The sequence below is a fragment of the Manis javanica genome, chromosome 3 (genome assembly GCF_040802235.1).
Source record: "Manis javanica isolate MJ-LG chromosome 3, MJ_LKY, whole genome shotgun sequence".
Classification (NCBI taxonomy): Eukaryota; Metazoa; Chordata; class Mammalia; order Pholidota; family Manidae; genus Manis; species Manis javanica.
The window spans coordinates 117,415,019-117,666,891 of record NC_133158.1 but is presented as its reverse complement, the minus strand read 5'-3'; the positions used below and the strand labels follow the sequence as shown (position 1 = coordinate 117,666,891).

The 251,873-nt window shown below is 38.3% G+C and overlaps 1 protein-coding gene across 4 annotated transcripts; it reads right to left on the bottom strand.

Annotated features, from left to right (window-relative positions):
• Nucleotides 1–32,995: 32,995 nt before the first annotated feature.
• On the bottom strand, nucleotides 32,996–201,552 carry P3H2 (prolyl 3-hydroxylase 2). Of its 4 annotated transcripts, none has more exons than XR_005062885.2 (15): nucleotides 197,410–198,020; nucleotides 62,156–62,308; nucleotides 61,049–61,238; nucleotides 56,341–56,472; nucleotides 54,755–54,897; nucleotides 54,360–54,449; nucleotides 52,814–52,854; nucleotides 51,491–51,585; nucleotides 45,690–45,817; nucleotides 45,041–45,136; nucleotides 44,334–44,484; nucleotides 43,409–43,526; nucleotides 42,384–42,463; nucleotides 38,562–38,702; nucleotides 32,996–34,427 (listed from the first exon to the last, which is right to left on the bottom strand). XR_005062885.2 is itself a non-coding variant. In XM_073231917.1 (15 exons), the coding sequence occupies exons 2-15, from the start codon at nucleotides 62,261–62,263 to the stop codon at nucleotides 34,335–34,337; spliced, it is 1,602 nt and encodes a 533-aa protein (XP_073088018.1). In that variant the 5' UTR covers nucleotides 62,264–62,308; nucleotides 201,534–201,552; the 3' UTR covers nucleotides 32,996–34,334. The 4 variants fall into 4 exon arrangements, 3 of the variants coding, with proteins under 3 accessions (XP_073088018.1, XP_036880054.1, XP_073088017.1); XM_073231917.1 differs by lacking the exon at nucleotides 197,410–198,020 and adding an exon at nucleotides 201,534–201,552 and having other exon boundaries at nucleotides 42,388–42,463; XM_037024159.2 differs by having other exon boundaries at nucleotides 42,388–42,463.
• Nucleotides 201,553–251,873: the final 50,321 nt, after the last annotated feature.

Below are 251,873 nucleotides of genomic sequence, written 5' to 3'. Positions count from 1 at the left end.
TTTTCTTATGTATGGAATTATTTGTTCAGATGTATGATTATTCAACAACTAGCTAGTGATCCTTACCAGACTCACCTCCAACAGATCCGTAATTATGCTGTATTTTTCTCATCACTCTCTCTGGAGGCCCGCAGGGAAGCTGGCATATAGTAGATGCTCTATAAATGCTTGCTGATGGAATGTTGGCTGAAATATTTAGACACAATAGAAGGGATGCTTGGGAAAGTACTTGGTTTTTCTTGTTTTTCAAGATGGTAAGCAAAATATTGTATCTGTGATATAATTACTATATAATCAATTGTTTTTTGTACTTTATATCCAAATTTGCTCTCCAATACTGCATGTGAACCCTAACTATACACGATAAGTTCCAGATGTGAGATTCACTTGGAGTGGAAACAAATTTGACCAAGATGTTTTATTCTCTGCACTTTAAGTTTGTTAAATAATAAAAACTGCTTAGCCTGGTTTTAATTACTAGTATTGTCCTTTCCTTCCTCCTTCCTTCCTTCCTTTCTTCCTTTCTTCCTTTCCTTCTTTCTTTCCTTCCTTCCTTCCTTTCTTCCTTTCTTCCTTTCTTTCTTTCCTTCTTTCTTCCTTTCTTTCTTTCCTTCTTTCTTTCTTTCTTCCTTCCTTTCTTTCTTTCTTTCTTTTTCTCTCTTTTTTCTTTTTCTTTCTCTTTTTTCTTTCTTTCTTCCTTCCTTCCTTCCTTCCTTCCTTCCTTCCTTCCTTCCTTCCTTCCTTCCTTCCTTCCTTCCTTCCTTCCTTCTTTCTTTTTCTTCTTTCTTTCTTCCTTTCTTCTTTAATTTTCTCCCTTAGCTAAAGAGGACTTTTTAACCTAAGACAAACAATTTTTCAATAATGACTTTAAATTTGATGAGTTTCCATTAAGAAACTCTATGCATGTCCTACATCTAACAGGCATACATGAAAAGAGACAGTCAAAGCAGTTCATTAAAGGCAGAAAGATGAAGGAAGCAGATTACACAACAAAACCACCCACATTCAGTTCTGCAAATTTAACAGTCATCCTGAATCATCACCCTCGAGCAGCCTGCATTCTGTTCCAACTCATGCTTCAGCTTTCCATTCAGGACCCAAGAAAGTAAAATATTAGTATTGGTGACCAAAAAGGCAGGTGTGTTTCTCTTTCCTTGGTTACTCTTAGCCCTGGAGGCAGGAATTGTTTCTTATTTTTTACTTAGTAAACACAGATAATTAAAGAACAAGCATAAATCTTAAAATCACCAGAGAATAACATTTGGTCCTATTTCTAGCAACAGAATCACTGGTTAAAGAATCTCAGAAATGAGTTTTTAATCAATCTCACCCATTGCCGGCTCATTCCCATAACAATATACCTCACTTTTATTCATCCCATCTTTCACCAGACTCTTCTCTTAAATATCTTATTTTTCTCTTATACTTTTTTTCAGGTTAGAAACTTAGCCTGAAGTGATGGCCCTCTCGTGGTAATCCTACTCATTCTTCAAGTGTCCACTCAAACCCTCCTCATTCTAGGTAAGCCATATTATTCCTTTGCATTCCCATAGCACATGGTTTATGCCCTGTTACATAGTCTTCCCACACTCTCCATTCCAGCCATCTGTTTTTTTCCTATTATTAGGTCACAAGCCCTTTTATGCCAGGAGATGTGGAACTCATCCCTGTAGTCCTACTTAGAGCCCATCCCCAACTTGTGCCCTAAACAGCTGATAATAAATGAGTGAATTAATTCTTAAGAGTATTTGAAAACCTTTACAATAATAGACACTGGTAAATAAGATAATTAAATTACAAAAAAAAAGAAATATTTGTTATAGGAATAAGAAATAAAAATACAAAGCAAGGTGAATATAATTATTGTACTTGAACATTAAAATTAACATTATCTTTCTGGCAACAAATAAAAAAAGAGAACTAACGGATAACATTACTCAAGTGACTTGGTTAGCAGTACGGGGAAACGAGATAGACCAATCCTTACGAAAATTGAAAATGAGCTTCGAATTACCAGAATTGAGATGATCTATATGATGTATAGAGGATATCTAGATGATCTCTGATATATCTATAGGCCAAAATAAAATAACCTTCAGAAGAAAAAAGAAATACACAGAGATGCAGTAATTTTTATACATAATGTTAAGCATTCAATCCAAAATTATTAGTTAAGCCAGGAATAAGATAAAATAATGAAGAGGGAAAAAAAAACCATTACAAATAACCCAACAGATGAAACATATACAGAAAAAAAAAAGTCCTTCTCAAAACTGACAAAATAAATTAATCTACAGATTCAAAAAGCTCTATATACTTCAGTCAGGATAAGTACAAACAAGACCATGCTTAGACAAATCAGGGCAAAACTACTAAAAAAAAAGCTGAATTTTAAAGTATCCAGAAAACAGATATGTTTCTTTCAAAGAAATAAAATATTGGTAAGATACCTCTTCAATGGAAATGACAGAAGACAAGAAAATGATATTGTAAAAGTACTGAAAAGTAAAACTCAAAATCTAAAATTATATACAAGTGAAATATCTTTCAAAAATAAACATGAAATTTTCAAATAGAGATAAAATTCATTGCATTCAAGATATACTAAAGGGTATCCTTTGGGCAGAAGGAAGCTGATCCTAACAGGAATGCAAGAAGGGAATTATCTTAGATAGAAACTTAAATATAGGGGGAAAAAAGAAGATCACTGGAAAAGGTAACTATGTAGGTAAATAGAAATGAATCCTGATTTATAAAACAATACTGGTAATGTAATGTACTGTGGGGTTTAAAATATGTATGTAATTAAAATAGTTGGCAATAATACCAATAAGGCTGAAGAAGGGAAAAAAGAATTTGAGTGTCTTCATTACTCACATTTCTGAGAAACAGCCTACTAACTTAGGCACCAATAAGTCAAGGATTCATGTGGTAAGCACCAAAAGAAGAGAAAAAATTATAACTAATAAGCTAATAAATGGGAAAATGGAATGAAAATTTTTTAAATGATTAATCAAAAAGAAGACAATGAAAGAGACTGAAAAGGAACAGATGGGGAAAACAAAAAACAAATAACAAGATGGTAGATGTAAACTTAAAAATATCAATGATAAATTATCTGTAAACAGACTGCATATTTTAGATCTGATAAAAATAAAAATGCACATTCAATTTATGAGTCACACCTTAAACACAAATATGTAAAGAGGTTAAAAATAAAAAGACTGGAAAGAGATACCATGCCAATATCAACTAAAATGTATTTAGTGTTACTCTATTAATACCAGGTAAAGTAGATTTTAAAGCAAAAGCATTATTAGAAATAACAAGAAATAAAAAAATGTAGCAATTATAACTGTATCTAATAACAGTCTCAGTATATAGAGTAAAATATGACACAAGTAGAGTTAAAAGATTTAAAACTTTCTCTTAATAACTGATGAATAAGCAGACAAAAGTCAGTATGAATGGAGAAGGTTTGAACCATACATATTATTAACAAACTTGATCTTAATGTTTCAAAGTATTAAAATAGTATAGAGTATGTTCAGTAGAAAAATATACTATAGAGCATATTTATAAAAATAATGTAAATGTGTCAAATGTTTGCATTTTAACCAATAACTTCTAAAATAACTCATGGGTTAATAAATAAATCACAATATAAATCACGATATTTTGATTGTAGTATACAGGTGAAACATAAAAGAAAAACATTTGGCTTTACAGGCATGTATTAGAAAAGAGGAAAGGCTGTATATCATGACTTAAGTTTTCATTTTAGGACATTAGGAAAATACAATTAAAGTAAGAACAAAGAAAACTGAAGGAAGACAGTAAGTTAGTACAAATTAATGAATAAAAGCCAAAAGAACAATAGAGACTATTATAAGGACAAGAGTTGGTTCCTGAAAAAAATTACTGAAATAAACCTTTTAACAAATTGATCAATAAAATAAAAATATACAAATTGCCAATATTAGGAAGAAAAAAAGGGAATGTTGTTATTGATATAGATATTAGAAAGTCAATAAGAGAATTTTAAGAATCATTTTTGACCAGTAAGTTTGAAAATGAAATGAAATGAACAAACTCTTGAGCTCATGATTTACCAAAAACACACACAAGAGGAAAGAAAAATATAACTAGTACAACATTTTGATTTTTAAAAATGAGTTTGAAATTGAAGACATCTCACAAACATTCAGGAACAGATGGCTTCAAAAATAAATTTTCCCAAACATTTGTAAAAGGAACAAATTGAAGGTAAATAAAATATTTTCTTTATCTCTTTCTTAGTTGATCTAAAAGATAACTGTTTAACATATAATAATAACAACGTATTGTGTAATTATAGCACCTGGGTAGTGAAATGGATAACAACGTCACAAGAAAGAGGAGGGAGGCGTTGGGATTCCTGTATTACACACCACCTGTATTACATGTGAGATGGTAGAGTGCTATTTAGAAGGTAGACTCTTGATTAACTTGAAATGAATAGTACAAACACTAGGGTAACCATTAAATAATTTTAGATTTGCTAAAAGAAGAAATAAATACAATCATATAAAATAATTAACCAAAAAAGGCAGGAAAGGAACATGTGTATCAAATAGGAAACAGTTAGAAATACGGTATATTTCAACCCAATTATATCAGTAATCACCAATGTGAATGGTCTCAATACACTAAAGAAGATAGAATGTCAGAATGAATAAAAACAAAGATGGCACAACTACACATTACCTGCAAGAAATCCATTTTAAATATAAAGAGGTTTAAAGTAAAAATATACTATGCTAACTCTAATCTTGCTAACTCTACTTGTGTCTAATCTAACTCTAAAAATTCTATGTTACTTTCAGACAAAGCCAACTTCAGAATAAGGAAGAAGAACAGAGCTGGAGGGCTAAGATCAGTGGAACAAAATAGGCCAGAAATAGATCAAATATAGTTAACTGACATAGGTACAAGCCAATTAAGTAGTGAAAGGATAGCTTTTTGACAAATGGTACTGGAGGTCCATGCCAAAAAGGAAAGAAACATTAACCTAGATAGATCTTACACTTTTCACAAAGATTAATCCAAAATGGGTCATAAACCAAAATGTAAAAGGCAAAACTGAAAAAAATTCAGAAAAAAACCCAGAAAATCATGTGATGAATTTTTACATACAGCACCAAATGGACAACCCAGTTGGGGAAAAAAATCAATTGGTTTTCATTAAAATTAAAAATTTCTCTGTTGAAGATGATTTTAAAGAATGAAAATACAAGCCACAGACTTGGATAAAATATTGGCAAAAAACTGATAAAGGGCTTGTATCCCAAAATTACAGAGATCTCTTAAAATAAATCAACAATAGGAAAAGAAACAAGCCAATAAAAATGGACAAAGGATCTGAACAGACACCTCCTCAAGAAGATATATAGATGGCAAATGATCATAAGAAAAGATGATCAACATCATTTGCTATTAGAGAATTTCAAATTAAAACAATGAAATGCTACTCTACATCTATGAGAATGGCTAAAATTTTAAAAATAAAACCAAACTCTAACAATACCAATGCTGGTAAAGATGCAGAGAAATAAGAACTTCTGTTTAATGGTAGAAATCCAAAATTGTTCATCCGCTTTGGAAGACAGTTTGTCAGATTCTTACAAAACTAAACCTAGTCTTACAATATGACCTAACAATTACACTCCTACATTTAATTGATTTGAAGAGTTAACAACTTAACCAAAATCTGCACAGAATGTTTTTAGCAGCTACATTCATATTCACCAATCCTGGAAGCAACCAAATATTCCTCAATAGGTAAAGGTATGAACAAATTGTTAAAATCCATGCAATTGAAGACTATTCAATAATAAATGTAAGTAACCTATCAAGTCTTAAAAAGACAGAACCTTAAATGTTCATTGCTGTGTGAAAGAAGCCAGTCTGAAAAGGCTACATACTGTATGATTCCAGTTATTTGACCTTCTGGAAAAAGTGAAACTATAGAGAGAATAAAAATATCGGTAGCTGCCAAGGGCTCAAGAAGAAAGGGAAATGACTGAATAAGTGATGTTCAGGTAATGTTTAAGTTGGTGAAACTGTCCTGTATGATACTGCGTAGATACATGACATTATGCACTTATCAAAATCCATACAACTTTAAAGCACATAACATGACCCTTATGTACGCTAATTAAACAACATTTAGGAAGCCATTTGGTCCCCAGGAAGGAGTGCAGATTTTGACAGGGCAACTTAACTGTATTACAAATATGTGAAACAACCTCACTGAAGGGTTTAGAATAAGAGATACTAATTGAATGAACTTTAGAAATTAGTTGAGAGTGTAAAACTAAAAGCAAAAGGAACAAGTAAATATGCATTGTATTCTTGCTAATAAAGTCATTTCCAGTGTAGTAAGTTATCAATTCTTATTCTGCTATACATGTATACTAGAAATGAATGATTAAGTAAATGGATGGCAGATGGTGGGAGCCAGGTTTCTCACTGTTGGCATGAGAATTTACAGATAAGCAGGGAGAGGATATTAGAGTTATCAATGTGGTAATGGATTATATTTGGAAACATTCATCTGAACTCAGGTTAAGCATAATTTATAGATATAGATGGTTTACATAGAAATACTTATAAATAGTATATATATGTTTATTCAAGGCATTCAAACACTCTGTTATCTGCCAATAAACTGACAGAGAAAGGAGATCCCTATGGGTGGCAAGACTGGTCTAAGGAGGCTCACAGTTCATAGACAGATGAACAGGGAAAAAAAAGAAGCTGTTTTCCTCAACGGGTTTCAAGGACAATCTTCTGTGAAATTTCCCCATCTTGGAGTAGCTTGATCAACACTTAAGCCATTCAATCGGTAAGACACTGATATAATGACTGCTAACCAGAAGCTAAGCTCTAGATTTCACTAGTTGGACTTTCTCTGTTAAGATTAGGGTTTTGTTCTCTCTGTGAATTCTTGGGATCATTCAGCCCTTCTTATTTATTATATTCTAGGCATTATCTCAACATAATAGCTTATTTTTTTTTGAGAGGGCATCTCTCATATTTATTGATCAAATGGTTGTTAACAACAATAAAATTCAGTAGGGGGGGTCAATGCTCAATGTACAATCATTAATCCATCTCAAGCCTAATTCTCGTCAGTCTCCAATCTTCTGAAGCATAACGAACAAGTTCTTACATGGTGAACGAATTCTTACATAGTGAATAAATTCTTACATGGTGAACAGTACAAGGGCATTCATCACAGAAACTTTCGGTTTTGATCACGCATTATGAACTATAAACAATCAGGTCAAATATGAATATTCGTTTGATTTTTATACTTGATTTATATGTTGATCCCACATTTCTCCCTTTATTATTATTATTATTATTATTTTTATTTTTAATAAAATGCTGAAGTGGTAGGTAGATGCAAGATAAAGGTAGAAAACATAGTTCAGTGCTGTAAGAGGGCAAATGTAGATGATCAGGTGTGTGCCTATGGACTAAGTATTAATCCAAGCTTGACAAGGGCAGCAAAACATCCACGGATGCAGAAGATTTCTCTCAAAGCAGGGGGGATGAGGTTCTGAGCCTCACCTCTGTTGATCCCCAATTTCTCACCTGATGGCCCCCCTGTGACTGTACCTGTCTTAGGCTGTTCCTCCCTTGAGAAATCTTACCCATCTCTGGCTAACCAGTCATCTTCTGGGGCCATACAGGGAAATATAAAGTTGGTAATTAGCTTATATTTTTAATTAATGTTTTTCTTTCCATCATCTTAGGTTGTTTACACAGATATATAATCTATTAACTGAAAATAACTTTATAATTTTGTAATACCAAGTAATATGTCATACACACACACATGTCTATATCTATCCCTACATATATTTCACACATACACATACAAATTTTATGGTATTGTTCATTGCTTAGTGTGAGTTATAAGCTCAAAGGACCCAGTAAAGATTTTCTGAAGAGTAACGATTTTTCCTGGGATCTCACCTTATAATGACACTAACCACAAATACTGGCAATCAAAATAGCCATTAAAGGGGTGTTGGTCAAATTGGGGTATGACTATATAATGAAATACTTTTCATCTAACAAACATGTTTATGAGCAAATACTATGAGAAAATGTCATCATAATGTATAATAGGTGCTCAAAAATATTTGTTGAATTGATTTGCATTTCATATATAGTATTGGCATAATACTATATATATATATATACAGCTTATATGCTGCTTTTTTCCCATTTGTCATCACGAACACATGTATAAACATTCTTTGAAAACATGACTTTTAATTGATTGCATAGTATTTCATTATATGCTAGTAAACAAATTAGGACTAACTATAATAAAATACATTGTATTGATCCTAGGAAAAAATATACATATTTCCCCAGATTTCTTTCATTATACCAAACCATATTGATAAATATTATGAAAGGAATTTTCTCTCAAGATTTATACATCTGTGTCTATCAAAAAAAAAAAAAACAAGAAAGAAAGACTACTGGGAACTAAGTCTAATTCTCCAAGGCCACCAGAGAAGACTCTACTGGTCTAGTATGAAATGATTATATTAATTATTGTACAATGCCCTTTTATAATGAGTACAGCATTTGAAACTTACAATAACCTTGTTATGTTGGTATGGCAGGCATTAAGCCCATTTTAGAAATGAAAATACTGAGATCAGAGAGGTATTTACTCAAAGTCACGTGGCTAATTAATGTTGGAAGCAAGCTCAATTCCTCTGACAGTAAATTCAGTCAATCCTCTTTCCAGTACATCTTGTTCTGCAATAAAGAACACCAATAATGGTTTTACAAAGGAAACATAGGGTATTTCTTAACCAAATATGACCAGTACCTGTATGTTAATTCTAAGAACTATTTTGGTTTTGCTACAGTTGTGGTTTTATGCTAGGTTTTTCTGTGTGACCCTCAGACATACTGAAATTCCAGGAGAAATATTTCTAATGCCTTAACTACCAGATTTTGAGAAGTGCTCTAGCTTCTTGCTTTGCAACAGAATTGGTAGAAAGGCTTAACAGATTGCTCAATCCTATTCTAAATCCCAGTGCAAGCTATCACTGAATTGACAGTGGGACAAAGGGAAGTGCTATTTGAAAACTACACTGTGCCATGGTTATGCAGCTTCAGTGGACTTGAGAATCACCTTAGAAAGTTTTCAAATGTAGATTCCTATGTACTATCTCTGACTGATCATATCATATTCTCCTGGGTTTAGGTTTTAAATCTGGTTTTGAATATAATCTCCAGGTGAATTTAATGCAGATACTCAGAAAAAATAATCTACACACCTGTAGATTTTTTAAATGGGATTTTTGGCAAAAAAGTGAAAAATCTTTAGAGTCTAAGTTCCTTCACAAAAATTAACTTTCATATAATCATATCCTTTTAAGCATGAACACCTCCATCTAATTTTTGTCAATCATTCACCCCAAGGACATTAGCTATTAAACAGAAGAACTTAGAAACAGGACATTAGCTGCAGACTAGCTGTTTCACTTTGATACCTTCAAAAAAACAGAGAATAATCCCCTTGGACCAGAGCACACACAGTTTACAGCAGTGAAATTGGATAGTAGAAGTGAAAAAGCTTTGAAGACCAATTCCTGAAATAAAAGATTATTTATTAGATGAGTTCTGAAACTGCTTCATATCAGAACCTGGGGAATCTTGTGAAATTTCTGATGCTCAGTTACCTGTAATTTCTTAAAATTCCTTAGGTTATGTTGAAGTGCAGCCAAGTTCAAGAATAGTGGATTAGACCTATCCTTGCATTTTTATAGTCTTGAATGGTTCAGTCTCATTAGAAATGGCAAAGCATTGAAAACCACTGCAATAAAATAAATTCACTGGACTCTCTGGGACCAAGTCCATTCTCATCAAAAAGCATCAGTGTTTTATGATGGTCATAAGCACAGCTGCCAAACAGTCCATTTTTTAAATTGTCCTTAAACATAGGTTTAGGTACTGACGGGTCTTGCCTTGAAGAAATTGGCACCCAAGTCAGGGGAATCTCAGGAAAGCAGCTGCCATACTGAACATTGCCACAGGGGAAAAGATCAGCCCTCCATTTCTGGGAATGCTTAGTCACAAACTGCATGTCATCAACCTCCCCAACCGAAAAACAACGTTTTTCCCTTCAGGTGAAACTGAGTCACTTTTCTAGAATGATGACAGCAGTAGAAGATGGTGGAAGGAAGTGCCAGGTTATGAAGGGATAAGGATAGCTTATCTCAATTTATTCAACCTACATGCCTCTGGATACAATTAGTTCAGAGAACCATTAAATTATGCAGACACCAATCTAGATAAAGTTATTTACTTCATAAAAGATTCACTTAGGTTTAAAGGAGGCACTGGTTTGTGTCTGATAGAGATCAACACATAATACCCAACCCTGACTTGAAATCAAGAGGCGTCATGTGACTAAGGGAGCATGCTGAACCAAACCACTCTCAGTCCTTTGAAGTTTCAAAGACATTTGGACCTTCCACATTGCTCAAAGTCTGCCTTATTTACCTGCACTAGAGCATCAATCTTACAATTCACTCCCCTGTCTGTTCTGGCAGCTTGGAATCATCTCCAACAGCATTTTGTCACTACTACCACCATTAATTCTCACTTCATTATCACAAAATGGCAGCTTTCTTTTCCATGCTCTCTTCCTATTTAACTTTATACCAGGAGTCTAAAGAGCTGTATTTGAGCATAGCCTTAATCCAGCTGTATAACTCTTACATGTTGTTTACATACTGTTTCTGAGTCTTATTTTCCTCATCTGCAAAATGGAGCTAGTAAATTCTGATCCATTAAAGTGTTGGGAGTTTTCAATGTCATGATAAAGTAAAGAAACTTTCTAAACTATAAAATTGTTACCAATGAGATTATTATTATCACTGTCCAGAAACCCGGGATACCCAAAGAATTTCTCTCTTCTTTTAGAATATCATCTTTACATCCAGTCTCCTACAGAGATCTCAGTGTGTCAGGATCTGAAACAGAATACCTCCTTGTGTTTGGAGCTCTGTGCCCTCTTGTGTGTAAGTCAAGTTAGTGTAACATAGTACAATAGCAATGGATTCAGTCAGAAGACCTGAGGGTTAGTCTTGTCCTTGCTGTAAGTAATGTAGGTTCCCTGAGAAAATTCCTCTTTTCTCATCTGTGAAGATGGGTATCAAAAGATCTATCCGAAAGGCTTCTTTTTAGAGTTTACATGGGAAAATGTATGTACAATTGCACATAAATAATATTTTTAAACTATGCAAACATCAGATTACGATGCAGAGTAATGGCTCTTAAACATTGTGATGCTTGTTAAAGATTCTCAGACAAATCTCTGGGATAATCATGTCAACTATTTGGAAATGGTGATTACAATATTGAAGTTTTAGGATTCAGATATGGGGTGACACAGAGTCAGAGTTAATGGCCTTTGAATCATTCCAAGACCATTTTCATGCAGGTAAACACACGTGCCTTTTACTGCACCACAGGTCTGGGCTCCTACTTTCTCCCTTGCTTTCAAGGCACTTCATTCTCTAGCCTTCCTGTTAATTTCTTCCCTATCACCGTTTTAATTTTGTTCCCTAAAAGTAATCACTAACATCATATTTTATCTTTTAACCCCTTTTTCTTTCTTCTCCTTCCACATGTTTTTGTTGGGGAAGCTTATCCAGCTGTATAGTTTTGATAAACATGCATTTATTAGAAATACAATATCAGCCAGCCCTTGTGCTTTACACAGATAACTTCTAAATCTGTATCTTTAATACTTGAATTTCTCTTCATTTCAACTCCCACAATTTCAAATTCTTGGTAGACATCTCCTAGAATTCCCAATGGTGCTAAAATAATAATAATAAAAATATAACACAACCTCATCTAAACCCCAAGCTTCTTCTCCTATCTGAACTTTGTCATCTTCTGTCCTTCTGTTACTGCTCCTACGATTTTCCAGGCTGTCAATGCATCTTTAAGTAGTTGCCACATTTTGACAATGTGGCCTCCATGATATTTCTCAGACACATTTTCTCCTCTGCATTTCTCCCTGGGGAAAAAAATAACTTAATTCATATCTTCACTATCTTTTCCCCAGATTACTGCATAAGCACGCTGTCAGATCACCTGGTTCCACAATCTTTTGATCCTATTCATCCTACTCAGATGCTTGTCAGAGCACTGTTTTTAAAGTTCATTTCTGATAAATGCTTCCTCCATTTCATATTACATTCTCATCTTGCCCATCTCCAAGGTCCTATTCACTATCTTCTCCTCGCCTTGAATTCTTCACCCTACTCTCTCCCTATAAGACTTACAACTAAATCTTGTCCTTTTGTTTTGAATAAAACTCAGCTTAAGTGTTGCCTTCTCCAGGATGCCTTCCATATTCCTCTTACCTGAAACTCACCCTACTCTCTCTAAGCTCCGAAGATTAACCCATTTTAGATTTTTGTGACTACATTTAGGGCTCTCCTGAAGTAGTATCATGCCTGATGCATCTCTGACTCCCTTGTATATTTTAATTGACCACAAAATGTTAACTGAATGACTTTTAATTCAATGGAAACAGCAGTGCTGTATCATCTCATCTGTAGAATGAACACCATCTCTCTCTGAGTGACGTTTCATGTAACAAGATTCCCAGCACATGAAGACACTTTCAATATATTTGTTTTCTCCCTATTGCTCTTTATCTACTTCTACTGTCTACCCAGAAGCCACATCCCAAGAACCACTCTTGTGTCATGGACTCTATAATACAAAATGATGATATTTATCATCGAGTCTACTATCTGCATAACACAGTCATTCAAGTCAGAAAAATGTAACCCCTTACTCAACAAAAATAACATAGATAATATTTTTTGGTGGTTAGGGGTGATTTTTATTTTATTCATAAAGGTTTTCAAGAAAGACTTTTTAATTTATGACATGTTTTCATTTTTCTTTTACACTTCTTATTGCATTCATTGTAGTAAAATTATTTCCTCCCTTTGTTAGTTCCTTTTAAAACATTATTCAACCATTTTTGGAACAGCTTTAGGTTTACAGAAAAACTAAGTGGAAAATATAGAAAGTCCTCATGTACCCCATTCAGTCCCCATCCCTGGATTTCCGCTGTTCTGAACATCTTGCCTTAGTGTGGTTTATTTGTTACAACAAATGAGTCAGTGCTACATTATTAACTGAATAGTTACATTAGAGTTTACATTAGAGTTTACTCTCTGTGTTGTACATTCCATAGGATTTTATAGTGGAAAGTGACTTGTTATCTCCCTGTGAATGACTCAGGAGAAATGTCATATGCATTTTTTTATTATCCCAGACTGTAGCAACTATACAGCATCTAGTAATACATTAATAAATGCCCATTTATTCAGTTGATCAACTGAATGGTTAATCACACTATAATAAATTAAGTATGTTTAGACCTCACTCTGTGCCTAGAACTGGGTTAATTAATGAGGGGAAAGGGGGAATAAATCTGGACTCCCTCCTTATGGATGTCACTAGACAGTATGAGTCATAATGACTTAGAATTGTTACATAATAACTCCTCTAAATTCAGAGCACTAGTGTGAAAATTGACCACACAGCAGAATCCTGTGTTTGAAAGTTAATTCTCTATAGTGAAAAATAGGTTTCCCAGTACATATTCAAGGTATTCAAATAGTGCAAATTCTAAGTGAAATATTTATCTACTATGCAAGTAAAAATAATTAGAAAGCATAGTTTGTGGGAGCAGTGGATATGGAATTTTCCTTTTCCCTTTACTCATGTAATCACACAATTTAATTCTTTCCTCCCCAATCACTCCCTTTCACCACTAACACTTACCTGAATTCCATGGTGAGCAATGAAATGGATACTTAGAATATGAGTTACTGGTAAAAAGTGTTTGTAGGAACAAAGTCAGGACAAATGTCTGTTACTGGGATTTCTGTTCAGGGGCAACTAGTACCTTGTCACAGGCATCTGAAGAAGAGAGGCAGAAAGAAAGTAGTTATTTAAGAATTAAAAGGATATTGGGTGGGGTTCATTGTTTATAAAGATACTCCTTCTTTTATGATGTAGTTTACTGGGAAAAATGTTTACCAGGTTCTTCATATGTGCTGGGCCCTATACTAACTATATCAATATAGGAAGGTAATAAGATGACTCGACCCCTCTGTTCACATATGCCTCCAGGAAAAGGGAGAAAATAGATGAATATAGATGAATAAAGCATGGTCTCCATGCCTTTAAGGAACACACAGTCAATAGAGAAAGACAAGGTAGGAACTACAGCATAGTGTCTAGAATAATGTAGGTGTTCTTTCAATAATTGTTCATTAGGTACCTATCACTTGCCAGATACTCTTTTAAGTGCTAGGGAGAGAACACTGAACCAAACAGGAAGAAGTCCCTGCCTCTAAGTTCCTTCTGTTCTAATATGTTATTTCACTTTCCTTCTCAGCCTACAGCTACTCCTGACTTTGTCATTCTGTGTCTTTTGTATATATTTTCATTTCTGGAAATGAGAAGGCACTTAATATTTTATGGTCTAATAGGGGAATACTTTACTGGTACAGAGAGTGAGAAGCTAAGCACCTAATGAGAAATGTAGATATAATGTTCCTCAGGTCCTGTGGAATTAGAGAGAGTGTTTATATCTGTTTGGGGAAAGTCAAGGAAGGTGAGCCATAAATTATAGTCCCATTTCGTTTTCTTTCTTTTTTTTGGACATTCAAAAGAAATGCAATGCAAGCAGAAAAGAACAGGTGAGTCACAGTCTCCAGTGAGATGTATGTGTACTGGGTCGTCAAGCACTTTTATTGTGGCTGAATGGGATGGACATGTGGCTGGGAATACTATGAAATAAGGTTGGAGGGTCAGATGAGAGTCTAGGGACTCTAAGATCATGGCTATATAGCTTGGATTTTGTCTTAAATGTAGAAGGAAGCTAATGAAGATTTTAAAACAGAGGATGATGTTATCTGAGTGGCATTTTCAGGAAGATGAATGTGGTAATATCACTGAGGACTAGAGAAAGAAATTGGGGACACAGACATCTTAACGTTAATTTAAAACAGTGAATAAATGTTCATGTGAACCTGTTCTACTCTAAGAACAGAAGCTAAAGTTTGTCTCCATGGACTATGCACTAAAGATTGTGATCTTGGAGATGGGCACCAAGATGCTAAAGAAGAATACTCAGGAAAGGTATGGCTGGTCTCTCAATGTCTACCTTGAGATTTATAAAGCTCCGGAGAAGATCCTACTTTCTCTAGGAAATAGACTAATGGAGTCATTTAGGAATATGACTTAAATGTCCCACCATCTGATGAGTCATGGTGTCAGCGGGTCCATGCTCAGAGCAGCGTGTTAATAAGATGACTCGACCCCTCTGTTTACACATGCCTCCAGGAAAAGGCAGAAAATTCTGGTTTCCCAAGTACCCAACTCCTTTTCAACTCAGCAATTCTCCCTGTACCTTGTTTCATACCACTCTGAGCTGAAAAACATAAGAGGAAAGCAGGAGGAATGAGCAGAAGTTACCACAGCTTTGCTCATGATGGTTATTCTCACTGAAATGGAGGCAATACAGACAATGTAGCAACAGGCACATAACTGTCTTCTGAAGAAACCGAACAGGAACGTGTACATACCCAAGACTGGGATACGTTGGGAAATAAGAAAAATAAAAACAAAAGGTAAAACATGAAGAATCACATTAAAAAATATGTATCTATAAATACACACAACGGCTGTTGGGTGGTTCCCATCCATCCACGTGTGAAACCATACGAAACCATCAAGCTGGCAGGCAGAGCGAAGAACCACTCGGAAGCAGCACCTGTGACGGTCTCTAAGGTAGCGCATCCCGGAGCTCGCGCGGAAGGACACGAGCTGTACTTTTGCCCATGTCTTAAACTGCTTCACTCCTACTTCCCTTTCTCTCCCTCTTGATCACTGGACTGCTTTGGGATACCAATCCCCCTGTGGGTCTTACATAAGTGAAACTTCCATGACAATTTTAGACAATGACATAACATAATGACCTATGGAAAGCTCTGAAATATTTAGGAAATGAAATTAACTTTCAACAGCTGCGTCATACGCTCTGCCTCAGATGCCCCTATTGACTTACTGATGCACATGTGTCCCTCTCGCTGGCACATGTTTTCACTCTGTGGCAGACTCCTAGTCATTCTTTAAGACACAACTCAGATTTAACTCCTATGTGAACCTTTCACTTTCCTTCTCAGCCTAAAGCTACTCCTGACTTAGTCATTCTGTGTCTTTTGTATATATTTTCATTAATGGAAATGATAAGGCACTTAATATTTTATCTAATTAATATCTTTCCTTCTAACTAGACCTGAGTGTCAGGACTATCTGATTCATCTTTGTTTTCCCAATAGCAAACAACACAGTCCACGATACATTAGAGGCAGACAATACACACCGGTAAAATAAACAAATGAGTAAATGAATTGGTTGACCTTTTTCCTTCCCTTCCTGACATTCTAGGTTTAACTAGTACTTTCTCAAGCACTTTGAGGATCTGCCACTCCCACCCACTGTCCCCACAGCTGGCCCTGTGGAAGTTTGCCTGGCCTTTGCCTTGGAGGTCATCCCTTTCTTTGGCTGGGGAGGGATCAGGCTTGGGTGTTGGAAATGAGTTCCATCATTGAGTCACAGTGCCTCTGGGCACTGCGGTTCCATTCCGTGTGAAAGGTCTCTCTGCAGCATTCTTGCAAGGTGAGTTTTCTAATTAGCTTTCCCTTATAAGGTGCCAGGGGAGATGATTGGTCAACACTGGGGCCCACAGAGAGGGAAACAGTGGCCAAGAAACTTCGCCTAAGGTTATTGGGTGGGCTGAAGCCTTGGAGTCAACATCTGGTGAGGATGTAATGATTCAGTGCTCTGTTCCCCACCCCAGTTTCCTCACCCAGCAGCTCTGTTCATTCTGCCTGGACTTCAAGAACATGCAATAGATGTGACTCTATGACCCAGCTACTGGTTACATTCTGCATGCTTGCAAGAATGAACAGGTGTAAGTGGCTTTGTCTTTAAATGACTAGAAGAGGACAGGGTGCTTCACTGAGTACCCTTGGAATCTAGGATATTTGTTTGAGACTGCTCTCCAGGAAGAAAGATGCTACAAGGCCTCAGAATTTACAGAACAATCAAGAGACTGAATAATAACTGAATAGCAATAGCACTCACATGTGTTGTGCCTTTTTACTATTTAAAAGACTTGTATATCTGCATACAGTCTTATGAAATGTGCAATTAAAATACATCTCTTTAGGATAAAATTAACAAATTGTTCTGTGTTAAAAATTGGGAAATGCAGTAAGAAAAACAAAAATTAATTTTACTTATAATCCCACCATTTGGAAATAACTACTGTTGATTTTAGGTATTTCTACTTTTTATATTTTTAACATAGTTATTATAACATGAGAGAGAGAATTATGATCTTAATTTTATGGGTAAGAAATGAAGACTGTAAGATGCCTGGAAGGGTAGTTTAGAAAATAAAAAAACTCAGTAGTCTGATCATATATTGTGTGATGCTGGCTACATCTTAAAATTTCTCCTGATCCATAATTTTCTCCCCAAAGATGATAAGAGATTTTAGAGCCAATGTCAACACTAGTTCAGAGTCCTGAGATGAAAAGTGATCCTTAAATTCCAACCATTGGTGTGATGAAAAGTCCATGTACATCTAATGGGGAAAGACACCTGCTAAATTAACTTATACCTTCAGACACGCTGCCAGAGTTACTATGAATTAATTATTTACCTGTTCCATATCCTTTTTCACTCAGCCCCAGATTTCAAGGAAAGGGAATGCAGTAGCTACCATTTTGACCCAGATAGTGAGTGGACAAGGGCATCGGCCAGCTGTGCTCCAGTAGTTAGGTATAGTGTAAAAGGTAGTTTCCTGCATTCAAATGATTTCACATCTTCTGGTTTGAACCTAGGTATTCTGTGGGTGCCACTCCCTCTCCTCTGATGCCCACACGTCATGACAAGGGAATGCCACCTGCAATAGGCAAAGATTGAAGGAGGTGGGGAAATGCACACTCTTGGGCAGAAGGATGCACAGGCTGCAGTGCATACAGCTCCCTATGGGAAAGCTGCTGAGGCAGGAAAAGGAAAGGATTCTGGTTTCTCTATTGCATTGCCGATTTTTTTTTCTACCATGTCTTTATTTTGGCTAGAAATTGCCTTCTCTTTAGGAGACAACTTTGATTCTGAGAGGCCAGAGGGACCGGTGTAGAATGTAAAAGAAACAGACTAGAGCTGTCGGCCTTGGCTCAGTCTGGCCTCTGGGCTCTGGGTTCAGGGCTAGAGAGGGCCCTTCTATCTACTAATCAGTGTGTAGCCACATTCACAGTGAAAAACAAGAGGCTCTCAGGGGAGAAATTCCATTCAGAAACAAAGACTAGGCATTATTAGTTGGAACATTCCTCCTATTGTATCATACCAAGGCTTGTCAGCAAAGGGCAGAGAACATCTCAGGTGTATAATTTACTAAAATTCCCAAATGTTGTTATTTACTAAACTCTGTTGAGTAACAGTGATGACGATGGTGGGCGTGATCATAATTACTGCTATTGAGTGTGTTCTGTACACCACTTGAAATGCATTTTTCTCTCTACAACCCTGTATAACAGGTATTCTTTTATGCCATTGCACAGATGAAGAAGATAATCTTCATAGAGAAGGTAAACAAAACAACTCTTCCACGATCACCCAGCTAGTTGGTAACTGGGTCAGAAAATAGAGTTTTCACAGCCTGTGACGTTCTTTCACTACTGGCTATCCCAGTGTCATGTGAGGGCCTTGGGTTTAGTCCATTATCACTGAAGAGGATGCAGGATGTGAAGGCTGGGTGGTCTGGGGGCTCCTGCACCTGTAGCACCAGGGCTCTTGATGTAAAAGGCGCTCAGGAGTAGATCCAACTGCACTGGGGTGGCAGAGCCTGAAGGCCTGGTGCAGCAAAGGCTGAAGCCTGAAGGGAAGGATCAGCCCTCACCAACTGCAAATTATTTCCTAGGTATCCTCTGAGGAAAGAAAGACGGGGGTGGGTGGGAGGCGGGGGTGGAGTCTTGCAATTATCTGCGGAAGGGCCTCAGTGGGGCCTGGATTAGACGCAGGAGGCCTATAGCTATTTCCTTTAGCAGTCAGGGCAGATCCCAGCTCACTTAGCTGCCTTCAGCTCCAGAGAAGTACTTTGTTTCATTTAGAAAGAGATTACCTTTAGACAAAAGTAGCACCAATATCCTGCCACCCTGATTTAAAGCAGGATGAAGATAAAATGATTCTCTGTCCCTCATGGCCTGTGCAGCCAGTGCCTTCCAGGGAAATGGCCCTCTCACAGGAGCAGCCCGGCTCTAGGCTTCTGAAGTGGCCTCTAAACCTCCGTGTTTTCAGAGCTCCAGTAAGAACTGTGCTCCCAGCCACAGGCTGGCCTAGTGAGGCCGCTAGCGCTGAGAGGGTGGCTGGTTTCCCAGGTGAACCACAGTGACAGTTAATTACATCAGCCCAATTAGCAGCAGCACCCGCCTTGTGCAAGCCAGGCTCACCCTTCGCAGTCTTACCGGATCTGGAAAAGGGCCCCTGGGGCCATGGTGGGGAAGTTAGTGAGCCGAGAGGCTGAATGGTTAGCAGTGACCTCTTCTCAGAGCCCTCTTGTCTTGGAGATAAGTGGGGGAACTGGAAAAAGACCAATCTCTTACCCCATAGTTGGCTAAGCAGCCTGCCCATCATAATAGTTTTCAGGTTATCCCATTGGGTAGGAACAGTCTTCCCTCAGCACCTAGTGGATGATCAGAGGTGGAGCTTTATCAGAGTTTGCCTTCGCTAATGAGGCTGTGTTTGCCCTGCCTCTCCCAGAACGCTGACTCAGGGCCCTCTTTGTGGAAGGTGGGAGGCAGGCCAGGCGATGGCACTGCTGTTTTCCCTGGCTGCACACTCCTGCTTTCCATCTTTACAGTTAATCAGAACTCTGGTTTCAAATCCAAAATCCAATCAAGTCGCTTACCTGGAGCAAGTCTCTTAAACTTTCTGAGCTTTCTTTTTCTTATTTGTTAAAAATGTGATTATACAAACTACAGGGATGGAGAACAAGCCAGGGGTTGGCAGGGAGCTGGGGTGAGGAGGGCATGACTACAAGGGCAGCAGGAGGTTGAGGGGCATTAGGTGTCTTGATTGCGGTGGGGGCCACTTGGCTTTATGCATTTATCACAGCTCATAGAACTGTATACTAAAAGGTTATGCACATTTAATAAATAAATACATTTTGAAAATGTAGTGAAAGTAACTTTTGAAAAGTCAGTTACAAGGATGAAGATGATAAAAAGTTGGAAGGTATCTAGCACAATGTCCTATCCTATATATGTCCTAAACATATATCAGGATTTTCCCCTCTTTCTTTCTGACCCTGTTTTCCCCATACACAAAGTAAGAGTTAAAATATTACTTCTTATAAGCATAACAAATCTTACATCGTTTATAGTCCTGACACAGTGATAATACGAGATTCTGAATGTAAAGACTTTGCCAGCAGTCAAGATAGAGCGATCCATTGATTCACTCATTCAGTCATTCACATTTCCCTGCTGTTAGGTCCTGCAGCATAGACGTAACAGAGCCTGTCCCTCTACTAATGTAGCTCATAGTCCCGGAGGAAGACAGAGATGGAAACATCAGTGGAGTGAAAGCTACAGGTGTGAATTCCAGTGGCTGTAGAGGACATCTAAGACAGCTCCTTTTCTAAATCTTCTGAAGTGAGACTTGGAAAACAAATGGGAGATGGGCTCAAATCAGCAGGGAAAGAGGAAGGGAAGTTCAGGCTGTGGAAACGATATGTGGAAAGATCTGGAAGTGAGGGAGACAAAAGCTTACTCAGGAACTGAGCATCTTTTAGTCTGGTTGGTGTCAGGGATAGTTCATTTTGAAGATTCAAGCTTGACAGTTTGAGCAACTGACTGTTAGGGAGCCTTCTAATCTCATGAGTATAAAATCCATGATTGCCTCTTTGCACCCACTTCTAGGCAACTGGGTCTTGCTCCTTTTCTTCATCTATGGTATATGGATCAGAACCTAGCAGGAAGTCTCTTTTTTCTTGAGAACTGTTACGTTTTAGTTTCCAGGCATTTGCTTTTGCATAATCCCCCAGCTTCCCACCTGAGGTTTCACCACTAGATAGGAGGTGGCAGGAGCTGAGGAAGGGATTCAACTCTTTCAAGGCTGTGAGATGATGTCAACCCAATTACCAGCAACAGCACTCTTGGCCCGGCGATGCCCCTCTGGTATCTGCACCTGTGTGGACCTGGGTGGAATGCTTTGATGTGACACTTGGCTGGCAGAACATCTGCCCCTCCCTGCCTCTTTCTTCCCACCCTGAAAAGGAAGCAACTGCAGCAGTGGGACAAAGTCCCAGTTACAGAAGAGATTTGCAGCAATCACAAGGAAACTGTAACTTTGGGTGTTCTGCTGAGTGAATACTGAAAGGCTAGGACTGATATTCCATTATTATGTGCCAGGATGGCTATGCCAATCATTAAATAATTCCAGATTACTTATAAATAGCCACTCCCCCCAGTCCAGCCCCTGGACCACACAACCCCTGCTGCCCTAGCCACGTCAATCCTTCTAGAACCCCTGGGACATCCTCAAAATCTGGCAACTGATGGGCTGAAGCCTGCCCTGAAGGGCCTGCCCTGGATCCTGCCCCAGTGCTTTACTTGTTTCCATTGGTTAGAATATACTGGTTGTTAGAAATACCACCCCTCTGGGAGAAAGAGGAAACTGACCAACTGACTTCCCAGAGTAAATCATTTTTTTTCTTTCTGAACTTCTGTTAGGCAATGAAAATTAAAATTATGATTTTTTTAGGTATGTGGAGTTTTGGACTCAGTGATTTCTCAGGTCTCTTCTACCTTTAACATTCTAGGGTTCTCTAAACTGGGGAGAAACGCAGATTTCTGAGGTCTGGCTAGTTGTAGTACTTGTCCAGAGAAAGGAGTTGATAGTCTGTATCTGATACGAGTAGGACTTTCTCAGAATCATAGATCCATAATCCATTTAGAGTTGGGAGCAGCATAGCTTTCCACACAGCTCGAGGGAGACACAGAGGCGGGGGAGGAGGGCCAAGTGAACTGGGCTCTGAGGTCCTGACTCCTGCTTCAACCCAAGCAGCCCTGATTTTCCTGTTTATACAGTGGTATTCTTCCTAAAATTTTGTTTAAGAAATATTTCTTTGTCTGGGGAACAAATCTTTAAAATCCTTAAATTCTCCCTTGGCAACTTGCTCTCATCAGGGCAATATTTATTAGTTGGCTCTAAATCCAATCCATGGTTGCTTTCTTGAGGTGGACTTCAAGTTCCTAGAGCCACTTTGAAGAGCCCCAGGAGGATGGTAAATACACACACACACACACACACACACATTTCAACAACAACAATTACACCTGCAATGCTGGCTACTGCTGTTTTACCAAACAAAAGAGGGTCACCTGGAAATCAGTGCAGCACCAGGGACCTGGCTACTGCAGAGCAACTCACTTTCCTTCCTGGTTTGTGTCTACCCAGCAGCCACACAGGAAGAGTTCCGTAACCCATCTGTTCCCTCTCACTTAGGGTGTGGCTGCTGTAGCGCCTGACCTGTCTCCTTTAAACTGACTAATCCAGCCCCTTCCAGCGCCTCCCCAAGTAGACCCTCTAAAATGGTGGCTGATTTGTGTTTCCCACTCCAGCATGTCATGAGGCAGAATGCTGTGTTCATCTTGAACTACTTGACTTTTTTGAAAGGATAATACTTTTCCAAATGGAACAGCCTAGAACAGCCTAGAATCTTTCTTCTGTTAAAATCTCTGTTCCCATGTGATGAATTTGGGAATACTCCTTCTCCGGGGGCCATTAGGAGAGTGTAGGAAAGACTTCCAAGCAGTGTTTTAATCACAAATTGTCTGTCAAGGCTTTGTAATTATGTGGGCTTTGGCCCACCCTTGTGCCATTTTCCAAGGAGCTAGGGCATCTTACCCCAAGGCTGAGGTTCAGTCCAGCCCTATAATGAATTGTCTGTGTCAGCTTGGCTCAGTCATCTGCCTTTGCATTTCCTCATATATGGAATTCTCATGTCTTTTGTACAGTTTTTTTTCTCCTTTGGGGCCTACACAGTACGGCTCTTTCCCCTTAATGTTTTCTTGATTCTGAGCCCTGTTTGATAACAGATCTGGAGTCTGCTTCTTACCTGTCATTGACTGACAGATTTTGGCAATACCACTGCTTATAGCATTCTTAAAGAGCACTGAATCCAGTGCCGTTATTTTACAGCTGTAGAAAATAAAAGCTAGAGGAAGAAAGGAATTTTCTCAAAGCCACTCAAATCTTTGACTGAACTAAATCTTTGACTCTCAGTCATTTGCTCTTTCCATCTTGTTTGCTGACTCCTTCATTGAATCAGGCATTTATGCACACAATGAACATTTGTGAATTTCTACTCTGTGCCATATACTATGTTAAACTCTGAAAATATAGTAATGAATAAAATTCCTGCCCTAGCATCTATATTCTGAATGGAGGTGGTATAAATGAAGTGAAATGTAAACAGGTGGTAGATGCAAAGAAAAAGAAAAAATACAGAGAGGGAAAGTGGGAATGTCAGCTGCAGAAGTTCAAGCATAAAAAGAAATCTTGCAAGATCTCCCTAGGAACATGAGCTTTGATCTTGACCTGCTGGAAGCAAAAGATGAGCAGCATGGATACCTGAAGGAAGAATGGTTCAGGCATAAGTAACCATGTGTGCAAGGGCCCTGAGGCAGGAACATGCTAAGTGTGTTCTAGGAAGGCCAGTGCCAGTGGAACTAAGTAAATGGGGAATATATAGGAGGTAAGAGCAAAAAGGTAACTGGCTCGTATCTTCTGAGCTATTGCAATGACTGAATCAGTGAGATGGAAAACCAGTGAAAAATTTTGAGCAAAGGAATGACAATATCTGACTTGTTTTGAAAGGACTCTAGCTTTTGTGTTGAGAACACTGAAAACAGACAAGGGTGAAAGTAAGGAGAGAAGTTAGGAGGCTGCTGCATTGATTCAGCAGAGAGATGATGGTTGCATGGACCAGAAGGGGAGGAGTGGGGCTGGCAGAAAGACAGCTGCTCAGGAGAGCAGGGAAGAAGGCTATGAGCTCAGTAATAAGGAGAATGAGAAGGCTCAGGGAAGTGAATGAAGACTGGAGCCAGACTGTTGAGCAGGGAGATGGAACTCAGTCTAGGGCTGTAGGGTCAGAGAATATTTCCAAGACTAGTACTGACAGGAGACATGGTGACCAACTGTCAGGTTGCCTGAGACTACTCTGGTTTTAGCACTGCTCAGTCCCAGGGAAACCAGTTCAGGTGACCAACCCACTGTAAGAGTCCTGGTGAAAATGGAGAGGTGATGGGAGGTTGTGTGTTCCAGGGAACAGAATGAAACACCTGAGAGGGAGGAGGGCAGAGCACTGGGCAGGGAGCAAAGGGGAGGAGAGAGCAATGAGCAGGGGAGGGAGTGGGCTCCCTGTGCACGGTTCTGGAAGCCCTGAGAATACAAGTCATGGGATTTGTTTTGATGTCAGGTTAAAAGAGTTTTAGACAAGGAATGGTAACATTAATAACTTTGCAGTTTTATCTCTAGCCTCAGTTTCCTTACCTGTAAAAGAGCTGGAACTAAAACCCATAATTTGCAAGTTTCAGTTGAAAAGTGAAAAGCAAGAAATCAGTAAACAGTAGAAAGTTTGAATCAAAATATTCCAGCTGAGTTGCTACGAGGAAGTCCTCATGTCTTAATGAAACCAGTTGTTTTTCCTCATTTCTCTTTTTGCATCAATGACATCATAATTTCTCTAGGCTCAGAATCTCAAACTCATGATTTTTATCTTGTCCTTGTTGATTCTGTCAGTCACCAAGTCCTTATTCCTTTTTTTCTTCAAAATGGCTTCCCTAGGCTTTTACTCTTATGTCCCACGGCGGCCAGCCCGAGGAGGCTGTCCTCACATTGCACCTCCACAGTAATGGACTGAGGGGTATGTGCCTGTGGTTGGCGGGGAGGGGCGGTGGTGGTGGTGGGATTAGACCTCCCTGGGTGCAGTCAGTAAGGGGCTGCTTGTCTGGAGGCAATTTAAAACCAGTCAATTTGAAGTCAGCTTGCTTTGTATTATTTCTATGTGCCAGCAATTAACCACCATGAAACATCTGCTCCCACGGGAGCAGACCACTCCCACTTACTCCCCTCTCCCAGCCCCCATCGCTGTAACATTTCCTTCATTGTCTCTCTGCTCCCTGTCTTTCGCCCTCCAATCCCTCGCCTGCCAGCTTTGTTAAACAACTGCCCTGGGTAACCACCCACCTGTGGCTTTCCTCAGAATCCTTGCTGAGGTTTATAGGATCAAGCCCCAGTACCACAGGCTAGTCTGGCTCTTGGTCAAGCCCTCAGCAACCTGAAGCCAGCCTGACAGCTGAAACTTATCCTATTACCCCGCATCCCATACCCCGTTTGCTGTGAGAGCCTGGGTTACAAGAGCCATGATTTCCTGCCACATTATCTGGGAGGAAAACTAGTTTTGGATCCTAGCGCTACCAGAGACTCCTGGGGTGACCTTAAGCAAGTCGTCTTCCCTCCAAGGGCTTCAATTTTCTTGTTAGTCAAATTAAGATAATAATTCCTGTAGAGCTGAAGTCACAGGACTGAGGTGAGGGCCAAATGAGATCATGGTTGTGAAAGCGTCCACCCACCCACGTGAGCCATGGTAATTGGCAGAAGTGGTAGGAGAACCCTTGTTGGAGTGGTGGCTGCGAAGGTACAGAGTAGATGTGCAGGCAGTGCATGACTCTATTTTTGATGTCTGTTTTACCTTTTGCCCCTTTCATCTTTGCCATTCTATATCCTACTTATCATTAAAGGAGCAACTGCAGGTCAATTTTGTCAAAAATTCTTCCTTTGCTATTTAAGCTTGCCCTGAACTTTGCTGTCCTCAAAAACCTCTAGAAGGTACATCCTTTTTGTTTGCATAGGGATCATGCATACGGTCATATATCCTGTAGTCTTCCCATGGGGACTACAAGTGCCACCTCTTATGTTTGCTGTGCATCCCTCTCAATATTGAACACACAATAGATGTTAAATTGAGTCTTGTCAAAATGCAGGAATGAATTAATTTATGCATAAAGGCATCTTCTTTTTTTTACCCCTTAAAGCATTATGCTGATAGTGCCCTCTGCTGCTAAGCTTTGATTCTGTTTTCTACACAGCATAGAAGAGAGGGAGAGGATGTTTAGTAAAAGGAGTAAGTAAAAATTGTCATGCCTTTCAAAGTTCTGGGACAGAGAAGACTAGGAAAATCCACCTAAAAGTTCCAGTGCAGGAAAAGCCAGAAAGTCAGAAGGGCCAGATGAGGTAGCTGCAGGAAAGCTGGGCCTCTCCTTCTAGGTGGGTGGCTGGTAATCTGTTTGAAAAGTAAAATACAATCTCTATTTCGTATAACAAGTTTATCCTCTCCTGTGCCCCTGTTTAAACAATGTGTGTTATTTATGGCCAGAGATTGTTTTTAAATCTAATTGTATGAAAATTAACTTTGACAATTCTAAGATGCTTCATAAGAGAATGTATTTTTTTTTAAATGTCATGAGAGCTGGAAAAGGTTTGCTAGAGAAATCATAGTCCTATTCATTTTCCTGCTTTTTAGGTGTTCTTATAAATAAAAATACTAACTGCCTCTTAATGATCGCCTTCTGTCTGTTGAGCATTTTCCTTCTATTATCTCAGTTAAATCTCGTGATGACCCTTTCACAGATGGAGACATTGAATGTGAGAGGATAGGAAGTATGTCCATAATCAGAGAGGTAGTAAAAGGTGGCAGGGCAAATAGAATACACAGCCTGGGTGCCCCAAAGCCTGTACTGTTCTCGGCTGTTCTACTCTGACTCTCTGATGGGGCTCTGGACGTGGAGTCAGGCCACCTGGGTTTAAGTCCAGATTCTCTCAGTAACTTTTATAGTAAAGTTGGGAAATGAATTCCTTCTCTGGGCTTTAGTCTTCCTGACTCTAAAGTAAGGCATGTAGGACCCACTGCACTCCAAGGCCCCTTCCACCTGGGAGTCTGTTATTTGCAGTGTCCTTCATTTTGCTGAACTATAAATACAAAGCCTTGTTGTCACCATGATCTCCCTTGAGGTTCCACCACAGGCTTGATCTTGCCAGTCAATGAGCTTCGGACAGTTCAACGTTGACTTCAGATAAACAATGACCAAAAATGCTCTACGTTGAGCTTTGAAGGACATTATCTTTCTATTTAAATTGCAAATAGTTCTGTATGTAAATGATGCGGGTTTTTTTTCCCACAGAGTTGAAAGCATTATATTCTATGCTGATTCTGAAGGCAGGGTAGTTAAGTTTTCAGACTGTCAATGTGTTACATTGACATATGTGACAACTGGTCTTTAGCTGCGAGTGCCTCAGTGGGCAGTGTATCCCCGGCTGATGGGCACATGGTGAAAGAACAGTGTCCCCAGGAACAGCATCTCCACATGGTGCTGAGCCTTTCAAGTGGCTCACTGGGGCTTCACAGCCAAGTTCACGGTACAGAGAGCAACATTACAGACAAAATCATTACTCAGAAGCCAAATGTCTGGAAGAAAAATCTGCCTGGTGCTCAGCCCCATGGCCTGGAATGCTGAGGAAGCTCACAGTTCTCCACACGAGGAAACCAGAGCCCAGAGCCCGGGGACCTGAGCTACAGTCACACCTGTGCCCCAGCTATGGCAGCCACCATGCTGCTGGACACAGTAGCCGCCTTCTGGATTCCACTTGGGTGCAAAGGAGGGTGAGACCTGGGGTCAGACAAGTTCGTCATAATTCCTCCTGCCTACTAGCTATTCATACTACTGGTCAGACTGTAGAATGTCCTTAGAGAGTATGACCACTTATTCTTACTGAGAAAACTGACATCTCCAGTGACTTTGACTCATCAAAGTATTCCTGTTCTCCAGGTTTCTTTATCCCTCTGTGTGAACAATGACCCAGCCCACTGGGATGTTGTGAAATGCTTAGTGACTCCAATGCTAAACAATGAAGGAAAGCAGGGTTGTTTCCCAGGAATCTTGACTCTGTCTAGTCAGCGGAGTTCCAACGATGCCTTCCTGCCTGTTCTTCACTTGGTGCTAAGTGGGTAACGGTAGAATGAATTAGATAATAGAATGAAAGGTAGAATAAATTAAGACTACTCAAAACCCAACTATGCTAAATAAAAAAATGTTGTTACTACTTTATCTTGACTACTGAGGGGGAAAAAAACCTGAATAGTTTGTATTTCATTACCAATATTAACTTCAAAGAAGTATAATTCTAATTCATATTATCTTGTGAAAAAAAGTATGTCCTTAAACTCTGGACTTCAAATACAATAAAAATGCTGGTGTCTGTTCAGTAAATGTTGCTAAACTCTGGAATATCATGAGAGACCAGAATATTCCTCTGGTGACCAAAAGCCTTGAAGTTGGCTTCTAAGCCTCAGGGACTCTATAATTTATTCTGAATCTAAACATTATAATCGTCTAAGACCTTCAGGGGCATTTGCAAAGTTTAACAAACCACAGACAGGTACAGAGAACAAGCACAGTAGGTGTGGTTGGACACACTGCATGATTTCCTGTGGAGCCCTGTGGTTTAAAACAAGGCAAGTGGGGCCCATTAACTCCTACTGGAGATGGTTTGCTTCCAGGGATTCCCAAAGCACCGAAACCCCTGCCCCCTATTAGATATTGGAAGAGGTGTCGTTACTAAACCTTACGTAGGTTTCTGGTTTTACTGAGAGCTTTACTGATTTTACTTAATGTCTTATGCTTTTCAGACAACACCCCTGAATGTCCTCAGGTGCACTAGCATCCCCTCATTATACCCTTTCTGAGATGGCAGTATAAGGAGTTGAGTGGGTGGACTGACCCCCAGGACATGGGGGATAAAAGGTTTTGTGGATCCCAGGCAAAGGGAAGTGCCCCTGGGAGAGCTCGCTGACTTCAGTATGAATGAGGGGCTCACTCCAGCCTCCTCTGACACCTGCTTGTTCTTCAGGGAGAAGCGTGGAGCAGCGTGGTCCTTGACAGCTTACCCCACCCACTTAAACATACCTCTGCACCAGGGAATAAATAAAACTTCCTTTTAAGCTGGCATTTATTTGGATTTTCACAGGGTTCATTAAAATGCTTTCCCAGGGCAATCCTTAGTAAGGATCCCCTTCTACCCCTTCCAAAACACCAACTTTATTACAAACTCTCCCAACATATCGGAAAGCCTAACAGTTTAGAACTGAAGAAACTGTTCAATTCTAATTCAACACTTTTCCTGTTGAGGACCCTGGTGAAATGCGAGGTCACATGGCTCCTTTCTGCCTATTGGTGGCAGAACAGGCACTCAGAACACAGCTCCACCAGCCCTTCTATGTCAAGCCTTCCCTGCCCCCAAGCACTCCCTTCCCTGAACTCATGTGGCTTTTTGTGTACCTGCTTCTACCATAACCCTTCCACCCCAGCACCTGCTTCATTTTATATTTTTCATTTGTTTATATCTATTTTTCTCAATTTACTTTCATCCTTAAGGAAAAGATGAAATATCTCTCTAAATCCACTACCAGCAGCTCCTTAAAAACTGAGGAATGACTTCATGAATGACCAGAGCTTTATTATACCACCTTCCCTGTGACTGTTCATTGTTTCTATTTACAAAATGAAGACTGCACTGAGGTGTCTCTCCAGATAATTGTGTAGTTACTTATGACTACCAAGTGCTTCAAGACCATAAAAAGTCTTTATAAATGCCAACATGATTATAACCCTTTGAAACAATGGGATCTATGATTTACAAGTGGAAAAAGATGAGACAGAGCAGGTAATACAGTTTACCTGGTTCCCATTTCTATCCCCACCCACCGTCAGATAACAATTCAGAGGTAAAACCCGGAACAAGGGAGAGGCTTTCACGAGGGTCGAGATAGGATTTCCAAGGCCTGTGCCACCACACCGCCAACAAGAGAGGTGGACCTGAGTCTGACAAGTGGGACCAAGGGCAAAGGCATCAGGTAGTTGGACGGCACCCAATCACTGCTGAAGTGGAAGCTCAGATGAAGAGGGTGGGTGGCCAGCCCTTCCAGTGCGACAGACTTAGGAGAGGGATTGTTAGGGCAGGAAGGCTGTCAAACTACTCCATCCCCCACTTCCTGTGACTGGCCTGCCAAGGGCGAGGTTTGTCTTGTCACCTTTTGTCCCCCCTCCCCCCAAGCGCATCATATGAAGTGGCCAGAAAAGGTGAGATGTATATCAACAAAACCGAGCATTCAGATTTCCCTCCCTAGCACAGTGTGTCAGGGAAAGAGTGGGAAGGGATGTCTCCTGTGGTCATGTTTCCTGGGGGACCTTACCAAGACTTAAGAAGGCAGGGTTGACTCCCTACGCCACCTGCCCATATGGCTGATACCACCCATTGTACAGCAAGCCAGGATCAGTGATCAGATTGTTCAAGACATGACATCGTCTGATCTCAGGGGTCAGTAGCAGGCACAGAGAACAGCCTGATTTACTAGGGGAAGGCGGAGGCTCTCACACCCTAAGTCCACAGCTCCAGCCTGGCAGTGAGCTCAGAGTGGTTCACGTTACTTGTCTCAATGTGTCTGAAGACATTAGTCAAGTCCAAAACAAAACAGGCCCTTACGTCTTATGTTGGAAACACTGAATTACCTGAGAGTACAGGATTTGAGGGTGGGCTGTGGGACTAGGTGGGGACGTCGCTTCACATCACCAGCTCCTTGGCAGGAGGTGGAGAAGGATCCTAACCCTGGACCCAATCTTATTTGTGGTTTGGAGTTTTTGCCAAATGGCTCCTGTTTCCCTGAAGAGTTTAGATGCGGGAAAGCTCAAGTTTTTCCCACTTCTCAGCCACCCCACTGTCAGTCACCCCAGAATGCTTCACTTTCAGCACAGGGATCTGGTGGGGCGGCCCCCCTATTACCACCTGCTTTAACGCCAGTGAGGGAGTTGTTCCCTGTGGCTGTCTTCTGTGAAATAACTCAGCATTTGTACTTCAATTAAAATTCATAGGTACATATTATTAAATGGTGCTGACTCATTCCATGGCTTTTCCTCAGCTGAACAAGAGCCAGAAAGTGCTATGTACACAGTAATGATGAACACTGCATTCAAACTGGTATTTTCTTGTTAAACAATTTACCTCACACATCCCAGAAAGCACCTCACACATCCCAGAAAACTGCCCTGTTCTCAAGAAGAGGACTTGTTTCTTCTGATGCTCAAGATGAAGTTTAAGATAGTTTCTGCCTTATAACTGACTAGAGCTTTCTTGCCTTTGGTGAGCTGTGTGAAAGCAGAGCCATCAGAAATGGGGCTCATCTAACTGAAGGCGACCCATATTCCATCTCTTTCAGAGAGAAGAGAAATATGCCTTCATGCATCACTCAGCAGGGAAAAAGGAGAAAAAATTTAGATTTTATAAACTCAAACATTTTTCCTTCACATTAATGAATTATTTTTATATTTAATATGCCTGGAAGCATGTGTGAGGGAGAAAACAAACCTGCTGTTTTTCTCTCCTCTTGTTCAAGAGACTGCTTCTACCTTGGGCATGGACACATTTGGAGTGGGGGCGGCCGCAGGCTCTCACTTCCCTTCACTTCTCTCCATTTCTACATCTGCAGAAGGGGCACCGTACACCATGCTGGGCTTCCCAATGCGTGAGCAAGCTCCGTGTTAAAAGCATTCAATACTATCATATAGGCAAATACAAAAGCTTTACGAAACTGCAGGCTTTTTACACAAGGGAGTTATAATCACCAGAATGAGTGGTACACTCCCTAAGTGACACAGATGAAGAGTCCTAGACTGGGAGTCAAAAAATTGGGCTTTTCAGCCTGGGCTGCCTCAGACACATATAGCGTCTTGAGTGAATTAGAAAAAGGCACCCCTTCTGGACAGACACAGCCTTGCTGTCCATGGAGTGATGAGCAATCTCCATTTGGGGCCAAATAGAAAAAGGCACCCTTTCCTCTAGTGGGTGCTGCCCTGTGCCACGATTCCAGCACCCACACAACCCCGGCCAGGCTTCCCTCAGAACTCCGTTCAGCAGTGCTGGCTCTGCCTGCTTGAATTCTGTAACCATGGAATCGTCTTTCCCACCTCTGAGGCTCGGTTTCCTCCCAGAGAGAAAAATGGAATTGGTCTGTGATTTCTGTGGCCTTCTTCAGCTCTAAAAGCTGCACAAATTCGAATGGGTTTTTCCAGCCTTCCACATAAGGGACTATACAGCACACAGACTGCAATTTCTGAGCTCAATTTTTAAAAAGTCACCGGATGACACTCCCTAACTATTTTAATGAAATTATGTATGGTTTGATGTTGAGCAGATTAAAAAATGAATGCTTCAGTGGATACATGATGTCCCAGGCGTAAAACAACATGGGTAACCTGTAAAACAGGAATAACTAGCCTGGGCTGTCAGCAAACGGCCCCAGATGTGGCTCTGCCACACGGCACCCCCTTTCCGAGGGGCTGACACCGGAGTTGGCGCCTGCGTCCCTGCCTCTCCAGGAGCCCCCAGCACCCTGAAGCAGGAGCTGTAAGGAGCCAAACACTCTTTTCTTTGTTGACACCTTGTTGCCAGAAAACAGAAATTAGATCCTTGCCCAGATTCTCCTATCAGCAAATCTGAGTGCCAGCAAACGCTTCCCAGTGAGACAGCAAACGAAAAGCAACCTACTTTTCAAAGCTCAGGATGTTTTCACCCAAAACTTGGGTTTAAAGCTTTAAAATCAAATATACTCCTGAACCCAAGCACAATTCTCAAAATGTCAGTAGAAGTAAATATGTTCTAATTGTGCACATTGGTAAAATCAGTTTTGTTTTTGTTTTATTTGCTTTGTTTTGTTTATGGAGCAAGAGGCAGGAGGGCTTTTGGAAACAATTACAACCCATTATGTCATTTTCAGAAGAGGAAACCGACGCCCAGAAAGGGAAAGAGAGTAGCTCCAGTCACACAGCAGGGCACATCTGATCAGGCCGGGATCATAACCCGAGTGCTCTTTCCATTCTCCCATGATGAAAAGGCAACCAAAGGTCGGGTGGAAACAGGTGGCACATAAATCTCTATGAATCAGTTTCTCAGTGTCAAAGACTGAATGTTCTTACCGCTAAACATGATCATAAATGGCAGAAAGGAAATGTGATTTTTCAGAAATGTTTTGATTTGCTGGTTCTCTTAAGGGCCTCTACCTCTACTACTGCCCATCGCAGAGGCAGGTGATCCCCCCTCGTTGGTGGTGCAGGCTCCCCTAGGCTAGAACCACCCCAGTCATACCCCAAACAATGTCTGTGCCGTGTCTTCCTTAGAACTGCAGCAAGGACCAGAGGCTCTCTGGATTTAACCCCTCTGTTTGCTAACCATCTGTTCCTTCGAAAGCAGTTCTCCCGCCTTCCTGCAGCCCTGGAGCAACTGCCAGCAAAACTCACCATAGGCCAGTGTTGTCTCTGGGCTGTCCCCAAAGCACCTGTGGGACCAAAAAGCCATTTCCCAAGATAAACCAAAAGTTTGGGAGAAGGAAGATAAATGCCGGATAGTAAAATAAGCCTCCCTGTATTAAACAAATACGACACAAGCATGAATCCATGTGCTGGACAGGAGCAAGAGGAGGGGTCGGCAAAACACAGGCAGATGAAGACTGGAGCCCATCAGAAGTCCATTTTTCTTACAAAATGATCCTTCTCTCCAGTGAACCCCACTCTCACACAGTGTGATGATGGAGTCCTGATTCAGGTGGGATTACAGATTTTCTTCCAAAGTCACTGTGGTAAAGAATCATTCTTCAACCCCCGTTTAAAGAGAAAAGTCATAGGGCAGCCCTTCCTGGAGCACAGAGCCAGAAGGCCCTGACTCCAAATCCCACACTAGGAGCAAATGAAGTACACGTGTGCGTGTGTGTGTGTGTGTGTGTGTGTGTGTGTGTGTGTGTGTGTGTGTGTGTGTTTTTGCAGGGTGGAGTGGGTGACCAGGCTTTGAGAGATGAATTGAAATACCAGGACAGAGTGAGGCAAAGCAAGCATCCTTAGGGACAGAAGGACAGAAGGGTGACTCAGGTTAACCTGTTAATTTATACCATGGCTCTGTACAAAAATAAAAAGGTTCTCATAAGATTAACAATTTAAATAAATATCTGATAATAGAACACTCTCATTTTACAGCTCATCTTTGGGGTTGATATTCAGTTGGTGCTTCCCTTGCTGTTCTTGATCTAAGATTGTGATCACTTCATCGGCCTGTATTCGCTCCTGTAAAAAAGACAATTTACACATTTCTGTTACAAGCATAGCTATCAGCCCCAGCGGCAGATGCTTCCCAAACACTCCCAGGCATCCATCTGTACATGGACTGGTGCTAAATCCAGTTAAGAATTGAAACTCATCCTCATTCCTGCACTGATGCCTTTTCCTGACTTCCTGATGTCCTAAGCAATTATTTTCCAAGATTTTGCTCTTGCCAAGAGGTTGTGTATATTCACCTGATTACTACCCTTTCTACTTTGTGGTCCCAGAGAGACATCTCCAACCCAGTTCTCTGATTCAGTGCTTGAGTGGAATTCACAATTTTGTCTCCCAAACACCTACTCTGTTTCTCTTCACACACTCCCTCTCTCAGTGAAGACCACCACTGCTCATCCACTTGCCCTATAAGCCAGACCACTGTTTCTTGGACCTGATAACTCCCCTAATCCTCTTTGTTCTGCCTCCTGTTTCTGCCCCTTTCTTTTAAGTGCACATTACTGTTACCTTGGTTTAGGCCAGGGCTTCTCAACCTCAGCACTACAGACATTTTGGACCAGATCATTCTTTATTGTCCTATGCTTTGTAAGATGGTTAGCGGCATCCCTAACAGGTAGCCAGCTGCACTCCTCCCCAAGTTGTGACAACCAAAAAGGTCTCCAGATGTTGCCACATGTGCCTGAAGAGGTAAAATCAGTCTCGCTTGAGAACCATGAGTTTAGGATCTTGTCAGATTTTAACTCAATTGCTGCAGAGCAGCTCCCAAATTAACCTCTCTGTTTCATACCCCTATCCCACATGCTGCTATTGGGGCCATTGCACTTACCTCATGCCCACATTGCTGCCCTGCTCCCTGCCCATAGCCTTTGCACAGGTTCCTACAGCTTGAGTTCCAGGTCCAGTCTTCTTGGTGTGCTCATAAGGAGTTGCCTGACTTAGACCTTCCTCCGTCAGCTTAGCGTGTCTTCTCCTCTCACCTCACCTTAGGCTCCAACTGCCTAATGACCTCTGGGACCCTGGATTCAGCACTCGCAGAAGAATTCCCCAGTCCTTTTCTAGGCAAACACCCTTCTGGATGTTTCTGTCATACCCCATCATGCTTACCCCACACCCCATCTATCAAGGCCCAGGTGCTCTACCTCCAAATGGCATCTCAAACTCAAGACCTTTATCCCAGTTGGCTTCTTCCTGTCACCCAGGTGGTAATCCACAAGTTACCTGTCTGAAGAGCTCTCACAATTTGCCACCCGCTTCCCTGTGCTCTTGAATCTGTTACCTTGTTCCCTGTCCCACACATCATTTGTCACTCTCTGAACATCTCTCAATTGCTTATTCTCTTACTTATTTCTTGTTTTTCTTTTTCCACAAGAAGGTACGCTCCATGAAAATAGGGAATGGTGTCTTTTTTGGTCACTACTGTAACTTCTACTGCCCAGAAACACTACTGACATTTATCAAGGGCTCCCTCATATTTGTTGAATAAATACATAGTGGACAAAGGGCTCTCTCTGTCTAAAATGTGCCTCCCTAAAGAAATCATGCTCATCCTTCAAGGTTTCTGTCAAATGCCATCTCCTTCATGCAGCTTTTCTGGTTTCTTGTTTATAACCTCTAAACACCAAGCATTTGCCTATAATAATTCCTATTGAACATCGCCTTATGTTTCAATGACTGAGGCCTCTGGCTTATCTCTTCATTTTGACTTCAAGTTCCTTGAAAATAGGGGTTCTGTCTTACCTAGTTTGTGTCACCTGTAGATAGTCCCTAGCTCAATGCCCAGCGGAGTAAGTTATAAATATAACTATTTTATGAGTTGAAAACAAAGTCCCTTGTAACTCAAGAGCTTGTAATTGAAAATGATGTTAACACAAAGGCAAGAAGGCCCCAACATACTCAATAACAGAAAACTGAATTGCTGTTATGATTACTAAGTAAAACGCCTGCTACTTTATGAATATGGGGTAACAACTTGCTGCTAAACAAATTGACTTACATACAGACCTGTCAGAGCTGACTGCCCCGGGACACCACTGCAATCACATCTGTCCCGAAAGCGAGGCAGTTCAAAAGTTACAACTCTATGTACCAGGAGCTGCAGCTTCTGATATTGTCTAGTGCTAAGGGTTTATGATGCTAAGTACTCCTTGAGAACTGAATGCTTTTAAAATATAATAATCATGGAAATCTGCCAGTTCTGATGACTTTTTCATGGGAAGGCTTTTTGTGCTCAGGGATTTAATCTGAGAAGAGATGCTGAGTTTACATTAGAGCCACTTGGGCAGCCTTAAAGCTCCTGATACCTAGATCACACCCCATATCAACCAAACCAGCATTTCTGAGGGTGGGAGCTGAGAAATGCAGTTTTTAAAGATCCCCAGGTGATTCCAACATGGAACAGTCTGGGAATCAAGTCCTAGGATCAATTTTCTAGTAGTTGCTGAAGAAGGTTTGGTCACTTTCTTCTGTGACCGCTAGATGCCGCTACTGCCTGGAGACTGGAGACCTTTCCTAGCACTTTTCTAGGTTAGGAAGGAACAGGAAATTCCCTTTGGCAAGGTTAGCTTATTTTGAAAGAAAATACCTTGGAAGAGAGGGCTGGGATATTGATTAGTGAAACAGATTAAATGTCTTTTATATTCTTTACACTCTGAATTGAACACCAAAGAGAGAAAATAGTGAGGTTTTCAACAATTTATTCTTATAGCTCATGAACCTAGGTGCCTTAGTGCAGAAGGAGTGTGGGTGAGTGCTGGAGTTTGGGAGGTGAAGAAGCACAAGGCAAGAAAGGGATGCCAGGTGAAGGAGGCTGCTCAGTGCTTCTTGAAGTCTCAGAACTCCGTGTGCTCTGTTCCCCGTAGGAAACATTCTTTTCACTTTCTATGCCTGACTATCACCTCCTTTTTTAGGACCAAGTTTATGTAAAGCTTCCTTGATCCCTGCTACAAAATGCATACTCTGTCTCATTGTCTATTTCCTTGGGGACCTCTCCAAGTCCTCGTGGTCAGGGACTATGTTTTGTTCACCCTTGGAACCCCAAACCCTGTCTAGCAGAATTTTCCAGGCACATAGTAGATCTTCTGTAAGCATTTGTTAAAAATATGAAAGAATGCTTAGGGAAGGTGTCCTAAAGAATGTGTGAGATTTGTTGGCAAAAGGTATTTAAGAAAGATAAATTAATTTAAAATAGTTTCTGATGAAATCTTACTCAATTTAGGGACATAAAGAGAAAAATTGGGTAGGAAGTCATTATAAAGATTATAATTTCATAGTTTCATCAGTACTTGGAACTGGAGGAGACTTTGAAGGCATCCAGTTTAAATCTTGCTGTGAAGTTCCAGTTCCGTGCCAGGAAGTTGCTGAGGCTCTGATTAGAGCCATCCAGTGACAGCGACCTTATTACTTCCCAAACAGACAATCTCGCCAAACAGTAGTGATAATGTGAGTTATTCCTTATTGGGGAACCCACATTTTCCTCCCAGGGGCTTCTATCCCTTGGTCTTAATTCCTTCCACTGCAGTTCACAGGCAGAGACTATGCTATCCCCAAGGGCATTCAGAAGGGTGAGAACACTGTCTCTTATCCGGCTAAGTGACTTCCCCTACTTCTGATATAATAATAACACTATTCTAGTATTTAATCTTTAATTCAATAATTGTAAATAATAATGAACTTTTAGGTTCCTCACCCTGTTCTACATATATTTCATAAATTATTCAGTGCTCCCATTAATGATTTGACAAGAAAACAAATTAGTCTCCTTGGTGACCAGGAGAAAGTGGATCCTTTCTTCTAATACTTCAGTTTGTTAGTAAGCACAGGACTAATCAGAGACTGCCGCCAAATATCACTGAAATGTCTGTTTCCACATTCCCTTAGAACACATCTGATTAAGAACTGCCTTCACAGCCCTTCTTCTTTCCCTTGAACTCACAAATATTAGTTGTGTAATTGTTAGGTAACAGATCTGATCAGGAAAATGTGTTCTTGTTTAGAAAACAGAAACCACAGAGAATGGATTCTATAGACGTTTTTCCTCATGCTCTCTAAGGTCCCTGGATTATAGATTAGCTTAAATAACTTTTCAGACAGATCATTTCACAAAGCAGGGTTATGGAACCCAGTATGGGTGGGTCAGAAACTCACCAGTTCTCTATAAAGTGGGTCCAAGGTAAACCACAGCGCCACAGCACACCTCTGGCCCTTGGTGACAGCCTTTACCCCATGTGGGTTCTCTCCTCCAGATGAGAAACTAATCATACGCCCACACTTTGGTTTTATAGAGGCCTGAGAAAGAAAGTGAAAATTAAGAGTCTCAATTCCTATATCATAAACATTGCTAAAACCTCCATGCCCTATCCTTCCATGGGATTGCTTATGTCATGTTTTGCATCAAAGAATGGAGTCCAAGGGCTGAAAAAGACTAGATGGCTTCAATTAGCTCATCTGTAAAACAAAGATAAGGTCAAAATAATATCTAGCTTAGAATTAAATATTCAGATAAAATGGTTGGCATAGTCCACTGTGCACAATAATTGCTCCACATGCTATGTTGATGGCCAGCAGACTCCAGGAAGGGAACAGCTCGGTGTGTTAACTCATTTCTCTAGCTTTAGCATTAGCACACTGTCTGTGCATTTTAATATTTGTGGAATTCTAAAGCCAATTGAGGGGACATCTACAGTGCCAACAAATGTTTATTATTGGTCCAGGCAGTGGTTCCATGAGTGTACATACCCTTTCTAATTCCTCAATTATGCATTTATGGTTTGTGACCTTTCCATAACACAAAGATGTAAAAAAGTCAAGTCTAATCTCATATGATACTCTTAAATTTATATTTACTTTAATTTGATGGTTTCATTTATAGTCCCTACTGTTACCATCGCCCTTTCCAGTGGTTCCCAGCCAATGCAATACCTCCAGTGCTGAGAACTGCCCCTTGGGGTGACCAGGCTTCCATGGCTTCTAGGGCTCCGAAATACTGACACAGCCTTCCAAGCTTATGCATTGCTCAGGTGGAACTGTCCACTAATGTTTGGGTAGAAGAGGCCAGAAGGGAAAAGAGGCATTCCTGGGGGCTCCAAGCCAGGGTATTAGATCAAAGGAGTGGGCAGTCCAAACTGAGTGAGCTTAGGCAACACAGTTTCAGGGGCCTCGCGTCTGTTTAAAGAAGGGTCTGATGTAAGAAGCATTCATTTTTCTTTCTTGAAAAACACAGAAACTTTACTCATTCTACAGTAAGGCTTAGAAAAATAAAGTAAAAACAAGAGTGGTACCAACCATGCTATTATGATGGGCCTATTGAATAAATAAATTCAATTTATAACATTGCTTCTACAGGAAAATATATTCTGAAGTGTAGATAAAAGATTATAAATATACTTTTGGAACACAGCTCCATATTTAATTTTTCATGAAGCAAATGGAACTCATTAAATTTCATTTTTTCAAACTTGCACAGAAGAAACAAAATCCCTAAATATGCATGTTTCACAAATACACTGCTGTTGAAAATAATCCATATATCTTCCAAGTATGATAAAAGGAAATTCCTTTTACTTTTCATCTAACTGATAATTAAAAGTCAGAGAAGTCTTTGTGCTCTGCTTGTCTTAAGTGCAAATCTTCAGCCACTATTCACTTAATTATACAATATCCAGACTTTTCCAAAGCAAAGACTTTTCCTTGTGTCACACCAAGTTGGAACATTTCTCTGCCTCATTTATCCCTCCAGAGTCAAAGATGGAAAAGCTATAAAGGAAAACTATCCATTTTTCTTTATTGGGACTGGTTACCTAGGAATTTCAATTATCCATAAAATGCCCCCCAAACTCTACCACCACATATACTAATATGAAGGAGGACTAATTAGAGAAAAAAAAAAATCTTTGAACCTTCATATTTCGAATGAAAAAATCTGACAATGAGAAAATGAAAAGTTCCTAGGGCCAGGATTCTCACATGACCCTGGTCGGCTTGCTCACTGCACACGTGTGAGCAATAGGTTGTACTCACTCTATATAAAGAACTCCGCCCAATGCTCTGGGCTGCATGGCTGCAAGAGAGCAGAGGCTGAAGTGGTGCCAGCACCGGAAACAGAGAGTGAAACGACTGCGGGGTAGAGAAGCCCAGGGGCAGAGACAGGCTTGTTGCATGAAGACTTGCTCTGAGTGGATGGGATTTTAGTGATTGACCAGCCACAGTGAAAATAAAGTTGGGTATAAACCCTTTCACCCCAAGAACGTTCCACCGTCATTTTTTCGGTCTTACTGAATCCATAATGAACTTGGCTGGGCCGGAAACCCATCGGCAAGACAAAATAGTTCACACCTGTTTTTCTTTTACTCTTTTGGGGAGTTTTGGTGATAGATTCAGTACTTTTTAAATAAGTTACACTTTCCTCTTAGATGTATAAATCTCTTAGAGGGGAGTATTATCTGCTTCCACATCTTTGCAAAAACATAATTCTGTTATTTACATTCAATAGTTAATGAATTACTGATTCACAGGTAGTATTCCAGGTATACCATACTTTCAAACAGTAAGCATTTCCAAATATGGCCACTAGGTGGAGTAGAAGCAAATAAATATTTTCACCCACTATTTCTTTACAACTGTGTGAGATGCAGCTTTGAACTTCATTTTCAGTGTTAGCAGAGCTCATAAATCTTATGTTTTCTGCACATAATGTCTTCAAAAATTGGTAATTTTGTACCAGGATTTTAAACTCCAAACAGGATCATCAATCTTGACTTAATTCCCAGATCATGAAGCATCAAAATATTCCACATTAACATTTAAGCTTCTTACAAAAAAGTGTGGGACATCATGAACTTTTAAATACACATTATTGTAATAGATTGTATAAATTATTTTATCTTAATTATATCAATGTTTCTGGGCAATTTTAATCAGAATCCTCATAAGATTCCCTTTAACTCTAGTAACATATAGTTTTTGATATCTGCTTATACCCCAGTTAATCCCATGAATGATATATGGACATCTCACTATTGAGAGGAGGGTGAAAAATATGAGGGGAAAACATAAAATTCAGAAAAAACTGTGGGAACTGATTATATAATGCAAAATCTTTAAAGTTTATCACATATATGCCTCAACTATTAGATTTTGTATAGAAGAAAGGAATATCTCATGATCTATTTATTATTCAATTATCTCAATTAAAGAACCTGTTTGTTCACCATGAAGTATGCTCTTTGGCTTAAAGACCAAAGGATGCTGGCCATATGATCTGTAAGTGCTTGGTAGGTTGGTTTTATAAGATCATTGGTTTGCTTAGGAAGATGGCAGTTAAATCTAACTTTTTGTTTTTACCTATGAAGATGTGTTTAGAAGCTCATCCAAAGTGTACATACATACACACCATATATGTATATCTGAATGTATATATATTAATCTTCAGGTATAGGTTTACTTACAGTCACAATTATATATATACACATATGATTGTATATATATATATAAAATTACATATATATATATACACACACACATACACATATAGATAAGAACTCTGATAATTAGGGGTCTGGAGGCCAATGCTCCATCTAAGCACACACACATCAGGTTACTTGAAAGTCATTCTGTGGTATCATTTGACTTGTCCAAGCTTGGGTGACATAGGAATCGGTGTTTCTATGTTTCCATCAGATTACTTGACCAAGAGTTAGAAGACCTAGGTTCTGACTCCAGGTCTAACACTAATAAGCTATATGATCATGAGCAAATCCTTGTTATCTATTCTTTAAATTATTCCTCTTTAAAATGGACTTACTTTTTATTGATGGTTCTGTTTTAGCATACCATATATGTTTACTGGGCCTCTCTTCATCTTTTGAATCCTTGAGCTCAGAAATATTTAAAACCTAACAGTCTGAGTCCTTGGAAAATGGCAAGATGGAAATAAAGAAGTGCTAAATAAATTTACAAGAATACGTTTACCTACAGTCACAGTCTTGGCATCCATCTCGGTGAATATGAATTCTCCTCCTTCAAAGTCATCATTCATATATAGGAGAGCGCTGTGAGAGGAAGCGAAAGGCATTTGTGCTATTAACACGTGATAACAAGGCTGTCACAGAATACTGGAGGCTGGTGAACCAACCAGCCTGATGAGTCAGTGTTCTTTGAAATAGACATTGAAATAATTAATCCTCCAAACAAAGGTAAGATTTGATGTAGTTTGGGTCATATTCCTGAAATATTCCACTTACATTAACATTTTAATTACATTCAAATCTCTTCTTACATTTCCTCCAAAGAAAGTCTAACTAGATTTAATCTAGCCTTTGAACCTGCCCTCACTACTTATAATCCTCTTCTTTCCTTTTATACTGGTAACTCTAAAGCATGTATATTTTCACTACTAGGGAAATAGCCTAGCTCCAAAGCTTCAGGGGATATAGCCTAGCCTTGCTGATAGAAGGTGCTCAATAAATGTTTTTGTATAGATCACAGAGTAGTAATAATTAACACACTGTTATATACATGGACACTATAACTCCTGACTCTTTACACACTAAAATATTATTCATAAGAGAAAACACTTTTTTTCTGCTGAGTGTACAGTTTCTTATTTATAAATGCAGACATAGATGAACGATGTGATGAGATCCCCATGTGTGTGGAGACACCACCCTTGTTTTCTCAGCCTAAGATACACAGACCACAAAGGGAGTGTTTCAGTGAAAGTTAAATGATAGAAAAATAAACTTTACTTTTATTGTTAAAACAAAATGGACATTTTATGGAGTTGAATGCAACAATGTGTGCATGGATTTTTAAGATAAAATTATGAGAAGATAAAGCTGCTTCCCAATTGTAGCAGCTGTTTCAGGAGATTATTGGAGAATCTCTGCCTTGTAGACATGAATATGATGACAAGCAAAACAGATCAGCTTTCTAGTTACCATGGGTTTTGATAACCATTGGACAAAAGCTTGATTCTGAAGCAGTGCTGGCTGTACCTATAGTCCCGGAATGTGTAAGCAGGAGGCTCCTTCCAGCATTCGTTTGCCTCTGGATCCAACAGGCAGTTGTCAGCATGGATGGGATGACTGAGGTCATTTCTTCTATCCTGTTGACCTGCCAGAAAAGGGAAAAGCTAGCAATCTGTCTGTCTTCTCCTACTGCTGGTGCCCTTGTAAATTTGAGGAGACAGAAGGCAAAGGAGAATGAAAGAACAGTGGATGAGTAGACAAGAGACTCTGGTCACTTTGATATGAACTTGATGGAAAACCATGGGCAAGTCACACCTGCTTCTGCAGCTCTGAAGGTCATCTGATATAAATGTACTTACGGACATTCCATGCATTTCATGGGGTGTACTTTTATGTGGGGTGGTAAAGAGATGCAGATGAAATGAAAGTGTAAAAAAGAAAGATTTGAATCAGCTGTACCTTCACACATGTAAAAGTCTACTTGTGTGACCTTATCCCTCCCCTCATAGAAGAGCAGATCTAGAGAGAAAACAAGGACGGCAAGGAGGGAGGAGGCCCTGACTTCTTGGGGGACATTTCTCTCAACAACCCCTTCATGTCCATGCTTCCACTCAATGCCTTTGGACATAATATGAGACTGTAATTTCCAGGTTCCTGGTTCCTGAAAATGTAAAACCTAGAGCAGAAAATCATTTTTCTCTGTGACTTAAGCAAGCAGGAGAATGGATGTGAAAGGAAAATAGGCAGAGTCATGGTCTTCTGGAACTTCTGGGGACCAAAAAAGGAGAGAAGGAGGAAGGGGAAAAATGGGAGTTAGTAAGCTCCTTTTGTTCTCAGAATTCAGAACTCTTCTAACCCGTCAGTCTAAATGTCACAGGGCTCTGTTCTGCATTGTTCTCTTTCTTATTTCATTGTGGGCAGAAGGGAACAATTCCAGACTCTGGAATCTCACCAGACAGGGCAGTTCGGCAGACCATGTGTGTATAGGAGAAATACAGGGTTGTGTTCAACATGAAATAGGATTCTACAATCTTTCGAGCCTTCTCGCTGATGTCATAAAACAGACGGGCACTCTTCAGTGGGACTCGGCCTTCATACCCAAACTGGAGAAAAAGAAGAACATCAGGTAACGCTGGGTTGATTGGAGGGCCTGAGAAAGACAGACACTAGGTTTCAGTAAGCCAGCACAGGGTGGTCATCTCTGCATTGCTAGCGGGGATACTACCACCTGCTTGTGGATTTGGGTTTGGAAGATGAGCCACGGAAATGAGCCCTTCGTAATCACAGGGGGTACGTGAAAAGCTAACCACTCTTCTCATCTCTCAGAGCCCTTTCCTTGTCCCTCCAGGACAGCACTTGCTCCAGTACAGAAAGATTCCTTGCTTGGCTATGACTTTACCATTGGACCGTGAGCTCCTTGAAGGAAGGGGGCTTGTATGTTATTTGTGAGATTTAAGTTTACGAAATGTAAAGTTTGATAAATTGATAAACCAACTGGAGGAACGACTGAGAACCATGACACTGACATTTCATACTTGTTCCCTTCCTCCATCCCCATCAGTCCATCGTCTAAACTCTCCTCTGTCCTCTATTTGTCATACACAGAAGGTCCTGGGCTAACCCTTAGGAATCCAACCCAAAAAGAAGTTAAGACTTTACTTTGAGTGCTTTCAGGACAGTGGCACCTTCAAACTTTTCATTGGGTGTGTGGGGTGACGTTTTTCCTCTGTATCCATCTCCTACAAGCATGATTCCCTAGAAGCAAAATACAAGCAGAAGCTTTATTATTGATAACTCTGAATTCATTGGCTCCCCCTCTCCACTTGGGCCACCAGAAAGCCAAGAACTAAAGTCAACACCCAGAACCATCCTGATTCTGTTCCAGGGTCCTGGTACCATTAATTCTTTCAACCAAAAGAAATATCTTTACTTAACTCTGATTCTACATTTTCATTATAAAATACCACCATTTTTTTCAGAAATGAGTAAAATGTAAGTGGAGTACAATGGTTAAGTATGGATTACAGTAAAGGGATTTTTGTCATTGACTTTCTATGGTAGGCAGGGCATGTGCTGAATGGCTGTTTTCTCAGGAATTAAACTACCAACTATTCTAGGCCCACTTGGTACATCCAGGTCTGGGCAAAACTCAAAACATCCCAACACAAATGCTCTCAAAGTGCCTCCACAATCAAAGAAAGTGACACTTCAGGCTTGCTTTCCTGGCTCCAAGTGAGACTGGGACCAAACGTCTCCTGGCTCATGCGAGGTCAGCACAGTCAGGCACCCTCCCGCTCCAGGTCCTCACGCTGGCCACACTGTGGAGCTCCCGGCACTGCTCTTCTGACAGGACATTGTCCAGGAGAACCCGCTGAGTCCCGTTCAGCTGTTGCGAGTCATAGACGAGCGTGATGTTCTCATAGGGCAGAGGACCACCTAAAGGGACAGAGCACATGGTCTTCTCTGTCACCTCTGTCTCCAAGAAGGGAGGTACAGAACCCCCAATAGCTCTTTCAGCTCAGAAGAGTCATTTTCCTAGTGAATATTTAGGAATGCAAAGACAAATTACAAATTTGGAGGCTTGGTAAAGAACATGGATTCAGGAAAAAGGCAGATGTCTGACTACCAAGTTTTTCCATAATGTCACGATAATGTATTATATTTGTATAGTATTTTGGGGTTGATAAACTGTCTTTGCATTTGATTCCAGTGATGATCTTGCAAGCGGACTGGGAATCCCATAAGATTTTCCTCTGAGAAGACTTTTCAGAATTCTCATGGCAATTGGACCCCTCCGGCTCCAAAGCTCTTGGTTCTTTCCTCTGTTACAACATCACATGCAATTACTTGATTACATGTTTGTGCCTTAGACATGACATACACACCTCAGTTTCACTGGTATGTGGAACAATGTCCTCACCTGGAAGCTAAGGTAATAATGCACCATCAGGACAGTCACACCAAAATCACCTGACTCCTTGTCAGTCTTCTTTCCACCACCTACTGGACTCCACATGGTCATGCTTTGGGAATATTTTTCTCTGGTCCCTTGGAAAATCTTTGTGTCATTTTTATTGCATAAGATGGCCTCGTATAGGTACCTGCTCTTCCCTTGGTTAGAGCCCATGACTTTATGAAATCAGCCCCATTTGGCTTTTGTAGAGGGTGATTATTTGAGGCCATGTTTTAGGTGGTGAAATTACAAAATGTAGACCTGACAAGGTCCTTTCTTCACAAGATGGTGGGACTGAAGGACAAAGCCTCTGATGGTGAGGAAAATTCAGATGTAATAGAGTCAATCATCTTGAATCAGAAAACTGGACAAAAAAGAAAAACACTGTTTTCTACTCATTAAGAGACCTAAGGGACCTGATATGTGCCCCTGTCAATGACAGCTCAGCCTGGGGGAGCAGTGGGGAAAGCACAATTCTTCCCTGTCTCCCCCGACTCAAGCAGTGGTCACCAACACAAAGGCCTAAGACCCACCAGTCCAAGGAGGAAGATACAATTGAAACTGATGTGACTCCATCTCCTTAAAATGAGTTACAAACTAGGGAAGAGCACTAAGTGTTTATTAGGCTGGCTAGGATAAAATCATCAATGCAGTCCACAATTAATGCAATGTTAAAATAATGAGACAGTTTCTCAGTCTCAAGTAACATAGCGTTATCTGTTAAAGCAAAAGATTCCTAAGGAGCTGCAGTGCTGGCAAATCATTTTTACCATAATTTTACTTTCATGTTTGCTTTTATAAAACTACATGTTTTAGTTTATAGTTTCATACAACTATAATACCAAAATCCATTTACAAGACTAAACAAAAGCAAGAACATGAAACCAACTAAATTCAAATTAATACTATTAATGAAATGGTTAATGCAATTCTGTAGAAACTAAAAAGCTACATTCCACATGAATATTCTAACTGATTGGCCCAGGTTCTTCAGAGCTAGCATTCCTCATAGCACTTTTGGTATAAAATGACTCATTCTACCCCAACTTTTCCCTATTGAGACTACTACAAAATCTTGGTGCACCATGTTGAATTTTGGCCTGTATCTGATCCCAGCACATTAGTTATAAATTTATCCTATTTCATTTCTTCTTGGTCTTCAACTGTTGAAGTACTATTAACTGGTGCCAATGAGAGAGTAGCTGTACCCATACCTACTGACATAAAATCATACGGCAGTACTGGGCTATAATGTAGTTACTCATATGACCTAGTAGTTCCTCTTAAGTTTGTAATATTGCCATCAAAATTTATAAATACAGAATTTCTTGGTGTCCAGGAATATATCCACAAGCTCCCAGTTTCAGTACCAATCTTTTGGATGAACGAAAAAATAATGTATATTTTTTGTACAATTCAGTGTTTCTCAGATTTTGTTCTGCAGGAAAGTTCGCGATGAAAAAAGAGTTTCTTGATCAAATGTGTTAGGGAAGTACTGGGTCAAAGTTTAAGAGGACTTGTTGGAACTTCTAATATGTGAACAGGCACTGTGAATATCCTAATCATCAACACCTTATGCAAGTTCTCACCCTTAATTGAACACTACAGTCATCCTCCCTCCCTCCTCGTTCCCTTCGTATCGCCCTTCTTTCCCTCCTGTAACAGAACAACTTGAAGATGGTCCCTAATGCTCATCTTCTCCTGGCAATCATAGGCTGGGGGTAATTTTGTTTCCTTCAAGCGTGTGCAGAGCCAAGAACTTGCTTCTAACCAATAGAATATGGCAAAGCTTATGGTATATCACTTTTGTGACTGCCTTATATAAGATTGCAATGTCTATCTTGCTAACAGCTCAGTTTTTTGCCTTCTCAGCTTGCAGTCTGATGAAGTAAGTGGCTTTATTGGTCAGGTTGCTCTAATCCATATGACTGATTAAGATTCACAGCCAAATTGAGGCAGTGGAATATGGAGTTCACTATTTGGGAAAGTGAACTGCATATTCCATTCCCATTTGGAAATATAGAAAGAGATGTTCTTTCAACAAGAAAGACATGATACTTGTAGGTTCATTGAAAGCATTTTCTAAAATAAAACTCAAATAGTAATATTAGGAAGACAGACCAAGGGAACTAGGGAACTAGGTTCGTTTATACTCGGCCATGTTTTTCTTATTTTCCATATTGAGAATGTATTATTTTAAATATAGCTTGTTTTCAAAGTATGACTTTAAAGGTTACTAAAACTAAAACTTAAGAAAAATCCCTATCATTCTTAAGCTCTGAATAAACATTTGCTCTTATGATGATGATGATGATTGACTTAGCAAAATATGCCTGGTATATTGTATTAAATTCTGACTGAGACATTTTAATAAGCGTATGGCATAGTGAAGCATATTTAAAAGAGGGCCACTGAGGATACTGACAGTTTCCCCCAACCATGCCATTAGCAACATAGAATATCAGGTGAAGGAACAGAGAGCAACACGGAGTCCTCAATACCTAAAGCCTAACAAGGTCAGGCAGAGTTTGTACTGGCCATCTGCCTTTCATGTAGCTAACGCAATCACCACTAAGCATAGAGTTTTGTACAGTGGTTTCCCACACATACATTTTAAAAAAACAACCACTACCCACCCACTGACCAAAAGGGAAAACAGGAAATATAAACCCTGTCACTCAGAAATGCAAATCTACCAGCCTACAAATGGCTTAGTAGCACACCAGACAGGGAAAAAGATTAAAATGAAAATAAAAATGTAGTCCAGTAAGTTGTGGTTCCTGGGGCTTGATTTGATGGCTTCAGCCAACTCTTCACCATGGGCCAAGGAAATTTAGTTGAACAACTTAATTTTTCTCATTCACAAAGTTATGCGTCTGGCTCTAACTCTCTGGTTGAAGAGGAATCATCTAGGAAATACTCTTTTGTGCTCACTGCCTGTGGCTCATGGCAGGAAGAATCATTTTACATAAATATTACATTACCTACAGGGGTGTACTGACTAACAAGCCCTTATATGAGCACAGCCCTTTACAGTTTACACACATCTTTTCACAGCCATCCTCTCCAAAAAGTTGCTATCCTTCTTTAACAGGTGAGGGTCATAGGGCCCAGAGAGATGGAGTCTCTGGTTATCCATCCCTGCAGAGAACATCAGAGGAAGACAACCCTGGAAACTGGGCCTTCCCTATTCAGTTACTTTTACTACACCCCCTGGGACTCTGGGATTATCATTGAGCAGGACCTTTGGAAGACTGGTGGCTGAGAGGAAAAAGGATAAATCACAAATTTTTTTAGTAACTTTGCATGTGTGTTCCAGGGACTAGAGTCTCTCTGGGATATAGCCCTGAGTCACTCCAATCTTAGTGTTTAAATACTACTGAATACTGTTAGATAACCAGAGTAGACAACATTCTCTTTATGGATGATGAGAAAAACTGAAATATTCTCTTCTGTACAGCATGCATCTTTTCTTGCCTCTCTGACATCTGTTACCAGCCAGACTAAGGTATGAAAGTGTTTTCTTGCTGGGATCTTTGCCTGTCTACTACTGTTCTTAAGTCAGACCCTATTTAGTTCTATAGTGAAAGTACAGAAGGCTTTCCAGTGGGTCCCCAGAGAACATGCTAAGATCTGTTAGCCCATTCAACTAAACAAATTCTGCAGAAATGGTAGAATTTGGTAACCCAGCCAATCATGATCTTTCTTCATCCTGTGTAATCTTTTTTCTACTCTAGTCATTAGCTTTCCTAGTCAGTTTCTGGACATTAGACTCCCTGGTAACTAGAAAAAATAATTCTTTGAATTTTTGGCAATTTCCCTAGAGTTCTCCAAACCTTTAGAGCAAAGTGCTGGCTTAATGGTATGTACTTCCTGGGTGAATTCTTGGCTTAAAATGCAACATAAACTCTGGCTGACCATGAAGGTCTCCGGCACTTATAAAACAGCTTGAGTTTGTGACTACAAACTGAGGTCCAGGTCAGAGTAGATGAGCATATTATCCTGTTTACTGTCTCAAACTTACTTGGAAGCCAAGGAAGGAAAGGGCTGGGAAATATGAGAACTGTAGAGAGCTGGAAGTTACAAATCAGCTCCAGGAATGTGCTGACATGCTCTCTTGTTGGGGAAAGAAGTGCTGTACTCCTCAATGCAGGTTTTCCAAGCTTCTTATCTGGCAATTATTTAATCAATCAGGGATAAATTTTGGATATCTAGACACTTCTATGTTCCAACATCAAGTGAAGAAAAGAAAAAATGGGATTTGGATTCAAAAGCCTGGGTTCAAATGCCTGAACCTATTAAAAGCTGCGAGACTTTGAACATGTCACTAAATCTCTGTGAACCTGTTTTCTTGCCTGTGAAGTAGAAACACTAATGTCTCACATGAGATACTGCAAGTATTAAAATTAACTGTGCTTAAATATACTTGAAAAAATATAAAACATATAGAAATAATAATAATTGAGGATTGCTACTGTGTTTAGTACTATTGCTAATATTTATTATTATAATGATAATTGGCTCTATTTAGATACTACTTTTGGCAACACTCCACTAATTTTGATTTTGCATAAGTAGGCATATAACATTCTGCTCTTTTCATCTCTGTGCCTTTGTTCCATTTATTTTATCCACTGGAAAGGGGGCTCTGTCCACACCTCTGTCAATTCAACCTAACTTCCACTTATCTCTCAAAGTACTGCTCAGATACACGTACCTCAAACATCTTAGGTTAACTAATCTAATATCCCATGTGACCTGCCTCTTCAGGTTCCTCTGATCAGCGGCCTATTCCACACTCTCCAGCACTCACTATGTGACAGAAGCCAGTCATGTGACCTCTCCATGCCTAAGGTCCTCAACTGAGGGTCACGATGGACATGCAGTTCTGCCCAGTTCACAGGATTCCCATGGGAAACAGATGAGAGGGTGAATTTTGAAGCACCCTTGTTAGAAACCACAGGCAATGATAGGTAAATCAGACATTCTTGTTTTTAAGCCTTGCTTCCAGAATTTAATGAACTTAGTTGCTTAGTCCTATTCTTCCTTTTCCAGAGAAAGTGGGCTCTGCCTTGATCTGGGTTAAGAGCTGCTCAAATCTCAAATCCCATCCTCTCCTTTTCCTCCTTTAAGAGTAAAAGTGCACAGATCCTCACCTTCTCTGAGGTCTCGGTCTATCTTAGGTGATGATTTTTTCCCCATTGACAATCCATGAACTTCTGCACCCTCCACGTTCACTCCTGAAGGGACCCTGCAAAAGCATTTAAGTAGTAATTTCCAACTTAATAAAGATGTTCAATGGCAAAGAATACCTTACACAGGTAGTCTATGATTCAATAGTGTATATTTTTGTGGTACCTAGTTCACCTATCTTTCAAGATCAAATTAACTGTCAATTACTTCCATGTAATTCTTCTCTATTTCTTCAGTGAATGTACTCAATTTCACTTCTAAATCTTCTTAGCTACTATTATTACAGTTCATTGTATCCATAACTCTAACTCCTTTGAGATTAGTTTGGCTCCCAACAGGCAGGAAAAAAATTATCATGTGCCTCTTTGTAATGCTCAGAGTGTTATATTATGTCTTGAACACAGTAAGTCATTGAGCAATGGTTGAACTGAAATAAATTACATCCTAGTGTAGTGGTTCTTAACTATTCTGAGAAAGAAGACACGAGTTTCTGTCAAACTTTGGAAACACATAAATGATACCATGATGTCCTTTCAATATACACAGACCAGATAAGTCCAAATGTGCATCTACATTCTGTGATCTCACACAGTAATTTTAGACCACCCAGGAATTGAGTCCTTGAAGCCTAATGAAAGACTGCAAGATTTTGAATAAGAAAGTCTGGATCTGCCAGTCCTTCATACAGAGACTAAGAGAGTCCTTTGACTTGTTAGGGCTTCAGTTTCCGACTTTGAAAATGGATAGACTAGACCACGTGATCTCATACATGTAACTCCAACATTCTGATTCCTTAAGTTGCTTGTAACACATAAATTGACTTTTGACTTCTATCATTTAAAAAAATTCATTCTCTTCATTTGATTCAGTTAGTGACACCTAATATTTTAACTTGCAGTAAAACTCTGAGCTTCTTGCTTTCAAATAAATGCCATAAGAAAATTCATTATTAATGAGAAAATGTTATAGTTTTATTCTACTAATAAATCAAAAACGGCATTCGGCTTTCTCTGATTTAGAATCACTGAATATTTAGCCTGGACCAACCTCTTAATTCGAGGAAATATCACCTGGACCAACCTCTTAATTTGAGGAAAACATGAGACCCAGAAGATAAATTACTCAAAATCACACAGAAGTGACAGCAAGAGCTGGGACCAGCATGCAGAGCTCCTAATTCCCAATTTGGAACTCTTCTAATTATCCCTATTCCTTATAAAAGGTATGACTCTAAGTATTTCTTCTCATTAAAAATGAACAGGCTGTGTTCTGCATGGAGAACTCACCGATTCTCATCCTGCCGTCCTCCATAACGGATCCAATAATTCTGTTTTAAGTTGAAAAAAATCTCAGTAGTTTTGTTATTAAGCATCACTTACAGAAACAAAAGATACACATAAAATACTCAGAAAACCTAAAATATTATGAAAGTTGCATTTTATATAAAGATACAGCATACTTTTTATTTTTTTAAATGTTAATGAAAAGGAAGCCTAACATTGATGCAGTTTTGGCAAAGACAAAATGATACACAAATGGATTTTGAAAAACAGCAAAGGATTAGTCTGGACATCCTTGTTCAGCCTTGGACATTTTTGTTCATGAAAGTGATTTAGAATTTGGTGGCAGGAAACACTTAAAAGATTATTCAGTCCAACTAACTTATGTTTTATGAACAGAAACAACAAACAAAAAAAGGTCAGCTTGATTAATCATCTGTATAGAATCACAGTAGATATAAAACTTTTTTCTGGGGGTCTCTTGGCATGACATAATCTAAAAAAGAATAGTGAGTAGGACTGGATATAAGCACATTCTGAAACGTTACCTTAAAAAGAGTACATTAAAATTATCCTAATTTTTAAACCGTGTCAATTAAAACATGACATGACTAAGAAATAAAAAAATAGTACAAATAGGATATATTACAAATAGAGCTTTCTATCTATATATATGATATGTATATTATATAAAGAACTTATATAGTAAACAACAGATAATTAACAAAAAGCATGGCCAGATAATTCAAGTGAAGGAAAATTAATTAATAATAATATGATGCAAAGCTTATTTTTGTGGGTTACCAAAGGAATATAATTTGAAATAAATCTGTACATTTTGTACATAATATATAAGATAAAAAAACAACTTTAAATTGTTATTTCTCATTGCTGAGGTGTCTCTGGCAAACTGGTACTTTCTTGTATTGCTAGGAACCATGAAGTCAGAAATTCTCTTACAAAAGCAATTTCAAGAACTTAAAATTTCTCAGATCCTTTGATGAAGAATAATCCCACTCCCAGGAATTTATTCAAAGGGTATATAGTTCAATAGAGAGAAAAATGTTTAAAGCTTTAAATATGATGAAAATAATCAGAAACAAATCAAATGTTGAGCAGCAGAAGTTTATTACCTGTCAACTCTATATGTACCTAAGAATCATTTTAAAAGCTGTAAAAAATCTAGACATTGCTTAAGATATCTTCAGTAAAATCAGAACATAAATCTGTCTATACTATATTACTAGTTCTACAAAAGGTATGTCTCCCTATTAAGAATTGTAAAAAAGCATGGACATGAGAAGAAATGTCAGCATTACATGGGGTACAACCAAGATTAATTTTGTTCGTTTTGAAGTAATATGTGAATCTATTAAAGTCTTTTAAAGTTTATCATATATATTGAGTAAACATCTGGTCCTCCTCCCCTGTTTTTGTTATTGTGTGTAAGGGGATTGGAAACTTCAACAAATGGGGCTTGGGGACTTAAGCCAAAAATTAGTCACTAAATGGTTCTTTCAGAAAACATTTCCTCTTTCTTCTTTGTTCTTACCGGTTCAGTGTACGAAAATCCTAGGCCCTCTGCAGCTGATTTTATTAGCTCTGATTCCAGTTTATGACGTTTCACAAACACTGTCAAATCCTAGAGAAAAGAAAAATGTAAGTTTAAATAACAAGAGATACGATAACTGTTCAAGTGGAAATAGTTTTCATTAAACAGTGACAGATGAGCTAAACTTCAGAGCTACCAAAAATGTCTCCATGTCAGCAGATGTTCACAGCTAGTACATATGAAAAAAATTTGCCTTGGGCATTAATCGTTCAAGCGAACTGAGTACAAGAAACTTTACAAAGTTGTTAGATACCCTGAAAAGCCCTGTGATATTGGTACGACTGCCCAAAGCATCTCGCTGGGTGCAGAGTTGCTTCTGGGGGCACCGGTCTCACCTCTCTGGCCTCAACGGATCCTGGGTCAGTACCATCGTCCAGGAGGCTCTCATAATGATCCACATTGTCCAGGACATCCTCATCGTCCGGATGGAGCAGGAGGTAGGCCTTGGCACACTCCAAAGCTCTCACATACTCGCCAACTGAAAGCCCAAGGAGTTGCAGCATTAGAGCCTCTATCTGTCTAAAAGATTTTTAAGAGATACTTCAACATGCCTGTGAGAAGCCAGCATTAAACATTAATAAGAGGGAAGGTGGGGCTGAGGAGAGTAAGGAGCAATAGCTGCAGATAAAAGGAAGGACACAATTTCGAGTCTTCAAAAGGTTCTACCTTTGGTTTAGTTTGGTACTAGATATTTTTCATAAATCATTACAAATTTCCACCTGACAGTATTTGTTGACAACTTACATTATTTAATACAGATTAAAAGAGCAGCATTTTAGGAGTTAATTCTGATGTTTGTATTGAGTCTGACAACATGATATCTAAGACCAATTTCAGCAATCCTAACTCTATTGACTGCTTTTAAACATAAGATGCTAAATCTCTTTCTCAATAAGAAAAATGGAAATTAAAACCAATTTAGTTAGAATAAAATTAAAACCAATAACCAATATAAGATATCAACTTTCACCTAATGGATTGGGGAATGACTAAATATTTGATGATATATTCTGTTGATAAGCAGTGAAAATGTACTCCATATGGAAGAAAATTTAGTGACATCTATCAAAATTACAAATGAATAAACCATTTGGTGCAGCAATTGCATTTCTAGAAATTCATCCTATAGATATTTATGTGCAGATGTGAAATGACATACATAAAATGTTATTCATTTGACTGCTAATTATAATAGCAAAATATTACAATATACACAATGCCCACCAGTAAGGAGACACATGAAATAAATTACAGTATAATGATATCCAGATATAAAGGAAGATTAATGAGGAAAATCCCCATGTACTGACAGAACTAGGTTGAACCATATAAAATTGCCTAATATGACCATTTTTGACCTAAGCAAATGGTAATTTCATGGGTCTAATCTACTAAAAATAATCTGATATGTATTATTAAGTGAGGAAACAATGTAGAGAACAGTATTAATAGTATGTTATCTTCTGTGTATAAGAGGGAAATAAGTCCGAGTGTGTGTGTGCATGTGTGTGTATGTTGTTTCTACATAAAATTTTAGAAGAGTAAATAAGAAACTGTGGGCTAAAGGACATGAAATTGGGTTGTAGGGAACAAAAGAGAGGGAGGCTTTTATGATATGTGGTCTTTGAACCTGTGAATATATTACCTTTTAAATGAAGTTGAAAAAATTAAATTCAAAAACCATATATAGGGTCAGTTAGCATATCCTTCCAGGCATCATGACAGCATTCAGCACTTGTGGTTTCACCCTCTGTTATTCCATCCTGAGCTGCACTTACATGAGATGAGAGAGGGAATACATAAACCTCCATTGCTTCCACGCTAAACTGAGGAATGCACAGGGCAAAACCACGACAAGGTGGTGTCTGTAACAGTGAGCAACCCCCCACCCAAAGGTCTTCAGGGATGATCCAGGCTTTACCTTGATAGTAGGCAAACTGTAGGTAGTCATAATGCAGGGGAAGAAAGTTCTCAATTGGGGAGAGGCGGCCAGGGCGGGTGGCTAGTTCCCTCACACACTCATGCTGACAGACCAGCACCTGCATGTAGTGATCTGGAAGACAGGAGAGAGAAGTGGGTCCTCAGTCTGCTGAGCAGCCAGGCTTCAAAGTCAGAGCCACAGTTACACAGGGGATCCCTCACCTCACCACCCCGACGGCGATCTCACTTCACTGTCATCCTCACTTCATGCCCAGAAAGCTTTTTCACAAGAAAGTAAGTGACTTACTGAAGCCTCCTCATCAGTCATCACTAGAGTAATCAATAGTAGATTCCCATTCTCTGGCTCCCTGTCTCTTCTCCATATTGTACTTCCCTCCTGTGTACTTAGTGTACCCTCTTTTCCTACACATCCTAAAAGCGACCCAGGCCATCTCACCCTACCCATGACCAGCTGAACAGGCGACGTTCTTATGTAATAGCTTCGGGTCTCTCTTTGGCTACTTTGGATGCCCACATGTCCTGGAGTCAGCATAGGAGGTTCAGATCCTGTTACGGTGCTAAGGACCAGTGGAGAGAAAGAAACCACATATGCCTGTGGGGAGTTGTGCAGAGAAGTAAAGTGGGAATGCTTTACTCCTTGTGAACATTTTCAAGCACCTTTCCCAAATGGGGAGATGAAAACACTATTCCCTCATGACTACTACTTAGGAACCTACTCTACCCAGCTACCAATCAGTCCATCATCTGGACACTGTAAGTCCTAATATTGGAGGGACTACATGAAATAGGAGAGATAGAAGGATGGGAGCTGCAGAATTTGAATAAGCACTTTGCCTCTTTTTCTTTGTTCCCACTCTTCTCACTTGCAAACAGGCAAGGATCCTGAGGTGTGAGGGGTTTGTATGCAGCCTTCAGCTCCGGGCTCCATCTCATCCAAGCGTGAGCTGAGGAAACGCTAATGTCTCAGTGAAGAAAACACTTCTTACACTTTGACCCATCTTCTGCTCTTACAGTGAAGTTGCAGATAGCCTTTTCCGCTAAGAGAATCATTCATTCCTGCTTGTGCAGAGCTTGTTCTCCTGAGAATGGTGGTATAGCCATCTGACTTCCTGACTGCACAGTTTGATTTTACCACACCTGCCTCCTTTCAAAGAGTTCTCTGTTAGGCAGAGTTTGGCTTGTATTTCAGTGACTTTGAAGAGGGACCCCGAAACACAGCAGAAGGGAAATGTATATTTCCTGGTATATAGGAAAATGTGCCAGTTTTCACATAACCTGGCTAATTCAATCCAATGTAGCATGACTAATAGAATCCCTACAGTACACTGGTTCTCAACTCCAGTTGGAGGATGGGAGGAGAAGAATGAGTTCTGTTTATTTGAGTAGCATGTTAGAAATAAATAGCTAGCTGTTTTATTTCCTAAGAAAATAACAACAAACAGCCCTCAACTGTTTCCTCCTATTAACCTGGCCATTTGCCTTCCTCTTTACCTTCTAATACACACTCCTCCTGATTCCAAATGACAAGCAAAAGGAAAAGGAGGAAACACACCCACCAAAAATCCAAAATCTGAATGAAATATTTCAAAGCAAGATATAAATAGCAGCAAAATAAGAGTGATAAAATTGTATCCTTTAAGGCTTCAACAAGCCTAGCCTGGAATAAGTAACTACGTTCAGAAGCTGTTTGTATTTTCCTCCAGTGTTCAATGTTCTAACTCTAAAATAAAATATTCTGGCTTTCTTAATACATCCGTATTTTCTAAGCCAGTTTTACTCCTAATTTAGGGCAGTTTTGGACCAGACAAGAATTAACATAGAGTTATGATGTCACTGTTTATGAATTGTATTCCTTGTCTCCTTTCTGTATCAAATGTTATTGTGCAATGAATATGCTCTAGTGAATTTGAGATTCAAGATGCTTGTGTGGGAATGCTTTTAAAAATTTCCTTCTCATAATAAATTAGATATGGTTCAAACTCCCTAAAAGGCTTAATCATTTTTCTGAGTATGTAATATTTGGTTGAACTTGGGGACTGTGACTAATTTCATCACTTTTCTTTCTTGGAAGTGGGGGTAATAATGATAGCTATGCTCCATATTACAAGTCTGAGTTAGGAGACCTCTATTCTTTTCCAGCAACCAGCATGCTGTGATGACCTCGAGCAAGTCACTGAATGTTAGTCTGTGGGGATTTGTCAGTTGGTTTTCCTAAATCAGGTCTAGGACATTTACCAAAGCTGTTTAGTGACCACTGAGAAATACAGATGTAGAGGCAAAGGTGGGGGCAAAGGCAGGGCACATGTCCTTATAAAACCATGGTATAGTCAACCGTAATAAAGGAAAATCCTGCCCATTCCCAAATAAAAGATTAAATTCAAAGAAATACTCTGGAGTTGAAATGTGAAATATATATAAAACTGACATTCAAGTGAGCAGTGCTTCAGGCAAATGTTTCTCACAGAGGCCCAGCAAAACAAAATCTTTGGGGAAAAACTCCTCAATAATTCAGAATTTTGTTCTGATTTTAGGTAAGTGAATTGCTTTTGGGTAACTGTGTGTGTGACAAGTAGGCCATTTGACAAACTGATTTTCACTCTATTCCTAGTCTTTTGATAGCTATTCCCTAATTGTTCCTCTAAAAGACCTTAACAATTTATGGCCTTCATTTTCACAAACAGGGAGTATTATGAACCCTTTTGATCTCTGTAATGTGCTTGATGATATGTCATCTCCTTCCTTCCTCTCTTCATCCAACTCACTCATTTAACAAATACTTAGTAAGCACCTACTATTGGCCAGTCGCTATTCTTAGGCACTTAGGAGGAAGCACTTTACAAGATAGAGCATAAGACACATGATAGGGGAAAACATCTTCAAAGTATGTGGAAATAAGCTTGGCATATCCAAGGAAGTAGAAGTGCAGTAGGAATGGAGCAAAGAGAAAGAAAAAGAGGGAGCATAAAAACATAACACAAATGCACAACCATAAAAGTCCCTGCCCAAGACTTTGTGTTTTATTCCAAGTGCAGTGGAAGCCACTGAGGGGTTTTCAGCATGTCTGTGAGCAGACTCATTTCTTTAGAAGACTGTTCGGGCTGCTTACCGGTGAAACCTGACCAGAACGTGAGGACCAGTGGGACGTAATCAACAGTGGCTGAGTTAAAATATACTGTTGATTTGAACCAGGGTGTTAGCACAAGGGGTGGAGAGAATCAGGGAATCTTAAATTATTAGCAGTAGTATCTATTAAAATTTGGTAACAAATTAGAAGGGAACAGAAATTGAGGGAAATGTTTATTTGAAAGACAATTTCTTGGGATTTGGTTTGAGCTCCTACTGGTGCTTTTTATGGAGACACAAATTATTGGAAGTTGGGGGGAACAAACTGACTTTACTTTTACTGACTTGCATTTCTGTAAGTATACATGAGGTTGATCATTGTTTTCCATATATATATACATATATATGTACATATATATGTATCTTGGAACAATATGCACTCAACAAATAACTGGTAAACATTATTGAGTAAATTACCCTTTGCCAATTTTTCATTTACATAGATCTTAAAAGTATGGGTTCTTGAGTGAGAAAGGACTAAGTTTGATTCCCAGCTTCATTGATATTATTTAGACTTTCTGAGGTATAAATTCCTCATTTAAAAAAGGGAGAAGAGGATAAATAACAGGAACATCTATTTATGAGGAGTTATTTATGTAAAACATATTGTAGCTACTAAAAAAAGTTACTTATTATTATTATTACTACCAATAAATAAGAAATAAATCATTACTAATAGTAATTTACAGGCTCTTTTTACATATTACAGATATTAACTATTTGCCTCTATTTTCCAACTTTTTCCACTTATCATTTGTATATCAGGTTGATTTATTTCATCTTTTATGTATATAAATCTTATGTAGTCTATATTTTCCCTCATATTTCTTGTCTTCTGTCAAGCTAAGAAAAGTGTTTCCTCTCCTACTCTTGTATAAATATTTTCTTATATTTTCTTCTAGTAGTTTTATTTTTACACTTATTGATAAAAACAGAATTCATTTTTATGCATTTTTTCATACACAGCAAAGAACTCATTTCTCACCATAAATGGTTAGTCAGTCTCCCAATTAATGTATAGTTCATATTACCTGCTATTTTAAGTGCCATTTTATAATATATTAAATCTCCATATACATAATAAAATGTTCTTTTAAGTAAAGTATTCCTACTACATTGTTTATAATGATTAAAAGGTATAACTTAGTTAATAATCATCAAATAATTATGCTTGCCCTCATAACGAAACACTACACATCCATTAAATACAATAAGGTAGATTTATGTATACTTACATGAGATGTCCACAATGTATTGTTAGGCATCAAATACAACAAAAACAAAAAATAAGCTGCAAATCAGTATTTACAGTATTGTCTTATTTTTATGAAAATGAAAAAATATTACAAATAAATACATAAATATTTACATTTCTATGTGAAAAACTTGGGGAGCTTTATCGTCAAAATTTAAGCTAGGTAAATTAATCTATGGGAGATAGAATGGGATTGATGTATCTTCCACTTTTTATAATGTATAATTTTATATTGTTAGAATATTTTTATAGATTACAAGTTAATATTTCTATAATCAGGAAATAAACAAAGGGTAAAAATGAGCTTTACCTGCAATGGCTTCATAGAGACCAGCTTTATATCCTAAGTATTCATACTCTTCAAATCTCTGAGGCCCTTCACACAAGGCTCTGCATTCCATGTCTTCGTTGAAATATTCCCTTAAAGCTTGCTCAAAGTACTTGATAGCTAGCTCAAAGTCATCAGCCTCATAATGTTTCACTCCTGCACCATAGCTCTCCTGCAAAGAAACAGGTTTTTTTCAAAGAGCCCACAAGGGGAACTTGAAAAGCAGGATTCAGGGAGACTCAGGATCACCTGTGTGGGGGTACTGGACTCATGCTATGAAAGGGCAAAGAAAGGTTACCCTGGGAGATAAAGTGTAACTGCCCTGGTTTCAGCTAATTGTAAATGAGAAGGGACTTACTGATCAATCTGACTGCCATGACACCAATTAATTTCACTTCCTTCCTGAGCACACTCAAGACTGTATTTCCTAACCCTTTTGATTATAGGAAGGGACATGCAACAAAGTTCAGGAAGAATGATGTGAGAGGGCATGACGTCCATTTCCAGGCCTGGCCCAGTTTAAGAAAAAAAAAGAAAGAAAGAAAGTCTTCCATCTAAAGTCTTCCTCTTCCTCTCTTACCCTTTACTTCAATCATCTTGGAGGCCACACACTGAGAATGGTGATCTCTCCAATTGAAAAAGAGGCCCTTTCAACATACTGTGATTTCAAATAATATTTCATTTAAGCAAATAACTATGTAACTTTAATATCAGAATTTGAAAAATGGAAAAGCCACTTGATTGGAAGCTGGGAAACCACAATGTGACCTGGGCAATTCACATTGGCTTCAATATGTGTGTGTAAAATTTAAGTGCCAGAGGGGAAGCTGAGGTTCAGAGAGGGTTACAGCTATTTATATCATGTTCTACTTTGCACCAGCTTATATTGACTTTCTAAGTGAATTTTCATTTTCTCTGCATGTTTTCAATTACAATATTTCATCTGAGAACTCCAAAAGTATAAAAATATTACTATATTGGAAATTAAGAATCAATTTGAGATACCCAATTGTTGAAATCTACTGTAAGTCAAATGAAACTTAGAGGTGTTTAGTTTCTATGGTTAGGGCAAGGGTCCCCAGAGCTCACCAGGTGTGGTCTGGCTTCTTGGTCTACCAACTGGAGTTGTTCGGTGCTGGCCATTGTCCTGTAATTCTCGATGTTCTGCTGTATTTCCATGTGCTCAGGGTTGGCCATGAAAAATGTGTGGGCTGCTTGCACTGCCTTTTCCAACTGGTTAAGCTATGAGGAAAAAAATATATATTATATATTTTAAAATATATGTATTTTAAAAGTGGCAGGGCAGGTTCCATTTCACATTGATTATATTCAACCTCCATACCTAAGGATGGGAGGTTAATAAAGAGTACACCAAAAATGATAGGTGGGTATTTTGACTATGGTGAAGATGGATAAATGTGGTTTATTCCTAATTCATTCTCTTCCCCTTGTTTTTTAAGCCATCTCTGTTTTCAAGATATTGAATCCACAGGCTTCTGTTTTATGATTAATCAAAATAAAAAGCTGCCAATTCTGTATCATATCTAATTCACATTTTCAACATTTTTGTCTCTTACTTTTTTTTCTTTCTTTTTGTTCCTTTTGCCTTTAATCCTGACAGTGGGAATGTAAACAAATCTATGACTTTCCAAAGGGATGGGATTGGGAATACCTCCCATGCCATCAATTCATTATCAGTTTTTGGAAAATAAAGAATACAAAGTTAAAAGCAGTAAATTATCCCAATGTGTAAAGATGATACATACAATACATAAAGTGTTCTACCACAGTCTTTCAATTGAGGTATTTGATTCCAGACTTAAACTTTGATTCCCTCGAATGCAAAAGGAAGCATTTTTAATAAACACTACACAGACACTGTAAGTTTACTCATAAACCAGTTAATACACTGGTAGAGCTCTCTGAAGATAGGTACCATATGATTCATTTATCTTCTTGTTTTCCACCTACTTGACATATAGATGATGCGTCTGACATGCCTAAGAAAAGATTTTTAAAAACCCAGCAAGTAAATATTTTACACACAAATCAAAAGGTGGATCACATGTGAGTGTGCTTCATAAACTATAGTGCTCTAGATTAAGTTTAATAGCATCTCTGAAGTCATCATTCACACTGAGAGCTTCCAATACTGATAACCACGAATAAATGTGATTGAGTAGTTCCTGTAAACTGTTGGCTAATGTTAGTAAATTGGTTACTTTTCTGTGACTATGTTGGTTTTCACTTATTTGGTGCTTTCACCATTCATAGCCCAGTATTGCACATAATGCCACCTTCCCCAATATAAATATTAAGAAGATACCATGATTTAAGATCAAACCATGAAACTTACTCATGAACTGTCCATGGCTTTCAAATTATTGTGAGCCAGTTCAGGGAACCAGCCAACATCTACAAAATGTCTTTGTACTCCATTTTAGATATTAGATATATACATCTGAAGTGGTAGAAAATTCCAGGTGAACATGTGTATATGCTCTACACAAAGAATGCCATATTATAGGATAGGGATTATCAGAAGGCCTTGTAAGGACTAGGTTTCAGCTAAGGAAGGACCCACCAACTACTCCATTGAAACAAAAAGCAAACTGCATATAAGGGCTCTAAAGTGGACATCCTTTAAGACCAACATAAAACAAACCACAGAAGAGGGTGACTCTAATATGAAGGTAAACCTATGCATTCAAAAAATGAATTACAAAATGAAGAACAAGTGAGGAAAGGGGAATGTTTTAACAACAAGATGGTATCAAACTTTTAAGGGAGCCTTCTGCCCCATTGAGATAAGAGGAATACTGGTGAGAAATGCCTTCGAGAATCACTTGGGTCATTTCATCTCAGGCTGTGAAGCACTAAGGCAAACATTTCCTCCCGCCAGCTCAGAAGCACACTGTACATAGCAGTCATGCTGCATAGAAAAATAAATAGTACAGATTAAATCAACACCCTGCTGACATTCAAAAGTTACTCTGTCCACTAGTGAGTGAATGAAACTCTTCTGACACACAATGGTTTTCCACAGCTAGTAATAAAAAAGCATTTCAAAAATACACTTTGACTACTTTGAAACCATTAGCACTATCCACTGACCACAAAAAATGTTCTAGAAAGTATGTGCTATGACATTTAAGAACCTACAGCATTTGGCCCCAACCCTACCTTTCTAGCATAACTTCCTATTATCTGCCATTATGCAAACTTTTCCCAGAAAAATTCTCAAAGAACTTCCAGAAGTATTATAATTTATCATCCCACTATTCAATAAAACACACCTAGGCCCAATATTCTAGTCATACTCAAATTCTTCATTTCATTCATTCACTTATTCAGCAAATATTAATTTTGATCTGAATCTTTGCCAGACACTGTAATAGTTGAGGAGAATACCTTCATGGCCAAACAGACAAAGACCTGCTTTCTAAGTGCTTATCATCTTAGCCAAGGGGACAAGTCTCAAGCAAATAAATCATTAATAAATATGGTTTTAAATTGTGTAAGCTGCTATGAAGAAATACATGAACGAATAATACTGTAAGAGCTGGCTGAAGTTGGAGTGGAAGCAGAACCCTTTAGATAAATTTAGTTAAAGAGGATCTCTCTGCAGTGGGATTTTTGAGTGAGACCTATATTGAGGAGCCAGTCATGAGCAGAGCAGAAGGAAGAGCGTTTCAGGAAAAAGGAAGTCACATGAAAGGGATCTGAAGTGGAAAAAGTCTTGACATGTTTTAAAAGCAGAGTAGAAACTAAGGAGAGAGGTTCAAGAAGCTGGAGGACAGATCCCTTGGAGACTATGTTGAACAGTTCAAATGTTAATCTAAGTACAAAAATAAGGAATTACAGATTTTTTTTCTTATATATCTGATAACATGCTTTTAAGTGATAACTCAGATCACTATGTGGAGAATAAATCATTGTAAGCAGGCAGGAGAACATTACTATCATCCAGGTCAGAGATAATGCTGTTACTTTGCAAAATAAAAATAGAACAGCATGGGTCTGTCACCCTCCTCACTTGATTTCCTTTCTCTTCTCCATTTTGCCCATCCTCACTAAGCAATGCTTTTCAATTCAGAAGGCAGACACATAGTACAAAAGGAAAAAATTCTAAAATTTTCAAATGCATTTAATGGAAAATATACAAGTTTCCTCTCTTCGGAATTAAGAGAAATATGAAGCTCAAATATTTTGAATATGAAATTTAGAACAGCTTGTAAGACATGTGCAGAATGGAAAGAGACTAATTCTAAAGTACACTAAAGCATGTAGAACACACTGTGTATTTCTGAAATAGAATATTTAGATTCACCTTCTATCTTCTGAAGCCTATTTATACAACATTAAGCCTGAAATAAGTAACTTCCACTCTGGCTCAAAGATTGTTTTCAATAAAGATGGGAATTTTTTCTCTACTTTCACCACCCAAACATTGGGAATTCATCCAATACAATGCATTACACTGATAAAATGCTATATTTTTCTGCTTTGGCTCTTTACATACATTTTACAATATAGCAACTTTAGAGAATTTTTACCCCCAGATGAGGTTTCTTTACAACTGACACTAAGGACCTCCTGTTTCTAAGCCACAGAAGAATTTCAAGTTCTAGCTAGTGACATAGTTGTAGAGACAGGAAGTTTCCATATTACAGCATGTAAGTCATGATAAATACTAAAAATTTATAGGCTAAAAACTTTAGTCTTCCTTTTATGGAATAGTAAGGCTTCTTTTTTTATTTTGGTATCACTAATCTACAATTATATGAGGAACATTATGTTTACTATACTCCCCCCATCACCAAGTCCCCCTGACAAACCCCTTTACAGTCACTGTCCATCAGCACAGTAAGATGCCGTAGAATCACTACTTGTCTTCACTGTGTTGCACAGCCCTCCACATGACCCCCCCTCACATTATTACATGCTAATCATAATGCCCCCTTTCTCCCCACCCTTATCCCTCCCTTCCCACCCATCCTCCCCAGTCCCTTTCCCTTTGGTAACTGTTAGTCCTTTCTTGGGTTCTGTGATTCTGCTGCTGTTCTGTTTGTTCAGTTTTTCTTTGTTCTTATACTCCTCAGATGAGTGAATTCATTTGGTACTTGTCTTTCTCCACCTGGCTTATTTCACTGAGCATAAGTCTCCATCCATGTTGGCTCTATCCCTCTAGCTCCATTCATGTTGTTGCAAATGGTAGGATTTGTTTTCTTCTTATGGCTGAATAATATTCCATTGTGTATATGTACCACATCTTCTCTATCCATTCATCTACTGATGGACACTGAGGTTGCTTCCATTTCTTGGCTATTGTAAATAGTGCTGCGATAAACATAGGGGCGCATATGTCTTTTTCAAACTGGTCTGCTGCATTCTTAGGGTAAATTCCTTAAAGTGGAATTCCTGGGTCAAATGGTATTTCTATTTTGAGCTTTTTGAGGAACCTCCATACTGCTTTCCACAATGGATGAACTAATTTACATTCCCATCAGCAGTGTAGGAGGGTTCCTGTTTCTCCACAACCTTGCCAACCTTTGTTGTTGTTTGTCTTTTTGATGATGGCGATCCTTACTGGTGTGAGGTGATATCTCATTATGGTTTTAATTTGCATTTCTCTGATGACTAGCAATGTGGAGCATCTTTTCATGTGTCTGCTGGCCATCTTAATTTCTTCTTTGGATAACTGTTCAGCTCCTCTGCCCATTTTTTAATTGGATTATTATCTTTTTGTTTGTTGAGGTGAATGAGCTCTTTATGTATTTTGGATGACAAACCTTTATCAGATCTGTCATTTATGAATATATTTTCCCATTCTGTAGGATGCCTTTTTGTTCTCTTGATGGTGTCCTTTGCTGTACAGAAGCTTTTTAGCTTGATATAGTTTCACTTCTTCATTTTTGCTTTTGTTTCCCTTGCCCAGAGAGATATGTTCATGAAGACGTTGCTCATGTTTATGTCCAAGAGATTTTTGCCTGTTTTATTCTAAGAGTTTTATGGTTTCATGACTTACATTCAGGTCTTTGATCCATTTCAAATTTACTTTTGTGTATGGGGTTAGACAATGATCCAGTTTCATTCTCTTACATGTAGCTGTCAAGTTTTGCCAACACCAGCTATTGAAGAGGTTGTCATTTCCTCATTGTATGTCCATGGCTCCTTTATCATATATTAATTGACCATATATGTTTGGGTTAATGTCTGGAGTCTCTATTCTGTTCCACTGGTCTGTGGCTCTGTTCTTGTGCCAGTACCAAATTGTCGTGATTACTGTGGCTTTGTAGCAGAGCTTGAAGTTGGGGAGTGAGATCCCTCCCATTTTATTCTTCCTTCTCAGGATTGCTTTGGCTAATCGGGGTCTTTTGTGGTTCCATATGAATTTTAGAACTATTTGTTCCAGTTCGTTGAAGAATGCTGTTGGTATTTTGATAGGAATTGCATTGAATCTGTAGATTGCTTTAGGCAGGATGGCCATTTTGAAAATATTAATTCTTCCTAGCCAAGAGCATGGGATGAGTTTCCATTTGTTAGTGTCCTCTTTAATCTCTCTTAAGAGTGTCTTGTAGTTTTCAGGGCATAGGTCTTTCTTGGGCATTTCCTTGGTTAGGTTATTCCTAGGTATTTTATTCTATTTGATGCAATTGTGAATGGAATTATTTTCCTAATTTCTCTTTCTGTTAGTTCATCGTTAGTGTATAGGAAAGCAACAGATTTCTGTGTATTAATTTTGTATCCTGCAACTTTGCTGAATTCAGATATTAGTTCTAATAGTTTTGGAGTGGAGTCTTTAGGGTTTTTTATGTACAATATCATGTCATCTGCAAATAGTGCCAGTTTGACTTCTTCTTTACCAATCTGGATTCCTTGTATTTCTTTGATTTGTCTAATTGCCTTGGCTAGGACCTCCAGTACTATGCTGAATAACAGTGGGGAGAGTGGGCATCCCTGTCTTGTTCTCAATCTTAGAGGAAAAAGTTTCAGCTTCTCACTGTTAAGTATGATGTTGGCTGTGAGTTTGTCATATATGGCCTTTATTATGTTGATGTACTTGCCCTCTATACTTATTTTGTTGAGAGTTTTTATCATGAATGGATGTTGAATTTTGTCAAATGCTTTTTCAGCATCTATGGAGATGATCATGTGGTTTTGTCCCTCTTTTTGCTGATGAGGTGGATGATGTTGATGGATTTTTGAATGCTGCACCATCCTTGCATCCCTGAGATGAATCCCATTTGGTTATGATGGATGATCCTCTTGATGTATTTTTGCATTTGGTTTGTTAACATTTTGTTGAGTATTTTTGCATATATGTTCATCAGGGATATTGGTCTGTAATTTTCTTTTTTGGTGGGGTCTTTGCCTGGTTTTGGTATTCGGGTGATGCTAGCTTCATAGAATGAGTTTGGAAGTATTCCTTCCTCTTCTATTTTTTGGAAAACTTTAAGGGGAATGGGTATTATGTCTTCTCTGTATGTCTGATGAAATTCTGTGGTAAATCCATCTGGCCCGGGGATTTTGCTCTTGGGTAGTTTTTTTATTACTGCTTCAATTTCATTGCTGGTAATTGGTCTGTTTAGATTTTCTGTTTCCTCCTTGGTCAGTCTTGGAAGATTGTATTTTTCTAGGAAGTTGTACATTTCTTTTGGTTTTCCAGCTTGTTAGTGTATTCTCATAGTATTTTCTAAAAATTCTTTGTATTTCTGTGGGGTCCATCATGATTTTTCCTCTCTTGTCTCTGATTCTGTTGATGTGTGTAGATTCTCTTTTTCTTTTAATAAGTCTGGCTAGGGGCTTATCTATTTTGTTTATTCTTTCAAAGAACCAGCGCTTGGTTTCATTGATTTTTTCTAATGTTTTATTCTTCTCAATTTTATTTTTTCTTCTCTGATCTTTATTATATCCCTCCTTCTACTGACTTTGGGCCTCATTTGTTCTTCTTTTTCAACTTCAATAATTGTGACTTTAGACTATTCATTTGGGATTGTTCTTCCTTCTTTAAATAAACCTGAATTGCTATATACTTTCCTTTTAGAACTGCTTTCGCTGCGTCCCATAGAAGTTGAGGCTTTGTGTTGTTGTTGTCATTTGTCTCCATGTATTGTTTGATCTCTATTTTAATTTGGTCGTTGATCCACTGATTATTTAGGAGCATGTTGTTAAGCCTCCATGTGTTTGTGAGCCTTTTTGCTTTCTTTGTACAATTTATTTCTACTTTTAACCTTTTGTGGTCTGAGAAGTAGGTTCGTAGAATTTCAATCTTTTTGAATTTACTGAGGCTCTTTTTGTGGCCTAGTATGTGGTCTATTCTGGAAAATGTTGCATGTGCACTTGAGAAGAATGTGTACCCTGCTGCTTTTGGGTGTAGAGTTCTATAGGTGTCTGTTAGGTCCATCTGTTCTAGTGTGTTGTTCAGTGCCTCTGTGTCCTTACTTATTTTCTGTCTTGTGGATCTGTCCTTTGGAGTGAATGGTGTGTTAAAGTCTCCCAAAATGAATGCACTGCATTCTATTTCCTCCTTTAATTCTGTTAGTATTTGTTTCACATATGCTGGTGCTCCTGTTTTGGGTGCATATATGTTTATAATGGTTATATCCTCTTATTGGACAGAGCCCTTTATCATTATGTAGTGTCCTTCTTTATCTCTTGCTACTTTCTTTGTTTTGAAGTCTATTTTATCTGATACTAGTATTGCAACACCCACTTTTTTCTCCCTATTGTTTGCATGAAATATCTTTTTCCATCTCTTGACTTTAGTCTGTGCATGTCTTTGTGTTTGAGGTGAGTCTCTTGTAAGTAGCATATAGATGGGTCTTGCTTTTTTATCCATTCTATTCCTCTGTGTCTTTTGGTTGGTGCATTCAGTCCACTTACATTTAGGGTGATTAATGAAAGATATGTACTTATTGCCATTGCAGGCTTTAGATTCGTGGTTAACAAAGCTTCATGGTTAGCTTCTTTACTACCTTACTGTCTAACTTAAGTCACTAATTGAGTTATAAACGCAGCCTGATGATTATTTCTCTCCCTTTTTATTTATCCTCCTCCATTCTTCATATGTTGGGTGTTTTGTTCTGTGCTCTTTTGTGTTTCCTTTGACTGCTTTTGTGAGTAGTTCATTTTTTTTTTTTTTGCCTTTAGTTAGTATTTGGTTGGTCTGCTTTCTTTGCTGTGATTTTATTTTTTCTGGTGACATCTATTAGCCTTTGGAGTGCTTCCATCTAGAGCAATCCCTCTAAAATACCCTGTAGAGGTGGTTTGTGGGAGGCAAATTCCCTCAACTTTTGCTTGTCTGGGAATTGTTTAACCCCTCCTTCTTATTTAAATGATAATTGTGCTGGATACAGTATTCTTGGTTCAAGGACCTTCTGTTTCATTGCATTGAATATATCATGCCATTCTCTTCTGGCCTGTAAGGTTCTGTTGAGAAGTCTGATGATAGCCTGATGGGTTTTCCTTTGTAGGTGACCATTTTTTTCTCTCTGGCTGCCTTTAATACTCTGTCTTTATCCTTGATCTTTGCCATTTTAATTATTATGTATCTTGGTGTTGTCCTCCTTGGGTCCCTTGTGTTGTGAGTTCTGTGGGCTTCCATGGTCTGAGAGACTATTTCCTCCTCCGGTTGGGGGAAGTTTTCAGCAATTATTTCTTCAAAGACACTTTCTATCCCTTTTTCTCTCTCTTCTTCTTCTGGTACCCCTATATGCAGATATTTTTCTGTTTGGATTGGTCACACACTTCTCTTAATATTCTTTCATTCCTGGAGATCTTTTATCTCTCTCTGCCTCAGCTTCTCTGTGTTCCTTTTCTCTGATTTCTATTCCATTAACAGCCTCTTGCACCTCATGCAGTCTGCTCTTAGGTCCTTCCAGAGATTGTTTAATGTCTGTATTCTCCCTCCCAACTTTATTCTTTAGCTCTTGCATATTTCTCTGCAGGTCCATCAGCATGGTTATGACCTTTATTTTGAATTCTTTTTCAGGAAGATTGGTTAAATCTATCTCCCCAGGCTCCCTCTCATGTGTTGTCTGGGTTATTCTTGACTGGATCAAATTCTTCTGCCTTTTCATCGCGACAGAAGTAGCTGCTCTCCTCTGGTTACCCACATTCAGGGAGCAGCTTCCAGTTTCATTTCCTGAGCTTCCGTGGGTGGGGCAGCCATTGGGGCAGCCCAGAGCCCTGCGGGGAGTGGCAGGCACACTGGGTGTGCTCTCCTGTGAGAATGGTGATCTTTCACGCCTTGTCCTGGCTACCTCTGTCTGTGCACACTGGTGGAGGCTCTGAGTCTGGCCTGGGCAGCTGTGGAGGAAGCTCTCTGGGCACTTGCTGTGGGCACAGCCACTCCCAGGCCATTCCCCTGCTATGGTGGGTTCGCACTGGAGGGGGAATGGACTGGGAGGCTGTTTGTCACTGTGAGAGGCTTCAGAGCTGCGCTGCTACCCTGGGGGTTAGGGCACCTGGAGTTCCCTGGGATTCCCAGCTCCTGGGCTGAGTGTGCCGGGATGCTTCCATCCAGCTGTGAGGCCCCTGTCCCTTTAATACTTCCAAAAAGTTCTCACTTTTCTTTTGCCCCAGGGGCACTGGTTGCGGGGACCCTCTCGCAGGTCTTACTGTCCTGTTTCCCTAGTATCCAGCACCCCACACACTGTGTGTCTGTGCTCCCAGTGCGGATGGCTGGGGCTGGGTATTTAGCAGTCCTGGCCTCCCTCTCCCTCCCCGCTCCGTCTCCTCTCCTCCCACCCGGAACTGGGGTGAGGGGCCTTGGGTCCCACCAGGCTGGGGCTTGTATTTTACCCCCTTTGCTAGGTGCTGGGTTCTCACAGGCATAGATGTAGCCTGGCTGTTGTACTGTACCTTCTGGTCTCTCTTTTAGGAATAGTTGTATTTGTTGTATTTTCAAAAGTATATATGGTTTTGGGAGGAGATTTCTGCTGCCCTACTCATGCCACCATCTTGGCTCCTCCTCTCACTTCTTGTTTTCATAAGATTTTTAATAATAGTGACTTTTAAGACTTTTGTAAGTATTACAGTACTTGCTAACATCTCCAAGTATGCTTCAAATTTTTGCCAACTCAAAGTAAATTTTCCCTCACAAAACCAAATATGTAAATAAATGATTTAATTAATTAAAAAATTGGACAACATATTAAATGAATACTGTTAAAATAAAGATCCATCAAATTTTGCAAAAAATTTAGAAGCAGTTTGCTCAAACTACTGGATTAAACTAAATCCTATAAATTACAGGGTTTCAAATGTAAAAAACAGGCTGTTTAATGAGAATTCAATCTTATATTAAGAAAATCCTAAACATTTCCCCATAACACAGTCAGATTTTTAGAGAGTCAAAAAAAAAACAAAAAACAGCCATGTGAAAAATAACTTTGCATTCTTATTCTATAATTCTGGGGATATTATCATCATTTATGTTGTTAATGTAAGTTGTAAAAAAAACTTTTGTATTAAATTATTTTCATAATTAAGTTACAGGAAATAATTGTTTCTCTTGACAAATTTACAGAATTAACTTTACCAGACATTGAAGACTATATAGTACACTGTCATTCTTTTGCCTTGAGTATTAGGAAGCTCAGAACTAAATTTTATTCTCATTTATAGTAACTGCATTACATTAGGTCTCTAGTATATCAAACTGAAGCTTACATATTTCTCTTTTTTCTTTCAGTCTCTTTTGTTTGTTTGTTTCCATTTCAAAAATCTAATTATACAAATAATTGCTTTACCAAGATTTCCCAAAGCCTTTTTGGACACAGGAAAGGTGCAATTTATTCAAACCTCTGGATTATGGGACATTTCTACAATTAAATTATTTCCTACATTTCAACGTAGAAAATTTGGAAATCTCTACCTTTAAAGAATATATATTAATTCACAAGTTAGGTATTCATGCTAATATAGAAAGTAAACTTATCTTTGTATTTATGGAATGTTAGTCTAAAATGTAGTCATGGTTATAAGTAAATATTTATAGCTTTAAAAATGCTATTTGGTAAGGATTAGATGGGAAATGACATTTCTAAAGAGTAACATTTTCTCTGTGGAGTAAGTTGGAAAGGAAGAATAGCCTTCTTTAAGCTCTTTATTTTGCCAAATTCCTTATGCTCTTTTCTTCAATTATTTATGGTCCTGAGCCTGATTAATAGACTCCTGGTCTTTCTAAACACTACTGAAGTTTTAATCTGATGTTTACAATTTAATATTAAACACTGATGGTGAATAGCCACTGTCAAATGAGCTCAGTAGAACAACAGATTCTATCAGCTAAGTTAGAATGTTTCTTATTTAAACAAAAAAACATCTTTCAGGCTAAGAAAAACACTAAGGAAAAGAGGCAGGACTTTTAAAAACGCATTTTCAGATTAGAGACTATTTAAAACAAAAAAATCCTTGAAGTTTCTGAAAAAAAAAAAAAGCTCAAAGCGTTCAAAGTGTTAGCCAAAAAATAAGTTCATGCTTAATTGGACAGAATCCCTCAGGCAGTCTGTGTATTGTACTGTCTAGCTTCCTAACAAGAGAACAGCCAAGACTTGGATGCCTGCTGGGTAAGGAGGAGTACTATCTTAGTGATGGAATTTGGGCAAGTCCTATCTGCCACAGACCAAATGAAATTAGTGTGTGTGGTTTATTGGTATGTTATTGTTGTTTTTGGTTCTAAACACCAGGGCAGGGCAAGACTGAATGACTGGGCAGGCATTTTAATCTCTTTGGTGTTGTCCAGAAGTCTCCCCTGAGGTGTCAGAGGGTGACTAATGGTTGCCGAAGAGAAGGTCTGGGCCAAGACCTCTCTGACATATGCTTCCTGCTACTGTTTTTGGAAACACAGCTTTAATTCTCTTCAAAATTTCTTTGGAAGGCAGATGCCACTCACTTCATACTCCAGTTTTGCCAATGCCCTATGACTATCATGGTAGTCATCACTTTAACCTGTAAAGGATCTTATTGCTGTCTGATTTTGAAAAAAAAACAAATAAATACAAATCCAACGTCCCTCTTTATGAGCTTGGTTCTGTACTCCTCCCTTGTGACTCCCACATTGGTGAGCACGATCTTGTTTGTGAGATTGTTATTAATAAGAATTTATCCTTGCATATTGTTGTATAGTTTGTAAGCACTTCATAAGAGTACTAACAAAGAAACAGAAAGAAAAATGGTCATTTATTAATGTTGACTCAGTTCCTATTGTAAAATTCTTCAAAATGCTGGAAGATGCACCCATACCTCACCTCGGCGAGGGAAGAAGCAGCTATCATTAGTTACGAGGGTATGCTGATACAAAAAATGAGCTACAGCCCCACATAGAAGCTCATGCTGAGACAGACCAAGTTGCCCTTACTGAACTTCATGGTATAAAGACAAATTGTGTTGTTCTAACCATTCACTCATGCTTTGCTTCTGCCTGGTCTTCATTATGATAAATGGAGATGAATGTTGTCTTTCCCTAGTGACCTATTATAAAGTTCTCACTGGTCCTCACTTCCCTAGAGACAACAGCCAGCTCCCAAGTGCTCACTACCAGAGTTATGTCTCTGCAGCCATCAGCAGCTAGATCACATATTCCCCCCCTTAACTGTACAAAGTCATAATCATTTGAATTAATTTGTCAAATATAGCAATTGCAAAATGGCAATTGACCATGGATTTGGACTTTCTGCTTCTAAAATATCCTTCAAAAATCAGCAGTGAAATACCTTAATATAGACCTGGCACTGATTTTTCTGGTCTTGAGAATATGAAAAAAATTCAAGATTTTTGTTGTGTCTGCAACATTTTTTTGTGAAATAACAAAGTGACAGACATAAAATGCTTGTCTTAGGAGGAAAGAAGTGGAAGGCCTGAGCAAACTATGAATCAAAATCTGGGCTTATTTCCTTTTTCTTTACTAAGCACCCATGTTTTGTGAGGGGATTTCAGATAGAGGTGAGGTCGGGCAGGGACATGGGGCAAGCATCATGATTAACTTTTCCTGCCTATGATGAAAAACACTGAGATATAAACAGTATAGTAAGAACAGGAGGGACAGCTAAGATTCCATTTTAAAAAGCACAGAGTTGAGAAGTAAGATTCCTAACATATTCTCTGGTAATGAGACAATAGCCCAACAGCCTATCTTACTGCAGGGCAGGCAGTCTTAGCTGATATGTCCCTACTACTTGAGGGTAACCACTATCTTGGAGAAGAACAGGATAAATAAATCCCTTGCATTGTGTTTTTAAGCAGAATTAGCTGGAGGACTGATAACAGAGGAGAGGAGACATGGTGTCTCTCACTAGAAAAGAGCACCTTGAGACCACAAGTCAAGCCTCAATCCCGCCCTTTGCCCCATTCCTGAAAGCCTTAAAAGACAGAATCTACAAACTCTTAATGTGCCTCCTCTCTGAGGATGTTTGCACTTTCCTTTCCTTCAGTGCATACTTGCAAATAAAGCTTTCTCACTGCTCAGATTATGGTGGTTCGTCTCTTTGCTATTTCAGTTTATTTCCAAGTCTTCACTCTGTCTCAGGTTTGCTCCTGATAAGTAGGAAGGGGCTGCTACTAAGAGCTCAGATTTGGGCCTGCTCAGATGTTTGTCGCCTGGGTGACCTGGATGAAACTGCAGCTGTGCCATCTGCTCTTAGTAGCATGCCTGAAAATCTCCTTTCTTTGGGAAGTTTTCAGAACACAATCTCACTCCATCCTGTGCTCTGTGGCTCCCCCAAATGCTGGAGCGGTAGGAATTCATTCCCTGCTGTGCTAATCCAAGTGGACACAGGATGCCAGGTGGCCCTGGTTTCAGGAGTTGGCAAAGGAATCTGCCCTAGGCTGAGAACTTTCCTTCTTTCCCTCTGCATTTATCTGTTCTCTGCTGCCTGCATGCAAGTTGCCAGTCCCTGGTGCTCTTGCTTTAATGAATTTCTTCTTTACCTACACTCATCTGACCTGCTAGATAATTCTTTCTCGTCCAGAGTCAAGAAGCGCCCCCCATCCATTTTGAGGTTTCTCTTCGTGCTTCACCTAATGAGCAGGGAGAGACCTCCCCAGACACAGCTGCCCGGCAACAGAGGCATGAGGGGCAAGGAAAAGAAGCATTCGATTGGGCCTTGCCTTGTTAAAAACTGTAACTGCTAGGCTAACACTGGAGATAGTCTGGCAATAGTCTGGAGATCACACTGGAGAAATTCATGATCTATGGAGGGCTTCAGAGTTTAGTAAGAATATAGAAAAATGCCGTCATTATCGTTTTAACATCACCCTTCCTTTTTGTATTTATAAAACAAGTTTTACATTCTACCCAAACTACTCCACTGTGCAAACTATAAGAAAACCAAACAAGCAAATAAAAAGTTTTCCCACTTGTACCTTTTGGAGATAGATATGCCACTTTCCTCTGTGAAAGACAAACTCTCTTGCTCTTATAAGGGTGGGGAGATTTATTTCTATACATATTTCAAAGCATCCACTTCAGTTCATGTAAAGGAATGCACCATGGCTGTGAGCCAAAGGGAGTTTCACTCCAAAGACCCCTCTAAGAGGGGACTTCAAGAAGAGACTAAGATCCCGCCAGGTAAGTAACCCATCGAGCTGCTTAACGGGTTCTCCTAATCTGCAGGCCATATGGTTTTATCACAGAGGTGGTTTGATATTTGAGTTCTTTCAGTGTTTCATAAGCTTCTCTGGCATCACACCTGCACTTTTTTAAGCATCAACCCCAGAATAACCTTCAGGCTGTATTTTAAATTAAATATCCCTGCCATATACACAGGTTAAATATAAACTCAAACATTTTCCTGAACTTCAGCCAACAGATTATACTGGAAAGAAACTCCAGTCTACCTGAATTTCTAAGGAAACTAAAGCTTGGAGAAAATCTACTTATTGAATGTATTAGGTAGCATCAATTCTTCTGTTCCTTTCGTGGCACCTGCATTGGCCTTATGAACATTAACTTCCATTAACCATAGACAACCAGGGCTTCAGAGGCCCTTTCAAACATATAGCACCATTGCTGCATTTTATAGGTGGAGAAAGGATTTGCACAGAAAATTAGTGACATAACTATGGCTAGAATCTACGTATTTTATTAAAACATTCACAAACACAGATTTGGAATATTAGTTCCTGTTATTTTAAAGTAGAATTGAGTTCATGCATATCTGGCCAACATAACAAGAGTTTGTTGATCACATCTTCCATAGAAAGAACTATGATAGATGTTCTCTTACGATATAAATATTTGCGATATGGTCTTTAACTTTTTATAAAACACAGGCCAGTAGGGCAAGGAGACATCCACAGACTATCAATATCAAGGACTAAGATTATACAGGATTAGAGAGCAGAGTGAGTGGGTAACGGGAAATGCAGTGCTGTAGAAATTGAGAGAAATTTGAAACCTAGCCACCTGGAAGGTTCAGGGAGGGCCACTTGGAGGAAGAGGGCATGAGGTTGGGTCATGAAGAATGAAAACATGTGAATGTCTCAGATGAAGATAGGGTGAGCAGGGAGAAATAGGAATGACTCAGATGTTTTTATACAATAGTATACAATAGTAATTTGGCTGACCTGGCTCCTGTAAAGAGTCTGCATTACAGAGTAATGGGAAACAAGGTTGAACAGGGCTGGATGTGTGGATCTTGGAAAACTGAACTAAGGTTTTTGGTTTTTATTCTTGGATAAAGAAAAGAAGATGTATCTATGTGTGCATGTATTTGAGTATAATCATGAAAATCTCTCCTGTCTCATTTCAAGAAGGATTTGAAAAATTAGAGCTGTAATATTTGAGGTAGGTATGGAAAACTTTTTCTTAAGACATTTTTGAGAAATTTGAGGTTCACAGAAAAACTGAGAAAAGAACAAAGATTTCCAGTATCCCCTCTGTCCCCACTTAGGGAGGGATAGCCTCTCCCATTAGCAACATCAGCAGCCAGAACAGTGCATTTGGTATAACTAAGGAACCTACATGGACACATCATAATTACCCACACAGTCCACAGTCCACTCTCAGTGATGCACATTCTATGGGTTTGGAGAAATGTATAATGACAGGTATATGTCATCATAGTATCATACAGAGCATTTTTATACCCTAAAAGTCATCTGTTCTCTACCTATTCATCCCTCCCTATCCCAACGCCTAGGACCCACTGATGTTTTTACCATCTCCATAGTTATGTCTTTTCCAGATTACCATTTAGTTGAAATCATCCAGTACTGTGCCATTTCAGACAGGCTTCTTTAACTTAATGATATGTATTTAAGGCTCCTTTATGTCTTTTCATAGCTTTATAGCTCATGTCTTTTTAACACTGCAGTATTACATTGCTCAGATGTACCACGGTTTATTTATCCATTCACCTATTAAAAGATACTTTGGTGGCCTCCAAGTTTTGGTAGTTATGAATAAAGGTGCCATAAACATTTGTGTGCAGGTTACTGTGTGACTATAAGTTTTCAACACCTCTGGGTAAATACCATTGTTTGATGACATAGTAAAAATAGTTTTATTTTATAGGAAACTGTCAAACTGCCTTCTGGAGTGGCTGTAGGACTTTGCATTCTCAGTAAATCAGAGTTCTTGTTGCTTCACATCCTCAGTAGCATTTGATATTGTCAGTGCTCTGGATTTGAGCCATTCTGACTGATATATAGTGGTAACTCATTGTTATTTTGATTTGCATTTCCCTGATGACATATGATGTGGAGGATTTTTTCATATGCTTATTTACTATCTATATCTTCTTTGGTGAGGTGTCTATCAACGTCATAGGAGTATAATGGAAACAGCAGTGGAAATCAGTATTTTTTAGGTGGTTCTAAAATTTGGTTGTGGGTTGGAGAAAATAATAATTTCATTTTGAAATGTGGTTGTGTTTAATATAATGGGAAAGGATAAAATGGAATACATATTCTCATCCGTGAAGAATCCTGATTGGAAAGCCCACTAATTGAATGTTGGGCAAGGTTTTCACTCGATGCACAGTTTGGGCTCTATGGCCCAGAGACAGTGAAAAATGACTTTCCAGAATGAGAGCAGGATCAAACATTAAACATGATTCAGAACAACCCAGGACAGGGAAAAATATCCTGAGGCTTGTAGTTAGCCTTTATCTTGCTAAGAAGTGCATTCCCCTGGGAATCTATATTTTAAAAGATTTTTTTATAGTTAAATTAAGTATAAGATAAACTGTATTAAAAGTTAATCATGTTTATTTAGGCTAAGACTTTTACAATCTTTAATATGCTTCTGTGATAGTTAATTTCTATCACTGGGGTATTTCATTCTATATTTTTCAAAATTTTATTGAAAAGAACCACTTGTACCCACTTTCAAGTGGCTCAAAAGCCTAATCAGCTTTCTGAAACTCTACTTTGTTGAAGTATGTGTGTGTATGTGTCTGTGTGTGTCAACCTGGGCTTTTGATAAACTTCATTAACTCTGATGAAAGAATGACTTTAATTTAAAATCATTACATAAGTGGTCACAGAATGCCAAAATACAAAGACTAAAATGGTTCTTAGACATCATTTAGTATAAGATACTATACTTATAAGATAACTAAAACATAGAGTAAGAGGTTATTCTTAGGGCCACATGGATCCTAATAGAAGTGCTGGACCCCACAACCTGGCCTTTTGATTCCAAAGTGAGGCCAGCTTCCGGAAGCTATGGGAGGCACTTAGTTTCATCATTTCTCTGATAAGGCTTTCTCTAGCACTCCTTCGGCAGAACAGCATCTTAAACAAAAGGGGTAGAGAAAGATGGTGGAGTAGGAGGGCAAGACAAACATTCCCACATAGACATGGAGGAAACTACTACAGCAAATGCAACTAACTCTGAAAATTACCTGAAGACTGCAGAACAGACCATCTATACCTGGTGAAGAAGAGACTACCACATAAGAAGAGTAAAGGGTCAGAGCTGTGACAAATCAGGACCCAAGTTCTTCCCCTATACCAGCCTACAAGTGGGAGGGAAAGGAATAAAGTTAGGAGAGGATAAATTCAGCACACCTTGCCCTGGAGATCTGCTCTGGGAATATGAGACCACCCTGCATTGGGCTCTGACAATTAATTGGAAAGAGGCTACACACCAGGGAGCATTGTTGAGGGCTGAGACTCCTGTCACTTGTGGAGAACTGGCACACTCTTGTCAGTCTAGCTGAGACCCAACACTGAGATGGCAGTGTGAAAGATCTGACAGCAGCAAGAAGTGTACCACGGGGGCAGGGGTTGGAAGGTACTCTCTTTGGAGGGGAAAGGACAGGTGGATGACACTTTCCTAGCCATCCCTCTGCCCAACTGGTCAGGCACTTGTGGGATCCACCTCTGAAACTCTCCATCTCCCTTGCTGGAGGCTCAATTCCGTGGCAGTGCTTCCCTGTGTACCCTCTCCACCCAGCCTCCTTGGCCCAGCAGTGGCCAGACTTTGCTGATAGGCAGGTAGAGGGCAGAAGAAACTTCCTGTCACCTACCCAGCCCTACCTCAGCCTAGTGGGTCAGGCACATTTGGGAGCTAGTTCTGAAATTCTCCATCTCCCTCGCTTGTGGCTTGGTACTGTGGTGGCTCTCCTTGCATTCCTGCCCTGCCCAGCATGCTAAGCCCAGTAGAGGCCTGATTTTTCTGACTAGCAGGCAGAGGTTAGCCCCTCCCACAATAAATCTGAATAGAAGCCCCTCAGAACACACAAAGGGAGGCTACCTATGGGGATCAGCCATTGCTGGCAGAGGAGCAGAAAGGTGGGCCCACACACAGCCCACCAACAGCAACTGCAGCTCAGCCACAAAAGGGAGCCAAGCTCTGGTGAACAGAGGGTCTTGAGCTTCTGGGCACCACAGGACATCTATTTCATCAAGCCATTACTTTCAAGACTAGGAGACATTGCTGATCTATCAAATGCAAAGGAAGTCACACAGAAACCCAGAAAAAATGAAGAGGCAGAGGAATATGTTCCAAACAAAAGAATAAGATAAACCACCAGATAAAGGGTTAAAGTAAATGCAGATTAGCAATCTTCCTAATAAAGAATTCAAAGTAACAGACATAAAGATGCTCACTGAAATATAGAAATCGATTCAGGAGCTCCATTGGAATTTCAACAAAGAGATAGAAAATATGAAAAGGAACCATTCAGAGCTGAAGTATACCATAACTGAAATGAAAAATCCAATAGAGGGAATGAATATCAGACTGCTGGAAGGAGAGGAAATAATAAGTCTGATGGAAGATAGAAAACTGCAGAGCAAACAAGATGAGGAACAGAGAGGAAAAAGAATTTCTAAAAAAAGAAGTTGCTATAAGAACTGTGTGACAACTCCAAATGAAACAATATTCACATAATAGGGATCCCAGAAGACAACAAAAGAAAAAAGTGAGGTAGAAAGTTTACTTGAAGAAATAATAGCTGAAAACTTCCCCAACCTGGGGAAGGAAATAGATATACAGGTCCTAGAAGCACAGAGAATCCCTAACAATATGAACCCCAGAAAGGCAACATTGAGACAGATAGTATAAAATGGCAAAGAGTAAAGATAAAGAGAGAATCTTAAAAGCAGCAAGAGAAAGGGCAGACAATTACCCATAAGGAAAACTGTAAGGCGATCACCAGATTTTTCAGGAGAAACTTTGCAGGCCAGAAGGGAGTGGTATGAAATATTCAAAGTATTGAAAGGGAAGAACCTAAAACCAAGAATTCTCTATCCAGCAAGATTATCAATCAGAATTGAAGGAGAGATTAAAAGGTTCCCAGATAAAGGTTAAAAAAATTCCCCACCATTAAACTATCCCTACAGGATATGTTAAAGGGACTTTTTTAGACAAAAAATTCTTAAGTCTAAATATTTTTCATCAGTGAAAATAAACTTACAGTAAAGGTAGTAGACCAATTACTTATAAAGCAAGTATGAAGTCCAAAAAATAAAAGTAGTAAAATCAACTATGCACAAAATTAATCAAGGATTACACAAAGATGTGGATTATGACATCATGTACATAAAGTATGGAGGAGGAAGAAGAAAAAAGTAGTTATTTTAGAATGTGTTCAAAATTGAGTGACCATCAACTTAATATAGACTTTTACATGTTTAGGAAGCTGTTTATGAACCTTATATGGTAACCATCCATAAAACTAAAGCTAATAATAGACATGCACATTTTTTAAAAGGAATCCAAGCATTATGAAAAGATAACCATCAAATCATAAGAGATGAGTATAAGAGGAAGAAAGCAACAGAAAGGAACTACAAAAGCAACCAGAAAACAATTAATGAAATGGCAATAAGTACATACTTATCTATAATTACGTTAAATGTAAATGGAATAAATGCACCAATTAAAAGACAGAGGGTGGTAGAACAGCTAAAGAAGACCCCCTATATGCAGTTTACAAGAGACTCATTTCAGACCTAAAATCATACATAAACTGAAAGTGAAGGGATATAAAAAGATATTTCACTCAAACAACAGGGAGAAAAAGCAGGAATAGCAGGACTTATATCAGACCAAACAGACTTTTTAAATATCAAATAAAGTAACAAGAGACATAAAAGGACATTATATAGTGAAAAAGGGATCAGTCCAAACAGATGATATAATAATTGTAAATATTTATGCACCAAACATAGGAGCATCTAAATAAATAAGGCAAATACAGAACTAAAGGAAGAAATAGAGAGCAACACAGTAATATTTGGAGATTTTAACACCCCACTTACATCAATGAATAGATCATCCAGACAGAAAATAAATAAGGGAAAAGTGGCATTGAACAACGCATTAGACCAAATGGACTTAATAGATATCTACAGAATATTACATCCAAAAGCAACAGGATACACATTTTTCTCAAGTGTACACAGAATTTTCTCCAGTATAGATCACTTATTAGGACAGAAGACAGCCTCAATAAATTAAAAAAGATTGAAACTGTACTAAGTATCTCTTCAGACCACAATGGCAAGAAACTAGAAATTAATTATTGAAGAAAAACAAAAACACATGGAGACTAAACAGCATGCCTCAAAATAATCAACAGAAAAATGAACAAATCAGAGAAAATCAAATAATACATGGGGCAAATGCAAACAGAAACACAAATCAAAATATATGGATGCAGCAAAAGCAGTTCTAAGAGGGAAGTACATAGCAATACAGGCCCACCTCAGGAAACAAGAACAATCCCAAATAAACAATCTAACCTCACAACTAAAGGAACTAGAGAAAGAACAAACAAAGCCCAAAGTTAGTAGAAGGAGGGGCATAATAAAGATCAGAGCAGAAATACAGAAAAAGAAAACTATAGAAAATAATCAATGAAACCAAGAGTTGGCTCTTTGAGAAGATAAACAAAATAGATAAACACTTAGCCAGACTTATCAAGAAAAAGAGATGAAACAAGTAAACAAAATCAGAACCGAAAAAGGAGTAGTGACAACTAACACCACAGAAATCCAAAGAATTAAAAGACGATTCTACAAAAAAATACAAGCCAATAAATTGGAGAACCTAAAAGAAATAGACAAATTCCTAGAAACATACAATCTTCCAAGACTGACCAAGGAAGAAACAGAAAATTTGAACAGATTGAGTACTATTAATGATATTAAATTGGTGATCAAAAACTCCCAACAAACAAACATCCAGGACCATATGGCTTCACAGGTGAATTCTACCAAACACTTAAAGAGCTAATGCCCATTCTTCTTGAAGTATTCCAAAAAATAGAAAAGGAGGGAATACTTTCAAACTCATTCTGTGAGGCCAGCATCACTGTAATACCAAAGCCAAAGACAATACATAAAAAAAATTACAGACCAATATCCCTGATGAACACAGATGCAAAAATCCTCAACAAAATATTAGCAAAACAAATTAAAAAATACATCACAAGGATTATTTATTGCAACCAAGTGAGATTTATTTCAGGGAGACAAGGATGGTACAATATTCATAAACCAATCAATGTGATATACACAATAATATAAAGAAGGATAAAACCACATGATTATCTCAGCAGATGCTAAAAAAGCATTTGACAAAATTCAACATCCTTTCATGATGAAAACTCAACAAAATGGGTGTAGAGGAAACATAACTCAACATAATAAATGCCGTATACAACAAACCCACAACTAACATCACACTGTATGGTAAAAGCTGAAAACTTTCCCTCTAAGATCAGGAACAAGACAAGGATGTGCACTCTTACCATTTTTTATTCAACATAGTATTGGAGGTCCTAGCACAGCAATCAGACAAGAAGAAAGAAATAAAAGACATCTAAATTGGTAATAAAGAAATAAAACTGTCATTATTTGAAGAGGATATGACATCATATATAGAAAAGCCTAAGGACTCCATACACATATACACACGTAAATTAGAACTGATAGATGAATTCAGCAAAGTTACAGATTAAAAAAAATCAATATACAGAAATCTTTTGCATTCCCATATACTAACAATGAACTAGCAGAAAGAGAAATGAAGAAAACAAATCCCTTTATAATTGCATCAGAAATAATAAAATACACATGAATAAACCTAACCAAGGAGGTGAAAGACCTGTATTCTGAAAACTATAATATACTGATGAAAGAAACTGAAGAAGACACAAATAAATGCAAATCTACTTTATGCTCATGAATACGAAGAATAATATTGTCAAAATGACCATCTTGCCCAAAGCAGTTTAGAGATTCAATGAAATTCCTATCAAAATATCAATGGCATTTTTCAATGAACTATAGTAAATAATCCTAAAATTTATATGGAATCACAAAAGACTCCCAATAGCCAAAGCAATTTTGAGAAAGAACAAAATTTGGGCTATCATTCTGCCTGACATCAGCTATATTGCAAAGCTACAGAAATCAAAACAGTATGGCACTGGCACAAGAATAGACCTATAGATCAATGGAACAGAATAGAGAGCCCAGAAAGAAATCCATTCATATATGGTCAATTAATGTATGACAAAGGAGGCAAGATTATGCATACAATGGAGATAAAACAGTCTCTTCAATAAATGATGTTGGGAAAAGCGGGCAGGTACATGCAAGGAAATGAAAGTGAATTACTGTCTAACACCATATACAAAAGTAAACTTGAAATGGATTAAAGACCTAAATATAAGACATGAAACCATAAAACTCTTAGAAGAGAATATAGGCAAAAATCTCCAAAACATGAGTAATTTTTTTTCTGGATACACCTCCCAGGGCAAAGGAGACAAAAGCAAAAATAAACAAATGGGACTTCATCAAATTATAAAGCTGCTGCACAGCAATAGAAGCCATGAATAAAACAAAAAGACAACCTAAGTTATGGGAGAATATATTTGCAAATGACATATCCAATCAGAGGCTAGCATCCAAAATATATAAAAAACTCATATGACTCAACACCAAAATAACCCCAAATAACACAATTAAAAAATGGGCAAAGGACCTGAATAGACATTTTCCAAAGAAGAAATACAAACGGCCAACAGGCACATGAAAAGATTCTCCATATCACTAATCATCAGAGAAATGCAAATCAAAACCACAATAAGATATGATCTCACACCAGTCAGAATGGCCATTATCCAAAGGACAAGAAATAACAAGTGTTGACAAGGATGTGGAGCAAAGGAAACCCTCCTATACTGTTGTAATGGTGGGGGAGGAGAGATAAATTGGTTCAATCACTATGGAAAGCAGTATGGAGATTCCTCAACAAACTAAAAATAGAAATACCATATAACCGAGCAATTCTACTTCTAGGAATTTATCCAAAGAAAACCAAATCTCTGATTTGAAAAGACATATGCACCCCAATGTTTATTGCTGCCTTATTTACAATAGCCAATAAATGGAAGCAACCAAAGTGTCCATCAATAGTTGAATGGATAAAGAAGAAGTGGTTCATACATGCAATGGAATATTATTCAGCCATGAAAAAAAGAAAGAAATCTTGCCATTTGTGACAACATGAATGAACATAGAGGTTATTATGCTAAATGAAATAAGTCATGTAGATAAAAACAAAGACAATATAATTTCACTTACATATGGAATCTAAAAACAAAACAACATGAATAAAACAGCAATAGGCTCACAGACACTGATAAGTGACTGGTGATTACCATGGAGGAGGGGTTGATGTGGGTAGGTGAAATAGGTGAAGGGGATAAAGAGGCAGAAAATCTCAATTATAATGTAAATTAGTCACAGGGATGAAAGAACAGCATAGAGAATGCAGTCAGTAGTTCTGTAACATCTTTCTGTATTGACAGATACTAACTACACTAATTGGGGTGAGTATTTAATAATGTAGATAACTTTAAAAATATATACATAATTCCAAAATTAATGATTTTTCTGGTAAACTAAATTGCATCCTAGATTGTGGCCAAACTTCCTTATTCAGAAAATGAAGAGTGAACTATTTTGGACAAGTGCATATAAAAGTTACACCCAAAATATATGCTTCCAAAAGTCCTAAAGGAATACCTTTCTCCATGCAACCCAGAGCAAGCCCATTAAAGTTACAAAATGGCTGTTAATGAATATAGAAGTGAACTAAAGGATTGTGTTCAAATAAAGAGACTGCTTTGAATTGAACCACAGCCTAGAAAAATCATATCAAATAGACTGTAAAATTATATTTAGTGGTTAAAAAACTCAGGGTTTCTGATTTTGACTTTGCACACTCTGTGAGTTTACACTGGCTTCCTTCCCCTTGAAATGTTATACTGTGGCAGAGTTTAGCAGCTGTATGTTTGGTCTGTACTAAGAAAAGATTGACAAGAAGATCTTCCACAGAGAGTCCAGTGTTCTCAGTTTACCTGCATAGGGTACTCTAAGCTTTGCATTTCTAGGGGCCTTGGCTCAGTTTATTCTACTCTGTCTTTCCATTCAACTTGACTTGAATCTTTTAAAATCTCTTCCAGAAACATCTCCATCACATTGGAGAGGAGTAAGTCTAGGTCACTAGGTTATACTAGTTACATAGGATGGTTGTAATGAGACAGGCAGATTAGGATCTATCCTACTGATTTCAGGTGCCAGTATACCCTATAAGTGCCATTCAGGTCTCCACCTGGACTTGAATCCTGAGAATTATGGGACATACTACATACTCTCACTCTTAAAGTAGGTTAGGCATGCCAATAAAGAACTAAATTACCAAATTTCCCATTTCTGGAGGACCCACTTTCTGTTCATCTAAAGTCTTTTACACTTTGAAGACTATAGCAAGTCTAAGTTTCAACCAGAGAGAAATCCCAGTCAAGTCATTAAAATGAACATAACCTTCTCCTGGGAGATGCCACCTACACTATTTCTACCCAGAAAAACATATGGTCCTGTTACAAAATAACATAAGCAGCATTCATTCCTTTCATTTGAAAACATTCCCAGGAGGTACTAGAGGAATTCTCACCTGCCTCCACTTAGAGACAGTGAGGCAGAGATTCTGTTGTATTTTCACTAATCTTTGCCCCCTGCCCCATGTGAGCAGAAGTCTCTATGAGAAAGGCTATATGAATTGGCATATAGTTATTAACCTTGTACGTTCCTCTTTGGAAACTGAGGATGCTGAAATCTATAGGAATAAAAGAGAAATGAATGGGAGCCTAAATCCTGCTCTTCCTACACCCAGCTTCAATTGAAAAGAAGCGAAAAGCAAATGCCTAGATACATGTGCATATTCTCAAAGGAAAGAAAGTTAAGTATGTGTCACCTAAAACAACAGTCTTCTACAACTTATTTTACAAAGAAATTTAACATAAATTATCTCAAGTCACCATCATATATAGGCTGGACAGATATTAATACCCCCATTAAAAAATATTTTTATCGAAGTATAGTTGATATACAATTTTGGTTTCAAGTATGTAACACAGTGGTTCAGCGGGTACCCACATTATTAAATCCTCACCCCCTCTAGTGCGGTTACTATCTGTCAACATAGGAAGATGTTACAGAATCATTGGCTATATTCTCCATGCTGTACGACCATCCCTGTGACCAACTTTTATTATGACTAAGAAATGTTGTGCCCCTTTGTCCCCCAATCCCTCCCCACCTGCACACCCCGACCCCTCCTCATGATAACCACCATGACACTACTCAGTGTCTACGAGTCTGCTGCTGTTCATGTTATTTTTTCTTTTTACAATGAGAAAAATGAATCTCAGAGAGGTTAAATAATAATAGTTGCTAATATTATTGAGTATATAATATGACAGAGACCTGAAATAAATGTCTTACATATATTATCATGTTAGGGGCTAAATTGCATCTCTTAAAATTCATATGTTGAAGCTCTCACCCCCAGTCCCTCGGGATATGACTGAACTTGGAGATAGGGCCTTTAAAGTGGCAAATAAGTTAAAATTAAGACTTTAAGGTAGGCCCTAACCCAACTTGACTGGTGGTGTCTTTATAGGGGAAAGAGAATAGGACACACCCAGAGACACCAGAGTCACTGCACAGAGAGGAAGAGATCATGTGAGGACACCTCGAAAAGGTGACCCTCTGCAATCCAAGAAGGGAGGCCTCAGAAGAGACCAAACCTGTGGACACGTTGATCTTGAATTTCTTGCCTCCAGAACTGTGAGACTATAAATGTCTCTTGGTTAAGCCACCCAGTCTGTGGTATTTGTTACGGCAGCCTTAGCAAATGAAAGTACCACATTTTAAAGCTGAAAGTAACAGTAAGGGAGGAATCAGTAACTTCATTTACAAATGAGGAAACTAAAAACTGTAAGTAACTGAATCTGACTTTAAACCTCTTGATGACTTGCTTTAGAATTCAAGCCCTTAATTTCTCTGATATATTCGCTCAAGTGATAAACTGATCAAATGACAATGCTAGAAAGTAAATTAGGGCACTCTAACTTTTCATTCAGTGTTCTTTCCACAATAGTACCACGAAATTATCTTGATAAACCCATGTTGACAATAGAAGAAATTACCTTGTTAGACCTATTTTTGACATTAAAACAGGATAGAAAACTAGGTTAAAAAAAAAAAACAGACCTCCAAAAGAAAATTAAAATACCTGATTTCCTCTACAGTCTCGCAAGATAAGACTAAACTCAAGGCAGGTGAATACTGTCATCTAGTCTATAGACTCTGGGATGGCTCATCTGTTTTTATTTATGGTACTTAAACCTCCCGTTTTGTTTTATTCTGAAATGGAGTTTCATTAAGACTCTCTTCCTCTAAGTATCTCCATTCATTTTATTTTAAGTAAAAAGTTTTTCTAATGCAGAAAACTCACAAAAGAAAGATACTTTCCTGATACTACTTTAGTTAGTTGGTAAAGTTCCTGAAAAATGCTAAAAAGCTATAATACCAGTCAGTGAAAGCTGCCTAGGATATGTCATCTTAACTTCGTGAAGCAGAATTTCTAAGACTCCATATAAGCTCTGATCTGATTAAATTAAAATTGAAGTTTCTAACAAGAGTGTACTACATTATAGCACAATCATATGGTAGAATATTATATGCCACTGAGAATAATGACATATGCAAAGATGCTCATGATACACACTTGAAAAAAAAGTAGACTATATAACACTATGTATAGTATGAGTTCTGTATATATTACATTCTGTAATATAAATTCATAAGAAAAAAATTATACACCAAATGTTTAAAGTAGCTGTTTTCAAGTAGAGGCAAGGGACTTAATTTAGGACTTAAGAATTAACCATCATTTTTATCTTGTTTTCTAATTTTAAAAAATAAACAGAATACACTGTACATTATGAAGAACCAGAATGACAAAATAAGCAAAAGTCAAGGTTTATCAAGTTTATCCTGAATAAAGAAATATTTCAGGCTAAGGAAGGGCTTATTCTTGGAAGAAGGTCTGTTACTGCCACCAGTGAATTTGATTTACATAATTTAAATAAACAAGTGAGATCCTGAAAAGCTGCATGTGCTGTGCACATACGTGTGCATGTGAGCATATGTGTGTTCAGGGAGGGCATAACAACCTAACACACAAAGGGAAATACTTTTGGGGAGCCTTCTTGTTAATGCCTGTTCCTCTTAATCTATTTACCACACTGAAGCTGGAATGATCTTTCTAAAATGCAACCCTGATTTAATTCTTCTCTGATTTAACCCTTCAAAGGGTGGTCCCCCCTGGTATGATGACAGAGTTCAAAATCCTTAAGTAACTCACATGCTCCTGCCTGACTGGTCCTGGTTTACCTGCCTTGGCACACTTCTCACTATTCTCATATTTCTAAACATAGTCTTTGTGAGTAAAATTGCAATGTTTCCAGAATCTCTCGCCTGGCCTTAGTGCATCTCCATATCAATAGGTGTTTCCAAGGGGTGGAGAGAAGTAGGACTTCTCCATATCAATAGGTAATTACAAGGGTGAGCGAGGGCATATCTGGACAGAAGTTGGGTGGGGTCTCTTCTGCAGCCAGATAGCAAGAGACGTGGAACAACTGCTTGTAGGCAATAAATAAGTTTCTCCCACTCTGTTTCTCCCTTTGACTGATTTTGATTTCAAATGTACTTTACTCTGGGATTTTCCTCCCGGAGTTACAATCTTGTTGAATTTTGTCTCAGTTCCATTCATTCTCTCCCCTCCAAATTTATAGCGTTCTTTTACTTGGAAAATTCTCCTTCCAAAACTTTGCCTGATTATTTCTTATTCATCTCTAGTGCTTTACTTAGACATCATTTCCTCTGCTGTGTCTGCCATGAACAGCCACATCCCACATGCCTGGATACACCACTTCCCTCATTATGCCTTCCTCACAGTTTTACAATCATTCTTTGACATGCCTTTCTCTATTGCTTCTCTGGGGGCAGAGTTATGAAGATGGTATTTATCAGTATATAGAAAATTAAGAGATTTTGCAAGTTAAAAAAAATGAACTCATTTGTAGACAAACAAAATAGAAATATTGTCTTGATTTGAATCTATACTCAATTCACACAAAGCTATGTCTCTGTGTCTCTGGCCATTGTATTCCTGGTGATTAGCACTCGACACAATTTAGATTCTAAATAAGAATCTGAAGAAAGGCTATTCATGTAGTTGTCCACTCATCAAACACTTATTGAGAGCCTTTGATGTGTCATTGTGGGCTAGTCACCAACTACACAGGATGGGCACATAGGGCATGAGTGTGTCTCTAAATACATTATAGCATCAATATAATAGATAATAACATTGTGAGGGCTACAGCAAATAACTAAACAGCAATAACCCAAGAGTGAGTTAAATTCAAAAGAAAATGATGTGAGAACACACAGAAAGAATGTAACTTAAAATGAGAGGCATTTACTTTATCACCAAGTTTTTTAAATTATGGTACTTGGTTAAAAATCATAGCACTCTCCTGAAAGCTGTTTTTCAAAAGGAGTTCTGTTAAATTAAAACTAGTAAGTCATTCTCAAGCAATTTAAATAACATAAACTAATGATAATGTTGAAGATCTCTTAGCAAACTTTGATTTAATGAAAGGCATTTACTCAAATAGGCATAGACTTGAGTCAGCTGCTAGATGATGGATTCAACAGTGGGAAGACAAGCAGATCTGTCTTTCTGCCACGTGGGATGGGGCAAGAGTGAACATGTAAGAAGAGAAAAATAGACAGACAAAATCCATAAATTCCAAAGAGAAAACAGATTTTCCTTGTAAATATTTTCCCTTAGGATTTCTGACATCCTTTAGGGAAATGATGATTTTAACAACCCTTGGCTTTGCATGCTGCTGGGTTTTCAAATATCTTTTCCAGAGCCAGAGGGTAAATGGAATGGTCCTGGCTGCTAAATGCTGAAGGCTTGAAAATCCTCTATGAGGAAACAAAAAATTAAGAGTCAATTAAATCATCACCTCATCCTTATATGATATATGGCAATGAGACCATGAATTTGGTAAGAGTAGGCTACCAGTAAATCTGATTTGATTCCATTAAAAAACAGTATTATAACTAATTATGCCATTAAGAAACAGTATTCCTTGTGTTTTCCCCCCAATAAAAGTATTCCTCCTGGAATTTACTGTTCAGTGGGGAGAGGGGAGACATTTGGTGGCAAAATACAGGCAAAAAATAGCTGATTCATAAGAAGTATTGATTACTTGGAGTTGAGGAATTAGGCAGAGATGCCTAAGAATATAATACTTGTAATCTTTGAGGGAAAGATGTGATTTGACATGAGGAAAGGGTGCTCAGCAAAGGTTTGTTAAGCTAAAAGAATGAATGAATGAATAAACAAATAATTATTCAGGTCTTTATGAAGTCATAGAATTTTTTGTATTTTATTATCATTGAAATTACTTTGATTTTTATCCAAAAATTTTTATTCTTTCTGAGAGAAAGTAGATGGGAACCAGCAGGTACAGCTATGTGAGCAAGCATATCACTGGGGGATAAGAAGTAAGAATCCACAGAGAAGGAGACACTTGGGATCAAACTTGACAGATGGATATGGTTTGACACCTGAAGCTGGATAAAAGAAGGTAGTCTAGGAGAAGTAACCTTAACTGAAAACAGCATGCTATGCATTGGGAAAGGAGTTCAGTTGGCTGCAGCTAAGGTTAATGTTGGGGAGAGTAGGAAATTGGGCTGGAGATCAGATTTACATTATGAATATGCTCCAATTAACATAGACACCAACCCTGAGCCCACAACATCTTCTGTGGCTTGAATCAAAATGAGGGGCTCACTGTCTTCTCTACCATTCTTGGGGGTCTTACTGCTCCTTTACTGCTTCTCTTAGCATGGGACCCTTCTTTAGCTATATCATTCTTATCTACATTTTTCCTTTCCAGGAGATAGCATCATGCTCTCAAGCTGGTGACTTCAGAGCTGCAGAAAATTCTTTACTAGATTTGTGAGGAAGTGAGATAGAGTAGAGGAATGGGACAAGGATCATGTCATTGTAAAATCTACTTAGCCTGAAAAAAAGGCCCGGTTTATTCTTTAACAGTCTATATGCTGTTCTTCCTCTTCTTCCAGCCTTTTAATGATTAAAGTAAATTTGTAACCAGGAGAGACATACCTCCAAAGTGTAAATGAACCTATGTGGATAAAGAATGCTGAGATTCAGATCAACACAGTCACCTAAATAACCCTATTCTTAAGACAAAACTTGAAAGGAATTATGAATCACCTGTATACATCATGCCTAATGCTACCCTTACCCAAAAGGCCCTATAAAACCCCAAACTCTAAACCCTTAAGTGCATGTCCTCTCTGAGGTTGCCTGCACTCCCACATAAGTGCATACTATCATATCAAATAAACTTTCTTGTTGCATAAGCCAATTGCACTTGTCTCTGAACTCTTTTCCATGATAAAGATAAGAACTCTGCAACCTCCACCTCTGGTGGTAAATGTCTTTGTCACTACTATTTCATTCAGCTTAGTAGTCTTAACACAATCCTTTTCTCTCTCCTTGTTATGTCAGACCAGTAGGGAAGTGGAAGTTTTCCATCCAGTGCTCCATGGCTTCCCCAAATCCTGAGAAGGTAGGGACTTAGTTCCCCTGCTGTGCAGATTCAAGCAGATATTGGACACCAGGTGACCCTGGCTTTAAGAGTCGGCAAGGGATCTGCCCTAAGCTGAGCAGGAGTTCTATGAGCTTCCTTTCCTCCCTCTGCTCTTCCTTGCTCTCTACTGCCTGCATGTCTGCTGACGTCTGCTTCCACTTTTGTTTTAATGAATTCCTTCCTTACCCACACTTGCCTGACCTAGTTGAAAATTCTTTCTTGATCAGAGTCAAGAATCCTCCCCTGTCCACGTTAAGGTTTCATCTAGTGTGCAGAGAAAGACCTCCCTGGATGCAGCTACCTGACAAAAGAAGGAAGCACTTAGGTAAGGAGGAGACATAGATTTTAGTTCTGGCTCTGCTGGTAACTTTCTGAGTAACCTTTAGCAGGCTAATCAGTATCTCTAAATCTGCTACTTCATCTGTGAAATGAAAGGGTTAGGCCAGATGATCTTTAAAATGCCTTCTACCTTGCTACATTTACATATTTGGATTATATAAATTCCAAGGATGAAAGGCATAGATAGTATAATCTACTTAATCCACTTTAAAAACTAAATTATGAAAAATGTTAAAGAGTGCTTCAGTACATAACAAACCTTACCCAGAGAACCTGTGGCTCTTCCTACTTTGCTTCACTCACTGAATAATATTTTATTTTCATCCCAGGATCTTCCTTCCGTGACAGTTACAGACTGTATTCTATAATAGAAATAGCACTGATCTAGAAGTCTGACATGAACTCTCTTTGCCTGTCTTACTCATCCCCTTTTGACCAACCTTGAACTACTCAAGATAAAAATCTACTTAAGAATGGACCCAGCATTTCTGATCTTTCCCAAGCTGGCATCATTCGTCATCTGGTTTAGCTCAGCATCATTGTGCTCACGTAGGCTCATCCTGGGGAGGGAAGATGAGGGCCTCCACTACTTCAGTTTTTTAGGTATTCCTGAAATGAGCTAGGGTACAGCCAGTATCTTTGGAGAAGCGCTTGGACAAGATCATAACTGCTATCAGGTCTGAAACTGCCACAGGATAGGGGTGGAAGTAAATTGTCCACTGGAGGTAAGCAATTAGAGCAATTTGGATGGAAAAGTTTGTATTTGTGGGTGTGGAGGAAGTTGAGGATGGGGGTGTTTGCATTCTACCTCTTAATTAATATTTTGCCTTAGACTTCAGGCATGATGGTAGGTCACTGTTAAATGCCCTTATTCCATAGTTAGCTGTCTGTCTCTCAATCCTTTGCTTCCATCATCAGTCACTACATCTATGGGCTCTTTCATCCTGAGGAGAAAAGAAATCCACAACATAGATCATTGGTAAGATTTCCTATTCTTCTGCTTGTTTTGGTATGTGATAAATCCTAATCTGTCTTAAGTTAATTGCCTTATGGGTATAATGGGAATAATAGTCATGCTTAATTTTTATTTAGTTTATTTTCATTTTTAATCTGGAATGTGATTTGTGGAAAGGACAAGTTTTTAAATTACAAATCTAACACAAATTTGCTATGATCCCACTACTTTTTCCATTGTCACTTGGCTCCTCCTCTATCCTTTCTTCTAGTGCTTAAATGCTCTGCAAAGTTCTGTCAATGGTCATGAGACTTCTTCTCAAATACCTCCAGTAACAGGAATCGCAGAATCTTCCAAAGCAATTCATTCCAGCTTTGGACAGCCTTGACCATTCCAGTGTCCTTTCTTATGCTGACTAAAATTGCTAAGAATTCCCAGCAACTGATTTTCATTTCATCGGCCACAGCTATTCCAAATAGGGCTAAGGTAGCCCCTTCAAATGTGGGTACAATGAATCAGTGAGTCCCTTTGGTAGACAATGTGTTCCTTTAGGAATGCTTTTATCATGAGCTACTAGCATCTCAGATCTGAAGCCAGATAGGTGGCAGCACTCCCGCCACGGGGCCTGTCTACTTTCTCTCTTTCTGTTCCCTTGCCTTTGTTCTTTAGTGCCTTTCCAGCTGTCCTGTCAGTCAGGAGGTCTTCCCATATCCTAAAAGATTTTGTTCAAGGAAATAGTATATCACATGGCAATGTAATTTCTTGTTCCTTCATAAATCAGGCAGCCATGACTGGAGCAGTGAAATTCTACTTAGCAGTATAAATCTAAGCCACCTCAGCTGCTCTTTCAGGAAAGAAAAAAAAAACAACCTATTTTACTGTTGGTTCTCTAGTTACAAAAGTTTAGGAATCATCCCAAAAAAATATTTCAAAAAGAGATATTATTTCCAGAGGCTAAATAACACACGGATGGGATACAGAAGATTTGTTGACTCTATGGAGCCAGCAACAGCATGGTAAATATATCTGACTCCTGACAATAACCAAAACAAGTCCCAAAGACAGCTTGGATAATGAGAAATGGGTTGAAAAAGAATTCTCCTCTGGATTTCTCCTTAGCACATTCACTGCCAGTGGTGCACAGTTATGTGTCTGCTATGGAGCCACACCCCTCAGCCACAAAGCCTTATGCATGTGGTGTGCGATGTCGAGGCCTGCTGATGCTCAGGCTTCTGTTAGCCTTGGAACACGAGGGAAGCTTTGTGAATTCTCAAGCAAACAGATGAACATTATATCTCTCTACAGTCTATTTCCTGAAAGGTTTCTCTCTTTGACTTGAATGATCTGGTCTTTGTGATTAAAGCCTAATTACTCAGGATATTGGAATGGTGAAAATTGGCCCCAAGAGGGCAGAAAAGTGATTTAATGCCAGAGAAAACTTGCTAATGCCTTAGACACACACACACACACACACACACACACACACACACACACCTATACACACACCCACACGCCTATTAACCTAACCCTAAGTCAGTAAAAATGAATGTGCTTCTTATCTTTCCCATGAATTGTTGGGTGAGTGACTGTACAGTTTTTAATTCTACAGTCCTTTATGAATTTATCTTCTTATTATGAAAGCTTTTACATGCAGCTGCTCAAGAATCACATGAAACTTTGTAAGAAACTGTTGTTCTACTCAGCAAGGATAATTTCTAAAAAGAGAACATCTATTTTAAGTTGTTTTCTTAGTCACTGAGGTCTGTCTTGTTGGTTAATCTTACTTGGATACAAATCCACTTACTTGCATACAAATGCACATGTCTGCAAAGTTGTAATGATAATATTAATAGTCACTATGAATGTACCGCTGTACCAAGCAAGTACTTTAAATATATTGTCACATTTAGTCTTTTTAACATCATAATAAGGTGGGTGCTAATAAACTATTTTACAGATGGGAGAACCAAGGCTAAGATAAATATTTCAGGTCTTTCTAACTATCCTACTTCATGCTGCTAGTTTATTTTTCTATAGGCATAGGAGAGAATGAACTATAAGTGGTTGTGGATATACTTCTCCATGTTATCACCTGAGATTGTTACATTCCTCTCTTTAAATTGTTCAATATTTTAGGATGGAGCAAATATTTCTGTCCCTCTAACACAGATGTCTGCACAATTTTTATGTGGTCATGGGCCAGACTGCTATGGAAATAGATGCAGAGGATTTGGTGCCACTCTGACATATGTAGGAAGAAACTTCTACTGATGCTATACTACTCATCCCTCTCCAAAACACACACAGCAGACTTGGAGCACAGTTTGATCAAGGCCTCTCTTGAGAAAGCTGAGAATTCCCGTTCATTTCAATTACTGGGAAGACTCAAAACAGTCGCTTACTTGACCTGGCACTTAAGGAAAGCCTACTTAGGCAAACAGAGGAGGAAAATCCAAGGGGGACTGGCCTTCCCAGTGTCTATGAATACAGACTCTGCTTAGGCCTTAGAGATTAATTATACTGATTTATTTTTTAAACCACATTTTTCCCTGAAATAAATACCTATTTGTATGCCAAAATACAAGGTATGTCTTTCCAAAAGTGAGACATATTCAGAATACCTGAGGAGGTTAAGCTTAATTTATGGAACCAAGAAACTGTCAAAATACTTAGTGGTATTGGTTCAAAGATTTATTGATTTACACAGGAGAATCCTTCTATACCTACATCCATACATGTCAGGAACTTTATGGTCATTTCCAGTACTGTTAGCTTGGCACTTTGTAACAGTAAGGAGACAGATGATCTGGTTTCTATTTAAGGAACCTCAGCCAAGTCACTGCACTGTCCTAGTGTCAAAAACCTCATTATAAAACAGCAAGGATGCTCCCTGCAGGGTCTACCTCAAGGCAGTGGGAGGAGCAAATGAAAAGTCTTTGTGACATTACTTGAACCCACACATACAGAAAATACATACACCCACAAATCCACCATGTATGCTATTGTATTTGCTTCTATTCAAGTGTCTTCTCTCCATTATGATGACAAAAATTTGCCATGTTTCTTGTTATTTTGATTGTGTAGGAAGGGTGGGCACTCAGTGAATGACCACTGGGAGCAGGAGGTGACAGAAGCCTGAGGGCTTTGATCAGAAAGGTTCACAGCTGGTCTACATCTGTAATAAAGCAGGAAACTATCAAATTAGTTCAGTTTCTTCCATCAGCTGGGTGGCTGCCACCCCCAGAAAGGCTAAGGCATTCAACACCAGGTTTCTGGTGAAAACAAAGTAATGATTCAAAAAACTTGCATCAGATACATCAACAGTGCTGGACACAAAATCAGCACACAAATGTGTCATCTTGATAATGTAAAAGTCAAAGAGATTTAGGAAAAAGTAAAATCAATTAAAATATTCCTTTTGGGGGAGACTGGGGGAAGTGTAGCTTGTTTCTTTTTCTTCCATCTGAATCCAACTATTTCTTTTTCCCATTTTTTAATATTAAAGGAGCTTACTGAATCCCCAAATATAGTATCGGTGGCAACTTCAAAGGAGTCATACTGAGCCCTTCAAGAACTTTCCCTCATAAACACCTATTTTTACGTCTAAACAGACCTGAATGCCAGGTCTCATCTTAAAAGCCAGAGCTTTCCACTTTCATGAAAGCCTCCTATGTCTGATCAGTCCCAGATACCAGCAAAGTTAAACAGGGTCACAGTGAAGCATAGGTCTCCAGTGTGAAGCCCATCCAGGGTGGGGCGATTTTTCCTGTGCGTGGTCTGGCTGGGCGGCTGCCACAGACCCATGCTGATTATTTTAAGCCTGCTGAAGAGCCTGAAGCCTAACTGGCCCTTCAGAGAGTCTTCCTAAGGAGTCATTTTCCGAGTAGGAGTGGACTCCGTCAAAAATGTAACAACAAAAGGAAACGATGTCTAGAAAAGCCCGGTTAAACTGCCATAGTGAAAACTGGCTGGTTACAGAGCTGCAAGGAGCTTTTATTTAGGTACATTTTACTCAAATCCCTTGATATTATGAAAGAAGAAACTAAGACCCGGGAAGAGGAAATGATGTTCCTAAAGTCATTTGGGAAACTTCAGTCCCCAAGGCCCTACCTAACCATCTTTACCTTACACCAGGCTAGATAGAGTCTTCTAGATGTTTAATCTAAATAATGCCAAATCACAGACATCGGCAAACCCATGCTAATACAACACCATGTAAGAAATGTTTCCAAATAACCAGAAATCTGGATTGAAAAGTTAATACAACAACAATAAAACATGTTGGGTGGTTTTAGAGATTTCACACAATTTATGTGAACATTTTAATCTGGTGAAAAAATAAACACAATGGAGATTGTACAAAAGTAATTCCCTTTTTTCTGCATGATTGTATCTCATTAAAATAACAATAATTTGCCTCTGGCACTGTTTATTTTTGGCATTTCTTAAGCCTGGAGAAGCAAAATTCAATTGGCCTGTTTCACTTTATTTTGTCTTTCTGATTTGACTTTTTGGTTTTATAACAATTAGATTTCAGCACTGCTGTAATGCATAAATCCAAACAAAACAATTTTCTTTCAAAACTTCCTTTTTTGAAAAATAACTTTCTTCTCTGCATTCCTATATTATATAAACTCTTTTCTATCCTGTTTTTAAAAACAAATTCCATACTTAAAGCTTAAATTGCACAAGTTGGCAATATTCATACCAGCAGATGCTTACCACCTGCCCATCCATCTGCCTGCCATTCATCCAACCAACTGTCCATCCATCCATCCAACTATTCATTGACTTCCCTTCCCTTAGTCTGTTTACTTAAAAATGAGATTCTTGAGAATTCTTAGAATGCTTTCCTCATAGTATTGATGCAGTAATTAAACTGAAATGAAGAGAGCTTTTTAAACTGAATACAGTATATAGATATTAGTTGTTCTCTTTTCTGGGTCTAGTTTTTCAATCAGTGAAATGCATCATCTCTATCAGGAGCTGAATGAATATTTGCAGGGTGTATGAGAAATTTTCCCTATTGGAGAAGAAAATGATGATTTGTCCAGACCAAGCAAGTCTAGGGAAGAGTAGAGTGAGAAAAGCAAGGGAGAAATTTCCAGGAAGCCAAGATGTAAGCCTGCAACCACCACTGACTTACTAAGTTATTTACAGACCATTTTGATTTTCTTTTGACTCTTGCCAACTCCTCAAGTGCTGGCCTGCATTTCTTAAGTAAATATTTGATTATCTCTTAAGAGTGGGAGTGGGGATGGTTAATATTTGCTGAGAGTCTATTGTGAATTTGGCATCTTGCTGGTATCTCACGCTTACTATCAGATTTAATGGGGCTCTCAGTAACGGAATAGAAGCCAGTAATCCCAGCAGCTAAAACCACTGAATCAATTCACCACGAAGTCCTTATATCAGAGGTAGACCTCTTATTTAATCTCTTGCCGGTAATTACAGACAAGAAAGTCTTAAGAGATCAGAGAAATCCAGGGATTTTTAAAAACCACATACTGAACCCATACTTATACCTAAATATCCCCAACTTGACAGTTTATTTGGTGAGAACTGTATATTCACACGTCAAGTTGTGGTCAGTCTTCACAACTGATAATCCTCTGTAATGCCAAAAGAAAAAAGGAAATCAATTGGTGACTTTCCTTTTTCATTAAAATCCCTGATCTGTGCCTTACATTCAACATAACTTCTGACCTGAAATCATACTTAATGATAAAATAATAGAGAAATTCTTAGACACAGTGTTATTTAACTCTGTTTCAGAAAATTGATCAATAAAACAAAATATGACAAAAAAGTTATAAAAAAGGAAGAGACAAAATTTGTCATTATTTTGGAAACCAAGAAAATTTACTGAATTATTTGACTTAAGAGTTTAATTAAGTAGCTGTATAACAGCAGATGATCATATAAACATGTTTAGCTTTCCTATATTATTTAAATAATTATTTAAATACATAATAGGAAAATAAAACATCTACAGATTAATTAAACAAAAGTTTAAAACAATGACCGTTACTAGTTTTGGGTTATGGATACATGAAGAAAACTATAAAATTTCATTAAGAGATGTAAAAAAAATCTAAATAATCAGAAAAAAATGTGATTCTCTTGGAATTTTACCAAATGATTCTGATGCTCTCATGAAAAAATGAAAAGGCATAAGAGATAACATTTTGAAAATTAAAAGTAATGAGGGTGAATTTGCTACAATAAACCACAGTAATTAAAATAATCTATTAGTGAGAGAAAATTGGACAGAAAATCAATTAAACAAACCAGAAAGCCCATAAAAAGATCTTAGAATAGAAAGGAATTTACAGGAAAATGAGGTAACACCAATGAGAATAATACACAAAATAAATAAATAATGTCTGAAAAATTGGTTAGTTTTTTAGAAAACATAGCCTAATATCATACTAAATAGTAAATTACACATGGATTAAACAATTATATGCACTAAAATTTTATTTTCAAACTACATATTTTAAAAAACTAAAGTAAAATATGTGTGAATATCTCTAATACCTATATAAGGATAATTTCTTATGCACAGAGGTGATGGAAGACACCATAAAAGTAAACTGAAAATCAGTTAAAACAATGAATATCCTAAAATATATGTGGATATTTCTGAGTTCTAGATAAGACACAATTTCTTATGTTGAAAATGATGGAATACATCACAAGGAAAAAGTTTATCCATATAAACTCACATAAACCAAAATAGAAATAAACCCTTACATATATCAAATGACATACTCATGAGAGGAAAAATAATTTTAAACAAATGTTATCTATGTTAATAATATATAAGGAGTTCCTGTAACTCTTCTATAAAATCTTTAAAAAAACTGTAAAATCACTAAAACTCAGATAGAGTCAGGTAATTCACAAAGGAACAAATATATTTTAGAAGTTCAACTAGAAACAACTGACCAGTATTCATGAAAAGCACCAAGGTCATGAAAGACAAATGCCAGCTGGGAAACTCTCACATAGTTGAGAAGATGAAGGGGACACAACTAAATGCAATGTGGGATCTAAACTGGATTTTGAAGCAGAAAAATGACAATAGTGGACAAAATGGGGTAAACTGGAATCAATTCTGTGTTTTACTTAATAATACAGCACCCCATGTTCATTTCCTGGTTTTGACCATCACACCATGATTATCTAAGTTGATGACATAAGGGAAACTGGGTAAAGGATGTCCTACGTCTTCAAGATTCTTACTATTATTTCAAAACAAAAACTTAAAAAACAAAATCATCTGTAACTCAAAAGGAAAGAGGAAAACATTTTAAAATTGTTGTATATTATCAAAAAAACTGCAAAGTTATTCTCAGGGGGGAAAAATTCTAGTGCAATTACTAGGAATCAAAGAATTGCAAAGTATACATGAATGCCTCAGAAACAGGAAAGAAAATGAAGCTACCACAGTAATTGCAGATGGGGATTATCTGTTTTCTCACTGTTTTTAAAACAAAGAGCCAATATTATTTCTAAGATAAGGAAAAGAGTGTCAACACATTTTTTAAGAGGAGGAAGAAGTTGCAAAATACTGAGAGAAGTGTTTTATAATTTTTCAAGGTGTAAGAACAAACACTAATTTTTAAACCCCAACATGTAGTAATGCAAATGTACTACTTTTCTAGAACGTAAGAGGCTTCTATCTACAGTGTGCCATCACCATTTTGGGTCCAGAAGAGGACACCATTTATCTGAACAGAGAAAATGAATTTAATTAAGCAGATAAAATATTAAAATAAAATGTCAGTTATAAAAAAACAAAATTTTAACAAAATATAAAAGGCTTATTTTTTAAAGACTCTACATTTTTAATTAAGAAAGCTCAGAAAATGAGTGACTATATATTAAATCTCAGAGAGAGTACAGAGAGGAACTCAAAAAATCTTGTGTTAACAGACTGTTACATATCATTTGCTCTATTTCCTCTTTCCTTTTCTTTGTTCCATGCTTGTGCTTTATCCTTGTTGTCATTTTTAGTTTGTTCAGAATCATTCACTGAGTGCCTATAAATGCCAGACCTACTTCTACATGTGAAGATACAAAAATAGTTAAGACAAGCTCCCTGTGCTTGAGGAAATAACATTATTGAATTGACATTAGCTGATGCCCAAAAAAACTACATCCAAAGTGAAGGAGGATGCATTTCCTTCCCACTTCTAGATTCAAGTAGGTTTTTATAAATTATTTATCTCTTCAGTTCCAGAAGGGTTTATGGTAGAACTCCACACTGTTCTTTCTCAAGAATAAAATAATTCTTTCAAGTCACTATAATCCTGTTGTGTGGTGTCAAAATGATGATTCATCGGCTCAGGATCTGCCTTTAAGACCTGGATTGCCTTAAGATTCTGAAGAGATTCTAAATTCTTTGTCCAAAAGCAACACATGAAGATTTTCAGTTTCATATTTTCTGTGATTTGGCCGCAAGAAATTAAGGACAAAGATTCAATGCTTCAGTCGTGGAAACAATGCAAAAAAAAAAGAAAAACGAAGGAAGAATGGAAGGGTAGAAGGAAGGAAAGCAGGCCGGCTGCAAAACAGATGTAAATGTTGGACACTGCCTCAGAAGCCAAGCGAAGAGAGCAGCAGAACATTAACATTTACATGGTACATTTGGAGCTTTGGATTTGCAAGATCAGAATTTGAGGCTTCCTTACTTCCCCCTAGAAACATTGTCTACAATTAGATTAGTTACCACTAGATTACAGAATGCATCTAATCACCACGACAGAGTATTAACTTTTTTTGTAAGTGTGCTTTAATTGAGCTAGCAATATTGTGATATTTACCTTTCATTAATTAAAGCAACAGTATAAATCTTTACTAAAAATTAATATTAAAAATTGTAAAGGCCTACAGAGGACTCTACTAAAGAAAATAAATATCTAGTCCAACTTAACACTTTTCTCCTACTCCTGGAAAGTGAATCATCTGGTTTTTGTTTTTGTTTTCATTTTTAACTTTTTTGCTAATTATGACTGCAAGGAGAAAACAGATGTTTGCTTCCCCTGGGTGCTGTCATGCTTTTAGCACATGTCTTTTGCTTACCTGCTCTGCATCCACTCTCTTGTTCTGGCAGAAACATGGCAGTTTTCATTTGCAAACCATCCTTTCACAGTGCATGACATTTGGATGTGGCTGATCCAGTAGACTTGGCACTCACACTACAAGTTCCCAGGAAGAAAGACTATGCTTATTGAGGTGCCTGCACCTGGTTTTCCTGCCTTTTAATCCCCACAGTTTCAGCAGTTTACAAAAAACTGCAGAATCCCATCTAGCCTAGATCCCATATATGTTTGTTTTCCAAGAGGAAGGGAGTAAGTCATAGTCTACCACTCACGATGAAGAGATTCTCCCCCTTTTCAACCGTTTTGTTTATTCAACAAACAGAAATTTTCATAAGAGGGGTCCCCTTTTCAACTGGGGAAGCTCATATTTTCTGCTTTTGGGTATATATATATATACATATATAGAGATGTCCCTACAGATTCAAGCTCATGTAACAAAATCCTTTCTAAAGTAATATTCAAACTGAACACAATGTTCTAAAAAGATTTAATGTGGTTCCCTACCAAGGAGCAACACAGCATTCCTTATGAGGAAAAAGCATCTAAAAAAATTTGTGTAGACATCTTTTATAACTAACATTGTGCAGAAGGCTACCTGAAGAGGTAGATGATATACATCATTGCACATAAATAAGTATTCCTCAAAATTTCAATCGAAAGTTGGATTTAGTAATTATGGAGACAAAGTGACAGCCAGACTTCCATTTTCAGGGGTGGTATTCCTTCAGGTGTATTAGGTACCACTGTTAAGTGCTATAATTTGAACAACGATTTGCCTCAGAATTTGGACATCCGGTTTTAGAGTAAACATATTGTGTTTCTATAAGATTGTTTCTGTAAGACTGCACAATTCCAGATATAAATTTAAAAATAGGAAAAAGAAAATCACATATTTTCCATGTGATTCCAATCACTCATATAAAATATTTGAAAAGGGAAGCCACACTCTGAAGGGCTCATGTTTGTTTCCAGCTGTTGCCATTATGGAATCAACAAGATGAGGAGCAAAGGTGAGGTTAGCGGTTGCCAGGGGCTGGGGCGAGGGAGGCGCTCATGGTAAAAGGGCACCAGGAGGACATTTGGGGGTGATGAACTGCTCTCTTTCTTAATTTTGGTGGTGGTGGTTACATGACTCTTTGCATGTGTCAAAACTAACAGAACTGCATACCAAAAGAGTAAATTTTACTGTATGCAAATTAAAAATAAGTAAACAAATACATTTTAAATATTTGAAAATATTGGCTGACTAACATTTTTTCTTTGTCCTCTGTGGATAAAGTGAATGTTTCTATGGCCAGCATTCTCACTAGGCCCCTGCCGGCTAGCTCACTACACAGCTGTGGGCAGTATGTCGTTATTGTCTCTATATAAAGAGCTCCACCCAGTACTCTGGGCCACACCTCAAGGCTGCAAGGCTGCAGGAGAGCAGAGCAGAGGCTGGAGTGGTGGCAGCGCCGAGGACAGAGACTGGGACAGCTGTGCAGGCACAGAGGCCCAGAGGCAGAGACCGGCTTGCTGCATGCAGACTAGCTCTTAGTGAAGGAGATTTTAGTGACTGACCTGCCACCATGGAAATTAATTTGGGTATAACCCTTCAACCCAAGAATGTTCTACTGCCATTTCTTTGGTCACACTGAATCCATAGTGAACTTGTCCAGGGCTGAAACCCATTGGCAAGACATCTTGCTTTTAATTTGCTTCTTTGGCAATTACAAATAGATGGTACAACAAAGGACTTGGCATCTGAAGACCAGCATCTGAGCCTGACTCCTACGTTATTTGTTGCATGACTTCAGACAACATTTTAACTTCTCTGGTTCATTATATATATAAAATGAGTATGAGAAAAACTGACATCCTACCTACCCTGCTATATTTAGGAACTGAGTATGCCAATCTATATGACATTTTATTAAAGTTATCAAAATTCATATGAATATAAAGCTTATTAAAGAGATATAAAAGTTTTAACTCCCTAAGATTACAGTCTTAAATTCTTACGAACTTATTGTTTTGAATGCTTGATTCAGTTTTTTGGGACATCCTCTTCATCACTGTGGATACAATGAGAGTTCCTGTGGCCAGGATTCTCACCTGGTCCTGTTTGACTAGCTCACTGTACACCTGTGGGCAATGCATGGCTGTTGACTCTATATGGGGAGCTCTGCCCTGTGCTCTGGATGTGACATGGTGGCATGGCTGCAAGGCTGTAGGAGAGCAGAGCAGAGGCTGGAGTGGTGGCAGCGCCGAGGACAGAAGCCCAGAGGATGGCTGTGCTGGATGACTGTGCAGAGAGGCCTAGAGGACAGCTGTGTGGGACGACTGTGCAGAGAGGCCCAGAGGACAGCTGTGTGGGACGACTGTGCAGAGAGGCCCAGAGGACGGCCGACAGAGGGGCCTGGAAGCAGAGATGGGCTTGCTGCCTGCAGACTCGCTCTGAGTGAATGGGATTTCAGTGACTAACCTGCCACCTGGAAATAAAGTTGGGTATAACCCTTTCACCCCAAGAACGTTTTGCTGTCAATTTCTTTGGTCACATTGAATTCATAGAGAACTTGCCTGGGGCTGAAACCCATTGGCAAAACAGTCATTCGCTTTTGACCTGCCAGCTATGGATCTATATATTCATTTTCTGTCACCCATCAAGGATCCCATGGGTTCTCTGTTTACTTCTGCTCTTTTACTGATACTATTATCATGCTCATTGTCTTAATTTACACTAAACAATAGCAGGGTGGGAGTATTGTTCTATTGATAACTCAGAGTTATCCCAATTTAAATAAAAGCCAAATAGCCAAGAACCATCTGTTGAGCTTGAGGGGATTTGGGGAATTGAAGCATACCCAGATCTCATGTTGGAATGCCTTATTGTACTTTTCTCTTAACATGTGTTGCTAATTAGCTGTGATTTGCAGTAGGGGCAGAGAACAAGAGATACTAACAGGATATGTACCCACTTGTTAAACAGTTTAAAGTTCTACATAGTGAACTGCAGTGAAGAGTCTCCCTGGAAATTATCTATGAGGTGAGTATTTCCTACTAATTATTTTATTCTGTTGCAATCACTGTGCATCATTTGCTTCCCCTTTTTCCACATTCAGAAAGAAATTTACCTCTGAAAGTACAGGTTGCCACCCCCATCTCCTTCCTAATGTGTTGGTTCTCTAATGTGAAGTGGTGGCTTCTGTCTTTGTTACCATACTTTCCCTTTTCCTTCAAATTCTTCCTCACTTTTATTTTGCTTCTGATATCTCATTTGAGAAGTTTGCTCTTAACTGATTATGCATCCTGCATATCTCATGTGTCTCCCACAAGTAGTAAATAATACAACATATTTTGGACTACATATAAAGTACTATAAATAAATTATTACTGAAATCCCATCAAAACAAACACCAAGGGAGTGATCCAATTATTTGCACTTTGGAATTGTGTTGAAATAATTATTCCTTAATGACCAGTAAAATTTAGAGTAGTATATCACTTTAGAGCTGGCAAGCTGCATCTTACAAATATAATTATCTCATGCTTAATATAATCTTGTGAGGTCATTCCTTTTTATCTCCATTTTAAAACCAGTAATATTGTGTCTCAGAAAGGACATGACTTACTTATGATTGCATAGAGACAAGGCAGGGAATTAAATTCATAATCTAATGTGAAATCATACTAATTTCCTTTTTTTTTTAATTGGCTCTTCTTCAATCTCACTTGCTTAACCTACCTTCAACCTTCATTCAAAGAAGACAAAATTAATTCTCCCAAGTTCCCTTCCCACCCCACTATTTACTTGGTAATGGAATAAATTTTTCAACTACTAAAGAAAAGTATCATGGATTGGCAGTTGCAGAAGCTGAAACAATTTAAGACAAAGTAATAATCCTTATATTTGTGTGTCTTTTTTTGTGTATTCTGGCCAGTCACACAGGCCATCTCATTTGACTCTTTGTATCTGCTGATTTTAGATATAAAGATACTGTAGATGAGCAGTATCTCTGAGGTCACACAGCTAGAAAGAATTAAGGGTTATAGTTTATGCCTTATCATCCCAATTCTAGGATCTTTTCATCAAAACACACCGTCTTACCTACAAGGAGAAGAAAATTGTAAGTCAAAATCTCTAATCATGATCCCATAATCCCCTTCTTCCTCCCTCCCCACCTGCCCTTCCCCACCCCTTCTCTTTGCTAACCATTAGTCCCTTCCTGGAGTCTGTGAGTCTGCTGCTATTTTGTTCCTTCAGTTTTGCTTAGTTGTTATACTCCACAAATGAGGGAAGTCATTTGGTACTTGTCTTTCTCCGCCTGGCTTATTTCACTGAGCATAATACCCTCTAGCTCCACCCATGTTGTTGCAAATGGTAGGATTTGTTTCTTATGGCTGAATAGTATTCCATTGTGTGTGTGGGGTCACGGGGAAGACAGTGTAGCTCAGAGAGGACAAACAGGGACTCTGTTGCATCTTAATACACTGATGGACAGTGACTACAATGGGGTATGGGGGGGTGATAATAAGGGTGAATGTAATAACCACATTGTTTTTCTTGTGAAACCTTCATAAGAGTGTATATCAATGATACCTTAATAAAAAAATAAATAAATAAGTAAAATGTTTAGAAAGAAAGAAACAAAAATCTCTATCAGTGATTCTTAATCATTATTTTTAGAAGCTAGTGTAAGCTTTAGATTCTTCCCTAGAAAGATGTTCATATACTTACACAATCTTGCATACAATTTTATGGTCTTCATAGACCCCTGAACCTCAACTAAAATACAGACTTCAAGGAAGAATCACTGGATAGAGTGCAGAAAATAATAAGATACTGTGATCTCAGAGTTTAGCAAATGGACTTTTTACCCTCTATCAATTCCCTTCCCTCAAACAATAGCTCAGTCTCCCACACCTATGCATCCTAGTCGCAAGATACTGCCTTCCTCAAATTGCTATTATTCAGTAGGCTTTAAAGTCACTTTAAATTATTTATGTATGCTAATAATTTGAAATATGAATGTTGATGAGTCTTTGGTAAGGCATTTGGATAAAATCAAATCCTAAGCAATTGAACTATGGGCACTATGTCTAAACTGTTTTTGCATCTCCTATAGTGCCACATATTTTTTGACACTCAATATTTGTTAGGTGAAATCATCATTTTATAAAAAGTAAAACAATGGATTATTCCCATAGCAGTGTAAGCATCAAAATATGGATTCAAATAATATTACCTATACTTTTTGCCAACATTTAATTCATAACAAAGCCATTTTCCAGGCTGTGCTAAAATTTATATGTCTTCACTGATCTCAAAGACTTTCAAAATCTAAGAACGTGTCTGAGAATAGTTAGCTCACACGGGCAATTAAACTAACCTTTCAGGAAATAAGAAAAATAAAACTGAATTAGAGTTGATACTGAGATATATCTGAATCCTAGAGCAAAACTTTGTTGACCCGCATTTGATATTACGAATTTGAAAACCTCACACGTTTTCCTGCTGCCTCAACATTTCACAGAGAAGCTGTGAGCTCACACCCAGACGGCCAGGGAACCAATGTGATAAGGCTGGCCTTTGATGCAAGTTCCCCTTCTTGACCTCCCCTGACTGTGATCTCGGGACATTCAAATACACCACTGAAATCCTCTCATGCCTTTTGCTATGACCTCCACCCTGAGCCCTGATAAAAGCACTTGCCCATGAGTCTTCACTCCCTCTCTCTGCTCTCCACCTGCTGGTCAAGCTGCCTTCCTGGTACTCTCTCGTGTGGTCCTGTCTTTGCGTGTGGTGACTTTCTTTCTAAGAACTGGGAGTATCATAACCTGTATTATCCTGAACCTCTTGTCTGTCTCCTATATGGCTTCACCTAGCTATCTCATGAAAGAATACAAAGAACACTCAAATGGTTTCACAAGATGCTTATCCCCTACACCTAAGGGCACATCAAGTTAAGACCTGGCACTAACATGGAATCCTGATTGGTCCTGAGGCTTCTGGAGGCTGTGAGTGAGCAACACGGTAAGAAACATAGGAACTGCTGGTACTAGAGCTGCTGAGGTGTCTCCTGGCCTCCTGAGCAGCTACTCCACCTCCGAACCCTAGGCACAGCCCTGCGTTATCTCAGTCACCTTTGCTGTTCTCCTAGGTAAAAACCCAGACATGAACAAGAAGAACTACAGAATGGAAAAAAAAAAGAACAACACAAGCAAAAGTGAAGGGGAAAAAAAGCTTTCTAAAATAAAAGCTGAAGTTTTTCAGTTCACATTCCATCAAAAACTCCAGGGATGATATATAAGTATAGAAACTGGCATTATAGCTTAAAGAACATTTTTCCTCTAGGATGAGTTAATCACTGAAACCAGAAATGGAAATAACTGAATAGGCCACTTATTTTTTCCTCAAGACAATCCAGAAACATACCTTAGAGTTTCCTTCCCAAAGTACATACTTATTTATCATACTTTGGATAGAAACATATGCCACAATAATTCACATTTTATGGGCAAGACAGAGGTTAATAGTTTTGAAGAATAAACTAGATACAGTATGCTTCATTAGAATCTATTTTTTAAATTTATTTTTAACAACTGAGCATAACAAGGTGAGAAAATTTTATGGGACATATGATAGTTGCGTTCTTCACTGACAGTAAGGCCCGTCTGATTCCTTCAAACATCATTGATAGTTGTAGTTAAATAGCAACCCATAGTTAAATGAAAGCATATATTAAATTTTAATAAGAATGATTCTGTACATTGGTATGTGCTTCATAGTTTGTAGAGTTTAATGCATCAAATTCTGGTATCATAAGTTTTTAAGATGTAGCATGTATTACACCCTCACTTACAGATGAGAAAACAGAACACAGACTAGATTATGAGCTATATATCTTATAAATTTTTAGTGGAAAAGCATTGGATTATTCATTCATTACAAAAATGTGTTAAGCTCATCATATGTACCAGGAACTATACTGGGAACATGAGATAAAGATGAGGAAGATACAGTCTTTGCCTTCCAGGAGGTTTAAGTCTACCAAAGAACATAAGAGAAACACACATAAGACTCTAAAGTAAGATAAACTATAGTCAATCCCAAAAAAGGCTTCCAAAATGGTATGGGACTCTCAGGGGGGAGGCATCAATGTAAGATATTGTTTGGGTTGATTTTCTGTCAAAGTTCTACCTTTGAACTTGACAGGGGTAGAAAATGAGACTTACTCTTTCTTACTTCCCAGGAGTTTGGACATTCTGTAGGTGCTTTATTTAGAAATAAATAAAGTAATTGCATTGAGTTGTCTGTTCCCTATATTTCCTTCATACGGTAGAGCTAAAATGATCACCATACACTCTAGGAATAAGGAACCGAATAATAATTCACTGAGCTGTGGAGAAATGAAAACACTGACTATAGCTCCATTAGATAATTATTAAAGTGATACTCAGCCTTTTAATCCTTTTCCATGTAATGTTCCAGCATGCATGTCATAATGTCCATAGTAACCAGCAACACAGAAATTTGTCTTACATTTAATCAAAAGAATGCAGGAGACCACCAGCTAAAGGACAACTGAACATTTGGCAGCATAGATTCCTGAGGAAAATTAAAGATCTGGGATGGGAATGTTTGCAAAGCACTGGCAGAACATTTCAATCATTTTTATTGGATCTATAAATTATTATGTTACTAATTTAGTCCACAAATGTGTGTGCAAAAAGGAGTTACTTCAGGCTTGTGAGAGAATGCCAAATAAGGTTCATTGGTCACTGAGTCTGCCACTTGCAGAATAACTTTAGGAAATCTTTCTGCTCCATCAGAATCAAGCCACAATGTGGACCATTTTTCATAAAATATGGTAACAATTCTGACTTCAGTCCCAGTGTGAGGGGAGGCCAACAACCAATAGCAGTGCTCTTATACCAGCTGGGTTTCCTACCATTCAACTCAATTCTGACACTGTCTACTTGGAAACAACATCAACTCCCACAGGTTATGGGCTCAGTCTCACAAGATTTTCTCCCAACCCCCCATTTCAGATGCCAATCTCAAGTCCAGGTTGTCACCTGCACTTCTGACTAACACACTATAGATCAGAGTTTCAGATGACCCCTCCCCCAGGCTTGATTAATTTGCTAGACTAGCTCATAGAACTCAACAAAACATTTTAGTTCCTGTGTCAATGGTTTATATTAAAAGAAAGTAACTCAGAAATAGCAAGAGGTTAGAGGTACACAGGGCAAAGTATTCGGAAAAGACTGGCAGCCCCTCCAGGTGTACCCTTCAATACAAATCTCTATGTGTTCAACAACCCAGAAGCTCTCTGAACCCCATCCTTTTGGTTTTTATGGAGGCATCATTACATAGGTACTGGCTGATTAAATCATTGGCCACTAATGATTGGTTCAACCTCCAGCCCCCCTCCCATCCCTGGAAATTTGGGGGTGGGACTAAAAGTTCCAACTCTCTAATCAAGGTTGGTTCCCTTGGCAACCAGTCCCTATCTTTAAATGCTTTCCAAAAGTCACCTGACTCACATAAAACCAGTTTTGGTGGAAAGATCTTGTTACGAAAGACACGACACCCATTTCACCTTTATGGCTCTGAAGTGATTTCAGGGACTGAGGACAAGAGATCAAATATTACAACAAAAGATGCTCCCATTGCTCTTTAACACTAAAAAAATTCCAAGGGTTTTGGGAGCTGTGAGCCAGGAAACATGGATGAAGCCCAAATATATGAGAAATATCTTCTGATAATCTGGATGACCAAATACATATTTCGTATAAATCACAGTATCACACAAGGAATCTGAACTGAAATGGTCATCTCAGAACACCCAATGTATGAACTAAAAACCAAAAATTATATCCATCACCAATGAAGGAAATGCTTTAATCTTCATATGAAGGCATGACCATAAATATGAAAAGGAGCATTTTTCCAGGAGTGGTGATGGTTTTGGGTTTTGACTTAAGTCACCCACGTCTTTGAGTCTGTTGGCCCTGACTGAGGACAAACTGAGTTATTATCTGTGGAAAGGCACTGGCCTTGCAGATAGATTAGATATATTTCTATAATACTACGTAAGAAACTGAGCTGACTGACATGCGATCCATTTAACACTATTCATGGAACATCTACGATGAAGGGAGTATGTAAAACTCATCAACTAGGTGCCATGTGGTGGGTTTTGTCTCCTTTAGGAAAGCACTAAAATCTGTGCTCAACACAAGTTCTTCTTTTATTATTTTCATAACCTGTTTCCTTTAAGCTAATTAAATGTACCTTTTCACAAAGAGGGTGGGAATGAAGAGAAGAAAACTTTATGCCTTGTCAGCCCAATGTTTAAAACCCTAGTCCAATAAGGGGTCCTGAGAGGTACACAGCTGGCTTCTACTTAGTGCAGTTACGGAATGAAAATCAGTGCTTTTGTCAGTCTGCTTAAAGGTTTCCATGCCTGACTTGCAAAGCTTAAGGGAGCTTTCTGCAACCTGAAAGGCTCCAAAGACCCAGGTCCATTGCTCAACATCTGGTCTGGTAATTGTTTGCCCTCCATTAACATTTTAAAACTTAAATTAAGATTTCTCCCAATTACATTTATATGGCTTTATATATCCCCAAGGACAGAGAGAAAGACAATCTGTCTTTATTGGCCACAAGGACGATTTTTAATTTTTAAGTGGAAACCTATATTGTAAACTAGACTTAAAAATTCATGAGTATAGAAAGTTCAACACTTTGAAATTTCTCAACATATAAGAAAGCCACTATTTCACTTTTCTTACCTGGTTGTTTACAGTTTAGAATCACAAAATACACAAAATACCCCAAGGGAAACTTACTGATTAAAGTCTATAATTGCATCAAAGTCATGGCAATTGGCTGCTTTAAATTCCCTAAGCTGGCCCCTATTGTCTGAATACAATGGCAGAGGGAAGTGGAGGTGGGGGAGGAAGATAGTTACCCCTTTTGTTGAAGACCTATCTGGAGAAGGAGCCCCTGATGCTTCTCTAATTTACAGACGTGAATAGGAATCTCAGATTCTAAACTGTGTTGTGGCATTCATTTCTTTGATTCTTGTTTGTTTGTTTTTTAACTGAGCCAGTACATAAAGTTTGTTTTAAGTGTCCATGAAACTGCAGTGTAGACAGCAGCAAGAATACAGTATTTGGAATTAAATGATATGATTCCAAACATTTTTACTTGCTTACTCTGTGTGTCCTTGGTCATGACATCCTACAGATTTCATTGCCTTGTGAGAAAAAAAAAACACACACACACACAACTATCCTGGCCATCTATTTCACAGGAGTATTGTGGGGTATATTAAAGTATATCAAAGTAAACTACAAACTGTAAACTATCTAGCAGTGAAACAGATTATTAGATTTGTGAGGAAAGACTGTCAAAATTAATGTAGCATCTTCCTTCAGGGTTAGTATGGACAAAAACACTGTATTTTCTGTTTCATATCATTTCCAGTCCCTACACTAAAAAAATGTCTGGACTGAATTCAAAGGAATGGTTTCTGTTTTACATTGTTGTTGTTGCTGTTTCCTTTTAAGGTGAGTGTGTTTCCAGTAAACTGAATGTCATTGTAACAAGAGGCAGTGAAAATCTGTCCCCAGAGCTCCACATTCTAGAGAAACTAGTGAGCCCTTATGTTTTTCACTCAAATAAAAGAACATGTTGGTAGGAATCCAGAGTGGGAAAGAAGGCAGATCAATTCAGATGTTGAAAATGAAAGCAGATAGTTATTTTCATTTGAAATACAATTATTAGAGATGGTCATTTTAATTTTCTTCCTCAAATAATCTCTGGTAACAGAACACAGCCAGACATACAAGGCCTATTAGTGAAGGGCTGTGAGGGAATAACTATAGGACAGTGCTTGGGAATACATGAAATGAAATTCTAAAAGTCACTTTTATATTATTACTATTATAAAAGAATAAAAATGTGTGTGTTATGTGTTTTAAGATGGAACATTAAATCGATCACACTCCTAAATAAACATAATAAGATCTCATATGAGGCTTAGTGTATGTCTTCATACAAATTCAGGGAGTTTCCATCTTCTAAAAATGAAAGCAATCAATCAGAATCAAGGAACCAGCGTCCATAATATCCAGAAGGCCATGTAGAACCACTGATGACGGGAATGATGAGGCCTCAGCAATGCGTGGGAAAAGCACTGATTTGCTGTGGGTTAATTCACAGCTGTCAGCATCTTTCTTCAAGAACAAGTATTTTATGTCAGTGGAGGGGAGCATGGCAGAAGGCAGGTGGCCTGTGAAAGCTGGGCGCATTTCCTTTTTCAGGAGTTGCCTATTGATCTTTAGTAAGAAAATATTATACTTCTATCATGTTCGTATACTAGTCTTAATATCAACCAAGTGTTTATCATGATTAAGAATCATCCTGAGAATAATGACAGTTAGTCCTGAGCCAGTATGTTGCACAAGTCTTCAGCCGTGTCTAGTGGAGGAGCCTGAAGTGAGAGTGACAGTCTCCGGGCTGAAAGGGAGCACAGAGGCCACTGGCTCGGACCTTCTCACGGAGACGCTGCCCCTCAGGGAGGAGTGGAATGAGGGCGAGTGTTCTAGGTTCTTGAGGGTCAATACCGGAATCAGGGTTAAACTCAGGTTTTCTAACTCTTAGTAAATTCTTTCCTCTATTCTCAGTCTCCCTTTTAGTTCTCCAGCGACTGCAGGAAGGAGAAGCAGATAATGAAATCTAATGTGACAGCTCAGTCAGCAAGTTCATTTTGATGGAAGGGGAAAAAACAAGAACAAAAGCAAATGAAAACAAGCAAAAGACGCTTGAAGCCAACAAAGCGTTGAATCTCAGACCAACTACTGGGCCAAATACTAATCCTCTACCGTCCTTACTTGCTCATCTGGAGTTTAACTAGGATATAACATATGCATATATTCTGCCTCTAGTTTCTTGGAGAATATTTCTCATGTGATAAAAACTCAGTAAATGGCAGTGCCTGAGGGAGGTGGGAAGCCTTAAAACCTATCCATGGCTTTATAAATACTGCAGTCAGCTTCCACACGTAAGCCTGCATGTCCACCACCACTGGGCCGTCTAGGCTCAGCATGAACTTTCTGGGTTAGGAAGCTCATTGGATTAGATCTGACTGCATTGTGCTGTAACCCTGTAAAATCCCCCCAATTTGGCCTGGTTCTGACTTCTCCAGCCATTTCTAAGAAGCCGTCCTCACTTCTACCTGGTCGTCACTCCAGAATTTAAAGACAGCTCTCCCCATTCCTCCAAGTTAAGCCTTCCCACTTCTTAGAGCTGAATGAATTCCCTGTTTCACTGACAAGGATTATGACTTGTGCTTACTGTACACTGTAGGACTAGGACATACAACTGATGACACAAAGCCAAGTTAGGATCCCATTTTAGCGCTGAGTCAAGACACCTGTGGGGTAGTCCTTGGATGACAATTTTTCACCTTGCCCAAAGGTGATCCAAAAATTTTTATAAATAACATTCTGCAATTTGGACCTTCATTTGCAAGATTCCTCTCATTTACTATCTTAGGTTTATAATTACTAAACCAACCAGCTAGAGAAGACATTCTTTTTGTAAGTATAAACATTAACAAGGCTACTGACTAAGGTGCAAGGCCAATCACTTAAATAGTAAGCATACTTAAAGAAAAATGAGTTGCCAGGCTTTACCAATGCCAGTGAAAATTTCCAGAAAGAAACCAAATCCAGTCAACAGAATTATTTCGTAAATCAAGTAATACTTATAATGCAGGTAGTCTTAGTACACTGAGATACAGACAGAAAATTACATTATTACTAGAGAGACTTCATGAAAGCAAATGATATTTGGAGAAAATTCCTCCCTATGAAATGAGAAAATTAACATCTGCAGAAGAGCAATAAAAAATCACAAGTATTATTTTTTGATAATAATGGAAAATATCATTATCTCTTTCAAGTTCCATTATCCTCGGTATCTATTGCCTGTCCTTTTGTTCATCCCTGTATGACTATCACAGAAGGCGTTAGTGAAGTTCTATGCAGCACATTTCCAGTCCCAAAATTCTTAAGAAAGAGCATAATCATTAATCCATTGATCTGTTACAAAAAACTGCCCTAAATATATTCCGATAATCTAGGAGTTCATGTCTCTCCTACTGGAGAACAATATAGGCAGTAGAGAAAATAAGGTGCAACATTTTTCATAAAATATCTGTTAACTATTATATTCAAATTTAGAAATTATAATCTGACCATAAAATGGTGCAATTTTTTAACATGCACATAATGGAGTAAAAACATACCTTAAAAAAAAACTTTTCTAACAAACCTGGCTTAAAACCAGGTCTTTGTTACTAATAGAAGCTTTGGAATATTATTTAGATGAATTCCAGGGATAAATCAAATCAAAACAACAGAAATATGTTTTTTTACTGGACTTAGCAAGTAATAAATACTTTACAAATAAGTATAAAATCAAAAGGAAAGTTGTTTACATGTTATTTTGTTTTTAGTTAGCATAAGTGTACATCTGTAAAAATATACGCTGGGTGAAATAAGCATTCTAAAAATAGAAACAAAACAAAAATACAAACAAGAGAATGAATAGGTACCTAACTCCATTTTCAAGATACTTTGAAAATTATCAGCCTATACTTCCTCAGAACTAGTTAGAAGTTATTTCCAAGATACTGACCACTTTCTCACCATACTTCATAATCCTAACATATGACATGAGTTTTGGCTGAACCAGACACCAAGTGGGAGAATTATTACAGTACATACGAGTCAGCGTGGTGGAATGATACAGAAAATGCAGCCAAGACACATTCTCTCCACTCTCAATTCCCTTACAGCTGCCACACCTCTTCCTAGAATGCATCAGACACAGAATATAGTTCTGACATTTGCCTGCCTTGTGGTCCCAGTAAGAATTCTAAGACTGATGTATTATATTCCACTTGGGACTGGACTGTGAGACACCTCATCAGGGACACTTGATTCATTCTGTAACAGCACACATTTGTCAGCAGAGTATACACAAACAACTTCCAAAAATAATGAAGTACCTTACAATAAAAATGTATTTAACTTGAAAATACATTCTTAGAAGGAAGGACTTAAAAAGAAAAAAGAAAAAAAAACATAGAAGGAGAGTACTTCAATTGTACTTGGAAAACAAATTGGGATTGCATCCATTATTCCACAAGTATAGAGTTCAGCCCTACTAAATGTCAGGTGAACCTCCCATCACTGTGATTTAGTGGAAGACAAAAAGAGAGCCTCTGTTCTCAAAAAGATGCAGATACAGTGAAAATATATAATAACTTAAAAATATACATTAAATCCTAAAATTATTATAGCTATAACTTCTCACTATAAAAATTACAATTGGATAGTGGGATAGAATATTTTGCAGAGGTACTCCTTTGGATAGGTAATATCCAAAGATATTACCTGAAGAGGTAATATTTGAGTGAAACCTCCACAACAAGGCCTGGAGAAAGAAGAGGAAAGAAGGTATCCAAGGCAAAGAGAAAAGTGCAAAAGCTCTTGGGAGAAGCCCTTTGGCATATTTGAGGAAAAAAGAAAAAATTATATACACACACACACACACACACACACACACACACACACACACACACATAGAGGTTTGTATGGAACCTGATAATATTGGTAAGGCTAAATAAACAAGCAAGACCAGATAGTTTAATGCATCATAAGCCAAGGTAAGGGGGTTGGATTTATTTCTAAATGATGAGAAAATTAATTCAATTGGGCTTAACACTTAGATCTGAGCCCCCTGGCAGCTAAGATCTATAAACTTGCTTCTCCTTCAGCAAGAAAAAAAATAAGGTTTTCATTGTAAGAAAAGGCATCTGCAAAAAAAAAAGAAAAAAATAAACTCAAATTTTCTTCTTCCCATTAACTTGCATTCCTGTTAACTGTTTTTTATTCTTCTCCCTCAAACCCAAAATTCCTTCAAGAATCCTAGTTCTAATTATAGCTGAGAGAAAGAGACAGACAGAGAGAAAGAGACAGAAAGATAGAAAGAGGGAATAATAAAGAACTACAGAAGTGTGATGGACAGTTTTATGTGCCAGTTTAGCTCATCTGTGGTCTCCTTCAAACATTAACTTACATGTTGTTATGATGGTATTTTATAGATGTGACTGAAGTCCATAATCAGTTACTTTAAGTATAGGAGATTATCCTAGATAATCTGAGGGTGCCTGATCCAATCAGTTAAAAGATTTAAATACAGAATTTCTTCTTCCATAAGGAATAATATATTCCTTCTGTAATAGCAGCTACAGCTCATGGTGAATAGTTCAAGTTTTCCCTTCCTGATAGCCTGTGGATTTCAGGCCATCAGGACAGCCTCCCAATCATGTAAGACATTTCCTTATAATAAATCTCTTAATATGTATGCATCTGATACTATTTTTTCTAGTTGAACCTGACTGACAGGATATCACACTTCTTTTGAAGTAATGTCTTAAAGTTAATCTGTGCCAAACACCGAAGAGGTAAAGATAAACATAATTCCTTCACTTGTGTGACCACATAACATAGATTTAATAATGTGCAAGATGGGGAAAACAAGAACAGTAGACTGAGGTATAATGTGATCAAATTCCATTGTCCTGGACAAATGAACTCATGGTAGATGATCAGGAAAGACAGGATCACAGCTCCAAGCCTCACCTATTTGGATGTGTGGGCTACTCTGATCCTGGACACTATTGCTGAAATAATTTATCATCATGATCAGTAATAGCAAATAATTAAAATCAAATGTTTAAACACAATAATCTCATAGATTAAAATTTACAGAAGCAATAAGATATGAACATAAAAATTTCTATTAAGGGATTTTTCTCAAAAAAATGTAATTGAAAAGAGGATTAAACTGATTAAAATCCCAGTATTGTAGTGAGTTAAAGAAATTTTTCAACAATTGTATCATGAAACTCTTTTAAGTCATTCCAATTAGTGTTGTAGAAGATTTAAGAGTATTAAAAAATTTAGGATAAATTGGAGGTAGAAAAAATAATTTTTAAACAGTACTAGCAAATGATACCAGTTTTGAAACAAATATTCATAAGTATAGAGAGAAAGAAGAGAAAGAATGGAAAATCACCCCATAGTGTTATCAATGATTATCCTTGGGCACCGAGGTTATCTAATGATTTTCATTTTTTTAAATGATCTTTATTCTCTTTTCTTTTTCATTTGGCAATAAATGCATATTAATTATAGTCCTTGAAGCCATTCAAGTTATTTTAAGAACCAGATGGTCAAAAAAAGTCTCATTTTCAAACAAATATGCATTTTTTGCTTGAAGGTATAAAATTATTGTGTCTAAGACTAAGTATTTCTGTTCCTATCACACCATCCAGCCATGTTCTGACCCACCGGAACCACCAGCTAAGCCTCTGACTACCATACACTTTCTCATACCCACGGTTCTGTGTCTTCCCAACCTGCCACAGCTTCACCAGCTCACTGTGAACTCAGCATACTCACCCCAATCACATCTACTCTTCAGGTTCCCAGACTCCTTCAGCGTGAATACAAACTCTCCTCCTAGCATGTCTAACATGACCACATCCCATCACGTTACTTGCGTATCAGTGTACTGTGATTCCCAAATGCTCACCAACTCAGTATTGGTGCTTCTGCCTGAGACCCTCAAAAAACCCAAACCCAACGACAGTCATTCTTAAGGGTCTTCTCTGCTTCTTCTCTGACAAGGAGTTACAGCAGCCTACTCATCATCACCCTCTCCTCCCTGACATGCTCTGAACTTCTGTCATTAGCTTTCCTCTGTTTCAGACTCCTTTCTATACCCACCCCCTTTGACATAGCACAGTTATCTACTCAGATTCTAAGGGAGAACCCAATTATTGCTTATTCCATATCCCCTGATCCTCCTAAGCACAGTCAGTCCTAATGAACTCTCATAGAATAGTGGTTTGCACTGTACTATGGTACTTGTGATAGCCTGCTTTTTATTCTGGTAGTTGAATCCATCTTCCTCTTTAGAACATTATGCCTCATTCATTTTTTAATCTCCTAAGTATTTTTCTTATAGTAGAGACTCAGTAAGTAATGGAAAGATAGAAATGATCTAGAATGTGAAAAAAAAATCACAAGAATAAAACAATAGACTAGACCTTCCATTTTTGTTCCCTAGTATCAGAATCATGCCAATAACAAATGTGTTGACTGTATTGGACCATAGATCCAGTGAGTGTGAGATTCTCTTTTTGTGGGGAAGAAGAAAAAGTAATCAAGAGCAGTAGTTCCTAAGCCTGGGGACACAAAAGACTTACCTAGGGACATTTTATTATGTAATTAATTTTAATTTTTTGGAATGCAAATGCCACAGCCCAACATAAGACCTACCAATTCAGAGCCTCCAGGGCTGTGTGCCAAAAACTTGTGTTTAAAAACAAACAAACAAAAAAACTCTAGATGATCATGAGGCATAGTGCTGTTGGGAAGTTGGACCTAACAGTATTTTGTTTCATGGGTTTGGGATACAAGGACAATGAGAAAAATAAAACATATGTTAGGCCATATTACTAAAAACCAAGAGGTAATATTTTTGGTTCTTGATGTCGATTTGCCTTATATTTCATCACAAAGAGCTCATTTCATTCTTCCTGATGCAGAAAGGTCTTCTGATCTCCTGTACTCTACAGCACTGGTTGGCACCCCAAGTTCCTGGAGGCACCTCAGAGGTGCCTCAAGGACTGGAGGACACAAAAGAGGTACAGTTCACCAACACCATTCCCTTTATTTCTTGCTAATTTTTTGTTTATATTTTTAAGTCACAATCATTCAAGAGTTTTCATTTGACAATGGCTTCTGCTATTTTTTAAGAAGTGGTTTGGAAGTAATGACACTAGATTTTGCTTCATTTTAAAAGAGATCCTTTTTACTTGGTAGGTTATGGATGGACTCTGACAGTAATGACTAGTACATTAAAGAGAGAGAGGGAAAGATAATATTTAAGCTTGATATCATGTTGGACTGTTCAGAGCTATTAATTTCCATTTCTGGCTAGCTGTGTTGAGGTAGGCAATATTTACATGAGATTCTTACACAAATATTCTCCTGGCACAGCTTCTCAGATTTGAAAACTTTGATTAAACTATAGGAACAACAGCTGGAGATCAGGTGTAATATATTCTGGATGCAATTTTATTTTTCATCAGTACCATATCATTCACAAGTAAAAAACTTTCTGAAAGACATAGAAAAGGGATTCTCCTTGCTATTTCCCATCTACATGTAGATGGGAACTTTTCAGAGGAATAAGAAAAATTGCTTTGCAGGTGCATGCAAATGTGTGTGGAGAGCATTTCAAGAGCTAACAGCTGCCTGTCACAGCTGCACTGGAATTAGCTTTGGCTTCTGGTTTTAAATCATAGAAGACGTGAGTAAGGGCACGTCCATGACTCAATCCACAATGCTTGTCGAGGTAGCACTTTTCTAGAAAGAAAACCACAGGGAAAGGAAAACAAAGTCAGAAAAGAGAAGAGGAAATCAAAGTGCTATGCACATTCATAACTCCTGTTCATAACTAAATCTAGGCAGTATGACAAGGACTGCAGGATTAGTGAAGACAGAAAAATACACAAAAATAAGGCCTATCAAATGCTTCAATAGACACACTGTTATTTTCAGTCACATTAGTTAAGCTCTGCACATTGTGCTTGCACATAAATAAAACCAGATGTTTAAGATGTGGTTCAACTCTGTGTTCTCACATCTACTTCTGCCCTTCCTTGACACTTTCAAGAAATTGATTTTTTGCCTAAACAGCAGGGGAAGGGATGGAGGGGAGAAAAACCATAGTTCTGGGGTTACAGCCTTACTTTTCTGTTTGTGAGCAGTTGATGATGTGTGGTGAATATATTTGGTTCTGCTGACCTCTCTAAGGAGAAATTAAGAATTGTAATTTTCTTGAGGCAGTTGGGATCCTTGAAGGATTACTTATTCATCATGCCATCAATTTATCAACCCTCATGAAAACCGTCTTTCAAAACTGTTAGTTACATGTAAACATGCCTTAAGGCCCACCTTCTGCACATAGATACGCACACACATCAACTAACATGTGAATGTGTTAATAAATGTAGAAAGAATGGTTCCATGGAATCAAAAATCATCAGGTCTACCTCCTTTAGCTGCATTTCTCAGCGCGTGCTCTGAAGCATACTTCAGAACCGTATGTGGAAGATTTTAGGATTCAAATAAATTTGAGAAATGCTGAATTACATAAATTTAAACAGGTTTCTCTATTGTGGGACTTTCAAAATCTCTAATATGCTGATGTACTTTGTGAATATTAAAGTGAGCAAAATACTATATACTATCTCTCGAAGCCAGTTGATTCAGAGTATTGTGGCATATCTTGCAAGGTTAGTGTTCCATAGGACATGCTGTCAGAAAGGCTAATTTAAATTAACCCAAGGAGTTTGTCCAGTCTGGTTGAGTTTTCCCTGTGTGAAGAAAATCACTACTTTCCAAAAGAGTCCATTCTATTCTATAAAAGATCCAAGTCAATGTGTAATTTTTCTAACTTTGAACCACAGTCTAGTTCCCTGTAACTTTGACCACTGCTCCTGATTTTGTATTTCAGAAAGAAAAAAATAAACAAGAGTAACATAATTCCTTTTCCCGTGATAGTTCAGATACTGAAATTAACAATTATATTCCCACATGGTCATCTATTTTGAAGAACACACACAAAAAATCCCTCAGTTTTTAAATGAATGTGTCAAATCCTCTCTATTTGTATATCTTCTTTAAGAAATGGCACCCACAAATGAACACAGAGGTTCAGATATGCATCTATAGATTCAGTGCTAGATCTCATTCATTAGCTTTTGTCTGGCAGACATATTTAACTGTTGATTCCCATTAATTTACCAAAACTTTAGAATCTGTCTCACAAGTTTTATAGCTAAGTGTTGTGTATTTATGAATTTTTGAGAAATAATAGAAGCCAAGGCCACTAGATTCCATTTGTCCCCCGTCACAGAGATTTCTGTACAATAAATCATCTATCCTTTCTCAGTTATTTTACAAAATCATTTAAGAGAATGGGAGGTGGTACCCTGAAGCTCACTTAAGAGTCTTTCTTCCAGTTTAATGCTAATTCATTATTTGACACCAGGTACATCCTTTCAAGTATTTACAAACTGACCTAATACAAATCACAAAACATTTCTCCAGCTGCTCATGAATATTAAAATATAATAAAAGACACTGTTAAATGCCTTCTGATATTAAGATCTTAATCTGTAGCAATTTACTGACCCTCAGACTCAAGTAGGCATCCTCAGAGTTGTAGATAATGCAGTTCTTATTAATATACCATCTAAGGAATCGATAGGAGTATTGCCATGCAGTGTGATTATGCTGTGAATGTGGAGATAGGCGAAGATAATGTTAGTCCCGATTGATGTAGGTGCAGGATTGGAAGCAAACTGTCAACAGCTGAGTGGTCACTTTGAATGAGAGGAGAGTGAGGAGGCAAGTGAGGAAAAACCGTCATAGCCACGATGCCTGGAGACCAGTACACAGCAAGGCTTCTGCTTTTGTTTTTTTCTCTATTACAAAATGGGAATGGGGGAAAAATGACATAGAATTTCATGGCAGTAAAACAATGTCATTTCCATCTTTGCTCAAACAATGTAATTTAATATGAAGAAAAGGTTATGTAATTTGTTTAACCTTCTGTACCATCAGACTCCTCAGTTATAAAAAACAAACAGATACAAATCTGGGGCATTTAGTAGCTGTAATAAGATTTTACTTAAAGAAGAGCTGATTTTGAAAAGTTACGACTTAGTCTCTTTTCTTTAAAAAAATAAAAGATTCAAAGGAAATCTTCCATTTGGCAAAGTCAAGTGTCTTACTGTTGCTAATTTGCAAAATCCCCAACAATTTAATGGGAACACAGAAAATAATATAAATGTGCAATAAATGTTCATTATTTTAAGAACAAATACTACTTTCAAATGACTCCCTCCCAAGACTTAATCAGCCCACAGTGAATTCTTGCAGCTGGGTTAGGATCTCCCAAGAAAGGGTGTTCAAAACAGAAATGCTGAGGGAGGCATTTCAGCCAAGAGAAGCATTTCAGCTGTGGAGGAGGATGGAAAGTTTCTGATCACAAGCTTCCCTTCTCAGGCCTAGGAATGCCATTGTCAAAGACTTCACCCATATATTCTTCTCATGTAACACAAGAGCTAGATCTTACACTCCCCAAACACACACAAAATCTCTATAAAATAGTTCTTGAGGGAACACAATTTTGTGTTTAGACATTCTCAAAAATAAAGGAAAACCAAAGAGGCAAAACAAACAAATCAATAACTTTTAAAACAATTATCACAGGATATAATTTCAGCTAATATTTATTGAGATCTTTGTGCTCAGCACTATTGTTGTCCATGAGGGAAGTAATATATCACTATTGACACAAATATAAACTGAGGGCAGAGAGGTTATTGACTTGACTAAGAACAATAGCTGTATGTGTATATGTGTATGTAAGCCTATGTACATGTTTGTATGCACATGTACGAGTGTATATGTGTGTGTGCATATACATGTGTACATATCTTTACTGGGTATAATTGTTGACTGATAAACTGCACAAAGAATATAATTTGATGAGTTTTGACATGCATATTCACCCATGGACGCACACCACATTCAAGATAATGAATATATCCATCACCTCTAAGTTTCTTGCACCTCTTCATAACCCATTTCTTTACCTTTATTCATTCTGAGGCAACCACTGATCTGCTTTCTATCCTACAGTTTAGTTGGCATTTTTTAAGAATTTTATATAAAAGGAATTATACAGCATATACCTTTTCTTCTGACTTCTTGCACTCAGCAAGAATAGCTTGAGATTCAACTATGCTGTTGAACTTATAGAGAGGATATTCTTTTTATTGCTGAGTAGTATTCCAATGTATGGCAATGCTACAATTTGTTTTGCCATATACTTGCCAATGGATATTTGTTTTCAATTTTTAATAATTACAAATAAAGCTGCTAAAAACATTCAGGTACAAGACTTTAATTTCTCTGATGATATTGACCACCTTTTCATATACTTATTTGCCATTTGTGTATCATCTTTGGTGAAGTGTCTGCCAAATATTTTCCTGCTTTTTAAATTGGGATGTATTATTATTGAGATGTAAAGTTTCTTTATATACTCTAGATATATATACTTTTTCAGATACGTATTTTTCAAATGCCTTCCCCCAGTTCCTGTTGCCTTTTTATTTTTATAACAGTGTCTTTTGAAAAGCAATATTTTAAAATTTTGATGTGGTCCAACTTTGTAATTTTTTTCTTATATAGTTTGTGTATTTCATTCCCTGTTTAAGAGGTAATCTGTTAAAACCAGATCAGTGGTTACCTTGGAATGAACAAAGGGAAAGAAATGGATTACTGAGTTCTTTCTCCTATGTTTTCTTATACAAGTTTTATACTTAAAATTCTTAAACTTTTGTCTATAATCTATTTGAGTTTATTTTTGTATTATGGTGTCAAAGAGGATTAAGATTCACTTTTTTAAACATGGCTTCTGAATATTTCCAACACCACTTGCTGAAAAATTATTCTTTACCCATTGAATTACCATGGTACTTTAGTTGAAAATCACCTGACCACATATGTGACATTCTATAAGTGGACTTTATTCTCTTACGTCCTCAATCATTACACTCGGAGGCCACTAGTAAAAAAATGAGGTCACCAAAATAATGCCTAATCAGAGTCCCTCACCCCATCTATACTTTAGTTTTCAAATGCCTAGTTTATTATCAATCAAGCCATTTACACAATGAAAGAATCTAATCTGTGTAATTATGGTCATCAAAAGAAGATCATAGTCTGAGAAACTGCATTTTAAATAATCTGAAGGGGGACTGGCCTGGTCTGTCTCTGAGGATCTGGTGAAATCATCCCCTGCTACTCAGACTGACCTGAGAGTTATTTTATATCAACAGGGACTCCAGACTTTGTCATATCTTTTCAGGCTGGGATGTTGGGTGGAGAGAGATGACAGAATCTCAGCACTGGGAGAGATACTACTGAGCTTGTAGTTCAGTGGTTTGACACTAAGATCCTCTTTATCATGTATAATATCTTCACTTAGTTATCAAGCTTTGACTGGGCCCCTACAGAGAGGACAACATTACTCCCTCCCCTACATTAGGCAGCCCATTCATCTAAGGACACTCCCATCTACTTTAAAATTCTTTCTCACATTGTGCAATTTCTGTGATCTTGAAACTTTCACCTATTAATGCAAGTTTGTTACCCCAGATGAATTCTGTCTGAGGATCAGACATGTGAAGACACTCTTAGGTACTATCCTAATCTCCCCACCCCACTCAGTAGTAGGAACTAAGGGAACTAACTTTAACATCCCTCACTCTTCATGTTATACAGTCACATTATAGAGTTGTATGCCTCCTCATCATCTCATTCTCCAATTTGAATAGTTCTCTTTCAAAATCTTCCTTAAATGGTTAGCCCAAAACTAACCATGAATGGTCCAAGAATGGTCCCAGAAGGAGTACAGTGGGTAAGTCAAGGGCCATGTTCTTTAAGGCTCCCCAAGCCCTTTGTCTTGCTCAGTAGTCACAGTGGGACACACACCTTCCCTGCTCCCTGAAGAAGGGGCCTCAATCAGTCAGGGGGCTCTCCCAAGTTCCCTAGTGAAACAGGATGTAGAACACGGGCATTAAATGGTAGGGAGAACACCAATCTCTGGGCTCACACACCAGCCTTACTAGTACATTCTGTGTTAGGAATAATGACAAGGAGCACATAATATAGTATCTCAGATCCAGTAGTGTCCTTCTTACTTATCCAAGTTTATTGTGGTTTGAATAAAAGCTAAACCTTCTCCAAGTCTATTTTTCTTCTTCCAAAAATGACACTATATTTAATTTTTTTTTAATTTAGTGAAAAATTGAAATTCACTTTAATGTGTTTTTAATTACACACCTTTTACTCAAATACCTTTAGATGCTAAACAACAGGTAAGCAAAATCCTGGGATAGAAACTCTTGCCAAATACAAAGTGTTGTTTTCCTCTTTCTCTAGTTTCACTATATGCTAAAAGGTCCAGTACTTAGATATATAAGGCATCTACTAACTACATTTCAAGAGTCAGGTAGTGATCACAGTTACATTTCACAAAATGATCATATTCTTATGAAGAAAGTCAAACAAGATTATGTGAAGCAATTCACACTTGAAGCAAGTATGAATAGAATAGACTCTGGTTTTAAAAAAGAGAATATAGAATACAGTATCATTCTCAGTTTCATCCTTCTGGCTTTACTGATCTACCTTTTTGGCGGATAATGGAAGTAATCCTCATAAAATAATTCATCGGAATACAGCTCTAAAAAGAGCCTCTATCTTTTTCTTTCTTGGCATGTACCATAATTTCCAATTAGGTATTGTGTGTTTACTTGTGTTGTGGACTGAATGTATGTGTCCCTGCCAAAATCCATAGTTTGAAGCCCTCACTCCAGTGTAGCTATATTTGGAGATAGGGCCTCTAAGAAAGTAACTAAGGTTAAATGAAGTCATAAAGGTGGGGCCCTGATCCATAGAATTACTGCCTTTATAAGAAGAGACATCAGAAAATATTCTTTCTCTCATCTCCCTCCTTCTCCCCCCCACTCCCTCTCCCTCTTCATCCCTCTCCCTGTCTCTCTCTTTTTCCCTTTCCCTCTCCCTCCCTCTCTCTCTCTTTCTCCCTTTGTCCGTGTATCAGGAAAGGACATGTGAGGACAGTGAGATGACAGCAAACCAGGAAGAGAGTTCTCACCAGAAAGTGAATCAGATGTAACTTGATCATGAACTTCTAGCCCCCATAATTGTGAGAAAACAAATGTCTGCTGTTTAAGCCACCCAGTCTGTGGTATTTTGCTGTGGCAGCACCTCCCATCCACTCTTCCCCAGTAAACCAATTGTGGATAAAATGAGAGTTCCTGTGGCCAGGATTCTCACCAGGCCCTGGTTGACTAGCTTACTGCACACCTGTGGGCAATACATGGCTGTTGACACTATATAAAGAGCTCCACCCAGTGCTCTGGGCATGACATGGTGACAGGGCTGCAAGGCTGCAGGAGAGCAGAGCAGAGAGGCTGGAGTGGTGGCAGCACCAAGGACAGGCCCAGAGGACAGCTGTGCAGGACGACTGTGCAGAGAGGCTCAAAGGATGGCTGTGTGGGACGGCTGTGCAGACAGAAGGGCCCAAAGGATGGCTGTGCAGACAGAGGGGCCCAGAGGCAGAGACCGGCTTGCTGCATGAAGATTCACTCTGAGTGAATGGGATTCTAGTGACTGACCTGCCACCTGGAAATAAAGTTGGGTATAACCCTTCCACCCCAAAGAGCGTTCTGCTGTCAATTTCTTTGGTCACACTGAATCCATAGAGAACTTTCCCAGGGCTGAAACCCATTGGCAAGACACCAGTACAACTTGTTGAGTGGTTGTCTATGCCAGCTAGAAAACAGGCAGTCTCATGGGGCAACCACTACTACCTCCACTGGGTTTACAATTGTACTTTCAAACACTCAGCACAGGTGCTCCATTCAGCAGGAGCTCAATAAATCTCTTTGAAGACATTGTGTAATTTAACCACATTCTCTTCAAAGGAATTTTGGGAGACCTTTAAATATCCTCATTTTATTCAGACTAGTGATATTACAACTCTCTGTAAGATGGTTCTGAGACTAATTCCTGTGTTTGTGCAGAGGTGCTCCCCCATACCAACTTGGTGCGCTGCATTCAACTTGTTCTGACACTATCTATTCAAAGAGCATCAGATTCCATGGGCTAAGCACCCAGTCCAACAAGACTGCCCCCCAAAACTTCAGATGCAGTTGAAAGGCCCAGTGTGTGCTTCTGACTCACTGGCTACAGATTGGAGGTTCCCATGATCCTCTCCATGTTCTTCAGACTCCAGCTGCAAGTCTAGGTGGTTACCTGCCCCTCTGACTGACCAGTCATAAATCAGAGGTTCTCATGAACCCAACCCTGGGTTTGATTAACTTGCTACACCAGCTCACAGAACTCAGCAAACCCATTTACCCACTAGAATACCAATTTATAATAAAAGGATACAACTCAGGAACAGCCAGATGGAAGAGAGGCGTAAGAGCACAGTATTGGAGAAGGCGGGTGAGTTTCCCTGCTGTTGCCGGGTGCACCACTCTCCCAGCTCCTCAAGTGCTCAGCAACCCAGAGGCTTTTGATGAGGAGAAGGAGTTCAGAGTCTCAAGGAGGCCAAACAGAATGAAACTAAAGTCAAGAAAGAAGGCAAGCACTGATGGACAGTGACTGCATTGGGGTATGGGTGGGTACTTGATAATATGGGTAAATGTAGTAACCACTTGTTTTTTCATGTGAAACCTTCATAAGAGTGTATATCAATCATAAGTTAATAAAAAATTTTAAAAAAAATAGAAAGAAGGCAAGCAAGTTTATTATGCTATATATCAGAGTGGGCCCCGCCCTAGTGTCTGACAGGCCCTGCCTGCCTACTGTGAGGCTTTTTTAATGGAATTTCTGGCAGGACAGAGAAGTCCTTGATTAGCCCTTGAGGCCTGATCTGATTGGTGAAATGAGGACAAGGGGTGAGCTTTGCTGTTTCTTATCTGGGGTGTCCTAGACATTCCAAGTCACTGCTGGCCTGTGTGGCTTCACCTGATCAACTCCCTGAGCCATTCTTGGTGGACTCTACTCTCTCTCCACCCTGCTCATGCCCTTCTTTCTGCCAAACAGAACCCCCATCCTTTTGGGTTTTTATGGAGGCTTCATTACCTAGGCAGGATTGATTAAATCATTGGCCATTGGTGATTGAACTCAATCTCTAGACCCTCCCCACTGAGAGTAGGGGGTGGGGAATGAGACTGAAGATGCTAACCTTCTAATCACCAACCTCATACTTGGGTTACCTAAGGGCTTTCCAAAAGTTGCCTCATTAACAAAAAAAAGACACCTTTCTACCTCTTAGGAAATTCTGAGGGTTTTAGGAGCTGTGAGCCAGGAACTGTGGGCAAAGACCAAACACACACAAATGAGGAATACACTTCGATCATCTGAATAACCAAATCTGTATTTCTTATAAATCACAATTTCACACTCAGAAAGACCATTATCTATAAGGAACATAATACCAAGGCGTGAATGATAATCTGGATTAATTCATCCTTCTTTAAGAGTCCTAAACTCTAAGCTTCTAGGTACTAAGAAAAATGACACAGACTCTTCTCTAGCTGCAGGCCACTGGGATGCCTTAAAAGTGCCAGCACAGAGTCTGTTTCCACAAATCCTGGAGGCAGCTGCTCAGGCCTCCCCACTGGCTCTGCCTGGGGAATGTCCTCAAGTCCAGCTCTGCCCAGACTCTGCTCTCCTACACAGGTTACACTTCCCAAGCCTCAACTGCTCAGACATCCTCCCCCTTCACCACAGACAGGAAGCAGGACTTTGGAAAATGTGACCTCATCTTGGGGTAACTTGGGTTCATTTACAGCAGAGAGGACTGATGAGACCGTTGCCAACCTTCAGACAAGGGAGGAGGGGTCAGAGGGGAACTGGAGCAGAAAATGGGAATTCAGCACTACCTATAAATCAATTTGGAAACATTTGCAAGTTTGGACTTCAAATTATCCAGCTCCTCTTACATTGCAATGGGTAGTTTAGAGTCTTACTACTCAGAGTGTGATCCTCAGAAGCAAAGATACCACCTGGGAACTTGTTGGAAATGCTAATCTCAGGCTCCACCTCAGATCTACTGAATTGAAACCACATTTTTACACAACTGCCCAGGTGATTTGTTTGCACATGGAAGTTTGAGCAGCACTGGTTTTCAGGATTAGGAGTAAGAGCTAGGAGGCTAAATCTCTGGGGAAATATCTTATCCTTACTAGCTCTCCTCCTAAACAGGCCCTGCATGAACTCTTTTGAGCTCCTTGCCCCCTTGCCCAATCTCCTGAGGCCTTCTTTCCATCAGGGCTACTAGTCCCTCCTGACTCCGAGACAGAATCCTGCACTGTTCCTCAAGCAGAAGCAAGCACTCAGTCCTTTAGGAGTTTCTTGTAAGTGTCTTTCAAGTTTACTGATGTGGCCATTGAGACGGAAGAAAGTTGCGACCATACCTTACCTCACAGGATCCTCTAGTAGGAGACAAAATTCAGACAACTTGCTGAAGGGTGAGGTAAATAGAGATGGTATGGTGTGAAGTCTTTGCTTTAGGCAGAATTTCAAATTCATGTACCTCTCAGTTTAAAAAACAAACAAACAAACAAAAAATTTCAGCTATTAAATGCAGCTTCCAGAGAGACATGGAAGTGAAAAGAAAGATGAAGGAATAGAAAAAAGTATTTGGTACAACCAACATATTTCCAGAGTGGAAGGAAGATGAGGAGGGCCACCAGAGGGGCTCCTCTCCCCACTCCCCTTCTCTTTCTCAGGCATTCCCAGTACTAAGGTACAGTGACCTTCAACCTGAAATGGTCAGAAAAGAGAAAAGAATTTGGTGTCTGGCTGCAGAAGATGGGAGAAGTAGTGATAGAGAAGCAGCTGTGGCAGATCAACAACAGGGTAAAGGGCTCTCCCCTCAGCCTCCCCAGTAAAAGAAATAGAAAGAGCACAGTGAAGAGCATGGAAACTCCCAAGATCTCCTCAGCAGTTTCTGCAATTCAGAGGAGGGCACATTCTTCTACAGGTGCCCTTAGGGGCCAGCACAATGCTTTATACAAAGAAGACTTTTCCATGTCTGTTATTTGGCTTTTTGAAAACCTAGTTCTTTTCCAGTAAGATGGTGATATGCTGCACTCTCCTGCATACAGATAAGTAGCACTTATCAAATTTCTTATGGGTCAATTTTTTGAGCTCACAGAGAAAATAATGGGAACGGATGACCCCCTGGGAGTTAAATGTGTACCATGAACCGAGGCAAAGACTGCTGGGCTCCACTGAACTGTGAGGTGAACTCCTGGAGCTTCAAACATGGGTCAAAGTTCTGAGATGGAATGGGGAGTGAATGATCCCAAGAATGCTGGCAACAACTTGGTAACTGAGTGGGAGTGCAGGGAGGAAGGGGAATGGCCGGGAAGGGAAAGGGTGACATGTTCAGATCGACTTAAAAGAGTAAAAGAGATTTAATTGACTTGACAGGTTCAACAACATGATGGAAGCTGATAGAAGGGCCCCGCAGCTTTGCTGGTGCAGACAGCAAGTTAAAGGGAGAATATAAAAAGGTCAGCAAAATCCAACCTTCTCTTGAGCTACTGCTGTTATTTTAACTCTGCACAAGGGGTCACTGAGTTCCATCCCTTATAATAGAAGGATGTTGGGAAAAGACCAGAGAAGGCAAACACACACAAAGAGAACTCACCAAACAAAGGCCAGATTTCCTTCAGCGAGAAATAGAATGGTTTTTGCCTGAGACTTTTGTAGTGAAATACTGTGGCTTCCTTCTTCCCTGGCTGTCCTTCTAGGATAATGTATTGAGGAAGGAGGGCATTCTGATGAGCTACCGGCAATGCGTATCTAGTTGTGGAAGTTCTTCTTTGATGATCCTCTTTCTGGTTTGCCTACTGGTACCCAGGACTTCCCTCAGATAAAGGATGGGCTGTAGATGAGGCAGGCTGAGGCAGGAAGCACCCACTCCACAGAAGTTGGCAAGGCTGCAATGGCCACCCACCCTCGTGGGCATACCCCTCTGTCCCCTGGCCTACAGCACAATAGCACAATTATCCATCTCCATGTCTGCACTCCTCACTGATTGTGTGTCCCTTGAGCAGCAGGTCTGTGGTCTCTAACCTTTTTTTTCTTTTTTTGAGAGGGCATCTCTCATATTTATTGATCAAATGGTTGTTAACAACAATAAAATTCAGTATAGGGGGGTCAATGCTCAATGTACAATCATTAATCCATCTCAAGTCTAATTCTCGTCAGTCTCCAATCTTCTGAAGCATAACGAACAAGTTCTTACATGGTGAACGAATTCTTACATAGTGAATAAATTCTTACATGGTGAACAGTACAAGGGCAGTCATCACAGAAACTTTCGGTTTTAATCATGCAATATGACCTACAAACAATCAGGTCAAACATGAATATTCATTTGATTTTTGTACTTGATTTATATGTTGATCCCACATTTCTCCTATTATTATTATTATTTTTATTTTTAATAAAATGCTGAAGTGGTAGGTAGATGCAAGATGAAGGTAGAAAACATAGTTTAGTGCTGTAAGAAGGCAAATGTAGATGATCAGATGATCAGGTGTGTGCCTATGGACTAAGTATTAATCCAGGCTAGACAAGGGCAGCAAGACATCCACAGATGCAGAAGATTTCTCTCAAAGCAGGGGGGGTGAGGTTCTGAGCCTCACCTCTGTTGATCCCCAAATTCTCACCTGATGGCCCCCCTGCGACTGTGCCTGTCTTAGGTTGTTCCTCCCTTGAGGAATCTTACCCGTCTCTGGCTAACCAGTCATCTTCCGGGGCCATACAGGGAAATGTAAAGTTGGTAAGTGAGAGAGAAGCCATATTGTTTGCAAAGGTTAGCTTTTTACTTCTTTGCAGATTTACGCCCTGTGGCTTCTATGCCCAGCACTTGTCTCGAGGTATCTTTACCACCTGGAGGAATTATGATACTCGGTAAATTCGATATGAGGCACGAATTCTATTTAAGGTTTGTAATTAGGAAGGAAGAAGAAAAGCTATAGATGTAGCATATGAAGGAAACTTGGGAGGATTGATTATTTCTTTGACATATCTTCTTGTATAGTACCTTAAGTATGTATAGGTTTTAAACTACTAACTAATTTGCACACACATATTAACATAATAGGAATACGGTGACATAAACAAAGCAAATCTATAATTACCAGCCATCTCCAGTGAAGCCAAGAAAACCATTTAGGCACCCTAGGCATTTGTGAAAATTTATCTATGATATGATGGATATTTTCCAACTGTACTTGAACCATCAGACAAATTAAAGCAGCCCATTTCTGGGATCTGTTCACATCCCATATGTTCTTTTAACCATAGATAGTCTATAGTCATGAGATTTTGGGGTGCTACAACTTGCACCCCTCCCAACTCCTGGTTGAGTTCCAACAGTACAGATCCAGTCAAATTCGTTGTCTCACTGTATGCACATGCCAGCCTAGACATCTCCCTCCTCCTTCTTATGGCAAGTCCAGGAGACAGTGGGCTGGATGCAGCCACAACCGCAGCATCGTGCGGATCCCTGTGGAGGCTTTTTGATGATTATCCCCCGGCACAAGTCCTCCAGAGAGTGCTGATGCCGGAAGCTCCTCCTCATATCGTATCTTAGTTCATTTTCTGGGTATCCAAGCTAGGCCTTGATCTTCTGCGTAGAAACAAACAGACCCTTTGCCCACACTTTGACATGCCCTCTATACCACTGTGCAGAACTCACTGGAGGTCAGCACACAGTAACTGCTTTTTTTGTTTTTCTTTTTTAATTAAGAGAAAGGAATATTATCAGAAAAGAGTACCTCCATAGCTGATCATCTGATACCCTTTAAGTGATCAACATTAAGGATATTTAAAGCATGTGTTGATCTTTGATTTACCAATAGTTTTATCCTGTTAAGGAGTAATCCCCCTTTTCTTTCTTTCTTTCTTTCTTTTTTTTTTTTTTTAATTTTTAATCTACACTTATATGAAGAATACTATGTTTACTATGCTCTCCCCTATATCAGGTCCCCCCTAACAACCACATTACGGTTACTGTCCATCAGCTTAGCAAAATGTTGTAGAGTCACTACCTGTCCTCTCTGTGTTATGCAGCCCACCCTCCCCTTTCTCCCTCCCCCCCATGCATGCTAATCTTAATACCCCCCTTCTTCTTCCCCCCCCTTATCCCTCCCTGCCCACCCATCCTCCCCAGTTCCTTTCACTTTGGTACCTGTTAGTCCATTTTGGGGTTCTGTAATTCTGCTGCTGTTTTGTTCCTTCAGTTTTTCCTTTGTTCCTATACTCCTCAGATGAGTGAAATCATTTGGTATTTCTTTCTCTGCTTGGCTTATTTCACTGAGCATAATACTCTCCAGCTCCATCCATGTTGCTGCAAATGGTTGGATTTTTCCACTTCTTATGGCTGAGTAGTATTCCATTGTGTATATGTACCACATCTTCTTTATCCATTCATCTAACGATGGACATTTAGGTTGCTTCCAATTCTTGGCTATTGTAAATAGTGCTGCGATAAACATAGGAGTGCATCTGTCTTTCTCAAACTTGATTGCTGCGTTCTTAGGGTAAATTCCTAGGAGTGGAATTCCTGGGTCAAATGGTAGGTCTGTTTTGAGCATTTTGACGCACCTCCATACTGCTTTCCACAATGGTTGAACTAATTTACATTCCCACCAGCAGTGTAGGAGGGTTCCCCTTTCTCCACAGCCTCGCCAACATTTGTTCTTGTTTGTCTTTTGGATGGCAGCTATCCTTACTGCTGTGAGGTGATACCTCATTGTAGTTTTAATTTGCATTTCTCTGATAATTAGTGATGTGGAGCATCTTTTCATGTGTCTGTTGGCCATCTGCATTTCTTTTTTAGAGAACTGTCTGCTCAGTTCCTCTGCCCATTTTTTAATTGGGTTATTTGTTTTTTGTTTGTTGAGGCGTGTGAGCTCTTTATATATTCTGGACGTCAAGCCTTTATTGGATCTGTCATTTTCAAATATATTCTCCCATACTGTAGGGTTCCTTTTTGTTCTATTGATGGTGTCTTTCGCTGTACAGAAGCTTTTCAGCTTAATGTAGTCCCACTTGCTCATTTTTGCTGTTGTTTTCCTTGCCCGGGGAGATATGTTCAAGAAGAGATCACTCATGTTTATGTCTAAGAGGTTTTTGCCTATGTTTTTTTCCAAGAGTTTAATGGTTTCATGACTTACATTCAGGTCTTTGATCCATTTTGAGTTTACCTTTGTATATGGGGTTAGACAATGGTCCAGTTTCATTCTCCTACATGTAGCTGTCCAGTTTTGCCAGCACCATCTGTTGAAGAGACTGTCATTTTGCCATTGTATGTCCATGGCTCCTTTATCAAATATTAATTGACCATATATGTTTGGGTTAATTTCTGGGGTCTCTAATCTGTTCCACTGGTCTGTGGCTCTGTTCTGGTGCCAGTACCAAATTGTACTATGATTACTATGTACAATTTACTATGATTACTATGGCTTTGTAGTAGAGCTTGAAGTTGGGGAGTGAGATCCCCCCTACTTTATTCTTCTTTTTCAGGATTGCTTTGGCTATTCAGGGTCTTTGGTGTTTCCATATGAATTTTTGAATTATTTGTTCCAATTCATTGAAGAATGTTGCTGGTAATTTGAGAGGGATTGCATCAAATCTGTATATTGCTTTGGGCAGGATGGCCATTTTGACTATATTAATTCTTCCTAGCCATGAGCATGGGATGAATTTCCATTTATTAGTGTCCCCTTTAATTTCTCTTAAGAGTGACTTGTAGTTTTCAGAGTATAAGTCTTTCACTTCTTTGGTTAGGTTTATTCCTAGGTATTTTATTCTTTTTGATGCAATGGTGAATGGAATTGTTTTCCTGATTTCTCTTTCTATTGATTCATTGTTAGTGTATAGGAAAGCTACAGATTTCTGTGTGTTAATTTTGTATCCTGCAACTTTGCTGTATTCCGATATCAGTTCTAGTAGTTTTGGAGTGGAGTCTTTAGGGTTTTTTATGTACAGTATCATATCATCTGCAAATAGTGACAGTTTAACTTCTTCTTTACCAATCTGGATTCCTTGTATTTCTTTGTTTTGTCTGATTGCCGTGGCTAGGACCTCCAGTACTATGTTAAATAACAGTGGGGAGAGTGGGCATCCCTGTCTGGTTCCCGATCTCAGTGGAAATGCTTTCAGCTTCTCGCTGTTCAGTATAATGCTGGCTGTGGGTTTATCATATATGGCCTTTATTATGTTGAGGTACTTGCCCTCTATTCCCATTTTGCTGAGAGTTTTTATCATGAATGGATGTTGAATTTTGTCAAATGCTTTTTCAGCATCTATGGAGATGATCATGTGGTTTTTGTCTTTCTTTTTGTTGATGTGGTGGATGATGTTGATGGATTTTCGAATGTTGTACCATCCTTGCATCCCTGGGATGAACCCCACTTGGTCATGGTGTATGATCCTTTTGATATACTGTTGAATTCTGTTTGCTAATATTTTATTGAGTATTTTTGCATCTACATTCATCAGGGATATTGGTCTGTAATTTTCTTTTTTGGTGGGCTCTTTGCCTGGTTTTGGTATTAGGGTGATGTTGGCCTCATATAATGAGTTTGGGAGTATTCCCTCTTCTTCTATTTTGTGGAACACTTTAAGGAGAATGGGTATTATGTCTTCTCTGTGTGTCTGATAAAATTCCGAGGTAAATCCGTCCGGCCCCGGGGTTTTGTTCTTGGGTAGTTTTTTGATTACTGTTTCAATTTCTTTGCTTGTAATTGGTTTGTTTAACTTTTGTGTTTCTTCCTTGGTCAGTCTTGGGAGGTTGTATTTTTCTAGGAAGTTGTCCATTTCTTCTAGGTTTTCCAGCTTGTTGGCATATAGGTTTTCATAGTAGTCTTTAATAATTCTTTGTATTTCTGTGGAGTCTGTCATGATTTTTCCATTCTCATTTCTGATTATGTTGATTTGTGTTGACTCTCTTTTTCTCTTAATAAGTTGGGCTAGAGGCTTATCTATTTTGTTTATTTTCTCAAAGAACCAGCTCTTGGTTTCGTTGATTTTTGCTATTGTTTTATTCTTCTCAGTTTTGTTTATTTCTTCTCTGATCTTTATTATGTCCCTCCTTCTGCTGACTTTAGGCCTCATTTGTTCTTCTTTTTCCAGTTTTAATAATTGTGATGTTAGACTATTCATTTGGGATTGTTCTTCCTTCTTCAAGTGTGCCTGGATTGCTATATACTTTCCTCTTAAGACTGCTTTCGCTGCATCCCACAGAAGTTGGGGCTTAGTGTTGTTGTTGTCATTTGTTTCTATATATTCCTTGATCTCTATTTTGATTTGTTCATTGATCCATTGATTATTTAGTAGCATGTTGTTAAGCCTCCATGTGTTTGTGAGCCTTTTTGTTTTCTTTGTAGAATTTATTTCTACTTTCATACCTTTGTGGTCTGAAAAATTGGTTGGTAGAATTTCAATATTTTGGTATTTACCGAGGCTCTTTTTGTGAGCTAGTATGTGGTCTATTCTGGAGAATGTTCCATGTGCACTTGAGAAGAATGTATATCCTGTTGCTTTTGGATGTAGAGTTCTATAGATGTCTATTAGGTCCATCTGTTCTAGTGTGTTGTTCAGTGCCTGTGTGTCTTTACTTATTTTCTGCCCGGTGGATCTATCCTTTGGGGTGAGTGGTGTGTTGAAGTCTCCTACAATGAATGCATTGCAGTCTATTTCCCTCTTTAGTTCTGTTAGTATTTGCTTCACATATGCTGGTGCTCCTGTATTGGGTGCATATATATTTAGAATGGTTATATCCTCTTGTTGGACTGAGCCCTTTATCATTATGTAGTGGCCTTCTTTATCTCTTGTTACTTTCTTTGTTTTGAAGTCTATTTTGTCTGATATTAGTACTGTAACCCCTGCTTTCTTCTCACTGTTGTTTGCCTGAAATATGTTTTTCCATCCCTTGACTTTTAGTCTATGCTTATCTTTGGGTTTAAGGTGAGTTTCTTGTAAGCAGCATATAGATGGGTCTTGCTTTTTTATCCATTCTATTACTCTATGTCTTTTGATTGGTGCATTAAGTCCATTTACATTTAGGGTGACTATTGAGAGATATGTACTTATTGCCATTTCAGGCTTTAGATTCGTGGTTACCAAAGGTTCAAGGTTAGCTTCTTTAGTATCTTACTGCCTAACTTAGCTCGCTTATTGAGCTGTTATATACACTGTCTGGAGATTCTTTTCTTCTCTCCCTTCTTATTCCTCCTCCTCCATTCTTCATATGTTGTGTGTTTTGTTCTGTGCTCTTTTTAGGGGTGCTCCCATCTAGAGCAGTCCCTGTAGGATGCCCTGTAGAGGTGGTTTGTGGGAAGCAAATTCCCTCAGCTTTTGCTTGTCTGGGAATTGTTTGATCCCACCATCATATTTAAATGATAGTCGTGCTGGATACAGTATCCTTGGTTCAAGGCCTTTCTGTTTCATTGCATTAAGTATATCATGCCATTCTCTTCTGGCCTGTAGGGTTTCTGTTGAGAAGTCTGATGTTAGCCTGATTGGTTTTCCTTTATAGGTGACCTTTTTCTCTCTAGCTGCCTTTAAAACTCTTTCCTTGTCCTTGATCCTTGCCATTTTAATTACTATGTGTCTTGGTGTTGTCCTCCTTGGATCCTTTCTGTTGGGGGTTCTGTGTAATTCCATGGTCTGTTCGATTATTTCCTCCCCCAGTTTGGGGAAGTTTTCAGCAATTATTTCTTCAAAGACACTTTCTATCCCTTTTCCTCTTTCTTCCTCTTCTGGTATCCCTATAATACGAATGTTATTCCTTTTGTATTGGTCACATATTTCTCCTAGTGTTGTTTCATTCCTGGAGATCCTTTTATCTCTCTCTATGTCAGCTTCTATACGTTCCTGTTCTCTGGCTTCTATTCCTTCAATAGCCTCTTGCATCTTATCCATTCTGCTTATAAATCCTTCCAGGGATTGTTTCACTTCTGTGATCTCTTTCCTGACATCTGTGATCTCCTTCCGGACTTCATCCCACTGCTCTTGCATTTTTCTCTGCATCTCATCCCACTGCTCTTGCATTTTTCTCTGCATCTCATCCCATTGCTCTTGCATTTTTCTCTGCATCTCTGTCAGCATGTTCATGATTTTTATTTTGAATTCTTTTTCAGGAGGACTAGTTAGGTCTGTCTCCTTCTCAGGTGTTGTCTCTGTGATCTTTGTCTGCCTGTAGTTTTGCCTTTTCATGGTGATAGAGATAGTTTGCAGAGCTGGTACAAGTGACCGCTGGAAGAGCTTCCCTTCTTGTTGGTTTGTAGCCTTTTCCTGGGAGAATAGCGACCTCTAGTTGCTTGTGCTGGGCAGCTGTGCGCAGACAGGGCTTCTGCTATCTGCCCAGTTTCTTTGGGGTTTATCTCCGCTGTTGCTGTGGGCTTGGCCTGGCTGGGGCTGTTCCTCCAAAATGGTGGAGCCCCGTTGGAGGGGGAGTGGCCAGGAGGCTATTTATCTCCGTAAGGGGCCTCTGTGCTCCCTGCTGCCCAGGGGGTTAGAGTGCCCAGAGATCCCCAGATTCCCTGCCTCTGGTCTAAGTGACCTGTCCTGCCCCTTTAAGACTCCCAAAAAGCACTCTCCAAACCAAAACAACAACAGCAACAATGAGAGAGGGAACAGAAAGAAAGCAAAAAAAAAAGAAAAAAGGAAAAAACAAGCAATTTTTTTTTTTTTTTTTTTTTTTGTCCTCAGGTGCCGGTCCCAGGCACCGGCTCACTGGTCCTGCTGCCCTGTCTCCCTAGCACCAGGGTCCCTGTCCTTTCAAGGCTTCCAAAAAGCACCCACCCACCGGTCCCGCAGGGAAGGAACGCTCGATATTCTTTGTCCTCAGGCACTGGTCCCAGGCACCCACTCACCAGTCCCGCCGCCCTGCCTCCCTAGCACTGGGGTCCCTGTCCCTTTAAGGCTTCCAAAAAGCACTCGCCAAAAAGAGAGAAAAAAAAAGGGAAAAACGCGCGATTTCTTCCGTCCTCAGGTGCTGGTCTCAGGCACCCACCCACCGGTCCCACAGGGAAAAACGCAGGATATTCTTTGTCCTCAGGTGCCGGTCCCAGGCACCCGCTCACCAGTCCCGCCGCCCTGCCTCCCTAGCACCGGGGTCCCTGTCCCTTTTAGGCTTCCAAAAAGCACTCGCAGAAAAGAGAAAAAAAAAAGGGGAAAAAACGCACGATTTCCTCTGTCCTCAAGTGCTGGTCTCAGGCACCCGCCCACTGGTCCCGCAGGGAAAAACGTGGGATATTCTTTGTCCTCAGGCGCCGGTCCCAGGCACCCGCTCACCAGTCCCGCCACCCTGCCTCCCTAGCACTGGGGTCCCTGTCCCTTTAAGGCTTCCAAAAAGCGCTCGCCAAAAAGAGAAAAAAAAAAGGGGAAAAATGCGCGATTTCCTCCATCCTCAGACACCGGTCTCAGGCACCCGCCCGCCGGTCCCGCACGGAGAAACGTGGGATATTCTTTGTCCTCAGGCGCCGGTCCCAGGCACCTGCTCACTGGTCTCGCCACCCTGCCTCCCTAGCAACGGGGGCCCGTCCCTTTAAGGCTTCCAAAAAGCACTCGCCAAAAAAAAAAAAACCTCTCCGGTTTCTTTCCACCCACCGGGAGCCGGGGGGAGGGGCGCTCGGGTCCCGCCGGGCCGGGGCTTGTATCTTACCCCCTTCGCAAGGCGCTTGGTTCTTGCAGGTGTGGATGTGGTCTGGATGTTGTCCTGTGTCCTGTGGTCTCTATTTTAGGAAGATTTTTCTTTGTTATATTTTCATAGCTCTATGTGTTTTTGGGAGGAGATTTCCACTGCTCTACTCACGCCGCCATCCTGGCTCCGCCCCCCGGTCTCTATCCTTTTATAACGATGGTGGATAGAGTAGGTGTTTAGGGCATGTTGGACAAATGGAATACAGAAAGTCTCCATGAGTCAGAGACTCCCAGCAAAGCTGAACGAGGTGGCATCAAAGTGCGTAACTGTCATCCAACACTGGAGAATGGAAAATTGGAAAGGTCACTGCTTTCAAGCACGGAAGCCCTTCCCTCCCCTGTATCTCTAGCCATAGTGTCATCTTGCAAGAAGCAAAGTCCAAGATAATGAGAAAGCTATGAACTGCCAGAAGTGGAAAAAGTGACAATTCCCTATTTGTCATAATTTCCTCCTCATCCTTATTTCACTGCTCTACTCCACCCCCAAGACCACTCACCTCCACAGTATCTGCCACCCACGCCTCCCAACAACTCTTACCACCCTCCAGGAAGCTGGCCTCCTGTTCTGGTAGCTCTTTTAGGATGTGAAAGAAAAACTGAATGCCAAATAAGGGACCAAAACAAATATATTCTTCAACTTTCTTTAGTACCCGCAAGAATCCTAACCATGCTATCTTCATAACATACTCTTTATGTTCATAACTGACTTATTTGAAGTGAGGGTTTCTGCTCCCAACCTGAGATTTTGCAAGGGTAGGGAGTACCAACATGATTCTGAGTTACATCAGTCAACAGTAACAGGGATGGTTCCACTTTAAAGACAAAAGACATTTTTCCTATGTATGACAGGTTAATGAAGAAGGAATTCAGAGGGATAACTGGGACTGCTGAGATATTAATCATGGCTTTGGCCAAAATCATCACTTTTATTTTAAAAACTGGCTTTATATTAAGTTGCTTAACTTAAGAACTTAGATCATTTTGATGAGAGCCCTTTGCTTGAATTTAATCCAGTACCAGAGAAATACCTGGGTTTGCAACAAATATCTGTAAATGTCCATAGCAAAGCAGGGAGGCACACATTGATAGAACTTTACTGCTGTAGAATTTCCTAAAATGCCTGCATGTCAAGGGAAAGAAGTAGTCATTAGAAAAATACAGTATCTACCACGAATAAAGTATATGGCTAACCCCTAATTGAGGATTTATGATCTATTTTTAAATTAGGCTTAAGTTTTGTAAGGAAGTTCATATCTAACTTGTAACTCATTCAACAGCCAAAGTTGCCAAGTTTCTGAAAGTTGCAAGTGAACACAAAATCTATTCAAACTCACATATGAATTTTATGGGAATAAGAGGGACCACGGATGCCAAATTAGACTTGGAAAAATTTCCTGGAAATTTTAAACAGTCAATGACTCATGTAAGTGTTTCCCTCTCACTCTAATTCCAACTGGTATTTATTTATTTATTTTTAGTAGTTGTCCCTGCTTTTGGTCAACTCATCATTTCTCCATTTTTAAAGTAAATGAATGATACAGTGTATCTTAGTCATAAGCCTAATTTAGACTATGATCTCTGTTTCCCAAGATGAAGTATATCCCCAAGTGACAAAGAAAAGATTTCACATCAAATTACAATTTGGTGCTATTTTATTCCATTGTCTCATATGTGGGTGAATCGGATTGTAAAAACTTCAGAGAACTAAGAGTAGATTGTAAATCAAAATCCAGCTATTAAAATGCTAGAAATGTAGGGAAGGGGAAAGTAGGAATGACAGGAACAGTTACATGGTTTGCTTTATCTTGATTACCCCACACGGACACAAAGAACCTGCTTCAACCCTGACTGTGAGGCTCTTAGCAAAGCCAATGCCATTATTTCTGACCACGGGGGCATTTAAACCAAGACTGAGCTGGAATCAAAACCAAACCCAAAACATCCTCTTTTCCTGCTCTACTTTCTTCTTATTTTCCCCCAGATTGCCTGAGAATCCTCCAGTTTCCTTTTCCTGGGCCTCAAGACAGCCTTCACATAGCACGCCATGTTTGGGGACTTACTGGTTACTAATCTCAACTGAGGGAGAGCTGATGTCCCATAGGAACACATATTCAGTTGAAAGGTTGATGCCATGAACTTACAGGTTGATTTTATTTAGTGCCATATGATTCTATGTTTTGAATGAAAAACTCTGGTTATAGAGTGGAAATGAGAACTGCACAAGGGTAGGTCAGGAATTACAGAATGGTGGGAATGTGGGCTTAACTACAAAATTCAGAGATGGAAATCACCCAGTTTATGTTTATAAACCCCTTCTACTGTATCTAAATACAAAACTTTGCAGAGTTTAATTCTACAAGGTCCTACAGACTGTATCTTATTCTCCATTCTTCTATTAATGCCCTGCAATAGACCACCAGGACCTCTTAGCCTTGACTCCTAGATTCTACTCATCAGGCAAACTGTTGCTTAGTGAGCAAATGTACTCATGAATTCTTCTATTAAGAACTCTTTCAAGGTTCCTCATTGCCCTCAGAAAAATAAAGTATGACAGAATGAGAAGAACATATGTTAGAACCAGTGCAAGGCTGGATTTCAATCCTAGTCTATTCCCAATTGACCTTGGGCAAGTTCCTTAGTCTGTCTATGCTTCAGTTTTCTTCCTTGGTAAACAACATCTATTCATGGTTGAAAGAATTACATGAGGAAAAAAGAATGTAAAATGTCTGGCATATATTAGGTACTCAAAAATGACAGTTGGATTTTCTTTTTCCCCAAGGTCCTCCAAGATATGTCAACTTACTTTCCAATCTCAGCACACTTTTACTCCTCACTGTGTGAGAGTCAAACAGAATGATACAAATCCTATTACACAATTTTGTTTATGTTCAGTTCTGAGCTGCCATAACCAAGATCTTTACTTGTTTAAACAAGTGGTGTCAAGGTATTCCTTGATTAAGCCAATGCATTGGGACCAAACCAAATTCTCCAATAAATGGGAGATCTATAAAAAACATCTCCTAGGATGTTTTATTTTAAAGTTAGAATTTCTACCTTTACAAATTGCTTCATAACTTAAGAAAAATGTACCATGTGTGAAATGTAGCTACTGGTGAAGGACAGGCTGCTTCTAGTTAGCCCATGATGGATTGTCTGCAGATAGCATGAGCTGTGGATTATCAGAATATAAACAGTATTCTGACATGGAAAGACTCAGTTAATCACTTCCATGCCTTAGTCCAGAATCCTGCTTCCCAGGATGCTGAAGGCAAAAGAGAATGTTCTTGGGACAAAGGCATTTTGCTAAACTTTCGCTCTGGTGAATACATTTGGCTATTAATAATAGGGACAGGTTGCAGTACTAGTGGTTCTCATTCAATAGGACAACTGCACCAGACACTGCTTAGTAAAAAAGTTATTTTTATAAGTCATATCTGCAGTTGCTTCCAGACTTCCATTTTTCATTTTAAGCTTGAAAGGCTGTGTGCATTTTTAATGGTCTATTAAATACCAGGAATGTGCTTTGTTAGAGATTCAAATAATAGTGCTCCAATAAAGTGTCCACCCCTGATGCTCAGTGACATATAAATGTGTTCATGTCTCCTCCCACCCACTGTCATTGTTGATGTTATTATAGTTCATACTATTTATTGCTGAAGTGACCAAAGCTGGTGTGGTGACCATCAGAGATCCTCTGACCAGCCTCTAGAACTCAGTCTATCACACCCAAATCAGCTGGTGAAGTACTGGGGAGACAGAGAAAGAGGCCAAGTTTTTAACTAATTTTTAACTATTTTCTGCAAGAAAGGAACTTTTTAAACTAGTTTTTAACTATGTCCTGCAAGAAAGGAAATTGAGGTGCCTCCATTCCTTTTTTGTGATGAGTTTGAGACTGTTCAAACTATATATCAATTTAATAGCCAACCCTAAATAAAATGCTTTTAGAATAAACATTCTCAATAACAGAATTCTAGAACACAATTAGGTCATATTTTTCTGATCCTTTTTGAGGAGTGAGTTAGGAGACAGAGCAGTGGGCATATGAATCACATCAGGATATGGAGATTGAGAGGGTGTTGTCAACAGGTACAAGCAGGGCACATTCTCTAACAAGATATAAATACAATTATTATCTCAGATACATTTCCAGTCTTTTTCCATTCACATAGGTATTTGTTTATTTAACCTATTTTTTACCAAGACTCACAGTGTATGATGCCTCTGATAGGTACCAGGAATGGGTGCAGAGCAAAAATTGGCACAGCCCCAGACTTCACTGAGCTGACCATCTAAGTGAGTATATTTTTTTAAAAAAAGATGTCCACATTTCTAAAGATAAAATTTGAGTCATTCTGTATAATTTTATAACCTCTTCCTTCTAAATTAATATGGCATCTTGAGTACGTTCCTAGAAGGGGAAATAAAAGGATGACCTATCAAAGGCCATAAGGTGAGCCTTCTTATTTTACACCAGGCAAGAATCAGATACAGAACAAATACTTCAGACACAAAACAAATTTGAAATGTAATGCATGCTCATTAGGCACAAACTTCAGAGGTTGTTCAGCTAATTCAATCTTCAAGGTCAAACCTAGTTTTGCATAGAGTCCAGGCTCTTGATTTCTGGTAGCCTGGCTCACCCAGATTGGAGGACTCCCTGCCTAAAAACCACTTGCCCTAGAATGCAAGCTGCCCATGGTCTCCATGAGAGCACAGTCTCCATTAAGGAACCCAGACCCTCCTGGAGCAAAGAAGGCAAAGTCAGTATTCCAAAGACCATCTAGTTATTCACTAAGCCTGCTTCCCTGTCATCCTGGGCAAAAAGCTAGAGCATATTTTCCAGCCCATTTGCATTTATTGTGACTACAAGACCGAGTACATAATGGAATATGGTTGCAGGTGATAGATGCCACTTCCAGGTCTGACCCATAAAAACCTTCCATGTAATCCTGCGTGTGCTCTCTCTCTCTCTTTTCCCTTGTCTACCAGCTGGTTGACCAATGTTAATACCCAGGATGACCCTGAAAGCCATTTGTTGAAGATGAGAGAGGAGAGGTACTCCCCACAACCACCCCCACCACTTGACTTTATATGAGAAATAAACTTCTATTTTTTAAGCCACTGAGATTTAGGAGTTTTCCTTTTACAACAGCCACACTTGTACAGTTAAATTAATGAAGGCCTTAATCAACATAACATTCAAAAAGAAACACTGGTAGGGTTATTTTGTGATCTCTTAAATTTAATATAAAATGCACAGTAATATTTGCTTGTTCCATCTGCCTTTGTCACCATGACCTGAGAAAGCCTTTCTGGGCCCCTGCAATAGCCTCCTATTTGGTCTTGCATCAGTCTGTCCTGCAATCTATGCCTATATAATTCTATGAAATAAATCTGATACTGAAATTCTTCTGCTTAAAATAACTTAAGACTTACTATCTAAAGTTTACATTTCTTAATCTGCCATTCAAGCTTATGCACAATTTGGCTCCCACCTACATTTCCAGCCTTGTCTGTTCAAGTTTCCCTAAAAAGAAAAAGCCAGAGAACCAGCCACCCATCATCTGTGCTTTCACTCATGTTGTTCCTCCCACCTAGAATTTCTTGAATGTCACCCCTGCTGCCTTTCAAGATTCAGCTCAAATGTCGCTTTCCTGGTAAAGCTTTCCCTGATAGTCACAAGCTGAACAGTAACTCTCTCTACTATATTCATAAGGTAATATCTTCACAAAAAACTATGGTTTGTATATTTTTGTAGCTATCTTGACTACCAGATTCTTAGCTCTTTGTAGACAAGATTCAGTCTCATCCATCTTTTCACTGAGGTACAAGGCCTGTTATATGGCATTCAAGAAATTTTTATTGAATAAAAAATAAATGAAGACAAAGGGAAAGAAGAGGGATATGAAATACTTGAGGTTCTCTTCTACACTTTAGGAAGTTAAGCTCCATGTTTCTTGCATGAAAGTGAAGAGACAAATTCTTGTGTGACTTCCATATCCTTCTTTTCATTATTTCCCTCACATACACAAAACAAAGGAAAAGAAATAATTAGTGGCACAAAAACTCCCATGCCAGATCTTCAGGTGCTCTCTCCACCATTCCATGTCATCTGAATCCTCTAGGCTTTTTGATTCTGTGTTACTCTGGTATTTAATATTAATTTAGATGGGTGCTGACACTTTTACATACCATAGCAAATACTTATGATTCTTCTCACCCATAGATGTCTAATAATAAGTTTTTTAACTTATGAAAGCTAAGATAAATGTTACAAATCACTGATTTCTTTCTCAGAACTTTGAAGACAATACATTGTCAGCAAATATTATTAAAGGAGCTCAAGAAAGAAATTACCATGGTTGAATTTCAACAGACAATTAAAACTAAAAGAAACAGCTAAACAACGAGTTAACCTTGTCCCATCCTCTGAAACATTACAAGACGCCAGATACCTTATCCAATGGAGTCATTCCGTAGGTTCCTGCAATGGTCTGGCCACACAGGGGTAAGTTACCCCCTCTATTATTCTCTCACAAAAGTTGCTCAAAGTGCCAGATTTGTATTGGGCTCACTTTAAACCCTAACTGATGTCAAAACTGAATGGCTTCCTATTTTACAACATTTCTAAGAACACAGCAAAGACACATAAAGTAATACGATGTAGGAGACTAGCTTTTTTGGAGACACTACTGCTTGATCAATTTACCAATGCAATATTTCTGGAGGAAGGTGCAGGCACAGACAAGGCAGTTTAATTAAAGCCAAAGCTGCAAATTTCCTGAGAAGTCATATCACTTAAAAGGGTCACCTATTTTGCTCAGTAGAAAGGCTGACATTTGCTGATCTACATAATAAATATTTCTTTCTTGTAACAATTTCCTAATCTCCTAATATTGATGTTTTCACATCTAAAAAATTGAAATTGAAGTATAATTCTAAGGCTTTCATCCAAAAAGTTGCAAATATTAAAAATATATATATTTGGTCCCCTATTATGACTCTATAAATTCTTACTATATATACACCATCCCATGCCCAGTGGCATCTTGAGAAACCATGGAAAAAAAATACTTCATATTAATGAGGTCACTATTTTCATAGCTGACACTTTAATTAGTTCCAACAAAAATTCTATTCTCTGGTATATTTATCCAAGAGAGCCTCACCCATCAGTGCCTTCCACATTGTAGAAGCTCAATAAATATTTGGGGAATTGAGGAATGAATGTCAGCCACCATGTGGTTTGGCCCCAGGCCCCAGAGTAGTAAGTACTCTTTGGAGAAAGTATACCAAGGAGAACAAGAAAGTCTACAGTGACACACTCTGGGTTTCTCTTTGGGGACATTGCTAAGACTTCAGTTTCCAATAACAAGAAATTGGTACTTTCAATATGGGGCCTAATTATCTACCAAGCCACACTGAGTTAGTGTCCTTTGAATTTTCACAGATTTCAGGGCTTGAAGAAGTTGAGGGTTCACAGTCCCTAGAAATATTTTCCTAGTCTTAAAGTAGGTGTTATATATTTGATGGGACATTTTAAGCTCCTTCCATAAATGAATCTTCACCTACCCCTGACTCCAGCCAAACAGATAAAACAAAACATGTAAAATTGATAACATCATCAGCTTTCCTCCTTCCCCATGTATCCTCAGTGTCTTCACCCCTGTGTGTCAAAATTCTACCTCTCTCTCCAATGACTGAAATGTCCAGGCAATCCAGTATTCAGACATCCAGCAGAAAAGAAGAGCAACAAAGGAGAAGAAAACAGCCAGTTAAACAGAAGGAAATCTAGCAAGTCGGAGGGAAAGGAAACCTAGAGAAGGATGTGTTCCAAGACACCGCCTCAGGAGAGTGACACAGTTCTGCGAGGGCAAGTAGGCTGACAGCTAACTGGCCACTGGCTCCAGCAAGACCACTGGACACATCGATGAGCACCATTTCAGTGCAGAGGTGTAGACAGAGACCTCAATACCATGCAGGGTTGTAGACAGAGACCCCAACACCATGGCATGCAGAGAAAACAGGGGAAGAGACGTAGGGACAGCAAGTCCAGACAAGCTTTAAACATTGTGATAATGGAAGAAAAGTAAGGTCAAAAGTGGTTTTTTCTTTCAAGATAGGTGCATTAAGGTAGGTTTGTGAGCTGATGGCTATCATCCAGTAGCTATAGAGAAACTGATGATACAGGAGAGAAAAAGGGATAATTGCAAACATGAAATCCTTTGGAAGGAGAGACCTAGGGTACTAATAAAAAATGTAGGCCTCATGTTCATTTTGTATAGAGATGTGTTTTATTTTATTTCATGTTATTGTCTTTATCATTATTATTACAGAGATAGAAGGGAAAGCAGCAGTATCTACCTACCAAGAGAAGCTAGAAGGTTGGCAGAAATGAAGGTGAGAAGATGAGGTTGTCCTCACTTGATGACTCTTTGTCATTTTCTTAAAAATCTCAAAAGATGTAGAAGGGGTTCTGGAAAGCATCTGGTTCAATTATTTAGTCTTGCATTTGGGGTAATAGAGATCTGGGAATGTGAAGTGTGTTCCTAAGATTACAAAAATAATTAAATGTGTAGAACCCAGGGACTTACATTAATTGTGCCACCTCCCACTTTCTTCTCCAGCGTAATCAATAGCTGCATGCAGTGAAGAGTACCCCATTCAAGAAGGAGGTGCTCACAGTTACAGCAAGGAGGCAAGGGCTTATGGGACAATAAATCTTGACTATCTGCATAGCCATCTCTCCTTCACATAGTAAACACTCTTATTTCTAACAATCCATACAGCCAGTCTTCTCAAAAAGTTATCTTTAATAAAAACACATTGTCCACCCCAAAACTATTAGAACTGATATCGGAATACAGCAAAGTTGCAGGATACAAAATTAAAACACAGAAATCTGTGGCTTTCCTATACACTAACAATGAACCAACAGAAAGAGAAATCAGGAAAACAACTCCATTCACAATTGCATCAAAAAAAATAAAATACCTAGGAATAAACCTAACCGAAGAAGTGAAAGACTTATACTCTGAAAACTACAAGTTACTCTTAAGAGAAATTAAAGGGGACACTAATAAATGGAAACTCATCCCATGCTCGTGGCTAGGAAGAATTAATATCATCAAAATGGCCATCCTGCCCAAAGCAATATACAGATCTGATGCAATCCCTATGAAACTACCAGCAACATTCTTCAATGAACTGGAACAAATAATTCAAAAATTCATATGGAAACACCAAAGACCCCGAATAGCCAAAGCAATCCTGAGAAAGAAGAATAAAGTAGGGGGGATCTCACTCCCCAACTTCAAGCTCTACTACAAAGCCATAGTAATCAAGACAATTTGGTACTGGCACAAGAACAGAGCCACAGACCAGTGGAACAGACTAGAGAATCCAGACATTAACCCAGACATATATGGTCAATTAATATTTGATAAAGGAGCCATGGACATATAATGGTGAAATGACAGTCTCTTCAACAGATGGTGCTGGCAAAACTGGACAGCTACATGTAGGAGAATGAAACTGGACCATTGTCTAACCCCATATACAAAAGTAAATTCAAAATGGATCAAAGACCTGAATTTAAGTCATGAAACCATTAAACTCTTGGAAAAAAACATAGGCAAAAACCTCTTAGACATAAACATGAGTGACCTCTTCTTGAACATATCTCCCCAGGCAAGGAAAACAACAGCAAAAATGAACAAGTGGGACTACATTAAGCTGAAAAGCTTCTGTACAGCAAAAGACACCATCAATAGAACAAAAAGAACCCTACAGTATGGGAGAATATATTTGAAAATGACAGATCCGATAAAGGCTTGACATCCAGAATATATAAAGAGCTCACATGCCTCAACAAACAAAAAAACAAATAATCCAATTAAAAAATGGGCAGAGGAACTGAACAGACAGTTCTCCAAAAAAGAAATACAGATGGTCAACAGACACATGAAAAGATGCTCCACATCACTAATTATCAGAGAAATGCAAATTAAAACTACAATGAGGTATCACCTCACACCAGTAAGGATGGCTGCCATCCAAAAGACAAACAACAACAAATGTTGGCGAGGCTGTGGAGAAAGGGGAACCCTCCTACACTGCTGGTGGGAATGTAAATTCATTCAACCATTGTGGAAAGCAGTATGGAGGTTCATCAAAATGCTCAAAACAGACTTACCATTTGACCCAGGAATTCCATTCCTAGGAATTTACCCTAAGAACACAGCAATTAAGTTTGAGAAAGACAGATGCACCCCTACATTTATCACAGCACTATTTACAATAGCCAAGAATCGGAAGCAACCTAAATGTCCATCGATAGGTGAATGGATAAAGAAGATGTGGTACATATACACAATGGAATACTACTCAGCTATAAGAAGAGGGCAAATCCTACCATTTGCAGCAACATGGATGGAGCTGGAGGGTATTATGCTCAGTGAAATAAGCCAAGCGGAGAAAGAGAAATACCAAATGATTTCACTCATCTGTGGAGTATAAGAACAAAGGAAAAACTGAAGGAACAAAACAGCAGCAGAATCACAGAACCCAAGAATGGACTAACAGGTACCAAAGGGAAAGGGACTGGGGAGGATGGGTGGGTAGGGAGGGATAAGGGGGGGAGAAGAAGGGGGGTATTAAGATTAGCATGCATGGGGGGGTGGGAGAAAGGGGAGTGCTGTACAACATAGAGAAGACAAGTAGTGATTCTACAACATTTTGCTGTGCCGATGGACAGTGACTGTAAAGAGGTTTATAAGGGGGACCTGGTATAAGGGAGAGCCTAGTAAACATAATATTCATCATGTAAGTGTAGATTAATGATGAAAAAAAAGAAAGAAAGAAAAGGGGGATTACTCCCTGATAGGATAAAACTAACTGTAAACCAACAATTAATGCATGCTTTAAATATCCTTAATTTTGATCACTTAAAGGGTGTCAGAAGATTGGCTATGGAGGTACATTTTTCTGATAATATTCCTTTCTCTTAAAAAAAAAAGCAGTTCCTGTGTGGTGACCTCCAATGAGTTCTACACAATGGTATAAAGGGCATATCAAAGTGTAGGCAAAGGGTCTGTTTGTGTTTATACAGAGGATCAAAGCCTAATTTGGCTACCCAGAAAATGAACTAAGATATGATATGAAGAAGAACTTCCAACATCAGCACTCTCTGGAAGACTTATATCAGAAGATGATCATCAAAAAACCTCAACAAAGATCCAGGCGCTGCTACAGCTGTAGGTGCATTCATCCCACCGGTTCCTGGACTTGCCATGGGAATGAAGAAGGAGGTATCTAAGCTGGCCTGTGCATACAGTAAAACAACAAATTTGACTGGATCTATACTGTTGGAACTCAACCAAGAATTAGGAGAAGTGCAAATTGTAGCGCTCCAAAATCTTACAACTACAGACTATCTACTGTTAAAAGAACATATGGGATGTGAACAGTCCCCAAGAATGGGTTGTTTTAATTTGTCTGATTTCTCTCAGACTGTTCAAGTTCAGTTGGACAATATCCACCATATCATAGATAAGTTTTCACAAATGCCTAAGGTGCCTAACTGGTTTTCTTGGTTTCACTGGAGATGGCTGGTAATTGTAGGTCTGCTTTGGTTATGTAGCTGTACTCCTATTATGTTAATGTGTGTGCACAATTTAATTAGTAGTTTAAAACCTATATATGTTGAAGTTACTATACAAGAAGATATGTCAAATAATTAATCAATCTTCCCATGTTTTCTTCCGTCTGCTACTTCTATAGCTTTTCTTCTTCCTTCCTAATTACAACTCTTAAATAGAGTTCGTGCCTCATATCAAATTTACCAAGTATCATAATTTCTCCAAGTGGTAAAGATACCTCACAACAAATGCTGGGCATAGAAGACACAGGGCATAAATATGCAAAGAAGTAAAAAGCTAACCTTTTCAAACAATAAGGCTTCTCTCTCACTTACCAACTCTACGTCTCCCTGTATGGCCCCGGAAGATGACTGGTTAGCCAGAGATGGGTAAGATTCCTCAAGGGAGGAACAACCTAAGACAGGCACAGTCGCAGGGGGACCATCAGGTGAGAAATTGGGGATCAACAGAGGTGAGGCTTAGAACCTCACACCCCTGTTCTGAGAGAAATCTTCAGCATCCGTGAAGGTTTTATTGCCCCTGTCTAGCTTGGATTAACACATAGTCTACAGGCACACACCTGATCATCTACATTTGCTCTCTTACAACACTAAACTGTTTTCTACCTTTATCTTGCATCCATCTACCACTTCAGCATTTTATTAAAAATAATAATAATAAAGAGAGAAATGTGGTATCCACATATAAATCAAGTATAAAAATCAATCGAATATTCATATTTGAACTGATTGTTTATAGTTCATAATGCATGATCAAAACCAAAAGTTTCTGTGATGACTGCCCTTGTACTGTTCACTATGTAACTTATTCACTATGTAAGAATTTGTTCTCCATGTAAGAACTTGTTCGTTATGCTTCAGAAGACTGGCAAAAATTAGGCTTGGGGTGGATTAATGATTGTGCATTGAGCATTGACTCCCCTTTACAGAATTTTATTGTTGTTAACAATAAATATGAGAGATGCCCTCTCAAAAAAAAAAAAAAGTACAGACTTCCAATTGTAAAATATATAAGCAACCGGGATGTAATGTATAGCATAAGGAATATAGTCAAAATATTATAACAACTTTGTATGGTGATAGCTGGTAGCTAGAATTATCATGTATATAAATGTTGAATCACTGTGTTGTACACCTGAAACTAATGTAATGCTGTGTGTCAACTACCCTTCAATAAAAAATAATTATCTACAATTCTAGGAACGTGCAAACCCGGTCTACTTCTAGTAATTCTTAATTAAGCCTGCAGCACATTAATCACTGAATAAACATGTGTTGATAGCCACTATGAATTTTTATTAGAAAAGTTTAAAGTTGGATAATTTCACTTATTCCAAATTATGCCAATGAGAATTTTTTAAGCACTACTGGGCTATTTCACTACTTTCCATTCCAGGAAAAATAATAGTCACTATCTTCTTGTCTATTCATAAGTCTTCCTAGGCATACACATGTTGAAATAAAAGAGAAAAAGTCGCAAATATAAAAGAGTCATCTAAAAGTGATTATAAAAAGATTACATACTTTTCTAGCATTTAGCATTCTGAATGTATTTCAATTAGTTCTGGGTAAATCTGATCTCCGCTCTGAGTTTGGGTGATAAATAATTCAAAGAAAAATGATGAACTAGGAAAAATATGTGCAGGATTAATATCCTAAGCCATAAAATAAATCTATGCAGCAATAAGAAAAATAATAAATACCTCACAATAAAATGGATAAAAGACAGAAACAATGGTCAAACATTTGTAAAATATTTTTCATATTGATAATGAAAAATGCATATTAAGTTTAATTTTTTATCTATCAAATTGTCATGGTTTACCTAAGTATAATCTAGAAAGCTGACAGGTGTTCTATGAAGTTTCTTACCTGCTACTGATTAGTGTATTAAGTGATACATGTCAACTTTATCAATGACTATTTGCCAATATATGTCAAATATATGCGTTTCATTTGATCCAGCAAGTTTACTCCTAGGACTGTCCTTATAGGAAATGATAATAAATGAATATTTTAATAAAATAATGTGCACCAAGCAATATTTATGAAAATGCAAACCTGTATACAGATCAGATAACTAGAGGAGGTATTTGTTAAATAGATTATAATATTTCATATAATAGTTACACTATAGCCATTTAAAAATTTAGGAGGTTTCCTTTTATATATTTTTAATTAGTAAAAGCTACAGAACAACATGCACAATCTGATTCAAATTTTGTTTAAATATATATGTATATGTGGAGCATGTGTATCTGAAATGGTATATATTAAAGTGTTATGAATGGTTAGGTCTGGGTGATCATGTTGAATGAACATTGATTACATAGCTTTCTTATTTGTGCCTTTTTTCTCTGTATGAATTTATATTATTCCGGAAAAAATTAGTATTTTTTCTTGAACCACTATTGCAACTATCTCACATCAGATTTACAATCTCCCTGTATTACATTTAAACTGCATTTATATCACTGCAAATAGCAAAAATAAAGCAACATGATATATATAAAAGTATTATAAACAGTAGCTTATATAAACAGTAAGTAACCCTGTGAAAACACTAATTATCAGAATTTGGGACTAATGAGTAGATACATCTGATCTGGAGTTTTGAATGGACTACAGGTGATAGTAAACAGACTTCTTTCAATGGATGCACACTTAGTGACTTCCAAGCTGTGCACTTTTGTGTGTGTATGTTATACTTCAAAGAAAAAGATTAACAATAACTCCAGCCATTGACCCCTGAGTTGCTTGTTACAGACTCAAAGCAGAGGAGGGATCCCTGAGAGGTTATTGACAATAGCCCCTCACTTCACTTCTTCAGTGCCATAGATAAGAAATGGTGGAATGGCTTGTACATCATTTGATTGTTGGACAGCCTGATAAAAATATGATTCCTCACAATGAACCACAAGGAATCTGCCTCATTTCAACTTCCAGACAAGTGTGAGCTAATCAGATACAGGCATGCTCGAATGCAGATGGTGAGAGGATCATCAACCACTGAGGCATAGAATGCATTTTGTCATTTGGCTTGGAAACTGGCTGCCACAGCAGCTCTGATGGCTGTGTGAAGGACGATGGCAGCAGTGTGCTCAGAAACTACAGTGCAGTCAACAAAAGTAAGAAGAGTATAAACAGTAGGGCTAGAATTTCTAAGGCTTGGCTGATGGCAAACTGATTATCTTTTTCAAAGCCAGTGGTGCAGTGATGTATGGATGCCCAAAAAATGTGAGCTGATAGAGGAGAATCTTGCAATAACAGAAAGAGACAGTTCAAGTGCAGTCAAAGACTTCTGCTCCTTTTGAATAAAGGTTATACCTCAAATGAGCTACAAATACAACTGGCGAATCATGTCTGCAGCCATATGGACATTGCCTAAATTTTTTAAATGATAAATAAAACTTACAAAAAATACTTTTGAGGGCAGTTCATTTCTTTTGTGGATGGTTCAGCTCTTGGACCAGATCATACAGTGAATAATTTATTATTAGATTAAGAAATACTACCAAGCAAACAAAAGACAATACACTTAACCTACAAGTCAGAACACTTGGATTTTACTCTTGGGTCTTCACAGAGAATTATGTAACACTAACCAAATCACCTGAGCTCGTACTGTTTCAATTGATTTATTAGTGAAGTGTAACTGGAGCATTTAATCTTAAAATCTCACTTACTCTAATGAATCTGCATCTAAACCGAAGCTCTATGATTCTAAATTTATAATCTCATCCTGAAGGCTTCTCTGTAAGGAGAAAGAGGTCTCTTATTTTTCCAAACATGATGTTTCTTTCATTTTCCCACATTTACAAAAGCTGCATTTGTATGCGTATTATAGAACCACTCCCATCTCATTGCAGCCACAAGGGGAAAGAAAAAGAGAGAGGGGGGCATGCAAGTGCAGGCAAGCCTACTGTCTCCTCAAGCAATGTCTACAGATTGCCAGCTATGTATTTTGTGTTTCTTCCCTCACTTCCTCATAGATCCTCTTAGTCCCCCTTTAACACATTATAAAACTAAAATTAAGAAAGATCTCAAAGTACAATGAAGAGAGGAACATACAAACCCTTGGACAATCAGAGCAGGTCTGACTACAGTCCTCTCTTTCTGAAACCTCTCCTCTTAGGTAGAGGGGATTTGTCCTCTAACTGCACAGGACTGCTCTCCACTCACTCTGAATAAGGACACCTGACAAATGGTGCTACCTCCAGATATCATGCATCCATTCCACTATTACTTACTACTCTATACTGTGGGCAATGCTTTGACCAATACAGAGGTAGAAGAGAGGGGCTTTGTTCTACAAGAGCTCATAGACTGATAGTGAAGAAAAAACTAGAACATGACATAAGTTACTGTCATGCAAGGTAGAAAAGAATAAATATGCACTAAGATGGGTACTTAGAAATGTACCCACAGGGTTTCGAGAAGGGAAAGCATTCTTCCAAACTGCAGGGTTCAGAGAATGCTTCCTGAAAGGGCATTAAATAAGGGCCCAGGCCAGGTGGAGATGAAAGGGAGAGGTACTGAGGAAGAGAAAAGTAGGCGAGAGTACCTGACAAGGATTAGCAGAGGACCAGGTTGAAATACAGAACAGCTGGAACCCTAAAAACCTCGAATTCCAGGCTGAGGGAGTCACACTCTTTATACTACATAAGAATCATTAAAGATTTTATATTAGAAGAACAATATGACTGAATCAGGACTTTATAATGATTCAGAGCTAAACTTCCCCAAACTAAAATATTTCTTCTGAAGATGTATCAGCTATGTTTCAGAGAAAATCCTCCAGGGAAATTTAAACACAGCTTTGTCTTGTATTGGTCATGGTAACATAAACTGTTGCTCTGCAGGATATTAGATGTGCAACAAACAGATTTTATTTCATCTATTCAGCTCACATTTCTTGGACAATGTTTGGTTTATTTTTCCTGGGTTCAACCTTCACTGTCCACACTGGTGGCTATATATATATATATATATATATATATATATATATATATATATATATATATATATATATATATACATATATATATATTCATTCAAACTGAAGCAACTAAGGACAAGTGCCCTTAATTTTGAGATATTTATGTGCTTTGGCAGGAGCACATTCTGGATTTTGAGAGCCAAGTGCTACCTGCTTCCTGGAATCTTGACAAGAAAGAATGTGTTTGACCATAAACTTTCAAAAGCCAGGAAGTTCCCTGAAGTTCTTTCCTGGCTCTAAGAAATGGAATGCTGGGCAATTATTAAATACAGTGCAGGCCACCTTAACCATGCAAAGATGAGGGAGCAATCAACCCTCCAGCAAAATGAGATCACACACTTGCAGATCCCGTATGTTTCCTTTGTGATCTCCAGGTTTCCTCTGTGATCTAAGTTGGATGAATGAAAAGTTGATTCAGGTTCGTAACACCTGTCTATGGTCCTGGAATCAAATAAAACTGAATATTTCATAACGTGTTGTAATCCGCAATTCTGGACTCACTTGTCTGAGGAAACGGGAAGCCCATGGAGAAAAGGGACTGCACCAGCTGCTTGGATCAGGAACGAGGTCTTCTGAGTTACAGACATCTTCTCTTGTACATACTGCAAAGAGTCTTTCTTGACGTTAAGTCATTTGATCAATATTGTTTTACTGCCTCAAAGGAACTCTGAAGACAAGCAAGTTTTAGAATTCTGCTTGGGCTTACTATTCTTGGAAGAAACACAGTGCTATCTATTTCAGGGTGGCACTTCAAATTTCTGAGCATCTCATACCCGCAGTTGAGTCTTTACTTAGAAGTTTGTGTCTGAAAAAAAAATAAAAACATAAAAGAGGTAGCAAAACTTTCCTGACCATTTTTAGCTCTGGTTGATTCTGACTCAGCCTCACTGGCATGCGTGATTGAACAGTTTGTGTAAAACACGAATTCCATCCCAGTGCCCTCCATCCAACATGTTCTCATTCCAGAGCCTGACAGCAGAACTGGTCTCCTAGCAACTCTGAACATTTTCTCTGCCTAGTCATCTGTAGCAACTGGCTCTTTTTTCATGGCTGTCCTTCTCATCCTCTGTCCAGACAGATGAGAAGCCTTCCATGACATCAAAACAGTTTGTGGTCTAGACGTAGACCTGGAGAATCAGTTGACATTGAATACCTTCCCTCCATCCTAGGTCTCTCTCTTTCTTTTCTGTCTTCCCTTTTCTGTCTGTCTGTCTGTCTGTCTGTCTGTCTGTCTCTCTCTCTCTCTCTCTCACACACACACACACCAGCAAACAGAATGGTCTTGAAATTTATCCTAGGTGATGACAATATTGTCCAGTACAAAAAGCATGGAATGTCCCTTACCTAGTGGTGAGCTTAGGAAAGCCTCTTCACCTCTTTGGTTACCTCATCATGTAAATGGGGGATGGTATATCTCCACCCCACAGTGTTATTGTGAGACTCAAAAGACATAATGAATGATAAAGGGCTTTGAAATAATAAAGCCTGCATAGATGTTAGTTGTTACATTAACTGTATTAATTTCAACAATAAGCAAAGGATGTCCTTTAGATACATATTTAGGGAGAAACAACAGAGCAAGCCTGTGAAAACCAGTCATTATTCACTTAAGTTCAAAGCTCCTATCATGAAATGACTGTATTTATCCTTTCTTCAACATCTAATTTCAAGTTGAACCAGACCCTCCCACGGACCCGAAGAGAGTACTGGTTCCAACAGGTGGGAATATGAGACCAGCAAAAGCAAAATGCCATCAAATTTAACAATTCTCTGAGGGCTCAAAACAGCACCTGTTGGCTCAAGGCAAATCAATCAAGGGCCTTCCGATTGCTTCCAAAATAGCTCAGGATTATTCTTTAAGAACTGACAGGTAGCAACTTTAAGTCTTCTCTGTCCTGTCCTTCAAGAGATAATAAAATATAACTGGAGTTGGAGTAGACAGGGTGCAGAAATACCTAAGGGGTAGAGGAACTTGGTCAGCTCTCAAAGTCCCTGGACTGTAAACTAGCTCCATTAGTCCACAATTTATGGAATTTTTGTTTATCTGTTTTATTTTAAAATTATCATTATATCTTCATTGTTTAGAACAGGGTACAGTATTTGGTAGCCTTTCAATAAAGATTTGTTGAAATATGGGAGAAATTAATTAGTTAGGGCTATCAAACTGCTCATTTTAACAGTGCTGATTGCATTTATTATGAGTTTGACTAAAACTAATGTGATTACTACTATTACACTAAGAAATATGTGTCAATCATTTGATTGACAAGAAATGGATTGCAAGAAACAGGAGCTGTTGTTACCTCTTCTACTACCATCCAATTCAATCATCCTTTGTTACCATCTACTATAGGCAAGTGGTTAGGGGGATTATGTACAAGGAGTTTATAATCTAGCCAAGGAGAACAAGTGGTAACAGTCCCATGAGACAGGAGAGTATGTACCAGGACAAGATGGCATATGTTGTTATAAACTAGAAAGGCTCTGGCAATTTCCATTGTTACCTCTTCTCTTAAATTATTGCTTGGGCTTTCTGAAACTTCCAACTTGAGGCATTTAGCTGAAGAAGCTAAACAAATTAATGGCCAGAACACTGACCTTGTAAGACAAACCTGACTGCAAGCCCTAAATTTGCCTTCTTCTAAATGCATAACTATGTGGAAGGTAGTCCTGGCTTTCTCATCACGGAGAAGGTGTGCTTAGCAGAGTGCTTTGTAGAGAGTAAAGACTCAAGAACAGTAAGTTATCACTACTAATATCAATAACGGGGCAAAATGGAGATACGCTTTCAAGAACACATTATACACACACACGTATACATTTTTAGTGAAAACTGAAATTTTATTAATCATATGTTGGTTATGGATCACAATACTCCAAGTTTAACTGAGTGAATATGTATATATAACCAGCATCTCATAATGCAGAGAATCGTGACCTCACCTGCACTCACCTAAAGTCATCAAAACCAAACAGCTAATAAGGGTATCCAGGTCATTGCCTTAAGACAAAATTGATTTTCTGAAGTTTTGAAACTCAATTATGAAAATAATTTGCAGCCTTGCTTCTTCAGGGTAATTTATCCATGATCATATTTGTCATGTGAAACGCAAAACAGCTTATGTGTTTTAAGGGAAAGATGAAGAGAAGATGGGATGTTCAGGGTGAAGTCAAAACAGCAAGGAACACTAGGGCCATCTGAAGAGTTAGGGGGGAGGTGTACCTCAACCATATCAAAGGAAAAAAACCCAGGCCCTTTCTATTTAAGATAAAGAAAAGACTCAACTCCCCAGTGTGTTCTTTCTGACTAAAAACTACAGCCTACATAAATCTCCTCAAGACTGAAAGAAATTCGTGTGTGCAAAAAGGATCAAACCATTTCCAAAGGATATTTAAATGGTAATTTTTTAACTGGGAAAAATGAGGGGGTAGAAATTATATCTGTCATAAAAGGATCCTTCCTTGTAAAAATCTGTAATTGTGGTATGGCCAGCCCTGTCACAGGCATAGAAGCAGCTCTAAATAAAGAGTTCTTTCTAAAATTAGTGGAATATAAAAATTTCCCAGGCACCCAGAGAGATTTAATCCATAAAACCTTTAATTTTAGGATTATTTTTTTTTAGAAATATTTAGGATTAACATCAAACCTTTCTTCCCCATTGCCAATTGCACCCTGGGTTCCACAGAAAAGAATCCTACCTTATAGTTCCCACAAGGCCTATAGCAATGTTCAAACTCATTTGGCATTTTACAATGGGAATTCAGATGTTTTTATTACAGTAACAATTAATAGGTTAAAAGTCTACTTAATATGCTCCATGATCATTATTTTGAAAAAAGAAATTGTCTCAAATTCAAAAGATATTTGCCAAAGCAACTTGAGTTGTCAATGAGAAGGCAATTTGAAGAGTGGTGTACTCCCTCAATGGCTTAGCCCAGGTCAAACAGCTATTAAAGGGCAGGGTCAGGATTTTAATCAACACATGAGAAGGTTAGGACTTAAATGACCTGACTGTGTATATTGTCTATACAACTAGAATTCTTGAATAATTCCTCATCACTCACTTCCTTTACCCTACAACAATATCTCCTCAATGTTTTTGCAGCTAACAAGCTTCAGAATAGGAAGATAACAGGAATAAGAGGTCTCTGCAACCAAGGGATTATGGATGGCAATTAATATGATGATTTTTTTAAAACCAAACTTTCTATCATTTAAAACAGCATTTTCATAGCATTTTACATCATCTAAAACATAAATAGCATTATTTTGCAACTAAATTATTCAGAAGGTTGTCTTAATTTTCTTCATCTCTTGGCCAGAAGACATACCTAGGAAAATCATCTAGTCTTAGTCACATTATTTATAAGTCCTAAAAGCATACAGAAAGGGAAGGAAGCCCCACCCACTGTGAAGACTCTATAAAAGCCAAGTGTCAATTGAATAAATGAATAGTTATGGATGCTAAAAGTAAAATTGTTATTCTGACCAATGGCCTTGCAGTCAATAAACTTCCTATATTAATATTTTTTAAATATTCAATACAATTTTAAAACTGCAAGACCACTGGCTGCATTACTAACTACATGACATGCCTTTATTCCATTTCCTTATTTTTCCTTTAATGGGACAAAGTGAAACAATATAAAACACATAAGCTTTGGAGTCAGACAGACCTCAGCTCCAATCTTAAACTTTTTGAAGTGCAGTCTCCTCAATCCCAGAACAGACTTAACATCACTCTCACAGGTTTTATTGAGATTTAAAAAAGAAAAAATCATGTTTTTGGAGAAAAATTTAGGCTAGGGTAATCCCAAATGTAGAATTAGAGATTATGTGCTGGCTTGGTTTAAGAATCCAAGAGTAGATGTTTTTGGAGTAGATGTTGGATTATTCTTATGTTGCTCCTGATGAAGTTCATTTCACAGATATAACAACTGAGGCCCAAAGAAGAAATGGGACTTTTGTGGGGTCAAAGTATCAGAGGGAAGAGATGGAGCTCAAACCCAGTGCTCTGTCTGCTGCACAGCACTGTTTAATGATGGAGTCATTTGTGATGTCTGCTGTTTTTATGAGGGTTTTTAGTGTAGGCATGATATTAACCAAGAAAGCCAAAATGATGACATTCTTATGTTTGTTGATACAGACGTATTTAAAGATAGCTAACCCCTGAGATGCTACAAGTCTCTGGATATATGTGGTTAATTATATCAGCTTTTGAATGGAGAACAGCAGAAAAATAATTGATTTCCCATTTGCTAGACAACTGCCTGCACAAATTCTCTAATCATTTGTAGACACAGTCTAATAGATTAAACATGCTCCTTGTAAAGGAATGGCTGGCTCTTTAGAATAGTTACTCTTATTGGAGCTAACTACATTTTTCCTTCTCATAGACTATTTTTCACTGTTCAATAGCAATTACTTTTGCCCTTTATTTGAAACATATTAGAGAGCCTAGAGGGAGAAAATATGTTTGTGTATAAAATTGAATTTGAATTATTGGCATATTTAATATGCTTGTGAACATTTTCCTGCATTCATTAACATAGATTATAAAAATGTGGTGTATTTTTTACTTGGTTCATAACTTCCTCCTTACCTCACTAGGGTCTCAGATTTAAAATTCCACACTGTTTTACATTCCCAGTAATTTTACAAAATGAATAATATGTAATAATCTGATTCTTAAATTTTGAGGGTAACACTTTTCACTGGACAGGCAAAGACAGATGAGAATGTTCTATCGAGTACAGCAAAGTATACTGAAAAGAGTTAAATAAAATCCTTTCTTCATTACTACACAAGACTAAACATCTATGTCTCCCCCAAAAAAATGCATATGTTGGAACCTAATCCCCAATATTTGGAGGTGGGACCTCTGGGAGGTGATTAGTGATGAGGGTGGACCCTTCATGAATGGAATTAGTGCCTTAATTTTAGAGCTCCCTGAACCCTTCCACCTAGTGAGGACATGGCAAGAACACAGCCATCTAAGAAGCAGGAAACAGGAGCTCACCAGAATCAGAATCTGCTAGTGCCTTGATCTTGGGACTTCCAGCCTCCAAAACTGAGAAATAAGTTTCTGTTGTTTATAATAAGCACTCAGTCTATGGTACTGTGCAATAGCAGCCCGAATGCACTGAAACAATTACCAAAACTAGCCTCACTAAAATCAATCCCAAACTTATTACCCTATATTTTTTTATTTTGACCAATGGCATCATTAACTATGCCATCATCCAAGCAACAAATGTTGAGGTCATGTTCAACTACTCATCCCCAAAATTCAAATTAAATCTGTCTGACCTTGCTAATATATCACAGACCAATAATATCCTCTTATTTCTCAGAGCCACTGTTTTATCTGATCACCTCATTCATTACCTTTCACATGAAATCTCTTCAATAGTGTCACTGGATAGTCTCTCCCTGGATGAGCAAAGAGGCTGAACAGCTCAGTGTGGAATCTCTGGAGAAAGAACCAGATACCTATGAAATTCACATGAAATCTATGAAAACCACAGAATGATGTGTCAGCTTCCCTGGGTGTCACCTGGTGACACTGCTGGCCTCCAGATGCTCAGCTCTTCCTTCTACCTCACAACCTGCAGTGGTCCTCCTGGTTTCCTCATGCATGCAGAAAAAATGGAAATTTCTGACCAGGATAGGGAAGCCTAGAGGGAGAACTAGGAGAGGACAGGGGCTGGCAGAGGGTACCAGTGGAGTCCTGGTGCTAGGAGAGGATCAAGCCTGTGCTGAGGAGCAGGAGGAAGTAGTGCCAGAGCCAGGAGAGACTGAGACCTACTTCTGTGAGAATAAATGTGGTATAAACCCCTTTTAAAACCCCCAACTTCTTGCCCTTATCTTCATTCGGTCTCACGGAACTCATAGGAAACTCGTCCCAGTCAGGAAAAGCCCTCCTCCCAGAGAACACTGCATATGGCCCAAACAAGTTCTAGTATTCCTCTTTGCACTGGAGAAACTTCAGAATTGATACAATCATGGCTGTACAGAGGCATGAGGCCATGCAATGAGTCTGCAGTGTGTAAAGATTTCACAGTTTCATGAATGGTTAGGATGAGGGAAATTATGAATCTGAACTCTTCTCCCATAAAGGTCGTGTGACCTACTATACTTCAGTGAATGCCCATTTAGAAGCCGAATCCAGAGGACTCCATGCTGATCCAGAAAAATCTTCCCCACTGCTACCAATAAACCTTCTTAAATACACAGAAAGAAATACTGTTATCTTGGAAAGGAGCATGCTGAAGAGAGAGGAAACCTGGAAAACTGAGCGTTTTCCCAAAAAGACTGAGCCATTCCCACAAACAAAGCAAGAAGGGGATGAGACATGTTTAAATGGCAAGTTAAAGTCCCTCTCCACAAGCAGGGCCCTGGCCCACTACTTAGGATAGAAGTTTGTGAGAAAAGCTAGATTTGTGATGGAACATAAAGTTTAACTTATTTGCTCATTTGAGCAGTAGTAACTAAATTTGCAATCTCCATATGATAACCCATGCTAAGGACTCTACCTTGAAATCCTGTAAACTCCTACTCATCTACCCAGACCCATTTAAGGTCACCTCCCCTTATAAAGTCAGAGCCTTACAAAGGCCCCAAGTAGAACAAATTCCTTCCTGAGTATATTCTACAACACTATTTACCTCTATAAAAATACTTTTCAAATTCTATCACTGCTATTTAAATATCTGTGTCACCTGCTTTAAGATCCTTCAGGGAAAGGTCAATGTCTTATCAATCTACACTGTTCTTGATATAAATTATAGATATACTGAAGGAAATCAATTATTTGATGAAGAATAGATTAGCAATTCCAAATTCAGATCTATAAAATTTCATAATACTCCCAAATTTGTGGGGTTTTGTTAGTTTTGATTTTGATGGTGGGTAGGAAATAAGTGGAAAAACAGGGCAGAGAAGTGAAAGAATGAAGACAAAGACAAAACTTGTCTGGATTACTGTAGATTCAAGGCAGAGTTGACCAACCCATACTTTCATAACTAACTAATCTAAAAGAGGTCTTATTATATTTCACACATTAACAAGTAATAAAAATAAAGGTTTCAGTCTGGGATTTTAACAGGTTCTTAAAAATGATTGTCTTGACTTCTCAACACATGAATTATACTGTGAAAGCATTTTTTAATCAAAACTTAGGTACTAAATTTTCAATTTGACTTTATTCAAGGCAGGTTTAACAGAGACCAATCATAAAATTCCATATGGACCACATGGAAATAATCTTTATTTCAACAGATCTAAAGTCTCATTTGTTGATAAGCATAAAAATTAAAGCTTTTTAAAGGTGTTCTTTTTTTTGTTTTTGTTTTTGTTTTTGAGACGGCATCTCTCATATTTATTGATCAAATGGTTGTTAACAACAATAACATTCTGTATAGGGGAGTCAATGCTCAATGCACAATCATTAATCCACCCCAAGCCTAATTCTTGTCAGTCTCCAATCTTCTGAAGCATAACAAACAAGTTCTTACATGGTGAACAAATTCTTACATAGTGACTAAGTTCTTACATGGTGAACAGTACAAGGGCAGTCATCACAGAAACTTTTGGTTTTGATCACACATTATGAACTATAAACAATCAGGTCAAATATGAATATTCATTTGATTTTTATACTTGATTTATATGTGAATCCCACATTTCTCCCTTCTTCTTCTTCTTCTTATTATTTTTATGAAAATGCTGAAGTGGTAGGTAGATGCAAGATGAAGGTAGAAAACAGTTTAGTGCTGTAAGAGAGCAAATGTAGATGATCAGGTGTGTGCCTGTAGACTAAGTGTTAATTCAAGCTAGACACGGGCAATAAAACATCCACGGATGCAGAAGATTTCTCTCAAAACAGGGGGGGTGAGGTTCTAAGCCTCACCTCTGTTGATCCCCAATTTCTTACCTGATGGCCCCCCTGCGACTGTGCCTGTCTTAGGTTGTTCCTCCCTTGAGGAATCTTACCCGTCTCTGGTTAACCAGTCATCTTCTGGGGCCATACAGGGAAATGTAAAGTTGGTAAATGAGAGAGAGGCAATATTGTTTGAAAAGGTTAGCTTTTTACTTCTTTGCATATTTATGCCCTGTGGCTTTTATGCCCAGTATTTGTCTTGAGGCATCTTTATCACTTGGAAGAATTATGATACCCGGTAAATTCGATTTGAGGCACGAATTCTGTTTAAGGGTTGAAATTTGGAAGGAAGAAGAAAAGCTATAGGAGTAGTAGACGGAAGAAAACATGGGAAGATTGATTATTTCTTTGACATATCTTCTTGTAGAGTAACTTAAGCATGTATAGGTTTTAAACTACTAATTAAATTGTGTTCACACATTAACATAATAGGAATACAGTTACATAACCAAAGCAGACCTATAATTACCAGCCAATTCCAGTGAAACCAAGAAAACCAGTTAGGCACCCTAGGTATTTGTGAAAACTTATCTATGATATGGTGGATATTGTCCAATTGAACTTGAACAGTCTGAGAGAAATCAGACAAATTAAAACAACCCATTCTTGGGGACTGTTCACATCCCATATGTTCTTTTAACAGTAGGTAGTCTGTAGTCATAAAATTTTGGAGCACTACAACTTGCACTTCTCCTAATTCTTGGTTGAGTTCCAACAGTATAGATCCAGTCAAATTTGTTGTTTTACTGTATGCACAGGCCAGCTTAGATATCTCCTTCTTCATTCCAATGGCAAGTCCAGGAACCGGTGGGATGAATGCAGCTACAACTGCAGCATCGCCTGGATCTTTGTTGAGGATTTTTGGTGACCATCTTCTGGTATGACTCTTCCAGAGAGTGCTGATGTTGGAAGTTCTTCTTCATATCGTATCTTAGTTCATTTTCTGGGTAGCCAAATTAGGCTTTGATCCTCTGTATAAACACAAACAGACCCTTTGCCCACACTTTGATATGCCTTTACACCATTGTGTAGAACTCATTGGAGGTCACCACACAGGAACTGCTCTTTTTTTTTTAAGAGAAAGGAATATTATCAGAAAAATGCACCTCCCTAGCCGATCATCTGACACCCTTTAAGTGCTCAAAATTAAGGATATTTAAAGCATGCATTAATCGTTGATTTACAGTTAGTTTTATCCTATCAGGGAGTAATCCCCCTTTTCTTTCTTTCTTTATTTTTTGTTATCTTTAATCTATACTTACATGCAGAATATTATGTTTACTAGGCTTTCCCCTATACCAGGTCCCCCCTATAAACCCCTTTACAGTCACTGGCCATCAGCATAGCAAAATGTTATAGAATCACTACTTGTCTTCTCTGTGTTGTACAGCCCTCCCCTTTCTCCCACCCCCCACTATGCATGCTAATCTTAATACCCTCCTTCTTCTCTCCCCCCTTATCCCTCCCTACCCACCCATCCTCCCCAGTCCCTTCCCCTTTGGTACCTGTTAGTCCATTCTTGGGTTCTGTGATTCTGCTGCTGTTTTGTTCCTTCAGTTTTTCCTTTGTTCTTATACTCCACAGATGAGTGAAATCATTTGGTATTTCTCTTTCTCCGTTTGGCTTATTTCACTGAGCATAATACCCTCCAGCTCCATCCATGTTGCTGCAAATGGTAGGATTTGCCCTCTTCTTATGGCTGAGTAGTATTCCATGGTGTATATGTACCACATCTTCTTTATCCATTCATCTATTGATGGACATTTAGGATACTTCCAATTCTTGGCTATTGTAAATAGTGCTGCGATAAATGTAGGGGTGCATCTGTCTTTCTCAAACTTGATTGCTGCGTTCTTCAGGTAAATTCCTAGGAATGGAATTCCTGGGTCAAATGGTAAGTCTGTTTTGAGCATTTTGATGAACCTCCATACTGCTTTCCACAATGGTTGAACGAATTTACATTCCCACCAGCAGTGTAGGAGGGTTCCCCTTTCTCCACAGCCTCGCCAACATTTGTTGTTGTTTGTCTTTTAGGTGGCAGCCATCCTTACTGGTGTGAGGTGATACCTCATTGTAGTTTTAATTTGCATTTCTCTGATAATTAGCGATGTGGAGCATCTTTTCATGTGTCTGTTGACCATCTGTATTTCTTTTTTGGAGAACTGTCTGTTCAGTTCCTCTGCCCATTTTTTAATTGGATTATTTGTTTTTTGTTTGTTGAGGCGTGTGAGCTCTTTATATATTCTGGACATCAAGCCTTTATCAGATCTGTCATTTACAAATATATTCTCCCATACTATAGGGTTCCTTTTTGTTCTATTGATGGTGTCTTTTGCTGTACAGAAGCTTTTCAGCTTAATGTAGTCCCACTTGTTCATTTTTGCTGTTGTTTTCCTTGCCCAGGGAGATATGTTCAAGAAGAGGTCACTCATGTTTATGTCTAAGATGTTTTTGCCTATGTTTTTTTCCAAGAGTTTAATGGTTTCATGACTTACATTTAGGTCTTTGGTCCATTTTGAGTTTACTTTTGTATATGGGGTTAGACAATGGTCCAGTTTCATTCTCCTACATGCAGCTTTCCAGTTTTGCCAGCACCATCTGTTGAAGAGACTGTCATTTCACCATTGTATGTCCATGGCTCCTTTATCAAATATTAATTGACTATATATGTTTGGGTTAATGTCTGTCTGGAATCTATTCTGTTCCACTGGTCTGTGGCTCTGTTCTTGTGCCAGTACCAAATTGTCTTGATTACTATGGCTTTGTAGTAGAGCTTGAAGTTGGGGAGTGAGATTCCCCCCTACTTTATTCTTCTTTCTCAGGATTGCTTTGGCTATTTGGGGTCTTTGGTGTTTCCATATGAATTTTTGAATTATTTGTTCCAGTTCATTGAAGAATGTTGCTGGTAATTTGACAGGGATTGCATCAGATCTGTATATTGCTTTGGGCAGGATGGCCATTTTGACGATATTAATTCTTCCTAGCCACGAGCATGGGATGAGTTTCCATTTATTAGTGTCCCCTTTAATTTCTCTTAAGAGTGATTTGTAGTTTTCAGAGTATAGGTCATTCACTTCTTTGGTTAGATTTATTCCTAGGTATTTTATTCTTTTTGATTCAATTGTGAATGGAATTGTTTTCCTGATTTCTCTTTCTATTGGTTCTTTGTTAGTATGTAGGAAAGCTACAGGTTTCTGTGTGTGAATTTTGTATCCTACAACTTTGCTGTATTCTGATATCAGTTCTAGTAGTTTTGGGGTGGAGTCTTTAGGGTTTTTTATGTACAATATCATGTCATCTGCAAATAGTGACAGTTTAACTTCTTCTTTACCAATCTGGATTCCTTGTATTTCTTTGTTTTGTCTGATTGCCGTGGCTAGGATAAAGGTGTTCTTTTTTAGGTCCTTCAAATAATTATTCCCTTAAAAAATTTTTGGAATAATAAAAATGTTATTTCCTCAGAATACTAATATACATAATATTGCATCTGGATAGTCATGCTGTGGGGTAAAATTCTTTGCCGAAATAATCATATTGGACCACATTAGAAACTTCTGAGATGTCTTGGGAGGAAAGTAAAGAAGGCAAATTGTTTATGAAGCTCAAATTTTCCATATTTCTTTGTTATCTGAAAAGTGATGTCAACTAAGCCTATGATTCCTTCTACATTGCTGATCTGTAAAGAAAACATGTGGGTCTCTCTTGTGACTAGAATTGTCAACAAAATGAGTCAAGCTTGAGGATGGAAAGATCCAAGTTGCACCTATTAGCCTACGCTTCATACTTGGTAACTATAGTATTATGGTGAAAAGTAACACATGTGAGGCCAGACCAGAAAAAGGATAAAGAGAAATCTACTTTTTCTTCCCTGAGTAACAGCTGTGGGCTTGTGGGAATGTCAACAACTGATCTAAGGAAAGATCCCTGTGCTGGGATATTTTGTCACTTTAAAAAAAACATAAGAAACTAAAAAATATTTAATTAATGATATTTTTTTATTAAAATAAAAAATTTTACATAACATTTTCGTATCTACAACTGCCATGAAACAGTCCCTATAATACTCAGGGATGTTCAGGAATGAGCCTCTTTCTGCCCAAAGGCCGTGCAATATTTGACCCTCACCTGTACCACTCTTCAACTCCCCTACACTGAGACACAGAGTTTGAGAGTTGGAGGGAACAGGAATGAAACTAGTGTTGTTAAGTCATCCCTAAGCCCCTGCTGTGTCCCCAGCAGAAGAGAGAAGCTCCACCATCATACCACCTACTCTAGCCCTTTATCTCCTTAGACTCCTGCCACCACACCATCGTTCACACAAAATAACCAAAGAAGCCTCCAGCTGGGTGAATCCAGGGTTAAAGTTAATTAAAAATTCCAAAGTAGTCATTTGAAACGAGAGGACACAGGATGGGCCCTCATTCCATGAGGCCAGATCAATAAGAACCGAATCTCTCCTTCCTTGCAACTTTCTGCTCCAGTCTTCTTACCCAGAGGCAAACTTGGTGGATTGTCCCTCCTGTCCCTACAGGGTGGTCACAAATGCTTACCTCATGTCCCATCCTCTGCCTCCCCTTTCTGTATCTTGTCAGTGCAGGAATGTGACATTTACAGGAAGGAGCTTTGGACGCTCGGAGACATGTGAGGAGGAGCACATCAGAAAGTGGGAGACAAGTGCTGGTTGTCATGCGGAGGCTTCCCAGCCCGTGGAGTCATTATAGTCTGGGCAGGACAAGGTGGGTGTCCAATTTGTGAGGTCCATTAAAAAAGGACTTGAAAACCACAAAGCTACCACCCTAGTGCAATTTGAGTTTTCAATTCCATATTTAGCTCTAGTATTGCCTGACACCACATCACATTTCAGGCACAGAGTGAAGAAATGATGAATGGGGGCCTTTGTGGGAAAGGTTTTCTGGGCCTGGCAGGGCCTCAGTGGTGGGTGAGGTAAAGGACTTGTGGCCTGGCATCTGTGCCATAACGTGGAAAGAATGTGCAGCCAAGGAACCCACTCTGTAGGTGGACTCTCTCGGACCTTGTGGGCAAGGTTCACAGCTGCTCCCTCCTTTGTACTCCCCTAGCATCTTTTCATTTCTCATGATGCATGAGTCCAAATGTGTTTCTTACCTAAATAAACATGGCTGAGTCTTCAAATAATTCTTTATTTCTTTAGAAGATAGCATTTGTTTCCCTTTTATTTGTTTCTCCTTGTGGAACCTACCAGATCATAGGCACCAGATAAATAAGGAAAATGCTTACAGAACACAAAATACTAATCTGTTAAACAGACAAACACTTTCTAGATCTATGTTTGCAGTTCTCACTGTGCAGTTTAAAGACTCAAATTTTTTTATTACCTCAGAACATGTACCGAACACCCGGTAGAATTACTCAAGCGCTTAAACTCTTGAAGTCTTTGTACAGGTTATTCCTCTTATTTCGAGGGCCCGACCCTGTTTCCTCTGTCTGAGGGCCTCACACTCAATTGAAAGGCATAACTTCAATGTCCCCTTCCTAGAGAAGTTTTCCTTAGCTCACCCAGAGTTTTCTACTCCCTGATCTCATAGAGTTTATCACACACTAATTTTAATATTGAGATATATGCCTGTTTACCCCCATCTCAAAACTGTGAGCTCTGATACAAGGTTCTGCAATGGTTAGCATATAACATTGGTTCTAGAAATGAATTAAATATTGTACAAATTAAAAGGAACATTAGCCACAAATAAAAAAGCAGGTAATCCAAAATTACATATGTTGGCTTTTGTATTAATTTTTATTCTAGAGACAAATTCACCTTCTAGGTAATGTTTGCCAGTGGAGAACATGAAGCTTAAATTTGCTAAACACCTTTTGGTCTGATGTAAAGCATTCAGATTGATGGGAGTGGTTTTAAGAGTACCAGTTGCCATGTGGAAACACAAAACAAACACATTTATCTAAACAGTAACTTATTTAATGAATATATTTCTCTCAACTTCATGCCTTTCCCTAATTTATAGTTAACAAACTAATAGAATAGGCTGTCCCAAGCTAATTCGTACTTTTAAGGAAATTAGTTTAAGAAAAGAAAGTGTTATGCGGCATGATTGACAACTTGCATTAGCAAAAGATGCACCTTATTATCTGCAAATGAATATTTGGCAGTATTATATATAACAAAGCCAGAAAGTTTTATGCAATAACAATCTATAAATGTTTAAAAGAAGATATGGCAGAAGACAGACTCCTGACAAATAGACTACTTGGATAAGTGTGGAAAGAGTGATGCCAAAGAATTTTTTAGAGTCCATAGACTGGCAGAGGAAAACAGCACTATGACAGCAAGAGGGTAAAGGATGTTGGAAACTCAATGGCTGTTTCTTATGTTTTGACATTCTCTGTGAAATGGGGAAGGTGAGATACAAAGAGAATGGCATATTCAAGAAAGAACTATAGGAAGGAAAAGGAGAACCTGACCTGAGTATTATATGCAGGAAACACCTGGATCCCAGGTTCTACTAATGTGTCTGTCATTAAGGATGTACAGTCACATTTTCCAGTAGGTCTTAGCCAGACTGTATTTGTATCATAGAGGAAATGTTTCGGCAGAAATTGTATCAAAGGGCCATGTAGATATTCAGGGCAAGTTACTACTAAAATAACCCCTATGCCATGTGTCACTTCCTCACCAACTCAGTCAATCTTTGACTTGTTACAAAACAAAACCTTTTGAGGAGACAATCAGCTTGGCAAAATAGCTGGGACTTCAGGCAAGGCACAAAATCTAGAAAATGTTCCTATTAAGAACTGCATCTCACTTACATGGTTATTTTTAAAAATAAGAGAAAGGGCAAAGGACCGATGGCATTGTCCAAACGCAGAACGCTGTTCGAGTTATCTAATGTTAAAGATGGTAAACCTGACTTACTGAGAGGATTATTCTTTCTGATAGACAAGATCTGAACTCCTCATAGTCTTTGGCATGTGCTCTTTTATTCTGAAAGTTCATTCATTTCAAGCAATTTTTTCTGTTTTATTTAAGGTAATTAAGCACAAATAATTAGACGTTAAAGGGGCAAAGAGGAACAGAATTGGCCAGGGAAAAACATTCTTCCTCCCTTGTCTACTGTCTTTCCCGTGTTTCTTGTTTTTGTTCACGGAACCACAATCTAGCAGTCACCCAGGCTCCAAAGCTGCGGATCAGCTCTATCTGACCCTCTTTTCACCTTTAGCTTTTGATCCATAAAAAAGATATAAACATCTATTAATTTCACCCTCTTGGTGTCTTACATATGTGTCCTCCCTTCTCCTTTATCAACACACCTAAATTCTGTCCCTTATTAAAACTTACCTTATGTAGGACATAAAATCATGCAAGATAACATGTAGGAGATGAAATCATGCAAAGAATGAAGGATTAAAGATTTGAGAACTTAAGTGATTCTGAACATCAACTCTCTGAAAAATACGGAGCAATGAGAGCAAAAAACTGCTGAGTAACACTAAATTCCTAGCTGTAGTCTCACAATGGTGAAAAGTGGTAGACCTCCAAGACACAATGGTGTGACATTTGTCTACAATGTACAGGGGTTGAACACAGCAAAGCTTGACAAGACAGAGAGTTCAGGAAAGAATGGTATTAATCTTTACTGCTGTGTGAATGCTCCTATGCCTCCATACAAGTGAATAGTTAAAGAGGTTGGCCATGAGGATGGTTTGGACAGAAAAATAAATTACGATAGGAAAGAAGGGTATAAAGAGTAGTTCAGAAAAACTCCATAACTAGAAAAGGCAAAATCTGATAAGGAAGCATGGGAAGACTAAAGAAAAGCTATCTAAGCAATGTCCTCATGGTTGTTGAATTCACAGAGACTGGTATTTGGACAGTGGATAAAAAGCAAGCACTATGATAAATCCACAAACCAGGTGAAGTCATCAAGCAAGATATGCAGGGGCAGCTCAAGGGGGATGATGGATGAGACCGTGACAGGGAGTGGAAATTAAAATAAATGACTCAACAACAAGGTGTGTTTGTTTGTTTTGTTTTGGTGTGGTTTAATATCATTATCACCAAGATTAACAATAGATAACTGGAAATAATTGTAAAGCTCAAAGCTTTTAAGTTTTGCATAATTTACCATATTAAGCTTTAATGAAAATTACATGAAAATTGAATATTAGATGCTGTAAGTTTATATTGTGCAATGAAACATTACAATGAAATTTACATTTCCTTTACATGATGGAAAGTTCATACCCTTTCATTATTATCACTTTTGCTTCCAAGAAGAAAATCGGCATTGTGTAACATAAATCAAAAGTAATTTAGATTGATTCTGAGAATTTCACTAACATCAGTAAAGAGCAATGGCTCACAATCTGATATACGGTAGAACAAGAATTGAGAATGAGCTGATCTGGAAAATTAACCTCTGTTCTATTGGCTACAACTGTGGGGCTACCTACATTGCAAAAAGCACTGATCAGCAATCTAATACTGATGCTATTCCTTCCATACAGGAAAGCAAAATCTTGAATCACATCCTCACATCTATATCCACATCCGTTTTGAGTTACAAGCAGGAAATCTCATATCTGAAGCTACATTTCCTATTTAGCCTTCTTCAGCAATGCAACTAGCCTTGTGATTCTTACAGAAGGCATTACTTTGGGAAGTTATTTTCCATTTCTTTTGTGTATCTGATGTCCTTCAATTCTAGGACCATGGTTGCTGATGTCAACAAGAACCATTCTAGACAGATTTGTCCTAATTTTTGAAACAGTGAACCAAATTTATCAGCCAAGTAGAACAGCCCACTGATTCAAATTTTCCCTGCCGTTTCTATGGAATCCACACATAGTTCCATGAGCATTAAGGCAATGGTGGCCTTGGAAAGGCTGACTCAAGGTCAACAGCCCTGACGTAACAGTTTGGTTGTAGCTGAGTACAGTGTGCCAACAACAGTAGGGTACCGTGTTTCTTTATTCTGCCCCACCCAAAATTGGATTGATAAAGCTAGGATAAGAAGCCACATATATACAGCCATTATAAAGAAATATCTACGTCACCCCAACCCCCCACCAATAATACTATAAAGTAAGGAGATCAAGTGTTAAGTATGCCACTTTTCTTCACCATAAGAAAAATGTCAGGGTTAAAGATGTAAAAGAATTTGTTCAAAATCATATGGTTAGAATGGGAATGAACAGGACAATTATCTGGATGTCCTGACCAATCATCAAGGTCATTTGGTTATATCAAGACAATTCAGCCACAGCCAAGTCAAACCTAATCAATAGAACACATCTGAAAACTTACAAAAAGAACAGAATCAGTATTTCCCAGTGTGTGATCCATTAGTTTTAACAGAAAAGTTGACATGGACTTCGCTGGGTATATCTAAGCACTTTATATGAATTAGCTCACTTGATCTTCATAATACTTCTAGAAGTTGCATTTTACAGACAGGAAAATAAGACTTCTTCTTGTGCTCATTTTCCAGATGATAAAACAGATTCTTAAAGACATTTAATAACTTGCCCAAAGTTACAAAGCCAGGCACAGAAGCTTGAAGTTGAACTGTTTCAAAGATAAACCCTCTCAATGTCTGTAAAATATGAAGAATTACTCCTCAGAATGATACAGTATTCAACATTTTACTTACCCAAATGAAAGAACAACAAATATCACCCAAAAGTTTAAGAGCAAAAATTTAAGTTGAAATTTCTCTTGGGCCACAGAGTCAGTAACAAAAGAGAGCTAAGTCCATGCAAAAATATCAACCTAAGTGTAAAACAAGCTGTAATTCCAACTCATTATATCTCAAGGGATATAAATACAGCATAAAAGGCAAAAACAAAAGTAAAACTACAACAAATATACTTGTAATTGTAGACTATCTCTTTCAATGTACTTAGATTCTGAAAATCATGTAGTTCTTTAGCTGATCAGAGTGAAATCCAGAGAATGAAGTACTGTACCTCAATGTTTACACCACGCACAAATGGAAGGTTCAGAAATGGAACAAAAAGACACACCAAAAACTGTATACAAAAATCTAGGTTCATGCAACTGTCATTTCTTTTATGTGATATGGACAATTGGGAGTATTACCCTGAGGGTTCAAAAGCACAGAGCGGTGTAGATTCCACTTCAGATGGGAAAGTTTTTTGGGATCCTACACTTAGCTGTGCTATTGTGCTAGCTGCTGGCTGGAAGCAGTATTCTCACATGCAGGCCCTCCCATGCTGTCCTAGATCAGTGATTATAGACACCCAGCAGGGCCAGAAACTCCCATATATTAAGGAGAGGGACAAATGACTGAATAATAATCTCTTTAGCTTGGAAACAGCACATACCAGAAAAGATAAAGACACAAAAGAGTTGCCCCATGAAGGCCTTGAAATGGAAACTCATTGGACTTAACAGCTTTGTGGCCACCAAGAACTATTCAAACCTGAACAGGGAGCAGTGTTGACATGTTGACAAGAATATTGGCCTTGGAGCCAGAAAACCTCCACTGAGTCACAGCTCTGCCCTTCTCTCAGTATCGGGCTGGACAAACCATGACACCTCAGCTTTCTCATAGGGCACTCATGAGGAAGTGAACACGTGTGTGTGTGTACTCATTTCACAAATTTCCGAGCATGATGCAAAAATGAGCTGTGATTATAATTCTCACCACTTGAAAGCAAAGAGAATCCATTCAGGAAGCTGAGTGCTGGGACATACTGTGCATGTCCCAGCCTGTCACTGATGTACTACTACATGACTTGAAGGAAATCAGTCTGCTTTTTTTCCAACAGTGATTCTTTTCATACATTTGAATATCAGAAATAATGGTGTTGGCTTCTCATGCACAGTTCAATAAATAAGTCAGTAAGAGACTGACTCATAAAACAAATAAGCTATTGATTTAAAAAGAAAAAAAATCTGAAGAAGGCACAGCACGTACATAACTTTAGCCCTACGATCACACCAGTTACCACTTGAAAAGTAATGAGACCCCTACTTACTATACTATGGGGGTAACTCAGACTTGCCTCATATATTTGCATTTCCTTCATTTCTTTCTACCTCATGTATAATATCTAGAAAATCCTACTTGAAGGCCCAATTTTTATTGCTGCTTGATTTTCCACAAGCTGCCAGATGATCTTTGGGAGCTGATGTTATCATAGGAATTCAAAACAAGAAGCTGCAAATATTCTAACCATTGGCCTTATCAGGCAATTCCTGTGCCAAGTGTTGTTTTAAGAAACAGCTTCCACTCCCCACTCCCCACCCCCCCAGGGATAAAGGCATGCAGGGGTCTGGAATGTATTAAAGGATGTCAGAGAACTTAAAAATGTCAATGAGAAAAAGAAATCTCTACATATGGTTTCTTATATTTGCACTACCCATATTTGATTTATGTAAGCTCAAAGCATTTAGATACTTTCAGGTCACATATTGAACTTTATGGCCAGTATGGATATTGTCATTGTTCAAATAAAAATGAGTAATTTAATGTGGAAAAAAAAATTTAAGAAAAATTATATTAATATAAGTAATAGTAATTCATAAGGTAAAACAATTTTTTAAACTCTACATATTCCTTTATGAATAAGAAACTACTTGCTGTTACATTACATTTGTAAAGCACTTAGACATTTTCAAAATACTTTCTTAATTCTTATAATACACTTGCTCCATAGATACAGTAAATATTAGTAATATCCCCATTTCACAGAAAGAGAAACTGAGTTTCAAAGTTAAAGACTTTTTCAGGGATCTTAGGAGTCAGTCCATTGTTTTGTAATCAGACTGTGTACCATTTCAATTTCAAATGACACTAGGGTAAGGTTAATCTCATGCCTCTAAATTACAAATTAAGAGATGAAGTCTGAAAATGACAACTGTCCAATTCTTTTTAGTTCATATAAGAGAGATGTGAAATGGAATAACAAATGATAGATAGCCCATTAGAAAAATAATTTAACAATATAACATTAGCAACAATTACTATTTACTGAGTGCTTATACTACAATCTAGGTGCTGTTCTAGGTGTCTGACCGGTATTCACTCATGAAATCCTTACAGCACCCCTATGACTTAACCATGCTTTAGAGAGACTTAACTAACTTGCTGACAGTGATAAAACACCACCTCATTTACTTTCTAGGTCAGTGTTTCTTAGAATATTTAGAGTGTCCTGGGCTTATTATATGGACAGCAAGTTTTAGACTTAAAGTGATTTAGTTCAGGTGTATTTCACTAATTCAAAATGCAGGCTTAATTGTGATTTTCATAGAAATCCTATTAAGGTTTTAATAATCATGACACTCTTAAGGCCAGAAAAGGTCTTTGCTGGATTACACTAGTATTGCCTGTCAGCTACCATTCAGTTATCAAGATGCATTTAATCTTGCTTACTTTATATCATTTACATGATGTTGTTTACTGTATTAAATTTGCAATTTTATCATCATTGCTGTTTTGGTATAGCTCCATTTTACCAAAAAAAAAAGAATAAAGGATATATGTTTCATTAGTGATTCACTAAAATCTAGTGGTAGAGATAAAAATAGTAACAAACACTAGAACAAAAAAATAATATAACTGGTTTTAAAAAAAGCATTTTACAAAGTTATACTCTTTATAGCAAAAATAATTACATTAAATACCATTGCCTAGAAGCTTACAAAAAGTCTCAAAATTAATAATGCATATTATGACTGGAAAGAAAGAAGAATGAGCTCCTGGTACAATTCCATTTTCAAATAACTCTGTAGGGTGTGACATAGTATAGCACATGCAATGGTGAAGGACAATTGCTTTCACTTATACAGATATAACAATATTTTTCTTTACAGTTGGATAATCCATTAGAGAGAAATATAACTGGACACAGTGGTCATGTGCAAGGGAAAAGTGGCAAATAACTTGTTTATTTATCACTAAAAGCCCCTACATCACTGTGGATAAAATGAAGGTTCCTGTGGCCAGGATTCTTACCTGGCCCTGGTTGGCTAGCTCATGTGTGGGCAATATGTTGTTATTGACTATATAAAGAGCTCTGCCCAGTGCTCTGGGAGACATGGTGGCATGGCTGCAAGGCTACAGGAGAGCAGAGCAGAGGCTGGAGTGGTGGCAGAAGTGAAGATAGAGGCCCAGAGGATGGCTGTGCGGACAGAGGGACCCAGAGGATGGCTGTGCAGGCAGAGAGGCCCAGAGGCAGAGACCAGCTTGCTGCATGCTGACTCGCTCTGAGTGAATGGGATTTTAGTAAATGACCTGCCACCGTGGAAATAAAGTTGGGTATAACCCTTTCACCCCAAAAACATTTTGCTGTCATTTTTTTGGTCACATTGAATCCATAGTGAACTTGCTGGGGGCTGAAACCCATTGGCAAGACAATCATAGAAAAGATTTTTCTGTGTTCTAGGTTAATTCACAAAATTGTGTGAATCAGAACATGGGCATGTTGGAACAAGATATGTTGAAATCAAAATGAATGACAGAGCACTCATTTTTTGTGTGTGTGCAGCAAAAAAAAAAAAATGTGCATTTTAAATAAGTCATAGCTGAATGCCAATATGTAAACTGCTTTATTCAAACACAATGGTTGCTGTTAACAATTTACATCCTGATCTTGATTGAACATAACAGGAAACAGTGATAATTTTGAATAAAACTTAATCTGAACTATTTGTTTACAAAATTTCAAAGGGGTGTGGGCAAACCTCAGCAATAACACTTTTTTGAACACTGAAGTTAGAGAAGAGAGAGACAGGTTTTTTAATTGTGACAAGGTCACAATGTCTCTTTAGGACAGGATACAACTACAAAAGAGGATTTCCATAACTGCAAAAGGCTTGCCCATTTCCTCTCCAATATATTTAGTATTTTTTATTGTCTATGTGTACCATTTTAGTGTCTAACTATAAAAATGTTTAATGTTGGCAAGATACTAGGATTTATTAAGACCAAATTGAGGAGGAAACAATCTAAGTGCTGAGAGCTCCATAGTTTAGTAACATTTAACAGCTTTGTTTATTAAGGATGTATTCTGCCAAATATTAAACATCTAAGCTAGCAGAGATTTTCAAGATTATATTTTCCAATCACTTAGTTTAATAAAAAAATATAAAAAACTGAGGCCAAGAAGGGAGAAGTTCATCATCATATAGCCATAGAGTTAGAGGCACAGTTACATTGAGAGCCACATTTTTGTAACTCTTTACTCTATAGCTGTTTCCAACGTATCACACCCAACTTCATGTTATTAACCTCAAATTGACTTTAGAAGTTGGCATGAAAGAGCTCTCTTTAAAAAGTATGATCAAGTGGAACAACATTTTTAAATGTCTAATTATGAGGACTATCATGGGGACAAACTCATGCCTTAGGAAAACTGATTATTTAAATTTAACAAACATGTATTGAGTTCCTACCAAGTGCAAAGAATCAAACAGTGGGGATGGCTGTGTGTGAGCATTTAGATCTCACACATAATAATCTGGAATGTCAAAGGTATTGATTATGGGAATGTTGTATTTATTCTGGGACAATAGGAAAGAGAAAAGGGAATCATTACTTAGGAGCATTGTTTTTTCATATTCTAAAATCCTATCTAAATTCTCATATATAAGATGGTGGGCAAATGCTATTAAGTCTCCCACTGGGAAAATGGACCACAATGACCAAATATTTATTTATTTGTGACGAGTTAAGTCATAGTATTCGTGAGGGATCCCCTCTGTAGACCTACAGACGTGTGAATGGGTAGGCTGGGGGCAACTCAGCAAAAGGGCCACAGCTTTTTTGTACCTGTAAAGCAGGCATAGAAAGAATCCTCTGAACAATTTGATGTGGACTGCAGCAGTCCAGATGATTTACTTAGGTTTAATTTAGTAGTGGTAAGAGAAAGCTGGAGATTTTTATCAGAGATTAGAAAGGCTTTTCTGCAGTTTTCTGCAGTAAAGCACTGACAACAAAGCTCTGTGAGAGTTTTGAAATCAATTCTACTCTAAACTGTACTCATCACTGTGATTATAACTTAAAGAGCCCTTAAAGAGTCTGCATGAAGACTTCTGGTTCTGAACATGGTGGAGGAAACTCATTTTTCCCAATATCTCCACTTAAGCACATCTAAAAACTCAGGACATACTGCAAGAGACAAACACAGGAAGACTCCAAAAGGTGCCACGAAGGTGGACTGGCTAGGGACCCGACAGTTGAACATAATGGTAAATTTTCTGCATTTTCTTTTTGTCTCCCAAATATCACAGATTGGACTCTGGAGAAGCCTACAACCTGAAAACGCCAATGGCAACTGGAGTAAACAGAAAAGGCCACTAAAAACTATACTCTTTCTAGGTAGGGAACTGGAAAAGATAGGCACGGAATAATAGAAACATTTGTGACAGTACCTGCCCTACTCCAGCCAAACATTAGGGGGAACAAAAAAAGCATGTCTGCTCCCTCTTGGTGGCTGGTCGGCTAAAGAGGCTGGACTTCCATTCCTCTCTTCCTCACGGGGAGCAGGCATTCCTCTCCCTCCGCCTACAGAGTAAAAAAGGAGTTTCAGAGAGGAGGGAGCCAGATAAACGGGGTCTTTAAGTATTCTTTAAGAATATTAATATCATTTACATATTCTTAAATATGAAGTCCTAGGCAGACCCTTTAGCAACCCACATGTGAAACTGACCAGAATTAAATTGGCAAAAGGTTTGAACACTGAAACTACAGTGTGGAATGTGGCCAAGTTTTCAGACTGGCCTCTGGAGAGCATGCAAACAAAGCAACCTAGAACAGCATTGCAAAGCTCTGTAAATGAAGCCAAGCTTTCTGCATATACCGTGATGTACTTGCTAAGACGGCATACCCACTTTCAATTCTTAAGCATGGACGTTCTGATCAGTTGTTATGCATTTAACTTAAAACTCTCAGTGGTACTCTGAAACCACAACTAAATCCTTTTCAGATGTTATCGCAGAGACACTTAAGCCAGAAATCAGAGGGCTGATGCAGACCATACATGTGGATGTTGTTACTGCTAAATATTCCATGAGCATGTGTTCCTGTGTTTGTTTTAAGGCCTTGGTACTGTTTTTGTTGTTGTTGTTTTCTTTATCCTTTTTCACATTTTCTAAGTTATTTATAGGGAGTGTGCTGGTTTCCCTGGTCCAAGATTTCATTAACCAGAACTAAGAAGCCAGATAGAGAAAGGGCTGTCAAGCTTCTCCAGTGAAAAAGTAGTTAATGACCCCCCCTCAGTGAGTATAAGACACATTTTCATTTCATGAGTTCATGAAGTCTTATTATTAACTCTGATTTGAAAAATATGTTAAATCTTCTTTATTTCAACATTACTTTAGTGCTTGAACCCTAAATGCAACCTCCCTGTTAGGCAGCTGTCCAACTCATGTTCAAACACCTTCTTCTGGTGCTCCCTATTGTACCATAGTGTTAGAAAAAAGCTTCCATGTCTGAGCCAAAATCCTGTTCTCTGTCTCTTCTGCTACCTGGTCCTAGTTCTTCAATTCCTCGGTGCAATAACTTAGATCAAGAATAACTGTCTCAGATGATGATCTTTTTAAAACCTCTTTTTTTTTTTTTAGACTACTTTTATCTACTCATCCCTGTTTCAATTGTTTCTCATATAACATAGTTTCAAGTCTTTTATGTTTTTGTCCTTCCTGAACATTCCCTACACTTTATCTTGTACTTCTAAAAGGACCACCAAATAAAATATCAATGTGACCTTCTTTCAAGTCTTACTCTACAGCAACTGACTGAGCAAAGATGAGGAGTGGCATCAGACATTCTGGAAGTGCTTCCTTTCCTTTAACTCTTACTTCCATTCTACTTGGTATTCCATTATATTACTATCTCATCACTTTTATTTTCTGTGGGTAGATCATTGTCTTGCTGTGCAGCTGGCAGAGATAGAGGGCTCTTAAAAGCCACCCTGTCCCACAGTGCCCTTGCTCACATGGAGACCTCAAGGCCTAAAGCAAAACATTAACTGGGCACAGAGCCTCAATTGCTTGGTTCTAGACTCACAACTACTCTCCCATTTACTTGACTGTAATATAAGAAGCAGTCTCACTTTTGGTGTGTGTGATGAAGAGATGTTTGTTGATTCCCAAACCAAGGCCATTTCCCAAGGGTACTCAAGATCAGGGTTGGGAAGAGGCTTAAATGGGTTTAAAATTCCCAAGATGTGTTGGTCTGTGGGAAGAGATTTTATCTACTAATAGGAAACAGAGAAGGTTTGGAATGTGTTTGAACAGAGTCCATTTTTTTCTTGAAAAACACAAAGGCCACAATCTCAAGGAAATTGTGAAATCTGAGGGTCAGAGAATGTAGTGTGGAAGAGAGGAAAAAGACTTTTCCTAACAAGTACCAAGACCCCACCAAGAGGATGCTTTTGTTTTAGCCTGTTGGCGAGAGGAGGCTGGTCTGTCTGTGCTGCACTGTACAGAGAAGTAACTTGCAGCCAGTAGCTTGAATGGAGCAGGTCAGTTCTTGTTTTGTGTGTCCCCAAGTTTTCGGTACCTACTGAACATGTATCCTTTTGATATCTCATGATAGATTGGTTTAACTATTCTTCTGTCTTTCATCTTCCCTCACAAGTCTGTCCTCTGCCTAGAAGCCATGAGGCAAGAAAAAAGTATCTCTGTGTCAGTGTTGAACTAGGTGAGCCCACAGTCTTTCTTTATAAACTTCTCACTTCTCACACCTGTAGAGTAGGTATGAATATCCCCATTTTCCAGATAAGAAACTCATGTTCACATAGGTGAGCTTTCCCAGCATCATACAAGTAAAAAAAGCAAGATTTTATTTCTTATATATGTCCTTTGATGTCAAAACTCAGACTGAGATGTTAATAAGAGCTCAAGTTTTGAATGAAAAATCCCAATACAGATCCTGACGTGTTATGTACTAGCTGTGTGATCTCAGACATATTATTTAAACCTTTAAGCTTCAGTGTCCCTATTGCAAAATAAAGATTATACTAAGATTTGTATCTTAGGGGTGTAGTGAGAACTTAATGGGAAAATTCATATAAAGCCTTTAGCACAATACTGGAAATAGCAATAGTTAATAAAATAATTTCTGAAACTAAATAGATATAGTTAGAACATACACTACCTCAAAGTTAAATCTAAAGGTTTGGATTCAGTGATTTTTTTTTTAAGTCTGTCAAGGGAAATGTCATTTTGTCATTTCAGGATTCTTTATAATCTGATTTGTGAACAAATTATACTGAGAAGGTAATAAGATACGATTTTCAGAGTTAACAACTGCCCTACATGCGTATTTCTTTTAGTCTGATTCTTCATGCACATACATAGATTATTTTTATTAGTTTAATGACTCCTTGATGTTTTTACCTTTTGGGGTTAAAAACAATTCAATTAGTTATTTTGAGGAAGGAGGATAATTGTCTAACATGTGTCCATTGTGTGAAGTGATGAACGATTTTCTTGCTCTTGCCTGTTCAGAGCTTTGTTGTTTACATGGTTTATTTTTAGTCTTCTGTTGGGGTTTTCGTTCCTCCTCCTCCTCATTCTGCATCTTTTATGTATACTTAGCACCCATAATTGACTTCCACAAATATTTTCTCATTTTATCCTTACATCAACACTGTGAGTTTTGTAATTTTATTATAATCTTTTGAGAGATAGAAACTGAGTCACAAAGAGGATGAGGAACTTAGCAAACTGTAGAAGGGATGGTGGAGCTATACCTAGGATTTCAAAGACACCTGAAATGGCAAAATGATCTCCCTGAACAAACTCAAAAAGTCACTGGAAACACAATTCACTCGGACAACAGTATTGAGGGAGTATATTTTAATTGTCACGATTAGTAAAATGTCCTAAAAGGTGTCATTTCATACATTACCATCTATCCATTCTTCCCAGCCTCAGAATAGTGCATAGTCTTTTAAAACATATGATAAAATTTTTTCAACCCGTACTCTTGATTAATTTCTCCAAATTTTCTATCTTCTCTGCTTCCAATAGTTTTCCTTTTTTTAGTCTCTTTTTCCTCTGAAACTCAAAATTACCGGTATTTTCTAAATGGACTTTCTCCTAAAACATAGTTTTTTTACATACCTAATTCCATTGCTCTGATACAGAACATCCCTGAAGTGCCGCCACATCATCACAGAACCACAGAGGGAGTGTTTCTATTTCTCATCTGATGGATTCACATTGTAAGTATATATACATTAGTTTCTCTCCATGGACTGTGACTTAACTGAAGGTAGAGGTTATGTTTTATCCACCTTCATATCTCCAGGGCCTAACAGGGAATGTAACACCTGAAAGGGTTCCAGAGGTTCTTTAATTACTGATTGGGAAAGCAGTATAATCTAATGTAAATTAAAAGTAAACATTTTTATTAGGAAACTCTATCTTTTTTGCTTGTTTTCACATGGCATTTCTTTATTTGGTAAATATTCAGTGCTATATATGTGACATCTCCCCAGAAGAGACTGCTCCCCTCTCTGGTTCACTGAAGAAATGGAATGGCTCTGCTATCCTGGGCTTTATCAGTTGAGTGTGGGACCCATGACATCACAGCACTGAAGAATGACCAGCATTTGCTCCTGAGTGCTGGTTTTACCAAAGACACATGAATATCACAGCGTGCAGCACACATGTTTTGTTTAGTGCAGCCTCCTTTCATGTGTGGGATCCTGCTTGGACATCGATTTCATTGCTCTCCCCTCACTTTACTTAATGCTTGCTATCATCTCTCCAACTTTCTCCCTCTATTTCTCTATTTCCCTCTAAGATAGACTGAATGTTTGTGTCCTGAAAGTGGTATGTTGAACCATAGCCCTCGAGGTGATGGCATTAGGAGGTAGGCTTTTGGAGGTGACTAGATCATGAATGTAGAGCCCTTATGAATAGAATCAGAGCAATGGAATCGGTGCCCTTGACAAGAAGCCTCAGAAAGGTGCCCTTGCACAGGAGGCCTAACTCCTTCTGCTGTGTGAGGTTACAGCACAGCAGGCCTCTCACCAGACACCAAATCTTCAGCACTTTGGTCTCTCAGCCTCCTGAACTCTGAGAAATTAATATTTGTTGTTTACAAGCTGTGCAGTCTATGGTGTTCTGGTGTACCAGCCTGAAAGGATTGAAACACCCTCTGACCCTGTCTCTGTGTCATTCTTTCCTCTAACAGCCTCTCATTTTCCCTACTTTCTTACCTTCTATAAATTAGCATTTTAGGTCTGATTTAAGCTGCTTCCTAAGATTATATACAACATAGGGGAAACTGCAAGAAAACTAAGAGTTGCAGTGGATTACTTTTAAATGACTGGGTGTGAGTACTATGCATATTGAATGAGAACCATATTTAATTCTGGAGTTCAGAGTTCACAACCGAAAGGTGTTGGTTTGTCCTACTAAAACAACCTGCCCTGTTATGTTCAGACAAAATGTAGAGATGAGCCAGATCCTCTGATCTTTGCTTCAGGCTGAACAAGTGTAGCCATGGGGGAGGTCCAGCTATCAGATTTGAGCCTACTGATTTGCATCTTAGAGAAAGGAGCTCTACATCCAATGAATATATGAATATATTTCCCCTAATAAAAAGGTGTCCAGCTATAGCTAAACTTTTTCATAAATATCATGATTCATCACTGGCACATTGCCATCTAGAATATTCTGCCAAAAACTTGATTCGTACTTGTCTAAACTTAGCTGTCCAGTTATCTTAAATATGGATAAATGTTTAAACCAGTGGTTTTCAGTGAGGGGTGATTTTGACCTCAAGAGACATTTTGCAATGTATGGAGACATGCTTTTTTCTGGTATCGCAGTTTGGAGAGGGGTGGAGTGGTCTGCTACTGGCATCTAGTAAGTAAAGGCCAGGGACTGCCACTAAACATCCTAAAATGTACGGGACAGCACATGACAATAAAGACTTATTCATCCAAAAATATCAGTAAGCCCAGGTTGAGAAACTCCAGCTTAAATGCCTACTGATCTGACAACAAGCAGATTCCAAGTGTAACCGAGCTCTTGGTAACCTTAGACAAACAATGACTGACGGTGAATATCTCTGTCCCCAGTGACATTTTTACATGTTATGGGCTAGAATCAAATGCTGATTGTTGATCCTGGATTCAATCTGAAAAAATAGTATTAAGAAATACCTCTTGCTTCAGTGGGAATAATCTGGTCTTCTGGATTAGTCTTTGATATCATAATTTGAGATCATTTTCAGAAACAGCCAAATCTGGTTATTAAGGTATTTCACTGTGTCTGTAGTCCTAATTATGTGTTGATGTCATCATGCAAGCCTTTTGATTTTGGCAGACTGAAAGCAAAAATTTAGCATTCAGATAAGAAGAATCAATCAAAATTGGCTTAATTAACTTTTCTGTGATTCAGGATTTGTTAACAGTTTCTCTGTTTTGTTTTAGATTTATTAATTTTTTTATGTGTTCCTCCATTCTCTTCCAGAATTCCATTAAAATTACACTGCAGTCTTCAGCAGAGTCCTGTTACTTGCACAAAAACTGAATCCATTACTTGCAGACAATGAATTCCACTAGGATCACTGTGATAGCCCTCGACTTCTGGAAAATCTGACATCTTGGACCTCCCTCTTTCTGGCTCTGGCTCTTATTCCTTAATTCCTCTTCCAAAAAATATTTTTTACCTCATTTATTTTCATTAGGCTTTTCGGGGAATACAATTAACTCAGGTTCCCACTTCTGAAATTTTGCCAGAAGGGGGCAGAACAGTAGTACAAGGAATAACACTGCATAAGGTAGCTTTTATTTTCAGGGTCTGTTGCATCTAGCAGATAATGTAAGTGGCATGCTCTGTGTTCCCTGTTAATTATGTTCAGTTTATGTTTCCAGTGTGGGCAAAGAGTGGTCAATCAGCAATGTCACAGAGGTAGGACTCATGGTTCTCAGATTCCAATCCTGGCTCTTCCACTACATTACTGGATAAATTTGGACAACCTGATTCTCCTCTAGGCTTTATGTTCCCATTTGTAAAATGGGATGGCTGGAACACTAATGTTGCATGTATGTGGCGGGGAGCAGTTGCAGAAAGATGGGAAGCTAAGAATGGAGGGGAACACCTTCCTCAGTGCATGCCCAGTTCTTGCACAAGTCGTACAAGGAAAAGAGGCATAAAAAGACTTTCATAGACGTAGATGCCTAAGCCTATGTATCAAATTAAATATGAGGCTCTATGGCCTTCACTGTATCAGAGCCAGAGATATGACATGGCTTCTACCACTACCTGTTTTCTCTTCCCTCTATTGATCCCTCCAACCCTCTCTTCCTCGGATGTAATGTCACTGTGTAAATCACCAATAGGGCAAGGGGTGGGAGAGGAAAGGGAGAAAAAAAAAAAGCAGAAAACAAAATAAACCGAAAGGAGTATGACCAAGTGAAATCAACTGCTTCTGACCATAGCCTGCAGCTCCCTTCAGTACTGAAAACTGAAAATCATACACACAGCCCTGAAGCATACCACTTAAAAGGCTGACTCCAAATTATACTTTTAAAGATGTATTTGGGCCATTTGGCAAATGAGGGCCAGGATTCATGGATAATATATACAGCTAGGAAGTCAGATGGCAGGAAAGGAGAAATGAATAAAAGGACAGAAAAAGAATTCTAGGAGAAAAGCTGAATGGAAAATAAAACAGGAGAAATTATTTTTCCTAATGAGAAATGCAAAATTTTCCATCAGACAACTGTGACTCTTGGCTGAGTGGCCTGTGTATCATGTGAATGAAAACGCATAGTGGGCAGGGCAGTCAAGGAAGCTCTGCCTGTGTCTGCTCCGTCTCTGAAGTCTGCGGGTCTCAGCTGCTTCAGTGATTCACCACACTGCCCCTCTGGAGGTGGGATGCCCATTACAGAGTCTGAGAAAAACACTACACTATGCATTAGAATGCCTACATTCTAGACTCAGCTCCATGTGCTGACCCTCTTTAATTCGTCATAGAACCTCTAAGGCCAGCGTCATCAGCTGTTAAGTGACAGTGAGAGACTTCTTCATGATCTCTAAGGGTTCTTCAAGCTGTGGTATTTTTTATAGTCCCAATAATCACCACCCCCGATCCTTGCTAGACCATGTTTCTTGAGCAAAATTCTTATTCCTCCTTCTCTCACCCCTACTTCACTGCCCAAAAGCAATTATTTTACTTGAAGAAAGTTGAACAAGATGCTTTCTTGGAATCCCTTGCAGCTCAAAGATGTGTGATTCTAAGAAATCCACAGTTTATTTAATTACTTAGCAAAATAGAAGAACTGTTATTATACCAAATCTGACAAGTTTTCATTAGGTGAAGCCAACCACCTGCCAGCATTTATCAAGCCCCCCGCATGAAACAAGCTGACATTTTATCAAATATTCCCAAAAGAATTCCATACAGTTATCCTTTTGGAGTTTATCAGTGAGCAAATGATATTAGTGATAGAATACAGTCGATTCTCAGAGATGGGATCTTTGATGACAGACAAGAAGTTAATTACTTTTCTTTATTAAAACCTGAGAAGGAATGCCTGATTCACCAGATTAAGACAGGAGAAAATGTATAAGTAGTTGTTACCTTATCTAATTGAATTTTAAGCCTCTAGGCACTCACTATTTGTAACTGCAATGGCTGACTGATAAAGAGCTGACTGGGCCACCAAATGGACAACCTCCTATGAGGAAACAATTGAGATTCGAATTCCTTAACACACTGGATCCAAGCTGGCTAGACAAAGAATTTCTCAGGTTTCTTTCCTAAGGAGTGTGAGGAAAAGATGACAACAGTGGATTTTGATAATTCAAGCACATAAAAAAGGGCCAATTGTGAGGGGAAAAAAAAAATCCCTTGAGGAAATAATAATGAGGACAATTTCAGATAAACTATGTAAAGAAGACACAAAATCAACTTATTTGAAATGATTTAGGGACAAAATATACATGGTCTACAGAGAGTAAAAGAGCAATTTATATATGGAATCCAGAAAAAGTTTTTTTCCTGAACTACCAGGATCAATAGCATGCAGTTGTGGTCTCAGGTTTCATTTTGTTTGCTTGTTAAGACATTCATTGATAAAAAGAAAGAAGTTGATTAAGCAGCATAAGAGAGGACATTCCTTGAGTTTACTTTTTTTTTTCTTTCTAGAAACCACTAATAAAATAGATTATCGTCAATAAAAGGGAGTTTGGAGAGATGATTCTAGGAAGGAGATTGAATTGCCTAATTTAATTGCATTTCCCTTTTTTCCCACCCTCTAATCCTGAGAAGAAAAACGAAGGTCAAATGGCACAAAGTACCAACTCAGAAGCAAAACATGCGAGCGCAGGCTTATTTTAAGCTAAATGAAATAAATAAACTGCACTAGTTTTGTTTTTGTTTTATTAATGGCTGGGAACAGTGGAAGAAAAGGAGATATGCCAATTCCTGATTAAATAGTATATTGAAAATTAAAAAAGTATTTCCTACCTGTGTTTAAATTCAGCAGATATATATAAAGCAGGCACAGTGTGTCAAGGATCTTCTAAGGCATAGTGTTAAGTAATAAGAATTAAATTAGGGAAAGAAGATGGAAGGAGAGGGAAAGGAGATTTGCAACAGTATCTGCAACTTGCAAGTAGAAAAACGTACAAGCCATCTACAGTCTTTCTGTAATTTCCTCCCCCAAATGACCAGCCAGGAAACCGAATAACAAATGTGAGAAAACCTGCTGCCAGACAGAAATCTTTCTACAAAAAAGATACACAAGGCACCAGGCTATTATTCATTCATCAAACATATACTAAGCTTTTAAGGCTATGTCCTCTTTCATAGGTATCAGGGGGGAATAGAGAGGTGAGGACCTAACTCAGACCTCCTGAACCTACATCTCTATTTTGCATTTACCTTTAATGCCCAGATGATTCATAATGATTATCTATCTAATCATCTAGATCTGGAAACTCCTACTTTAGGAGATGCAAAAGTGACTAAGTTCTTGATCTCAAAGAGCTACCATAAATGACAGGCAAATACACAAATTTCCCCAAAACTATGTTAAAATGAAACATGAAAGGAAAGGAACAAATTCCTTGCTATGAACATATAGAGGAGAAGGAATACATGTACTGTAGAGGGAGTAAAAGAGGAGCTCATAGAAATAGGTATGTTTGTATTAGTACAGTTACCATTTGAGCATGAAGAGGGGGAGGAGGAAAAATATATTAATATACCTGATAATAAGAAACACATCTCCAGTGTTCATTGAGAAGCAGGCCATGTCCTGGATATGCCACATAAATCCTCTCAAACAATCTAAACCAATCAGGTAGGTCCCATTATTTTCCCATTTTTCAGATGAGGCAGCAAAAGCTCAGAAAGTTTATGTAATTTGCTCAGCCACACAGCTCAGCTAAAGATTGAGGAGTTGGAGTTCAATCCCAGATCTATCCCATTCCAGATCTACATGCCTCCCTAGAAGATAAACAAAGACCAGATGTGTCAGATACAGAAGACCAAGCATCCATTGTTCCCTTTGTCTGGAGGGTGGCAGAGTCAGGGGAGTCAGGGGCAGGAAAGTGAATTAATACAGGCTGTGGATGCTGTATTAATTACATTATCTGGGCTTTCAATAGTAGTACGGGGAAAACCACTGAAGGTTTCTGAGTGGAGAATACTCTGATAAAATCTTAGTCTTTAGGCTGAGAGTCAAGAGTTATATCTCACAATCTGAAATGATAAAAATCAAACTTTGAAGCTTTTCATCCTGCCGTTAAACAAAAAAGTATGGCCAGAAGCCAGGTGGAACTACTGCCTGACAGCTGTCCAGACAAATTCCAAACATGCCAGTCCTCAAGGAAGAATCTACAGGGCAGGTCTCAATATAATTGTGTGAGTGCCTGTTACACAGAGGACAAGGACCTCCTCATTCCTGGAGCTGTCCACATCTGGCATAAGGATAGCCCTGGGGACTACAACATTCCCCGAGGCCTGAGGCAACCCCATGGGGCAGAGGGCACAGAATGGGCATGGGCAGTGATTGGTATTGTCAGAACCCAGACTCCTGACTCCCAGCTCCGTGCTGCCTTTCATTAAACTTTTGGCTCTGCCACTAAATATGTGACACTGGGTGAGCCACTTTCCCTCTCTTGATCTCCCTTTCTTCAACTGTGAAATGAGAAATTGAGCTTGACGGGACTCAGATTTCCCAATTCTCAATCCTTTTCCCCTCCAACAGGACAGCATAAAGGCTCCGCTTCCATCAGTGTCTGGCTCGCTAACTGGGATCTGGTGAAGGATCAGCATCTCCTGAGAGCTTCTACAGTTTGTAAACTAGCTGAGAATAATTGTATTTCTTCATCTCTAGGAAGCCTGCTAGTTCTGACTGCATCATGCGATTTACAGGTCTCAAATCCTTGCTACAAAGTCCTCACTAAAGTCAATCTGGCCCAGGATTATACTCTTCAAGTGCAAACTGGATCACTGATGTCAAAAGTAATTCATGATGATATCCAGGCATATGTAAGGAATTCATTTAATGATCGGATTCAGTCCATATCATCAGGGAATGAATCACTTTAGAATCCACACCTGTCAGAAACCAAGGATGCTTTATTATTATTTGAAAGTTGTGTTTTGCTCTGAAAGGATGGTGTCTGGCTATGTTCACCTGAGTGCCTTTGTGTGTGTGTGTGTTTATGAGTAAAATTCCAAGGAAGCCACACAGAGGCTAAACCATGAAGTTGTGGAGTTCTTGAGAGCAAAGAGGGAGGAAATGTGGTGGACCTTATCAGATGTTCACAAAGACACTTGGGCAAATGCAGGCCATAAAAGTGAATTTCCTATTCAGTCATAAAAAAAGAAAGAAATTCTGCCACTCTGCAACAACATGGATGGGCTAGAGGATATTATGTTAAGTGAAATAAGCCAGGTGGAGAAAATAATACCACATGATTTCCCTTATATGTGGAATCTAAAATCAAAACAAAATAAACAAAACAGCAGTAGATCCAGAGACACTGAGAAGTGACTGGTGGTTACCATGAGGGAGGGACTGGGCTGGGTGGGTGGGTAAAACAGGTGAAGGGGATAAAGAGGCACAAAATCTCACTCATAATATAAATTAGTCACAGAGATGAAAGTACAGCATAGAGAATATAGTCAGTAGCTCTGTAGCATCTCTCTATGTTGACAGATAGTAATTACATTATTTGGGGTAAAATTTAATAGTGTACATAACTGTTGAATCACTATGTTGTATACTTGAAACCAATACAATATCATATATAAACTATACAACAAAAATTTTTAAATGAATTTTTAAAGGAATAAAAATATTTCCTCTTTAAGAGTTTATCATTTCTGTAAATTCAGAAAACTTTGCCTATCAGAGCAGAGATGAATAAGGAGAATATTCAAGATTTGTTCTGTTCTCAGAAACACTACTGGTAAAACAGAAATTAGCACGTGAATTCCCATATTTTTTTGAAGGACTTCTTAAACTTCATTGGTTCATCAGACCACATCCAGCAGTTCACCCACAAAAGTGCCCATGAGTGATTGATTCCTATAAGCAATTCACTGAAAAATTTGAGGTATGTTATACCTATGGCTTTACCTTCTTTGACCTCCAACCAGGGGACAAGAGCAGGAGAATGGCTAATAGATGTTAACAATGACAGTGAAGCATGCTTGGTTACTGAACCAAGGAAACCCCCATTTTGAGAGTTACCATATGGTTACTTGCTTTTATAGGACTGAACAGGAATGTGCATTCCTTCTCCAGACCTGGGAAAGGAAAATCTGCCCAAGATGTGTGACAGAGCTATCAGCAGGACTGCCAACCTTACATTTGAGACTCCTGGGAAGATCGTGCTACAGGGACCAACCTGGACCACCCAGGCTCTGCTCTGGGAATTTGCTTCAGATTATCGCCCACTGTCAGGCAGGTGCTCAAGCCAACTGATTAATTTCTGTAAGACCACCAAAAACTGTGCCACTCATTGAAAAGAAATCAGATTTCTACTTCATACATTAGCAAATCCATCAGGTGTAACAAGCAAAAAGAAGACAAATCCTGGAAAGAATGCAGGCTTTTTACCTTATTTCTTGCTCAAGATACGATGCTAGTGAACTCCAGCACCTTAGCCACAGCACTGGGAGTTAAGAATTAGTCTCACTTGTGATTTTCTGTACTTCATCAGCAACTGTAAATTTCCAGAGAACCCTATTACCTGTGAGGGCAGAAGCCTGTGGGATGAGCTGCAAAAGGCATTGGCTCTCTGTACACGATGCATGTTTTTGCCACCTAAGAAATGCAGCCTGGTCCACTGGCTGGCATGATCAACCCACTCCCAAAGCTGCTACTTCTCCAACAGTTGGAAAACAGACATAGATACACTGACATGGAAAGCCATAAGGGGAGGAAATGTAAGTTCAGAGCAACATGTTGTTGGGGGGTGGGGGGTGGAGATGCAGGGATAAGAAACACAGGCTAAATTCTTTCTGCTGAGGTGTCCAGATCTTCCAAATTGTGAATGTGGGGAAAATGCCAATATACACTGTATACCTCCTGACACAGAAATATGCACAAAAATAAAACCAAAAGGAGAGTACTGGGCATCTTATGTCCAATAACAAAGCCCAATTCTTACCTCCAGATATTGGTAGCCCACTATCAAAGGAGAGAAAGTCAGCACTTTGGGTAAATACTTTCAGTGAGACTGCCTCACACAGAGTCACCTCTTCCACACATACCTTCCCTTTAACCTTTGATCTTTTATTTTTTTTAAAGGTGTGGAGGAGAAAAGAGAAAAACAAACTTGTTCCAGAACAAATCTACTTTTAACTCTGCCGTTCTGAGGATTTCTTTTAGACTTCAGGGTAAAGGTGCCGAGTAGAGTGTAGAAGGCATGAGGAAGTGGAGTCGTAAGATACATGGGGATGAAGCTAGACCAAGAAAAGGAGCGAGAGAAGACGTAACTAGAACCAGCCCTGCTAAATTAATCTCAGAAATTAATGCTGAGTGGGCACTTTAAACATCGCTGTATCAGTATAGTCCTCTTTGAGTGAGAAGCTGAGGCCAAAAGAGCTAATGGCTTGCCCAGGTTCATCAAGTGCTGATTACCGAACTGGGGTCACCAGATATCGGGATCCACAAACAGGAGACAGAAACGTTAAAGGAAACTCAATCTGAAAGGCTAATGGGTAGAGAGATGGCAAGGAGAAAGGAGCAGCGGGCCGGACTGGACAGAGCATCCCGGAGCCGCAGGGGGCATTGGCGTGCGCGCTGGGTACCTTGATGTAGGCCCGCTGCAGGTAGTTGTAGGGCACTCTGCGCTGGAAGTCGCTGCGCACATCCTCGCTGACGCGGTGGCGGGACGCGGGTCCCCCGAGGCGCTGGGTCTGGCAGCCGCGGTAGCAGCGCGCCCTCTCCAGCAAGGCACGGAAGAAGGGCAGCTCGGCCCCGGGCCCGACCCCCGGGGGCGCGAGAGGGCGGCGCGCGGCGCAGTAGCGGGCGCAGCGCGCGCGGATCTCCCGCAGGCGCCGGTGGCTGCGCAGAGCTACCTCCAAGTCGCGCACGGCTCTCTCGTAGTCCCCGCGGTAGTAGGCGGCCACGCCGCTGGCGTAGAGCAGGTCGAAGGGCTGCAGAGGCCCGGGCTCGGGCTGCCGCTCCGGGAGCGCGCGATCCGGGGGGCCGCCCCACAGCGGCGGCGGCAGCAGAAGAGCCAGCAGCAGCGACAGCGGCGCCCACATGCGCTCCCGCATCCTCCGCCGCGCTGCCGGACGCTCGCGGCCCCGGCGTCGGGGCCTGGTCTCCACCTGCGCGGGCGAGGGCGCCGGCCCCCACGATCTGACTGCCCTGCGCACCCCAGGTGGCCGCTGGCGCTCCGCTACTGAGGCGGAGGCCGGGCCGGCTGCTCTTTAAGGGACGCCCACAGCGCGCACGCTCCTCCTGCCGTCCGAGCCGCGGCGAGGAGCCGGCGCTCAGCGCGCGCCCTGCAGGCTCCGGGCCGCAGTCGCCGGGATGCGGTGGGCTGCACCCCCCGCGTGCCAGGCAGACAGCGAGCACCGCTTGAGGCCGATCCGGGAGAACAGCTTTACTCGTGGGCTTCCTTCTAGGTGGCGAAATGTGTATGATCAACTCCCTTTTTGGAGGGGAAGACAATCGGCTTAGTGAGGTTAGGGCTCTGGGAAGGTGTACCTGACCTCGCAGTTTGCAGAGTCCCTCCCCTTCAGGTGAAGCGCCAAAGCTCCATCGCAGGCTGTGAGGGAAGCCCCGGAGGGCCAGTTGGCCCAGTTGCGGAGGCTTGATGGCAAGAGTGGTTAGTCCGACTTTCTGAACTATGAAAAGGTAAAGGAAGGACCCAAGCCTGGGCCTTTGAAGTCAGAGCTTACCGCAGCTTCCCCCTGGGCGGGTCTGCCCTTCCTTGCCGTCCCATCTCCCTTAGTACGGCTCTGTGCCTGTGCATCGGAGCAGGGGTAGGGGCAGGAGAGGAGCAATAAATAGCCTGCATGCCTGTGCGCACAGCCGTGTTACAGGACCTAGGGAACTGTTAAAGTAGGCGGGGCTGTCCTCACGTTCTGCTCTGTCCTTTTATCAACCGTGTGACCTTGTGCAGCTGAGCCTCAATTTCTTCATCTCCATAACAGACAAATATCTCAACGTGTCACGTTCTTACCTAAATTCTAACTGCAGGAGTTGAATAAAGAGGCAATTCAATAAACCAAGTACCTCCAGGACCTAAATAATGAACATCAATCTAGGAATAGGGAAGTTGACAGAAATGGCTGCCGGGCTCCAAAGGACTAGCTTTGGAGGCTTTTTCTGTTCTCCTTCTCTCAGCCTTTGGAGCCAAGGTGTTTCCCTCGTCCCTGTTCCTTGGCTCTACACTCTCACAAGGATTCCTGAGAGGTTAAGCACTGGATCCTGGACTCCAGACTGCTTCCTGGAGACATGTTCCTGTTCTTCTAATGGCTGTGGCAATTTCACCGAAGTCCCCCTAGCCAACTGGATGTTGAGCAAAAGAGAAGAGCAATGGAAAGGAACCACGTGTATCATGTAGTTGATATGAATTTCCCAAAGAAAACTTTCATATGGAATCACCTCTATCATGAGGAGGTTGTCAGAGTTTCATGCTCATTCCTTTATTTTGTTTGGTTGACCACTCTGAAAATGAACAGTCTTGGCTCTGTAACTTCAAGAGACACCAAATAACCATACTATTGTTGTTTTTGTACACCAAACCTCACTCATTTGGCTCATTCCCCTGATAGAAAAGCTCCAGTTTGGAGCTGAGTATGTACTGAATGCTTTGGATGTTCAATATTCCAGAATTTGCACTTGGGTCATTAGCCCAGACTTTTTCTGTAAAGATTAGCTCTCTTTTCAGATAAAGACTGGAGTCCAGAGTTACCAATCCACTTGCGGAAGGTTCTGAAGCACACTAGTCAGTCCTGCTATAGGACTAAGGACAAAGTGCCTGAATGTTTTGCTGTAGATTACCTGTATATCCTATGACATTTCCACATCATTTAATACCAACTAAATGTATGTCTTTGGAGGGCTGTTCTCAAAGTAGGTGTTCTGGTGGAAAGGGAGATAAAAAAGTCAAGTCCATATCCCTTATCTCTAGGAGATTACAGTGTTGTATAGGAGACAAACATGATGTGCAGGACTATAACACAAGGTAGAATGTGGTACATCTTAAGTTAGATTCAAAGTGTATTTCAGAAATGCAGAGCCTGGAAAGATGGCTTCTGGTGGAAAGATTAGAGGAAAAGTTAGAGGGAGAATTGACATTGATGTAGAGTCAGCTTACAGGCTGTAGCCATACCAAACCTCCTGCTGATCCCCCAGCTGGCCATGTGCTTTCAAATCTTCTGCATATTCCTGCTACCTTATCAATATCTGTACTTTATAGTACAGATACCTGACTTTATAGAAAACATTCAACTGACATCTCAAATTTGCTTGAACATTGGAATCACTTGAGAAGGCAAGATACTGCTATCTAGCCCTAATCTGAAAGATTCTGATTTAATTGGTCTGGGATATGGCTTGAGAATTGAGATTTATAAAAGTTCCATGATTCTAATATGAAACCAAAATTGAGAATCACTGGTCTCAAGTTAATGCCATAGTCCAAAAAGTAGGTCTATGTGTCAGGGCTCTGGGTGCTATAGAGAATTCATGAATCATCCCTCAGATCTCTCCTTCTCAAAAAGGGAAGTCTGATATTTCTCTTAAGGCTGGATCAAAACAAAATCTCACAACCCTTGAATGACAAGAGTCTTGCAGGGCAGTGAAGTTGATTCCAGGCAATGTGGTGCCCAGTGTTATCAACTCTGTATTGAGAAATGCAGCCCTCCCTGGGTCGCTTGCACTCCTGAGCATTTCACTGGGTGTTCCGAGAATGTACTTCTTTATATGGGTTATTTCTTAGATAACTGGGTGCCACCTCAAAGTTTCTGATTCACTAAGCCTGAGGTAGAGGCCAAAAATGTGCATTTCTAACGAGTTCCATGGTGACACTGATGCTCTTGGTGCAAGATTCATACTTTGAGAATTTCTTTATCAAAACAACTCCTTATGAACAGTGTTTCTTAAACTTTGTTGTGTATCAAAATGCTCTTAACAAACACAGATGTCTGGCTTTTAAAGTAGAATCAAGTTTGGGCCTTCATATTACTGAGTTCCCCAGGGGTTCTTTAACCCAACAAAGTTTGAGAACCACTGCTTTAGTTAGTGATATTTCTCCCAGGAATATCTGGAGACATTGTTGTTTGTCACAACTAGGAGAATGGAGTACAGTTGTACAATTGGCATCTAATGGGTAGAGGGTATGGATAGATGCTAACCATCTTTTGATGAACAGGACAGCCTTCCACAATCTAAGTATCAACCATGCTCAAGTTGAGAAACCCTAGGGTAGAACATAGTTTAAGCACTACGTATCTTACTCAATTCTCTTATTTTATGAGGAAACATGGGAACACAGGTCACATAAATAGGCAGTGGTAGGACTCATATGCTTAATTTTATATACTAAAAGACAAGATGTTATGCTGGATGTCATAGAACACAGGATAACAGTAGCTTTGTGAATGTTTCTTAAAGGAGATATAAAACAAAATGCATGAAAGTAAGAAAGAAACGATAATTTGAGAAAAAGGAGCCATTGTAGGAATAAAATGTTGAAATTTCTGCTAAGATAGGTATGAACTGGGAGCCTGCAATTTCACTTTTCCCCCATTACTTACGAATTCAGAGAACAGCCAGAGCACAAGAGAATCCATCCAAAAACTTTAAGAGAAATCCAATCACTTCCTTTTTTATTATATTTGGAAGAATCTTGACAGAAGCTTGAATTTCCTTTCAACTTCTGTTTACAAGTCAACAGCATCTCCGCACTGCTTACCTTAGGGAACCTCCAACAAGAAGGAATTGAGAAAAAAGATCTTCCAATGCTTCCTGTTTTCCCCAAATCGGTTTAGTTTTTCCAAGCTGACTTCTCTCTCCTGCAGAATCTTCACGGAACAATAAAAGCACACTCAGGCTTCAGTGTTAGACTTAATCAACACTTTCCATAAGCAGATCTAATATTAGTTTACGTTGGTCATGGGTAGCCAGAGCTCTTGCTTGCCCCAAACATCTTTGATTCCTTTGAAATGAAAGGAATAATTCTCACTATGCAACAACCCAACCCTGTTCCACTGCTGTTGATGCTGGCTACAAGGCAACTGTTTTGAAGACTTTTTTTCTTACTCAAATAAGATCATCTGAAAACTTTTTTTTTCCTCCACATAAGTTAGTGTGAAAGGTAAGCCACCAACAATCTATCGCCAGAAGAGAGAGTGAGAAAAAATCCTCCCTGGAGGAAGAAGGTTTTTTTTTTCAGAAAAATTAATATTTAACTTACATTAAAAATCAAACGGGAGCTGCCACATTCCAGAACTGTCTGTTCCTTTCCAATTTCCTTAATAGCTCTGTCTCTCTGCTTGCCTTAATTCCTGATTGAACTTGAAAATTCCAAATCAAACAGAACTCTGTAAACACTCTGTCCCCACTCCGTCATGAAGACATTCTAAGTTCATTCCTCAGGAGGCTCACATCTTAGTTGAACAAGAAAAAAGTGAAATAAGAATGCTGAGCAGTCTCCAAATACTTTAAGCTAAAAACACAACACAAACTGAAATCCAGAAAATTGGACATATCTTAGGTACTGGATATTAAGTATAGTTTTTTTCACAAACATTTAATCAATTTCTTTTCAAGAGTCTCTTCGAGTAAAACATTAGCATTGTAATTCCACCAGTGAGAAAAGGATTTATATAAGAGGAATGACTTACCAAAGCCCAGTTTCCAAGTTAAAGGCCAGGACTGACGCCTATTTAGTGCTTCCCCCACTCTGCCACACTGCCTCTTCCTAAGCCTGAGACATCTTCATAGGTCCTGTCTAAAATTCTGCTCTATTAAACTTGTACAGACTACACCTTTTCTTCAGTCACCAATTTTGTTCTGCATTCAGTTAGAGTCACTGACTAATAACATTTTTTTCTGCAGAGTAAATATGGATAAGGTGCATGTGTGTGTGTGTGTGTGTGTGTGTGTACACACAACACCATATCTATTAGATAGAGGCTTAATATGACTCTGAACTCACTTGATAGGTAACATATGCATGGAAACACATGAGGATAAACAGGTTCTTAATTGACTCCTTTGTACGAGATGCCAAATCACTGTGTATGGATGCAAAGTAAAACTTTACCTGTCAGAAATTCTGAAAGAGATTACTCTGTGTGCATAGATGATCCATCATTCTGAGATGACCTTCCTGCCCTGCCTATCTTTGAGAACTCCCCTTCCCATATCCTTCCTCTGAAATGGGGCCCACCGTACTCTTGCTGCCTCTCACCCAAGCCCCTGTTGCCAGACATCACTAATGCCAGTAATCTGCGTGGACCAGCACCCTAGTTCTTGCTGAAAAAATCCTTGGAAGTGAGTTTGTCCTCCCAACTGTGGCCTCTTGACTACAGCCACCCTGATGCTGACTGCTTTGCTATTAGAAGCCTGAATGAAATTCATCTTGTTGCAAGCTGAATCCGTGTCTCTAATCCTGGCCCACCAAAGTGTGTCAGGATCTTCCTTCTGGATCTAGTCTACCCTGCTTCTGACCAACCCCAAGTTATGCCCGGCACAGGGGGCTGCTCTGGGAAATGCAATTTCTGGTGTTCTCACCTCTCTGGCCTCAACTTTATGGGGAAAAGATGGAGAAGACCACCTCAGAATGAATTATATCTTGTACCCATTTCCAGCAAAAACATAGGCTGCTACAGTTTCCACATTTTGTTGGTTACCTAGATGGAAAGCCAAACATAGAAAACACAGGAAGAAATAAAGGGAGAATACTTGGCTGGTAGAAAATTTAGATTAAATCCCCTCAGGCATTAAACTTTTACCTTTGTCCAGCTTTAACTAAGACTAATTGAGGATTCTGAGCTGGGAACATTTTCTGATTTTTATTTAATCCTTAATATTGGGAGATGGGGAGAAATTAAGGTTATTATTATGCAAACTTTTAAAAGTAAAAAATTTGAGTAGAAAAGGTGTACAGAGCAAATAAGTTAGAGAGTCAGGATGTAAATTTGAGTCCAGAGCCTAGTTTCCTAACAATCTCTTCCTTTTCTTGTTAGGGTCTCCAGGCAGGAGGTCTTCTAGGCATCTGCTGACAAGAGCTTTGTTCTAGTCAACTTCTCTAAGCTCCTGGTGGCCTCCAAACTCATCTTCTGGTGGAACCACAAGGAAATAAGAACCAAATATTAGAGCAGTAAAGCTTCAGTTACTAAGAGCTCCTAAATTTCAGAGCTAGGTGTCTGCCTCTCTCATTATTCTTGTCTTCTTTGCCCACACTTATCACCATCTCCCTCTTTTTAGATATCTCCAACGTCTTCATCATGAATGGTCCAACCATGGTACCGTGCATCCATGCTTCTCTGGATAACATCTAAATTTGCCTTTGCCAGAAATGCTGAGCCTCTTCTCTTTTGTTCTCTGATAACGGATGGGTTCTAGCAGCCCACACAAACTGCTGGAGGAAGAGGTCTCACCAAGTCTGAAGGAGCTGTATAGTCCTTCCCCACCTTAACCCTAGAAATTTCAGCACCTCATAACAGCCTTGTCTGTAGAAAATCTAGGATAAATTGGTTTGAGGTCATAAAAATTATACATATATATATATATATATATGTATAATTTTCATTATATATAAAACATCAATGCCCCATCTTTTACCAAAAAAGATTTGCAGACACAAAGATTAAGGACCCCTATGGTTTGCTATCAACTATAGAGTAAAAAGAAAACTAAATAAAGAGGCACCTGCAGACACATATTTATGTAAGAGAAAAAGTTGGAAGGAAATAGAAAGTGTTGCTTTCCTTTTGAATAAAGAAAAGTGTCCTCTGAGAAAATTTTCAAACTGTTCAATAAAAGTTACTGATCATAGAAATACCATTCAACCCAGTAATTCCACTTCTAGGAATTTACCTAAGGAAAACAAAATCCCTAATTCAAAAAGATATATGCACCCCAATGTTTATTGTTGTATTATTTACAATAGTCAAGATCTGGAAACAACTGAAGTGTCCATCAATAGATAAATGGATAAAGAAGATGTGTTACATATAAACAATAGAATATTATTTAACCATAAAAAGAAAAATCCTGCCATTTGCAACCACATGGATGGATCTAGAGGATAGTGTGCTCCATGAAATAAGCCAGGCATTGAAAAACAAATACCATATGATTTCATTTACTTGTGGAATACAAAAACAAAGCAATACAGAAGGAACAAAACAGAAGTAGACTCATAGACACTGAGAGGTGACTGGTGGTTACCAAGGCAGAGGGGTTGGAGTGCATGGCTAGGAGGGTGAGTGGGATAAAGGGGCACAAAAATTCTCAATCGTACTATAAGTTGGTCACAGGGATACTAGTATGGCATGGAGAATATAGCCAATGATTCTGTATTACCTTCCTATGTTGACAGATAGTAATCACACTAGAGGGGGTGAGGATTTAATACTATGGATAACTGTTGAACCACTGTGTTGTACATGTAAAACCAATATAAGATTGTATATCAGTGATAGTTCAATAAAAAAAATTTTTAAGTTACTGACCAAAATTATAAAATTATAAAAGCCAAAATATCAAAAATATGTCTTTGAAACTGGTTATTTTGCTTATCACAGTGATTTCAAGGAATTCATTCAAATAAAAAAACCTGGCAGAACCCGTAATACTCACCAGTGTGGCTCTGGTGGAGAACTTGTCACTCATCACACCTGAATACTTTAGATTCTGACTTCATTATGCATTTGGCTCCTCTGAGAATGGATTCCAGCTTCCTGATTACCTGGCCACATGTTCCTCCTTACTAGCCTGCCTGGGTGGTGTCTGCCTGTGGTTCCCTTAACCATGCTGCCTCTACACCTGCATACTACTGCAGTGTTCATTTCCAAATTGCCTTTCATTATCAGTACCTGACCATGTGCAGATTGCCCAAACAGAAACTTATTCAAAGAGATACCTAAAGTTCATCATCCTCTTAACCTCTCCAAAGGAAAGAGATTCACTAGAACTTAATACCTCTGTGTTCTAGAAAATGCTATTTGGATGAGTGAATGAAATGAATTTGTATTTCAAAAGAGACATACATGTAAGGTAACCCTGTGTAGGAAATCACAGTGCCCCAGATCTGGCCATGGCTCAGCCATGAACTAATTGCTATCCATTAGGCAAGTCATTTCTCTCTGGGCCTCTTTTACTCCTATCAGTAAAGGAAGGTGTAGAACTAGACTTCTGTGAGCTTTCCAGCTTTAAGTGTTCTCTGATTCTTTCATTTAAAAAAATATAATGTTATCATATTCCTAGTGGTCCACCAGAGCATAACTCCCTTTCTCCCTACATCTATCTCTGGGATAAAGTTAAACTTTGCTTCCCAAGTAAATTTTCAAGCTCCCTCTGGGGTCGTTAAAACTCTCAGATTACTCAGAGCTTGTTGATTTTGCTGTAGAAATCAGCCAGACTCAACCAATAGAATGGGGACTGGCATTATTGTTTTTCAGCAACCCGTAGCATAGTAACACTTACAGGCACTGCAGAGTTGATACATATGTCCCAGCTCCCTGGGGAACCTCCCATTTCAGTCTGGCCACCATGTGTATTCTCCTTCTGTCTCTTTTCCTTTACTCACAGAAAAATGTCATAAAGAGACTCCAGGATCTAGAAAAAATAATGAGTAGAGGTACAGTTACCCTACTCTCCACCCCACTTGATAAATGGAGAAGGTTAAGACCAAATAGAGTGATGAAGTGGTTTAACTGAAAAAAAAAACTTAATAAATAATTGGCCACTTGTATATCTTAACTCCTCTCTTCCATTGAATCTGACCTCTTTATCATGTTACTCTTGGAGGAGTTCAGAATGTACATTGTTAACCAACCTGAGCCAATTCACTTTTGGAGGATGAGATAATTCATATTTAAAAATTAACTTAGTTATTTCTAAACCACTTACAAACTTGTGATCATTACTTTTAAGGCACTTTAAAATTGTACATATGTTTGCTTAAATTTTTTTTTAGGTAACTCCTATATCTTACTTTTAATGATGAAAGTTGAATAAATAAAATCTCCATTTTTTTCTCATTTTAGTTCTAATATACCCACAGGAAAACATGGGTCACTAACTTGACATGCAGCATTTGAGAGACTACCAGACATTAGGTTTTACCACAAAATGTAATCATAAGTTGATTTTTTAAAATAAACATGGAAGAAATTGTGTAGTCAACTTCCTTTAAAGTAGACAACATATGCTGATTCCTTTTGTGGTACCAATGCTTCAGGAAGGACTTGCAGAGAAATTTTGCACATTATTTTATAAGCAAAACTGAATTTTTATCAAAAAAGAGTCTCCTTAATTGTTTTTCCAGAATCAACTTCAGGTGATATTTAGCTGATTCCTGGAGTCAAGTGTACATTCAAAAGATAAAGAAAAAAATAGACTTTTAATTCTTTATTAACATTCATTAAAAATATTGCAGTGATTAAACAAAATGGTGGTGTGAGAAGTGAGGCAGAAAACTCCTCCCAAAAGCAAATATATAACACAAAAATACAGCAAATACAACTAACCCTGAAAGAGTGCCTAGAAAGAAGACTGCAGCAGATGCCCCACATCTGGAGAAGAGAGAAGACCTCAAAAGGGTAAAGTAGCAAGGCCACGATATAGTGGAACCCAAACCCTCCCCCGACCCCAGCTCACCACTAGAAGGAAGAGAAATGGCCAAGTGAGGGAGTAGAAGCCCAGGACTGCTAAGTACCCATACCTGGAGATTTACTCTGAGAGCACAAACCAACATTACATGGTGCTCTGGAGATTAGAGGGGTTGGAAAGCAAAGACAAAGGGAACACTTGGACAGACTGAGGTTCCAGCCACTTGTAGAGAACAGGTACCCACAACCAGCAGCTCCAGGAAAAAGAAAGGCGGGCACTTTGACAGACTTCCCAATAGTGAAAGGGCCGTTAAAGGGGCAAGGATTTCAATCTCCTCCTGGCAACATAGCACCCAGGCCCTCCACTGTGATATGCATCCTGCCACTCCTTTCTTCTCACTGGCACTGGTTCACAAACCTGCTGTCCCCACCATCATGCCAGACCAGCCAGAGGGAAGCCCCACCGATGGCAGCTACAAGGGCATAGCATAGAGGCTCCTCCTTGCATACTCAGCCCACTAGCCCTGGCAATGGAGGCAGGCACTGCAGATGGAAAGCAGGAATGAGTTCTTTCCTCCCAGCAGGCACTGGTGCCATGCGTCTGTGGCCCCTGCCATGTCTTCAAAGGCTAGACAGCTCCAGAGAGTAGAGCTTCTGGGCACTAGAAGGTGCCTTTGACACAAAGTTATTACTCCAGAGTAATCATTGTGAATATGAAATGGCAGAAGGACCTGGTACAAATTAAAATCCCTCAAACACCAGAAAGAAGGCTAAGTGAAACTGAAATCACTAATCCTCCTGATAAACATTTCAAAATAAAAATCATAAACATGCTCACAGAGCTACAGAAAAATATTCAAGACTTCAGGGAGGACTTCAAGAAAAAGATAGACACTTTGAAAATACAGTATTAAATGAAATATACAATGGAGGGATTTAAAAGCAGATTAGATGTGATAGAGGAAATGGTAAATGAAATAGAAATTAGAGAACAGGAATACAAAGAAGTGAGGCAAAGAGGGAAAAAAGGATCTATAGGAATGAAATATTAATAAGAGAACTGTGTGACCAATCCAAATTGAACAATAGGGGTATCAGAAGAAGAAGAGAGCGAGAGAAAGGAATAGGAAGTGTCTTTGAAGAAATAATTGATGAAAATTTTGCAAGTCTGGGGAAGGAAATAGTGTCTCAGGCCATGGAAGTGCACAGATATCCCAACACAAGGGACCCAAGGAAGACAAAACCAAGACTTATAATAATTAAAGTGACAAAGATCAAGGACAAGGACAGAGTATAAAAAGCAGCCAGAGAGAGAAAAAATATCACATACAAAGGAAAACCCATCAATCTATCATCATATTTCTCAGCAGAAACCTTACAGGTCAAAAGAGAATGACATGATATATTTAATGCAATTAAACAGAAGGGCCTCAAACAGAGAATACACTGCCAAGCAAGATTATAATTTAAATTTGAAGCAGGGATTGAACAATTTCCAGATAAGCAAAAGTTGAGGGAATTTACCTACCACAACAGTCTCTACAGTGTATTCTAAAGTCACTGCTCTAGATGGAAGTGCTCCTAAGGCTAAACTGCTGTCATCAGAGAAAATAAAATGACAGTAAAGGAGGCAGACCAATTAAGTACTAAGCAAATGCAAAATTAAATCAACTATCCACAAAGTCAGTCAAGGCATACACAGAGTACAGAATATGACACCTAATATATAAAGAATGGAAAAAGGGATACACAGAGTACAGAATATGACAACTAATATATAAAAAGAAGGAAAAGCAGGGAGAAAAAAAAGGACCTTTAGATTGTATTTGAACTAGCATAATAAGAGAGTTAAGTTAGACTGCTAGATAGTAAAGAAACTGCCCTTGAGCCTTTGGTAACCACAAATCTAAAGCCTGCAATGGCAATAAGTACATATCTATTGATAATCATCCTAAGTATAAATGGAGTGAATGCACCAATCAAAACACATAGAGTTACAGAATGGATAAAAAACAATACCCATCTATATGCTGCTTACAAGAGACTCACTTCAAACTGAAAGACATACACAGACTAAAAGTGAAGGGATGGAAAAAGTTATTTTATGAAAATAATAGGGAGAAAAATCAGGAGTTGCAATACTTGTATCAGACAAAATAAACATCAAAACAGAGAAACTAACAAGAGACAAAGAAGGAGATTACACAATAATAAAGGGGTCAGTCCAACAAGAGGATATAACCATTATAAATATCTATGCACCCAACATAGGAACACTTAATTATGTGAAACAAATACTAACAGAATTAAAGGGAGAAATAGAATGCAATGCATTCATTTTAGGAGACTTCAACACTCCACTCACTCCAAAAGACAGATCAAGCAGACAGAAAATAAGTAATGACACAGAGGCACTGAAAAACACATTAGAACAGATGGACCTTACAGACATCTACAGAACTCTCCACCCAAAAACAGCAGGATGCACATTCTTCTCAAGAGCAAATGGAACATTTTCCAGAATAGATTACATTCTAGGACACAGAAAGAGCCTCAGTACATTCAGAAGGATTGATATTGTACTAACCAGCTTCTCAGACCACAGAGGTATGAATCTAGAAATAAATTATGCAAAGAAAACAAAAAAGACCACAAACACGTGGAGGCTTAACAACATGCACCTAAATAATCAATGGATAAATGACTAAACAAGAGAAATCAAGCAATATATGGAAACAAATGAAAACAACAACTCAACACCCCAAAGTCTGTGGGACACAGTGAAGGCAGTTCTAAAAGTAAAGCATATAGCAAAATAGACCTACCTCAGGAAAGAAGAACAATTCTAAATGAACAGTGTAAACTCACAATTGATGAAACTGTAAAAAGAAGAACAAATGAGGCCCAAAGTCAGTAGAAGGAGAGACATAATAAAGATCAGAGCAGAAATAAATAAAATTGAGAAGAATAAAATAATAGAAACAATCAATAAAACCAGGAACTTTTTGAGAAAATAAACAAAATAGATAAACCCTTATCCAGACTTACTAAGAAAAAAAGAGTGTACACACATAAACAGTATCAGAAATGAGAAAGGAAAAATCACTAAGGACACCACAGAAATACAAAGAATCATTAGAGAATACTATGAAAAATTATATGCTAACAAATTGGATAACCTAGAAGAAATGTACAACTTTTTAGAAAAATACAACCTTCCAAGGCTGACCAAGGAAGAAACAGAAAATCTGAACAGACCAATTACCAGCAATGAAATTGAATTTGTAATTAAAAAACTACCTAAAAACAAAACTCCTGGACCAGATGACTTCACCACTGAATTTTATCAAACATTTAGTGAAGACCTAATACCCATCCTCTTTGAAGAAATAATTCTATTTAAAAAATATACTTAACTGTCTGGAAGTATTGCTGCACTCTGAGAGGTAAACTTAACCAAAATGATTTTCATATGCTAGGACATATGAGTTGCTGTTTAATGTCCCTTTCCTCTATTTTTTTTCCCACTTCATTCCTGATATACCCACAAGAAAACAAAACTAACTAACTTCCACACTGCATCTGAAAGCCTGCTAGACCTCAGATACTATCACACAAAATGTGAAATTCTCTAGGGCTCTGCTTCTGTATTATTTCAGGATAAAAGAAAAGAACAGAGGAAGACAGGAGCTTATCCTTATATTCCACCAGGAGCCTCATTTTCATTGGCAAAACTGCCCTTTTCTTGGAAGATTATGCCATATCTGACTAAGGCTTTCTGACAAGACTTCAGAATGGTAAAAGCCACAGAAAAAAATTTTCATTTATTCATTATTTCCACTCCTTTTAAGATAGCCCTCTTCTTAAGATAACCCTCATCTGACATCTTAAAAACACAATGAGGACAGTTATGCATTTATTCATAATCTCTATTCTTTTACCCATAGGTATAGATCAAAACTTCTCAAATTTTCCTGATGATGAAACAGATCACAGACCAAAGATTGGCCTTATTCCTGATCCTACATTAAATCCAGAACTAAATGATGAGATGGATAATGAGCTTTGTGACAGTGGTGAGTCAAATCACACAGCCTCCTACTATCAAGCTTATCCCAATTTTCCATTGCCTCCCCTGCACCCCACAACCACACTTTGACCTACAATTCAAAGGGAAAGTTGAAGAGGTGATCATGAGTGTGAATCTTCTCCACAGAAACAAGCTTGAATAGTTAAACTCATAAGCTGTTCCAGGATGAGGAAACCATTTATCATCTAGTGCAAATACCTGATTCGTGAAAGACTTCCAAGCCTACACTGAAAAGTGACTTAACATATAAGCCTACAGTGATTCTGTGTCTAACCTAGCATGAAAACCATGCTTTTGTAGAAAACACATTTTTCCAGGGAGAATTACTTTATCAAGATTCAGTTTTGAACACTTTCTTGCCATTTTCCTTGAAATTTTCTTTTAAGTACAATCTGTGAGATCCTTAAAGCTGCCTTGGAGTCCTGGAAGCCTTTTGGAACCCCTGCCACAGTTTCAGCCAGAGCTCTTGGATTTTATTTGTGAATTATCATCAGAAAAAAAAATAATGCTGCTTTGAAACTTTACAAATCCCTGATTTCTAGTATGTCACATTTCCAACCAGCAAATCCTCCTAAAAGTCCAGGCCAGGATCTGGGGAGAAGACATTCCTGAGGACAAAGGAAACATCCAAAATTTCTCAGGAGTCCTAAATTGAAAACATTAATATTGTTCAACTACCAAGACTTTGCAAGTTGTTTTTGCTTTTACTTTCCATTGCATTCATGGTGTGCTCAGATGTCCATGGAGGAAGATATTATTTAATTCTAGGCTACAGGTCAAGAGGACCAAGGAAACAGAGATATTAGAATCAGTAGATCTGAATATGAATCCGTCAAGTCTATAGAGTCTGACGATGAATCTAAACACAATGGAAATTCAATGAGGGATCAGGGATGGACTTTAAACAATTTCACACCCAAAGGGCAAGTTGGAGAAACTTGGGGAAACAGAGCCACCGAATACATTCAACCAAATACATGAAGAAGTGTCTCTTTATCTCAAGCTTCTTCCCTCAATCTTCTTTTTCCTTTTTTAGCCTTTCCCATATCATTAAATTTACCAAATCCACCTAGTTGCTAAAAACCTAAAAACTTATAATTATTCTTGAGATCTACTTTTTCTCATATTCAATTGCTAGTCACTCAGTCTTGTCCATTCAAAATTTAAAATATGTTTCTAATCAATCTCCTTTCTCTCTAATCCAGGTTACCACTTTAGAGCAAACCAACTATAACTGCTCTCCTGGTAAATGGCAATAGCCTTCTTTCTGGTCTCCCAGCTCCCATCATTGTTCCCCTCCAACTTGCTCTCCATACAACACCTAAAGTAATCTATTAAAATAATGTAAATACGATCATGTCACTCTCCGGCTTAGTTATCTTCAATGATTTCCTACTGCAGTTGAGATAAGATACAAAATCTTTAATTTTACAAGGTAATGCATGATCTAGCCAATGCCAAATGCAGCCTTATCTCTTCAAATTTCTTCTTACTTACTGCTCTCTATTTTTACTGGACACCATTAATTTTTGTAAAACTTGTCCAAATCTTTTACACTGCAGTTTTTCTCCATTCTAATACTCTCTTTTTGTAATTCTCCCTCATCCTTCAATTATCAACCTAAATGTTACTTTCTCAGAAGTATTTTTCTTGCTCTTACAATTCTAAATCCCTCTAATAGTAGATTGCAGACCCACTGTCATTTTTCTTCATGGCACTGATCACAACGTATATATTTGTGTTTGATTTTCATCTCTCTCCTTTAATAAATCACAAGCTCCATGAAGTCAGGAGTCAGATATTTTATTCACTTGTGTGTACCCATCAACAAGAACACTGTTGACATATATCAATACTGTCAATTGACTAATTGAAATAATCAATGAATGAATAAATAAAGTAAATAGAAAGATAACAAATATACAGTTGATATACACCCTTGAAAACTCAGGAAAAGCCTTTTCAGTCTTCACGGCTCCTGCAACTTCCATTAATTTGTTTCCTTATCCCCTATGAAAATTATTGTAAAAAGGTAAATCCACTCACTTGACATCTCCTCAGATATTTGTAAGCAGTTCTTGTTTCTGAATTCTTTCATCTTTAGTAAGATTCATAAACCTTGCATGGGTTTAATACATATTTCTTTGGTATCTGCTATGTGCAAGGGACTTGCTTGATTTAATGGAAAATGAAAGAATAGATCATGTACCCTCTCTTCAGATAACCTAGGAGACATAGAAACAAAAACAATTCAAAGTAAAAGGTGACTTTTGTTTTAAGGCACTTCAAAAGACCACATTACTCCTAGCGTGGGAGTGACCAGAGAACTTCATGGAACAAAGAGTACTTGAGCTGAACTTTTTAAGACAGGTAAAAGTTTAATAGTGTGGGGGAAAGATAATGGCATTCCACGAAAGAAAAGAGTATGAAAAGATGCACTTGGTTAGAAAACATGGTGCATGTTTCAGAAACAGAAAGGAACTCAGTTTTCATGGAGCATATGTTATGAGAAGCAGTAAGATACAACTGGAAAGGAGGAGTGACAGCAAATTTTGTAGGCCATTGATTCCAAGGTTTTGGCCTCTATAGAGAATGAAAATCTATTGAAGTTCTTTTGCATATTACAATTTAAAAGATTTAACTAGGGCATGACAAACAATTGCATTAAGTAGGAAGACCCTAGACCTCAGGGCAAGGAGGTATTATTGAGATAATACCAATCTTCTCTAATCAATCTTCTTTCTAATTGTTTAGAAAATGGTACTACAGACCCAAAGTAGAATGTGGTAGAGGAAATGAAAAGAGAAGCAAAGTTAGCCCTTGGTTGTGATAAATCTCAGGCATGCTCTACATTCTGTGAGACTTATCCAGTGGAGTTGAGCCTCAACTGGCCAAGTCAGTCATGTGTCCATAATATTCCCTTCATTAGCTTCCTTCCCTTTTTTGTTTCTCTTCCCAAACTTCTCTTCCAGTTTTTCCTAGAATCACCTCCCAAATATGCTGCTTGCTTTCACGTCTTTTATTCAGAATCTATTTCTGGAAAAACCCAACCTAAGTCAGATGATATTAATAGTAATAGAAAACACAAAAATTATGGCAAGTTGAGAATAGGAGTTGGAAGGAAAGGGTCAACACTGAGTTTTGACATTTTGAGAGGAGTCAGAATTTTTACTATTATCCATACTTAGCTGAATCAAATCATGCAAAACATAAACTATAATTTGAATTGATAAAATAAACAAATATTTATAAATGATGCCAAAATTGTGAGAATTTTGCATCTGCAAATATTTACAACTGTGGATTCAAGTGTTGTTATTAAGCATTCTTTTTCCATAAAACATATGAGGGTTGTGGTTTACACACATACCAATACAGTTCAAGACTGAATTCCAAAGATCTTCTGAAATGACTTCATTTTTAATAGGAAAAACAGGACTATAAGACCCCTTCCTTTTTATTAACATATAGCAAAATAAAAGTCTGACAGAATCAAAGTTAAATGTAAAATCTGTAGCCATCAGGAGAACATAAAAAAAAAGTAAAAGTCAATATTTGATCTATAAGTGGGGGAGGAATTTCTGAAACATAAAAGTGACTAAGTTATAGATTACAAAATAAGAGATTAGTAGATTTAATTACATAGATACTTTTTAAATATAAAAATGAAATATAATTAATCAACTGAAAAAGTTTCAGTATATATTACATACAAAGGGCTACTGTCTCTAATGTAAAGAGTTCTTATAAATCAATAAGATGAATGCTTCAACTATGAAAGAGTAAAAGACATAAATAGGATACCAATAGAAAATACAAATGAATAGCATATGAAAAAGTATGAATTTAAAAAAATTTCCATTTTGCTTACTAAATTGATAAAATTTAAAAATAATAGTCTGAAAATTCCACATATTTTTATCCTCATCCATTCTGGGAAAGAGTATAAATTGGCATGAATCATCATTCCTTCATCCACATCTCCAAAGTTCAAAGGTTTTTGTCATAGCTGATTTGGTGGCAAAACCAGACTTGAACTAAAATGAGATTACTTATAGTTTTTGTGTATTCTACTTAGTGAGAATATTAATACATTTTTCTTTGGGAAATATTAATGCATTTGATTGGCTGTTTCCCCAGACCTAAAGAAGGATGTTACCTAATATATGGTAAATGTAATATATTATCTTTCTGAAATCCACAACTTTATGAATTCAGAAACATATGAAACTCTAAGGTTAAGGAACTGGGCATCTGGTCTTTAATTTTTGAAAGGACAACAATTTTTCAGTATGTATCTAGTATCTTAAAAATATTTTATGTTGAACTAATAATATATTTAGGAACTTATTATAAGGAAAAGTAGGCAGTAAAACATGCAGAATTATTTACAAGTAAGGATATTTATTGGAATATTATATCTAATATTAAGAAATTGAAAATAACCTGTATGTTCAACAATCACAGAAGGTTAGATAAACAATGGTGCAAACATGTGCTGGAATACCATAGTAAAAGCCTGCTTTCAAGTTAACTGGATGTCGATGCCAGAGTTGAGGTTAAGAGCAAAGCACATAAGCCTTTATGAAACAGTAATATTGACTGTCTATTTATAGATAGAATATTTGAAGGAAATTATTATCTTTGGAAAGTGGAATTATAGGTTCTTTCATTTTTTGTAAACTTCATTTTTGTGTTTTATGAATAATCCATAAATTATCTATTACAGTTCAAACAGAAAACAGCACATGATATTTAATTTTAAAATTTGAGATCCTTTCAATTATTTGACTCAGAAAGAGCTTTAAAAAATAGAGGCCCACACTTGTACATTTAGACTAATATTTGCAGAGCCCAGACTCCCAGACTTGATTAAATCCATATATTATTAGTCTTTTTAATTAAAAGAAAATATATTTCATCTAGCAATTGTTGACTCACTCTAACTTATATTTCTACGTATCTGTTATTATTTGTTATTTATTATAATGGAATGTAAAATGAACCCTAGAGTTTAAATTTTAAAACTAAAAGTTACAATATGTTTGGAACATTATTTTATAAGTATATAGTTTTTTACAGTTTTTTCAGCACTGTCACATCAGTTTACTAATTTGGTCTTTATGTGTATTTCTGTTATTCTGGATTTTATTAAAGAAATGTTTTAAAAATGCAAAAAAGTGCAAAAACAAAAAATTTCTGAGTTCTCTCTCACAACATGGCATTAAAACCTGTTTTTGCCATTTTTATAAAAAGATGACCATCCTTTGGCTAAAATTGAAGTCCTCTTTGACTATTTCCTCCTTGCACATTCATACATGTATCTTGAACATGTGTGTGTGTACAACATAACCTCATTAAATAATATTTGGTATTGTTTTGTATTGTGTGTGAGGGGTTATTTTAACATAGTATAAATTTATATTATGTATATCATTCTACCCCTTATTTTTTTCATTAAAATATAATTTTATACTTACATATTGTTCTTCCATTTATCTTTATTTCATTATTATATTATAAGCTCTGTCCATGTTGGTATACACATATACACACAGGCCACTGCATTGGGTAAACTACTAAATCTTATTATCTTTTGCTTTTCAAAATAACCCTATAAGGTTGCCAAGATAGTGATTTTTATCCTACTTTACAGCTGAGATGTCAAGTGAGATACAAGATGTATGACAAGAGGCTTAACTGAAATAGCTCTAACCCTACTCTTCAGTCTTCACTATTCATTCTCTGATCAGAAGTGTTTTTAGATAGGCCCTAGAGGACACATGTAAGTTAGACTTACAGAAACATGGAAATTTATCATTAGTTACCAGTTGATGTTGCCTTAGAGAATATCTGAAGATGTGTCTCTTTTTCAGGAACCAAAAGAACTGGAAACAATGACTTTAATTTTTACTAGTAGCACTTGTATGTTGAACTCATGACCTAAACAAAATATAGGTACTTGTAGGTCTCCACTGTCCTTTGCCTTTTAATTTGTGGAGTAGGTCTTCCCAGGCCCCGGAGGACACATCTGCAGGCCCCATGGATGCAATTCTCAGGTTACATTCTTATGGTTACTTTAAGTATAAACACAGTCTGAATTTAGACACGCTAAGGTTCTGTCCAAGATACTAGCCAAATTTCTGAACCTGACATAACAGCAATCTGCTTCCTTGGCCAAGTTTAGGTCTACTTCAGGCTGGAGGGCTGAAGTGGAGAAGGGGATGGGCAGAGGGTGGCAATGTTCCCCTGCTCTCTGCTCCCTCCCTGCTGGCTTTTTTGCCTAGTCTTTAGCTGTTTTCAGGGATTTTTTTTTCCCCTACCAGAGTATAACAGGAAAAGAAGAAAAGAAGAAGAGTAGGACATTTCTTAATGGGGTAGCTTTCCACTCCACGGGCATGAATAATTGGCTGTTTGTAATTTCGTCAGCATTTGGTTATCCAGGGTTACACATACAATTTCTTTCTCTGAGGGCTCGTTGCACTTCCCTCTTCCAGGTAATCCTTTTGGACAGGACCAAGAAGACCCTTCGCTGGTTTTCACTCAGATGACCTTCACCCGGCCTTTGAAAAGAATCAAGCAGCCCTTAGTCAAGGACAGTGATGGATCCCAATGCAGAAGCCCTCTCCAGGCTCTACCCCCAAATCCAGGACGGTCTTTGTTCTTTAGAATTCCTAATTTACAGCTGAATAAAGCTTTCTTGGGAGAGAGGCAGGCACAGGACTTTGTATCACCCAGTTTTTGAGAACACATTCCAAAGTTCTTTCAATTACTGCCTTGAAAGCCTTATCCCTATGCTTGGGGTAAGAAGAGCCTCCCTTCCCCAAATGGATGGGGTAAAGATTTAGAGCATAACAACACATTTGCAATGAAAAGTCTCTGCAAATCCCCTGATTACACCTTCCCTTCCAGCCTTTGTTTGCATTCTTGATCTGTCCTAGAGGTTCTGTAACCCAGGTATTTCATGTCAAAAAATATATTGATAAGAAGGGGTTTGTCTAACACTTTGGTAATAACTAATATTTATCTTATTGGACTCTCAGTCAAAATAAAGCTAAAGACTTTAGGTGAGTTCTGCCTGTGTTTTCAAATTTGTATATCATGTTCCTAAAAATAGGTGTTTATAGATTTGTCTTCCCCTGTAAGCCTTCAAGCTGGGGATTTTAATCTATTTATTTTTGCTTCCCAAGCTTGCCTGATGGATAATCAAATGGACAGAACAGATAAGATGGCTAGACCCTCAAAAAACAGTGTCAGTAGATGATGAACTTTGCTGAGGTAAATGAATGAATGAATAAAGCCTGAGAAGCAAATGCCTCTCAGGAAGCTCTAAAGAAATATGCACAATTTACCCATGACTGTGCCAATGTTTTCCGACTAAAGCCATAAGAATTTGCAGCAAAAACAGACTAAGGAAACACTGGATTCTACTAGATGTTTAATGATGCCAGGCTGTGTTCAGAAAGGAAAGCAAATATCTTTATAATCATTTCATGTGGGCAATTTTTGAAAGAATATCAGTCTAAAAACTGGAGGTTGCTCCCCATCTCTATTAGGCAATTCTAATGAGTCATTATGCTCTAAACCTCAAAGAGAGAAAATGTAAATTCACAATTGATCAAATTAGCTAGATGATGAAAGTGTTGAGTATTAACAACTGAAAGGTATAATAAAATAAGAAATAGTCTATAATTATAATTACCTCAAACTTATAGTGGCTGTGGATAAAAGACTACAATAAATGTAGAGGTAAATATAGTACAATTACATTATTTTTTTTGACTCATAAAGAAGTTTTAGTATTAAAGTAATTCTTTAAAAATAACATAAGGTTAATTGGGACTGAAAAGCACCCAAACAAAGAATATTGATTTCTTTTACATTCAAAAACAATTATGTTAATTTGACAGTAAGCTCTGTTCTCAATTCTCAATGCTGGCTGTTACTAGAATCACCTGGAAGGTGGAGGTATTAAGAAAACATACTTCATCCCACACTGAGAAATTAAACATTTATCTTTAGGGGAGGTGGTTGGGCATTGGTAAAGGTTTTAAAGTTTCCCAGGTAATTCTGATGTTCAGCTAGGACAGTAAACTAATGACCTAGATCATCTTTTGAAGTCAGGATGCATAAGTCATATATATCTGATCACTCAGTGGTTTTATCATGTTTGATTAGCTATCCATGGGGAGGTGGGAAGTTGGGGCATATGAAATATAGGACTGCTCCTTCCAGGGACTGTGGTTGTGGCAGGTAACTGGAAACTTGTCTGCTAGATGTATTTGTCATCCCTAGGGAGTGCCTGGTCTGAGATGAACCACAGTATGTGCACTCCACCCACATTTTTTATCCAGGTGTTAAAAGGCCAACACCCCTGGAAATCATAAGGGTTTAAACTGCCAGGACATTAATGTGTCTTGACCGATGTAGGCTGGCTACACCAGGTGCCGTGGTTGCTGTGGATGACTAGACATGGGTGGAGGCAGAAGAAGGAATCTTGATCCTGGGCCATGGCCAGAGGCTCCAAAGAACAGACACTGAGAAGATGATGACTCAGCTAATCAGTGTGAGAGAGCCAGATCATGGTCAGGAAAAGTCTGTGGGGAACATCAGGGGTGGGGGGAAGTAGGAGCGTGGCTGGGGGCCTGTTATGGCAGAGAAAGGGTTTGCCTTTCAGGAATGTAGACTAGTATCCCGTGGTGCTTTTGGTGGGGAGTGCAAGCAGAGCAGGAACTGAAGACCTGGAGACGAGGCATGAGGGAGCACGTGGGAAAGAATCTGCTCACATGTCAGCACAGAGGAAAAAGGGTGCAGCTTACAGAGAGTGGCTGGTGGTGTTTTGATGTCAAGCTACTTGACAAAGGTAGAATTATAAGGAGTATATATATATGGTGACCAACCACAGCCAGCAGGGAATAGAGGAGTAATAGCAGAAAATGGGAAGGGACATCTTTCAACATGTTCCCAGTTCTACTGAGACAAAAAGCAAAAACCAAACTTGTTGAGGCCAAATGAAGAAAGAATACATCAGAGAGCATTGTTCTCAGGGAGGTTTCCTATGCATTGGATCTGTGGATCTGCTACTTCTGTGGCAAGATTATAAATACACAACTTGTCACCTCCTGCTACTTTATAAAGTCCCCTTGGAAAGCAACTTGGCCTCAAAGAATGTCCTAATAATTTCACTTCTAGGTATAACTCCTAGAAAAATTCTTACTCAAGTACCCAAGAAGACATTTATAAAGATGCTCATTAAAACATTGATTTTAAAGCAAAAAGTCAGAAATAGTCCCAGTATCCCAGTAACTGAAGAATGACTAATTTAATTACATACATTCATGTGAAGGAATACTATGTCAATTAAAATAAATAACTTAGACCATGGAATCGACACTTACAGATAATTAGTGAAAAGCAAGTTTAAAAAGGATACATGAAGTATGGTAATATTTATGTATTTTTTAAAAAACATGGAATATTAATATATTTAATTGATTGATACATATATGTATACTTAGAAAGGCATATAAAAATATAGATTGCATATATACCAAATTGCCTTTGAGAAAGGGATTGAGGTTTGATTTGTAATATTTTATTTTCAAATAGCTGAACCATTTGTGATATATTATCATTTGGTAGGCTCATGGGTATTGCTCATATTTTATTTAAGCCTCACTGATCTTAAAACCAACCAACCAAAAGTAAATATACGCTTGTATATTTAATAATTAAAAACTCAATCACATGGTGCTCCGGACAATATTTAGTGGCTTTTATTAATTCAATTTATCCAATACTGTATAAGGCACTGAGGATGCCTAGAACAAAAACATTTAGCTCATGCTTCCAAGGAGTTCAGAACGTCTAAAGAATATATATGCACAATAATAAAGGTGAGTATAAACTTTTGTGGAAACACATAAAAAGGAGATATTAATTTTTGTTAAGGAAGATAAATAAAAACACTACAATATAGATAGTACATTTTACATTGACCACTAGGAAAAGTTGTTGATATAGAAGACAAAGGAAGAAATGGTGTTCAGGAAGATGGAGCAACATGAATAAAAAGGGATAGAAATATAAAACATGAAGATATTTTTAATAACAACACTTAAGTATTATGTTATTGTATCATATGGATTGCAGAGGTAAATGGCAGAAAACAGATGTGGAATTTAGGATTAATAAGTAAAGAGCCTAGCATACCATATTAAGAAGTATGGGGTACAAGGGTGTATTTCAGTAAAATAATGCTGTTTGTGATATGGAAGATAGATTGAATTGATGGTAATCTTACCATCTTCTACCTCAGAATTTTGTTAGTGAAATCAAAGTAAGGTATTTTCTTCCCTTATGGAAGAAGGAGTGCAAGAATCCAGGTAATAGATACTCATTTACATTTAGTAAGCGATGAAAACATTTAAATGGAGTAACTTCTATATCAGCATCTACAAATAGAGTCTCAAAATTTCAGAGGTGAACTAAAGGTCAGAGCTGGAAGGATTAGCTTGCTTTTGGCAACTCCAGAAAGAAGCCAATACTGAAACTTAAAATAACCAGAGTAGAGCACAAAGTTTTTCTTCACCCAGTGGAGAAAGGCTTCTGTTGACTATTTTCACTTATAATGAATAAATAAACAAATAAATATATAACCCACACTCTTTGAACAGAAAGGGTTTTTTATTTGTTTGTGAAGCAAAACCAGCTCTCTTGAATGGTTCTACTATAAACAGAAGCCCTTTGTAACCCATAAAAAATTCTGGTGAACCTGCCAAAGGGCAGGTCACTTTGGCTGTAGTGGTAACACAGATTGGCTACTTCATAGGAAAATTAACGATTTGAAAAATGCAATCAAGGACCCTAAAAGCACTAGTTTGAGTGACATTGCTACTTACTGGAGTGACATTCTGGCTGAGACAGAGTTTTTCTTTGGCTCTCACCCTACTCTCTCCCCACCTACTGTAGAAGGAACACTGTTCTGGGTGTCAAAGGCCTTTGAGCTAGCCTTAGTGATATACTTTCAACCCATGAGTTTATTTATAAAGTTGTTTCACCTCTCTGGATTCCATGGCCCACATCTGAAAATAAATTTTATTTCTCTCAGCTAACTGCATCTTGGTCTGGGAGCATGGATAACCATATCATTCAGTAGCTTTGCTCAACTTGCTAATTTAGTGTCCGTCTTGCAATCCCTTCCACTGATTCAACCAAAAAGAATATGTTTTTGAGATGTCTCAAAAGCATTCCTGTATGCTTTCTAGTCTTTGAGGGGAACAGTGATCCAAATGTGGTCCCCAGTCTGTAAAGGATTTGGCACAGAGTATGAATTCAGGGCTCAACCAGATAGAGAGGTGGGTAATTCAGTGGATCCCACAGGATCTGAGAGCATGGCAGTAGACAACTCTCCCAACGTTGTGTGGTGGACTCTCTGGCCTTTTTAGGTTTCCCAGAGAATACCTCCAGGGACAAGTTAAGCTCTTGGCTGCTAATTTGGACTATTTTTAGGGTTTTTGTTTCTGTGTTGAACATCTGGTGCAATCTTCCTCTCTGTTATGAAGTTGAAGTCTTTACCCATCTTACATCTCAGAGTTTTGTTAGTGAATTAAAAGTAAGGTATTTTCTTCCCTTCTAAATAAAGAATTTGGGGCAGGTAACCTAACGGCCCTTTCAAAACCGATATTCTTAGTCCTGCCAATAGCTTTCAGTTCTGTTCTTGAGAGATGAGAAGGAGTGTAGAAAAAGCTTTGATAAAGTTCTTTTACTAGGTATGAATCTTTGGGCATATTATTTACCTTCTGGGAACTTCAATTTATTTATAATTAAAGTCAGAAACACAATGCTCACTTATACAAATTTTTATGATGGTCACTTGAAGGAGAAGATTCATGGAAGAGATAATGGAGCACAGTAGGTATGCAGTACACATTAGGTTAGGTTACTTGTTCTGCTTAGTGTAATCAACCAAGGAAAGAAAATGATGTTGCCTTCTAGTAGCAACTTCAAATTTCAAAGTTGCATTTTTGCAAGTCATATTATCAGTTTCATTTTTCAGAATAAGAATCATGTTATTATGAATTGATTATAGTAGTTGAGAATGTAATAGAAGTGAGAGGTAGGATGGTGATTTTACTTTCTTATTTACTGATCTTTTCCTCAATTGATAACTGTCCTATGCCTCACAAACCAGTACATTTCTCTGAGTCTTCTCTGTACCTCTTTCTTTCCATTAATCTTTCTGGGTAAAAGACAACTTCCTGATTACTCTATATTGTCATCTGAGTCATCAATCATAGATGGAGAAGAACTGATAACTATGCTACAGGATCACTTTAAATTTATGACTCACACAAACCCCAAATGTGGCTGCACTGCGACTGAGCAACGCAACTCATGAGTCAATACACCCTTCTCTCTTTAGATACCAATTTTATATCTTTTCCTATTTCTGAAAATTCCTCTTACCTCCTTGCTGATGCATGTGGTTTTGCTTTTTGTACTCACCTGGGGAAAAAAAAGCCATCAAAATGGAACTTCATCAGCCCCCCTCCAACAAGCTACAGCTGAACTGGGTTAGAATCTATATTCTGTTCCGTCTTTTCTGTTCAAATAATGAGCTATCCCTTTTCTTTTAGAGCCATAATTTTCACTTGGACACTGTGTCCCATTCCCTCTAAACTTCTCAAGGCCTTTATTTACTCTTACATCATAAATTTTTCACTTTCTACTAAATTATTCTTATCAACATAAACCTGCTATATCTTATCTTACAATAACAACAATAAATCTTTATAGATCCCATGTTTTCTGCTCTTTAGAAATTAATCTGTACATGCTGCCCTAATCTCTCTCCTTCTGTTTGCTCTGAAGCATGCTCTGATCAGGAGCCCACTCCCCCCTCCACTGAAACTTCTTGTCAAGGCCACCAACAAGCTTCATAAACCATATCCACTAACCAGTTCCCTGTCTTTATATTACTTAATTTAGGAATAGCATTACTAGAGTTGATTTTTCCTTCTTAAAATACTGCTTTTGATTTTCAGTACCTTCTCAGTTAGACAAAAAGGATTGTAAGTTTATGAAGGGCACTGTCCCCCAGCAGCTTCACATGTATAAAACTAAGTAGAAGAGCTTTTTCAAAATATCCCCGGATAAGGCTTTCTTGATAGACAATGACATCCTATTAATTTAATGGGAAATGCATAAAGTTTAAGAGAGTTGTACTGAGTAAAACACCACCATCTTTGATTACAAGAACTGAGAGAGTCCAAAAGGTGAAAAAATGCCTTTGGGTCCCAAAATATCTATCAATAGGCAGTAGACTGAGAAAATTCTCAGCACAAACACAGGCCATTTTTTATGAAAATATTAGACATTTTAGATGGCAGAACTGAGGGAGAGAAAAACACCAGATGGAAAAACAACTCTGATTCGATTGGAAATATTAGATTAAGGAATTAAAAAAATCAATCCCCTGCCCTCGCAATGCAGGGTTCTGACATCATGTCCTAGCTGGATGTCAGAATTGCTTGGAGCTAATGATTGCTATGTGGCTTCCTGTACATCCCCATTTTGATTGGGAGTCTCTATAGCTATTTTCCTGGCCTTGTATTGTATTGTTGGATAGCTTCTCTTTTTTTAATAACTTTGTGGATTGGAGCTTCATCCACAACTGACAAGCCTCATACATATCTAGAATTGATGCAGATCACAAGATTTAGCACTCTGAGCCTGATATGATTGGATGATACATGAGGATCTAGGTATGGCTGCATGTAATTTGAATGTGGGACGGACAGGATTTTTAGAGAGATTATTACAGTAATAGGCTCCCAAGAATACTGCCTTCAGTTATCTGCACTCTTATGTTGTCCTCTGTTATATTAAGGCTAGACTCTATGTGCCTTTCTTACTCAGTGAGAAAAGAACAAATCAAACAAAGTGGAGACCTAAAAAGGGCTCATGCCCTGGGGCTCACTTCTTGTAATCCTTCACCACGCTACAAAGAAACCTGGGAGAAATGGCCCTGTGGGTGAGAGGCCAAGCCTCACAGTCATCTCAGCCAAGTCAATTCCTTAAGCATCCTGCCGGCTGTCCAGCCATGGGAGTGAGCCCAGATGAGACTGTCAGAATAGCCACCCATCCAATCTAAAAAGCCATGAAGAATAATGTCATCAGCATTATTTTAAGCCACATGTTTGGGAGTAATTTGTTATGCAGTAAAAGATAAATGACACAATTTATTTTCTGGTTTCTAGAGAGCCAAGTAGCAACAATATCTTTATTAACTAGGTCTAAATGACCAATTTCCCCAAATAAGTTAAATACTTGATGAAGAATCATTATGTTTTAATTATCATTGGCCAAAAAATCAGGTGATAGAGAATGACAAAACAGTCTTAAGAGAGTTGAAAAGTAGTTAAGAAAAAGTTATTAACAAATGTTCATATAATAATTGATTTTATTACTAGCGATAGTTTAGTTATCTGTCTTTTCGACACATTGTTCTCTGAACATCCAGGAAATATATGTGCATTTCAGGAAGTAATATAGCATGCCTAGAAGTTAATAACGTAGGGCCGATCACTTATTAGCTGGGTGACATCTGAAAAGTTGATTAATGTCACTGTGTCTCAGTTTCCTGAAAAGTAAAGGGAGAAATAGTAATGGTGCCTCTACCTCATGGGGTTGTTGTGAAGATATGAACTGACATAAGCAAAGACCTTAAAAAACTGCCTGGTACACAGTAAACAATACATATACATTATTTCTAATAAACAGTGGAGAGAGCACTCATCTTCTGATCTTAGCTGTGCTGAGGATGTGATTACCTACTACTCTGATTATGTATGACGTTGGGCAATGTGTTTTAATCTCTTTGAGAAGACTCCATTTTCTCTTCTGTAGAAACTGCATATTCCTTTATGATGTTTTCACAAATAATGGATACAAAAGCAATATATAGAAAAAACTTTGCATCATTTGTTTTTAAAGTATTTATTGCATGGGGTAGGAGTATTGGGTGAAATTATGGAGCAGACCAAAACAAAAAATCAAGAAAACAAAACAACCTCCTAACACACAAAAAGCAACCCACATCCAAATCCAAAGATGGTCGTCTGGTGTGAGATAGTTTCATTCCATTCCATTATTCCTTTCCTTCCTGCCTTCCTGCCTTTCTCAGTATGTTCAGCCAATTATCACACATTTGTTAAGTATCCACACTAACAGGCTCAGCACTAAATGCAAAAGTATTCTCCCTCATGGGAGGTCGTCAAGCAGAAGTAAAAGGTCGCTTCATAGTGAGCATCCATTGGCAAATGGGTCACTAGGGAATTCTATCTTCAGATGAGTTGTTGAATTAGAGGTTCCACAAACTAGGTATCTCAGCATCATTTGGGTAGCTTTTTAAAAATATGGGTTTCTAGGTGTCATTTCTTGGTTCTACTGAATAAGAATTTAGAAAGAGTCAGGGAGATTAAAGAGAGAAGGAATCTCTATTTTCTAAAAATTGCATGAAGAATTCTGATGCAGACTGACCTGGCAAACAATAACCAATTTGAAAACGTGTTAAAAGACCTCTTAGTTCTTTCTAATATAAAAATATAATAAAACATTTAAAAGGCCAATTTTGTATTAAACAAGTGAATATTACATTATTGCTTTCTTAATTTCAACATTTGAGGATTCTGATATAAGTCCCTTTCAGAATTTTGTAGAGAGAACATCACCACTCAGACAATAATAATATTAATCACATTGGTAGGAAAAAACACACTCCAGCACCTGTTATACTAAGATACAGAGGTTTTATCCAGTGGTATCAAGCACCTTGCTCAGCAGATCTAAGTTGAGAAAGGTAAATCCTCTTTTTGAGCTTAGGTGACTTTGCTCCATTTTCACCCTTGTCCAAGTCAGTCAAAACTGTTGATAAGAGGTGAAAGAGGTGAGGAAATATAACTGGATCAGCCTAAACTCATTTCTACTATGAGAAAATGCATGCAACCTGTGTCCAATGGTTAGTAACATCATTACTCACTAAAATGGACTACTTATATGTATTTTTACTTTGGGCTTCAATGTTTAGAAAGAATTACAAATAGATCAAATTATTTTCTGTAATTATTTAGACAGTTGTTGGTTTTCTAATGGCTTCTTGGTCAATCACTTGTTAATGCCTACTAAAAATTAGGATAGAACATTTTCTTTTAGAAGCAGAAAATAAAATAATTTGAAACACAGATCATTATAAATGGTGGCATTTGAGATAATAATCTCTTTATTTTCCTCATTTGAAATGTTTTCTCCTGCATCCTAGAGAGGTAAGTAATCAAGTACTGTTGGTAGAAATGGAGCTAGAACTTGTTTTCTAAATTCTAGTCTGGCAATTCTTTTTGTCCAATAACACAGCAGTAAGAAAGCTATACATTATTTTTAGTCCTAAGTCTGTCTTATAAGAATTTCAGAGCAGGCACTATAAATGTATAAACATTTACAGATTTATTTTTAATTTTTTAAATGCTAAAGCACATGAGCATCTTGGTTACTTATAGTTGTGAAAATCTTTCCATGATTTTTGCATTAAATAATAACAAGTAGATTCCTTTGGAAATTTTGCATCACTTCCTGAACTAAAATTAAAGTAACTTTTCTCCTGAAACAACTGGAAACGTAGCACGTTTTCTATTCATTGCTTCATACCAAAGCCAGCCTCATAATTCCTTTTCTGATTTTGTCTGAACAAGTCCAAATTATCTATTATGTGACTTGCCCAGACAGCCTTTCATAAACAAAATTGGTTGGCAAACAGCAAGAACTTTGGCTAAATCTGTGTTTTCCTGTGCTCTTATAAATTGCTTAGTTTATAGGGGAGAGCTGGACAATTGATGTTTTTCTAATGAACCTTCTTAGAATTGTAAAGGGATGGAATATATTAGAACAAAAAAGGCTCTTTGGAGATTAGTTGTTTCTGTGTTTCTGTAGAAAGGACCAGGTTTCTGGTTGTTTCACCCTACCACTGTTCTGTCAAATACTGATACTTTTAGAAAAACAAAATTAAAATGAATTACTAGAGAAAAATACATACAAAATATAAACCCCATGTTTTATCATATTGCCAGAAAAAATAACTGTCAGAATGCTTTGCAATGTTCTTAAACATTTGCTCTCAATTTCTGTTCTCATCTCATCTCAGACAAGTAACAAAAGTTTTAAGAATTGGCACAAGTCTGAGGGTCATGCACTGAGTAGCACTAATACTGCTCCTTTCCTCATTCACATCCCCATGGAGGGGCACTGACATACCCAGGATGTCAGAGACAGTTGGTCCTAGAGAAAGAATCTGATCCCATGATCTTTGATGGGTAAGCCACCATTCTTAGTAACAGAGAGTGCTGCCTCCATCAGTAAGTCTTATAAGGTACAAGGAGACCTTTGACGACCCCTGTGTAATTCAGGCACCTGCACAAGCTGCCACCAGAATTCACATTGTTTAAAAAGAAGTGTCATTGTTATACATGTTGAAGATACTGAGAAGCTGGGTACACTAACACTTCCCTCAGAAATCATTTTGACAGATGAGAAAGGTTATGAAAAGTTTTAATATAGCATTATATTCTTCTTTAAAAAAAAAAGAGGATTAGTTATATTAAAGAATTAAACTGAACATGGCCATTTTAATGTTTGACTTTACCCAGGAGTTCAAAACATAGCAAGTCCATGTGATTTGTGTGTTTCTTTTTTCTTTATTTTCTGGTGTAGACTGGTATTCAAACTGATGACACTTATTTTTGCCTTTGTAACTAAATCTTCCCCAGGGAATAGACTACCTAACTAATATTGATAATTTTTCTAAGTGTCACAAAGAACTCATGAAAGAAGATAAAGAGTCACAACAACAAAAACTTCATAAATAAATCTGCATGTTGAAAATGTGTACACTCTTAGGTTGCCCAGTTAAACTTTCTAGTGCTTACATTTAACCTTGGTCTACATGTTACTGATTGTTGGATGAAAACAATAAAGAATATCTTTGTATGCATTATTAATATTATACACATTTTAGTATGTCCATAAAATTATGGTATATAATTAATCAGTTGCTAACTTATCAGTGGGTCAGTATATTAATAATCCAAATGTTAATTTCTAGACAGGATTTTTCTAAATTATTTTGTAATTTCCCAGAGGAAAAAAATCTGTAAGTGATTTCAAAATGCCTAAGCAATTAAGTAGATATACTTTATATAAAAGATTTGTGGATTATAATACTTTCCTAACAATGTTAGGAAGTTACAGGCACGTTTAACTATGTGTTAACTTTTTAAATGTGTGCAGAATTCTAGGAAAGCAAGGATAAACCTGATTCATCCTTTTTAAACCAGGGACCACTGTACTCTAACAGCTAATACTTTCCTGTTAAAGAAGAATGGTTTCTCTCCTAGTTCCATAACAATGGCAATACCTATTATCGTGAAGCTGTAAAGGGCAAAGATATGGACATCTTAGTCAGACACCCTAGGCCTTGAACTATATACATCCAATTAGCTGTAGTTCTTCAACAGTTGTTCAAAGAACTCTTTGGTCCCAAAGCCTATGCTCTTGTCACCAGAAACATCATGAAAGCATATTTTTGCCTAACTGGGTTGACATGAAATAATTTAAAGTCATCTATCTTCTCTGAGTAATTGTGAACACATGAGTCAATAAAATGCTGGGGTGAAAAGTGACCCATTGGGAAAAGTCAAGATGATGCACAGTAAGAAGTTGCTGAAGAGCTTAAAAAAATACGCAAGTGTACAATTACAAAAAATATATACTTCACAAAATCTCAATTGATTGACCTAATTTTGTTGATTGATTTTGCAAAAGCTTCCTGTTATTGACACCTCTTCCTTCATACAAAGGATGAAATCAACTTTTCAGCAGACCAGGGCAAATCTACCATGGAGCTAATGAAGGCGAACTTTCTATAGACTCTTCCTGAGGCCTGGGAGGAACCCCTACGTTCTCAACCTGTGGTCTTCTGTTGTTATAAACTTTTTCTTTTCACTCCAACATCTTTCTATTATGTGTTTATCCATGAAGTGTAGCCTTGGAGTGGCCACAGGGAAGCTGAGTTGGGGACACATTTAGTTTTGGTTCAATGGAATATATTTAAATGGCATTCAATTATTTATGTTAAAGGAATTTAAGTGTTACACATCAGCAGCAATGAGCACATTCAGACACAGATCTTGGTCTCTAAAACCATCTGCACTGACAGGAATCAAGACTCCTAAATTTATATATGGTACCAGCGATGTGGCAGGTCAAAGTGAGCCTGCTGAACAACTTGTTAATCCAGAAAGTAAGCCAGCTTGACAAAGGAGCTCCAAAGACCATATATGGGCCAATATGATGATTAAAATAATTAAATACAGTAATCAATTATAAACCATTGAATTAATAAGAATTTATGAGTCATGTGGCAATAAGCAAGTAAATAATTGGAGAAAAAAGAGAAAGCATGAAAAATAATAAAGTTCATAGGGTGAACTATTAGTATTAGGGTGATCTGAGTAAAGGGTATATAAAGTTGTTCTTTTACCATTCCTGTGTTTGAAACTTCTCTGTAAGTTTAAAGTTATTTCCAGGTTAAAACCTCAAAAAATAAGTAGGCTAGTGCTAATATTCCCGTAGGAATGATTTTCAGAGATATTCCTATAACTGCTATGTCATCCCATCCAGTAATATGGCATAAAGATGCAGGCCAGAGGTCATACTGTGATAAAAATGGGTCCTATAGCACCCAGCAAATAAATATAGGGTAGTAGAAGGCAAAACAAGGGTTGAAATGAGATGATCCAGAAGACAGTGTGTAGGAAATTCTTCCTCCCTCCACCACACATATGTGAAATAACTAAAAATCTGGACAAAATGACAAAAAATGTGAAACAATGGTTTTCAACACACTGTACATCAGGCAACAAAGAACAGTGCAAGGAGAAGCAAACGGGCACCGGGACTCCCTGCTTACTGCCTTGAGAGAGTTTGCAGGCTGTGACGCAAGAGCAGCCCGCTGATTCCATGACTGAGGAGACCAAGCTGGGAAGACCTAGGCAGCTGGTGCTGCCTGTGGACAGCCAGCGAGCTGACAGCTTCACAGAGATAACTCCGGAGGTCAGCAAAGAGTCTCTCCTCAAGTATTCAGCAGAATACTGATAAATGAATAGTTATGAGGATACCACCTGACGCCAGGGAAAGAGCCACCTGAAAGAATTTGCAGTAACAGGACTTGGAGCTCACAGAAGACCAAGAAAAGGGTTTCTCCCCACGCAGCCAGTCTAGAAAAAGCCCTAATTTATAGAGCACTGGGTGGAGTGCTCAGAAGAAGGGTATTTTCTTCATAATAGGGTAGAATTAGCTTTAAAATAAATACTACTGTACTCTGTCTTAGAAAAGCTTAAAAGCAAGACTCAAAAGGATCAAACTGTTTCTATCTAACTTAGTGTCACCCCAGAACAAAGCTTAAGAATCTTTATATAATACAAGCATATTGAGCACTGTATTCATTTCCTAGAGCTGCCATAACAAAGTACCAAAACCTATGTGGCTTGAAACAGAAACTTATTGTCTCACAGTTTTGGAAGCCAGAAGTCTGAGATCAGGTGTCAGCAGAAATGTGTTCTCTCTAAAGCTGCTAGAGAAGGAATTATCCCCTGCCTATCTCTTTACTTCTGGCAGCCTTGGCTTGTAGATAAATCACTTCAATCCCCCATCTTTAAATGGTGTTCTCCCTGTGTATCTTTACATTGTCTTCTTCTCATAAGGAACAATGCAAAGAAGAGGTGATGTAGCATCTTGGAAGTATTTAGAGAATAAAATTGTCAACCTGAAGTTATGTATCCAATGAAAGTTATCTTTCAAAATGAAGGCAAAATGAAAGTTTTTGAAATGTACAAAGCCTGAAGAATTCATTACCAACAAACAGACCAGCACAAAAAAATGTTAAAGGAAATCTTTCAGGAAGAAAAGAAATGATACCAGATGGAATAAAAGGAATTAAGAAGCCTGGAAATAGTAACTATATGACTTAAATACACATGATTTTGCAAAATCATCTCTTTTTTTAATTGAAGTATCGATATACAAACTTATGTTGATTGCAAATATATACCAGTGTTTCAACAGTTACCCATATTGTTTAATCACCCCCTTTAGGGTGGTTACTATCTATCAGCATATAAAGAATCATTGATTATATTCCAAAGTTATCTCTTAAATCTATTTGAAAGATAGTTGGCTGTTTAAACAAAGACAGTAATGATGTAGTTTGGTATTTAATATATACATATGTATGTATATATTACATGTGTGTATATATAATACATATAACATGTACATATATAAATATACATATGTGTGTGTATGTATGTGTATATATGTGTATATATATATATATAAAAAACATGCTATTTGGCAACCATAACATAAAGTTCAGGGAAAGAGAAATGGAAGTATGCTCTTATAAAGATTTTATATAGATATAGATATAGATATAGATAGAGATAGAGATAGAGATATACACACACATATATAAAGTGGTATATATCACTGACAGATATAGATTGTGATAAGGTAAATAAAACTGCTAGAATAACAAAACAAAAAACTCATACCTAATAAGACAACAAAGGAATGAAATGGAATCATAATAAATATCAACAAAGGCAGAAAAGTAGGAGGAAGGGAACAAGGAACAAATGAGACAAGTAGGGAACAGAAAGCAAGATGGAAAACTTAAACCTAAACATATCAATAATCACATTAAATGAAAATAGTCTAAACAGACCATTTAAAAGGCAGAAACTCTCAAATTGCATAAAAATTATTTTAAACTATAGTTGGCCTTGAACAACACAGGGGCTAGGGATGCTGACCCCTCATACAGTCAAAAATCCATGTATAACTTTGACTTCCAAAAAAGTTAACTACTAATAGTTTACTGTCGACCAGAAATCTTATCAATAACATAGTCAATTAACACATATTTTGTAAGTTGTATGTATATATACTGTATTCTTATCATAAAGTAAACTAGAGAAAAGAAATGTTATTCACATTATTGCAAATCTCCATAAAGTTTCCAATGTATTTACTGGAAAAAAGTCCATGCATAGGTGAACTCATGAAGTTCAAACCATGTTATATAAGGGTCAACTGTATATCTTGACCTTAAAAGAAGCCCACTTCATATATAAAGACACAGGTTAAAAATAATATGACAGAAAAATATATAACGAGCTAATACCAACTTTGAAGGAAGTTGTAATAGCTATATTGATATCAGACAGAGTGAATTTCCGAGTAAAAATATTACCAGTGAAAAGGAAGACCATCATTTCATAATGATAAAGGGTTCAATTAACCAAGAGACCATAATTCTATACATTTCTGTACCTAATAACAGAACTTCAAAATGGAAGAAGAAAAACTGATGAAATACAAGGAAAAACAGACAAATGTACACTTAGTTGAAGCTTTTAATACCCCATATTTCAATAATTGATAGAATAGGTAAACAAAAAGTCAGTAAATGTGTAGAAGACTTGGACAACACTATCAACCAACTTGGTCTAATTGACCTTTTTAAAAACTCTACCTAACAAAGACAGAATGCACATTATTTTTAAGTGTACATAGAACATTTATCAAGACAGACTACATCCTCAGTCACAAAACATATATCTGTAAATTAGAAGGATTCTAGACTTACCATATATGTGTTTGGCCACAGTGGAACTAGACAGTCACCAATGAAAGATTTTGAGAAAAGTTCCCCGTATTTGGAAATGACACACTTCTAAAAAAGGCTATATGAGTCAAAGCAGATTTCAAAAAGGAAAGTAGAAAGTATTTTCAGTTGAATGAAAACAAAGGTATCCTCAACATTTGCAGGATGACACTAAAGTGGTATTTAAAGGGAACTGTACAACACTATAAACACCTATGTAAGAAGAAAATATAAAATGAGCTGGTGATGCTAGAAATCCTTGAAAGATCATTCACTTTCCTACCCTACAATATGATAACAAAACAAATAGAAATAATCATGAAGAACATTCATTCTTTTTAAATAAATGTTTAAGCATATGACTGTGTCCAAACTTCCCAAGTACTCTCATGTACACTTTCTCCCTAAATGCCCCTAATGAATCATTAAGACATTACTATTTCCCTTAATGTATGAGGAAATTAATTCAGATCTAATTGACCTTTTTGAAAGCTTTACCTAACAAAGACAGAATGCACATTATTATTAAGTGTACATAGACAGTTAAAATGGATTTGAGGCTACACACCCCATGAGTAATGGCCAACATACATGACTTCGGAATTTTAACCTGGTGCTTTTCTTTATCTTGGACCCAAGAAACTTTGCATTACTGTGAAACATATATATAACCAAGGCATTGCACGAGGGAGAACTGCAAATGGTAGGAACCCGGTGACTCCTTTTCGGGAGCTCTAGGACTACTGCTTGCTTCCTCCTTCCTCTCTCTGGATCACACATTTGGAGGTCAAGACAATGTGTTTATTGAGAGGCTTTACTGGGGACATGGCCAGGAACATTCACAACAGAGAGACTTTACAAGTTTTGGCCATTGGGCCCTGGTGCATTTTCCATGTGACACATTTCTTAACTGAAGATGTGGTTTTGAGGATTTAATATCTCACAGCAGTACTGCTCGTTAAACCACTTTACTCTCCCCATTTAAAAGACTTGTGGAATTAAATTGCTATGACTTGTAGTGAAATACAGAGTGGAAAAAAACATGCCACTTGAAATGGGATACAGATTGCAGAAAAGCACATTTTATTATCTTAATCAAGGATGCCATTGGCTGGAAGGAGATGACTTAAATGAAGTTGATACCTGCCAGACCACAGCATGTGTCAAACAAACAGAAAACAATGAGATCATACAGAAGTAGCTCATTATCCCTAACACAGTATCAGTTTTAATAGAAGCCTAATTGGTGCTTGGTATGATGTTAAAAAGCACTGGACTGGAAGATAAGATGTGGGTTCTAGTCCTAGTTTTACTGGTTACCAAATGTATGATTCTAGTCAATTACTCTTTTGTGGCCTCAGTTTCACAGTTCGTGAACAAATAATGAAAGGATGAGTTTAAATGATACTTTAGGGCCCTTTCCAGTTTGGCAATTAATCAATATATATCTATTTAGTACCAGTATGTGTCAGGGGCTTTTTCATGTGCTGAGAATACATTGATAAACAAAATAGACTTAATATCTTCCTTTCATTCAACATGAAGAAAGAGCCAACAAATTGGTTTATAAGGACTTCATAGGGCTTTAAATATCCCTGAGGAGTACGAAAGGCCCAGAAGTTCTATCACTGTACCTAAAGGGGCTATATATTTTTATTAAAATTGTATTTTATTGCCACTTTCCACTTTATGTTCTCATTACTTCTTGTGGGCACAGTAGCAATCACCCCCTCACTTGTCTCTTCTTTACTCTCAGTCCATCCATAAAACCATGCAAAGTGCAATCAGAAATTGCTATCCATGTTCCAAGAAACTATTAATATCATTCCCTTTTTAAAAAATGTGTTGTCCCCATGGCAAACAAAGGCATGTACAAATTCCTGAAGATGAGATTCGAAGCCTTATATGCTCTGGTCTGAAACTTCCTTTCCCATGTCTGTGCTCTGGTGGAGCTGCACTACTCATCTCAGCAGCCCTAGCCTGTATCGCATTCTCTGTTACCAGTGGCAGGTCCTGTCACGACACCAAGGAGACGTTGGAGAGCAGAGATGGCTTTTTATTTGTTTAAATTTTTTGTATGTAGCCTGCCACTGGGTGGCCCTGTAGGTGCTCAAAATATTTGTGACATTGATTGGATACCCTTTTGTCAGGATCGTTCCCTACCTATTGTGTCTCTCACACTGCAAGCTTTCAGGAAATAAAGGATTATTGCCTGACCACTGCCAGTAGTCTGTGAACTGCCAGTATCAGCTTTACCCAGGAGCTTACTAGAAATCCAAGTTCTTGAGATATATCCCAAATATCTTTGAGGGTGGGGATCAGGGAAACTCCAGGCTTTCCTAGAATTCTTCTGCACATTGAAGTTTGAGAAGCATACCCTTAAACCATTATCAGAAACTAATTCATAGATTCTGACTCATTTTTCATTGAACAAAAATGTTATTTTACCAATTCCAAAACACTTTGGCTAGGGAGTCTCTTGGTTAATAAAATCTGAAGACAATGTCAGAATAAAGCCTGAGCATTGGCAAAATTGAGAAAACACCAAGAATTTTTTCAAGCTGCTTTGCTAATAACAGCTCCACTCTCTTAGCTCTACTCTCAATGAAAAACAGCAAAAATAAATGCTAGCAAAGGTTGCATAATGTGATCAAACTCCCTAAACTATCAAATAATATTGATGTGTGTTAGGCAAGGACTAAGCAGATGTTTATATGCTAATCCTCCTAGATAACATATCTTTAAAATACAGAGACCTCCATGATATCAATCCTTTATTAACTAATTAGATCTTTTATTTTTGCAACTAATATTTATTGAAGGTCTACTGTATGCAATCATTATGCTAACTACTGTGGAATTAACACAAATAATTAAAAGGCATAGTCTTTGTACTCAAATGGCTAACAATAGAATAGAGGAAACACACAATAAATGATCAATTTTTAAATGATGACATTTGTGTTAACTAGGAGTAAATAGCAGTTGTCAAACAGCCCAGCACAAGAGCCCTAATCTAGCCCTAACCTTGACCCTGGGAGGTTCCTAAAGAAACTGGTTTCGAATTGTCTGGGCCATGTATAACTGATTAGAATGGAACAAAAATGGAGGCAGGGAAGCCCAACAGAAGTATGTGACCTGAAATAAGTCACAGTGGGGAAGGAAAAAGGATGGCTTCAAGATGTCAAGTGCTAAGAAGCAACAGGTTCGATGTACTATTGTATGTGGGATGGGAAAAGAACTTGGTACCCAAGTTGAGTCTTGGGACAGCTAGTGGGTATGGGTTCACTGAGATAGGATATTTAAGAGCTGCAGTGAGATGGGGAGTCAGGAAGTAGACAGCAATAACTGAGAGAGCAAGGATGAACCTTTAACCTTAATGTGGGGATGTTTTTGGAAAATTGGATATCTGTTGCTCTTCAGAGACACAATGTGAGACCACCACTCTGCTCTGAATGTTCCACAGATATTTCTGAATAAATACACTCAATTGCACAGAAAAAGAGTCTGCTGAGGATTCTGGATTGAAGCAGAGGCATAGACATAAGAGAACTCTTTGTCTCATTATCCAGCTCAGTAGGTCAAAGAAAGGTCTGAAGACCAAAGACTCTGCCCCTGAGTTGTTCTATAACCTCTATGATTTCTTCGAATTTCTGAAGTAGGAAAAATCTTGACCTACTTTGCACAGCTGCTCTAAGGAATTTCCACTTAAAATAGATATAAAACAATGTACAAATTGAACATGGTCATAAATGCCTGACAACAGATCTTCAAGAAAATGCCTAATCTGTGAATCTTTTCACCATTCTGTGGCTTGTTTGAAGCCAGAAGTCGTGCATTTTATAAACTGAGTGCTTACTACCCCATTCTGCAGAATGAACTCAGTGAGAATGTATTTCCTCTTATATAATTAAAAGCAAGTAAATGCTAGCCTTAGAAACATTGCTGTGGGATTAGAAAGCCAGGGCACTTTTCATGCACTGCTGCTGTGTGTCTAAGCATTTGGCCACTAGCTCTTTATAGGGGTTCTGTTTATCCCATTTGATTTGAAGATGACATTCTGAAGGGAAAACAATCCCATGATTTAACTTGAGTCTCAGAATTGATACTGCCTAGCTAGGTGACCCTAGGCCAGGCCTCTTTGTCTCTTACATCTCAATTACTTCATCTATGCTGTTGGCATAATAGTGACAGTTGTTTTGTTTTCCTCACTGGCATCACTAAACATTTACAGAGGAAGGATTTACTTAGAGCTTAACTATATGCAGGGTGGTTTGCTAGATTTGGCAAAGCAGAGGGAAATCCTGGCTTGGTTGTAGAGATGAATATTTAATTGGGAACATTACAGATACCATGGCACTTAATGTTCATTTCTTAAAACAACTGCACAAGCCCAGGGAATATAACAACAGCCTGGGTCATTCAAGAAAGAAGTCATAAAAGAGGTAATTCAAGCTATATCTTGAAGGATCTAGTTGAGAAAATGGGTGTTTGAAGGCCTTTGTTTGCATTTAGAATAGCACATGATAAAGACACAGAGTCATGCTTGGGGATGACAGACAATTATTACTATTAAGAGCCATTACTATCTACATGTACAAGTACTACAGAAAAAAAAAGATTCAAGGCTCAGATAATCAGTTCCATTAACAATATCCATACCTTTACCCATCACTCCATCTTTTACTCACATTATCCAAACACACCCTTGCAGCATCCTGTGGTGAGCACTGTGCATGAACTTTTTGATCTGAAATAAGGGCAATGTTACAACCCAAAGGATATTACCCAAGGGATCCAAGAGCAATGAGTTGGAAAGGTAAATATGAGTCAAAGTCTTCAGTGTTCAACAAAGTTCAAAGCCCAGGAATCCAAGTGTCCAAGCCAAGTTCAAAGGGCAGAAGGGAGGCCCCAAGATGGAAATGAAATCAAGGGTTAAGTGTAGAATGGAAAGTGGCACGGCACCAAATCATGACAGGAGGAGAGGTCCTGGAATCTAGTACTGGAATATTGTAACTTTCTTTTATTGGTCATCAGGCACATGGAGTGAGTTGTGTATGGTCAGTTTTATGGTTTTTTTATCCTAACTTTTTGTATTTCCTTAATTGTACATATATCTCAAAATGATCCCTATCTTGGTTTAAATAGCTCTGGCTTTTAAATCCAGCTTGAAATTTCCATCTATCTTTACCTTCACACTCCCCTCCCCAGACATTAACTCATTATGCAGATAGTCTAATTCTCTCCCTTTTATTTCCTTTAAATAAATTCTTAGAAATATTTATCCAAATTTTATTCAAATACCTATTAATGAAAACAGATAAATTGTTTTTTCTTATAAGATTTTATTTTTAAGATTTGAGGTGAACGTTGAATAATATAATATTCAGGATGTATGATAACAGATACTTTCACAACATTTGCAAGGGGGGTGAGGAAAGATTGGTAAATATGTTCTAAATGAAGAATGTGGATTCCCACCGATCAAATAATTGTATTCACAACAGTAAGAAAAATTATTAGGGTCAAAAATCCATTCATCCTTTTCCAAGGAAATACAAAAATACAATAGTAAGATACTTTTTATACTCCAGTAGAATTTTAAAATGTAAACAAAATTTTTAATACCCCATGTTGGCAAGGCAGTGAAGAAATGGACATTCCTTAGGACTACTAATGAGAATTTAAAATAGTCAGAGCTTTCTATTAACCAGTTTGACTAGGCATATAAAATTTTAATAAATGTCTTATGCCATTTGTCTCAGAAGATCCACCCAGACATTCAGCTCCTAGGTGGAAAGTATTAGGGCCCCATGTTCTGACTGTCCCAGAAACTCATTTCACAGTGAAGTAGTTAGAGCACTGAGCGTACATCCCTGGAATGGAAAAATCTAATACTTTCTGAATGTTAGGCTTTTCCTTTCTTTCATTAGGAAACAAATCCTGAATTCTCAACTGTGCTTTCTGGAACTGCACACTAAGACATTTCTAACCCTGTGTCTGGTTCAGTTTGTAGTGTGATACCATCAGTTCATTCTCCTCATTTCCTTTTTTTTTAATTACTAAATTATGTCTTTATTTGAAATTTTTCTTACCTTTCAAATGGGAAATTCCACTTAGTTTCATTGAAAAGAAACTACAGGTTTTTAAGATAAACTGTGGGTAGCTTAGGGCCTAAAAAAACCAATATACTCCAAATACCATGAATATATATACGCTATTAAAATGTTAAAACAAAATTAAATCACATCCTGTTTTTAATAACATTTTTTACTGAGGTTGCTGGTCTGCAATTTATATTTTATGTATTATATTTTGTATAATATCTTAAAATGCATAGAAGTCTTTTAACACATGATATTATTTCTTTCCCACAACAACCTTATGAAAGGCTCTAACTTTATTCCATTGTACAGATGATAAAAATGAGTATCAGGGTGGTGAGGTGATTTGTGGAAGATTTCAGCTAATAGTCACTAGCTGAGACTCAGAACCATGTCTCCTGCCTCCAAGATCTAGACTCTTTATATAATACTAGATGCCTTCCTGGTGTCCTCCAGGAGGCCTCTCAGAACTATCCGGAATCTTTTGCAATATCTCCCTCCTGGACAGCACAATGATGTCTCAATGAGGTCTTCTCAATGAGATCCTCTTGCTGGGTCTGAGGCCAGAAGGCTCAACAGCCTGCAGGAGTCGTCTCTTCAGGGACTCTTGATTCACAGTTGCTCTCTCGAGATCATCACTGGCATTCACCTCAATGTCCTGTGTTACATCAGTACAACTTCACCAGAGCCACATTCTTGGTCCTTGAGGGATTCTGGTTGTTGTGACATTCACACCCTGCCACACACATAGAAGTTGGTTGGCTGGACAACTATATATCATAGTTTGGAAAATCCTAAGATTTTTCTAAATTTAGCTTAATATTCATAATGCTTTCTCTCTCTTACTTGAAAATTGAAAAAATATTTAAACTGCTTCTGAATTAGTTATAAAAATGGCAGCATTTAATATATTGTTATTTATAAAAGCCTTATAGATACTGCCAGATGCTATACAGTTCCCCAGAGAGTATTGGCTCTTGCTGTGGTGTCAAGCAAATAGTGATACAACCCCTGGTGTTTGAGACTCAATGACCATACTGTTTTTAAGTTCTTCCTTGCCTCAAATATCAAAGCTCCAGCTAATATGGTTTGTTTGCTTTTTCTCAAATGTGTCTTTTGTGTTCACATTCCCTGTTTTTTTTCATGCTGATCCTTTGACCTGACAGAATAATAGTCCAGTTACTAATAAAAGCCTACATTTGCACAAGAATCTCTCTATATATTATTTTGTATATTCTTTGCAATAGCCATGACTATTTAATAAGTGGAAAAAGATGAAAATTCAAGAGGGAAATGCCTTACTGAATGTCTCACTCCTGGAATATTACAGATCTGGGATTTGAATCTAGGCTTCAAAGCTTCACCATGCCATACTGCCTCTCCAGGTACAACTTAATTGTAATTCAGAGAAAGGTACTTTCAATAAATATAACCATATACTTATGTGGTTTAATGCAATTCTATATTAATAAACTGATATAATTATCACAGGCATGAAAGAGTAAAGATAATTAGTGAATTTAGACTTAAAAGCAGAAAAAAGAGAGAAAGGCATAGTATTCCCTCAGACTAGAACATTCTTTCCCTGCCTATTTTTCTAATTTTTATTCATCAGTAAGATCTTAGCTTACTTGTCATTTCCTGTAGGGAGCCTTTTTCTGACCTCCCCTTTTAAGACAAATAGCTTAGTCAGGGGATCCTAAGGTACTGTGGTTTCTTGATCAAGGCAATTAACACACTTTATTATTCTTAGTTTCATTTTCTATCTTTGCTGTTCAACTGAAATCTCCGTAAGGATCAAAGACTGTATCTATTCTTCAGTGCATACCATACACACCTCCTGGAACATGGTAGCCATTTATATTTGATGAATGAAAGAAAGAAGAAAGAGAGGGAGAGGTGGAGAAAATGGGGTGTGGAAAGAGAGAGAGAAAGAGAGAAAAATGGGTTGCAGAAACTCTTACACTCTAGAGTCAGAAAAACTTGACCACTTATGAGGATTTTTCTTTCAACAGTTACTCAACTCTCAACCTACAGTTTCTAATCAGTAAAAAGGTCATTCTAGATATTTATAAGAGGTCTTATGAAGTACCTGGAACATAATAAACAAATGAAAAGGTTATCTTTTTGATATCCAAGTACAAGACAATCTCTCAGAGTTACGGTGCAACTCTGGGGAACCTCTTTTCCTAGACTTTTGGTAGCAGTTCTTCTAATAACTCTACTTATGTTCTAGCTATGCAGAGAGAGAGAGGCTTTGGATATTTCAATACCACAAACTTGAATTCATTCTCTTCTCTCTCAAGACTTCTCTTCCTTCTTTATTCTCTGCTCCAGTTAAAGGCACTGCCATCCACACATGACACAAAGTTAGAGCAAGAAACCTCATCTCCTACCCTTGCCGCTCCCATGTTTTCCATAGTCTACAGTAGCACTTCCCAGTTAGGCATAATTTTGCCTTCCAGGGTACATTTAATGAATCTGGAGACATTTTCGGTTGGCATGATTGAGAAGAAGGGTGACATCTAGTAGGTAGAGGCCGAGGATGATGCTAAACATCTGATACTGCACAGGATGCCCCCAACCCCACACCTCTCCCCTGCGCGCCCAGCTACAAAGACTCATTCAACTAGGAAACTAACTATGCTGAAGGTGAGGAAACTTGGGGTATAGTAGGGTGTTAGTGAACTTCCAAAACTGGCGTTCTATGCACTGGCCTTTGAAACTGCCGGCAGTACTGTGTAATTTGCTGGTGGAAGAAAGAGCTGAATTCCTTTGGAAAGGGCTGCAGTTGCCCCAGATTTCAGTAGAATTGTGGCGTGTTTGCTGGTGAGATCGGAGGTTGGTTGTTTTGGAAGGAGTTATATAGACTGTCTAGATTCTCTCTATAACAGCAGTCTCACACTGTGGTCCTGGGAGGTGGTCAAAGTTAAAACTATTTTTTCAATAATAAGATGTTATTTGCCTTTTTTCACTCATTATCTTATAAGAATAGAATGGAGTTTTCTAGAGTCTACCCCACTTACCGTATTGCCACATATTAAATTTAGAGGCGTGTATGAGTACCCAGCTGCTTTCTATTAAACCAGATATTAAATATTAAAGAGATTTGCAAAAATATATAATCCATTCTTCTTAAACGTTTTTTAAAATATGTTTTTTAATTAAAATGTTATCTATGTTAACATATTACAGGTTTATTTCAGTTATTTAAAACTATAATAAATAATTCTGAAAGTCCTCAGTGTTCATTTCTACTATAGGAAGTATCAATATAATGCATATAAACAAAGATATTTTGGGATCCTCAATAATTTTTAAGAATATAAAGAGGTCAACAGACCAAAAAGATTGAGAGTTGTTATTACAGTCAAGTGTTTCTTATACTTCAGTTTGGGTATTAAATGCATACATATGCACAATATGTTAAAACACATATTTAGATGCTCTGTAGGTATGATGGTTAACTTACGTGGGAACTTGACTGAGTCACAGGCATTTGGTCAAATCCTCTTCTGGATGTGCCTGGGAGGGTGGTCCTGGATGAGATTAAATTTGAACTGGTAGACAAGATAAAGCCAGTTGCCCTCCCTAACATGGGTGGCTTGCATCCAATCACTTGAAAGCCTGAACTGAACAAAAAGACTGACCCCCTCAAGAGTGAGAGGGAGGAGCTCCTCCAGCCACTACTGCCTTGACGTGGACATTGTTTCTTGCCCCCCTTTCTGACTCAGATGGAAACATCAGCTCTTACTTGAGTCTCAAGTCTGCTGGCAGCTGGACTGGAGACACACCATCAGCTCTCCTAGGTCTCTAGTTTGCCCAGTTGACCCTATCTTAAGACTTGTCAGCCTCCGTAATTCCATGAGCCAATTCCTTATAATGAATCTCTTTACATGTATACATTTCCTATTGGTTCTGTTTCCCTGGAAAACTCTGATATAGGCCTGGGGTGGGTCTGAGTTTCTACACTCTAACATCCTCATGGATGAGGTTAATGCTGCTGGTCTGTGGACCATACGTCTCGTGGCAAGGGTCAAAGCATCGACATCACCTGGGGGTTTGTTAGAATTTAGAATTTGGAACCCTGCCTCAGACCTACAGAATCAGAATCTTCATTTAAATAAGATCCCCAGGTGACTCTCATTTTCACATTCAACTTTAAGAGACACTGCTCTAAGGTAGTGGTTTCCAACCCTGCCGACATAATAGAATAACTTTAATAGCTTTAAAAAACAGTTGGTTAAATCAGACCAATTAAATCAGAATCTTAGAGAATCGGGTATGGAATCTTCATGTTTCAAAAGCTGCACAGATGAGGTTACCGTGCAGTCATGAATGAAAACAACTGGTCTAAATAGAGCAACAATTGTTGTCTTTGAGGCCTTTAATAAATGAAAATGAACTACCCAGGCTATGGAATGAGAGTGAAAGATGTCAAACTAGACACTTAGTATTCCTAATTCAGAGCCAATACTTAACCAAGCAGCCCAACACTTGATTAAGACACCAGAGGAAATCATGGCAGGACTATACCATTTCTTGTGTGTTTGATGACATTCTTCCTGGAATAGGGACTTAGCTTTGAGTGTTTACTGAAAATTCTTTTTAAGTCTGAAGTTCTTAAACTGTTATGTGTTGCACTACAGAAGTAGACCCACAGAGCTGGAAGTAATCTAAGGAGTTATGAAGTTTAAGTACTTCAATTGCAGATGGGGAAACTGAGGCTCAAAAAGGGCAGTTCACTCGCCAGAGAAGACAGCACAATATAGCAGAGGCAACAGATCTAAGTTCAATTCAGAGTTTTTACACCTCCTCTGGAACCATCCTTCCGTTTCCAAAACCAGTCATACACCATAGCCAGCAACCACAGAAGTCTAAAAGTACAATGAACAGAATGCCTCCTGTTGAAATGTTGCTAACTGGTTACTATTTTATTATATTTTCATATAAATGTATCTATTTTTCATTATTCAGCAACTGTTTACTGAGCCTCTGCCAAGTGGTATCAGGAATTTTAATAGATATCATTCAAAGTAATTATTTTGCCACACTACAGTTATTTGAGAATGATTTAATAAATCCCAGATCTCTTGATTTCCACTTTAATGTTTATCTAACTGCATGTCATACTGCCCTCTTTGGCAGATGAAGATGAATGAAAATTTGAACTATTCACCCAGCTAGGAAAGTGGGACAGAGACCTTGATTCTGGACTGACTACACTGCTCTCTCTGTGAACAGGCTGGAATCTGAAGAGCATAAATTGGTATTTGAAATCATTAGTAACTGAAAGCACCTCCCAGTTTTTCCTTCCTTCTTTGAAAATAGAACTACTTACCAAAAGAGAGGGAGGGAAATAAAGGGAAAAAAGAGAAAAGGCACACTGTTTGATGTACTGTATGTTGGATCGTTCTGGAAAAATTTATAATGTGTTCTGAGCTCAGAGACAAAATTTTCCAAAAGGACGTTTATACTATTTTCTTCCAAGAGTCTGCATCCTGTTACACGCTGGAAGAAGTGACCTCATGGTGTTTGCATTTGTCTCTCTCACAAAACCTCTTTTATAGCATGAAGGCATGTGCAGATCGTAGGATAAGTAATACATGGGGCTCTCACTTGGGCAGGTCATTCAAAGAACATGCTGCTACTTTCATAATGACGTCATCTTATTTTATGGGGGCAGAGGGGCTGGGAGGGGGTGAACTGGATAGGAGGAAGTTCTGTGCCAAGTTCCTTGGACAATATATTCCACAGCAATTGAAGGAACCTAATAAAAGGGAAAGAATATTAACTAGTGATACGTGTTATTAATCTCAGAGCAACTGACAGTGATTGTTTTAATTCCTTACAGCCTATTAGAATTATAAGGTGAGGGCTTACACATTACCTCCTTTGTACAATACTTTACAGCTTATAAAGCACTTCCTCATCGGTCATCTTGGCTGTTTCATCCAACATGTGTGTGAGTTATGCCAGACCAGTATTACCCCAGATTTATCGATAAGAAAACTGAGGCTTTGAAATAAATAAAAATATGTAAATTAATTTATATATAATTCGAAGTCAAAAACTCTTTTATATGCATGAATTCATTTAATTTCCACAAAATATATCTGTAGTAAAGTAAAATGACTATGACTATTAGCCCCATTTTGCATATAAGGAAGCCAAGAGACAGAGTAAATGACTTAATCCAGATTTCACAGCAAATTAAGTGGCAGAGTGAGAAGTTAAATCAAGACCGACTTCTTTAAAAGTGATCTTTCCACTACATAAAACTGTCTCTTTATGGACTATGGGCTTCGGAGTCAGCCAGACCTGGATATAAATCTTGGCTTTCATGCAGGTAGGGTGAAGTCTGAGAAACCGCTTCACCTTCCTTAAACACAGCTGCCTAATCGGGGAAATAGGAAACGTAATCCTTACCTCATGCGATGACTGTGAGCAGAACATGAGCTAATTTTGTAAAATGTTTAACATAATGCTTAACACACAGAAATAAAGGGCTGTTATTACAATAAATTGTATGTCTGCCCTTTTGTTATCCAAGCCCATCCTTTCCCAGCCTTCAGTCCCACCAGAGCTGCTCAAAGGTCTTGGGGAGCATCCTTTTTCCAGCTGAAGCTGCGGACTCCTCAGAGCAGAGCCGGAAGATGTGCACTGCTATCTGGAACAGAAGTCAGGAACTGAAGTGCCAACCCTTTTACCTCTCTCCTTTCATGTCTCCTGGAGCTCAAAAATGCCATCTTGTTTCCAGCCTGCTCCTAGCTGTAGGTCTGAGTGAACAGGAAAATGAGAACTACATGGAGAAGGAAAACAAACTGGGGCTCCATCCTAACATCTGGTTAAAATTCCAGAGCCCAGGACCCCACACCAAGAAGCTCCTGTTCACTCTGCAGGGCATCTTGTCAACCTCAGCTGTCTCTACTGCACCTCTAAGAAATCAAGCACCCAATTCTAGGGTGGATTTGAGGCAATGCAGCCCTTAAAGTCAGAAAATAATAAAGGTGTGCAGACATCAGCCCTGATCACTTACTTATTAAATATGCTGCTAATTCTCATGGGAAATAGATACTTTTGAAGGTCCTTCAGCACTCCCAGGGTCTTGGCACTATATTGCAGCAGAGCGCTCTTCATGACCTCCCCTGGCTTTGCAGCCTCAGCTCTGAGACATCCTCACATACACCTTGCAACCTGCTCACCCTCATTGTTTTGAGTTCTTCAAATGTACCTTGCCTCTTAACATGTTGGTGCTTTTACACAAATTGCTCTTTTTACCAAGATTTCCTACCCATTCCCTGAACTCCTCTTTCTGTCTGAGGGGCTGTTCTTAAAGCAGTAGCTCGAGTAGCTCTTCTTTTAAGAAATATCTCCTGGCTCCCTCATTCCTGAGGAGCTGTCTAGGGTAGACTTGGTGATTTTATCTTTCGTCTTACTGTCTTTATCATGGCTTTCAAATGCTACATATATTTAATGTTCACACACCTATTTCCTTCACAAATGTCTGAGTTCCCTAGGGGAAATTATTTTCTTTTGATTTATGAAACCCAGTGCTAGGGACATGGTAGGAATTTAGTAACTTTTGTGAGATGCAATATGGAGGATTTTAAATCTTGACTGTTTTCATATGCTGGACACCTTTGGCTACCTTGGATCTCTAAGACTTCCGTGATTTGTCATCATTCATAGTTGAACAAAATGTTGCATTTTAGTTAGTCTAGTATTAAAATGACAACTTTTTTTCTGATTCAGGTTAATGGAACCCTTGAATTCTATCCCTACATCCTTGATTAAGAACCCTTAGAAAGAAAAGGATTTAGAATCAAACAGATTGATTCAAATATCAACATCTCTGCACCAAATGAATGTGAACTTTCTGAGAGATTGTTTCTGATCATTATAATACACCTGTGTGTGAGGCTGTGTAAGAAAAACAGACAATACCAATAATGGCATCTAGATATGGCCACTGCTAAATAAATTCTAAGTTTATTGAGACTTCATGGGACAATGAAAGAAGCTCAAAATAAGAAAAAATCTGGATTTGAATCCCAGCCTTGTCTCTCAGTAGTTATGTGACTTGAGACTCTTTATATGTCAATTTACTCAACTGGAATATGGGGCTAATAATACCTACTATGAAGCCTTTTTGTGACAAGTAATATGGTAAGAAATATGCTTGCATGGACCTGAAAATAGGAAATGATCAATGAACAAGTGACTGGAAGAAAGAGTGACTGACATTTTAAAAAATAATTATTCTACATTTTTGGGTCAGACAAATTCAGTTCCAAATAAAATTAAAAACTGTCAAAATGATAATACTGACTTTATCTACTCATTAAACAGCAATTAAAGTTATGACAATTTATTGGTATTTTAAAATAGAAAAATTAGATTTAAGGATGACATCAACTCAACTTTTTTTTTAAACATGTTTTTACCAGATGTTAAAATTTTTTTCCAAAAAAGGGAGCTGGTTAAGTAAGCAAAATATATTTCAGTTAAAGGACCAATCCAATTTTTTTTAATGAACAGAAATAATTATTCTTTCTTAGAAAACTATTTTTGTGGATAAAGACATAATTTTTAACATAAAAGTTATGGACACAGTTAAAATAACCAACAAAGATACAAATAAATTAATACTTTGAAAAAACAGCTAATAAAATAAACAGCTAATACAAGGACTAAACATTTATTGAACACAGGTGTCAGTGATATTGGAGAAGTGGGGACAGTTAGGTTCCACAGTCTGATTGCTAGGAAGAGAAGCCCAATTTCCCATCCTCACCACAGATTCGCCATCTGAGTAACCACTGCCAATTGCATTTCCCATGAGCTGCCCATCAGTGCTCCAGAGCCTCAGAGGCCAGGATGGATGGCATATGTTGCACATGAGCTGCATAACTCTGGCCACCCAGAGAACTCTTTCTAAATCTCTGGCTGATGGTTAACTAGAGAATAAAACATTAACAGATGCTGTGTCTTAACTTTGCCTGCTGTCTTACTGTCTTTTCTGGTGGTTCCCTCTTGGCCAATGATCATTTGACTCTAATCTTGGAAAGCTGCCTGGTAGAGTAAAGGGAGGGAGGGAGAGGGAAGTGGGGAGAGAGAGGGAAAGAGAGAGAAAGCCACGAGGGGTGCAGAGGGGGAGAGGAAGAAAGAAAAACATCTCGTGTTGTGCAAGGAATTAAGATATTTGGCATATAGTTCCACTGCAGCCATTAACTTGCTGTGGGAACTTAGGAAAGATAGTTCCCCTCTCTGTGCCTTGGTTTCTTTATCTGTAAAATAAAGCTATGAGATTTGATGGCCTAAAATACCTTCTAGAGCTATTCAATGCTTTAGTATTAATAGTTAATAGTATTACTTGTATTAATTGATTGTACTATTAATACTTAATAGTATTTAATGCTGTAATTTCAGCCTTTAATTATGATCTATCCTACACAGTTATGGCCCTACCAAAACAATAAAACCTCTATTAATGAGCCTAATCTGGCATGTGGATAGATAAGTTTTATAAACACTCCAACAATAAGAGAGAGGAAGAAACTAATGCCGAGTTTACTATTGTCATACATTATCCTTCAGTTCTTGTTTCACACGATGACAGCTCTGGAAGGTAGCTGTTCCCCGTTTTAGAGAAGAGCAAAATTAAGTTCTAGAGGTGAATACCTTGACTAAGGTTAGGATACTAAGTTAGCAAAGTCAGAATGGGATTCTTTCTGTGTATTTACTCATTGCTTAAGTAAATAATGTTGAGCACCATGCCAGGCATTGGGTTACCTGTAGACATACACTATGGAACAAAGTGTCTCCCAACATCATATTTATTTTTCTACTACATTGAAGGTATATTCTTGCCAGAATATCTTGAGGATGTCAAGAAACCAAGTAGTTTAAATTTTCCAAAATACATTTAATACTTGAGAAAAGATACACCCCTAAGTCATAATAGTTTTCCCATATTTAGGCCCTGACTCTTCCCATTGTGCATTTAAAACATGAATTTCATAAAGAGAAAAAATAAATTTTATTCATCTTATCACTATAAATGCAAAGCATACATATATTTCTCCCTTTTCTTCAAATGAACAACACATATCTCAAAATTTCACTACAGAATTACGGAGTATAAAAAACATTTTTAGAAAAAATAATTCTCTAATATATAAATGGGCAATTAGAAGCACTTCAGGAAATAATATTAAGAGATTAGATAACTAAAATGAATAATTAGAGAATATTAATATAATTTATCATAGGCCCATCTTATTACTAAGCGCACCCCATATAGTAGACATTACGCTGGGTACTACAGAGGGTAAAAAACTCAGAAGAGTTCAGGTCATACTGAGGTGAATAAAAGGTAGGTAGGGTCTGCTGATTTCTTTCACAATTGCTGCTGCTTCTGCTTCTCTGAGTTCGACAAGCACTACAGTTAAAAACAGTAATCACATTTCAGGTGCCAGACTCTGTGTTAAGTGCTTTGAACTCTGTGTTAGTGTTACAGCACTAATCCTGCCAATGACTATTCCATAGGCATCAGCATCACTTCAGTGCTAAGATGAGGAAGTCTGAGAATTAGAGGCTAGGAAACTTGCATGAAGACACACGGAGAAAAAATGGTAAAGGTAATTTTTAGAATTGGAGTTTAAATTGGCTTTCACGCAGGTAGATACACAAGGCAAATTGCTGCAGTCAAGTGTTTCTTATACTTCAGTTTCTTATACTTGTCTAAATACACAAGGCAGATGGTTCTGAGTCCAAAGAGAATGCTCTTAACATCTAATCCAATACTCATTTGAAGACCTCAAGATTAACAGGTCGATGAAAGTGTGCCATAAAAATCAAAATATGAGCTGATTTGGGACAGAGAAAAAAGATAAAATGCGTTCACGTTTAAGTAAAAGTAAGACAGGAAAGGGCTGTCCAGTGGAATATCAGCATGAAGAGGGTTTAGACTTGCTCTTGCAAAAAAGTCAGGCAAGGTGATAGATAGCTCATATCGCAGGGCTTAGAGGACTGCACGCGGGGGCTCTGAAGTTAATCACTGTGGGAAAGATGGGAGAACTTGGCATACCTAAGCACATACGGAGGGGCTGGACTTTCAAGATTCTGCAGTGATTTCATGGTCCCGTGCCCCTAGAAGCATAATGTAGGAGTTCAATATTTGTGCAAAGAATAAGGGGCTTATTATTTATAGGATTATTTAGATTGACGTTTTAGATCAACTTATTATTGCCAGTGTATTCTGGTGTGTTGCGGACTATAAATTTTATTCTCAGTGGAGCTGTGAATCAGAAAGTTTCTTGTCTAAAAATTGTTACACAAGTCCAGGAACGATAGCTTATTTTGCCATCTAGTGGTCTGTTTTATTACACGATCAGCTGTAAATGGACAAGTACTATGCTGGAAAAAACAAAACCAAAATTCGTCCAAAGACCCATGTTAACCATACTACCTGCTCTGGGAATATTGGAGGCTAGTC

Coding starts and splice junctions, on each gene's coding strand:
- P3H2 (XM_037024159.2), bottom strand. CDS start 197,880: ATGCGGGAGCGCATGTGGGCGCCGCTGTCGCTGCTGCTGGCTCTTCTG. Junction 56,473..61,048: donor TCTCTATGAAGCCATTGCAG/GTAAAGCTCATT, acceptor CCTGTCTTCCAG/ATCACTACATGCAGGTGCTG. Junction 34,428..38,561: donor ACCCACTTTATAGAGAACTG/GTGAGTTTCTGA, acceptor TCTTTTTTACAG/GAGCGAATACAGGCCGATGA.